The 288,358-nt window shown below is 43.9% G+C and overlaps 1 protein-coding gene, 1 non-coding gene and 1 pseudogene across 6 annotated transcripts; all 3 read left to right on the top strand.

The window, feature by feature from the left end:
- Positions 1-63,400: 63,400 nt before the first annotated feature.
- LOC136391293 (small ribosomal subunit protein eS7-like) lies at positions 63,401-63,991 on the top strand (annotated as a pseudogene).
- A 20,536-nt stretch (positions 63,992-84,527) lies between these two features.
- DAPK1 (death associated protein kinase 1) lies at positions 84,528-277,387 on the top strand. Of its 5 annotated transcripts, none has more exons than XM_066367854.1 (27): positions 84,528-84,738; positions 85,824-85,994; positions 182,830-183,051; positions 220,019-220,157; positions 221,912-222,041; positions 222,209-222,257; positions 222,345-222,371; positions 222,834-222,986; positions 223,681-223,726; positions 225,306-225,395; positions 225,907-225,999; positions 228,023-228,142; positions 228,599-228,697; positions 229,845-229,943; positions 231,972-232,070; positions 233,425-233,622; positions 234,959-235,156; positions 238,797-238,895; positions 246,980-247,057; positions 258,330-258,552; positions 263,084-263,272; positions 265,478-265,675; positions 267,030-267,168; positions 268,737-268,857; positions 271,850-272,038; positions 275,036-276,264; positions 276,803-277,387. In XM_066367854.1, the coding sequence occupies exons 2-27, from the start codon at positions 85,933-85,935 to the stop codon at positions 276,834-276,836; spliced, it is 4,323 nt and encodes a 1,440-aa protein (XP_066223951.1). In that variant the 5' UTR covers positions 84,528-84,738; positions 85,824-85,932; the 3' UTR covers positions 276,837-277,387. The 5 variants fall into 5 exon arrangements, with proteins under 5 accessions (XP_066223951.1, XP_066223950.1, XP_066223947.1 ...); XM_066367853.1 differs by having other exon boundaries at positions 84,528-85,001; positions 85,832-85,994; XM_066367850.1 differs by having other exon boundaries at positions 84,528-85,001.
- Positions 137,187-137,262, top strand: TRNAS-GCU (transfer RNA serine (anticodon GCU)). Its single transcript has one exon. It is a non-coding gene; the product is annotated as a tRNA-Ser (tRNA).
- Positions 277,388-288,358: the final 10,971 nt, after the last annotated feature.

Genomic DNA, 288,358 nt, shown 5'->3' with positions numbered 1-288,358 from the left:
GCTTGTAGAGTTTCTGCTGAGAAATCTGATGATAATCTAATAGGTCTTCCTTTATATGTTGTATTCTTCTTTTCCCTGGCTGCCTTGAGAATTTTTTCTTTGTCATTGGTTTGTGTCATCTTCATTATGATGTGCCTTGGAGTGGGTTTGTTGGGGTTAAGAAAACTCGGTGTTCTGTTTGCTTATTGAACTTGAGGCTTTAGTTCTTTCCACAGGCTTGGGAAGTTCTCATCTATTATTTGTTTGAGTATATTCTCCATTCCATTTTCTTTCTCTTCTCCCTCTGATATACCTATTATTCTTATGTTATTCTTTCTGATGGAGTCAGACAATTCCTGTAGGGCTTTCTCGTTCTTTATTATTTTTTAGTCTCTTTCTTCTTCTCTCTGTTGTGCCTCAAGTTGCTTGTCTTCTATTTCACTAATCCTATCTTCTATCTGGGCTGTTCTATTAGCTAAGCTTGTTATTTCGTTTTTCAGTTTGTGAATTGAGTTTTTCATCTCTGTTTGATTTGTTTTTATAGTTTCAATTTCCTTGCTAATATATTCTTTGTGATCATTGAGTTGTTTTCTGATCTCCCTAAATTGCTTTTCTGTGTTTTCTTGTATATCTCTGAGTATTTTTAAGATTTCTATTTTAAATTCTCTGTCATTTGGCTCCAAGCCTTCCAATATGTTAAATCTTTTCTCCATAGATTTTTCCACATCTATTTGTGTTACCTCTCTATCTTTTGTATCCATAATATTTGATTTCCTTTTTCTTATTGGCATCTGAGGGTGGTCTTGTTGATAGTGTTAATTAGAATTTAAAAAGAATAAAAAGGGGGAAAAAAAAGGGAAAACACTCCACACACAAAAAAACATTAATTTATTATTTCCCCCTTTTTTCTTTCTTCTCCTCCTCTCCTCTCACCTCTTTAGGGAAATATCGTGATGACCTGTGAATTATATTATGCTAAATGGAACAAAAACTGCCTATAACGGAGGGCCTGATTTGGGGTGAAGAGTTCAAGGGGCAAAAAAGGGAGTAGGGACCTACTAAATGCAAAAAAAAAAGGGGGGGAGAATATCTTAGACAAACATAAAATGATTTGCTTGTAAGTGATGGTCGACTAAGAGATATAATGAGAGGGATAAGAGGGAAACAGAAAAAAGGAGAAAAAATAATAATATTTAAAGAAGAAAAAAATAAAAATAATAAGTAAAAATCTGTTGTATTAAGTGGAGCAAAGACTAAATACACTGGAGACTTTGGGTTGGAAGGAATGCTAGTGAGTTAAAAAGCAATGTAAAAAGTACCCAAAATGCCACAAAAACAAACAAATAAAGGAAAACCAAGAACAAAAGCAGAAAAGAAAAAGAAAAAAAAAAAGAACAAACAACAAAAAAAAAACAAAAAAACTTGAGTCCCAAATTAAATAATTTGTTCGTGATTGAGGATTAACTGGGAGGAAAAGTAAAAGGAGAAAAGAAGAAACGAATAGAAAGGAAAAAATAAGAGAAAGAGAGAAACGAAGGAAGAAAAAAAGGAAAGGGAAAAAAAACAAAAAGAAAAAACAAAAAGAAAACAAAAGGGGAGAGAGTGAGAGTTAAGGGTTTTGGAGTGTAACCCTAAAGGATAGTAAGGATGAAGAAAAGAAAGAAAATGTAACACTCATGGGTAGTGTAGTTCAAGAAAAGGGTAGCATAAGATGGGCAGAGAATAAGTTATAAAGTCTGTGGATTTTTCTTGATTTTGAGAGGTTAACTTCTTCCTTTTTCTTTTCTCTCCCTCTTCCTGGTCGGTGACTCTGTACCCCAGGTTCTGCCCCTGTGTCACGCTTAGGTAGGGATTTGCAGTTGATGGGATTCTATGGCAATGTCATATAATTGGCTTTAGTCTCGCTGGTAGTCAAGGCTTGTTGGTGTTTGCAGAGTCCAACAATGAGAGAGTTTGCTTTCCTGGAGTCTCTCCCCTAGTCTCCCCTTCCTGAATTAGCAGCCTGGTGATCCAGCTATGAGGCTGCCACTGCTTCTGTCTGGGGAGTAAGAGGCTCAAAGAGCTGGGAAATCCCCACTCTGTCCTCACTCAGCGCAAGGCTCTGGGTAAGGCTCTGGCAGTCAGAGCCTCTAGCGTAATCAGGTGGGTCTGGGAGTCAATTGTTGTCAAGGTGACTGTTCAGCGCCTACCATTCAGTTGGACCACTCAACCCAGGCTTTCCACACTTTGTAGCCTGTTTTGGCTGGGAAGAAGATGCACTATTCGCTGCTTGCTGTATAGATCTTAATATCTGCCAAGTCCCTCTTGTTAGGTATATCCCTGAATATGGAGGCTCTGTCAATCAGAAGTTGCCCCCGCCCCTTTAGCGAATGGCACTGAAAAATATTATGCCTCTTGTCTTGGATCGCTGAACTGGGAGAGATCTTATCAATTAGAGCCCCGTGGGTGCGCAGATTTCGTGGGTTAAGCTAATTTCAGTGATTGGATCCGCAGCTGTGCTCCAGAGAGTATTTCAGGCTGCCTGCGCGCCCCTCCCCCAACGCTTGATTGTTAGCTTGAATGGCTGGGTGAGGTGCCCCGCCCATGGAGAGAATCTCCTGCCTAGGAAAGACAGGTTTGGCGCCCCTCCCGGACTGCGGCACAGGGGCGTGCGCGGCTTCTCAGCGCATGCCGGTAGCCGGGACTCCCGGACCGCGGCACGGGCAGCTGCACGTGTGGGTTGACTCACCACAGGTGTATTCCCTCCTCGGCAACAGTCCTTTCGCTTTCTGTGTGTGTGTGGAACTCCTGGATGCTCCGAGGATATATTTTTCTGTTTCTAGTTGATAAATTTGTTGAGATTTTGGGGAGATCTGTCGGACGTGCTGCTCACGGCGCCATTTCCGTGACGTCACTCCGATGTATTTCTCTACTTTATTCTTCATTTCTGTACTCCATACCACTGGATTATTTATCTTTTTTCCAGAATAACACAATGTTGTATTCTAGCTACCGTAATTCTTACTTTTTCCCACCTCTTTTTTTTTTCTTAGTGAGAGAGAGAAAGACCGGGGGACAGAAAGACAGGAAGGGAGAGAGATGGGAAGCATCAACCCATAATTGCGGCACCTTAGTTGTTATTCATTGATTGCTTTCTCTTATGTGCCTTGACCGGGGGTATTTCAGCTGAGCCAGTGACCCCTTGCTCAAGCCAGTGATCTTGGCCTCAAGCCAGTAACCTGGGCTTCAAGCCACAACCTTTGGGCTCAATCCAGCAACCATGGGGTCATGTCTATGAATTCATGCTCAAGCCAGATGAGCTCATGCTCAAGCCAGATGAGCTCATGAGTCTTCTGAGCTCATGGTCAGAAGACTCTGTGCTCAAGCCAGATGAGCTCATGCTCAAGCCAGTGACCTTGGTGTTTTGAACCTGGGCCCTCAGTATCCTAGGATGACACTCTATCCACTGAGCCACCACCTGGTCAGGCTTCTTCCCACCCCTTTTTCCTATCCATTTATCTTCTTCTGATCAATGCATAATACTGCTAATCTGCATGTCCCTCCCTTAGTTAACAAATCTCAAAGGCTCCCATTTTACTGTAAGATAATGTGCAAACTTCTTTTCATGAGTGATGGGATTCAGCTGGTTCTCACTGGTTCAGCAAAACCGAGACCTAATTTTTTTAGTTTGGCGAACCGTTTGTTAAAATGGCACTTGTAATCTGGGTTCCCTCTAAGGTGGGCACCTGGGCAGCTACCCAATGTGGAAATCACAAATTTACATTCCTTACTCTTTTTTAACGTTCATCTGAGCAACAGTGTATTTTAAGCACCTGTAGTAATGCTCATTCCATCCAGAGGTGAAAAATATTTGACGGAACTATGCTTGTAATATTTATTTACTAATTTCATAAAACTCATTATACCTTTGATGAAATACTACATTTTAATACCCTGTGTTTGTTACTTCAGTAAATAAACACATAACATAAAGAGAAAAAGTGCCAAACAACCAGAGGGTGGCAAGCTGTCATTGGAAATATCTTATAAAATAGTTTTATTGTTTCTTGTCAGGTGTTATTTTTTCATTAATATTTTAAAACTCTTATAACACTCTTAAAATCTAGTTTTGTGTACTCACTTACTGTTCTTATTTAAGTATTAAATGCATGAAATAATAAGTTACCTTTTGGTATATCTTTTTTTTATACTTAAAATAGTCATTAGGGCAGAGAACCGGTTGTTAAATCATTTGACTCCCAACACGGCTTATCATGATCCAGAAAGACTGAAAACATACCAGCTCACCTTTCTGGTCACTCTTCATCCTGGCTGTTGATGGCCATACAATCTAGCCGCAGCACATTACTGCTCATTTCTTTTGCATCTCATGACTTTCCTGCCTCTCTGCTTCTCCTCATGCTGTTCTTTTGAATTACAGCACCTTCCATGAATACAGGTCAGGTATTTTCTCTTCTCTGACACCCTCACTGATGCCATTACCACCACCATTCCCTGTCCACCATAGATAATAATTCTCTCAATCAGAATACACATTCCTCTATTCAAGTGCACACGCATGCACGCACACTTTCTACAACAGGTGGCTAGAGTGTCCACATGGGTCAGGGCCCTTCTGTGTACCTTAGAATTCACAGCATATAGCACAGAGCTTTCCATGAGGCGCTCAATAAATGTGTTGCTGAAAATCTGAATTAATAAAGAGCAGATGTTGAACTCAAGGATGCCACTCCAGTGTTCTTTGCACTATATTTTAACCATTTAAAGGCAGAAAAAAATAAAATTATACAAGCAGAAAAAATAAAGTACATTCCAGAAGCTAGCATATAGGAAAGCTGTGTATCCCTAAACCATGGTGGTTAGGAAGCAAATTGCCACACTCGGAGCCAGTGGGGTACTGGAGCTTGTGCTCTTCCCAGCAGCTCCTTTGGGGGTGCCATGTGGGCAGCTGGAAATCAGAGTTAGTGGGAGTAGAGATACCTTGAAAATTGACAAATAGAGTAAATACGTCTCTGAAGGGGGTGGGTTTTGTGTTGTTCCTCATTTTAAATTGTACATTGCAGTGTTCTTTAGTGTATTCACTATATCATCAATATCAAATTTTAGAACATTTTTATCACCCTAAAGAGAAACGCATATCCACACAATCACTCCCCTTTCTCCAGCTGCTTCCCCTCCCCCAGGCCCTGGCAATATTTCTAGTTTTTTGAGAGATGGTTGTTAAACATTTACAATGCACTACTGCTGGAACCCATCTGTTCCTATAATAACAGTTACTTTTCTCTTCATGTAACGCTTTGATTCTTCAAGTACCTTGAGGCCTTCAAACCCCAAGGTTTCTATCACAAAGATTTATATATCTTTTAAAAGAAGTTATTTTAGCTCTTGCTTAATTCAATTTATCCATCACAGAATGAGATGAAAAATAGTCATGCATAGAATGAAGATCAGGAACTAATAAATCTTTTAAAAGGCTAGATCACTTTCTGGTGGATTAGTTCGTGGGATTTACTTTTGCATGAGACAATGGGCTCTTGTCTATTTTTAGATTAGATAATGCATTTTCTAGGACCCACAGGAGGCCTTGGCTTCTCTTATTACTGAGCACACATGCAGAGACCAGAGATTTTGTGAAAGGGAAAAAGAAAAAAAAAACAGGGAAAAGGATTGGTGGTTTGTTCTTTTGATCACTAATGCAACTCCATTAGGAAAGATGAAATATATGCCCAAGAATTTCCTCAAAGTTCACCACAAATGCACAAAACTACACATTTATCAGATGTGCATGCATGCGCACATTCAAGTGAATACACTTGTGCTATGAGATCATTGGTTAATGTCCTAATGACCCCCTAGCCCCAGAACAGTGTCCTCATATTTGGGCCCCCAGACACTAGATGCATATTACTCATCTAATTAATGCCTGCTGATTGAACTTATTTCTAAGTCTTTTATATTTGCAAACAAGGAATGCTGGGCTATCCTCTAAAACTTTGAATTCAAAGTGTGTTCCATGGACCAGCAACATTAGCATTATCTGGGAGCTTGTTAGAAATGCAGAGCCTTGGGCTCTGGCTGGTTGGCTCAGTGGTAGAGCATCAGCCCAGTGTGTGGAAGTCTCAGTTTTGGTATCTGGTCAGGACACACAGGAGAAGCAACCATCTGCTTCTCCACCCCTCCTCCTTTTTTCTCTCTATCTATCTTCCCCTCCCACAGCTATGGCTTAATTGGTTCAGGCACATCAGCCCCAGGCACTGAGGATGGCTCTGTGGAGCCTCTGCCTCAGGCACTAAATATAGCTCTGTTGCCAAGCAATGGAACAGTGGCCCCAGATGGGCAGAGCAATGCCCTTTAGGGGCTTGCTGGGTGGATTCAGGTTGGGGCTCATGCAGTAGCCAGTCTCTGCCTCCCTCCCTCTCGCCTCTTACATAATAAAGAAAAGAAAGAAATGCAAAACCTCAGGCCCACCCTGACTTAATTCAATTTGTGTTTTATTGACTTTCTAGTTGATTCATTTGCCCATTGATGTTTGAGAAGGACTGGACTGAAACAATGGAGGGCCCTTTAATTGGCATCTGTTCTCACCTCACTTTTTTGAGTTTGTATGGAGAAAAATTTTGTTGAGACTTACTTAGAATTCCTCCAAATTATCCCCGTCAGTTCTTAAATGCCTTGGGAGTTCCCATCCCATCTGAAGCTTTAGCTTTGGAGCTAAAACAAGAGATTAATTCTCTACCCAGGTGGAACCCTACTGGCTCCAGAAAGGCCAATACTCCCCCACCTTCACAGACCAGGGAAAGTTCTACTTAAAATAATGTTTTTCTGTTATAAAAATAATAGTAATATGCTCATTACATAAAATCTAGAAAACTATGAAAAAGATTATTAAAATCACCTGACTTTCTACCACTGAGTATTAATCACTTATGATTTGGGCACTTATTTATTTATTTATTTTTTGTATATGTGGGTGTTATATGCCCTGTTTCCAATGGAAAGCTTTATTTTATGTAATAGGGAAGAAAAAATATATAGAGTGTTTATCCTGGTTTTTTCATGATTATTCTCTCATCCCTAAAATCTCTTTAAGCATATGATCTTAGCCCTGGCTAGCTAGCTCAGTTGGTTAGATTATCATGTTGATAACATCAAGGTTACTGGCTCAATCCCAGATTAGGGCACATACAAGAATCGACCAATGAATGCATGAGTGGGTAGGACCAGTGGTTCGTGGGCCATTTGGTACCGGTCCGCAGAGAAAGAATAAATAACTTACATAATTTTCGTTTTATTTATATTTCAGTCTGAACAATGTTTTATTTTTAAAAAATGACCAGATTCCCTCTGTTACATCCATCTAAGGCACTCTTGGTGCTTGTCTTGGTCACGTGACACATTTATCCGTCCCACCCTAAAGGCCGGTCTGTGAAAATATTTTCTGACATTAAACCGGTCCGTGGCCCAAAAAAGGTTGGAGACCACAGGGTGGGACAGCAAATTAATGTTTCTCTCTCTAAAAAAAAGAAGAAGAAGAAAAAAGAATATGATCTTAATGACCTCATATTCTTATGTGACTAAACAGTATCTTATTGACAGTCTCATTTTCTTCAATAATTTTAGATTTTGTTTAACCCTTATAAGTGACATAGTGAATAACATCCTGTGTACAACTCCTTTTCTGATTTTCTGAGTATTTTTTCTGTATAGATTTTCAGAAGTACACATTGACTCTAACAGTGTGAACTTTACAAGTTATTGATACATAATGGGGAAGTTTATCATGTATCATAATGTGAACTTCCCCGCAGAACTCCAGCAGTCAGGCCAACTCCCCAGTTTCTTGAGTTACAATTACTATTGCATGTTTTAATTTGCATTTCTTTAATAACCAGTGGGGTTTTTTCTGTGAATCCCTTATATTTATTGGTCTTGATCTGTTTTATCAATGGGATGCTACTTCTATCAGAGATGTTAATATATTCATATCATTAATTCTTTTTTTTTTTTTTTTTTTTGTATTTTTCTGAAGTGAGAAGCAGGGAGGTAGAGAGACAGACTCCCAAATGTACCCCTACCAGGATTCACCTGGCCAGCCCCCTACTGGCAATACTCTTCCCATCTGGGGCTGTTGCTCCATTGCTCAGCAACTGAGCTATTTTAGCTCCTGAGGCAAGGCCATCCTCAGCATCCGGGCCAACCTTGCTCCAATGGAGCCTTGGGTGCAGGAGGGGAAGAGAGAGACAAAGAGAAAGGAGAGGGGGAAGGGTGGAAAAGCAGATAGGCACTTACTTCTCCTGTGTGCCCTGGCTGGAAATTGAATTCAGGACTTCCACACGCCAGGCCAATGCTCTACCACTGAGCCAACCAGCCAAGGCCCACATTCTTAATTCTTTATCTAATTATTTCTCTCTCTTCCCAACTGACATTTAATTGTTTTTTCAAGTCATGTAAATGTTTTACATTCTAAATTGAACATAGTAAAACTTATGAATCTTTTCTTTGTGATTTCTTCCCTAATGCTTATGCTTAGAAAGATCTTCCCCACTAAGGTGCGCATAATTAAATCTATATAGTTTTTCCAGCTCAAGGTGAAACAGCAGGACTGATAGCAACTATCGTTACCTTATTCCTGATCAAGAATGATGTTGGCTTTTATCCGGGTCACTTCCTGAATAACTCATTCTTTCACCATTTTTTGTGATGTTTCCTTAATTGTATATTACCTCCTAAAACATACCCAGGAGTCTGTTTGATACCTGACCTACCTCACTGACCTGTTCATCTCTGCTGTGGTATCATATGATTTTAACTATGTTGTAGTCTTAAAACACCTGGCCAACTCAGTTTTTGCAAACAAGGTGTCTCTTTATTATTTTACTTTCTAACTTTGGCCTCTTATAAAATAAATAAAATTTCCACCTAAAAGCAGATAGATATGTAGGCCCACATTTTCAGCAGAGTCGTCCTTTGTTGTTTAAATGTAGAGCATGTCATGTTAGGTATTAACAGAGGTGACCTCCTCTAAATGCCCTGATAGCTTTCCCTTTCCGAAAAAGAAACTGAACGTACATAACTTTTTGGTGTGAAGTCTGACAGTTCATTACATTTTGTCATGCAAAATAATGCCCACTCTCCATTTCCTGACATATCTGGCAGTATGGGGATATTAAAATTTTTCTTTAAACAGCTAAGAAAAAGTCTGTTTATCTTTGTGGCTATTTTTATGGTTAAAGTCAAGTGTCCTGTATTTTCTTGAAGAAAGCTTTTTCTTTTCCTTTTGGCTCATCTCACATAAACTTATTTTTAAAATTTCTCACAGCAGTTGTTCTTAAGTAAACACTCCAGGCGTGTGGAGAGTGATGAAGAATTTGCCCTCTGGTGCCCATCAGAACTGATTTGCCTGTACCGCTCCCTAAGTCCAATTAGCTTTCACTTCATTAGCTATAAAATTAAGAAAATACTGGCTCCTGTCTCGTTGAGTTGGTAGAACAGTTAAGTGAGGTTATTCGTGGAAGGAGCTAACGCAATGCCAGGCTCAAATGTAAGCTTAAAAGATAGACTCACTCACTCCAGGCCCCTCAGTCTTTGCAGATGATTTGCTGGGCTGCTATTTTGTTGAGAAGATAAAATTCCCCCTCATTAATGCTCATCCTTGAGTCTTACAATCTTATTCCCTCCTTCTTTTGATCTCAAGAAAAGAAGGTCCTCTTCCTTTGACCAGCATCTTAGAACAGGTTCCTCAGAGGTGAACCCGGAAACAAGATTTCATTTCCAAGTGATCTATTAAGAAAGTTTCTCCAACGAGCCTGGTTAGGAGGCAGAAGAGGAAGAAGAAAAAGCCAAATGCAGGCCCAATTTCAGGTGCAGTACCACGGAGCACATTCAGCCTGATCCTGCAGGGAACTCGGGGGGTAAGTCACGCGTCAGAGTTGTCCTGAACTGAGGCCGGGGGGGGGGGGGGGGGGGGGGGTTACAATCTACCTGGGAGGGGCCAGGGAGAGACAAGAAATACAAAGAAATGTGAGCTCTTTGAACTTGTAGGAAAGATAGCTACAGTAGCCAGAGGTCAGTCCTCTGAGAAAGAGAACCAGATCTGAACCACTGGAGATCTAAGCACACAGATCCTTCCCGGAGAAACGTGCGTAGACGTAGCAGGGACGTGACAGAGGGCAAAAGAACCCAGTAAAATCAGCGATTTAGGATTCAGTTTCAAATCTACCTTCCCATGAGAACTGCTCCAACCTGGGGCCACAGCCTTACCAACCAAGCTTCTGTCCTCTGCCAGCCACCATTCAGCCATGCTTCTCACTAATCCCCTGAATCTACTTCAGCCTTCATCCAGCTCTGCAGCCGGCTTACCCTGCCTCCGGGACCTCCCTTGCCTTCGTCACCTCCCTCTGCCTGTGCCCGGGATGCTCTCCTTTCACTCCACCTACCACAGCGCTCCCGGAGGTGCAGCCCAGACACTGCTGCACAGGAAGTCCTCCCGGGTCAGCCCTGGCACCCAAGGAGAGTCCTCCCCAGATCTATGAAGAGGCTCCACTCTTTCCTCTTTTAAGGGCTTTATCACACACTGTAGGTATATATGTTCGTGCCTCATCTTTCCTGATAAGTTGTAGACTCCTGAGGACAAAGACTGCTTTCTACAAATGTGCGTCTACTGCACAGCATCTTATCAAGGTTGTCTACATCCACATGTTTGCTGCAAGAATCCTGCTTCTGAGTTCATGAAACACCCAGAACACTGTAGTTTACTTTTAAAACAGAGCATTCCCTAGCATCCTCTCCAGTGTATTACCTTAATTATCCTCCTCTGTTGAAAAAAGAGGAGCCTGACCTGTGGTGGCACAGTGGATAAAGCGTCGACCTGGAAATGCTGAGGTCGCCGGTTCGAAACCTTGGGCTTGCCTGGTCAAGGCACATATGGGAGTTGATGTTTCCAGCTCCTCCCCCCTTCTCTCTCTCTGTCTCTCTCTATCTCTCTCTCTCCTCCTTAAAAAAAAAAGAATAAATTTAAAAAAAAAAAGAGGAATAACATAATCCACTTTCATGTTATTACTCCTGATGTAAAAACTCAGGATGGAAAGAAAAATTTGGCTCTGGGTCCCTGAACAACAAAAGAAGTCTGGAAAATTTCCCTGACCTTTTCAGACCATTCTTAGTCAAGGGAACTTATTCTCAGTTCTACCAAGACAGGGAAAGCTCCTAGCTGTTGGGGACCAGGTGACTTTTTGGGCCCTCATCTACTTACAACCCCTTGGTTATTTGCCACTGTTCTTAGAATTCAGTCCAGCATTCACAAGTCCTGCACTATTGTGCCCTGTCACCTCCCCAGCCTCATCTCATGCACTATCCTTCTTCTCACAAAGCTCCATCAGCACCATTGTGTCCTTGCTGCTTCTGTACATGACACTTTTCTTCCCTTCAGAGCTATTGTCCTTGCTACTTCCTCTTCCTCAAGGCCTTTCCCCTTGCAGGTGACACAGCTGGCTAGCTCCTCTTTATCCTCTGTGTCTCAGGTCCCCTAGCATTCTATCTCAAGTGGTTCTTTCTCCCCTCGCCCCATGGTATCAATCATATCACTCTGTTGATGTCTTTCAAAGTCTTCATGATAGTCTGAAACTCTTTGTTCAAATGTTATGGTCTCCCTTCCCCAATTAAAATTGAAAATCATCTGAAAAAGATTTCCTTACATATCTGCTCAAAGCCCACAACAGTCTTCAATCAGTGAAGGCATTCTATTAATATACATAATTATTGAATGAATAAATAGAAGAGCATACTTTGGGGAAGAAAAGTCTTCTTAAGCAAGACAACAAAACAAAATTATAAAGCAATAGATCGATCTGACTTCCTAAAAATTTTAAAGTTTTCTATGATGAAATATGAGTAAACATAAGCAAAAAGGAAAAAAATCCTTTGAACACATAACATGATAGATTTATTAACGTCCCCTACCAGATTAAGTGACTGAGAGGATGTTACTTACAGAAGGAAATTTTACTTTAAGTGGTGAGCACACAATACAATATACAGGTGATGTACTATAGAATTGTACCCTTGAAGCCTATATTATTTTATTAACCAATGTCACCCCAACAATTTAATTAAAAATTTTTTAAGTTAAAATTGGTCCAGGATTTCAATAAAAGGAAAATAATTATCATTAATGATGATAGGAAAGTTCACTTGCCCCAGATAAACAAAGACAATCTATGGTGTTGCCACTAAATCCCCACTGAATGCTGGCATTATTTCCCTGCTCCCCCCACTCCCTGACCCAATGTCTTCCTGAGCTACGTGCGTCCACAGAGAAGTTTACATATTTCCCCGAGAAAGATACCAATCACACAGTCTTCCAACTAGATATCCAGGCATCTATCTTAGACATCCTCAGGGAACAAATGGTGTTCCAAGGCCAGGGTGATGTTTGTCACAAAGTAGGGTGTATGGTGAGGAGGAAAGGGCTGGGGTGGAGGAGGAGCAACAGTAATTGCCAGAATAAAGCCTTTGAGCAGGTAAGAGAGGGTGAAACTCAAGAATAAAGTGGAGATACTGGCCTCCCTCCATAATAATGAATGGGAAGGACGGAGAGGTACAAGCAGACGAGGGAGTGCATGCTTATTGAGTATGAGGCAAATGTGGAGGAATATAAAGAAATTTGAATGGAGTAAGGAAAGGTATGAAGCAGTCAGATCAAGTAGTAGGAAAAGAAAAATACCAGAGAAATTTCATAAGGTTACTGAGTGGCACTGGATGTACAATTGAGATCTGTGGTCGTGAAGTGAAGCAAGAACCAGTCAACACAGCGTTATTCTCCAGCGATAATTAGCTGCTCAAGTGAAAGTACAGAGGAAGTGGGGAATTGAGTTTGTATCAAGATTTTCATGTTTGCTAGACAAGGAAACAACTGGGGAGAGTGCCTCCAGAGTTTACGGCACGTGCCTGGTTGTAAGAATGTGGCAGGACCAACAGATTAGCATCTTGTTGAGGTTGGAGAATTGTTGGAGTGGAGGTTCTAGAGAAAGGGAGGTGGAGGACAGGAGGTCATGGTCAGAGAACGGGATAGTGAAGTTGATTTTCAAGAACCATGCACCCAAGGATAATGAAAAGTTCATGTTGTACCATGGTAGTCAATAAGTTGGATGGGACAAATGAAAACAATGGATGTGCAGAGGGAGAGAAACTGAAACTCACAAGTGCAAGACAGATCATCCATGTGGTTGTGAAAATCCCCAAGGAATGGAAAGGTTAGTTTTGAATGGGCGAAAAATTAAATGTCTTTGGGATATGGAGGGTATTTAATCCTCTCAACAATTTTACATGGTATGACATTTTTATCCCCATGTTACAGAAAAGGGTACTTTGAATAATAACCTAGTATTATCACTCAGAGAGTAAGTGGAGGAGCTGGAATTTGAAAATAAGTTTTTCTTGCTCCAAAGTTTATTATGTTTTTTCTATGCTTTATTCTTCATTGGTGAGACTGAACAGAGGGAATAAAGACATGATACATGGTGTTCTCAGGCAGTGAATTCTACACCCAGAAAAGAACATTTTAAAAAAGGCAGTACTGACAGGCCTTGGGGAGGAAAACCAGGCTCTAGAAACTCTTAGTCGCATTCATCTTAACAGTATTAATTTCTGGACAGTACAATCCCAGTTAGAAATGTGATGTGTGTTCAGAAGAATAAGTGAGTTCTGAAAGTAAAGGTACTTAATGAGCCAGAGAATCTTAGAACTAGAAGTTCCCTTAAAAAGCATTTTGTCAAACTTGTTTTCTGGTTAGAAATCTGGCACTCAGAAAAGCTAAGTGCCTTTGCCTAACATCAAGTCTAACCAGGTCACTGCCAACCCCTTACATCAGACAGACTATGGCTTTTTCCTCCTATCCCAGGAATATTGTGAGCCAAATTCTTTGAGACTGTATCTCTTTTCTTAGGTCAAAGTTGCCCACAAGCTAAATCCACTTTGCTTGGGGGTCTTCTCTGCAGTGCATTTGGCATTGATATCCACACGAGCCTTTTTGGTTTAAATTTGCTGATGCTGGCCTGCTCACGTCCAGGCACAGCCTCCTTTATAAAAGCCATGACTGTGACCTGGCCTTGTGTTGAAATCCTGCCAGAGGCAAGAGTCCTCTTCCTGATCGCACCGCACGTAGGACTGGTCTATTGAGAAACTGGAAGTTTAAGTATCTGTTGTCAAGAAAGAAGTGCAAATAACTAAGCACTAAAATGTGAGACAATAGAGGACCAACCACTCACCAACTAGAATTTGGAAAGCAAAAAATACACGGTGCTGTCCTGACTTCTTTAGTGAAGTCGGATTCAGCCCCTGGGTGTTTTTCTGAACCTTCCAGTCTTCTGAGCCTCCTCTGCTGAGAGAAAGGGGTGGGGCGATTAGTCTGGGGGAGAAAGAGAGATGAATTAGAAACTACTTTCTCTTCCATGAGCACTTCAGGCACAGTCAATCAAGGCATATCAAACATTAATAAACATTGTGTTAAGCATCCTTTGGCTGGAAGACATCAGCTTTCTAAAATGAGGGCTATTAAGGCAAGTGGCGGTGTAGAGCTCATAAATTATGAATTTACTAGTCACGGGTGAATACAGATAACCCTGCAATCAGGAGACAGCTGATAATTAGAAGCAACTCTTCTTTTGATTCAGCGAGCACCTGAAGAAATTGGGCTTTGACTTGGATTTGTGTTTGAATGTTATAGTCTTCTTTAAATAAAAAAAAAAAAAAAAAGAATAACTCCAATGCCTAAATTGACAATGGAGGAGCTTTTTCAATGACAGTTTTAAACATCAGTGCATTAAAAAAAAAATACCCACCATGTGTTATTGTTGTGAATACCTGCCATTGATCAGATAAGTTAGGAGAATGGGACAAAATATCTTCCATTTCTGAAATCTGATCATCCGCACAGTTGAAGATAGGCACCTGCTCTAACCGGTTTGACGAAATGGGGAACCTAAGGTTATGAGGCCGCCCAGTAATCACCTAGCAAGTGAGCTGCAGGCCCAAGGATTTGAAACACTGAGCTCCTCATTTTCCCATCTATTGCGTGCTGCCTACCACACATGATCCCCACTGATGTGCAAGAACAAAGGACTTCGTGCACACTTCTGTGTCACATCCTGTGGTTCCCGAGCTTCCTACCCTACACATATATTAGACAAAAGCAGAATATTTCTCCTCTACTTTCACCCCAACAAGTCAGATGCCTCGATAAAAATCTAGAAAATGTGGTCAGCTTACTACTTTCAGATTCATCAATGATATTATATGAATAGTTCATCCTCTGTTTGCGGAGTAACACTATCTTTGGATCTACCACTATTTGTTTATCCATTCCTTTGTTTATGAGCATGAGTTATTTCCAGCAATATTTCTCTTATATTTTTCTCAATAACTTAGAGTGTACTCTGAGTCACAGTGTGGGTTAATATTTAAGTTTTGAGAAAAAACTAAAAAATTGCAATCTAAACTGATTGTACCTTTGTGCACTCTGACCAGCAGTGAATGAGGGTTCTGTTACCTCCATAGTGTAGCACACTGTTGATTTAATGTTTGTTTTTTAATTTTAGCTCTTTTAGTAAGTTTGTTATGCTATCACTCTGTTATTTTAGTTGCATTTTCCTAAGGATTCATAATGAGTGTTTTAGCAGATGTGTATTCACTACTGATAAGTTTTTCCTAAAATGTGTGCTCATTTTTTAAAAAATGTGGTCAGCATCTAAGAAAGGTGTTGCCTGGCAACGGTGACCTTTAAAGAAAGGTCAAATAAATTTTTCCTGAAGGTTTTTCAGGATATTTGCAGCCAAGTCTCCTGGGTTTTTTGGGGTTTTTTTACCAAATATAATACTGAGAATTTGCCATCTGCATTGTTAGAGACAGCCTTTCGATACCCTGGCTCCACAGATAAATATTAGTAATGGTCATCATTTACTGGGTGCATTGTTTCACAAAGCACGGTATAGTAGCTGTGCAGACGACATGTATGCAAAGTGATTTTCGGTCCTGTCAGACGAATATTTGTTATTTTAAAGGTTATATATTTGCTTAAATGAATATTTGAAAACAATCAGGTCACCAGTATAATGCTTTAATGACTATGGTTGCTTGGGATGAAGCTAAGTTTTAAAATAATTTAAATAAAGTCAGTAAAAAAAAAATTAAATAAATAATAGTACAGTCAGCACTTAAATATGGCTGAAGTTTTACAAAAAATAATTTTATGTTTATTATATTTCAGATACCTTGCTAAAAGATTGTGGTTTCTCCTTCATCCCTTGTTTCATGTGCAAGTTAACCATATTTGTGAGTTAGTAAAACTGAACCCACGTGAGTTTTGTTTTGTTTTCTGACCACTTTAATCTTTGAACTAAATCCTTTTGGAAGTTGAATTTTGCAGGATTATTGGCAGACCCTGAAATTCTCCTGCTTTAATCGGTAGCTTCAGAACTCTTTCAGAATGCAATAGAGAAGCTCATACCAACTCATATCCCTGGATTGGCAGAGGCTATAAACTAGAGTTTGGGTTTGATTTTTGCTGGAGAACTATGCAGACTGCAGCATGGAATGGGGTTAGGAGTTTCAAATATTTTCTTTTTTAAAAAGTTGTTTTCCATAAAAAATAAATAAATAAAATTTAAAACTTAAAAAAGGCCCTGGCCAGTTGGCCCAGCGGCAGAACTTCAGCCTGGAGTGTGGAAGTCCCAGGTTTGTTTCCAGTCAGGGCACACAGGAGAAGCACCCATCTGCTTCTCCACCCTCCCCCTCTCCTTCCTCTCTGTCTCTCTCTTCCCTTCCTGCAACCATGGCTCCAGTGGTTCGAGGAGTTTAGCCCCAGACACTGAGGGTGGCTCCATGGCCTTGCCTCAGGAACTAAAATAACTCTGTTCAGAGCAACGGAGCAGTGGTCCCAGATGGACAGACCGTCACCTCCTAGTGGGTTTGCCAGGTGGATCCCGGTTGGGGTGCATGTGGGAGTCTTGTCTCTCTGCCTCCCTGCCTCTCTCCCTCTCACTTAATAAAAATTTGAAAAAGAAAACTTAAAAAAAAGAACTTTCCAATAAATGCAAGTTTAATTATAAAAAAATTTAAAAAGACAATAAAACTCTTTTTCCAATCAAACATCTACTTTTGTTACATGGCCAAAAGTGGGTCTTTAACTTTTTAAAGCACTTCATAGATTGCATATTTTCCAGATGATACTATTAAATCAATCAGCTCTCTACCCTTTTTTGCTACACACCATTCCTAAACTATTGTATCTAGATGATATCTAATTCATTACAAATATCAAGTTAATATCAAAAGAAGAAAGAAGTGAATGCCACTAGAAGGCAATAAGCAAGATGGTGTGAAAGGAAAGGGAATAATGTTGCTAGGCAACTATCCCAGTAGTTAATTAACATATATATGAGAGCCTCAAGTTTTTCTCTGCATCAGTTGGCCTTCCTGTTTCTGCCCAATCTCCTATGATGCTACTGTAGCCTGGCAGAAAGAATCTCTGGCGGTCCTCAGAGCTCAGAGTTCAAGACCTGAGTGTCAGCATGATTTGCTATCTCTTGTAAAGATTAAAACTTCAAGACATGTGTAAGCATTCTGATTTTCAGGTTTTATTTGCTGCCTTTCACTTGATAAATACTATAATCACACAAGCATAAAGCTCATTACAGAAGGGTTGGCTAATTCCCAGGTGGGTATTTCATCACTAATTTTGAGCACATACCATTGACTATGAACTACACCTTGATTGTGGGGAGGGTGATCAGATCGCATTGACTCCAAGCCACAAAAGTCACAATTCTTACTAGACTTTGCCATTGAGGGAAGTTAGCAATGTAAGACTGTCCATATTGCACTGCAGGGAGTTCACTTTTCGTTGTCATCTATGTGATGATGACTCCTAGAGTTGCATGTTGCGCCCAAATGATCAAACTTTTGACAGATGAAAAAAGCATGGCTCTTAAAAGGTGATAACTTCTCCCAATTGTTTAGCTACTAACAACAGAACCAGGATTACACCCCAGTTCTCCGGGTCATAAACTGATTCCCATATATATATATATATTAATAATAACAACAGAAAATTATGATGCTATTTTCCTATACTGAACATTTACATTGTGCCAAGCTCTGCATATTTAATAATGAACATACATTTTCTCGTTCATAAACATGATGAATGGAATAAGTTATGGGTCCTGAGGGTGTCTGAGTCTATAACATGTTGGCCAAGTAATAAGAAAGAATTTGGCAGAGTTTTAGAAAGCCTCAGTGAAAATGCAGTAAGACTCAATGTTTATCGTTGCTTTAAAACACAATACAGGCTTCCCCAAATCTTGGCTATTGTAAATAATGTTGCAACAAATATAGGGGAGTATATATTCCTTTGAATTAGTGTTTTGGGTTTCTTTGGATATATTCTGCTCTGCCCCTGAGGACTTAACTGATCACTAATACTGGCCATGTGTACTCAGACCACTGTTTCTCCTCTGCTTCTCCATCATTTAACTCTTACCTGGACAAGATTGTCATGTGGGCAGAGCCCAGAATGTACAAGAACATGAATGTGCCTGATTTGAGGCTGCTTGCTGCTGAGAGGCCTTGGTACCATTTAATTGTTTGTTGTACTAATCACATAAAAAATAAGCCTATACCTTATTACCAAGTAATTACGACTGGTGCCCTTTCTTCCATGCCCCGATATCACTATCTTATCTTGTTCCAGGTGCAACAATGAAAAAAAAAATGGCTTCACATTTGGGGACAAGATTCCAGTCCTTCAAGCCCCTCTCCATGTGTCTATCTTCATCCACAGACGGACAGAAACCCAGCCATTGTGCCTTAAACAAGTAAGAGATTTATTTTTATCATAAAACAAGAAGTTTAGGGGTGGGAAGTCCAGAGCTGATGTAGTGGATTAGGGAAATCATCAAAGAGATAGAATCCCCCTAACTTTCCTCTCCTTTTATTTTTTGCATGAAGTATTCAACCTAGTTTCAAAATGGCATCCTGATTATATTCAGGCAAGGAAAGGGGGAACAGTCAATGGATAAACAGTGCATGAGTCTTTCTTTTTATCAGGAAAATGGCTTTCCAATGAGCCCTGCCAATGGACTTTTAGATTTATGTCACATGGTTGTTGCCAAGGAGCCTGAGAAATCAAGTGATTCAAGGAAGGAGCATATGTCATCCTGAACAAAAGCAAGGTTAGGTCAGTAAGGAAGAAGAAGAAAACAGACATTGGATGTTGTCAATCCCCACACTAGAGTCATTCCCTGGGGCCCTGACCATCAGTCTTGATTATCACTGAGTTTCTCTCCAGCAGGAGTCCTAGTTATTGAATAACCACTTCTCTGATACTTCCATTTAATTCAGGACTTCTTCAGACAAATAAACCTGCCATGTCTTATCTCCCTATTAATTAGCCTTTGTCAAATCCCTGTTAATCCTAGAATCCTTCATATTGCATTTTGTTCCTCCAATGCAAACTATTACTTTTCTTCCTTCACAAACTTTAGCAGTTCCTTATATTCACAAATCTTCACTGATAATTTCCTCCCTCTCCATGCCCTTCCCTGAGCCAGAAGGTTTTCAATGGCCTTCTCAAGTGAGGGTACTTTATTCTATCCCCAGAGAAGCTGAGGGCACTTCCAGACAAATTCCTTTCCATTATTCAAATGAGACATAAGGATTCTTACACTCTGGGTTCATTTCAAGGGGGCCATGACATCTTGTCTAAATCTTCTAATCTTGCTCTGTCCAAACCCTTGATCATATGGCCAGAAACTCTATCCAGGAATTGTAGTATATCCTTATTACTTTAGATAATCTCTACTTCTAACAAAGTGGATAAAGAGATAAACTGTTCGAAATCCCACCCACTGGGAAGGTGTTCCTTCCTCATTACTCTCAGACTGAAATATTTTAATTGCCCACTTCTGGTGAAGGCTGGCAATTCTAGAAGAAATATCTGTAAACAAGATAAAGTTAGGTTTTTAAAAAAGGTTCAATCATAGAGAGCTTTCTATGTTGTCACCAGTGTGGCCCATGTGACCATGTAACCTATTTGTGTTTTCAGAGCCTAACCGGGCCTACTCCTATAAGTGCTTCATGACTGACAGCCCAACTTTGTGGTGGAGTGGATTTGATAGCATCCAGTTCATAATCATATATTTAGATCAAGTCTAGTAGCAAGTCAGGAGCTGTTTCTCAAAGGACAGTAGGTATTTGCTTTAAGGAGCATGACATTGCTCTATAATCCTTGAGATATTAGTTGTGATTCTTTTGTCAAGACTTGCCACAAATTTCATATACATTCTGATATACCACAGATATTCCAGGAACTGTTGACTATTTTGAGTCAAATGAGAAAAATAGGAACAGATCCATTGGAGAGTCTATTTTATTCTGGGCTTCATACAAATCTAACAGCTTTGGGGATGATCTAGTAAACTAGTCCAAACAGAACACCTGATATCCAAAGAGGTGTATTACATACAATGTTTGTTTATAGGTGGGATGAGACATAATATTAAGCAATATGTATTTTCTATTGAAAAAGATAATAACTGGCCTAAACGGTTGGCTCCAGTGGTAGAGTGTCAGCCCAGCATGTGGATGTCTGGGGTTTGATTCCCAGTTAGGACACACAGGAGAAGCACCCATCTGCTTCTCTAGCCCTCCCCCTCTCACTTTTCTCTCTCTCTCTCCTCTCCTGCAACCATGACTCAACTGGAGTGAGTTGGTCCCAGGCACTGAGGATGGCTCCATGGCCTCTGCCTCAGGTGCTAAGAAAAGCTCAGTTGCTGAGCAAAGCATCTCACCCTAGTGGGCTTTCCAGGTGAATCCCAGTTGGGGTACATGTAGGAATTTGTCTCTGCCTTCCTTCTTCTCACTGAATAAAAATTTTCAAATAGGATTCCAAATGGCAGTGGAGTAGGCAGACACACAGACTGCCAGCTCACACCACCAAACTGGATTACAAATTAATTTAGGAACAATCATTGTGAAAAACCAACTTTGGACTAAAAGAACAGGTTTCAAAAACCAAGGAGCAAAGAAGAATACACACCGATCCTGGTAGGAAGTGTGGGGGCACAGTAAGGGCTCCCCTGCTCCCAGAAGTGAGGGGAGGCTGAGGATGAGAGTCCAGAAGAACTCTCATTACAAGGAGAAAGACCCTGAAAGATGGGGGCCCTCAGTCTCAGAACCGGAGACCCAGCCTAGTAATCCAGAGACTGGAGGAGACAGACAGAAAGCACTGAGTGGGGAGAAGAGCAAAAGTTCCATATGTGGGAAGCAGCAGGGGTGCCTTAAAGGGACAGAGCAGAAAATATCACTCACAGTCACTTGCCTGGGGTTCCGGGGGTGAGGAGAGCTGAAAGGATTGGCTTGTCTTCCACGAGGAAAGTGGGGAGAGTAAGACAGATGGTGACAGGGAGAGAAATGCCTGGGCTGACCTGAGAAGCATACTAATTTTCCAGTGTGGAGGCAGCCATAGCTGGGAGAGGGGTTGATCCCTCCACACAGCACAAGCCTAAAGAGGCTCTGGGTGTCCCACCTCCAAAAAGCTCTCCAGCTCCAATCAGCACAAAAAACACAGCTGAAAGTAGGAAATAAGGGGGAGAGGCAGTGACCCAGAGAGCAGCTGGCAGAACACACCTTCAGATTCTCAGAGGTCACATCCACTGCGTTCCTCAATACAGTTACAAATAAGCCCCTGATAAGTCTATAAACAAGCTCCCTGCTGAGTTAAGTAAATAGAAAACAGACAAATCAAGATTTTAAAGCAGCTCTGTTAGTTAAGGAGACCACAACTTGAACAAGTCTGCAAGTCACATACAAAAACAATAGGAAGACAGAGGAACGTAAGTCATATGAATCAACATGAAAAATCCCCAGGAAAAGACCTGGATGAAATGGAAGTAATCAAATTACTGGATGCAGAGTATAAAATAATGACTGTTAGGATGCTTAAGGATCTCAAAGCTACAATGGATGGACTTAATAAACACCTCAATAAAGAAATTGTAAGCATCAAAAAAGACAGGGAAATCATAAAGAAGAACCAGACAGAACTGACAAACACAATATCAGAAATGAAGACTATATGAGAAGAAATTAAAAGCAGGCTGGATGAAGCAGAGGATCGAATCAGTGACTTAGAGGACAAGATAAGCAAAAGCACAGAAGCAGAACAGCAAAAAGAAAAGAGGATCAAAAAGTCTGAGAAAATTCTAAGAGAGCTCTGTGACAACATGAAGAGACACAATATCTGCATAATAGGAGTCCCTGAAGGAGAAGAGAAAGAACAAGGGATAGAGAAGCTTACTGAAGAAATTATAGCTGAAAATTTCCCTAAATTGATGCAGGAAAGAGTCACACAAGTTCAAGAAGCAGAGAGAACCCCATAAAAAAGAACTCAAAGGGAGCCACACCAAGACACATCACAATCAAAATACCAAAACTAAGAGATAAAGAAAGAATATTAAAAGCTGCAAAAGAAAAACAATCACCTACAAAGGAACCTCCATAAGAATAACATCTGACTTCTCAACAGAAACAGTTTAGGCCAGAAGGGAATGGCAAGAAATATTCAAAGTAATGCAGAACAAGAACCTACAGCCAAGACTTCTTTATCCAGCAAGGTTATAGTTTAAAATTAAAGGAGAAATAAAAAGCTTCCCAAACAAACAAACAAACAAAAAAAACTCAAGGAATTCATCACAACCAAATCAATGCTGCAAGAAATGTTAAGGGGCCTGCTGTAGACAGAACAAAGTGGGGGGGGGGGAAATCTAGTAAAAGAGGAATGTAGATTTAAAGAATAAAATGGCAATAAACAACTACATATCAATAATAACCTTAAATGTAAATGGATTAAATGCTCCAATCAAAAGACATAAGGTAGCTGAATAGATAAGAAAACAGGACCCGTACATATGCTGTCTACAGGAAACCCACCTCAAAACAAAAAATACACATAGACTGAAAGTAAAAGGATGGAAAAAAATATTTCATGCAAATGGAAATGAAAAAAAAAAGCTGCGGTAGCAATACTTATATCTGACAAAATAGACTTCAAAACAAAGGCTAAAGTAAGGGATAAAGAAGGTCACTACATAATGATAAAGGGAACAATCCAACAGGAAGAGATAAACATTATATATATCTATGCACCTAATATAGGAGAACCTAAATATATAAAGCAGACATTGATGGACATAAAGGCGAGATCAACAGCAATACTATAATAGTAGGGGATTTCAATACCCCACTAACATCAATGGATAGATCCTCAAGAAAGAAAATTAAGAAACATCAGAATTAAAAGACACACTAGATCAACTGAATTTAATAAATATCTTCAGAACCATTCACCCTAAAGCAGCAGAATATACATTCTTTTCATGTGCTCATGGTACATTCTTTAGGATAGACCACATATTAGGGCATAAAATGAGTCTCAACAAATATAAGAGATTGAAATCATATCAAGCATCTTCTCTGATCACAATGGCATGAAACTAGAAATCAACTACAATAGAAAAACTGAAAAACACTGAAACACTTGGAAACTAAACAGCATGTTATTAAATAATGAATGGGTCAACAATGAGACCAAGGAAAAAAATAAAAAATTTTCTTGAAACAAATGAAAATGAGCATAAAAACAATTCAAAATCTATGGGACACAGCAAAAGCAGTCCTGAGAGGAAAGTTGATAGCATTACAAGCATACCTTAAGAAGCTAGAAAAAGCTCAAATAAACAACTTAACCCTGCAACTAAAAGAACTAGAAAAAGAACAGCAAGTAAAGCCCAGAGGAAGTAGATGGAAGGAAATAATAAAGATCAGAGCAGAAATAAATGACATAGAGAGACTAAAAAAAAAAAAAAAATACAGAGGATCAATGAAACCAAGAGCTGGTTCTTTGAAAAGGTAAACAAGATCGATGAATCCTTAGCCAGACTCACGAAGAAAAAAAGAGAGGGGACTCAAATAAATAAAATTAGAAACGAGAGGAGAAAAGTAACAACTGACACAGCAGAAATACAAAGGATTGTAAGAAAATACAATGAAGAACTGTATGCCAAAAAATTAGACAACCTAGGCGAAATGGACAAATTTCTTGAAAAATATAATCTTTCAAAAATCAATCTGGAAGAATCAGAAAACCTAAATAGACCGATTACAACAAATGAGATCAAAACAGTTATCAAAAAACTCTCCCCCTGCCTGGCCTGTGGTGGTGCAGTGGATAAAGCGTCGACCTGGAAATGCTGAGGTCGCCGGTTCGAAACCCTGGGCTTGCCTGGTCAAGGCATATATGGGAGTTGATGCTTCCAGCTCCTCCCCCCTTCTCTCTCTCTCTGTCTCTCCTCTCTCTCTCTCTCTCTCTCTCTCTCTCTCTCTCTCTCTCTCTCTCTCCCTCTCCTCTCTAAAATGAATAAATAAATTTAAAAAATTTTTTTTAAAAACTCTCTCCCCAAAAAACCCTAGGCCAGATGGCTTCACAGGCAAATTCTACCAAAAATTTAAAGAAGAACTAACTCCTATCCTTCTCAAGCTATTTCAAATAATTCAAGAGGAGGAAAAATTTCCAACCTCCTTTTATGAGACAAGCATAATCCTTATTCCAAAACCAGGCAAAGACAACACAAAGAAAGAAAACTATAAGCCAATATCCTTGATGAATTTAGATGCTAAAATTCTCAACAAAATATTAGCAAACCAGATCCAGCAATACATGAAAAAAAAATCATACATCATGATCAAGTGGGATTTATTTTGGGGAGGCACGGCTGGTACAATATTTGCAAATCAATCAATGTGACTGATCATATAAACAAAAGGAAGGAAAAAAACCATGTGATAATATCAATAGAGGCAGAAAAAGCATTTGATAAAATCCAGCACCCATTCATGATCAAAACTCTCAGCAAAGTGGGAATACAGAAACATACCTTAACATGATAAAGGCCATCTATGACAGGCCCACAGCCAACATCATACTCAATGGGCAAAAGTTAAAAGCAATCCCCTTAAGATCAGGAACAAGGCAGGGGTGCCCCTTTTCACCACTCTTATTCAACATAGTTCTGGAAATCCTAGCCACAGCAATCAGACAACAAGAAGAAATAAAAAGCCATCCAAATTGGAAAAGAAGAAGTAAAACTATCATTATTTGCTGATGATATGATACCATACATAGAAAATCCTAAAGTCACAGTCAAAAAAATACTGGATCTTATAAAGGAATTCAGCAAGGTGTCAGGATATAAAATTAATACTCAGAAATCAGAGGTATTTTTATACACCAATAATGATCTGTCTAAAAGAAAAATTAAAAAAACAATTCCCTTCACTATTGCAAAAATAAATGAAATAAAGTACCTAGGAGTAAATTTAACCAAGGAGGTTAAAGACTTGTACTTGGAATATTATAAAACATAGATAAAAGAATTCAAGGAAGATACAAACAAGTGGAAGCATATACTGTGTTCATGGTTAGGAAAAATAAACATCATTAAAATGTCCATATTACTCAAAGCAATTTATAAATTCAATACAATTCCTATTAAAATACCAATGACATACTTCAAAGATATAGAACAAAATATTCCAAAAATTCATATGAACCAGAAAAGAACACGAATAGCCTCAGCAATCTTGAAAAAGAATAAAGTGGGTAGTATCACACTTCCTGATATCAAGTTATACTACAAGGCCATTTGTACTCAAAACAGCTTGGTACTGGCATAAGAACAGGCATACAGATCAATGGAACAGAACATAGAACCCAGAAATAAACCCACACCTTTATGGACAATTTAAAGTTGATAATAGCATACAATGGAGTAAAGACAGTCTCTTTAACAAATGATGTTGGGAAAATTGGACAGCTACCTGCAAAAAAATGAAACTAGACCACCAACTTACACAATTCACAAAAATAAACTCAAAATGGATAAATGACTTAAATGTAAGTCGTGAAACCTTAAGCCTGCTAGAGGAAAACATAGACAATAAGCTCTCCAACATCACTCGCAGCAATATATTTGCTGATTTATCTCCACGGGCAAGGGAAATAAAGGACAGGATAAACAAATGGGACTATATCAAACTAAAAACATTTTGCATAGCTAAAGACAATATGAACAAAATTGGGAGAACATATTTGACAACACATCTGATAAGGGGTTAATAACCAAAATTTATATAAAGAACTTGTAAAACTCAACACCAGGAAGATAAATAATCTAATCAAAAAATGGGCAAAAGAAATGAATCAACACTTCTTCAAAGAGGACATACAGATGGCCAATAGGCAGATGAAAAAATGCTCAACATCACTAATCATTAGAGAAATGCAAATTAAAACCACAATGAGATACCACCTCACACCTGTCAGAATGGCGCTCATCAACAAAACAACACAGAATAAGTGCTGGTGAGGATGTGGAGAAAAGGGAACCCTCCTGCACTGCTGGTGGGAATGCAGACTGGTGCAGCCACTGTGAAAAACAGTACGGAGATTCCTCAAAAAATTAAAAATGGAACTGCCTTTTGACCCAGCCATTCCACTTTTAGAATATATCCCAAGAACACCATATCACTGATTCAAAAGGAGAAATGCACCCCCATGTTTATGGCAGCATTGTTTACAATAGCCAAGATCTGGAAACAGCTCAAGTGTCCATCAGTGGACGAGTGGATTAAAAAGCAGTGGTACAGGCCCTAGCCGGTTGGCTCAGTGGTAGAGCGTCGGCCTGGCGTGCAAGGGGTCCCGGGTTTGATTCCCGGCCAGGGCACACAGGAGAAGCGCCCATCTGCTTCTCCACCCCTCCCCCTCTCCTTCCTCTCTGTCTCTCTCTTCCCCTCCCGCAGCGAGGCTCCATTGGAGCAAAGATGGCTCGAGCGCTGGGGATGGCTCCTTGGCCTCTGCCCCAGGCACTAGAGTGGCTCTGGTGGAAACAGAGCGACGCCCCCGGAGGAGCAGAGCATCGCCCCTGGTGGGCGTGCCGGGTGGATCCCGGTCGGGTGCATGCAGGAGTCTATCTGACTGTCTCTCCCCGTTTCCAGCTTCGGAAAAATACAAAAAAAAAAAAAAAAAAAAAAAAAAAGCAGTGGTACATATACACAATGAAATACTATGGGGCCATGAAAATTTAAAAAGTCTTACTTTTTGCGACAACATGGATGGACCTGGAAATAAGCCAGCAAGAGAAAGAAAAATATAATATGACCTCACTCATTTGAGGAATCCAATGAACAATATGAACTGACGATCGGAATAGAGACAGAGGCGGGATCAAAGGGTCCAGAGAGAAAGCGGACAGAGGGAAAGGGGATGATAGGATGGGATGAAAACAGAAAAGCAAATCCTAGAGGGAAGGAAGGAGGGCAATGTAGGGAGGGTGACAGAGAGGATGTTGTGGAGAACAGAGGGGAGGGGGGACATATTTGGGGGGACACTAGAATCTATGTCAGTGGTAGTCAACCTGGTCCCTACCGCCCACTAGTGGGTGTTCCAGCTTTCATGGTGGGCGGTAGCGGAGCAACCAAAGTATAAATAAAAAGATAGACTTAACTATAGTAAGTTGTTTAATAAAGATTTATTCTGCCAAACTTAGTGAAAATCTGACATAAAGTACTTGGTAAGTAATTGTTATTATTTGCTTTAACTTGCTGTAACTCTGCTTTATAAATTTTATAACGTAAAGTTACTTCCCTACTTTATAAATCACCATTACTGTGGAACCAGTGGGCGGTTAGAAAATTTTACTACTAACAGAGATACAAAAGTGGACAGTAGGTATAAAAAGGTTGACTACCCCTGATCTATGTAAACACAATAAAATAAAATAAAATTTAAAAATTTTAAAAATAAATAAATAATAAACTAATATTCCTCAGACCACTGGATCTCCAGAAATGTTATATAAGTTATTTTTCAGTATCTTTGATACACATGTTTTAGCCGGGTAACTAGAGAATCTGCCCCTTCCTATTTCCCAGGGTCTAACAACATAATGTTCTAAGTGCAAGCTTTAGTGATATATCCCATAGAATGGTGATTTGGTTACAATCTTTATGGACTAGATTATACCCAAGCCAGAGAGTTGATAAATCCCTGAGGCAAGATGGCAGATGCATATTGTTGACCTTGTCAGGTGAAAACAAAATACTTCTGGTGTTCTCCATTCACTGAAACAGATTAAAACACTCCAGCTGAATATGCCCATCAGGTACAAGAGCTTTATAAATTTGCTTCTGTAATAAAACTCAATATGGATGAGCATCCATAATGATAATGCCACCTAATTAAATTCATAATTTACCATTATTATACATGATTAGTCAGTTTTGGGGTTTATTTTGTTTTGTTTGCATTTGCCAAGCTGGGAAACATATTAGAATGCAATAGACAATCATTACACATTCACATTCAAATTTTTAATTGTAAATTAATCTTAAATTCCCCAGAAATAGAATTTTGCTTTCCATTTACTATTCAGTGGATTTGGTCAATTACTCTGATTAGCAAACTATAATGACATTCTATATCACCAGGAATTCATTTCTCAATATATAATATTTTCCCTAATAAAATAGCCACAGTTCTCGAGGGGATACCAGAAGGAACTTAGTAGACATATGTAGTAATACAGCACAGCCACCATTCACCACAGATAATCAGTTTCACCTTCATTTAAAAGGCTCTAGATATTTTAACTGACTTATATTATGGAATTGAGTAATCAGTCTTATTTTCTAATGGGATAACTTGAGCCAAATTTCTCTATCCTTCCATCCACAGGCTGCCTATTGGTTCCATTCCCAAGGACCTCATACTTTAAAAACCACAGTCAGAATGTATGCATATTTGATAACCTCTCAAATCATTCACACTGTGCTTGCCCTGCTGCGTAATGAAATGACTGTAGCTACTTGGCTTCTCCTGTCATTTGGACTCGGGCACTCTGGGCTCTTTTTAGCCACACTGAGATCACAGGGACCATTTCATCTGCAACATTTTGCATCAGCATTTTTGATCTCTCAAGAACAGATTGCAAGTTCTTTTAAAATATTGTTATACTTCTGTCATCAATGTAGCATTCACTGCCTGTCTTCTTGGTTCTCTCTGGAGACGTAATTAAGGGCAGGCAGGGCAAACATGATAGTTCCAGTTCAACATCTGTTGCACAAATTCTTAAAATTACTGCTCCTGCATTATGATAAGATCTTTATCAGTCTTTTTGTGCAGTAGTATGTGCAGAGTCAGCATTTTATCTAAAATTATATAACCCAGAAAACCACTAGAACCACAGCTTGTTGGTTAACCCTAGCTTACTTTATGCTGCATCTCTAGTAAGTACACACATATAAATACTTTGAGTCTTAGCCCTGTTGAAACATCCTCAAAATCCATCTCAAAAAATATGTCTAGTCTTTTAATGATATAAAATTACTAACCCTTTCAGGTTCTCCTGGACATGACATCGTTGGCACTTCATCCTCCTGATTATACTGAGTTTAAATTTTGCTTATCTTTAGAGCATCAGTAAGAGATGGGGCATGTGGGAAGCTATTGTCTTTCTTCTACATAGGAGATGTAGCTTCCTCAATCAAAGAAAATGCATCTGAAAAAGCCCTTCAAATTTTGCCATATATCTTATTCCAATTAATGAGATCCCTGGTCAAAGCCCTAATTTTTAGCAAGAGGCTTCATCAGTTTGTGAATTAAACAGGTACACAAATTAGCAACCTGCTGAGTCAATATATAAATTTTGTTTTTAACTATTTTAGTCCCACATCTACAAGCCAAAAGCAAGCTATAAGTATTCAGTGTTTTTTAAGCATTTTTGGCCATAACCTACATTATAAAATAAATTTTATATCACAAGTAAAGTTCACATACACATACAATTGAATCATAAATTACATGAAACATTTATTATCCCTACTATATATAATGTGCTTTGATATTTTTTCCTCAGTTCTATATTATTTTTAAATTCTTGGTCATGACTATATATAATAATGGGTTTCAAACACAATCTCGTGAAGATTCCAAGTTGTATTTCATGTCTAGAGGTAAAAATTTCAAAGTTTTGATTCAGGTATTTAAATATCCAGTGATTTTAGGGGGAAAAATTTACTCTTATACTCTCAGCATTTCTCTTTTTTTAATTTGTTTTTTCTAATCTATTGATATTTTAGAAAGAGGAAAAAGAGACAAGAACATCCTGACCAGGAATCAAACCATCAACCTCAGCACTTTGGAACAAAGCTCTAACCAACTGAGCTATCTGGCCAGGGCTCAGCATTTCTCATTCTCTTTAAATTGATTCATAGCCACAGCTACCTATTTCTCAAGAGCTTCCCCCTCAGTGATACCATGTGTCCTGCTTGACCACAGGTGATAATTAGGTTTGTGGTTTTGCCAGGTCATAACCTGCCTCTACGTATCTTGGCCCATAAATGGTAATTTTATCATATTTTCCCCATTTAGGTTCAATAACTAATTCTAATAAACCACATTTCCTTGAGGATCTAGAGCCTGCAACCCGTTCACTCTCATCAATTTTTGTATGATTTAGAGTTCTTTAAATGTAAATAACAAAAACCAATTCTGACTAACGCAAGAGAAAGGAATTATTGGAAGCACCTTTATAACATAAAATCAAAAGAACTTCCTAACAACAAAACTTTGAAAAAAGTACAAACATATAAGACTCAGGAACCTCAGCTTCCGAAATGTGTAGAAGGCTCTATCAACCACATTTGTTAACAATTCAAATCTGCAGGAAAAAGAGTCTGATTGACCCAGCCTGATGGGGTGTGTTGAGCTTGTGGTGGGCATAGGAACAGGGTCTTCTGATGAGCAGCCCTATCAGAACCACGTGGATTAGGATGAGAAATATGTCCCAAAGGAAGAGATGTTCCCAGACACACATACAACATTCACTGAAGTACTGTAAATCGTAAAATCAGGACATCCATCCAGTTTACCATGCCCATATAGGGTTCAAGAAAAAGTCTAGTTTAGCACAATGAAAAATCCTTCTCCAGAGACTCAACCATTGTTCCCCATTCTCAGAGCAGGGAATTCTCAATGGCAGTACTCTGATTCAGGCATTGATGGAAAATTACAGATATCCCAGCAGGCGCTGGTTCCCTGGTTGAGCTAATGGGAGCTGGGATGGGCAGCATTCTCAAAGCTAAGTCTTCCTTGGTTATTTTTGAGATGAAGTTGAAGCATTTCAAAAAATTTCAATGTTAATCAGGAATCTCCAGAAAACAGTACCTGTCACCACTACATGCCCACCAGTAAGAACTAGGGTGCTTTTTCTAAATGCACATGGTCATAGTTCAACCTCAGAGAGTGTGATGGAGCCCAAATGCATGTATTTTGGAAAGAGGGATTTTGATTCTCAAGTACAGCCAGGGTTAAAACTGCCTGGAAATCAGAGCAGCCAAAGCCGGGAGGTAAGAAGGCATTGTTTGAGCCAGCTCTGCAAATCGTGGGAAGTGAAAAGGGAGCAAGCAAGTCCTGAGACTTGGGGACGTGGTGACATCAGTGTGGTTTTCTACATATAAAGTATATTTGCCCGATAATTTCTCTTTTCCTTCCCCCTTCTCTTCAGATTGCCACAATGACCTGAAATTCTGCCATTAACAGTTGTCCCTGAAGTATGCCTTTCAGATTAAGCTCTCCCAGTCATATAGATTTTTAAGAAAAAAAAATACTGTAATCTACAGGAAAAAAACTGGGAATCAGAGACAGGCAGGTCAGGAAACTTTTCATACAAAGAGAGGGATAAACAAAAGACTGTAACGGTTTGGGGATGGTGCATGGCCGGGACTACTAGTTGCCTGTGCAATATTCATTTTCCCTTCTTTCTCACTGAATAGAACTGTGTTAAAGCCTAGTTAAAAGACTACATTTCCCAGACTTCATTGTCACAATGAGATGTAAACAGAGGTTATTGCTGCTCTCATGCTCCCTCATAAAGAAAGCTGTCTCGGCTCTAGATCGGTCATCCAAACAGAGAATCAACAAAGACATAGTAGCCTTAAACAAAACACTAGAGCACCTGGATATGATAGACATCTACAGGACATTTCATCCCAAAGTGACTGAGTATACATTTTTCTCCAGTGTACATGGATCATTCTCAAGAATTGACCATATGTTGGGCCACAAAAACAACATCAGCAAATTCAGAAAAACTGAAGTTGTACCAAGCATATTTTCTGATCATAAAGCCTTGAAACTAGAATTCAACTGCAAAAAAGAGGAAAAAAATCCCACAAAAATGTGGAAACTAAACAACATACTTTTAAAAAATGAATGGGTCAAAGAAGAAATAAGTGCAGAGATCAAAAGATATATACAGACTAATGAAAATGACAATACAACATATCAGAATCTATGGGATGCAGCAAAAGCAGTAATAAGAGGGAAGTTCATATCACTTCAGGCATATATGAACAAACAAGAGAGAGCCCAAGTGAACCACTTAACTTCACACCTTAAGGAACTAGAAAAAGAAGAACAAAGACAACCCAAAACCAGCCGAAGAAAGGAGATAATAAAAATCAGAGCAGAAATAAATGAATTAGAGAACAGAAAAACTATAGAAAAAAATAATAGAACAAGGAGCTGGTTCTTTGAAAAGATCAACAAAATTGACAAACCCTTGGCAAGACTTACCAAGGAAAAAAGAGAAAGAACTCATATAAACAAAATCCAAAATGAAAGAGGAGAAATCACCACGGACACCGTAGATATACAAAGAATTATTGTAGAATACTATGAAAAACTTTATGCCACTAAATTCAACAACCTAGAAGAAATGGATAAATTCCTAGAACAATACAACCTTCCTAGACTGAGTCAAGAAGAAGCAGAAAGCCTAAACAGACCTATCAGTAAAGAAGAAATAGAAAAAACTATTAAAAACCTCCCCAAAATAAAAGTCCAGGCCCTGACGGCTATACAAGCGAATTTTATCAAACATTCAAAGAAGACTTGGTTTCTATTCTACTCAAAGTCTTCCAAAAAATTGAAGAAGAAGCAATACTTCCAAACATGTTTTATGAGGCCAACATAACCCTCATACCAAAACCAGGCAAGGATGGCACAAAAAAAGAAAACTACAGACCAATATCTCTAATGAATACAGATGCTAAAATACTAAACAAAATACTAGCAAATCAAATACAACAACATATTAAAAAAATAATACATCATGATCAAGTGGGATTCATCCCAGAATCTCAAGGATGGTTCAACATACGTAAAACGGTTAACGTAATACACCATATCAACAAAACAAAGAACAAAAACCACATGATCTTATCAATAGATGCAGAAAAGGCTTTCGATAAAATACAACACAATTTTATGTTTAAGACTCTCAACAAAATGGGTATAGAAGGAAAATATCTCAACATGATAAAGGCCATATATGATAAACCATCAGCTAACATCATATTAAATGGCACTAAACTGAAGGCTTTCCCCCTTAAATCAGGAACAAGACAGGGTTGTCCACTCTCTCCACTCTTATTTAATGTGGTACTAGAAGTTCTAGCCAGAGCAATCAGACAAGACAAAGAAATAAAAGGCATCCATATCAGAAAAGAAGAAGTAAAGGTATCACTTTTTGCAGATGATATGATCCTATACATCGAAAACCCCAAAGAATCCACAAAAAGACTACTAGAAACAATAAGCTAATACAGTAAGGTCGCAGGATACAAAATTAACATACAGAAGTCAATAGCCTTTCTATATGCCAACAATGAAACAACTGAGAAGGAACTCAAAAGAATAATCCCCTTCACGATTGCAACAAAAAAAATAAAATACTTAGGAATAAACATAACAAAGAATGTAAAGGACTTATATAATGAAAACTATATACCATTGTTAAGGGAAATCGAAGAAGATATAATGAGATGGAAGAATATACCTTGTTCTTGGCTAGGAAGAATAAATATAATCAAGATGGCTATATTACCCAAAGCAATATACAAATTTAATGCAATTCCCATCAAACTTCCAATGACGTTTTTTAAAGAAATAGAGCAAAAAATCATCAGATTTATATGGAACTATAAAAAACCCCGAATAGCCAAAGCAATCCTAAAGAAAAAGAATAAAGCTGGGGGCATTACAATACCTGACTTCAAACTATATTATAGGGCCACGACAATCAAAACAGCATGGTATTGGCAGAAAAATAGACAATCAGACCAATGGAACAGAATAGAAAGTCCAGAAATAAAACCACATATATATAGTCAAATAATTTTTGATAAAGGGGCCAACAACACACAATGGAGAAAAGAAAGCCTCTTCAATAAATGGTGCTGGGAAAACTGGAAAGCCACATGCAAAAGAATGAAACTGGACTACAGTCTCTCCACCTGTACAAAAATTAACTCAAAATGGATCAAAGATCTAAACATAAGACCTGAAACAATTAAGTACATAGAAGAAGACATAGGTACTCAACTCATGGACCTGGGTTTTAAAGAGCATTTTATGAATTTGACTCCAAAGGCAAGAGAAGTGAAGGAAAAAATTAATGAATGGGACTACATCAGACTAAGAAGTTTTTGCTCAGCAAGAGAAACTGATAACAAAATAAACAGAAAGCCAACTAAATGGGAGATGATATTTTCAAACAACAGCTCAGATAAGGGCCTAATATCCAAAATATACAAAGAACTCATAAAACTCAACAACAAACAAACAATCCAATAAAAAAATGGGAAGAGGATATGAATAGACACTTCTCCCAGGAAGAAATACAAATGGCCAACAGATATATGAAAAGATGCTCATCTTCTTTAGCTATTAGAGAAATGCAAATCAAAACGGCAATGAGATACCACCTCACACCTGTTCGATTAGCTGTTATTAGCAAGACAGGTAATAGCAAATGTTGGAGAGGCTGTGGAGAAAAAGGAACCCTCATACACTGTTGGTGGGAATGTAAAGTAGTACAACCATTATGGAAGAAAGTATGGTGGTTCCTCAAAAAACTAAAAATAGAACTACCTTATGACCCAGCAATCCCTCTACTGGGTATATATCCCAAAAACTCAGAAACATTGATACGTAAAGACACATGCAGCCCCATGTTTATTGCAGCATTGTTCACAGTGGCCAGGACATGGAAACAACCAAAAAGCCCATCAATAGATGACTGGATAAAGAAGATGTGGCACATATACACTATGGAATACTACTCAGCCATAAGAAATGATGACATCGGAACATTTACAGCAAAATGGTGGGATCTTGATAACATGATACGAAGCGAAATAAGTAAATCAGAAAAAACCAGGAACTGTATTATTCCATACGTAGGTGGGACATAATAGTGAAACTAAGAGACATTGATAAGAGTGTGGTGGTTACGGGGGGGAGGGGGAAAAAAAAAAAAAAAAAGCTGTCTCAGCTGAGATGTGTAGCCCTCTATCCTCCCCCCCCCCCCGTCCTCCTCAGTTTCACACGGAAACTCACACTCAGCAGCTGAAGACCTCCCTCCGCCCATGCCACCTTGAACTATGAGGCCATCTGAGCATAGAAAAGTGTTTGCTGAAACGGTGGACAGAGGAAGGATGCATGCTCCCTGAAGACATGAACTTCAGCTGCCCAACCTCAGCCGTATCTGCCTTCCTCCAGAACCTTCTTACATAAGGGAGAAACAAACCTCTAGTTTATTATGTTGCATACTGGGGTGTTCAGTTATATGCAGCCTAATTTAATTATGGAGAAAAATCATAGGACAGCCTAATGCCCAAAGAAGTCATTTTCAGGACAGGTTCACGAAAGGAAGACTCTGAAATGTTTATAAAAATGTTTTTAACTTGCCCATGGCCTCTCTTTTGTGCCATATTGAACCCACGGCATTGGACAGGCCCCCGAAGTTAGGTCTGTTCACAGTCACTCCTGAAAGGGTCACCTCAGCAGGCTTCCGCCCCTCCCCAGGGTTTCTCTCTGGTCTCACTAGTCGTTCCCTCTCCTCCCTGCCCTGCCCCTCAGACCTGGAGCTCCTGATGGTCTTCCAGGCTGTTCGTCTCCACCCCAGCCCCACTGCCAATGCTGCTTCGTGCGAATACCTCACCAGGAGAGGTGCCCCCCACCCACGTATTGCACCAAACTGGGACAGTACCAGCAAGAAGTCAGCGCAGTAATGGACAGAAAGACCTGACTTGTTCTCTTAAAAGGCTTAGAGCTGGAATTAATTAAATTCTATAAGTGAGGATCTTGAACTAAAATCTTAGTATCTCGGAGATTGTGTTTAGTTGTTTTATGTGTGTTTAGGTATTCTTTCTAAGGTCATATCCTATAAGAAGCAGTTGGAAAAAATGAGATCATTGGAGCTTGGGTACTATATAGTTACATTATTGATGACTGAAAATTTGAGTTGCTAATAACTGTCCCAGTCTCCTCACAACTATTTGTAGCAAGCACCCAGCCACCAGCAGGCTGTCCTGATGTTCTCCTCCCCTAGTAACCGGAGGGTCCAGAGGTAGTCCTTTCTTAGCTATGCCAAGAACAGATACCACTATAAATGGGCTGGATGGCAGCTGGTGGCAGTCATGGCTATATGTTCTCTTGGATAGTTGGGGTTCTGTACTCCCCATCCTCCCTCTGTCCCCATCTCTGGCACTCTGGGAGAGCCTCTTTCCAGTGTGCTTGACAATCTTCTTATCATGGCTGGGCCCCCTTTACACACTTCATTGTCCCTAAGATGTATTCATGTAGGGCTATCTGCATGCCCACAGTGTTCCATGGTCTTCCCTCCATGTCTCAGCAGCCACAGACCCTAACTGGCTTTCCAAACAAACTCACTCCCACCGCCAAAAACAAATGTACACCTCTCTGCTCTGGTACATTCAAAGCCTATCTGAATCTAACCTTATTTTTCTGCACTCCCGTCTCATATCTCTCTGCCTCTGCTCACACAAACACCCCATCTGACACATTTTGACCACATTGACGAGTATTGACTTTGGCACTGTCAAACTGGAAGACCTTGAGTAAAATGCTTGTTCCCTCCTATCTTAGTTTCTTCATCAGAGAATGATGGAGTTGATTAGTGAATTTAAAGATCTCTTCCAATTCTGGAAGGCTGCTATATTTTGTTCATAGGTTCTCTCCCATTCATGCCCATATCTTTCCTGATTAGTAATATAAATAATAATAGTGATAGCCAAGCACCTACTCAGCTATCTTACAGAGTACCTACTATGTGCCAGGCATAGTGGTAGTGGTTTGACATGCATTATATCATTTGACCCCTTCAAACTAATCTATAAAAAGGTAAACACAATTACTCTCCTTCTATTGCATCAAAAAAAAAAAGCATAGTGTTAGAATAATATCACCAAAGAAATAAAGACATTGAGACTGACCCCAGGGCTGAGCTGATACTCATGATTACTGTGCTATACTAAGCTAGTACAATGAGCCTGATGGTGGTGTGTCAGTGCCAGAGCCCTAAGTTTGAATTCTGACACCACTTCCAAGTAAAGTTTTGAAAGCAATATCAGCATTTAGTAAATGACCGATTTTTTTCAAGATTTTTATTTATTCATTTTATATAGAGAAAAAAGTAGGAGAGGGGAACAGGAAGTATCGACTTATAGTTGCCTACCACGTGTTCCTTGACTGGGAAAGCCTGGGGTTTCAAACCGGCAACATCAGCATTCCAGGTCGATGCTTTATCCACTGCACCACCACAGAGCAGGTGGTAAATGACCAGTTTTTATCAGCTATTATTCTCCTTGCTCTCAAAATTCTTCCATTACTGTTTCCACTTAGGAGCAACAAATCCCTTTTGGCTGTAATATACAGAGATAACCTCTTGAAAATAAACAAATTAATGACACCACAGAAGAAGGAACCAAGAGAAAAGTGAATTAAGTCCTTGGGAGAAGAATTTTTCAAACCTCGACATAATTCAACCTCCACAAAGTATGGTTTCTTCAGAGGAACTTTGTTTCTTTTTGGCCATATATGGAATTCAAAGAACTGATTTAACAAGAATTCGAGTTCCATTTAAAACTCTCCTGGTAATAGCATGTTCTGTGTATATGCTATTGGGTAAAGAGTCACCACTGTTCCTAGGCAACAGACCAGAGCAACAAAGGCAAACTAAGCAAACAACTCAGCATCAAGGGCTGTGAATTCCACCTCCTTACTTTGCTTCTATGACCTTGAGTCAGTCACCTGCTCCATGCACCTTTTGTGCCTTGGTCTGTTAAATGGGGATAACAAATTCAGTGTTGTGTTAATAAAGCAATTTCTAAAAGCAACCTGCCCATAAAATGCATAATTAAAATGTGTAATAGAATGTTATTTAGCCATTAACATAATTGCCCGCCCATTAATATACATGTGTGGTCTTGGCTTTCACACATTAATTATTAACAATTCTTAAATCAGAGTCTTCCTGAATATAAACGAGGGCCAAATTTGTGTTCTATATTATGATTGAAAAATACGTGAATCTCAAGGGAGCCCAGGTCTTAGAGCTATAATTTATACAAGGACACAATTACCTTCGATGTAATTGTTCCGCTGCCCGTAGTTATTTCTGGCTAAATTAGCTTTAATTTAGAGTGAGCCTGAGAGCTATTTAGCAGCTCAGTAGGGAGGATTAACCCAGATGCCTTAAGTTCGTGTATTGCTCCTATATAACTAATTATTATCATCATCTTTATTATCAACCACAAAAGAATGAAGACCCAACTAATTACTTAATAGAGTAGTTGAGCATCAGTAAACTTGGGAAGCCCTTCCATTTTCTTTGAGTTTTTATTTAATTCAACAGTGAACATGAAGTTCAACCTCACAGTACAACTGCTTTCATTTTGATGGAGGTGAAAGAAAAAGAATTCAGCCAAAATTAGAGAAAAGACCTGCAGACCTCTCACCCTTTTCTTCTGAGGGATAGTTGATTGTAAAACGTACAGAGAGGCTGATCTGATTATTTCTACATTCGAGAAATTGGAGTGAAGAGAGACACCAAAAATGACCAAAAATATTCTGATTACTAAAGATTAATGACTAGCTTATCTATTTCCTTTGGTCTTTAACTCAGAATTTCCCTCCAATGTTTATACTTTCTTTGATTCTTCCTTTTCAAAGACAATTGTAGTACTTATGAGCACCTTTGGAAAGACTCTCAGAATGTTCACCTCAAAGCACAAGACCATGCGGATCATGTCCCAATAATTGAGAACAGTGTGCCAGGACTTTCTCATTTCTTGCACTGTCTTTATTTGTTTTACTTTTTCTTTTAATTTTCTTTATTAATTTATTTAAGCAAGAGAGAGAAGAAGAAAGAGAGAGACAGACAGAAACATCAATCTGTTCCTGTATGTGCCCTGGCGAGGGGTCAAACTGGCAACATCTGAACTTCCAAACCAACCGAGTTATCCGGCCACGGCACATTTTTTTCTTTTTTTAAACTGTGTGTGTGTGTGTGTGTGTGTGTGTGTGTGTGTGTGTGTGTCTGAGAGAGAGACAGAGAGATAGACAGACAAGAAGGGAGAGAGATGAGAAGAATCAACTCCTAGTTGTGGCACCTTAATTGTTCATTGATTGTTTTCTCATACATGCCTTGATGAGAGTGGGGTGGGGGCAGGGCTGAAGCTGAGCCAGTGACCCCTTGCTCAAGCCAGTGACCTCAGGGTTTCGAACCTGAACCTTAGCATCCCAGGTCGATGCTTTATCCACTGCGCCACCACCAAACAGGCTTTAATAAAATGAAACCATGCTGATTTAGGAAGCATCCAATAAACAGCATTTCATTTGGAGATTTCCCTTTGCTCACTTTAAAGACATCTCTGGTGAGTAGAACCCTGCTTAAATCAACAAAGCAATGAGGAAAATGTTAACTATTATTAATAGAGCTCTCCCAAAAGTAATTTGTAATATAGCCACTCGAAGCTGATGTTCTCCTGCTGAGAAGTTAGTAATATATATGCTGGAGGTGACAAGTTAAACAGCGATGTCAATATTTGTCTCAGTTTACATATCAAACTGGAAAATCAAACAAACAACTTATTATAATAGATGAATTGGTCATGGTGATTTTGTTATGTTATTTCAATAACAAGGTCAGCGGGGCCTCAGAAGCTATTTACGAAGAAAGGCATACACAGTGAGTGGTAACACTTTCATAAGACCACAAAACTTATGAATATGTGATACATACTTCTCTGCAATCCAAACATCCCATTCTTTAGGTGTTGACAAAAAAAAAGGTAACCACGAAGTATCTAAGGACTGAGGTCACTGCCTCTGTTTACCGTTTTACCTGCACACAGGTGGAAACAGGTATTTCTTGGTGGCGACATCTGTCTGCAAGAGGGGGAGCTGAGTTACCTCCCCAGAAACCTCCACCTTGCTTTCACCCTCCCAGGTACAGACAGACCCACCTCGCAATGTCACCAACTGTTCCTTAACATCTTTTCATAGTAAAAACTCTTGAAAAGGTTTACTTTGCAAACAACCAACTCTTTCTTTTCTGACATAACGTATTTACCCCTAAATTTGCTAAGCAACAATTAGATTACGCAACACTGTGGTTCAAGTGAAGCCATACTAGTGGGTTAACCTCAAGACTCACATGTAGGGTGATTTCGGATCGTCTTTCACATTTGGGGAACCCTGAATGTTTTGCTTTCCTGAGATATGTCTAGCTGGAAGGATGAAGCAACACTTGCCACTCTTCCGCCTCTAGTCCCGGCATTCCACCCCAATGCTTTCATTTAGTCTCCAGTTTGCCCTCCAAAAATGTTTTTCTGAGCTATAACGTTATTTTCCTGTGCAGTTTTAGTGCAAGATAATCATGGGCCCCCAAAAGGTTGAAAAGCTGAGGGTGGGGGGGATGAGGTAGAAAAAAGAGTGTATGTTCCAAAGAAAACTTCCTGGCACTTTTCTTCCATCACCACTGTCTTCTTCCTTGGGGACCATAAACAGCACCATGTCCAAACTGTATGTCTTAGCCTTCAAATTATTCTTTAGAACGTATACGAAAGTATCATTGCTCAATTGATATGCTCTTCTCTCTGTGTACATTGTTTAAGCATGTTGTTGCTGGTCTGGAACACATTCTGATGAATCCTATGAAAACCAGTGGAAATTTTCGTTCACTTACTGGGTTTTCACTTAACAACAGCATTTGCAGGAGTGATTGATACTTGCTAAGGGAGAAACAGGTGTAATCTGTTTTCGAATTGGATCTACGTAAATGCATTCTTGCACCTCCTCGGTGGAATCTGTCTTTTCTAATATCTAATTTGGTACTTTCGCTGGGCCTTAAAAGTGGCCCTGTTTTCCTTGCCTCTTTCTTTTTGGCAGGTTAGTCCTGTTTCCTGGAATTCTCTCTCCACACAAATAACCTGATCCAAATCATGCATATGCTTTAATATTCTACTTAAGTGTCCACTATTTTCTCTGGCATCTTGATTGTTGTATTGGCTGCAACATTCATTTTTCCATGTAAACACATCTTGCTTAAACATTATCATAAAACCGGTGTACAAGCCCAATTCCTTCCCCCAGTTAGACTGCGAATTCTATTGTTTCCTCTCCCCACCACCAACCCATCCTCAAAGCACCTAGTAGGGAGCTGGACAAGGTATACATACTCAATAAATGTCTATTGAATTGTAATTAAACAGAATTATTGTTTTCTAGTCCAGCATACAATACAGACCAAATCTACGCACACCCCAATTTTAAAGATACTGTATGCTCTTGTGTTTATTCTCTCCCTTCCATTATCTGAAACAGGTAAGGACATTTTTGCCCTATAGACACTGATGACTGATGGGGAATAATCATATTGTAATAATATAGTGCTTAAGTAATTGGCTTTGGAGACAGCCCTGAGTGTGAAACCTGACTCTCCTACTTACTAGCTATGGGACACTGAGCTAGTTTCTTAATCTGTCTAAACCTCAGATCAGGGGTCCCCAAACTACAGCCCGCGGGCCGCATGCGGCCCCCTGAGGCCATTTATCTGGCCCCTGCGGCACTTCCGGAAGGGGCACCTCTTTCATTGGTGGTCAGTGAGAGGAGCACATTGACCATCTCATTAGCCAAAAGCAGGCCCATAGTTCCCATGGAAATACTGGTCAGTTTATTGACTTAAATTTACTTGTTCTTTATTTTAAATATTGTATTTGTTCCCATTTTGTTTTTTTTACTTTAAAATAAGATATGTGCAGTGTGCATAGGGATTTGTTCATAGTTTTTTTTTATAGTCCGGCCCTCCAACGGTCTGAGGGACAGTGAACTGGCCCCCTGTGTAAAAAGTTTGGGAACCCCTGCCTCAGATCCTTAATTAACAAAAGAACAAAATGACACCTCCTTTCCTGTTATTGTTAGGCTTAAATGAATGTTTTTCCTTCCTCTATCTCTTTTGATTTTAGGTATACTGATTTTATGATCATTTTCAGATTGCTCCATTATATTCATTTCCTTGGGAGTAAATTTCTCACTCAACTACTGAGTTTATTCCTTGTCTTTGTTAACATCAGCTCTCTTCGATGTGTTTTGAACTTGGAGTCTGTGAGCATCTCATGAGTAGGAGCTGGGTTGTACTTGTGCTCACTTCCCTCCAGTTTATCCTCCTTTTTTAGCATCTTTGTTGTTTCCTCTGTATTCTACCTCTATGCTTCCAAAGAGAGCCAGATCTTGCATGACAATCTCAGGACTCCTACCGTAGGGGGAGATTAAAGATATCATAGAGGCATTGACTGAGCCACTCACAAAGGTTGGGCTCCTTCTTAGATTGAGGCTGAATCCTCCTGACACCAAGGCACATAATGTTAAAAACACTGCCCCCCAGAATGTATTGGCACTTCTGTCAACCTCTGTTTGTAGGCCAGGAATTTGATGGGATTCTCAAGTGTTAGGCAGTGTGCCTGATTCACCTTTCATAAGGTGTTTTAGCCCCAATTATTCTGTGGAAATTGAACTGTTTTCTCAGACCCAGAGACCAATTAGCCTTTGGTTTCAACCCTGCTCACTGCTTTGTGTATCTGCCCTGATTCAGGTCTAGAGAGATCTTTGTCTTCTTTGAATGAAGAAGCATGCCTTTATTATTTATTGATGTATTTAATGTCTTAATATTTTCATGTATTACTTGTGTGTGTCTGGAGCTACAGATTAAAAGAAATGGGAGGGGGGCTGCAAGTGTTTTAAATCACAATACTATCTTAACCTACAGGAAGCACCATGGAAGGTGTACTGAAGGAGGCCCATTTGACTGTGATGTAGACCATGGTTTGCAAGAGATAAAGGACTGGAGACCAACCCTGCAGAGGATCATGAGCTCCCATTTGGAGGAAGCAACATGTAAGCTTTTGCCGTCAGAGACTGCAAAGAGACTGGTTTCAGTGATATACTGTGTGTGTGTGTGTGCGTGCACGCATGCACGCACATGTGTAATGAGTAAGGGGGTCATGGAAGTTTAGGATAAAAAAGGGGACAATAGGAAAAAAATCAAAACTCAAAGAATTTTAAAAACTTACCCACTGTCTTTGGGCTCTGTCCCCCTCAAGGCACTTAATTTAAATAAAACCACAGTAAACTCATGGTGGAAGGCAGACAACTACACCTAGAGAAAGGAGGAGGAGGAAGAAAGGGGGAAGCAGAGGAAGATGAGGAGGAGAAGGGTTGGGAGGCAAAAAGCAGAACAAGAAAGAGGAATGTAAAGCAGAAAAGGAAGAAAAAAGAGGGAAACAAGGAGGAGGAGGGGACAATATTCTTTCCACAGGGAGTTTACCCTTTTGTTCTGAATGGACGACATTCATAAATAGTATAATATACAGATTTGATTCTCAAGATCTCTACAAAGCAACATGTGATGATAAGTAAAAATGAGATAAACCATGAGGGGGATATACTGAAGAAATCAGATGGAGCCTGACCAGGTGGTGGCGCAGTGGATAGAGCGTCAGACTGGGATGCAGAAGACCCAGGTTCGAGACCCCGAGGTCGCCAGCTTGAGTGCGGGCTCATCTGGTTTGAGCAAAAGCTCACCAGCTTGGACCCAAGGTCACTGGCTCAAGCAAGGGGTTACTTGGTCTGCTGAAGGCCCATGGTCAAGGCACATATGAGAAAGCAATCAATGAACAACTAAGGCGTTGCAATGAAAAACTGATGATTGATACTTCTCATCTCTCTTCGTTCCTGTCTGTCTGTCCCTTTCTATCCCTCTCTCTGACTCTCTTTCTCTCTGTAGAAAAAAAAATAAATCAGATGGAAAAGAAGGACCAATGGACATCTCTGAAGAGCATCTACTCCATCCTCCTTATTTTATAGGTGAGGAAATTCAGATGAGTCAGTGACTTGCTTGAGGTCATGTGAATGCAAACATACGACTAGCACCCCAGGCTCCTAACATTGGTACAGTTTTCTTCTAATTTCATCAACCAGGGACAAGTAAAGTTAACTGAGAAATACTGGAGCAGATAAATTCTGAGCCAAACAAAAGGAAGCGGCATTTATAATTTTGGTTTTTGCAAATGCAAATTTTGTAGAATACCATGTCGATGGGTCTAATGATTTGAAAGTGTAACTAAAATGTCTTTTGAGCAAATAAAATGCATTTTGTAGAAAAATGACATCATTGATAGAAATAAGAAGTCTTTATGGGATAAAAATGAGGTAGCAAGAAGCCATCACTGGTCACAGGGAATTATTATGGAAATGAGTGATGATAGGACAATAAGGCAGCCTAAGTGGTTTTTAGACAATTGGCTGCTGACATTCCCAGTTTGTCTGTTAACCTCTGAAACTGTCCCTCTGAAGAAGCAAATTAACTTTAAAACTGGATGATGTTTTTCCCTCAAATATAATGTGTACATATGGTATCCTTTTCCTTTCTGATCAAAAGCTGACCTCTACAAAGCCTCTAGTATTGAATTTTGACATTTTATTAAACATTGATTTGGCTTCTAAAGTAAAATTGAATAACTTAATATCTACTATAGGAGACACTAAAAAAATAAAGGAATTATTGCCCTATCTTATCATGTTATAGTTCTAGATGTATTATTTGATATTTGCATGAAAAAAACTGTAATTTTTATCATTTTCAAAGTTCCTTTGTGAAAATAAAGTTTAGATATTTTAAGCTAGTAATTCCCTTTCTAAGAAGCAACTCTAAGGAAACAATTTGAAAGTTAGATTAACATATAGTTATGCTCATTAATTAATCATCAATCATTATAAAAAATAAACATGTCTAAAAGTCAAACAATTCTCAAAATCCATATAATCATATTAAACAATGCCACCTCAATAAATTTAATTTTTAAAAAGGAAAAAAGTCAAACAATATTAAAATAATTTCCTTATATGTATACATACACTGGAATCTTAGGTACTATTGAATTCATATTTCAATATCTCCTACAGAATGTAAACTCCATGAGACTAGAGGCTAGATCTCAGTTTACTCTACACTGTTTTCTCAATTTCTAGCACATGGCTCAATGAATATTTACTGAATGAATGAATAGATGGATAAAAAACATTAAGTTAAAAAAAAGAAGATATCAAAGCTATAGACTATATTGTAAATTATACTTTTTCTTCTCAAGTATAAGACTGCAAAGAGATACTGCCAATATTATTACAGACAAAAGCAATATCACCAAAATCATTTCTTTCCCATGGCCTTATATCATGTAAACATAATTAAAATGTGTTTGCTTTTGAAAGCAGAAATATGTTTCTTGGATATTCATGTAGAGTTTGGGTGCATATAATAAACAAGTTGAGAGTAAAACAAAAGATAAACAGTTTTTATTCTAATCAATTTTTTCTCCCCTAAGTCTATTATATTAACTATATTTTTCAAATTTTATTTTTTGTTGCCATAGTGATCAGCTCCCAATGTGAAATTATATCACACTGGCTTTCTTTCAAATTTCAATAGTGTGCCGTCACCACCTACTTCTCTTTCATAATGTTCAAATCCTCTAATCACTCAGCACCTTAATAGTCTCACTTTTAGGAAGCTGAAGTAGGAACAGGGAGTTAGGAAAGGGTTATATTCAGAGAGTGGGAGTGAAATAAAAAGAAAAAAATAAAATTTGAAAATGAATTAATTTACCATATAAAATAAGGTTTCACCTCCTCATAGCAATCTACTCTTCCCAACATAAATGATATGTGATGTGTGAATTGAGCCTTAACTGAAAATAAGAGTAATTTGAAAACAAAGGTGTATGGTCAGTACTAGAAACTACAGATTATTCTTAAAAACAAAGAGTCTTTATAAAGCAATAAGGACTTTTTTCCCCAATAGAATAATGGGAGGAGTTATAGATAAGCACTTTGCAAAAGAAAATAATAAAATGGTCAAGAAACATATAACAAATGTTCAGCCTTGCTAGTTGTCAAATAAATGATAATAAAACAATATACCACCTTTTGTCTGGTGAGTGGTAAAAATTTAAAAAGATGATAATGCTAATATAACTAGAGTTTACACAAATGAATCTTCTTATACATGGTGGTAAGAATGTAAATTGGTAGAGCTTTTTTGAATATTTGAATTGTTCTTTAATTCAAATTTCAACTTCAAGGAATTTATTCAAAGAGGAAAATATAGAGAAATGGGGATACCTAGGCACAAGAATGGATACATATGGGTATTCATCTTAGCTTTGATTTCATATAATAAATGGAATCAGATTTATGAGAGTAATGACAGCATAAGAGATACTCCTGATCTCTTACCTTGAAATTTTAACAAATTGAACCAGTATAACACAGTGAAGGAACCCCAGCTGAGGAGAAGATAAAGACCTGCAGTAGCAAAGAAAAATGGAATGCAGAAGCATTCATAAGACAAAAGACTCTTGTATATATGAACATTTTTCTCTTAATAATCTAATGGTAACCACCCATGAAAAAGCCACTATTGAAACACACAGCTTAAAAAAAGAAGAAACGGGGAAGAAGTATGGAATACCACCAAACAAAAACAACTGACAGAAATAAAAAAGACAAGAACCAAATAAGACACAGAGTGTCAATAATTACCCTAATTATAAATGGACTGAACTCACCAAAAAAGAGGCACATAGTAGCAGATTGGATCAAAAAGCAAAACCTAACCATATGCTGCCTTGAAGAGACACATCTAAGCTGCAAGGATAAAAGGGGTTCAAATTGAAAGATTGGAAAAAGATTCTCCAGGCATATAATCTCCAAAGGAAAGCGGGTGTAGCCATACTCATATCTGACAATGCTGACTTCAAGACAACAAAAGTAACCAGAGACAAAGATGGACATTTCATAATGATAAAAGGGACATTGTATCAAGAAAACATAACACTTCTTAATGTATATGCACCAAACCAGGGAGTACCAAAGTATATAAGACATCTACTAACTGATCTAAAAATAGAAGAAGACAAAAAGCACAATCATACTTGGAGATTTCAACACACCATTGATGGCCTTAGATAGATCATCCAAACAGAAAATCAATGAAGAAATATCAACCTTAAATGACACACTGGACCAAATGAACATAATATACATTTAAGGGACATTTCATAGCAAACATTAGTTTATACATTCTTCTCTAGTGTACATAGAATATTCTCAAAGATAGACCGTATGTTGGGCCACAAAACTAACATCAACAAATTTAGGAAGATTGAAATTATACCAAGTATATTTTCTGACCATAAGGCTCTGAAATTAGAATTCAATTGTAAAAAGGATGTAAATAAACCCACAAAAATGTGGAAATTAAACAACAAATAAAAATTAAAAAACATTTTGTTGTTTAAAAACTATTCTTTTTCATTTTGCAAGAACTAGTTTGAAGTATGCACACTGAAATCCTAGACAGATGAAAATACTGAGTTTGAGACTTTTTGGGGGGTGAGGAAGGGAGATACAGCTTTTAAACTTCATGACAGTAGATCTTTTCAGTTCTGTTTTGCACATTAATCTCATTTTTGCTACTTAACACATAAATACTAGGGAAATCCAAATTAATTTTGGTAATAACCCAGGCAACACAAATTGTGAGTAATAAACAAAATGTGGTCCTGGACCCTTTTCTCCTCCCGTTAGTAAGGGTGGTGACCTCCTCCATCCTGTAAAGAATGACTGGGTCAAAGAAGAAATAAAAGCAGAGATAAAAAGATGTATACAGACAAATGAAAATTACACTACATATCAAAATTTCTGGGATACAGTGAAAGCAGTAATAAGAGGGAAGTTTATATCATTACAAGCTTATATCAGGAAACAAGAGAGATCCCAAGTAAACAACCAACATCACACCTTAAGTAACTAGAAAAAGAACAAAGGCAACCCAAAGTCAACAAAAGAAAGGAAATTGTAAAACTTAGAACAGAACCAAATGAAATAAAGAACAAAAGACTATAGAAAAAAACTAATGCAACAAAGAGCTGGTTCTTAGAAAAGATCAATATAATCGACAAACCACTGGCTAGACTCACTAAGGAAAAAGAGGAAATACTCATATAAACAAAATACAAAATGAAAGAGGAGAAATAACCATGGATATTATAGATATACAAAGGATTATAGTAGAATATTATGAAAGATTATATGCCACCAAATTCAACAACCTAGAGGAAATGGATAGATTCCTAGAACTATACAATTTTCCTAGAGTGAATCACGAAGAAGTAGAAAACCTAAATAGCACTATAAGCAGGAAGGAAATAGAAACAACTATCAACCCCCTCCCCCCCGCCTGACCAGGCTGTGGTGTACTGGATGGAGCGTCAGACTGGGATACAGAGGACCCAGGTTCGAGACCCCGAGGCCACCAGCTTTAGCACAGGCTCATCTGGTTTGAGCAAAGCTCACCAATTTGGACCCAAGGTCACTGGCTCTAGCAAGGGGTTTCTCGGTCTGCTGTAGCCCCACAGTCAAGGCACTAATGAGAAAGCAATGAATGAATAATTAAGGTGTCACAACAAAAAACTGATGATTGATGCTTCTCATCTCTCGCCGTTCCTGTCTGTCTGTCCCTATCTATCCCTCTCTCTGACTCTCTCTCTCTCTGTTTCTGTAAAAGGAAAACAAAAAACCAACCAACAAACAAAAAAAAAAACCTCCCCCCAAAAAACAAAAGTCCAGGACCAGATGGCTGCACTAGTGAATTCTACCAAACATTCAAAGAAGATTTGGTACCCATCTTCTCAAAATCTTCCAAAAAATAGAAGAAGCAGTACTCCCCAACACATTTTATAAGGCCAACATAACCCTTATACCAAAACCTGCAAAGGAATACAACAACACATTAAAAAAATAATACATTTCAATCAAGTGGGGTTCATTTCAGGAGCACAAGAATGGTTCAACATATGGAAATTGATCAACATAATATACCACATCAACAAAACAAAGAATTAAAACCATATGATCCTATCAATAGATTCAGAAAAGACATTCAATAAGATATAACATCCCTTTATGTTTAAAACACTCAATAAGGCCCTGGCCGGTTGGCTCAGCGGTAGAGCATCAGCCTGGCGTGCGGGGGACTCGGGTTTGATTCCCGGCCAGGGCACGTAGGAGAAGCGCCCATTTGCTTCTCCACCCCCCAACCCTCCTTCCTCTCTGTCTCTCTCTTCCCTTCCCGCAGCCAAGGCTCCATTGGAGCAAAGATGGCCCCGGGCGCTGGGGATGGCTCCTTGGCCTCTGCCCCAGGTGCTAGAGTGGCTCTGGTCGTGGCAGAGCGATGCCCCAGAGGGGCAGAGCATCGCCCCCTGGTGGGCAGAGCGTCGCCCCTGGTGGGCGTGCCGGGTGGATCCCAGTCGGGCGCGTGCGGGAGTCTGTCTGACTGTCTCTCCCTGTTTCCAGCTTCAGAAAAATACAATAAATAAATAAATAAATAAATAAATAAAACACTCAATAAAATCAGAATAGAAGGAAAGTACCTCAACATAATAAAGGCCATATTTGACTAGCCATCAGCTAATATTATACTAAATGGTGAAAAAATGAAGGTTTTTTTCTCTAAAATTAGGAACAAGACAAAGTTGCCACTCTCTCCACTCTTTTCAACATAGTTCTGGAAGTTTTAGCCAGAGAGATCAGGCAAAAGAAAGAAATAAAACGCATCCATATTGGGAAAGAAGAAGTAAAGGTACCACTTTTTACAGATGACATGATCCTGTATATAGAAAACCCCAAAGACTCCACCAAAAAACTATTAAAAATGATAAACCAATACAGTAAAGTCACAGGATACAAAATCAATATGCAAAAGTCTATTGTTTTTCTATATGCCGACAATGAAACTTCAGAAAATGAGCTCAAAAGGACAATTCCTTTTACAATTACAACAACAACAAAATACCTAGGAATAAACATAACAAAGGATGTGAAGGACTTATATACTGAAACTACAAAACATTATTGAAAGAAGTTGAAAAAGACACAATGAAATGGAAAGGTATTTCATTTTCATGGATTGGAAGAATCAATATAGTTAAAATGGCCATATTACCCAAATACAATCCCCATCAAAATCCCAATGTCATTTTTTAAAGAAATAGAACAAAAAATTACCAGGTTTGTATGGAAACATAAGAAACCCCAAATAGCCAAAGCAATCCTGAGGAAAATGAATGAGGCCAGAAGTATCACACTACCTGACTTCAAATTATACTATAGAGCCATGATAATCAAAACTACATGATAGGCCCTGGCCAGTTGGCTCAGTGGTAGAGCATCAGCCTGGCGTGCAGAAGTCCCAGGTTCGATTCCCAGCCAGGGCACACAGAAGAAGTGCCTATCTGCTTCTCCACCCCTCCCCCTCTCCTTCCTCTCTGTCACTCTCTTCCCCTCCCATAGCCAAGGCTCCATTGGAGCAAAAGTTTGCCCGGGCGCTGAAGATGGCTCTGTGGCCTCTGCCTCAAGTGCTAGAATGGCTCTGGTTGCAATAGAGCGACGCCCCAGATGGGCAAAGTATCGCCCCCTGGTGGGCGTGCCGGGTGGATCCCGGTCGGGCGCATGCGGGAGTCTGTCTGACTGCCTCCCCATTTCCCACTTCAGAAAAATACAAAAACAAAAAACAAACAAACAAAAAAACTGCATGATATTGGCAGCAAAACAGATATATAGACCAATGGAATAGAATTGAGAGCCCAGAAATAGAACCATATATGGTCAAATCATCTTTGACAAAGGAGCCAAAAACATACAATGAAGAAAAGAAAGCCCCTTCAATAAATGGTGCTGGGAAAATTGAAAAGCCACATGCAAAAGAATAAAACTTGACTACAGTTTGTCCCCCTGCACAAAAATTAATTTAAAATGGATCAAAGATGAATCATTACCAGCTAGAAGCAGCGGTCATTGGGACTTGGACATGAGCTGCAAAGTGTAGAGTGGTGATAACAATTCCAGTGCCATGAGAACTTTTCCTGGATGTGGACTTTTCTGGACTCCTGCTCCCTGTGACAGCTCCTAACAGACTGAACTGTGGTTGCATTTTTCAGGGATTTGGCATGGTGATGGAGCCAACTTGGACTTGGTGAACATGTTAAGGACACTACTCTTTTATGGATTCTTGCTGTATTGGCCAAGAGTTTGCTTAAAGGCTTTTAATCACTTTTAAAAAAATAGAAGACTGGATAAAGAAGATGGGGCACATATACACCATGGTATACTATTCAGCTAGAAGAAATGATAACATTGGATCACTAACAGCAGAATGGTGGAATCTTGATAACAGTATGCGGAGTGAAATAAGTGAATCAGAAAAAAACAGGAACTGCAGGATTCCATACATTGGTGGGACATAAAAACGAGACTAAGAGACATGGACAGGAGTGGGGTGGTTACGGGAGGTGGGGGGAGGAAAGGAGGGAGAGGGGGAGGGGAAGAGGGAGGGGGAGGGGAAGGGGGAGGGGGAGGGGTACAAAGAAAACTGGATATAGGGTGACGGAGGACGATCTCTCTTTGGGTGGTGGGTATGCAACAGAACTAAATGACAAGATAACCTGGAAATGTTTTCTTTGAATATATGTACCCTGATTTATTGATGTCACCCCATTATAATAAAAATTTATTTATAAATAAATAAATAAATAAAATGGATCAAAGACCTAAATATAAGATCTGAAACAATAAATTACATAGAAGAAAACAAAGGTACTAAGCTCATGGACCTTGGCATAGATATCAATTTATGAATTTGACCCCAAAGGCAAGGGAAGTAAAGGCAAAAATAAATGAATGTCAGGATCATATCAAACTAAAAAACTTCTGCACAGCAAAAAAGAAAACAAACAAACTAAAAACAAAAACAAAAAAAAACTGACAACAGAATAGGCAACCAACTAAATGGGAGATGATATTTTCAAACAACAGCTCCAATAAAGGGTTAATATCCAAAATATATAAAGAACTCATAAAGCTCAGCAACAAACAAGCAAAAAAAACAATTAAGAAATGGGGAGAGGACCTGAACAGACACTTCTCCCAAGAGGACATACAAATGGTCAACAGATATATGAAAAGATGCTCATCTTTACTAGCTATTCAAGAAATGCAAATCAAAACTGCAGTGAGATACCACCTAACTCTGTTAGATTGGCTATTCTCAACAAGACAGATTGATAATAGCTGTGGAGGAAAGGAACCCTCATTTACTGCTGGTGGGAATGAAAATTAGTACAACCGTTATGAAGAAAGTGTGGTGATTCCTCAGAAAACCCAGAATAGAATTACCATATGACCCAGCAATACCTCTACTAGATATCTACCCCCAAAACTCAAAAACATTGACACATAAAGACACATGCACTCACATGTTCACTACAGCATTATTCGCAGTAGCCAAGACATGGAAACATTCAAAGTGACCCTTGGCCTGACCTGTGGTGGAGCAGTGGATAAAGCATTGACCTGGAATGCTGAGGTCGCTGGTTCAAAACCCTGCACCTATCTGGTCAAGGCACATATGGGAGTTGATGCTTCCTGCTCCTCCCTCCCCCTTTCTCTCTCTCTCTCTCTCTCTCTCTCTCTCTCTCTTTCTCTCTCTCTCTCATCTCTAAAATGAATAAATAAAAAGAAAAAGACAAAGTGATCTTTGATAGAGAATTGGATCAAGAAGATGTAGTACATATATACAATGGAATACTACTCAGCCATAAGAAATGATGACATAGTGACATTTATGACAACATGGATAGACCTTAGGAACATCATACTGAGTGAAATAAGTAAATCAGAAAAAGTTAAGAACTGTATGATTTCACCCATAGGTGGGATATAAATCTGAGACTCATGGACATAGATAAAAGTGAAGTGGTTACCAGGGGGAGGGGCTGTGGGGAAGGGGAATAGGGGAGAGAGTGGGATGAGTATAAAGAGGGACAAATAAAAGGGGATGAAAAATGATTTGACTTTGAGTGATGGGTATACAACATAATCAGCAGTTCAAATGCTATAGAAATATTTACTGAAACCTATGTACTCTTATTGATCACTGTCACCTGGTTAAAGTTAATTTTCTAAATAATTTTTTTAAAGAAATAAAAATAAGTGGAATCAAGCTCAGTGTTTGTCAATAGGGAATAGTTATATAAGTATGAGCTAATCATGTAATGGAGTGTTCTGAAGCTATTGAAAATGATGATGTAGATCTGTACTTCTTGATGTGAAGAGTTCTCATATTAATATGGAAAGATATCCATGTAACATGTGGTAAAAGAAAACATACATAGAGACTTGGAAGTCTTCTAAAAATACCCTAGGAAAAATCAATGTGGCACTGGCCAGTTGGCTCAGTGGTAAAGTATCGGCCTGGTGTGGATGTCCCAGGTTTGATTCCCAGGCAAGGCACCCAGGAGAAGTGACCATCTTCTTCTCCACCCCTCCCACTACCCTTCTCTATCTATCTATCTATCTATCTATCTATCTATCTATCTATCTATGTCTTCCCCTCCCTCAGCCATGGCTTAGTTGGTTCCAGCACATTGGCCTCGGCCCCAGGCGCTGAGGGTGGCTCTGTGGAACCTTCGTCTCAGGCAGTAAAAATAACTCAGTTGCAAACATGGTCCCAGATGGGCAGAGCATCAGCCCCAGATGGGGGTAGCCAGGTGGATCCTGGTCGGGGCACATGCAGGAGTCTGTCTATCTCCCCTTTTGTCACTTGGAAAAAAAAGAAGAATCAGTGTGTATGAGTCTCCACAGAAACAGGTCTAGATTTTGCCACACCAAAGTATGGACTGTGCTTATTGCTGAGAGATGTGCTTTCAAGCGATTTTTAGTTTATAAATATCTGTGTTATCTGAATATTTATAACCAGCAAGTTGAAATAAGGAAAAACAAGAGATGTTTACATTTTTGTTACACACTAAGTAAGTTCCTTACAGAATTGGAAATATAACTTCCCAGAAACAGAGCTATTAGGACTGAAATGGACCTTGGAAGTCAGATAGCTCTAAGAGGAAGTGGTGATGATGCCTGGCAGCATCTGGTATTCAACAAGCAGCTATTGAGTAAGAGTCTGGCTTTAGCCTGCTCAATTTCCAGGACAGGAAGCGCAGGCTCAGAAGGGCGAAGGTACTCGTTCAAAGTCACACATGAATGAGAGAGGAACTGAGGTTTTCTGACTCTGAGTGTCTTGGTTTTCCCACCCAAACACAACGTTGCCATTGTGCAAACTGTTGCCTCCAGCACTTTCAGGAGACTGACAGCCTATTTTGTAAAGCCAAAGGTGTTTTGGTTGTTGTTTTTAATGGATGACAAATCTCGAGCAAAGAAAGAAACAGAGCAAGGCTCAGTGAGCTGAGTTTACAGAGAAATTATAGGCTGTGCTGCTGTTTGGTTAGAGTTTGGAACTAATTACACGGTATTTCCCAAACAACACCTCTTTGGGCGTCACGTGCGTTTCTGAAGATTTCCTGCAGATGACTGCTGGCCAAGGGCATTTCCTCCTTGAAAATCCAAACATTGCTTGTTTATTCTTATGTTCCAGTGTAAGATTTCTAGAAATCTTTCTAGGAACCGAAGACATTCCTGAATATGTTTTCTCTCCCCACGGACCTGCCAGCAGGTGACCTGTCCTGCTAAGGCAACATTTCTGTTGCTGATGTAAATTATCATTCCCAAATCAAAGTGATTCCAACCTTGCTAGTCAAAGGTCTGCTCACCTGTAACTCAGGAGGGGAGTATGAATGGAGTCATGGTCATGAGAAAAGCACATAGTTCTCTGAGGCTTACCCTGACCTGTTCCAGAGCCCTGAGCAGTGTTACAGGTGATGTCTGGGTGTCCCAGACTAATGTCTCAGCTAAGCTCCCAAACCAGACCCTCAGCTACATCCCTCAGGGAAGGGTGGGTGGGCACTCTCACGTTCTTTCTCTCTGCCTGGGTTAATCGATGCTCTCTGCTCTCAGAGACCCTCCCCTGCCACCAGCACCCTGCAGAGGAAGATCAAGGTTCCATACTCTGGTTTTCTCCAGATGCGCCCAGGTGTACCAAGCCTTGATGACAGCTCAGTGAACTGTCAGAAGATTGGGAAGAAAGCGTCACTGACTCTGAGCTACATTTTGTCAGCAGGTGCTGAAGGCAGCTGAGTCTCTCAGCAGTGAGTCCACCAGGGCCAGAAAGGTGCAAGCTGAGCAGGCATCAGGACACCCTCCCATATCCCTGTCTCCCCCCAGGACTCCTCCTCACCTCTCCTGCGACAACAACCCCACCACCACCAACAACAACAAACAGGCTCGATTCAGGTCAGCTCACAAAGATCACCTCAACAACCCGCCCCCCAGTTCTTTACCCAGCTCTAAACCTTGAAACAGACTCAAGCAAGGGTCTTGGCTACACCCATTTCCCTTGTCATTTTATATTTCAAAGCAAAAAGCCTGTCTGAAAGAATAAAACAAGTTTGTGTGGTGCTAAAAGAAATTCAGTGTCTGACTTCTTTAAAAAAATGGTCTACTAAAAAAATTAAAATAAAAAAATAATTAATTAATTAATTTTAAAATGGTCTACTGATGCAGGACAAATTCACTGAGAGGGAAATGCAAACAAAACACCTAAGTGTGGATGTAAAAAATCAAAGAAGATGCAAGAACCAGACAATGAAAATGTTGCCCTTTCTTTTTAGCTTAAATTTGTCCTTTCCTTCAGATCACATAAAATCACTGTTTAGATAGCTTTCCAAAAGCTAGTAACAGTTTACCCTGGCTAGATAGCTCTTTTGGTTAGAGCACTGTCTATATGTGCAGAAGTTGCTGGTTCAATCCCTGGTCAGGGCACATACATGTTTCTCCCTCTCTCTCTTCCCTTTCTTTCTAAGATCAATAAGTAATTTTTTTAAAAGTTAGTAATAGTTCAAGCTTAATTATATTTCAATTTTCAAAATGAACTTCTGTGACTTCCATAAATAGACTGAAACACTGAACACATACAACGGCTGAAAGTAATCAGACTCCATTTGGGTAGGACACGGCTGGGCTCGCGGGGACGTGCTCAGATCAGTCTCCAACATCAGGGATTACCTGTACAAACACAGAAGACTCAGCGCCGCTGAATCTGACCACCCAGACGTAAATGCAACTGTTCTCAGCAAAGATCAATGTTTATAGCCTTAAATTCATTCAATATTTAATTTAAATGCAAGCTGGTTTATGCCTGAAGCCAAGGCCTGACATTTCAGGATTTATTTTTTTCATTGACAGCCCAACCCAGAAAAAAGCATCATACAAATTCTCAGGTACCAAAGAGGTTTCAGGGCTGCAATGACAAGGACCACCTGACCAGGAGACCAGGAATAAGGTAGGAAGGTGGGCTCACATACCTGGCCTCATCCTGAGCTGACAACACTCCCCCCCTGATTGTTTCTCTGCCCCCCCTTAACCCTCTCTAGCAGTCTCTATGGGGCTGCCAGGGCATCCTTCCAGGGGGCAAAGATGGGAAACAGTCCACTCACCATCCCATTCAAGGCCAAAATAAACACTTAGGAAGACATTGCCAAAGAGCAGAGCAGACATAATGGGTTGAAAATTAGAAGCAGAACCCAAACAAAAAATTCAAATAACTCTAGCTCTAACTCTTACATTGTTTCTTTAATTAGGTTTTGTTTTATTATCCTGTATTCCAAAAGCCATGCAGACTTAGCAGAGAAAATGGAAGCAAGCAAAAAGAACATCTTTATATTTAGACTTGCATCTCTTGAAATGGCATATTTGTACCTGTCCTTCAAGGCTCTTCTTCCTGCTGAACACACATACATGTGGATAATAGTTTTACAAAACTGGACACCTGAAGTGTGTGCTGTTTTTTTACCCATCGTAGCTTAGGCCAGTGGTTCTCAAACTTGGATGCATATTATAATCACCTGGGGAGATTTTTAATACCTTTATAGACAGCCCTCATTCCTTATGACTAAATTAGAATTTCTGGAATGAGAGCCAGACATCAGTATTTTGTTATAACTCTCTCATGTATCCAAGGTACAAACAGGTTTGAGGACAACAGTCTCATGAAAGGTAGCAGACTATGCCACTCCAAAATGTACACAGGCATCTTTGACATACGGATCATTCTGAGAAACTGTAGACACAGTAGAAGGTCTGAGAACAGGGTAGATGTTACCTTTAAACTAAGGAACATTTGCATTTATAAGGAAAATCTCCCTTTATAGGAGATTTGGGACTGTTAACGATTAAAAAAAAATCCCTCTCCATACCAGAAAGAGTAGGAAGACTCGTAATCTCCATAAACTCTTATCAATGAAGAAGATACCACTTAAATCTGCATCAACTTCATCCTTGTTTGCAGTGCTTTGCCAAGGAACCTCCCATAACTGGCCTCCCCACCCCAACATTTTTCATTCTGTCTTTGGCTGAAGACCGTATTTAAGGCGATGGCTTGGGCCATTTCCAGAGACTTACTCAGTTTTGCTGGGTATTGCCCATGCATGCAGAAGGTAGACATTATTAAACTTCTGTTTGTTTTTTGCTTGTCTATTTTTTTTTATTGCAGGGGGACTCAGCCAAGAACCTAGAAAGGTGGAGAAAAGGTGATTTTTCCTCCGCTACACTTACATAAAGAACTGGGAGTGCAATTCGGCTTGGGGCGAGGGAGGGAAGTGGTTGTCAGACTTTGCTGGGTATCAGGATCACCTGGGGAACTTGGTGAAGATGCATAGTCCCAGGTTCTTCTACTTCCATGAGTCTTGGATTCTCTGTCCTTTATTAGTTCTCTAGGCAATTCACAAAGACACGAAGCTGGAGAATCACCAGTGCAGGTGACCAGTCCCCTACTGGGCTCGTAGGTGACCTGATCCTTTCTCATACCCACTAGACTAAGCTTCAGGAGCTGGGCTATTCTTTAGCCACATGGGGCTATCAAATACTTGAACTGTGACTAGTTCAAATTGAGAGGTGCTGCAAATGTAAAATGAATACTGGATTTCAAAGGCTTAGTGTACATTGAAACTAGAGTATTTTGGCTATATCAGGTTCCTTTCTTTTCTTTTTCAGTGTGGCTACCAGGAAATTTAAATTACAAATGTGGCTCATTATGTACTTCTTCTTTTTATTGTTTAGAAAATTAAATTTAATGGGGTGACATTGATCAATAAGAATACTTAGGTTTCAGGTAAACATCTCTATAACATTTGAACTGTTGATTATGTTGTGTACCCATCACCCAGAGTCAAATTATTTCCTGTCACTGCATACTTGTCCTTCTTTACTCCCCTCCCCCAACCCCAAACACTATATTCTTCTATGGGACAGACTGTATATTCTAGGTAATAGGACCTATGTCTGTTCACATTGCCTTTCCAGCACCTAGCTCAGCAGTTTAGCATCAAATAGGCTCTCCATTATGTTTTTTTTTAAATGATTCAATAAATTAATGAATGAACACGGATATGGCATCCTAGGCATTCACCATATTATTTCACAGGCAAAAGAGAAACTTTTGGAAAACAGATGCTCTTTTGGTTTGACTTCCCCTGAAGGAGTCCCTGAGACAAGGGTTCAAGTAGAGGCAGTTTATTAGGGAGGTGATCCCCAAAAACACCAGTCAGAGAGTGGAGAAGTACAGCCGGGAAGGGAATGAGGCCATAAAGGGTGTTTTCTCAAGCCAGCTACCACTGTGGGCAACAGAAACTTGATCTTGCTGGGGAACTTTAAGGAACAGAGTTATCTACTACCACCAGGGTGAGGGAGCCAGGGCATTTAGACACCATTTCCCATGAAGGCTTCTGGAAGGCTGCGTGTGTTAATACCAGGCTCTTCTGTACTGCTGTGTAGAGCACACAGAGAAAGTGTGAAGGCAGAGATGTCGGTGCTTGAAGATAGCATGTGTTCAAATGGTATGCCTGAGGGACAAAGGAATAGCCAGGGTCAACTAGTTATAGTTTCCTTTTAAACAAGTCTATTAATTCCATCATCTGATATTTAAAATTGGTACCACCATCAACCAGCTCTACATTTCCCAAGATGGTCAGTAAAACCCCTTTGTGGTCTTTTGCCAGCTCCCTCCTTGTTGACCCCACTTCTTCCTCTCCCGTTCTATCCTAGAGATAGACACCAAACACATATGGGGAAGGGCTCCCAGTAATCAGCCCATTGTGGCTTGATTAAAAGTTGGTCTAGTTCAAAAGACAACCCAAAACCAACCGAAGAAAGGAGATAATAAAAATCAGAGCAGAAATAAATGAAATAGAGAACAGAAAAACTATAGAAAAAATTAATAGAACAAGGAGCTGGTTCTTTGAAAAGATCAACAAAATTGACAAACCCTTGGCAAGACTTACCAAGGAAAAAAGAGAAAGAACTCATATAAACAAAATCCAAAATGAAAGAGGAGAAATCACCACGGACACTGTAGATATACAAAGAATTATTGTAGAATACTATGAAAAACTTTATGCCACTAAATTCAACAACCTAGAAGAAATGGATAAATTCCTAGAACAATAGAATCTTCCTAGACTTAGGCATGAAGAAGCAGAAAGCCTAAACAGACCCATAAGCAGGGAGGAAATAGAAAAAACTATTAAAAACCTCCCCAAAAATAAAAGTCCAGGCCCAGACGGCTATACTAGTGAATTCTATCAGTCATTCAAAGAAGACTTGGTTCCTGTTCTACTCAAAGTCTTCCAAAAAATTGAAGGAGAAGCAATACTTCCAAACACATTTTATGAGGCCAACATAACCCTCATACCGAAACCTGGCAAGGACGGCACAAAAAATGCAAACTACAGACCAATATCTCTAATGAATACAGATGCTAAAATACTAAACAAAATACTAGCAAATCGAATACAACAACATATTAAAAAAATAATACATCATGATCAAGTTAGATTCATCCCAGAATCTCAAGGATGGTTCAACATATGTAAAACGGTTAACGTAATACACCATATCAACAAAACAAAGAACAAAAACCACATGATCTTATCAATAGATGCAGAAAAGGCTTTCGATAAAACACAACACAATTTTATGTTTAAGACTCTCAACAAAATGGGTATAGAAGGAAAATATCTCAACATGATAAAGGCCATATATGATAAACCATCAGCTAACATCATATTAAATGGCACTAAACTGAAGGCTTTCCCCCTTAAATCAGGAACAAGACAGGGTTGTCCACTCTCTCCACTCTTATTTAATGTGGTACTAGAGATTCTAGCCAGAGCAATCAGACAAGACAAAGAAATAAAAGGCATCCATATCAGAAAAGAAGAAGTAAAGGTATCACTTTTTGCAGATGATATGATCCTATACATCGAAAACCCCAAAGAATCCACAAAAAAGACTACTAGAAACAATAAGCCAATACAGTAAGGTCGCAGGATACAAAATTAACATACAGAAGTCAATAGCCTTTCTATATGCCAACAATGAAACAATTGAGAACGAATTCAAAAGAATAATCCCCTTCACGATTGCAACAAAAAAAATAAAATACTTAGGAATAAACATAACAAAGAATGTAAAGGACTTATATAATGAAAACTATAAACCATTGTTAAGGGAAATCGAAAAAGATATAATGAGATGGAAGAATATACCTTGTTCTTGGTTAGAAAGAATAAATATAATCAAGATGGCCATATTACCCAAAGCAATATACAAATTTCATGCAATTCCCATCAAACTTCCAATGACATTTTTTAAAGAAATAGAGCAAAAAATCATCAGATTTATATGGAACTATAAAAAACCCCGAATAGCCAAAGCAATCCTAAAGAAAAAGAATGAAGCTGGGGGCATTACAATACCTGACTTCAAACTATATTATAGGGCCACAACAATCAAAACAGCATGGTATTGGCAGAAAAATAGACACTCAGACCAATGGAACAGAATAGAAAGTCCAGAAATAAAACCACATATATATAGTCAAATAATTTTTGATAAAGGGGCCAACAACACACAATGGAGAAAAGAAAGCCTCTTCAACAAATGGTGCTGGGAAAACTGGAAAGCCACATGCAAAAGAATGAAACTGGACTACAGTCTGTCCCCCTGTACTAAAATTAACTCAAAATGGATCAAATAGCTAAACATAAGACCTGAAACAATTAAGTACATAGAAGAAGACATAGGTACTCAACTCATGAACCTGGGTTTTTTTGTTTGTTTGTTTGTTTGTTTTTTAATTCAGTTTTAGAGAGAAGAGAGAGAGAGAGAGGAGAGAGAGAGAGAGAGAGAGAGAAGGGGGAGGAGCTAGAAGCATCAACTCCCATATGTGCCTTGACCAGGCAAGCCCAGGGTTTCAAACCGGCGACCTCAGCATTTCCAGGTTGACGCTTAATCCACTGCGCCACCACAGGTCAGGCCTGGACCTGGGTTTTAAAGAGCATTTTATGAATTTGACTCCAAAGGCAAGAGAAGTGAAGGCAAAAATTAATGAATGGGACTAATCAGACTAAAAAGTTTTTGCTCAGCAAGAGAAACTGATAACAAAATAAACAGAAAGCCAACTAAATGGGAAATGATATTTTCAAACAACAGCTCAGATAAGGGCCTAATATCCAAAATATACAAAGAACTCATAAAACTCAACAACAAACAAACAAACAATCCAATAAAAAATGGGAAGAGGACATGAACAGACACTTCTCCAGGAAGAAATACAAATGGCCAACAGATATATGAAAAGATGCTCATCTTCTTTAGTTATTAGAGAAATGCAAATCAAAACTGCAATGAGATGCCACCTCACAGCTGTTCGATTAGCTATTATTAGCAAGACAGGTAATAGCAAATGTTGGAGAGGCTGTGGAGAAAAAGGAACCCTCATCCACTGTTGGTGGGAATGTAAAGTAGTACAACCATTATGGAAGAAAGTATGGTGGTTCCTCAAAAAACTGAAAATAGAACTACCTTATGACCCGGCAATCCCTCTACTGGGTATATACCCCCAAAACTCAGAAACATTGATACGTAAAGACACATGCAGCCCCATGTTCATTGCAGCATTGTTCACAGTGGCCAGGACATGGAAACAACCAAAAAGCCCATCAATAGATGACTGGATAAAGAAGATGTGGCACATATACACTATGGAATACTACTCAGCCATAAGAAATGATGACATCGGATCATTTACAGCAAAATGGTGGGATCTTGACAACATGATACGAAGTGAAATAAGTAAATCAGAAAAAAACAGGAACTGCATTATTCCATACGTAGGTGGGACATAAAAGTGAAACTAAGAGACATTGATAAGAGTGTGGTGGTTATAGGGGGAGGGGGGAAAGGGAGAGGGAAAGGGGGAGGGAGAGGGGCACAAAGAAAACTAGATAGAAGGTCACAGAGGACAATCTGACTTTGGGTGATGGATATGCAACATAAGTGAACGACAAGATAACCTGGACTTGTTATCTTTGAATATATGTATCCTGATTTATTGATGTCGCCCCATTAAAAATAAAATTATTAAAAATAAATAAATAAATAATTAAAAATAATTAAAAAAAAGTTGGTCTAGTTCAGTGGTCCCCAACCTTTTTTGGGCCACAGACCGGTTTAATGTCAGAAAATATTTTCGTGGACTGGCCTTTAGGGTGGGACGGATAAATGTATCACGTGACTGAGACAAGCGTCAAGAGTGAGTCTTAGACGAAAGTAACAAAGAGAATCTGGTCATTTTTTTAAAATAAAACATTGTTCAGACTTAAATATTAATAAAACAGAAATAATGTAAGTTATTTATTCTTTCTCTGCGGACCGGTACCGAATGGCCCACAGAATGGCCCAGGGGTTGGGGACCACTGGTCTAGTTGAGGGGTTTAATGAGTTCTGGTAAGACCTAGGCCTCTTCCCAGGCCAGTGTTCACTAGGATGAAGGCCATGTCTAGATTAAGTACCAAGATCGTGAAGCCCAATGGTGAGATACCCGACAAGTTTAAGACCGGCATCTCTCAGGCTCTGCCAGAGCTGGAGACAAACTCAGACTTCAAGGCTAAGCTAGGGAAGCTGAACATCACAGCAGCAAAGAAATTGAAGGTGGAGGTGGTAGGAAAGCTATTGTAGTCTTTGTTCCTATTCCTCAGCTGAAGTTTATCCAGAAAATCCAAGTCCGGCTGAGACATGAGTTGGACAAAAGGTCAGTGGGAAGCACGTTTTCTTTATTGGTCAGAGGAGAATGCTGCCTAAGTCAACTCAAAAAAGTCGTACAAAAAATAAGCAAAAGTATCCCAGGAGCCGCAATCTGACAGCCGTACATGACATTGTCCTGGAGGGTTTGGTTTTCCAAGTGAGATTGTGGGCAAGGGAATCCATGTGAAACTGGACAGCTGCTGGCTCATAAAGGTTCATTTGGACACAGTCCGGCAGAATGTTGTGCAGTACAAGGCTGAAATCTTTTCTAGTGTCTAGAAGAAGCTCACAGGCAAGGCTGTCAATTTTGAATTCCCAGAGTTGTGGTTGTAAATATCATTCTTAGAAAAATAAATAAATAAGAGCCGCCCAAGCAAATTAAAGATAGTCCCAACTTCTCCATCACTGAATCCTTAGTTCTGTCCCCATTTCTCATCAATTCACCCCCCATAAATGTTTCTAGGCAGTTTCCCTTCTTCTGGTTTTTTTCAGAATGCAAGCTCACTCTTGTCTTTGAATGACCCACAATAAATGCACAAGGGCTTGAAATGGTAGCAGTCGAGTGTTTTAATAAAGAGTTTCAAATTCCTAGTTTCAGAAAATACAACTTCACTCGATATTAAATCATTTCAAAGTAACTAGACTATAGTGGTTCTGTTTGGGGAGGTTAATTCAGTCTAGTTCTAATTTGCAATGAGCCAGGAGAAGCTTCAGAGTAATTTCATTAAGCACAGTGGAGTAAGGCAAAGAAGACAAGAGTTGAACGTGAGAAATGGCTGCTCTAAAGGGAACTGACCTCAAAATACTCCCAAATTTTTTCAGTAACTTAAAATCTATTTGATATCATAAGAATGAACAGTCAAGGCCTTAGATTCATTCAGAAGACTTGGGCCAAACCACTGTCACAACCTGTCATTGCTGGAAGTTTACATTCCAGGCACTGTCCCCAATCTTACTTTTTTTTTTTTTTTTTTTTTTTTACAGAGACAGAGAGAGAACCAGTGAGAGGGTTAGACAGGGACAGACAGTCAGGAACGGAGAGAGATGAGAAGCATCAATCATTAGTTTTTCATTGCGACACCTTAGTTGTTCATTGATTGCTTTCTCATGTGTGCCTTGACTGTGGGGCTACAGCAGACCGAGTAACTCTTTGCTTGAGCCGGCAACCTTGTGTCCAAGCTGGTGAGCTTTGCTCAAACCAGATGAACCCGCACTCAAGCTGGTGACCTCGGGGTCTCGAACCTGGGTCCTCCACATCCCAGTCTGATGCTCTATCCACTGCACCACTGCCTGGTCAGGCCCCAATCTTACATTCTAATATTTATTTTCCCCCTCTAGTATTCAGATAGTATAAAATTTTAGGTTATTTAATTAAAATTTTGTTATAAATATGGTAATTAAATTATTTAATTTAAATAGATGATAGGTAAGCAAATGATAGATAATCTTATAAATCCTGAATATAGTTGAGCCACCACAACTTTAAAAATAAAACTGGATAATTCAATAAAAATAATACAAATTTAAAGGCGCCCCTAATTCACTCTTCCTTCTTTACTGAACAAATGCATATGAAACACCAAGGACTGGCAAACACAGATGTCTATAGTCAGGTGTGTTGGATAACAGCCCTGTCTGGGCAAACAGTCCCCTGAAGCTCTACTCAATTGTTGTCATAAAAGAATATGAGCTTTGTGTTTTCAAATCTACTGATTTTACAAGAGAAGCCAAATCCTCAAATTTTTGAGAAATATTTTCTTTTTTGTTTTAACATTGGAAACTAATTTTAATTTTTTACAAAGTACTCTACAAACCCAAATGAAAAGGGCCTAGCAGGAGGCAGGTTGTGACTTGGGTCGCCCATGGAGCGGATACAGCCCTGCCCTCCAGCAGCCCCCTGTCCAGGAGTTCAGATGATGCATGCAATTAAAATTTTCATGTAAAGAAAAAAAAAAAGGTGAACACAGAGTGGGATGTATTAGTCAAGGTTCCCAGAGAAACAGAACTTCCTTATTGGTTCTGTATATATATGAGAGACAGAGAGATTTATGGTTTATTTTAAAGAAGTGTCACAGGGATGAGCAAGTCTGTAAATACAGCTGGCTGGCAGGTTTAAAGCTCAGGCAGGAGTTGAGGCTGTAGTCTTGAGGCCAAATTTCTTATTTTCTAAGAAACCTCAGTTTTTTCCCACAGGTGGGAGAGTAAGATAGAGACAGACAGACAGGAAGGGAGAGAGAGGAGAAGCATCAAATCCTCATTGCGGCACCCCAGTTGTTCATTGATTGCTTTCTCATATGTGCCCTGATGGGGGGGGGGGGCTATAGCAGACCGAGTGACCCCTTGCTCAAGCCAGCGACCTTGGGCTCAAGCTGGTGAGCCTTACTCAAACCAGATGAGCTGGCGACCTCGGGGTCTCGAACCTGGGTCCACTGTGTCCCAGTCCTGTGCTCTATCCACTGCGCCACTGCCTGGTCAGGCCCACATGTAGATTTGTGTTTGATTGATTAAATGGGACTATAATCCAGCCAAATTGACACATAAAACTATTCCATGAGGAAAGTGATGGAAGACAGGTAAGAAAACTGCAGCAGTCGAAAAGAATGAGAAATTAAGGAGCATCAAAAGGATTAAAAAATAATCCTCATGATAAATGACTGAAGAAATACAGATTCTCAATAGAAAAGACCAAAAAGAAATACTACTAATAAAGAGTATCCAAGCACGTTAGTTATTATGTAATATTTAATTTAATCATCTCAATTCACCCTAATGGGTATCAACTATCATTATCTTTATTAAATATATATACATATATATGAATATGTATATATATAATATATATGTTTATGCATATATATAATCATTTCATGGGAATATGTATTTTTTTTTTTTTTTGTATTTTTCTGAAGCTGGAAACCGGGGAGAGACAGTCAGACAGACTCCCGCATGCGCCCGACCGGGATCCACCCGGCATGCCCACCAGGGGCGATGCTTTGCCCACCAGGGGGCAATGCTCTGCCCCTCTGGGGCGTCACTCTGCCGCGACCAGAGCCACTCTAGCGCCTGGGGCAGAGGCCAAGGAGCCATCCCCAGCGCCCGGGCCATCTTTGCTCCAATGGAGCCCCAGCTGCGGGAGGGGAAGAGAGAGACAGAGAGGAAGGAGGGTTTGGGGGTGGAGAAGCAAATGGGCGCTTCTCCTATGTGCCCTGGCTGGGAATCGAACCCGGGTCTCCCGCATGCCAGGCTGACGCTTTACCGCTGAGCCAACCGGCCAGGGCTGGGAATATGTATTTAGATTGCATTTTGGTTATTGATTGGCAAGACTAAAATCACAGCCCTTGCTGCCCACATGGAAAACAACAGCAAAGCTAGCTTCTCTTCCATGAAAATGTTTCCTTGGCTTTCTCTTAGCTCCATTCTTTTTTCTTTTCTTTTTTTCTTTTTAGCAAAAATTAAACATACACTGCAAACCACGCCTTTGTTTCTCGGGTAGGGAACAGACTCGTTTCAATTGAACTTCAAAGGAGCAAGCAGGACACTTTATTTTCTGGCCCACTTCGAAACACGCCTACACTATTTTATCCTTTTTCCTCTCGAAGTTATTTTTTCCCTCCTCAGAACGTAGAGTATGTGAGAAATCTGTACTATGCTATTTTTGCTGAGGACTGAATTTTGAACTCGTAAGTTGTTCTCTATCCAAGTGTTATCCTTTCTCTAGACCTTTATGTTAGAGTCAATACCAGGTCTGTCTTCCTCCTATGATCATAATACTAACATGAGATACAGTCTAATAACTTAGCTATTGTCTAAGACTAAATGATGCCCTTTAATTTTAAGTATTATTTTCACTCTAATTATATCTCTGTAATAGTAATCATCCAGCTTCTCATAATTTACATGATGGTTATGATATCACAGATCAAATAATAAAAATAAAATCTATAGTCATTGAGTCCTACTGCATGCCAGGCACCAAGCTATGCGCACATTTAAAACTTGTATCAGCCTTATCAGGTAGATACTAATTGTTGTCCCCATTTTTCATTTTTTTAATATTAAAATTTTGTTTTTTATTTTTAAATTACAGTTGACATTCAATGCATGTCCTTGTTTTTTTCTAAAGAGAAAACGGAGGCAAAGCGGACATTAGTAACTGGCCTGTGTTTATTTAGGGATGGAGCTGAGATTTAAAACAGGCATCTAACCAGGAGCCATCTGTGGTTGTAACAACGTGAACAACTCCCACTAAAAAATAGTGAGGTTTTATTTTCTTATTTTACTCTTGCTTCTTGGGAGTTCAAAACAACATTCTATGACAGAACAAATAAACGCACACACTCCAAGGGGAAACACTGTGAATAAGTAGGAGCCTCAGCCATCATTCAGGAGAGATGCAAGCAAGGAGGCGAGCCATGAATCTACTCCTGAGAGGAGCTATCACATGGAAGATGAACGCTTGGGAGCCCCTTCACCCCAACCTTAGACTTTAAGGACCCTAATAGGATTTCTCTGAGAAACTTTATGAGAAATGAGAGACATAGAGCCTGACACCCTGACACTTGTCTCAGTCTGTTTAGGCTGCTATAACAAAATATTATAGCTTGTTAACAACAGAAATTTATTGTTCACAGTTTGAGGGGCTGGAGCCCAAGATCAAGATGCCAGTGTGGTGGGGTTCTGGTGAAAGCTGTCTTCCAGGTTGCAGAATGCCGACTCTTTACTGTGACCTCACCTGGTGGAAGAAGAGGAAGCTCTCCCAGACTTCATCAGGACACTAATCATGTTCATGAAGGCTCCACCTTCATGACTTTATTCACCTCCCAAAGGCCCCACTTCCTAATGCCCTCACACTGAGCACTAAGATTCAGCATATAAATGGGGGGGGAGTACAAATATTCAGTCCATAGTAACACTCAATCCAATTCCCTGTTTTTATCAAAGTGACAACAGAGGTCTAAAGTGGGCAACTGGCATACTCAGATCCACAAAGTTTTGGGTAAAACTAGAACTTTTTATCCAGGTAACCAATTTCTCTGCACTCCGTGTCCCAAGTTAAACACAGAGACAAGAATATCAATGCAACAGACATTCACTTTCTACATGTCATTGAAACAGGTTTTAGCGATACCTTGGCACCTCCAAATCTATTAACTGGAACTTCTATAAAAGATGTTCATAATTCTTCGATCTCATGGCCCCTTCTGGATCATTTCAGAAGAGATAAAACTGTGGTCAGTGCAGTTTTGCTGTTATGCAATCTACTTTATTCCTTCTCTCCATATGGTATTTTATCTCACATCTCCTAACTTAAGAATGCATATTAACCGGAGCAGGCAGGCTGAGCAGGAGTGGTTAAAAGTCAACGGAGGTGGATCATCATGTCCCTCCAAAGAAGTCAGTGGGTTCTAAGTATAACTGAAGAAACTAGGGCAAAATTACAACAGAGAGAAGAGCTGTGTTCTAGCATCCAGGTCTCTTGGGCATAGACATAACATTTCTGCTTTCACGCAAGGGAAGCTTCCTTAAGCTTATATATGAAACCTAACAAATGCACCTTCTTCCACATATTTAAAGCTGCAGAACTCAGTCTCATTTCAAGAAATACTTGAGAGAGGGTGGCAGAGCCCTGCAAGAGATTCCAGATGGCTTTGAACGTGTAAAATCAGATAAGCAGAGGTGGTCATTTCTGATGACAGAAGCCCAGGTATAGGAGTGTGGGGCTGGCTGGATTCCCTGGGACTCTGAGCTGGGAAATAGGCAGTGGTGGGAGTCAAATAACTTAACAACCAGTTCTCTGCCCTAATGACCATGTTAAGTATTAAAAAAAAAATGATATACCAAAAGATAGTTTATTATTTCATGCATTTAATACTTAAATAAGAACAATAGAAGAGTACACAAAACTAGATTATGTCATAAGAAAGAGTTTTAAAATATTAATGAAAAAATATTAAATAATACCTGACAAAAAAGCAATAAAACTGTTATTTAAGATATTTCCATATTGCTTGTTGATTGGCATCCTCACTTGCAATATTTTTCACCTATGGAAGGAATGTAAGTTTGTGATTTCCACATCGGGCGGCTGCCAGGCACCCACCTTAGAGAGAACCCTGATTACAAGTGCCATTTTAACAACCGGTTGGACAAACTCAAAAAATTAGGTATCTGTTCTGCCGAACCGGTGTGAACCAGCTGAATCCCACCCCTGGAGTTAGGCCTGCAGGGGGTCAGCTGCTTTTGAGATCAACAACCGAAGAAAGAAAGGGCAGAAGATAAAACTGGGCCAAGGGTGAAGCAGAGTAGCCAAAGGCCATAGAATATTCCACCAGGAGGTCTGAGGCTGGGCTAACCATAAAGAGTTGTCCCAAGTTCCTGCAAAGGATGGATAGATCTTTGCACCCCACCTCCAGCAGTCACTGCATGCTGTTCACCCCAGCTAGGGCTAGGAGTTCCCCAGGAGGCTGACAGCTGAGAGTTTTCTGCTGGGATCACTCCCAACAGCTGAAATTGTCAGCCTTTTATTCCTGAAGGGGGCCTCGAAACACATGACAGCACCCTCCCGGGGCTATGGACCTGCTCCTCTCCGGGGAGCGGGCCTTGCAAGACTAGGCGAGGGTGTCAGGGCTGCCATCCCAAGATAGGGGTCAGGGCAGGACTCCCATTTGGAAAGCAAAGGTGGGGGTTGGGGTCTTTGGGGCCTGGAAGATGAATCACTACAGAGCACTAACTACTAGACGCAAGGCCAGGTCTTTGACAGCGCCAACTCAGACAGAAGGGGTGCCAACCTGGGGACTCTGTAAGGATGATAGGCACAACATGAGGCCCGTGCCTTGCTGCCCTCTCTCCATACCAGCTTGCTGATAAGGAATCACATAGAAGCCCCTAGAAGCCCAGCGGGACTGTCTGGGCCACAGACGCAGTTTAGGGAGTGTGGCTCAATGGAGAGTTTCTGTAGGGATAGGCAGTGTTGGGACAGGCAGATTGCTGACTCTGGGCGAGGAAGGGGCAGGGCTGGCGGGGCGGGGCTGTGAGTGGGATGGTGACGAGAGTATCTCCGTCTCACCAGCTTTAAAGGGATCAGGAAGGTGGGAGAAACACAGTGGGGGTGGTAAAATAAGTAATTAATAATGTTTTACATATGCAAGACATTTTTACATTTTATAAAACTGTGTGTGAGAGAGACCTCATTTTGCCTGTTCTTCCTCTAGAATTTATATTTTAAAAATGTTAGCTATGAATGAATGTGATAAATCCTTGTAACATAGCCAATCAAAATCAGTCTCTCTCTCTCTCTCTTTCTGTCCCCCATTCCCCCTCTCAAGCCTCTTGAGTTGTGAGCAACACTTGGCACTGAGTGTCCAGAGTGTGTGATTTTCAAGGTGGCCAAGCCACTGCAGCTTTCCTTGGCCAAGTGACCACGCTTGTCCAGAAAGCTGCCTCTGCAGCCCCTTCACTGCTTTACCCTTTACTTTCCTCATTCACAACTATAAACGAAATCACCCCTTTTTTTTGGAGACTCGCCCTAACAATGAAGATGGCAAGGTCTCATCACCACTTTGACAATGGTGTTGCTTTAATGTTTAACCAAACCAGCCTAAGCACTGTCAGCAGCCCTCGTATCTGGTCTGCAGGATTGAAATATGCATTTTGTGCCAGAAAATATAAAATAGTAGAAGATAAGGTCTCAGCAGTCATAAGTGTCCATCAAACCTGACTCTGCAAGAGGTGATGTTAGGAAAGAAACTGGATGTCTGCCCCACCAACCACGTCCTCTCATTGTGGGACCAAAGCATAAATTAAAGTAAAAGGTAATTAATAGGATTGCCTATCAAAATTAAGGGTTGATCACATCCCCATTGCTTTAGATTGGATTGAGTGCCTTGCAGGGAAGGCAGGACAATGGAAAATCAGATACACACTGCCTGAGAGGCTGACTGAAACTTCCGTTGCCAGCCCTGGCTAGGTAGCTGGGTTGATTAGAATGTTATCTTCATATGCCAAAATTGAGGGTTCGATCTCCATCGGCACATATAAGAATCAACCACTAAATGCATAAATAAGTGGAACAACAAATTGATGTGTTTTCTTAAGAGAAAAAAAAATACTTCCATTGCCAGCTGCTTACAAGTGGCTCTTTGAGGTCACATCCTTATTATCTTACTAGGTGAAACATACCCTTCTATGCCAATTAGCAAATGCTTTATTCAGGTATTTGCATGCTTATAATTATTGCGGGATATCCTTGCAAAGGGCAGGCTCTTACTGTCCGTCTTCAGTTACAGTACCTCATTAATGGCCTTGCTCCAGTTTAAACACACTGTGTTTTCAATAAAATAGTGAAAAACGTTTTGGGGAAAAAGTGTATCTTGAACATTATTACACTTGAAATTGTCCTGCAACACAAAATGGTGAACAATTATTTTAAACAAAACTATGGTAGTAACAACTGACGAGGGTATTGGTTCTGTAGTTTCTCTGACAACTAATTCAGCCCGACTTCAGAGATTTTTAAAAGTTGCTTACCCTATAAATTAAATGTAATACATGGTATGCTTGAACACATCAGAGCAGTACTCATCTTCAAGAATTTCAAAAGTACTCTCGATTCCACTCTGGATAAAATTCTGCAGTTCTTTTTTCTTAACAGTTTTTGTGAAATTCACTTGTTTTAAATGTCCAGTCCAATCATGTGACTCACTTCCAATTCAGATATTTTGATTGCTCCTGTATCTCAGTTACTCACTCGTGCAGAACTCTCAGCTCTTGTTAGCTGGAAGATCCGGAAGCCCCGTGTTTCCCTCATGACAGATTTTAACAAATTTTTGGTTGTCTCTGCATTGTAATCAAAATACTGAGAAATCTGCCCCGATAATCCTATTTAACACCACAAAACTCGCCAAGGGCAGTCCTTGATATGTTAAATATTTGCAATGTTGCTTATAAGTCTGTCACAATTATATTTTAAAATGGTTTATTCCATTGTCAAAATACAATGCATTTAGTCATCATTAAATACATTTTGCTCTGCTTTTTGGCAGATGTACAACCTATGGGTCTTTGGAAAGATTGCCACAAAGCATAATTTAAAGGTGTAGTAAAGTTGGCACTTGTGAACACCTGTGCATTAGCATGCTTAAACAGCACACATTGCATATAAGAAACAGCCAGTTGATGTTATTTAACACTACTATGATCCACTTTGAAAATAGATAGAACTGTTATGCTTTCAATGAACATACATTTAATCAAAAGGAAAGAAGGAAAAGTGGGAGGGAGGGAGAAAGGGAAGGAAAGAAAGAAGGAAAGAAGAAAAGAAGGGAGGGAGGGAAGGAGGCCTAGGAAAGAAACAATTATTTGACAGTTTTAATTAAAAGCTATGTGTAAGACACATTCTTAAAGAAACAAACTATGTATTGAGAGGTGAGCTAGTCGAACATGGAATAATGAAGGCTACCCAAGGGAACACATCTGTGGGAGTAAATTATATAGAAAGAGCTAAAGGGTCAAAGCAGGTTAGAGAAGAGAGTTCAATGAAGACTATAAACATTAGAGAAATTTTCATGGGAGAAACAGGGCACCAGCTGGACCTAAGGAATGGTTAATATTTTTGAAAAAAGTTTCCAAATTGGAGAATACTCTGGTACATACAGGCATAATTTTGAGAGAGTGGCATAACCTAAATTTATATCCACCTAAATTCACTTAGAAATAGCACATAAATGGTAATGTATCCATATGGCTATATGCAGAACAATGAAACTGAAAGATATAAAAAGTAGTTTGCCAAAATTTTCTCATGTTCCTGGGCAAAATGGAGGTTCATTAACCTGACTCATCAGATTCTTGACTTGAAGCACCATCTTGTACATTAGGATAGAAAAGGCCTGAGAAGCTGGGCTGAAGAGAAATTGTTTAGCTCTGCTTACTTTAGAATTTCCCAAGGTCATTTGACCATAGAACAGCCTTTCCCACAGAATACACCTGTTACACAAAATACACATGTCAAGGAACTGAATTCCATGAAGCACAGACAAGGGAATAGTAACCCACAACAATAAAAACAAGCAATCAGATTTTTAAAGAAGGGGAATGGACCTCAACAGTTACCTAGCCAAAGAAAATATACAAATGGCAAATAAGCATAAGAAAAGATGTCTACATGACATCAATGAGATACTACTCCACACCTATTTGAATGACCAAAACAGTGACAACACCAAATGCTAACAAGGAACACAAAAACTCTCATTCATAGCTGCCACAAATGAAAAATGGTATCTCCATTTTGGAATACAATTTGGTAGCTTCTTATAAAACTAAACGGAATTCAGCAACCATGCTTCTTGGAATTTACGCAAAGGAAGTAAAAGTTTGTGTTCATACAACCACTTGCATCTGGATATTTATAGCAGCTTTATTCATAATTGCAAAATTTTGGAAGAACCAAGATGACCCTCAGTAGATGAATAGATAAGCTGTGGTACCTCCAGGTAATGAAATATTATTCAGTGTTAAATAGATATAAGTTATCAAGCCATGAAGGGACATGGGGGAAAGTCAAAAGCATATTGCTGAGTGAAAGAAGCCAATCTGAAAAGGCTACTTACTATATGATTCCAATTACCTGACATTCTGGAAAAAAACAAAATGATGGAGACAGTAATAGATTAGTGGTTGCCAGGGGTTGGTGGGGAGGGAAGAATGACTAGGTGGAGCCCAGAGGATTTCTAGGGCAGTGAAAATACTCCGTATGAGACTGTAATAGTGGATACATGTCAGTATAAATTTGTCCAAACCCATAGAATGTACAACACCAAGAGCCTAATGCAAACTGTGGACTTTGGGTGATAATGATGTGTCAGTGTGGGTTTATTATTTTTAACAGATGTTCCACTCTGGTTCAGGATATTGATGATGTTGATAATAGAAGAGGCTGTCCATGTGTGGGGGCAGGGCACTATGGGAAGTCTCTGTACTGTCCCTCCATTTTGCTGTGAACCCTAAACGGCTCTAAGAAAATAAAGTCTGTTAAAAATAAAAAAGTAATCCAGTCAGGTGGGCATTACACACCAGAGGAATCTGATTTACACATAAATTTTGCTTACTACCTTATCTGCGGTACTTACATTACCTGTCTGGTACAAAGCTTCATTTTAAAAAAGGAGAAAGCCTGACCTGTGGTGGTGCAGTGGATAAAGCGTCGACCTGGAATGCTGAGGTCACCGGTTCAAAACCCTGGGCCTGCCTGGTCAAGGCACATATGGGAGTTGATGCTTCCTGCTCTTCCCCCCTTTCTCTCTCTCTCTCTCTCTCTCTCTCTCTCCTCTAAAATGAATAAATAAAAATAAAAATAAATTAAAAAAGGAGAAATTAGTATAGAGCACTGCAGTGGCTCTGTGATATGGCAAAGTGAGTGGTGGAACCCAGGTTTTCTCAACTCTGGTCTTGTGTTTGTTCTACAGAGTTCCTCGGTACAGAATCTTCCTTATCTACTCTCTAAAACCCTCGGAGACAGGTGAACAGATTGGAGCAATGTTACACAACTGATCTAAAGAGGAAAGAAAAAATAAGATTCTAAAGTACAAATCACTCCAATATGGCCAAATATAAATAAATTTTAAAATGATGAAAGAAAAATGAGTTATAGTTTTAAAAATGTCAAATGTTCACATACATTAGAGATGGTCCCAATGAGAATTTGTAATCACTGGCCAATTCCATAAGAATTTATGGTCTACTTTTTTTTTTCTCCCATTTTTTTTCCTGAAAGATAAGAAAGGAGAGATAAAGAGAAGGAGGAAGGGAGAGGGGGTACAGAGAAAAAGAGAGAAGCATTAACTCATTGTTCTACTTAGTTGTGCACTCACTGATTGCCTGTCATATGTGTCCCCACTGGGGCTCAAACTGATGACCTCAGGGTACAGCCAGCAACTCCGGGATCCAGTCCATGACCCCAGGATCGAACCTGTGACCTTGGCTCTCTGAAAGGACACTCTCTCCACTGCTCCTCTGACCAGGGTGCTAGTCTACTTTTTAACCATACAAATATGTTCCTTCTTTTTAAGGATTGAAACACTTATACCCCATTATTAACTTAAAATATAGACATTAAAAAGAAGCTTGACAAATGCAGTGTGTGGAGAAAAACCCAGCTGAGTTACATATATATAAGACACACAGCTCCCAATTTTCATCTCTATTTTGACTGAAGTTATTGAATTCCACACTGCCTGACAGTCACCCAACAATACTTTTCAATTTGTACCCTTTTATCGTTTTTTAACTTTCATTCCTTCTTTGATGTCTCTAATCATTTTAAACATTCTTGTTTTATAGTCTTCATCCAACTGTGCCGTTATCTGAAGTTCTTGGGAGGGAAGTTCTCCCTGCTGTTTATTAAATCTGATGATTCCTAATTATGCGGGATTGCTGCCTAGTGGGTTTTGAAGTTTTTGATTGTGAGCTTATCGTTAGAGGTTGGAGACCTCCCTGGTGTGGGATGAGGACAGGTCATCATCCCAGAGTTTACCACTTTCTTGGCATAGGTGACTCTGGACCAACATGAAATAGAAATTTTAGATTTAGTCTGACCAGGTGGTGGTGCAGTGGATAGAGCGTCAACCTGAGATGCTGAGGATCCAGGTTGGAAATCCAGAGGTTGCTGACTTGAGCGCAAGCTCACCAGCTTGAGCACAGGGTCGCTGGCTGGAGCGTGGGATCATCCATCCTATGGACACTGGCTTGAGCAAAGGGTCACACTGGCTCTGCTGAACTCTTCCAACCATCACTATCCATCAAGGCACATATGAGAAGCAATTAATGAACAACTAAAGTGCCACAACTATAAACTAATGCTTCTCATCTCTCTCCTTTCCTGTCTGCTTGTCTCTCTCACTCTCTCACTTAAAAAAAAAATAGATTCAGGAGGAAGGCTGAGGTTACAAATTCTCACCCAATTTATGGCAGATTAGCTTTTTGTAACTGCGCTGTGTAAGTGGGTGAATTTTGTCTAGTCTACCTCTTACTGAAGTCTACACTCTTACTCTCCAGGAGACTCTGGAGAAACTCTTGGAGAGAGACTGTTTTATCTAAAATTGCCAAGTGTCATTTCCTGTTTCACTTGTGTATTAAATATCCAACCCCTTCAATTCCCCAGTCTGACACCCTTCCCTACTGTTGTCAGGATCCACTTATATCTTCATTTTTGGGGGGTGTAAGAAATTACAAACAGGTTTTTATTTTATTTTTCAATTACTGTTTACATTCAATATTATTTTGCATTAGTATCAACTGTACAGCACAATAGCTAGACAAACATATACTTTACAAAGTGTTCCCTCAATATTTCCAATACCCACCTGGCACCATACATAGTTGTTACTACATTATTAATTATATTCCCTATGCCGAACTTTACATCCCTGTGACTATTTTGTAACTAGCAATTTGTACTTGTTAATCAATAGTTTCCATTCAATTTTATTTTGTATTAGTTTCAGGTGAACAGCAAAGTGGTTAGACAATTATATACTTTACAGCCCAATACAGTGTTCTTGAGAAATTGTCATCAACTCAAAATTTCTTAAAAATTAAAAGAAAAATCCAGATATTTTAGCAAGAGAGAGAGAAAGAGAGAGAGGAGAACAGACAGATAGGAAGGGAGAGATGAGAAACATCAACCTGTAGTTGTGGCACTTTAGTTATTCATTGACTGCTTTCTCATATGTGCCTTGACGGGTGGGGGTACTCCAGCTGAGCCAGTGACCCCTAGCTTAAGCCAGTGACCTAGAGTTCAAGCTGGTGACCTTGGGCTTCAAACCAGTAATTTTTGGGCTCAAACCAGTGACCATGGGGTCATGTCTATGATCCCACACTCAAGTTGACAACCCTGTGCTCAAGCTGGTGAGCCTGTGCTCAAGCCAGCGACCTTGGGGTTTCCCAGGCAGACCCTCCCTCCATCCGCTGCACCACCGCCTGGTAAGGCACTCATAATATTTTTTAAATAGTATATTTGAGGCCCTGACCAGTTGGCTCAGCGGTAGAGCGTCAGCCCAGAGTGTGGATGTCCCAGATTCGATTCCCAGTCAGGGAACACAGAAGAAGCATCCATCTGCTTCTCCACCCTTCCCCCTTTCCTTCTTCTTTGTCTCTCTCTTCCCCCTCCTGCAGCCATTGGAGCAAAGTTGGCCGGGACCCTGAGGATGGCTCCATGGCCTCTGCCTCAGGTGCTAGAATGGCTCTGGTTGCAATGGAGTAATGCCCCAGATGGGCAGAGCATCACCCCCTGGTGGGCATGCCAGGTGGATCCTGGTCAGGCCCATGCTGCAGTCTATCTGACTGCATCCTCGCTTCTAACTTCAGAAAAATACAAAAAAAAAGTATATTTGGACTTAAATTTAGATAAACAGAAAACACCAACTTTATAGGTGTGTAAATTTATGAGAATGCAGCATGGAAAGGATCAAAGATTACTGCTCTATTTGCAAACCTTCAAACTGACAACAGCTTCTGAAAGGATTTATGACAAGTTTGTCTTTTTTAAAAAGCAATGTTTTATAAATTCTACCAAACGGCTATGAATAAGGCTGTACATCACTTCACTGACTTGAGTAATGGGACTTGTATTTCATGAACCCATGCCAAGAAACCTAGATGCTTTCATTGATGTTGAGTCTTCTGTAAAATTTAATACTTATCTGCCTCCTAAAAGATGAATTTTGATATCAACTGAAAATATTTTCACCATAATTTTTGCTGAAAGGAAAAGAAATAGAAATCAATGCTATTAAGTTTGATGGTTCTAAAGAGGTTCATTAGTTACCAGCAGAGAAAAAAAACTTAGAAGCCACAGAAAATAAATACAACTTCATTCATTCAATCAATGTGGCTGACGGTTCAGATTTGATCTGTAATTATGATTTGTGCACCCAGTTCAAATGGATGAATAATGTGGAGTGCTTCTTTCTGGATGACTTTTTTTGTTTCAGTCTTGTTTTAAGTATGTTTGAAAAAACGGAAACTCCTTTGAATGTTTTAGTCTTCTCCTTCCCAATCCTATCTGTACATTCTCATAGGGAAACATAGAATCTGGTAGCTAACTGCATTCAACATCCAATAGCAAAGAATCCCTGTGGAGAGAGAAGGGTACATGTTACATGAGTGCTATATTGGCACATACTAGTAAGATGAATGACACTGCTTAGAGGCGCTGTGTGTACCTTTTGTCAGGAACCTGGCTGACGTTCTGGGCCATGAGCTCTATAAGTGCTGTTCAGTGTTACCAACCTTTTGCTTCAGGACCAGGCAATAAAAGAAATCAGGCAAAGGGCAAAAGTAAATTTGTAACCCTGGATGTTTAAAATCTCCCCTGGCCTTTCAAATACTAGTCAGTGATGTGTATGTATTTATTTACACTCTGCTTGTTTTTACAAAGGATTTAATAAAGATTAGGGATGTTTTTCAATACCATGAGGCACAATGAAAGAAAACTGGAAAGAAAATGAGTCAGAGGGAAAGTAGGGGTAGAGAAGTAGGCATGCTATCGGGCCTTAAATCTGGGTTTACAAGCCCCTAGTTCAGAAGGCCAAGCAGATAAATGTGAAGCCCCCGTCTTTATACCCTTGTGCTACTAAAAGGCTGTGTTTTGGGGGCAATGGTGGTAAAAGAGGTCAGAGTGTTTTTTTTAAATAACTCACAGCGTAGAAGAAGGTATGTAATGTGCATTAGCTATTTTGTTTATGACTATTAAGTTCTGCTACGGAAAACAAGAAAATAAATGGGATGGATGAAACTCACAAGACGTGTTTAAGCATAGATAAGGAAGTTAATAACCTATTAGGCCAAGAAGATAGCAAATATTCATGATGTACTATATCCACAAGAGTCATATGAAGCACTCAGTATTCATGAGGTTTTAAATCACTACCCATTAGTGATGCCCATTCTGGCCCCAAGAAATACAAGTAAAACTATAGCTACTCACAAAGCTAATTGGCAATCTATAATTCCTGGCCAGGCATGCTTTCCCCTCTGTATTTGCTTGTGTACAATATTAACATTCTTCTGTTCCCAAGGGTTCTGCCTCTAGTGCTCTTCTTTTTAGTCCTGCATCCTGTTCCTAGGTGACCTCATCTACTTTCATGCTCAAGGGTACCCTGCTGTACACCAGAATCATCCCTGTCTATCCCATAGTAACCATCTCCCTTTGGAGATCATCTAAATGCCCCATGGGCACCTCAAGCTTCCTATCTGTAAAACATCTCTTTCCACAAAGAGCTTATTCACCTGTATTTTGGCCTCTACATAGCAGCAGTATCTACCTAATCACTCAACCAAAATTTTGGATATTGTCCTGCTTCTGTCATTTTTTGTAAATACCAGGTCTTACAATTTCTACCTCCTTAAAGAATCTTAATATTTTTCTCTATTCACCATCTCCAAGGACGTGCCAAATTAGTTCTAGTCAGAGAGTCTTCAAAGTGAAGTCTTAAGTGTTGAGTATAATGGACAAGGCTGTCAAGATCGGCCTTTGCTTACCTCCTCATCTTACCCAAGTCCTGAGCAAGCTGGATAAGACCCATCCCCCCTCTATTCTTACTTCTTGCCATTTCACTGTGTGAGCTCTTACAACTTACAGACAAGTGAATGAGCCATTATTTTTCTCACATCTGTGATTTTAACCTCACTGTTTTTTTCTGTCTATATGCCTTCTTCTTCAACTTAGCATCCTATCATCCATCATTTTTTTTTCTGTTAACTCTTACACTTCTTTCATATGTTTTACCAGCGTGTCCATTCATCTAGGAAACTCCTGAAACCCAGGCTCACCCTATCTTCACCTTCCACCCTTAGCCTTTACCTAAACTAAGCATCTCCCATTGTGTTTCCACAGCAATCTGAGACTCCTGTCTCATGACATCATCAATTAGGGACCTGGAGGAAAGAGCTGGTACATTCAAATACTTAAATCAAATGAAATGATTCAAGGAGGTGTAGGAGAACTGTAAGGGATGGAGCAGGAACCCTAAGTTAGTAACAGTGGAGATGGCACCAACTCTAGGTCTGAAGAGACAAGGACAGAGAGTGGTTACCAAAGCCTGGACAGAGGAAATCACATGGAAAAGGTTACCCGGTGACGAGCAGTGAGTGACCTTTGCGTGAGTGATTGAGACAACCTTACCGAGAGGAAAGAAAGAGAATAATTATCCTGGCCTCATTCTGCTCCCATCTGCCTGACCTCATGCCAGAATTCCCCACTGGCCAAAATGACCAGGAACTAGAGGACAAGGAAATGAGTTAAAATAACCTTACAGCTCAGCCTGCTGACTTGTCAGGGTGAAGACGGGTCGAGAGGAATCTAGAGAAGCAAATGGATTACACTGGGCACAATCACACTTTAATGGAATTATTTCTTTGTTCATTGGTCTTTCTCATTAGACTGAATTACTTGAGGACAGAGAATGTTTCTTTTATCTTTGCATCTTTAGCATCTAATATATACTAGATAATAAATGCTTATTGATTGATGCAGAGGACATAGTGAATTGGACACTACTTGAAGGACTGTACTTTCTGAATTTGTCACATGCTCTCTAGAACCCAGGGGAAAATGGAGAGCAGAGTGAGCTTTATAATTTTTATTGCTGGACAAGAAAGAAACATCATGGGGTCAGGAGGGGTAAGTTCTCTTAGTACTCAATGTTGGGAGGAACTCTTATCAGTCATGGCACTGCCTATACAAAAGGCACTCAATTGCACAATGGGTAATATCTTCAACAAGAAAACCATGGGTGTAAAAACTTTCTCATCGGCCATTTAAAAATATTAACCCTTAATAAAAGCCAATGGCATGTTATTTAAAAGTAACCCAAAATTGAAATGAGCTAATGTGCTTCACTTTGCTTGATCTTAGAACACCTTGCCCCCCAAAATGATTAAGCCTTAGACTTCTAAACTGATCTCTGTGAAATTTGGATTCTCTCTTTTCTCATCAGACAATAGATGATAAAGACCAGCTCAGAAACTCAGATGCACTGAGGTACCATAGATCCTTTTAGGGCAAAACCTGGGTCCTCAAATACTATGTAGAGTGGAGCCTTCTCTACACTCCTGCAAACATCTATGCTGAAAGTAAGGAATATACCTTTAATGTGTCAAACCTCTGTTATTTGTTGGGTTTTGCAACAGTGGGTATAACTTGACTACTAACAGATAAAAATTCTAACATCTGTTGACTACTAACAGATGTTCTAAATTCTATATTTGAATCTGCTTTAAATGCTATCATCATGATTATCATAATCTATCATCCTTTCCAACTTGAATCTCTATAATTTCAGGGCTATTGTACTGTTGTTACCTTTCATATGAGAGATGTCCCTTAGATTCCTTCTTGTTTGGAACACGATGGAAAATATAATACCAATATTCTGTATACAGTATTTTATAATGTATAGAATCTTGTTTCATGCATTATCTCTTTAGAGTCTTCCAACAACTCTGAGGAATATGTGAGGGTCAATCATTGTCCTCATTCTGCAGGTGATGAAATTGAGACTAAGAAGGTTAAGTATAAAATGGAAAACAATTAACTCATGGAGTGATTTTAGGATTAAATGACAGAATAATTTAGTCATCCTGGAGCCTGGTACATGTTACAAGTTTCCATATTTTCTTTGTTATTTTCTTATGCTATCTACTGGTGTGTAACAAACAAACCACCCCAAAATAATGACTTAAAACAGTAACAATCATTTATTCTGCTTATAGAACTTGAGCTGTAAAGACACAAATAGCTGGGGTTGGGGGTAGGGCTGGAACAGCTGGCTTCCTCTCATTCTGTGATCTCTCCACATGGCAGCCCTCGGGTAACCATGGCAGCTGAAGACTTTCAGAATCAGTGGAGAGAGTGAGAAAGTGTATGTTCAAGAAAGAAAGAGACAGACAGACAGACAGGCAGGCAGACAGGCAGATGCTCTCTTTGTGACCTAACTCTGGAAGAAAATTACACTATGTTACTTCCACCACATATTCTTAAAAGCAAAGCCATTAGGGCCAACTCATGTTCACGGAAAGGGGAACTAGAATCTAGTTCATGACTGATTTTTTTGGGTATGTTTTTCAACTACCACATTTTCCTTCTCTAAAATGCTTGCCTAAATTAGCATGGACATGAAGCTAAGTAAGTGAAGTGACACAGCCAAGGTCATTTGGCTGTTAAATGGTTCCAATATTGATCCAATGTTGTGATTCCCAAGTTCATGCCTTTTCTTGCTACCTCAGAGAATCTCCTGTGGTCAGCCTGTTGAATAAGGTAGGGAAGACATGTTAGTGTCCAAATGGAGCCAATACTTTTCATTGCCTTGAAAAATACACATTTATTTTGCAGGAGAAATACTATCCATAAGCGGTTATCCATAAGCACTTTCCAAGTTTCTCCCACACATCTGTGTCTTAATTCTACCCCCCAACAGAGGTATTCATTTGCATTTCCCTCAAATGAATCACCTTTTTTGTTGTTGTTATTTTTAACTATTTCCCACCTCCCTAGATCCGTTTGTATTGATTTTCAAATCTACCACTTAGGTTCATACCCACTTCCTAATATAGAACTTTCCTTTGATTCTATCTTATGAACATGTGTCTTTCTTGTGAGTCATTAAATGATATGCTCTCAGGGGCATTTTTCCCCCCAAGAGATCAAAATCTCTAAGGTTGAAAGTTTCTGTTGAACCAAAGAGAGTTTAAATAATTTCATTTTAGAAAATATGAGAATTTGAACAATACGATGGATCCAAAATCTCAGCAGACTCCCAACAAGTCTTTGAGACTTATTCTTTACTCTAGAGCAGGGGTCTCAAACTCGTGGCCCGCCGAACAATTTTGTGCGGCCAGCAGACTAATCCCCTAGGCTTACTTAATTTTATCCAAAATATTTTGAACTTCGTGGATTAGTCTGCGGGCCGCACAAAATTGTTCGGCGGGCCGCGAGTTTGAGACCCCTGTTCTAGAGAATACAGTAGGGTTGCCTGTGGGAGCTTTTCTCTGGGGATCCCTGGCAGTCCGGGTGGGGGAACCATCCTTTCTGTTTGCCACACCCAAAGGCTTGATGGAAACATGGGGTAAGAATTACAGAGAATTGATAAGGGGTCCCATTAGATATGGGTTCTGTGTGTAGGCTAGCTCAGTCTGCAGAAATATAACACAAGCCACACTGGTTCTCTAATAGCCACATTTAAAAAAAAAATAAAAGGTGAAATTAATTTTAATTATATGGTTTATTTAACCCAATATATCCGAAATACTATTATTTGAATATGTAGTTAATATAAAAGTACTTATGTTACAAAGTATTTTTTATTCCTATTTCCATACTATCATGGAATGTGTATTTCACATTTATTGCACACCATTTGGCATAACTACATTTCAACTCCTCAATAGCCAATATTGTACTGGGCAGCACTCCCCCACCCCCACCCCACCCCTTGGTTTCTGTTGCTTCGTTGGGCCTCTGAGACCTCAATCTATTTTTCTCTGGTCTCATTCCTACTTACAGTTGTTATCAGCCCAAAACACCTATCCTGGAGAGGAACTCCATCTAACGCGGCCCAATTCCTCCCCCGTCACTCTCTATCCCAGTATGCTATTTTATTGTCTCAATAGCACTGATCTCTTCAAAACAATCTTGTTTATTTGCTTACAGTTTCTCCATCAGAATGTAAGTTTCACAGGGGCAGGAATTATTATTTTTTATTAATCTATTTAGTCTCAGTGATTTTTCCGTGGCGAGCACCATTCCTGGCACACAGCTTGCGATCAAACACTTTTGCGGGACGCAGGAATCATATTACTCTAAAACCCAGCCGAAGGGTGGCAGCGTAGCGGCGTGTCACAGATGGGGCAGCCACCTTGCGAGCTGCTGCGCTCGGTCCTCTCGCGGCGTGGGTGTGGGGTGAGTGGGTGTGTGCGGGGGTGCGCGGTAGAGCGCGCCAGCGAGCGACTCCGGAGCGCTGAGCAGAGAGGAGCACCGAGCGCCGCTCAAAGCCCGCAGCGCCGCGGGGCCAGGCTGCTTGGAGGTGGGTGGGCCGTGCAACTAGCCCGCCCGCGGGGTCCCCATTGGTCGCTTGCCGGCCGCCCTGCGCCCGGAAGCCGGTGAGGAGCCGAGGGGCTGCTCCGGAGCCGGAGCGGGAGAGCCCCGCTGAGCAGACGCCGGGGCGGACGCGCGGGATCCGCGTCCCGGACTCGCTCCCTCCCTGCGCTCCCGCCGCCGCACCACTGGAGCCTGCGATCGGCCTTCGACAGCACTCCGGAGGGATCCGGGCAGCTCCTGGGCGCCCGGGTGAGTGGCCGCGCGCGGCTCCCCTGCTCCTCCCGGGCCCCGTCGCCTGCTTTTGCTTTCGCGGCCACAGCCCGGCGGGGTTTTGTCGGGGCAGCGCCCCGGGGCACCAGGAAGGCCAAGGCGGGGAAACTTGGCTTCGGGGAGAAGTGTGATCGCAGCCAGGAGGCGCCCCCATCCCCGCCGGCCGGGTGGGAACAGGTGGCGCGGGCCCAGCCGAGCGCTTTGTGTCAGGGCGCGGAGACCAGCAGCGGGCGGCCGCGCCTCCCTCGGCCGCTCCCTTCCCTCCCCTGCTCCCCCGGGCGGCCGCACGCCGGGTCGGCGGGGTAACGGAGCGGGAATCGCCAGGAATGTGCCTCTAGGGACTGCCTAGCTAGAGGGAGGAGAGGGAGTAGCTGCGGAGGTGCGGGAGCTGTGTGTTGGCGCGGGGGCTGCACCGCCGCTGCATGTTGAAGAGTGATGCTTCCATCCAGAAGCGTTCCGCCTGGGCAAGCGCTTCATTCTTCCGCGGCGCCCCTGGAGGTAGAGAGCTGGGTGGGCGTGTGTGCAGAGAAAGGGGAGGCGGAGAGGCCAGTCACTTCCGGAGCTGGTTCTTATCAGGGCAGAGCGCCCTGTTTTCGGGGCGCGGACCTTGGGGTGTGGTTGTGCCCGGCCCCAAGCGCGCAGGCGATGCCGGGCTGGGGGCGTCCCTGCTGGATTTTAACAAAGGGTGCTCCCCTCCACCTGATGGGAGGGGCAGCTCGGGATAAGTGGTCTTCAACGAGCGGGTCTTAGCCCTGGGGGTTGTTATTTTATTAGTATTATTGCCATTTTTATTTTTTTAAGGACTGCAGACTGATGCATGAGGGGGCTCATGGAGGCGCAGGAGCGGTGGTGATGGTTTCGGAAGCGGAGCTGAAGTACGCTGGGCTTTGGTGAGACTTGACAGTTGATCATGACCGTGTTCAGGCAGGAAAACGTGGATGATTACTACGACACCGGCGAGGAACTTGGCAGGTACTGGGGGTGCCAGAGATGCATGCTACCGGGTTGTAGGAATGCATGATGTTGGGAACAGTGAACGGTGAACAAGTGCAGTTTGAACCGGGCATCTCCGTCATCTTTCCAGGAGATGCGCAAATTATAGAGAAAAGAGTTATCCAGTGAGGGCTAGGAACCAGAAATAAACCACATACTCCAAGGTACTGGGGGCGGAAAGGCAGTTTCAATGTTAGATTATGATGCGAAGTGTATTGATCAAGACTCCTGGACAAGAGCAGATTTGAATAGTGTGCAGTAACTTTTGTCACCTTTTGCCCTTAGGAGGCTGAGCTATAATTGCGAATGGAGTTAGCTCTTCTGTGTGATTTAAACAGAAAATACAAAGTAATTAATAGGCTTTTAAAATCTTCATTCTATTCCTCCTTCTACCCTATATGGAGACTTGCCAGATGTTGATGTCCGGCTTGGATTTTGAAACTGACTCAAACCAGGAACTTAATTACCCAGTTGATGTTAGTGGTGGCTTTGGTTTCATTCCTAACGTTAATTTTTTAATAAATCAATGAGTGAGAGACTAATATTCAGAATCTATTCCATTGCTGTAGGAGCTGTAATTCCGAGTGTAAAGTCTTTCAGTTTCTAGGACAAAGAACGATTTCTTTGGGGGCATCTAAGGGCTGGATTGGCTTCCCTTGACTGGGTATTTGATAGGGTGTGTTGAGCGCCTTCCTGTCTAACTTGAGCAGAAAACCCAGTTTGACACCGAAATTTTAAATTCAACCTATGGAATTTAACTGCATTGTATTTGTATTGTGAGTAAAGTAGGCAGAAAGATCACTAAACAAACAAAATATGTGTGTATTGACTTACACTTGTATCAAAATATGTATTTTTCCATGTACACTTGATGTCCTGATACAAAGCTTCCTTTTAGTGAAAAGGAAATTTACGAATACCCACACCCTACGTTACCTAGTGAGAATTATAAAAGTTAAGCTTCACAAATTTTTTTCAAGTTCAAGTAATGGTGCAGAATGCAAGCAATTTTTAAAAAGTTACTGTAGCAACATATTTCTGTATATGTTTGGTTTTGACTGAGACCATAACTGGCTTTGGAGTTGCTTGTTATATATTGAAGATTTACTGAGTGCAGAAATCATAAGGAAAGCTCTCAAAAATCATGTTCATGGATATGTTTAGGATTAAGATTTAAAGTATGTGGTTGAAATACTTGGTTTAACTAGAATTAAATTATTTTAGCCCTGTGGTTTTCAGCAAGATGATTGGCACGTGGTGTTTTTCTTTGGAAGTCGTGGGTGGAAGGTGGAAAACCATATTTTGATTCTGTTTGTGTATTGTGGCCTGATTATATAAATTTTCTTATAGAGAGATGATTAAAATTAGGTGACATGATTACTTTGTAGATTAAGTATATCAACCTTATTTTTCTTAAGATCTTTTGGTAGAGTTAGGTGTTATGAGAAAGAAAAAGACATGAGACCTTCCCTGTGGCAGGTGTGAGGAGTCTGCCATCTTTATTTTGTGGGTGTGATGAGCCCTCTGCTTCTGTGCTGGGGGGTGGTTTGCAGATTTGTACTAGATTTGTCACTAGATACTGACTGTGTATACATTTTTGTGTATAACTTTCTCCTCACTTTGCAAGAATAGTTGACAAATTGTTTCTTGAATAATTTAATTTTTGTGACCTGTGACTGAAAAAAGTGCTCTGAAAAACTGTGAGTTGGGAATTTTTAAAAAGAAAGCATACCAGCTAGTTGCTACGATATCTTTTGGTTTCATCTAAAAATGTATTAAATGGTTTATTTTCTTTAAAGTCCTGTGATTTTTATGTCTGCCTTGGAAATAGTTACTTCCAGAGAACAAGTCCTGATGTCAGATAGACACATAAGAAAGAGGCTGCTTCATGAGTTGGAGGCAGGAGTTTCGTGGCAGAAATGGAAATGGGCAGATATTTAACACTAGAGCAAGTTACACTCAGACCAACATCTAGGATTTAAGACATTACCTATGGACTATAATTGTCAGTCATCTAAATAATACTTATTTACTTACCGTATAAATGTACTGAGACAAGGTCCACGGCAACAGAAGAGAAGAAGGGTTTTTAAATAAGTAGAACATTATTATTGTTTTATTTTACTTTTAGGAAAACAGTATGTATGTGAGAGAGTGAGTATGTGGGTGTGTCTGTGTGTCTGTGTCTGTCAGTCTATCTGTATATGTATGATAGTTTTGTCTGTATGGCCCCAGACTGTTGCAAAAGCTTGCTTTGAACTATAAGGAACTTTATAAAGTATAAACATTGCAGTAGTGATACAGCAGACAGACCACTGAACAGATATCCTGGTCCAAAATCAGCTCTGCAACTTTGCTTTATAACCTTGAACAGGTCATTTACTTTCTCTGACCCTCAGAATCTTCATCTAAAAAATGAGAGGCCTAGTGATTATTTCATGGCTATTGAGAAAATCAAGTCATCTAACACATGTAAAAGTATATTATCAACAGTAAAGAGTTAAACAAATATAGATATCATCTGCAGGATTAGCCAAGACATGTGGGCATCCAGGCAGGCTAATAAGTTGGCCTGCAACTCAGTATTTTAAGTACTTGCTTACCAGTGTGGGGGAGGGTGGCCCTGTGGGGAAAGGGTCATGGGAGACGCATTGCTGCCAGCACTCGGTCTCTCCGCTCTGGTTCTAAATAATGCACCTTTCTCTGGCCTCAAACATGCACACCTTCTCAGTGGAAACAAGTCCCTGCAGTGAATGAACATCATCTTTAGAAGGCTGTTTGGTGACCTTCTATATTGACTCCAGGAGGCCCTGTGGGGTTTCGCCCTCTGTCCCACTGCAGGGGGTGGAAAAAAGAACTTCCATCACATGTAGTGGTCTATGGGAGGAGTTCTTATAAATGCAGATTTTTCCATCTGCTATTATACTTGGGTTGTTTTAATGCCCCAGGCGTCTCTTATCAGTTGGCACTTGGAGCAGCCGCAAGCTGGCTTGTCCCACCATTGGGCTCTGGTTACACCCTTGGCTGCGGTTCTGCCTAACCTGTGAGCTCTCTGGGCACCTGTCTGAACACTGCTGTCCTGAGGACCTGGCCTTCTTCCCTCTTCTACTGTCTGACCTTACATGATCTTAAGACCTGTGTCTCACCTTCTGAGTGAATACTTCCACCATGCTTTCTCCCTTTTAGGAGCCAGATGACTTGCTGTCTGAAATAAGCCACTGGTCCAAGACCACAGACTGCCCTGTGTTGTGCCCCGTCCTTGCTTTGTGTTATTGTCATTCTTGTAGCCAGCTTGAAAGTACTTTCAGGTGGTCTTTTTCCCCCTGGGTGTTCAGTGTGCTGTATAATACCAGGCAAAGTTTGATTGATGCCTGAATGAGTTAAGCAGGTTGGCAGGTGCAATGTTGAGACCAGAATAGGGATTTAAGATGCAAATGGCAATGCAGAGACTTACGCTGCTAGAGAGGCAGCATGCGGTGTAGTTTAGCCACGACACACTCATTTGGAAAATGGGGAGACTCCTACCTTTGCAGGATGTTGTGAGAATCAGACACAGTGGTTACAAACACCTGACACATAGTCACTGCCTGAGATATTATTTTTAACAACCTGTTTTTCCTTTCGCAGTATTTACCACGTTGCATAGTCAGTATTTATTTGATCATATGCTTTCCCCAGAGGTTGTCACAGAGTTTGTGATTTTTTTTTGTACCCTTCCGAAGCCAGAAACCGGGAGGCAGTCAGACAGACTCCCACATACACCCTACTGGGATCCACCCGGCACGCCCACCAGGGGGCGATGCTCTGCCCATCTTGGGGCATCGCTCTGTTGCAACTAGAGCCATCCTAGCGCCTGAGGCAGAGGCCACAGAGCCATCCTCAGCGCCTGGGCAAACTTTGCTCCAGTGGAGCCTTGGCTGCGGGAGGGGAAGAGAGAGACAGAGAGGAAGGAGAGGAGGAGGGGTAGAGAAGCAGATGGGCGCTTCTCCTGTGTGCCCCGGCCGGGAATCGAACCTGGGATTCCCGCACGCCAGGCCGACACTCTACCACTGAGCCAACCGGCCAGGGCCAGAGTTTGTGATTTTTGACTTGCACATCATTTTTATCTCTAATGCCTAATTAGATATGTGACAATAGGTGCTCAATAAATGCTTGCTGATTAAATGAATGGATTAATATAGAGAGAGTACACACATGCACATGCACACTGATGTATGTATGCATATGTGTGTATTTATATATATGTATATATGTATATGTACACATATGTATATGGCCCTCGATAAATGATGAGTGGTGGAGATGAACTTAGGACATGAAAGGCTGCAGCTCATGAAAATAAAAGCTTCCTTTGCTTTTGCATTCTCTGTGCTGGAACACTAATGTGCACAGCAGCCAGAACTTCCAAGCACAAGATCAGTGTAAACAAGACAAGGCAGAGCATTAAATATTTTACATTGCTTTGGAGGGTTGCTAGATGCTAACAATTCAAATGTAAAATGTTCTCATTTTGGCATGAAATCCACAGGCACTGTAACTGAAGCAAGGAATGGTAAGAACCCCTGACAGTCCAAGTACAGCTTTGAGTTGGTTTGCTGCAGACTGCAAGAGTGAGTCCTAAGTATTCTGGCACCCCTGTTTAGACGTAAGAGAGACTTGCCCTGGAGGGGAATGCAGGCCCAGGAGGCCGACCAGTGACAGCACCTTAGAGGACTGTGCTGAATGCCTTTTTCCTCTTTGCCTTTCATGTCCTGCAGGCCCTCAGATAAGTTCGAATATATGTATTAGAGGCAATAGTCGGTGACTATTAAATTCTGTGCACTTTAGGAAGGTCTAATGATGGTCTTCTAGGATGTGAAGGGAGGGCATTATGATGGTAGTGAGTGACAGTTTGGCTGAATGCTTGCTTGCTAGCACTGGGGATATGTCTCTGGGCCACTCGCAGGCATAATTTAGGTTCCATGGGGCCAGGAACCTAGGGGATCAAGGTTCTTACTGATGGAGAAACCATGGAGCACTGAGGCTGACTTCTTGGTCCCTCTGTGTCCTTGTATCCTAAGTTGGTGTCTTACCCAGTCATTTAGGAACCTAAAGGTCCCATAACATTGCCACATCCCTGCAAAGCTGTGAAATACACACAGGAAGTTTACGGGGATGGGTGCTCAGATGAATTTCAGTAATTTGATACAGGGGTAATACCTGAAGCGATGACATTGTCAGACATGTCCTCTTGTCTCCAGCAAAGTTATAAGTCCTTGAAGGCAGAGACCATTTCCTCTCAGATGGGGTGAAGCACAGACATATGCTGCTAGACTCCTTTGGAGATGGTGTGGCATAAGCCACTTGAGTGACAAGATTAAGATTAACTTGTCTGGCCCTGGCTGGTTGGCTCAGTGGTAGAGCGTCGGCCTGGCATGCAGGGGACCGGGGTTCGATTCCCGGCCAGGGCACATAGAAGAAGCGCCCATTTGCTTCTCCACCCCCCCCCTCCTTCCTCTCTGAGTCTCTCTTCCCCTCCCGCAGCCAAGGCTCCATTGGAGCAAAGATGGCCCGGGCGCTGGGGATGGCTCCTTGACCTCTGCCCCAGGCGCTAGAGTGGCTCTTGTCGCGGCAAAGCGATGCCCCGGAGGGGCAGAGCATCGCCCCCTGGTGGGCAGAGCATCGCCCCTGGTAGGCGTGCCGGGTAGATCCCGGTCGGGCGCATGTGGGAGTCGGGAGTCTGTCTGACTGTCTCTTCCCGTTTCCAGCTTCAGAAAAATACAAAAAAAAAAAAAAAAAGATTAACTTGTCTGCCCTGGTTTTCTGCAGAAAATGTGTTAGGAATGTTCACCCATAATTCTAGCCAACTGCTTGTGGGTCCCTAACCTCACCAGGCATGTTGATCTCACTAGTCAACCTTGTAGGCCTGCGGTCCCCACTTTCAAAGGGAAAACCTGCTAGGAAGTCTCTCCTTCTTAGTAGAAAGTTATTTCTGATCCTGAGACCAAAAAAACCCCGCCTCCTATGGATGGGAGGGGAGGGGCTTCTATTGGTGAGGGCCCCCTAGTAAGCCTTAGGCATCTAGACCTAGAAGAAGCCAGAGTGGTCAGCATCTCCCTTCTTGTTTCATCCAGTCGGTGCTTAGACAGGTCAAGTGCCTTTCTCAAGGCAGCTGGTTAGTAGGTTGCAAGAGGTGGACCCAGAAACCCAGACAGACTGCTTCATTTTGTTTGTTCCCTACACAACTTATGATTTGACAGATTTTTGTATGGAAGGCAAATAAAGTTGCTCTTTAAGAGAAGTGATCTGGGCAGCCATCTGATGACAATCCATTTTAACATCTTCTTTAGAGAGGATGGTACCGTTTGACCAAAGCTTTCCCTTTCGCCCTGGCCAAAGGCTTTGACCTCAGCACTCGCATGGGCACTTGACTCCACGCGGGACCTTCTTTCTCTTTCCATATGGCTTGTGCCCCAGTTATGAATGGTATTAGTGTGTGGCATAGTTTCACACAAGTCCCAGAGTTAATAGTTCAGCTTTTTAAAAAGTTCACAGAATACTTTTATTATTATTTAACCTTTAAGTAATATAATGTGTAAGAATTTAGGCTCTGTCTGTTAGGCTGCCCCCTAAATGACAGCTTATCATTTCATTAAGTGGCACTAGTCTGTCTGGTTTAAAGTGGGTGTGTGATTGTTTGAGACTATGTAGAAGGTAATACTTAATTGTTTTGCTTTGGTTTGTTATGGTAAATTATCAAAACAGAATACACTGTCTCTTGGCCTTGAAGGAGAGTACATGGAAGTTCTATTATTTATAATAAATTCAATTTATCCCTTTGTCACATTCTAAATGAATTCCTTTAAATGTGCAGTTAAGAGATAGGAGAAAGATTGACATTTGGTTTTTCTACATCATTTAACTAAAATAGGTTTAAAATAGCTTTGTTTAACTAGTTAATTTTTTTAGGGATAACAGAAAGTGTGGTTGTACCCCAATTCTAGATTTAATGTGTTAGAGGGTTTTTACAATGAAAAAGTCTAAAACCTAAAATAGTTGTGTCTTATTTCAATCCCAGTCCAAAAGAAAACAAAACTGTCATGTGCTAGTAACTAATCTCTGGTGATAGCTGACAAGTGTGATCCTTAGTGACTCTTGTTTATCACTTCTGTCTTTTTAGGTGACGTTGAAAGCCAGTGTGGCTTACAGATCACAGTGTGGTCATTTAAGTATAATGTTGCTTACCTCTGAGAAATGACTGTGGGCTTTTCCCCTTATATTCTTGTTGACATTTCTATTGTGAGCTTGATAAATTTTATTCTATAACATAATATACAATATATTCAGAGACATCAGGAGGGGAAGTGGAGAGGGAGAATGTTGTGGATTTTTTTCCCCCTTTATAAACACATTCAACTTTGGATAAAAAACAATGAACAAATGAATGTGTAAACTGCTAATCACTGGTTTTTTAAAAGTTTATATTGATGGTGCTTATAGTCATAGCCTAATGGTTTTGGCAGGGAGATTTGGCTCTGAGTACCGACTCTTTTGGGATATTTTTGTATGTGTGCTATCCAAATTATTCTTATTTAGATGTAATGTCAGTGATGAATGGGGCTAGTTTTTAAAAATCACAATTACAATTGATGTTTTTGTACATCTTTACCTTTAAGGAATGAGCTAATTTCCATTTCCCCCCCATTGTTGAATAATTCTTTCTATAGTTCATTGTTAGAAAATGGAAGCTTTGAAACTATGCAAAGTTTTTCTTTTTAACTGAAAAAGAGTGTCAGGATTTTTAACCCTTTACAGTACTTTAATCCTCCATGCTCTTGTTCCAGGATCCCCAATACAGATTTTTTTAGTTGAAAAAGCAGTGTAGGGAAATAGTCAATGCCCCCACCCTTGGAGTCTCACTGTGAAAAGGATTAGCTTTTCCTATGAGGTTCCTGTCTGTGTATATGCGGGAGGGTAGCGATGACTTAGGAGATTCATGGAAACTGACGGGGCACACTGGGACAAAGAGGGCAGGGCTCCGGAGAGAAGTCAGTAGATAGTGCTGATACAGTTCTAATGTTCCCATTCTCTTCTGGGAAGTTCTTCTAAATCTGTGTAGAACTCAAATATATTTCTTCTCTTGCCATCTGTGGTTTATGGGTAAGCAGTGGAAATGTGTATCTCTGGGAAAGTGATGAGAGGCTGCAACCTTTTGAGTGTAATATTTAATAGGCTGCGAGTTACAAGCTGCTTCGCTTAACAAAAACAGAGCTATGGCACTGAAGGTATATGGCTACTGTAAGATTAGACTTTTAACAGCTAATTGCTCAAGTTTGAGATGCTGACTTGCACACGATACACAGGGGAGCTGTCCTTAGAAATTCGGTAAGCCAATAAGCTCTAAGAGGTCATTTGCGATCTTACAAATATTGTTTTCTTGGTATATAAATCAGTACAATTGAGAGCAGAGCCTGCCAGAAGTTTCCACGCACACCTGGCATGTGTATATAGAAAGTTGTCTTTCTGAATGCTGTTTTTGCCACTGGGGTACCCAGGATCAGCATGTGAACTGCGGGCAGTGAAGCCAGAACTGCCACCAAGTTTGTCCTCAGCAGCTCCTCCGGCCTCAGATCGGGTTTGCTTCCTTCCCCATCACAGCGTGGAGTAGCCCCTTTCCTGGCAGCTTACTCTACCGTGCGACCGGTGGTGCATTGGCACCAGTGTGCTCGGGACCAGGCCTGGCTGACTTAACACACTGCTGCTCTTTTTTCTCCCTGATGTCACTTTTTCCACATTGTACAATTGGAACGAAGTGGAATCCTCACCTGTCATCCCGTTTGGTGCTGAACCTGTAAGATGACTGCTTGGGGCTCTGTTCTTTCTTGGTGTTTCTCTGCACTGTAATTCAAACAAGCTTTGGGATAGATGGGAGATATTTACAGACTTTCCATTTAGAATTGATTAGGATTTGCTCCAAGTACCATCATATATCTCCCCCCCCCCCCCAAACCCATGTAGAGTTTAAGCAGCTGACTCAATTGTTTGGAAGAGGAAGCGCATTAGTACAAGTGGAATCTTTTCCAGGACATAGTGTATCAGTCTGTGTTTTCCTCCCCACCCTTGTCTGGCACAGAGAGGTAGGAATGCTGGCCAGCGGAGCCACGGACAGGCGGGGTAAGCCTAGCGACAGTGTGCAGGGCCCTTGGTTTTGGTAATGTGATTCAAGCACCGAATGAATATATCCTGTTTTATGGATATCACCAAATTTTGTAAGCCTTATCTTCAGAAGCAACATTTTCTCTAGTGCAGGCAATTTTTAAAAATTATCCACATTAGAAGTTACAACCTGGAGAAATAAGCCAACGGGAAACGACCTGGCCAGTTCCGAGCGCTGCCCTCGCCCAGCACGTGCACTTTCTTAGTGCCTACATCCCTTAACGACTTGCATTAAATAACTGGCCACTTTGTATTCTCACACAGTTGGTTGATGCATGTGATTCTTGGCTCTCGCCACCAATGGCGAGTTTTGTGCAAGCAGAAAACAAGACTTTTTGTGTCTCTTGTGGTGGGAGGGAGTCATCGAAGCGGACTGTAGGCTTTGTTTGTTTCTTTATGAAGGTACATATCCAGAAATGAGAATGTGGTTCAGAGCTTTGAACCCAAAGTCCTGACTCTACAATGTGCTTACAGTTACCTTGGCAAAGTTACTTGACTTCTGTAAGACTCACTTTTCTCATCTGTAAAATAGGGATAATGGTTACACTTACCTCAAGGTTGTTGTAAGGGTGAGTGTCATGTGTGTAAAGTGCTTGGTCCGATAGCAGGCACACAGTAAGTGCTCAGAGGGGTGGTGGCTGTTTAACAGGACAGAGTGCGAATGAGAGCAGGACGGGAGAGACTGTGTAACATGCCTCTGAATCTGTGTCCTGCTTCTTCTCTGTTTATCTCTCATTTCTCTGCCCAGGTGGCCCGATGCCCAGGGGTAGGAGTGGGGTGAGAGTGGCGGTGAGGGCTCACTTCTCAGTTTCTTCCTTTTTCTTTCTCTTTTCCTTTCTCTTCTCCCTCTCTGCTCGTCTTGGGCTCAGCCTACAGGTTGGGCACATTCTGCCAAGTTTGACCTTGCTCATCCTGTTTTCCCTTTGAGGAATCCCTGCTCCATTCAGGTGTAAATCAAGGACCTTATTTATGTGCTGGGCTTCCTCTATCAGCCCCCTGATAGCCTGGTAGGGTGATTCTTAGATTTCCTGAGAAACAAATTAGCTAGGAATTTAACTGTGCATTCAAAAGCCCTGCTGGAGACAGGGCTTAAGGAGATGCCATTTTCAAAGCCTACCTGGCTTCCTTGGGAAGAGGGCAGGAGAAGCTAAAGTTAAAGAGTTTCTATTAAGATGGAAAGAGATGCATTCTGGGAAGCTGGAGCAAGTAAAAGCTGCCAGACTTTGCAGCGAGAAGTGAGCTGCTCAGCGAGAGAGCTGCTCCTGAATACTCAGAGGGATGGTCTTCCCGGCGCTGTTAGGAACTGGAGATATGTCAACATGCAGATTCATGTTTTAATATGGTGTATGTACTTTAAGTGCCTGAAATGTCGATTTTATTTTGCTAGCTGCTTTTTAAGTTAAAAACCATCTTAGACAACCAAATAAGACCCGAGGAATTTGATTGGAGAAACCAATTGCTGATTTTTGTAATGGATCTCTATGGAGGAAGCAGCTGAAATGAGTGCGTGGGCCCCTGCGCCCCTGACCATGATGAGCTTACTACAGAATGCAAGGCATACGGTGGATCTGAGCCTCCATTCATTTCTGACACATGCTGATTTAAGATGTGAAAATGAGTGCTTGGCCAAGCCAAAACTGCCCGTGCCAAGAAAAGCCTATTAGGTTGGTGGCTGAAAGGCTGAATTGTTAGGATTTACTTAACGGCAAGGCTCTGCCAGCTGCTGGGAGTAAGTGCCCACTTACACGTTTGAGTGCCCCGTCCTTGTTCCCCTGGACTGGGGTCTCATTTGTGCAAAGAACATGGCCACATGTGAGGCCACTTTAAAAGGATGCTTCCTTATTCTTTGGGCCCATTAAGTGGGTATCTTTAGTTTTTACCGGTAACATAAAGCGCTCACAAATTTGAAAAGGAAAATGCCGGGAAATTGGGTCTATAAGGTGCATTCAGCCTGACCAGGCGGTGGTGCAGTGGATAGAGCGTCGGACTGGGATGCAGAGGACCCAGGTTCGAAACCCGGAGGTTGCTGGCTTGAGCAAGGGGTCACTTGGTCTGCTGTAACCACCCCCCCCCCCGCCCCGTCAAGGCACATATGAGAAAGTAATCAATGAACAACTAAGGTGCTGCAGTGAAGAACTGATGCTTCTCATCACTTTCCCTTCCTGTCTGTCCCTATCTGTTCCTCTCTCTGTCTCTGTCAAAATAAAATAAAAAAGGTGCATTCAGGTGAAATATCAAGGAATGACAATGTTAAACTATAGTCAACATGTGTGGACTGTTCAACAAAACTGTCATGGAAATCATACTATTTGACATTTATTCATTCATCCAGGACATCTGAATGTTATGGTGCTTACTGGGGTGTTGGGAAGGACCTCACATCTCAACAAATTCTAATCCAATAGAGTAGACAGATTTTACACAGCCAGTGAAAATGGAAAACCAAAGTAAGAAGTGAGAGAAATCAAGTTTTAAAAACTTGTTTTGGTGTTCAGGCAAAGAAAGACCATTCATTCATTCAAATACTTGTGGAAACATAAAGATATGAACAGGGCACTTGCCAATTGTTAGCTCAGCGGTAGGTAGAGCATCGGCCTGGCAGGTAGAAATCTCAGGTTGAGAATCAGTCTGGGCACACAGGAGAAACGACCATCTACTTCTCCACCCCTTCCCTTTCTCTCTTTTTTTTTCTCTCTCTCCCCCTCCTGCAGCCATGGCTCAAATGGTTTAAGCAAGTTGGCCCTGGGCACTGAGGATGGCTCCATGGCCTTGCCTCAGGCACTAAAATAGCCTGGTTGCTGAGCAACAGGGCAGTGGTCCCAGATGGGCAGAGCATCGCCTGGTGGGGGGCTTGCCAGATGGATCCCAGTCGGAGCACATGCAAGACTCTGTTCTTCTGCCTCCCTGCCTCTCACTTAATAAATAATAATAATAATTATTATTAATAATAATAAGATATGAGCAGGTAGGTGTAGGAGCAGCTATGTATGTGTCTCTGTCCATATATTCCCTGGAAGAAACTGGAAACCAAGCATGAAGAAGGAGACAAGGAGACTAATATTTACTGGGAACCCATTCTAGACCAGGAGCTGGAGGTAGGTATCGTAATCTACCCTTTACAGACAGGGAAACTGAGGTTCAGAAAGACATTAGACTTAGATAATATGTTTAGAATGGTGGAGGTAACTATCAAACACCCCAAAATGCTAAGCAGAGTCTGGAAATTGGGTGATAGGTGGTGCAGTTCACTTTGTGACCTATTCCTCTGTCACTGTCTCAGAAGGGAAGTCTAAAATATTTTAAAAGTTTCTACAGTGCCAGGCTCATACGATGTATTCAAGACACATTTCCTTCCTTCCTGTACTAGGAGTTCTCAACCTCAGCACCAGTGACAGTTTGGTCAGGTGGCGTGCTGTGCATTGTAAGATGTTTAGAGGGATCCCTTGCCCCTCTCCCTTTGAATGCCAGTAACATCCTGTCCCAGTTGGGACAATGAAAATATTTCCAGACATTGCTAAAAGTCTCTTGAAGGATACCACTGACCCATTGAGAACCACTGGGCTACAGACTCAAGACAGAAAAAGTGTTGACTGATGGACCTAGGGTTTGGAGCTGGTAGTAGGCAAGGAGGATCCTGCACCTAGCGAGGAAGAAAATGCCCTTGCAAGAAGGTATTGACCGTGGTGTTCAGAGCTGGGGAAGGAAGAGAGTGGATGGAAGTGAGAGGTCTGGGGCAGTGGCTGCTTTAGTCTGGCTTTGATGTGCTATCCTAGGAAGGAACAGGTCAGTTATGTCCTAGAGGCTTAGGGTGAGACTGACAATGAGTAAGACCTAGAGAGGCTGCTGGTCAGACTTCCTGATGCCGCCTGGGTGTGAGAGCCACCCATGGGTAACTTCGCAGCTTCCCCTGCACCCTGCCTAGCTGAGCAGACTGCTGTGAGTCATCGTGCAGAGCCAACACTGCCTGACCTCGCCCTACCTCATTCTCTCCCAAGGCTGGTGCTCTGCTGCCATCTTGATAGCTCTGTTTTTAACTTGCTTTAATAGCTGTGCCTTTTGTCATGCTGATTCCTAATTTTTAGTCAAGCCTAGATAACTCCTTGTTTTTTATTCTCTTTTCATTCTCTTAGGCCCTCAGTTTCCACCTTCTCAGCAGGCTGAGTAGTATAGCACAGTGGTCCCCAACCCCTGGGCCGCGGACCGGTACCGGTCCATGGGCCATTTGGTACCAGTCCGCAGAGAAAGAATAAATAACTTACATTGTTTCCGTTTTATTTATATTTAAGTCTGAACGATGTTTTATTTTTAAAAAATGACCAGATTCCCTTTGTTACATCCATCTAAGACTCATTCTTGACGCTTGTCTCGGTCACGTGATACATTTATCCGTCCTACCCTTAAGGCTGGTCTGTGAAAATATTTTCTGACATTAAACCGGTCCGTGGCCCAAAAAAGGTTGGGGACCACTGGTATAGCATGCTCTGTGACTGGGGAGCCCACACAGCTTAGATATTGCTTCAAATATCCGCTCTTTATAACAGGGCTTTTAAGGGTAAAAGATCAGGTCTGGGGACCCCTGGCAAGTGGTGTAAGAATGCTTTCTGCTTTGCCTTCAGCTCCCTGGGGAGGGGCATGTGTGTGGAAGTCAAATGGGGAAGCTGGTCAGGATGGGAGGCCATAAAGGGACAGGGGCTGATTTGGAAGACACATGGAAAGGGACATGTGTGTCAGTCAGGGTGCCGGCCGGAAAGAGTCCACTCCTGAGAGTCTAGATGAAGGTTATAAGATGGCCAAGTGTGCAGTGTCTGGGGATTCCACTGGCTGAGAGCTGGAGCCACCAAAGAAGGCAACTTTGCCATGTCAGGGAAGAAGCACCCATTTCTCTTTCCTCCTGCCTGCCAACCTCCGGCCATTGCCTCCCATTAACCACCTGCAGGGAGCCAGAGTGGTGCACTATTCAAGGGCAGCCTCCTGGCTGAGCAGAGGGAGTGAAGAACAGGTTGGTTGGGGGAGGGTAGCCATGGACAGAAGGCAGAGATGGAGAGTAACCAGGAGAGGGACGTCCAGTAGTGGCAATAGTGAAATGATACAGGTTTGCTATGTGACTGCTCCCCTCTTGGTGCACACGATCCAAATCTATGCTATCAATATGACGGACACTCCTCTCTACTACGAATACTGGGTTTACAGTCCATTCTCCCCGAGAAGACATTCCTGACCATCCCCTTGAAAGCGATGCCCTCCTCTTGCAGATTCCTGGAGTATTTTCTCTGACACAGTCATCCACATTTAGACTCCTCACATTGCATTGTTAGCTCTGTGCGTGCACATGCGTGTGTGTGTGTGTGTGTGTGTGTGTGTGTGTGTGTGTGTGTCTTCCCTCGATTGCCACTTAAGGTGTCCTAATTCTTTTGTTCCCAGCTTCTTGTGAAGAGAAGATATTCCAGAAATATCTATTGTTCAATGATCAATTACCTTAAATAGTCAGAATCACAAAATTCTGAAATGAAGGAGGGTAGTCATCATTCTTATGAGTCTTAAAAGTGGAGAAATAATCACTAAAAAGTCCCTTAACATGCACAGTATGTTTTCATCATCACAAAAGCCCTGAGAGGCGACAGCCCTGCCTCGGTACAAAGTGGGTTCGGTATCCTCTGCTAGCTGGAGAGTAGGATAAGGACAAAATGGTGGTGCCCTCTCCACTGGGGCATACTGATGGTTTCCCCAAAACCTGTCGGTACTTTGTACCATGTTTTTTATTCTCAGTGTCATATACAGTTTTAAATTTTCAAGTACGAAGGGAGAGGTGAGTCTAGTGGGAGGAAAATATGGTTCATCCCATTGCAGTTACTGGAGGGGAATAGATACCAGGAGCAATAAGCACCAGGCACTGATGTGCCCTACATTATAGCCTGGGTGGTTCTTGGAGAAAGCAGGCATCCATCTGTGCCTAGGCTGCGAGCACAGCCATGCTTGCCCGGGAATATTGGCAACTTAAAAAGGAAAACCTAAGGGATTTGATGTTAAACCCTTTGGGAACTGGCAATCTCCCTGCTAACAGTCAGTCCTCCCAAATTTGCTCTCCTTTTTTTATGATGCTTGAAAATTGGGGCTTCAGAAAGAAAAGAGGGAGTTTTAAGATGGAATTGACTTCTTCCCCAGTAAATTATTTTAATTGATTCTAGGACACGTAGAAAGGTGTATCATATGTTCTGAGAGGATAGGATTTAATTAGGGTTTAAAATTAGTTCTGTAGGAAGTGCTTGGAGTTGTACCCAGGGAGGAACAGAGAGTTCCAGTGGAATTGTGTAGACGGGCTGGTGAGGAAAGGCTTCTGCTGCGGAGGTTTCGGGAGCACTGCCAGCCTTCCGACCAGGTGTCAGCCTCCTGCACTCGAGCCAGTGGAGGTGCTGCCCGGTGTGAGGGTGTGAGAGGACCCGGAGAGCTTGCCCCTGAGCAGACAGGGACAGCTGGACCCAGAGCAGTTTTCAACGTGATATCTTGCTCTTGTTCCTTGGGTTACACTTCTTCCTGTGACAAGAAAGAGGTTCAAGTCAAGAAGACAGTGGCCTGAGAGCCGAATGTCACTGGGAAAGTTGTTTGGAGCAGGCATTTCAAAATCAGCCACTGTGCGGCGGGAGGAGTGAGGATACTGGTGCCCTAGAGTCAGCTTGAGAGCTTCTAGTTTCCCACTGACCCCAGGAGGTCGGCGGGAAGTGGGTTTTTATGCTTCTCTTATTGATTAGGAAACTAGAACTTCGAGAATTTAGGCTTGAGGTCGCAAGGTTTAATTCAGTGTGAATTGAAACGTATGTATTTATGTTTGTATGGAAAATAATACATCAGTAAATAATAACACAAGAGTAAACTCTTTCACATACTCACAACTGTAAACCTCCTCTTGTTCCACCCTGTACTACTTACGTGTGTGTATAATAGTATACAGTTGACCCTTGAAAAAAGAAAGGATTAGTAATTCTGATACCCTGTGCAGCCAAAAATCTACATATACCTTTTTTAAAATTGATTGCTTTTAGAGAGACAGAGAAAGGAAGGGGGGGGGGGGGAGAGAAACATTCATTTGTTGTTATACTTAGTTGTGCATTCATTGGTTGCTTCCCGTATGTTCCCTGCCTGGGAATCAAACCTACAACCTTGTCATTTCCAGACGACGCTCCAACTGACTGTGCTAACCAGCCAGGGCCTCCACATACAACTTTTCACTCCCTAAAAACTTAACTACTTACAGCTTGCTGTCGACTAGGAGCTTTACAAATAACATAATCAATTAACATATTTTTTTGAATGTTATATGTATTTTATATACAATATTATGACAGTAAAGTAGCTAGAAAAAAGAAAATGTTATTAAGAAAATCATGTTATAGTACTGTATGTATTTATTGAAAAAAATCTGCCTATAGGTGGACCCGTGCAGTTCAAACCCGTGTTGTTCATGGGTCATCTCACATGTGTATACACATACACACATTTATTACACATTTTACTGATATGAGAGATGTATAACACAATTTATAAATAAAAACAAAATATAGGTAGTCTTTTTTTTTTTTTAAGCAAGAGAGACAGAGAGAGAGAGGGACAGAGACAGGAAGGGAGATGAGAAGCATCGACTCGTTGCGGCACCTTAGTTGTTCACTGATTACTTTCTCATATGTGCCCTGACGCGGGGATTGCAGCTGAGCCAGTAAACCCATGGCCAAGCCAGCAACCTTGGGCTCAAGCCAGCCATCTTGGGTTTCAAGTGAGCAACCCCTGGGCTCAAGCCAGTGATCATGGGGTCATGTCTACGATTCCACACTCAAGCCGGTGACCCTGTGCTCAAGCTAGTGACCCCACGCTCAAGCTGATGAACCCATACTCGAGTCAGATGAGCCCGTGCTCAAGCCGGTGACATCGGGATTTTGAATTGGGTCCTCAGCATTAATGCTTTATTCACTGCACCACCGCCTGGTCAGGCAAAATATGCACAGTCTTTATTGGAAGTTCCATATAGCCAATTAAGTCTCACAGAACGCTTGCATTCACTTTTGCCATGGCTGACCTATGGTTGATAACGTTTTGACAAATGGAATTTCATTTTGACTTGCTAATTCTTTTCCCAATAAATTTATTGCTATTAAATCTGACTTGTGATCTACTGTTAGACTATTTCTCACACTTGTACAAATGCTATTCATCAAACTAAATCTTCTTTCACCTTCAGTACTGCTGACTGCTGTAGTGCTATCTTTTTAGTTTTTGGTGTCATTTTAGGGATTGGGACAGAGTTTGATTCTACACTATTTTAACAATGACTGCGTTTAACAACCAGCTAACGAAATTCCTGCAGAAGGAGCAGTGGGCTCTTGTGAGCTGGCATGGGCAGACTCGGCCCTCCCCAGCTCCGTTGTTCAGGTCTGGACAGGCAGGTGCTCAGCTCTCCTACTCACTGTTGAGCCCCAGTCCCAAGGATGATGCTGATTGTGTGGCTACAGACTCAGTCGTATTGGTGGCGTGGAGGAGTGAAGTTTCAAAACTGAGACCGGGAGTCAGTTCATGGGACTCCATTTGTCCTTGGTTGTCAGTGAGGAAATTGAGGAGTAAAGGGGCACCAGAGACCATCTCTACCATTGAGCTAGCTGTCAGAGAGGATGCCTTCTGGTAGGATGTTAGCACTCGGGGCAGTGTGACACAGACTAGAGGGGACAGCATCTCCCTTGGTGGCCTTTTCTTCCAGCTTTGTTTGATCTGGCAGTTTCTTTTTTTTTTTTTTGTATTTTTCTGAAGCTGGAAACAGGGATAGACAGTCAGACAGACTCCCGCATGCTCCTGACTGGGATCCACCCGGCACACCCACCAGGGGGCGACGCTCTGCCCACCAGGGGGCGATGCTCTGCCCCTCCAGGGCGTCGCTCTATTGCGACCAGAGCCACTCTAGCGCCTGGGGCAGGGGCTGAGGAGCCATCCCCAGCACCTGGGCCATCTTTGCTCCAATGGAGCCTTGGCTGCGAGAGGGGAAGAGAGAGACAGAGAGGAAGGAGAGGGGGAGGGGTGGAGAAGCAGATGGGCGCCTCTCCTGTGTGCCCTGGCCGGGAATCGAACCCGGGACTTCTGCACGCCAGGCCGACGCTCTACCACTGAGCCAACCGGCCAGGGCCTGATCTGGCAGTTTCTTACCCATCTTCTAGGAAAAATAAGGCCTTCTTCTCTAGTAGTATGGTGACTTCTGGTTTATTCTTTTTCTCCTTATAACATACCTTGAAAATAATTTCATTACAAAAGAAATGCCTCTTTCTGTTCTATGGGTTTACTGTCATTTATTGAACTCTCTCCCTATCTGTAAACTTTCAGAGGTTTTTGTTGTTGTTACAAATAATTCTTCAGTGGATACCTTTGTGTATAAAATGTTCAAATTATCTGTAGGATAAATTCCCAGAAGTGGATTGCTGAGTCAGAGGGCATAAGCGTTTGTCATTCTGGTAGGCATTGCTGAGTTGCTCTTCACATAATTCACGTAAGATGAGTAGTTTGCAACCCAACCACCCACAACTGAGAGAGCTGATTTCTCTGTCCTCCCCCACAACTGTTTAGTTCTTACCACTTTGATAAGTATAGTTTCATTAATTTTTAAATAGGAATGAGTATGTGCATCTTTCCGTGTGTTTAATTTGTGTTTGCTGGAACTTTCATTTTTCAATTGCTTTCTACACCTCTATTAATTTGTAGGAACTATTTATAGATGAAAAATAGCTTTATGTCCGTGACATGATTTGTACATCTTTTCTTCAGGATGCCGTTTGTTTTTTAACTTTGTTTCTGGTGCCCCCCTCCCCGTGGATGTGTTTTTTTTTAATATTGTGGTAAGATATACATAACGTAAATTTACCATTTTAATCCGTTTTGAGTGTGCAGTTTAGTGGCATTAAGAATGTTCACATTGGTTATGAACAACCAGCCCACTATTCACCTCCAGAACTTTTTCATCTCAAATGGAATTTTTTAAGTCTCAAATTTATCAATATTTTTACATCTTTTGCAGGTTTTGTGTCACAGCTAAGAAGTCCTTTCTTACTTTGAATTTATTAAAAAAAATTTCTGTGGTTTCTTCTCATATTCTTTTGTTTAAATGGACGATCCATCTGGAACTCATTTGGGTGGAAGGTGTGAAGTATGGCTCCAACTGTATTTTTTTCAGACAGTGAGCCTTGGAAAGCCATTTGGTCATCAAACATGGTTTGAGAACTAGCTGGATCAACTGGGGAAGTTTTTGGCACTCATGGTAGCAACAGGGAGACGGCAAAGAAGTCGTTGTGATCAGTCTTTGACCTAGCAGGATCCCCAAACTTTTTACATAGGGGCCAGTTCACTGTCCCTCAGACCACTGGAGGGCCGCCACATACAGTGCTCCTCTCACTGACCACCAATGAAAGAGGTGCCCCTTCCGGAAGTGCAGCGGGGGCCCAGATAAATGGCCTTAGGGGGCTGCATGCAGCCCGTGGCTGTAGTTTGGGGACGCCTGATAGAGTAATGACAGCCCAGTTTGAAAAACATGAGCTCCCAGGTGTTTATGTTTGCTATTCCCAATAATATCATGCCAGTCGGTACTTTGTGTGAACCTGCTGACCCTCTGTCAGTATCCCCGCCCACAGATTTGGGTAGGATGGGTCTAGTGCACAGAACTTCCTGACTCGTAGGCAAGGTCATCCTGCAGGACGAGCAGTTTGTGTTCTGCCACAGTCTCTGAAGTAGTCTAGGAAGGGGGGAGGGAGGTTCAGGACTGAAATCCAGCTGGTGCTCTGAGGCCTCTGCTGGAGGAGGGGTACCTGTTTCTAAGTCACCCAAAGGCACTAAATACGCCAAAGGTGTCCCGACACTAGAAGTCAGTTCCCCAAAGTCTCAAAGCACACTAACAAGTAGCCTTCTGAACCGGTCCTTATAGGGTCCTTTAGAGGGGAAGTCAAGGAACACCCATGGCATTCTCTCAATCGCAGGTTAGCTGGGCAAGGCCTGGGGCATTGTTGCCCCAGGCTGGTTATTTCAGGCTGTGAGCAGTGGAGACATCCTTCTGTGTGTCCCATGAAGTGTCAGGCACAGACTAGACACCTTTAACTCTTTAACTAGCAGCTTTCTTGGAAGCCCAAAGGTGGAGCTGAGGTGTGTTCCCTGCCAGAACCACCTCCTTACAGAATTCCCGGGACAACAATCACAGCCCATTCAAAACAGCATAAACAGTGTGCCCTGCCATCTCCCAGGGGTCCCCTTTATCCCATGGAAGCCTGTGCATAACTATGGAAGCAATTGGAGTGCAAGAATGTGTTTTTCTGCATGTGGGCCTGAGTTCTAAGACTTTCTGCATCTCTGTTTTTTACTGTGCTTGACTTAAAATGAATTGAATGAATGAATGACACAATGTTAAATCCCAAAAAATAACCCATGGGGGTTCTTTGTCAGAGCAGCGGTGTCTGTGTTGAGGACTTCCGGTCCACCTCCTCCCTGTGTTTTCATCTCTTCACTTAGTTGCCCGGCTCCTATCACTATGCCCAGCACGTGCTGGATGCTGATGTTTCAGAAGCTTAATTACCAATCCCTGTTGCTCTCACTAGGGGGAAAGAAGTCAGTTGTTCTTAAGGACACACCCAGTCAGTTGAGCCACAGATAACAACACAGAGACAGTAAGTTTGTTTTTAAATATCAAAAGGAAATTTACCTAGAAACAGTAAACATTTAAATCCTTTGTCGGATTTTGCTCTTCTCCTTGATTACTACTAGTTTTTTTCTTGTATAATTTGCGTACAGTAACATTACACTTTTTACCATACAGTTCTCCGAGTTTTAACAGATGGATATTGTCATGTAACCAGCACTGCAGTCGAGATGCACAGTTGTCCCACAACTCCCCCAAAGTCCCTTGTGCCCCTTAGAGTCAGCATGCCCCTCCCCCCAGCATCTGGCCACCACTATCAGTTTTCTGTTCTTGCAGTTTCTCCTTTTTGAGAATGTCCTAGAAATGAGATCGTAGTGTAGGTACCTTTTAAGTCTGGCTAGCATAATGCGTTTGAGATTCATCTGTGTTGTTGCTATATCAATGTATCTCTTGATTGCTGAGGAGTAGTCCATTATATGAACATGCCACAGTTTATCCAGTCACTAAATGAAGGACATTCAGGGTCTTCCAGTATATTATTAGTATTTTAACTATTTCTTTCTACCAGTGGGTGGGTGGGAAGCTTTCTGGAGAATCATTATGGTACTAAACAAGTATTTTTTGGCTTCTTGTTAGAGGGCAAAGCTTTTTGGTCAGCATCCCCTAAGACATTTTGTGTAATTATGCACCATGTGGTCTTTTAAGATGATGACAGTTCAGGTGGTGTCACTGTTGCCAGATCTGGTTGACATCTCACCACTCAGCCATCCTTAGTTATTCTCTGCTGCTCCATCTTATGAGTGATAGGCCTTCTTTGATGTTGAGGTCAATTAGAAATGTTATAAAAAAAGTATTTCTCTGAAAACTCAGGACCCACACTAAATCATCTCCATATGCTGCTTTTTACATCAAAGACAGTTGGAGGATAGTTCAACACAATTTCTTCCCATTAGAACAGGCGGAGACGCTTAGCAGTGGGGGGCCGAGAAGGAGAGGGTTAGAAAGAACCAGCTGAACACACTTGTCTCAGGCAAGTTGTCAAAGTGGACACCTGGAGGTCGGAGGGCCAAAGATGTTAGTTGTTTGGAATTATTTAGCTGATGGAAACAGAATCACATAAACATTCCCTGAGAGCAAGCCCGGTATACAACTTCACACTCCCAAGAGGAGAACTGGTGTCTGCATACTTCATTGACATTCATTTTTTTAATGAATGATGATGTCCTTTCGGGCAACCCTTTGCCTCTTTAGGTGTTGGTCTGAAAAAAAAAACCCCAAGAGTGGCATTGAGGAAACTCGGCTTTTGACCTTGACTTGTGTGCTCTTAAGCTTTGTGTGTCTGTGGGCAGATCACTTGCCTTTCAGTTCCTCTCTGCTAAGATGTAGGGCTTGGAGGGGCTGGGCTTCTTGGGTCTCTAAGACTGATCCCACCTTCTCAGACTCTGAGCACATAATTGTTTCTGCGGGGTCCACAAGTCCAGAAAGGACCGTTCAGTACCACGGAGGCCTCTGCCGGCATCGTTGCTCATCTGGCATTGAAGGTGACTGTGCTCCACCGTGGGACAAGCCTGGGCTGGTCGCACCTGCTAGAGTGCAGGTGGAGCTTCGCTGAGCTGAGCTTCTGGAGAAAATTTCTGATGCTCTCTGAATCCAGGCCTTTAAGGAAAGTGATCTGGCAAACGATCCCCAAAGCCTTTAAAAGTTCCTTATATAGATGTGCAATCGATACTGTCTGCCATTAAACCGACATATCAAAACATAAACCTAATTTTGTCTTTGGACCATTTCCAAACACTGAGCTTCTTTTTGAGCTGTTTCTTGCCGAATTATTGGGACTTCCCTCAGGCGGTGATTTCATTATGCTCCTTTTCTTGAGAGTGACATTTGAAATACTTCTCCTTTGAAGCACGCATGTTAAACCAAGAGAAAATCCCAAGACCTGCAGGGATCTTTTGGTTAAGGGTTTATCTGCAAATGATCGTTTGCCACTGGGAATGCAGAAATCACTAAATGTCCTTTGCAGCTGGGTTATAGTGACTTTGAAAAGGAAGGTATGGGGGTGGGGAATGGGGATGGAAGAGAATTTGCTTGGGGCAATGGACACATGGCTGCAGTGTGCAGATGATGTTTTATTGAGTTTTACACCTGAATATGTACCCAATAAATTCAACTGAAAATTTTTAAAAAAAGGAGAAAGAAAGGGAAAGTTAAATTTTAGAAGTATTCCCACTGCACATATGCCTTCCACATTATTTCATACACCTGTAGACATAAGTATTTGAATTCCATACATCGATATAGCAAGCCATATTTGTACAGAACATGCAGATAATGCTAATACCAATGTACAGTGTACGTCTAGTATCTGTACTTTGAACACTCACCTACATTAATCAGACTTGCAAGAACTTCAGTATGCCTTAGGTGTGCTGGTGCTATATGTCCGTTAAAAAGTGTATTGCTAGAATGCATTGTCTATTTTCTGTCCCTGGGGTGCTCTACCCCAGAGACCACATGTAGACCCTCACCCTCTTCATTCAGCGTTTACTCAATGTCACATTCTCAACGAAGCCAAGCGTTACTGCCCCATAAAAACCACCTCTCACCCACACCGTACCCCATTTTCTGCCCTACTTTCCCCACCAGTACTTAGCATTTGCTAAATTAAAGTACTTCTAACATACCTTACTATCTCATTTTTTTTTAAACGAAGAGTATTATTTGTTGTGACTCTTAGGGCAGAGATCTTAGTTTTATCCAGGCATCGAGAAAGGTGCCTGACACAGAGTAGATGCCCAAGAAAAAATGATGGATGAACGTCTGCACGTGTGAGCGGGTGCTTGGCATGGTTTTTTGGTTGTTTTCATTTCTTAACTGCAAAGCTGGCGGAGGCCCAGGTGGCCCTGAAGGAAACGGAGCTTTAACAGCACGTGGACTGCAGCCCACATCCCTTTTCTAGCAGGAATGACTGATGCACTGAGGCCGCTGCCTGGAGGAGAGAAGCCGCCCCAGGAGCTCAGGCTGGCCCAGGGGAGCCCAGGAGGGAGTTCCCGGTCACTGGCCCCTCAGAGCAGGTCAGATGGATTCCCTCTGCGGTCCTGGGGTCTGGCCTCCTGCTGTAAATCTCCTCCTGGTCGCCTCTAGCTCTTTCCATTTGGGGCTTCTTGAGAAATCTTGGTGTGGGGGAGTATCTAGTGCCTCCCTAACTTCTCAGCATTCCTGACCTATGATCTGCAGGCTAAGATCATGAGAACTGCCTTAGAGATCTGTGCACATTAAAGGAGATAATTAATGTACACAACTTCTTTTTTTTTAATTTTTTATTTTTTTATAAATAAATTTTTATTTTAATGGGGTGACATCAATAAATCAGGGTACATATATTCAAAGAAAACATGTCCAGGTTATCTTGTCATTCAATTCTGTTGCATACCCATCACCCAAAGAGAGATTGTCCTCTGTCACCTTCTATCTAGTTTTCTTTGTGTCCCTCCCCCTCTCCCTTCTTCTCCCCCTCCCCATAACCACCACATTCTTGTCCATGTCTCTTAGTCTCGTTTTTATGTCCCACCAATGTATGGAATCCTGCAGTTCTTGTTTTTCTCTTATTGCACTGCTATTATTGTTTTAAAGCTTCCCCGACTGCCCCTCTCTGTCCAGTATTGAGAAGTAAAAAGCATATGATTTCTCTTATATTCTGTTATTATTCTGTTCACCATAGCTTATGTCATAGCAACATAGTGTCTTCCAGAATGTGAGAAATATGCTGAACCTTTAGACTGTCACTTTCATGCAGTTGTTAGAAGTCCACAAGAAACTGAGAGCTTTTGTGACGGAACAATCACCTCTGAGACACCATTACCAACACAGGTCGGATCATCAGTTCGTGCATCTAGTCCTTTGCAAGGAAGCTTGATTTTAAATTTGCAAGTTGATTTCAAATTTGATTTGTACACAAACACAATTTATATTAAGCACTGTTAACAACATCAGTCTCCCTGAGGGTCAAATAGTATGTCCGCTTCTCTGGACCCATTTCAAAATTGGAAGAGAAAGTTAATAAACAGCTGCACACACCATTTAGTTTGAATAATGGATGAAAAGTTCTTTCGTCCGCTGTACTTCTTTAAAAATTCCAGAATAATTTTATTCTGTTTGAGGAATATTAATGTGGTTTCTTAAAAAGATAAACATGTTATTTAATTTTTAAACGCCACCTTTCTATGGAATTCTGACATTTTGCAGCAGCCCCACCGAGAAGAGTTCCCTTTATGTGGACTGGGGAGGGTGGCTCCACATGAAAAGGGGGCACCGAGGGGGGCCTCCGGTGTTGGGGGGGTTAAGGGGGGGGAATATCCCAAGCAATCCCAAAGGAGACCTTTTGAAGGTTAGCCTTTCTGGAACAAAGGTAGTTATTGGAGGCAGACCGATGACCTCTCCATATTCATGTAGGTCTCCCTTTCAAAGGAAATTTTTAGGTAATTTTCTCCCCCTTAGGGATGGAGCAGCTGTGAGCCAAGGATTAGCATCAGTCCTTTTAAAAATAGAGACTGGTGAATTTCAGAAATGCTTATTACCCTTTGGAAAGTCAAGTAGAGGCATGGAAATATTTTAAAGTATCTATCTACCTAACCCTGTCTCTGAAAGGGGAAGAAGAGGGAGAGGGAGGAAGGAGAGTCAGAGCTGCATTTATGGCAGGAGGAGAGAGAGAGAAGAGTCAGAGAGACCTTTGTCAAAACATTACTTAAGGGAAAGATGGCCTCATCTTTTCGTGTTGCATGCAGTGGGTACTTGTCATTTCCACCCACCGTGGATCTCAGCTTGTCCACAGGCATCCGTCTTGTGCATGGCTCCTCTGAGTGGTGGGCTGCGCCCCTATGCCCGCCGCCAGGAGCTAGCTGGAGGTCATTACCAGTGCCACTAGCCTCTGGCCTGGCTATTCGAAGAGGAAACAACACTTGAAAGCTGGCCTGACTTTTTTCTTCACTGAGCATGCATCACTTTGTAATTGGGAAAACAGAATAACTAGCAAAAGGAAGGGTCACGAGGTTAGACTAGCTGAAGGCTTTGTAAGTGGTGGGAGGGAAAGGCAGGGGAGTGAGAGCCCACTCGCTGGGCGGCAAAGACTGGTGTGTTTCAGACCATGCAAACCCCTGCTGGAATGGTGACCCAGGATGAGTAGAGGAGGCAGGAAATAGTAGCCACTTCAGCTGAATGCTAAGCAAAAACAACCCCCTCCCCTGCAGAGGGCATGGAATCCCTCAGGATATTCTACAGAGACTATACAGTTGACCTTGAACTAAAACTTAACTACTTAAAGCATACTGTTGGCCATGAGTCTTACCAGTAAACCTAAACAGTTCATTAACATATATTTTCTATGTTATATGTGTTATTCTGTATAGGTAATACTGTATTCTTACAACATTCAGTAAAAATAATACTGTGTTCTGAAAAGAAAGTAAATTAGAGAAAAGAAATGTTATTAGGAAAAACCATACGGTTGGTGAGTTTCTTCAAACTGTCACAGACCTCCAAAAACTTATCCAATGTATAAGCCTGTGTTCAAGGGTCAGCCGTATTGTACGTACAGTAGTTTAAAAGGCTGTTATCTTATTGTTTGATATACAATGTGGGAGAGTTCCCCGAATGTTGGAGAAAATTAGCATGCAGGAAAAGACGAGTGTCTTGAGAGGTGCTATCAGTCTGGAGGGGTCCCCATGGACTTTCTGGGCGTATTGACCATGATACATTATAGGTAATGCTGAGAGTGGTCAGGCTGGCTCCTGGCTTTCCTCTGCCAGGTATCAGCATCATTAACAACACGTTTCTTAGCAGGCTTCAGTGCTGAGTAGGCCTGCTCTCTTTCTGGGCAGATTGGGATTAATGACACCCTTTGATCTCCTGTTGGTAAGCACGTGCGCCCGTTAGTAACGGGTGCCAGATGTGGCCAGCGTCCTGCGGTTTACATCAGGGGTCACAAAATACAGCCTTAAAGCCACTTCTGGCCCACTACCATTTTTGTACAGCCATATGCTAGGAATGGTTTTCACATAAAAATAAAAAATAAAAGATTTAAAAAGTCAAAGGACAAGTAATATTTTGTGACATGTGAAAATTAGATGGAATTCAAATGTCAGTGTGGTAAATAAAGTTTTATTGGAACAGCCACACCCATTGGCAGACAGTTGGTCTGTGGCGCTCTCGGGAGCAGGGGAGCACCGGAACCTGTAGCCCTGGAAGCTGAGAACGTGTCCTGCCCAGCTCGCTACAGAAAAAGTGCTCATTCCTGGTTCACGTTGGGCTAGGCACGCTGTACTGTTATCCCGTGTTGTTTAAACTCTGAGATCTGAAATGTATCAAGTTAATTCCATTTACATTATTTTTCATTGCATTTATTGGGGTGACATTGGTTAGTAAAATTATCTAGGTTTCCGGTGCACAGTTCCACAATACATTATCTGTACGTTGTATTGTGTGTCCACCACCCCAAGTCAAGTAAGTCTCCCTCCATCACCTTTCCCTCCTGCAGTCCCCACACTGTTATCTGTGTCTGTGAGGGTTTTCTTCTTTACTTAATCCCTTCACCTTTTTTATTCAACTCCCCAACCCCCATCTGTGTTATATTGTAACAATTTTTCTTTTGATAATTGTGATAGCACTTTTTATACTCCATATAAAAATCTGAAAATGCTAGACAGTGAAAAAATGTTTAAACTGTTGAATACACAGAACTTGGTGTCCATGACAGAGCCCCTCGGATGCTTTTAGAGAAGAAAGAAACCTCATCCCGCCTCCTCCACCTCCCTTTTCTTCGAACATGTTATTATGAACATTTTCAAATATAAAGAGAACTGTACAGTGAACACCAATCTGCCCACCGCCTGGATTCTACAATTGCTAACACTTTGCTTCATTTCCTCTCTTATATCTATCACCTATCCATCCATCACTCTACCTCATTTTTTATGCATTTTAAAATAAGTTGCAGATGTTACTACATTCTACTATGGGTTACTTTTATTTCTACTGTCAATTAGCCATAGCCCGAAGGAATATTTTTATCTCCTAAATGGAATAAAAGGGAGGTGTTAAAAGCAGATGGGAGCAAACAGAAAGCTATGATGTAATTGAAGCCTGTGTGTGTGTGTGTGTGTGTGTGTGTGTGTGTGTGTTTGGAGAGAGGAAAATTTTCCTCTATCCTTCCTATTTCTTTTGTCTGGTGTAATAATGTAATGAACACAAGACAGATTAACAGGAGAAAAAGAACAAATTTTAATTTTTTACATACAGAGATCTCATAGGAGCAGAAGAAATGACCAAAGCAGGCGGCTTTTATACCTTTTTAGCCAAAGAAACAATAAATTTGTGAGGAATTGACAGGACAAAAAAATACAGGGTTGAGTCTTTCATGAGTGAGTGATCTGAGTCTGAGGTTGGAGTAGTAAACTAGTAAACAAGTAATAAGGTTTATTTATACAGGATTTTTTACCCTAAATTCCCTATCTGTGATGATCGTAATGTCTCACTATCTTGGTGCAAGGAGGGACAGAGGGTACCTTTTACATGGAAAAGTGATCCCTGCTTTCAGGGGGACAGAGAGGAGAGTCAGAGTGCCCTTCTTCACCAGCTGTTTCCAAGTAATTTTAATTAAAAATAATACGCTATTGTGGCATAGTTTGGGGTGTGCTGCCCCAACAATATATATGCACACACACATTGTTAAATTTGTATATACGTGATTGTGTGTGTACATATACATATGTGTGTGTGTGTATGCATGTGTATGTCCACATATAAAATAAAAGAAGAAAATGGTCTGTAAAGTAGTTAGTATTTGGGAAGCAGGTTGAGAGGCAGCTGCTGAGAGGGAACCACACCTAGCAGGGACCGGGCACCAGGACAGTGTCGTCAAATTGAAGATGCCAGAGTCATGTCCGTGTTGAGGTCTGGCTTGCGAGCAGATGTGTTTATAAACACCAAGGTGACACGTCTACTTGGGCAGCCCTGCTTCCAGCCGGGCCATGTGGTTTCACCCGGGCGGCCTCGACTCTCCGGGCCGTTGCTGGGGAGTCCTCAGGAAGCCTGAGAGCTCCTGCAGTTGTGTTGAAGTTCTTCCTGGATCTGTTTGGCTCCACTCCAAAAGAGCGTCCAAGGAGTGGGGAGAAGCAGGAAAAGCAGTGTCTGTGTGTTCCAGGCAGCTTCTGACGGGTGGGAGGTGCCCTGCAGGGCCAGGGGCCAGGCCAGCCCGGAACGTGCTTGTGCACAGGTGTGCCAGGAGCTGCTGGGAGGCAGAGACGGGTTTGCAGTGTGTTAGGCAACCTGCTGCCTGGAGGACCAGTGAGGAAAGAGAATCCTTTTATGACAGGAACACTTCATTCTTAATTGACCCATGTTCTCTGTTCATTCTCTGACCACAATTCTCAGATTCCTGTCCACAGGCCTGTTCAAATGGACATTTGTGTCATGCTTTATAATTTTTAGAGCACTTTTTATGGGTAGTATTGGCCTTTACTGTGATCCTGTGGAGTTAACATTCCAATTTCTTAGGAGGATTTTTTTTTAATTTTTAATTTTACTGTTTTGAATTCTTGGAATAAAATGTTTAACAAATACTAGGGCTTATTTATCAGTGAATATATGAAGTGCTATATGTCACATATGTGGCTAAAATGCAGATGGCTTATTGTAGCAATAGTTTTTGGTTTTTGTTTTAATGCTGCGGTGTTGTTCCAATCAGTTTGGTTTGGGAGTTTTTAAATTGACAGTTTTTGCCCCTCCCAATCCTTGTTGCTGAGGTCAGAGTTACCCTGTTGGACATTTCATTGGATCTTCTAAGGCCCCAAATACACCGCTGATCTCCATGCAGGTGCTCCATAAATGTTTACTTTCCATTGAGTTTATTTTGAGTTATTGGTAGGACACGTTAGCTTTGATTCTATTTTCGACCCCAGAATCAACAAAAACAACTTAAAGCATACTCACTGTTCTTGTGGGCAGATACTGTTGTGGACAAGTAAAATACTTTCTTGTTGGGTACCCTTCTTTTATTTTATTTTATTATTAAGTGTGAGGCAAGGAGACAAAGAGATATACTCCAGCATTCACCCGGACCAGGATCCACTGGCAAGTCCCTTACTGGGGCAGGGGGGTGTTCTGCCCATCTGGAACCACTGCTCCATTGCTTGGCAACCGAGTTATTTTAGTGCCTGAAGTGAGGCCATGGTGCTATTATCCTCAGCACCCAGGGCCAACTTGCTTGAACCATTTGAGCCATAGCTGTGGGAGAGAGAGAGAGAGAGAGAGAGAGAGAGAGAAGGTGGAGAGGTGGAGAAGCAGATTATCACTTCTCCTGTGTGTCTTGACTGGGAATCAAACCTGGGACTTCCACACACCCAGCCAACACTCTACTGCTGAGTCAATTGGTCAGGGACTGGTACCCTTCTTTTAAAAATGTGTGGTGTTCTTCCTTGATTTATTTTCTATAATCAGTTCAATTTGTACAAATATATTTCTTAATATGAAGAATACTTTTTTAGAAGGCATGTTATTCAGAAGAATAAAAACAAAAATACTTTGTGATTTCAGACTGTAGTACAAAGGTATAGTAATCACAACAGTATATAGTATTGGCATAAAAACAGACACATGTATCAGTGGAACAGAACAGAGCCTAGAAATAAACCCACACATATATGATCAATTATCAACAAAGGAGGCAAGAAAGAATATACAATAGAGAAAGGACTGTCTCTCTAATAAGTGAAGTTGGGAAACTGGAAAGCCACATGCAAAAGAATTATACTTCTATATTATATCATACATAAAAATCAACTCAAAGTTCTGGAAACTTGATGAAAGACTTGAATATAAAACCTGAAACCAGGCCCTGGCCAGTTGACTCAGTGGTAGAGCGTCGGCCTGGTGTGCAGGAGTCCCGGGTTCGATTCCCGGCCAGGGCACACAGGAGAAGCACCCATCTGCTTCTCTACCCCTCCCCCTCTTCTTCCTCTCTGTCTCTCTCTTCCTCTCCCGCAGCCGAGGCTTCATTGGAGCAAATGATGGCCCAGGTGCTGAGGATGGCTCCATGGCCTCTGCCTCAGGTGCTAGAATGGCTCTGGTCGCAACAGAGCAATGTCCCAGATGGGCAGAGCATCGCCCCCTGGTGGGCATGCCGGGTGGATCCCAGTCGGGCGCATGTGGGAGTCTGTCTGACTGCCTCCCCATTTCCAGCTTCAGAAAAATACCAAAAAAAACCCCCAAAACCTGAAACTATAAAACTCCAAGAAGAAAACATACAGGGTAAGTTCTTTGACATCAGTCTTAGCAGGACTTTTTGTATTTGTCACCAAAAGCAAAAATATCCAAGTAGAACTACATCAAGCATCTAATCATCAACAAAATGAAAAGGTAACCTACTGAATGGGAGAAAATATTTGTAAATCATATGTCTGCTAAGTGGTTATTCTCCAAAATATATAAAGAACTCATATAATTCAATACCAAAAAAAACAACCTGATTAGAAATGGACAGAGGATCTGAATAAGCAATTTTCCTTATAAGACATATAAATAGGCAATTGGTACAAGAAAAGATGTTCAACATCACTAATCATCAGGAAGATGCAAATCAAAACCCCAGTGAGTTCTCACACCACACGTTAGAATTGCTATCATGAAAAAGCTAACAAGCATTGGCGAGGAATTGGAGAGAATGTAAACTTTGTGTATGTGAATGTGAATTGATGTAGCCACCATGGAAAACAATATGGAGGTTCCTCAAAAAATTAAAACGAGGAGCAACACATGATTCAGCAAGTCTATGTCTGGGTATTCATCCAAAGGAAATAAAAAGAGGATCCTGAAGAAATAGGAGCACCCTGTGTTCGTTGCAACATTATTCACAGTAGCAAAGATATGGAAACAGCCTAAGTGTCCATCAGTGGATGAATGTTCTTTCAATGTAATAATACTATCTAAAAATATAATTTTTTAAACCATGAGTGTAAAGGAAATCTTGCTATTTGCGACAACGTGGATGAGCATGGATGGCAGATGCTGAGTGAAATCAATCAGACACAGAAGACAAACACAGCGTGGTGTCACTTACCACTGCTGGAGTCTTTTTTAGAAAAGAAAGAAAAAGTCAAACTCATAGAAACAAAGTAGAAAACAGTTGTCTGGGACTGGAATGGGGGACTAGGGAAAAGTTGGGAAGAGTACAGACTTGCAGCTATAAGATGAATAAGGTGTGAGGAGCTAATATAAAACATGGTGAATAAGGTATGAGGAGCTAATGTAAAACATGGTGAATAAGGGATGAGGAACTAATGTAAAACATAGTTGCTAACACTGTATTCTATCACCGAAATTTACTAAGAGAGTAAAACCTAAATGTTTTCGCTAAAAAAGAAAAGTAAATAAAAATTATTAGCTTCTGGAAACCACCTGGTGTAAACAGATAAACATATGACACAGGCGCATTCCATTTTTTCTGTGTTCTCTGTGTGTTTCTTGCCCCTGGCAAACTCTGCCGCACACTCTGCTATGGTGAAGGCCCCTGTTCTGAGGTCACCAGGGCTTATGAACTGCACTTCCACTGGCCCCTTTTCTGGGTCTACTTGACCCTGGATCATTGGTCCCTCTGCAGCTTCAAGCAGAAAATAATCAGCATAGAGGAGCTTGTGAACATGTTGTATCACCAGTGTTCTTAGATGTACTTTAGTTTTCAATTCTAGTATTTTACACAAAACTGATCTGTTTTATTCTATACTGAATGACATAAAAATTATAAGCCCAAGTTTTTGAGTGTGGTTTAAAAAAACAACAACCCTGTAATATTTGAAATGTGTCCTTATATGGAATCAGCATTTTATATTATAAATTATAGACACTCAGGATAATTTACAGAGTTCAGTTCATCCTAACTTAGAGTTCTCATGTGTGAAGATCTCCTTTGATGTCAAATATAATGTTCTTTTAAGGTAATACTGTCCATAATTATGATTTTTTTACCTCCAAGAAAGGCTGTAGTCTCTGCCTTAGTTAGTTTAAATATATAGTCCTTCAGAGTTTTATTTCCTTTTCTATCCTAAGAATGTACTTCTAAGTATCTTAGAGATTTTCCAGATCCATTAACTTTCTTTACCAATTCTTTACAAAATGATTAGATAAAATACGTATTGTTTTTAATAATATAGATGATGCTATTGTAAATGTAAATTCAAGGATGGGAAAATTTTTAATTAACCTGATCATTTTTTTTAATGGAGTAACAGTGTTTATTTCATCATCTGGGCGATAATAGTTGTTTTAAATTAAATTTTACTCTGAGAAACTTGATATTGGAAAGTTGAAGTTTTGCTGTGTTCCAGAAGCCCGATTTAAGTAGTGCACCAGTGTCCACTGTTCTGCACCTTGCTGTGTTAGCCACTGGACAGGCTGGGTGCCCAGAGAAACAGTTCTGGGTGTGTGTGGTGTATGTGATGTATATATGTGTAGTGCAGTGGCTATGTTTGTGTGTAGCATGTGTTGTATATAGGAAGTGCTCATGCACATGTGATGTGTGTGTTTGGAATATGTGATATACAGGGTATATGTGGTGTATGTGTATATGTAGAATATGTGATATATCTGGTGAGTGCATGTGTGCATGTGAACTGCTGTACGTGTGTGTATGTAGAGTGAAGTGGAGTCTGTGTGTATGTAGAGTGTGTATGTGTGTGTGTGTTTGTATGTTTTCAGAAGGAGCAGTGGAAAATCCTATAAAGGATGCATTTCTCACGCTGTGCCCCTATGGAGAAGGTTTTCTGGAAGCAGCAGATGGTATGAAATACGCAGCTGTAAAGTTAAAAGAAAAGCATGGTGAGGACCAGATATGTTCTGAAGCCAAAGAAGGCGTATCCTCATAAAATCAATTTGTTAAAACCATAGACCTCAGATAGTGGAGCCTGAGCCACCCAGGAGGTCGAGAGGAGCTGAATGTGCTTCATTCACAAAAGTAGGGGCCGCCAGCTTTTCTGCACAAGCCTAGAAGAATTGCAGCTGTTTTACTGGCCCAGAGTGTTTTGTAAATCAGCAGATGGCTTGAAGAAATCAGTAACTTCCCATTTTTACTTTAAGGTCAGAGGGATTCTAATTAAAGCAAAAGCTACAATCTTAGTGTCATTGTTTAAATAAATTCACCAAGCCTATAGTTATGGAATCTTTTTAGAGGCCATTTTAGATGTTAATTTCCCACAGAAGTATAGTGTGCCAATAATTGAGCTATATAATAATACTAAAGAGTGATTTAGGGATCTGCCTTCTTGGAGCACATATTTTTTTAAAAAAAGTTTTTCCCGCCCTGGCCGGTTGGCTCAGCGGTAGAGCGTCGGCCTAGCGTGCGGAGGACCCGGGTTCGATTCCCGGCCAGGGCACACAGGAGAAGCGCCCATTTGCTTCTCCACCCCTCCGCTGCGCTTTCCTCTCTGTCTCTCTCTTCCCCTCCCGCAGCCAAGGCTCCATTGGAGCAAAGATGGCCCGGGCGCTGGGGATGGCTCTGTGGCCTCTGCCCCAGGCGCTAGAGTGGCTCTGGTCGCAACATGGCGATGCCCAGGATGGGCAGAGCATCGCCCCCTGGTGGGCAGAGCTTCGCCCCATGGTGGGCGTGCCGGGTGGATCCCGGTCGGGCGCATGCGGGAGTCTGTCTGACTGTCTCTCCCTGTTTCCAGCTTCAGAAAAATGAAAAAAAAAAATAAATAAATAAAAAAGTTTTTCCCCCCTAGTTATTAAAAACATTGAATAGGAAGGAAGGAAGGAGGGAGGGAGGGAGGGAGGGAGGGAGGGGAGGGGAGGGAGAGGGAAAGAAAAGAATCCCACCACCCAGAAGAATTAATTTAAATATTAATTTAAATATCCAGCCATTTCCCAACCGTATTTGTAGGTGTCTGTGTTTGTAGGTTTGTGTATATTGGTTTAGTTTGCATATCTGCAATTCATATTGTATGTATAAAGTCTAAGATATTTCCATTCACCTTAAGATTCTATTTTTTTCTTTTCCAAGTGAGATACATAAATATACATATATACAGTGTGTGTGTGTATGTGTGTGTGTGTGTGTTTGGATGCCTTTTATGAAAACTTTTTGTATGTTAAATTGTCTTATAAAAGTAATGAGACTATTGAAACAGTTACTGATGTTTAAGATATATAGTTTTTGCCCTGACTGGTTGGCTCAGCGGTAGATCATCGATCCAGCATGTGGAAGTCCTGGGTTCAATTCCTGACCAGGGCACACAGGAGAAGCACCCATCTGCTTTTCCACCCTTCTGCCTCTCCTTTCTCTCTGTCTCTCTTCGCCTCCCACAGCCAGGGCTCCACTGGAGCAAAGTTGGCCCGGACGCTAAGGATGGCTCCATAGCCTCCTCCTCAGGCGCTAGAATGGCTCCTACTGCAACAGAACAACGCCCCAGATGGGCAGAGCATTGCCCCCTGGTGGGCATGCCAGGTGGATCCCGATTGGGTGCATGTGGGAGTCTGTCTGACTGCCTCCCTGCTTCTATCTTCAGGGAAAAAAAATGTATAGTTTTAAAAATAGATTTAATATTTTATAGTAGTATAGTTTAAGATGCATAGATTATATGTGCTGGTGAAAGCTAAGTATAACCTTTTTTTCTGACTGCTATTAAATCAGTTTAATAAGACAAGTACTTATAGTTGATAATAGGAGTATCAATGTGACCTTAGTAAATAACTCTATTATTATACACATTAAAAAGCCATCAAAAGTTTGCTGCTACCAATTCAATACCAACAAGAGTCCCCAATCTGGAGTGAGGTAAAAGGAGAAATTTTATTCAGATGTAGAATCGGCATACTGGGTAGTACATCCTCTAGTGTAAATCAAAAGTATGCTTCATGAAGACAAAAGGGAGGCCACTTTTTATAAAGTCCCTGCTCTGGCCTTGGCCAGGTAGCTGAGTCAGAGCATTGTCCCGACAGGCCAAGTTTGCAGGTTCATCCCTGGTCAGAGCACATACAAGAGTCAACTAGTGAATGTATGGGTGGGTGGAGCAACAAATCAATATTTCTCTCTCTCCCTCTCTCTCTCTCTCTCTCTCTCTCTCTCTCTCTCAAATCAGTAAATAACAGTTAAATTTTTTTAATAAAAATTAAAAAATGAAGCCCTGGCCCTAGTCCCTGATTGGTCCGCTTTTATGCACATGAGATACTGTGCAATATTGCACAGTCTGCTTGGTCCAAATACCAATCCCTGATTGGTCAGAATTGGGTGTTCTTGTGGTTCTGAAGATGCTCTGGTTGAGCAATAAAGATGCAAATAAGGATATAGCTGTGCAGTTCTGATTGGACAGGGCAGGTCAGGTGTCTACCCATTGGTCAAAATACAGTACCAGGAACTGCTTTGTAAGGGTCCACTCAGACAGCAGGAGCACAGTGAAAGGAGGCTGGCAGCTCAGTCTGCGGCTTTTTCCTGAAATGCAGTGTGCATGAGAGGCCTCCATTAGTAACCACTGCTGGACTCTGGTTATGATTTTGTGCCCAATTAACCATAAAGAGTCCTTTTTGTCAGGTGTATTCCTTATCGGGGTCAACAATACCAAAATTTAGTTGCTCACTTATCTTTCTCTTTCTCATGCTGTGAGCTCTTAGGAGAATCTGTGTCTTAATGATTTTTTAATCCCTCAGGCTGCCATGCGCTTGAGATCTAAAATTGTTGAACTAATGAGAGGTCTTCTCTTTTGGTTAATTTGATTGTGACATACATACCACAGAAATCTGATTCAATTTTCCACGCCTAATCTCACACAGAAATGAAAGTAATCTGAAAGACTCCCCAACTCTATTATCATATTGTACTTTACCACATTTCAATTAAAATAACTCCCAAATTTTCCAAAAGCGATGTTTACTATGTATAAATTATCAAAACTATCTTTAGAAAAGACAAAGTCATGATATCCAAATAGCATACCCTTTTACTAAACATTGAGCATTGGTGGCCTGACCTGTGGCGGCGCAGTGGATAAAGCATTGGTCTGGAAATGCTGAGGTCGCCAGTTCGAAACCCTGGGCTTGCCTGGTCAAGGCACATATGGGAGTTGATGCTTCCTGCTCCTCCCCCCTTCTCTCTCTCTGTCTGTCTCTCTCTACTCTCTCTCTCTCTCCCTCTCTTGCCCTCTCTCTCTTCTTTCTAAAATGAATAAATAAAATAAAAATAATAAAATAAAATTAAACATTGACTATTGATGACTGCTTTTATTCCTTGACCAGCCATTTGGGTAAATGTTTATATATTCCTGTAGTTCACACCCAGCTCAAATATAAGTGGTTCTTCTTCCAAACTTAAAGAATAGTGGAGAAGGACAACGTAAGGTAGTGGAGCAGACTCTGTCCCACTACAAGAAACACATGATTTCAAAAAGTTCCTCAAAACACTCTGGTTAACCATTGGAGAAGTGAAAAAGAGGAAATGTGAGATTTATGTTCAAACTGAAGATAGAAATGACAAGATGTAGAATCTCTCAAGGGTGTATTTACACAAGACGGGACTTATCTTAAGAGAAGTCAGACAGTGTTCATGTTTAGCAGTGCTTTCTGTGGATTAACCCATAAATCATCACAACAATTCGAAGAGGTCAGTGCTGCTATGCCCATTTTGCATATTTGAAAACTGGGTGAGATAAAGGGATTTTGTCCATGATTACCCAGAGACTGGTGGTTAAAGATAGGCCCAAGCATGTCAAACATCCTGGGCCCTGACCTTGTGTTCCACTCACTACTGCAAACATTGCACTTTTGCTGATATTAATCCAGTATGAAGCTACATTCTGCACATAGTCGCCTTACCAGAGCCGCTCTGTGCTTTGTTTTTCTATGCGTGTTAATAGTCTTTTTTGTAAGAGAAATGAATATCAGGTACCTACTATGCTGGTTGATTTACATTCAGTGACTTACTGAAGCCTCATCAGACAGACCCTGAGGGGTAAGAAGACTCATTACCATTTTAAGGATGAACAAACTGTGTTTAGTAGCTAAGTCATCTAAGGACAGATGGCCAACAGAAAGTGAAACCCAAGTCTGTTTAGAAAATACATTTTTATTGGATATACAGTGAAACATGTAGATATTATGTAATAATTATTTTACGGTAATTAAGTACTTAAAATTTGGTATATATTGTATAGAACAAGTTAGAGAATGTTAACATAAAAGAGGTTGTAAGGGTTCATATTTATGTGCAAAATATATAATCTTTGTGATAGTTCTGTTTGTCTAAAACAAATGATCTGATGAAGCATATACTTTATCCCTGAATGGAGAAAAAGGAAGCCTTTACCAAAAACAAAAAACAAACAAATCTCAGTGGCCTCCCTAGTGGGCATGGGGGTGAGACTTTCTCAGTGCTCATTGCCCACAAGTCACTTTTCATATAGACGGTTTCTGTTGCTCGCCAATTAAGTATAACTATCAGTCATTTTGAACTCAATTTCTTTAAAACACACGGTTACTAATAAAAGTTTCCTGGCATAGATAAGTGGATTCTGACATAGTTATTCAAAACAACACAATCAAAGTGCTTCTAAGGATTATATTTTCATTTCACAGAGCTTTCTGCAAATTTGTCATTTGTCCTTATCTGGGGTTTTTCTGCATATGCCTTATTAAGCATTACATTGTTTGGTAGTACAGATTGTGAGCTGGATAAAGTGATATAAAACTTGGAAAAAATGTAAAAGCTTTATTTTTTAAATATCCAGATTAAATATGGTATACTGTAGTCTAGTCTTATGTGTATGGGTTTTGTTTAACATTAGGCTGTAGGTTTAAGAATAGAGGATTTATAAGACCTCATGAGGCCTGAATTGGTGATCGGTCATATTTAAAAACAAATCTGTATTGAGATAATAAAGGTAGAAGTTGTAAATACATAACCCCTTAGAAGGCAGGGTTTTATCCATGAAAGTATTTTGGATAGTTTCAAAAGAGTCATATACAAAAGTAGGCATATAAATAATATTAGCTTACCTTAAAACATTATACAAGTATTATAATTCATTATCCAAACTTTGGAAAATCAGCGGGGGAGGGCACCAGAAACTCCTATCTCAATAAAACCTTTAGCATGATTTTGAGTTATTAAGTGGTTTTTGACAATGAAGCTAAACCATTGAGCTCATTGGATTTTCATTTTTAAATACTGCATGTGTGAGGAGGAGGAAAATGTCATACACATACTCAAGGATGTATAGTACCTGGAATAGATGTGTATACACGAATATACACATATACATGTATAGGTATATATACATACATTTACGCGTACACTTATATCAGAAAATTTACCTAACATTCCTCCCAAAACAATCTGCGCCTTTCTGACAATGAGCATTTTTGCAACGTATGACGTGACTGCAGCATAATCTTTAAGATTTGGGTAGTCCCTGCGGAGGGTGCTGTCCTCCAGGCTCTCATGGGCAAGGTGGGCTGTAAAGCAGGAAGGCTAGATAATGGTGAATTTTAAATGAGGGTTTAAAATGGACATAAAGTTAATTGCCCAACCTGTATCTAAAATGCAGGAAGAAAGTCCTTTTTCTATACGATGAAACTGAAAAATGAAGATTTTGCTCTTCCCCTCCCCACCCCCCAGCCCCAGAAGTGGCCGTACAGCTCTGCTTTCGTGCAGGTAAACGGACTTGATGCACCTTGGAAGTCCGGTCTCAAGCCCCCCTCACCATCAGGGCTACCACGTTACTGATGTGGGCTCTTGCTTTCCAAATTTGCCTTCCTGTCTTGAAGATTGTCAGCTACCCCTGTACTTTTCGTGCAAGGACAGAACTCCTGAAGAGCAGAGGTTGTCAGACCAGCTGCTCAAGTGCTTAACACCTTTTATTCAGAAAAACAGAGGCCTCCAGTAGCCTGGTCTCCTGCTTCTCCCTGACCCTCCTCCCTGATGAGATGTTAGGAAGCGCTTAACTTTAGATAATGGTTCCTGGACCATTAATTATTATTAATAAAACCATCATTTTCAGTAATCTTGACTCCAGCAGTTACTCAGAATGAAGAGATCTTAATGGCTGATTTAATTAAAATATACACAGTACTGGAGCAAGCAAGAGTCTAAGTAAGTTATTTGTTTCTTTCAATTTTAGGTGAATGTGGAATGGTCAGAAAAAAATATGCTAGAAAGCATCAGTCAGAATATTTTGGTTCAAATCCTAGCTTTGCCCCGTTGGTGACCTTGGACAAGAGGTGTCACCTGTAGAAAAAGGGGTTTACCTGATCATCTGATAGCCAAGTGTGAGCCGGTCTACATGGTCCTGTCTGACAGACCCTCTTGCTGCATCCTCAAAAGAAGTGTGCAAGAAAAGGTGGATTTTTTTTCTTTTTTTTTTTGGTGACAAAGATAGAGTCAGAGGGAGGGACAGATAAGGAAAGACAGACAAGAAGGGAGAGAGATGAGATGCATCAGTTCTTTGTTGTGGCACCTTACTTGCTTATTGATTGCTTTCTCATATGTGCCTTGGCCTGGGGGCTACAGCAGACCGAATAACCCCTTGCTCGAGCCAGCAACCTTGGGCTCAAGCTGGTGAACTTTGCTCAAACCACATGAGCCCGCGCTTAAGCTGGCGACCTCAGGGTCTGGAACCTGGGTCCTTCACATCCCAGTCCAAGGCTCTATCCACTGCGCCACCGCCTGGTCAGATGGATTTTTTTTTCTTTAACACATCCTCGGTACTTCCCATGGCAGAGTTGAATAACATAATAAAGACTGTTGGCTGAGAAATTGATTTTCAGTTATTTTAAAATATAGATTTTATGACTATTCAGCTATGGTGAGGCCTGCAGTTCAGCAGAGCACTGCCATTGAAAAGATTGTTACTCACATGATTCCCAAGAGGAGGCGGAACACCACTTCATGGGGGCCCCCATAGGGAAGCAGCTGGGAGGGTCAGGGCAGAGGAAATGAGGAGAACTGGGCAAGAGCCTTTATTGTGGCTTCGCAGGAAGGAATGGGTGTGGCAGGGCAAACAGGTGTAGCATTGGATTGGTTTGAAAGTTTTAGGGGGCTCTGGAACTAAGGTCCGTCTGATACCTGACCCTCCAGTGATTAAGACAGGGGAGTAGTGACCTGTGCACATAAAAGGGGCACTAGCAGGTGAGTTGTTGACTGTCTCTAGGAACTTGCTAGCCTAGGGAGGAGACAGTCCCTTTAGGGTCAGCAAGGCCCAAGTGTCAAAGGGTCAGAATGCAGAAAGGAAAAAGGCATGATTAATACAGACAGTGTGTTGGCTTTGGGTGACAAGATGATGTCCCTTCTTTCTCTTCCCACACTGTCTCCCTGTGTACCTTTCTTCCTTTCTCTTCCCCATTCTCTTTACCTTCCTCTTCATCTCTTTCTTTTCCTCACCCTTTCTTTTATTGGAGGATGCAGATAGGGTTAGAAAAAGGCTGCATTGACTAGAGCCATCTGCATCTCATTTTGCTTTTTAAAATAAAAGATTCACAGAGAGCATTAAAAAACCTTATGATGATGATGATATTATTATGCCAAGAACCATACAACTATCTTAGCCAACCTTTTACTTATGAGCCACTGTCTTTCCTGGGAAAAAATTTCATTCATTTCCTTCTCTAGGAGAGTCCAGTCTAACAGAGCTTTCCATGATGCTGGAAATATTCTGTATCTGCATGATTTCCCTATTCCTGAGTCTGTTCTGCAAAATATAAATAAGCTTGATAACATGAATAAAAGACCTTTGCTCATTGAAAAGTTAGGTTGATTTACATTCTTATTTCTTTAACACTAAATGCTGGAATTCTTTGATTCTACAACAACAACAAAATTTACGGATTTTGAGTTACCTGGCTTACTCAAAGAGTAAAACTTGTCATTGTTCTAATTTGTATATGTTTTCTTTTCTTTTGAGAAGTCATTTTGAGCTGGCATTCCCATATTTGGCTGCCGTCTTGGGGAGCACAGTGTTGACTTTCCTCCTGGGGCACTCTCTTCCCGTGTGTGTTTCCATTTCGGGGTTCTGCTGAGGGCTGCTGTCAATGCCAGCCCTCCATGCAAGGTCGGAAAGAATGCTCCTTTTGGAAACTCACCACCAAGTGTCAATTTAATTTTATGTAATTGGTTGGTTTGGGTTGTACTTAGGGTATTTAAGGATAAGACATCTCTGAAATGAAGACATTCTTGATCCAACCTATACTCTATTCTGTTTCTAAATAGGCATTTCACACAACTTAAATTAGTTTTTCAAATGGGTTAGAGTGAGGAGACATTTCTTATCATAAACAGAACATACTTCAGCAAAATGTTCCTTTCTCTCTCAGAGTTAAATTTCCTTTTAAAATGCCTTACGTTGAGTTGGTTTTTAGATCCTCGGTAACATTGTCGTGCGATGGTACCCACTGACAGTGGGCCCCTGAAAGGGATCAGATGGTGATCATAGTAACAGTTTTCCACATTTTATTGTGGAAATTTGAATTTTGTCAACTGTATAGAAATTTGAATTTTGAAAAATTGAAAATTTTTAACTGCATAGAAAAAAGAAAAAACATTTTTAATGTATGGTGGGTATCCATGTGGCCATGACCTGGCGTCTACAAGTAATGCTTTGCTGTATTTGCTTTATCAGGTATCTGTGCAGATCTCTGCATGCACGTGGCTCCTATCAAGCCATCTTCATTTTTTATGCATTTCAGAGTAAACTGTAGATACCGGTATCTTGCCCCTTAAACACTTCAGTGTGCATATTACTCCTTAGAGTTCATGGTCCTTTTTATGGGTGGTTAAGTTTTATGTAGAATGAAATACATAAATCCTAACATCAGTTTTGATGATCTTTGACAAATGCATACCCCTGTGTAACCCAGACCCCTGTCAAAATGATTCTAGAATGTTAACATCACTCAGTAAGTTCCTTCGTGACCCTTCTTAGTCACTCCCGCCCCCACCCCTCCAAAGAGTGTTCTGACTTTTTTCACAATTTTTTGTTTAACCTGTTCAAGAACTCAGTGTAGATGAAATCATAAATTTGTACTTTTTGTGTAAGACCTCTGTTGCCAATTGTATTAGTTTGTTGTAACAAAGCCCCACAGACTATGAGACTTAACTACAGAAATTTGTTATCCCCCAGTTCTACATGGCACCAGTTCAAAGTGAGATGTAGGCAGGGCCATGTTCCCTCTGAAGTCATTAGAGAAGGTTATATTCCAGGCGTCTACCACGTCCCGGTAGTTCCTTGGTTTGTGACAGCATAACTCCAGTCTTCATATGGCTTTTCCCCTGTTAACGTGTCTCTGTGTCCAAATCTTTCCTCTTTAAAAGGACACCAGTCATACTGGGTTAGGGGCCCCATCCTTCTCTAGTATGACCTCATCTTAAGTAATTACATCTGCAATCATCCTATTTTCAAATGAGGTCCCATGCTGAAGTATTGCTGATTAGGACTTCAACATAGGAATTGGGTAGAGGTGGTAGGAGACAAAATTCAACCCTGAATGCCAACAAGTGATTTTAAGATTTGCCTAGGTTATTTATTACATGTGTAGTTTTCCTTGTTGCCTAGTAGTTTTCCATTGTAGAAGTAAACTACAGTTTGTTCAGCCATTATCCTGTTGCTGAGAACAAGTTTTGGCTATTGTGAATAAAGCTGCTAGGAGTGTTCTTTTTCTTTTCTTTTCTTTTCTTGTCTTGTTTTGTCTTTTGAGCTAGGAAGGGGGAGAGAGAGGGAAGCATCAACTCATTGTGCCATTGATTGCTTCTCCTACGTGTTCTGACCGTGCCCTGACCCAGGGCTCCAACCAGTGATCTCATGGGCTGAGTCAGTGCCCTCAGGGTGGAGCCCTGACCAGGGCTTGAACCGGTACCCCTGGGATCTAGCCAGCAATCTTGATGCCCCGGGGCATTGCTTTATCCACTGCACCCCCAGCCAGGGTACTACTTGGAACATTCTTGAATGATTCTTCTTGCGGACATGTGCTTCTGTTTCACACATACCCAGGTGTGAGATTGCTGGCTCCTCTCCTTCCAGCTCTAACCTACTGGGATCCACTGGTCAATTTCTGGCCTTCAATTTCCACATGTGTGGAATGAAGATTATTAGACTAAATAGATAATCTTTAATAAAATAGCTAAAAATGTCTACATTTTTCTTTTCTTTATTTTTTCTTTTATTAAGTGAGAGGTGGGGAGGCAGAGACAGACTCCCACATGTGCCCCGACCAGGCTTCACCCAGCAAGCCCCCTACCAGGTGATGTTCTCCCTGTCTGGGCTACTGCTCTGTTGCTTGGTAACAGAGCTATTTCAGTGCCTGAGGTGAGGCCATGGAGCCATCCTCAGCACCCAGGACCAACTTGCTTGGACCATTTGAGCCATGGCTGCAGGAGAGGAAGAGAGAGAGAGAGAGAGAGAGAGAAGAGGAGGGGGAGAAGGGAGAAGCAGATGGTCACTTCTCCTCTGTGCCCTGACTGGGAATCAAACCCAGGACTTCCACATGCCAGGCCGACACTCTACCACAAAGCTAACCAGCCAGGGCCTACATTTTTCTAGAATTATAATTATATTTCTATAATTTTAACTGAAAGATGTCAGATTCCATGAACTGGTCACCTCCACAGGAACCCTTGAATATTTGCTGTGAAGACGCGGGGAAAGTGGAAGAGCAGGTGGATCTCATCTTTGCTGGTAAAGGGCTCCAATAGAATGATGGACATTTGGCCACAAATATCTTTTTAAAACATAGAAGACATTCCATAAAATAATGAGAAAGTCAATTTCTACTTAATTACTAGTGAGGAAAGTTCAGCAAACTCGGTAGACCTGTAGGTGATATGTATTTAGTGAGGGGATATGTATTTAGTGAGGGTTAACTGTCAGGAAGATGAAGTACCAGGAAGGGTCAGGCAGCATGCCAAAGTTATCCCCTTTGCCCTTTCCATAAAGGAGTTTAAATGCATTCAAGTCTCTTTGGGATTGAAGCAGTGCTTATTTTAGGACCAAGCAGAGGTTCTTTCCGAGGGGTGTTGGTTGATGACTTGTGTTAGAGACCAGGATGGCAGGGGTCATTGAGCCTTGAACCCAAAGCTCTCTCTTGAATCTAAAGCGGAAATTTAGGGGAGGGCACTTTGGACCAGGGAAAGACTGGAGAGGCCAAAGCGGGCAGGGTATGGTGGTGGGAATTCTTGGCCCAGGTGTGAAGTAAGCACAGGCCCCGAGGAGGGATGAAGATATCCAGAGAAGCCTTAGAAGCAAGCAGAGAGTCAGGCAGGGCCCCCAGGAACCACACAATGTTAGTGCAAGGCCCCATTGAGATTTCCAGACAAGCAGAGGACAATCGGAAGCCCTAGGTCATCTCAGGAACCTGGGACCAAAAACAAGGGTGAAATGTCCCAGCATCCAAAAGCAGCAATATTCAGTAAGTCGAAAGACCAAAAATATGGGATGAAGATGGATCTCGGGGTTGATGTCGAAGCATGTTCCTCTCCAGGCCAGACGACCCCAGCTGGCAGGTAGCCCTAACTACCATCTCCCTGGGAGTGTTGCTGGGACAGAGTCCAAGTAAGAGGCAGCAATTACAAACCACAGATCTGCTTCCTTAACATGGGCAATGTTTTCATGTCCCTTTATTTAAATGCTAAGCCAAGCTCTGTTGGTATCCTTGTAAAGTTAGTGTTGAAATCCTTAAAAGACCCAGTGGCTGAGAGCCTTCGCAGAGGGGAGCTAGGGTGACTATTCAAGTTCTCAGGCCTGTGTCAGCAGCTGAGGAAGGACAGGGAAGCAGGTGAAATCCCCCGAGCTGCAGGGAAAAGGGGGGCAAGGTTCCCAGCATCCTTGGGGGCCGGCCCAGCAGGACATCCCTGCATCCCACCAGGGGGAAGCGATCAGCACCAGAAACTCTTTCAGGGCAGCTCAGGCCCTGATACATCCGCACAGAAGAGCTGTAACAAAACCAGAGGTGTAGCCGCAGAACCCCGAAGGAGGATCTTGAAGATAAGCGTCACCAAGGTGCTGTCCTTTCCCCCGAGCGAGCCCTGCTGCTAGACACGCGAGCCTGGAGCAGATGCAGAGTTTCAGATCCCCCTGTGGGACACGATCGGCAGGGGAATCTAGACGAAGAAGGGCACCCGGATAATCTCAGCTGCCAGTAAGCCCAGGTTTCGTGGACGCAGAGTCTGTGATAACCGAGATCAAGTTCTGAGATGACCAGGAGGCCCGTGTAACTCTCCCATCCCAGCTCCCCCAGCTGAGTGGCTCACTTTTCAGGCTGCTAGTCAGGGAAATGTGACACTGCCTGGGGCCCACACGCTCCTTTGGGACCCAGCAGGGAGCGGGCAGGACAGGCCGGTGCTGGTGGCGCTGCCCAGTGTGGGGACTTGGTTAGATGAGGCGGTCCAGAACACAGCAGCTCTGCCCAGAACCTCAGGGTTTCCCTCCCAGCCCTGCCCTCGGTCCCAGAGAAGAGGAAGGACAGGGTTGTGTCACCTGAGCGGTGACAGGAACACCGCTGTCTGGAAAGCAGCACGTATGCTAGGGGTCATGAAGCTCTCAGCTCAGCAGACTCTTCTCCTCTAGCACCCCAGCAGTAACGGACCCCGGGAACGTCTGTCTCTTTTTGCCAAATACTGAAAAATTGAGATGGCTTTTTTTCAGTATGGTAAAATGTACACTCCATCAAATGTACCACTTTAACGGTTTGGTAGGGTTCATTGCCATGCAGTCCATTCACAGTGTGCAACCATCCCCACCATCCAGCTCCAGAACATTTTCATTTCATCTTCCCCAACGGAAACTCCACCCCCAAAACACTGACGTCACATTCCCAACCCCCTCGCAGCCCCTGGTAACCAACATTCTACTCTCTGTCTCTGAATTTAAGACATTGGGGAAGACTTATTTTGTCCTTGACATTAAGTTCCAGCCAGCCAACTAGGCAGGCAACCAAGCAAAACACTGTTCATCAGACTCTTCATATCCTTTTCCTTGTATTTTCTCTGTGACATAGGGTGAGGTTGGGCGATAGGGAATACATCCACTTGTACCTCAGTAATTACTACACATCAGATTATCCATTTGTGCATCCTTTTTAAATTTATTGATTTTAGAGAGAGAGAGAGACAGGAACATCAATCTGTTCCTGTATGTGCCCTGACTGGGGATCAAGCCAGCAACCTCTGTGTGTATTGGGACAGTGCTCTAACCCACCAACCTATCAGCCAGAACTCAATATTTATTTTTTTTAAAAATATATTCCCGGCCCTGGCCGGTTGGCTCAGTGGTAGAGCGTCGGCCTGGCGTGCAGAGGTCCCGGGTTTGATTCCCGGCCAGGGCACACAGGAGAAGCGCCCATCTGCTTCTCCACCCCTCCTCCTCTCCTTCTTCTCTGTCTCTCTCTTCCCCTCCCGCAGCCAAGGCTCCATTGGAGCAAAGATGGCCCGGAAGCTGGGGATGGCTCCTTGGCCTCTGCCCCAGGCACTAGAGTGGCTCTGGTTGCAACAGAGCGACCCCCCGGAGGGGCAGAGCATCGCCCCCTGGTGGGCAGAGCTTCGCCCCTGGTGGGCGTGCCGGGTGGATCCCGGTCGGGCACATGCGGGAGTCTGTCTGTCTCTCCCCGTTTCCAGCTTCAGAAAAATACAAAAAAATATATATATATTCCCAAGATAAGGGTGATGAGGAGAGGAAGAGGAAGAAAGAAGATGTAACATGTGGTCTGGGCAAAAGGGGACAGGAACATACCGCTAATGTGCCTTCACAGAGCTCTGACAATGGGATAGAAGGAACTAGATTAGGAAACACTGCTGTAAGTTAAGGGAACTCTAAACTTAACATATTAGGGAGCAGCCTCTTTGAGAATAGTTGAGAGCTATATAGCTCCTTCTCACAAAAATGCCCTCAGCCCTAGCGGGATGGTCAGTTGGTTAGAGCGTCATTCCAATAAGTCAAGATTGTGGGTTTGAGCCCTGGTCAGGGAACGTACAAGAATCAACCAATGAATGCATAAGTAAGTGGAACAGCAAATCAATGTTTCTCTCTCCCCCTTCTTCATAAATACAATTTTTAAAACATTTTTCAAAACAAAAGAAAAAAAATGCTCTCAAATAGGCAGTGGCATAGCCACAGTCTCAGCCGACTCACAGACCCCAGGCCAGAAAGCCTATCCCAAGAGGTAAAAAGTAGAATTTTTATATTCCTCTAAGTAGCTTAGTTCATAAAGAGCTACTGATTCATTAAAAATTTCCACTTGGTTTTGCTATCAGTCATCTTTTCAACAAGTACAGAAAGTCAAAGGAGGTTATTCTTGAATGTATTTACACTGGTGCTTTCAGGGGCTCTTGCTGCTATCATTTTTTAAATTATCATTATCCTCATCTTCTGCTCAAGGTGTTTTTTAGCTTACTAGAAATCATTAATTTAAATAATTGCGAAATACTAGAAGAAGCAGTACAAATAAAATGTAATATCAAAAACAATGTCATCTTCCCTTCATCGGGAAAATTCAGTTTAAAGGAAAAAACCCTTTTCCTCTAGACGGTGACTGACCTGGCATGCTCCCTCCAATTCAGTGGGAAGATGGGGTCCAGCCTACCCACTCTGTACACAAAGCCCCCCCCCACTGCCATGGGATTTAGGGGTGCTCACTTAGCTCCCTTGTCAAGAAAGCTCCACGTGGTCCTGTAGTGGGAGCCGGGCCTCCAGGGAGACCTCTGATCTCCATGGCACCCCGGACCCAGCAGCTGTTCTGGGCCTGCTGGGGAGTTTCTCTGGGGGAGCAGCCATCCCCCTCCTCCCGACTTCCTAGGCCACCTCCGCTGGCCATCTGAGAGCACGGGGCCTCTGCTCTTGGCTTCAGCGGATTTTCCAAGAGGTCCTTATAGAGAAACCCAGCTGGTGACAAGTCCTCTGCCCACACACAACCTGCGGTGGGGTTGTAGTGATGGCTCTGTATGGTTCAGCCTAGCCAGCGACATACCGGGAGCCAGGAGAAGCCACGGGCCGGCCTCTCAGAGCTGGCAGCAGAGCAAGTGGGGAGGAGCTGTGTGCTCAGGGCAGCCTCTCTCTCCATTATGACTTTAGGACGTCGGGGCTTACATAACATCCCTTTTTCTCAGCAAAGTTAGTTCCTTATTTCTGAACCTCATGTTCGCAGAAGACCCAGTTCCTGATCTTGCTATCCCACTAGAGCTGCCTGTAATACAGCGCGTTCTTAAGCAGACGTTAAATCAGGAAGCAATTAGGTCAGAACTGAGCCTGATCTTAACCTTTTAAAGCAATGTATCTGTCTTTCCCATTGTCCTCCATTTTCTCTCTCACAGACACAGGGCGAAGATGACCCTGGGTCACCTGGTACTCTTCCCCGGGGAAATATTAGTAAACAAACAAAAAAGGAGCAAATTCTTAAAATTCTAAACCCCAAATTTAAAAAACTAAGCACTAGAAGAACCTTAAAACTTATTTGTTTAAGCACAAATATGTAATCATGCAAGAACACACTATCAAGAAATTACTGGCGAAAAGACTCCCTATCAATGTGATTGAACAATGCTTGGGAAAATTGTTATTTAAAGGAATGGAGGTGGCCACATGCCGCCACTGTGGGAGATCATGTTTTATTCTTCAAAAGACAAATGAGAAAATTAGATACTATAAAGGAAAAAGCAAGAGTGAATGTGGTCATCATAATTACTGCTGAGCAGCAAATGAGAAGTATTTTTTGCATTTTAATGTTTGTCACTGGGACTCATCAGTGATGCAGGACCCAAAACAGGAGAAGGCAATCAATTTGAGGTGGACATTTTATTAACCATAATTTATGTGACTGAGCATGTGTGAGCTGGACATGGCGCTACATGCTTTTTCATGTATCATTTAATCCTTACAACAGCCCTTGCAGTAAACCCAAGTGTTACGTTCATTTTATGGGTGAGGAAACAGGCACAGAGAGGTGACATTCCTTGCCCAAGCTTCCCCTGTTGAGGGTAGCAGGGCTGGGTAAAGTGCCCATGTGTGGGCTTCATACCCACCTTGTATGGAACCTCTCATTCTACTCCCGGTGGTCTTCAGTTTGCCCTCTGTCTCATTGATTTCATCACCATATATTGATGGAAAAGCTCTCATATGCTGGTCAGTATTCTGGCTCCTAGGTGTGCAGCAGTGGACAGAATAGTGTGACTTTCTGACCTTATGGTGCTCTTGTCTTTTGGGGTAAAGATGGTTGGCGGGAGGTGAGGCTATGGTGCTCTCATGCCCAAACCCTGTGAATCGGGCTCAAACACCTTTCAGGGAGGGGAGCTTTGGTCTCTGAGAGGTGAAGCCATGTGCCCAAGGCCAGGGTGCTTAGAACATGGCTCGAGTTTTCCAACCCAGGCCTGTGTGGCTCCATCAGCCCATCACCCCAGGAGGACGAATTGCCTTCTCAAGTTTTTACTTAAGGAGGTGGCAGAATTGCTTTCTCCTTGCCCTTGCTCTCAATGAGGGACCAAGGTGGAAATAACTTGCCCCTGCCTGGCTGGAATGGGGTTAAGTCACGGAGGCCTGCGAGCCTCCTTCTGAGCTGCTGTCAGTCGAGCCAACGCAGTGCGGGGCAGGGTGCAAAGAGCTTCTCTGAGCCTGGTCGAGGAGGCGGAAGGGTGATCTTTAGCTTTCCCCCTCTGGCCTCCAGGTGCCCACATCTCCTAAGGGGCAGGAAAGAGGAAGGTGAAGGCCTGTTTCTGCCCCCCTGTGCCTGTGGCTTCCACGCAGGGAGGGGCGGCACCTCCCTCAGCAGTGGGCTTCTCTAGGTCAGTGTCGGGCTTTGTGAGGCCAGTGATTTTCAAACCCTCTTTGGTCTGGGAGCCCCACCTCCACCAGGCAGTCTTCTGAGACACACATAGGACCCTCTGAAGAGCCAGAAACCCAAGCTCTGCCTTTGCCACCACGGCTGAGCCAGGCGAGAATCCATGCCCCTTGTCCTCCCATCCAGCTCCCCATTCACATCTGGTCACCGTCCTTCTCTTTCTGAGTCCAGAACATTCATCTCATGAAGAAAATGACAAAAAATTTTTCTGTAACTCAAAGAATCCTTTTTTGTGAGCTCTAAAACCATGAAGATTAAATATTGAAGTTTAAATTTAAAGTAACATTAAATGTTCAAGCTCTGGCCTGATACCTCGGTTGGTTAGAGCGTAGTCCAGGTGCACAGAGATTGCTGATTCGATCCCCAGCCAGGGCGCATACAGGAACAGATCAATGTTTCTGCCTCTGTCTGTCTGTTACTCTTTCCCCCTTCCTCTCACTCTAAAATCAATGAATTAAAAAATTTTTTTTAAGTATTTGTAGCTCTTGGCCCTGGCCAGTTGGCTCAGCGGTAGAGCGTCGGCCTGCTGTGCAGGAGTCCAGGGTTCGATTCCCGGCCAGGGCACACAGGAGAAGCGCCCATCTGCTTCTCCACCCCTCCCCCTCTCCTTCCTCTCTGTCTCTCTCTTCCCCTCCCGCTGCTGAGGCTCCATTGGAGCGAAGATGGCCGGGGCGCTGGGGATGGCTCTGTGGCCTCTGCCTCAGGCGCTGGAATGGCTCTGGATGCAACAGAGCGACGCCCCAGAGGGGCAGGACGTCGCCCCCTGGTGGGCATGCCGGGTGGATCCCGGTCGGGCGCATGCGGGAGTCTGTCTGACTGCCTCCCCGTTTCCAGCTTCGGAAAAATGAAAAAAAAAATAAATTAAATAAAATAAATGTTTGTAGCTCTTAACAGACAAATGATTTGGGAGACAAAGTCCTTAGATTTTATTTTATTTTCTTATCTTTCATACATTGACCCCTTATCACTTAAAACATTACTCACTGAGAGGTAATCTATTAAAAGAAAAATGTGTTGAGTTTTTATTTAGGTAGGTGTGTCTCTTGAATAAGTCAGTTAGCAATCCTGAGTGTCTTCCTCTTTTCAGTGACCCAGCCATAATTTTTTTAATTTTTTATTTTTTATTTTTAGTTTTCTGTATTTTTCTGAAGCTGGAAACGGGGAGAGACAGTCAGACAGACTCCCGCATGCGCCCGATCGGGATCCACCCGGCACGCCCACCAGGGGTGCATAATTTTTTTAATTTTAAGGATCAGAATCATGAGGAAGAGCCCAATGTGGTAACTGGTAGTTAGCTCATCACACATCCGCTTATCTCTCCGCTCCCTTTTGAAAGCTAAGTGCAGTGGGTAGGTGATCTGTCTGGTTTCATATCTTGGTCACAGAATCTCCTGGTGGCTGATGTCTTATCTGCACAGCAGGTCTCTTGGCCTGTCAGTACGCTCTCTGCAGCATCCTAGGAGGATACGAAACAAAGTGGGTCATATTCTTTTTTTCAGAGCAACTCACTGGGCAGCATTACAAAACCCAAGGATGAACCCAGAGTTGAGGGGAGAAAACAAATAAAGCAGGCAGGCCTGAAAAAGAAATGAAGAGAGATAGTCTAATAACCTTTAACGAACAATCTGAAACGAATAAAGGATTTTGGAGTCACTTGACAGTATGCTGCACACATAAATATATGTGTGTCTGCTACACACCCAATATACACATTGCCACACATGTAAACACATATATATGTGTGCACACATATACACATCTACATGTCCACATAAAAATACACACATGTGCATGCATATCCACAAATACACATGTAGATGTCTACATGCATGTCTGTACACATACATACACACAGGTATATGTGTATATATACACATAAACATGTTTATGTCCAGACGAATACACACATCTGTATATGCCCACACACATATATATGCACGTGCATAGCCATATAACACATGCAAGATGCAGACAGTCATTACATGTAAACATGCCTTTTGAGAGAAATGAACCACCCCCAGGTGCTAGCTGGGGTCTGGGTTTCTGCTTCTATTAGTGTCTCACTGTAGTCACTGTAGTGAAGGGCCGTGACAGAGGGGAGGGGTTTCTGCTGGCTCGGGCAGTGGTCTCCTTCTGTGGGTCCCTCACTTGCCTCGTTGAACAGCCTGCTCTGGGCTGCACCCACCCACGTGGGCTCCCACACATGGTCCCCACTCCCATGCTCCCTGTAGGTGGACTCCTGATAGGTGGGTGGGAGAAGGGATTCCAGACCACCCTGTACCTGCTCACAGTGCCTGTGACCTGGTCGGCCACCTTGAAGTACAACCCACTTCAGTTGTTTAATCAGAATCTTCTCCCCTTTCCAGGGGTGGGGATGGTGGATGGTAGTGGGGAGAGGAGTGCTTCCTGGTCTCCTTCTGTGAGGAGTGACAGGTGCCCCTGTGTTCGTGTGCACGGGTGCTCCGGGTGCAGCCTCCTCCCCTTCCTTCCCCCACGTTGCAGCAGCACTCAGCGAGCCCTGCTTGTGTGCCAGACGTGCGTGCTTTACATGTGCGATCTTGTTTACTTCATGTAACAACCTTGCATGTTAGGGTTAATACCAACCCCGCTTTACAGATGAGAAAACCGAGGCAGAGGGCAGTTGAATGTCATCACTAGTACTCCCCAAGGAAGGCCTCTTTTCATCACAGGACAGTGTAGGGAGCGGAGTCCGTCCCAGTGTGTGCAGCAGAACTTGCTGCAGTGGTGGAAATGCCGGTGCCATCCAGTGTGTCAAGCACATGAAATGTGACTAGTGCTTTGAGGAACTAATGTTAATAGTTGTTCATTTTAGTTCATTTAAAGTTAAATTTTAGTAGCCACCCATGGCAAACGGCTACAGCGCTGGGCCGTGCTGTGCACGTGCACCTTCTTTGGCAGCTCTCTGAAGCAGGATGTAGGAGGCACCTGCCTTTGGTGGCCTTTGACTTAATTGGTGCTATTTATTGGTTGATTTACAAGATTTTTTCTGAGCCGTCCGGGGTACTAGTATGAGAACACTTGCAATCCTTATCCATGGAGAGCATACTTACTCCACAGTCCTTTTTGAACTGAGACGAGGAAGCAGCTGAATGTCTCTAACAGACACAGTGTTAAAAAGGACTCTGACATGGGCTTTTATAGTCTCTAAGTCCGAGCGAGTCATCCAGTGTGACCAGACTTGCGTACCCACACCTCAGAGAGCCTCCCATTCTCTGTCCCCTCCTCAGCGGGTGACATCTCCACTCTCCTCTTCCCTCCTATGCTTGCCCATCTTTAAAATGTTTTATATTATTTCTAAGTGTGGTTACAATCACATAGCACTAAGTTTACCCTCTCAAACATTTTAAGAGTACAGCTCAGCAGTGTTAAGTATAATATATTCACTTTATTTGCAGGAGTTCTCCAGAACATTTTCCATCTTGCAAAATTGAAACCTTGAACCCATTAAACATTAATCCCCTCCTCCCAGCCCTTGGCAACCATTTATTTTTACTTTCTGTTTCTCTGATTTTGACTAGTTTAGGTACCCACATGGGTGGAATCATACAGCATTGGGCCTTTTGTGTCTGGCTTTTTTCAGATGGTGTAATGTCCTCAAGGTTTAACCCTGTGTAGCCTGTGACAAGATTGCCTTCTTCCGCTGTATGGATATACCACATTGTCTTTATCCATTCATCCTTTAAGGACATTTGGGCTCCCTTCTAATTTTTTCTTCTTTTCCCTCCCATCTCCCCCAAATATAATATATAATTAAAATATCGAGACAATTATTGTATTAGCTGAGGAGCAGTTTGTGCTTGTTTCATATTTTAAGAGCAACAGGAGATATGTTCCCCATCGTCACCCCAAATGTACCAAATATGTTTGGCCAAAGTACATTCTTAGTCTAATGAATCCTCCCAATGATTTTTTTATTTCTCTCAGTCATTGACTTTCCATAGACAAGAGAAACTCCCCAGGCCTGCTTGTGGGATGACCCTGTTCAGATGGTAGGTTGGACAGGCATAGTATTTGGGTATGTTGGGTGACAGTAATTTAGACAAGCTAAGGGTCCATTTTTCTGTCCTACAGAAGTAGGGAGGTAGGCAGTCTGGTGTGGCATGGCAACCCCTCAATGCCATTGGAGACTCGGGCTCCTCCTGGGCCTCGCCCTTAGAGGTCAGCGTCGTCTGTGAGGTTCCATCCTGGCCCCCACAACTCCATCCACCATGTCTGTGGTTTGGGCAAGAAGAAGGGAAGCCTAAGGGATGAAAGAGGTGTGTGTCTGCCTCATCAGTCCCCCTGATAGGCTTCCCGAAAAGTGCTCCCGGGGGCTCTGTTTCCTTCTCATCAGCCAGAGTGTGGGAAACAAGGCACACTGCTTTCCTGAGTAAGGTCTGATTCCGATGGGAAGGGGGGAGGGGCCGAGCTTACGGCAGGCAGCCCGTAGCTGCTCATTCACCTGGTGGTCTTCAGCATCCGCCCTCTTGGGGGTCAGGCCGTGGTACCAGAAATCAGGGGCACGGACTCCTTTCAGACGGCCTGCCTTTGAGACTGCAGGCATGCGGCTGCCTTCTTTGGCTGCGACAGCACGCCAGCTTCCCTTTGTGCCTGCGGACTCTGACTTCTTCCAAAAATAGAGGAAAGGTTGTGTTGTATCTCTGTCTGGTCTCAGTTTCTTTGTGCGTCTGGTCATGGAGAAGTGTGGGATAGAGTTGCTGCCTGTCAGGACTCCTGGATGGGTCTGTTTTTAAAATTCTTTTATTTAAATGGGTTTTAAAATGTGAAAGGGAAATAAAGGGGTTGATCCCTTAAAGAAGTCTCTTTCAGACGCTAGTTCATCAAACTGCTGTTTAATAAAGCACTCATTCATAGTGATTAGGCCCTCATTAGAAAGGATGGGGAGAGGTACTGAAGCTTGTTTGCGGAGACTGTTGATGGCACAGATACCCTCGCGGTTTGAGCAGAGGTGTAACTTAATCTGCCTCCACGCTTCGCTGTGGTTCTGTGAAGGAGGGGGGTGCAGGAATGCAGGAAGTCCTGGCTCCCAAAAGGTGTGAAGCAGAAACTGGGTGGTCGGCTGCACCCTACTTCTGAGGGCTCAGTGGAAGTGCCAGAGAATCTAGTCACCGGTTTCATTTCTGAGTCTCTCTAAGCAAAAGGTATAGGCATTTGGCATCCAGGAAGTGGCCCTTGGGGTGACGCAGCTGTAGGGCCAGGGGACAGAGGAGACTCAGGCCCAGGAGCCTTCAGACCAGCTGCACAGAGGCAGACATGTCAACTTCTGATTGCAGGTGAGAGAGAAAGCAGGCAGGAACTGGGCTCCACACAGTGCACACACTGGTGTCGGGGACATTGCAGGATGCAGGACTTGGGCCAGGAGTGAGCCCTCAAAAGCAGTCTGGGTTTTAGCCCTGGGTTTGCTACTTACTCTAGGAGCATAGCTTACTCTTTGCCTGTCAGCATCAGGATTGTCAATGAGTTGGCCTCTGGTCCCATGATCCAGACTTGAGGATGGCTGTCGAAGGAGTGAAAGCAAGGGTCCTGTGGTAGGTAGAGAACCCGATAAGCCCCAAGCTCTCTCCCTTAACCCAGTAGCTTCTGTGGGTTCCTTGTGAAGAAAGGAAATAGAGTGGTTTCTTAACCTCAAAGCAAGCAAGAAGAGAGAAGTAGGAGTGATTAGCTAAAGGGAAGTGAGGAGCAGCAGCACAGTTACTAGCATTTAAAATGCTCTAAAAGCAAGATTCGTCTTAGAGCTTAAGATGGGCTACCACTTTCTTCAACATAGTACTTAAAGATAGTTACATGTTCATCATAGTTATATTAAGTTAGGATGAGCAAAGTTTTGCCACAGTAACAAACACCACTGGCTAACGTGAGGTAGCTTGAGTCTCTGTCTCACATGTCCTGATTCTGGGACCAAAGCTAACGAAGCCTTTATATCATTTGGAAAATGTGCAGTCACATTGGTAAAGGAAGATGATGTGGCAAACTGAGGAATGGCTCCTGAAGCTTTCATCTGGAACCAACACAAATATTTCTGCTGACATTTCATTGACTCAAAGAAGTCACATGGCCACGTCTACTTTGAAGAGAGCATGGGGAGGGAGTCCCTCCTACCTTGTGCTGAAAGGAAAGGACCCTGAAACAGTGATGAATAACACTGCCACCATAGTTGTTTTAATAAAGAATCATATTCTTACATAAATGGGGTCAGGAACTGGGTCATTGGCTAACCCCAAATCCCTACATTATTTATACCCGAATGAAGTTTAGATTGTCCGTGTAACCTCTGACCACACTGTTTCTCTTAATCTCAGGCACAGTGTCCAGAAGGAAATAAATCTTGCGAAGGCTAACTCATAAAATGATAGCTTGTCAGCTACCCAAATTAGGAAGACAGATTGAAACAGCAGTGTGCCACTATTGCAGAGCAAAGACAATTTGCTGTGTATTAAGCTTAAAGAGTGATTTAAAGAGAAGTCCACCCAGGCATGATGACTTGCTCTGCCTTTTTATGGAATCTAGAGCAAGTGCTGACCTCTTAGGATTTTTTGCTTCTTTCATGACAGACGAGGGGCTTTGGAGCGAAGGCTGGGAACGGAAAGAGAGCAGCAGTCTACTCACGCGTTTGTTACCGGTGAATTTCAGGGCAGATAGTCTTTGTGAAATAATCATGTTCTTAGTCTATCTTCTGGAAGTTTCTTCTGAGTCAAAAAAGATTTTTTTTTATTCTTTATTGCTTCTACTTTCAGGCATTCTCTCCTGGTAAATAAATTCCAATTCCTAAGTTTCTATATATGTGGGTTTGTGAGAATTTATTTAATCCATCGAAATTTATTAAAACACTCACTGTGCAGAAAGAACTATGGGGGTACAAAGGTGAATAGGATTTTAAGCTCCTTGACTGCTTTTGAATATAAGAGGCTCACAGATAAAGTATGAACACATGCACTAATCATACCTCTTTCCACTTGGGAGTGGAGTGTAACATCCGGGGCTCCTTAGGAACGCCCCCGTGCCTAAGGCAGTTTGGCTTTGCTGTTCGTCCCACCTCTTGAATTGGGGCCAGCGGGAGGGATGCTGTGTGACTTCCAAGGCTAGGCCATGCTGTCTTGGGACACTTCACTGCCCTGGGAAGAAGCTCTGGGTAGTGTCCTGGAGGGTGAGAGGCACATGGAGGGAGGGACCCAGCCGACAGACAGCACACACCACCAGACATGTGAGCGAGTCCATCAAACCCGGGCAGCCCCAGCTAATCGGTCTGGACTGCAGACACGTGAGTGAGCCCGGACAACACCACAAAGAGCGGGCCACCTGCCCAGACAAGCCCGGCCTCAGAACTGCGAGCGACAGTGGTTATTACGTGGGTGTGGTTTCTGTGCCCGGGGTTGATCATTGCCCAGCCCTTGCACTTTCCTTCTCTGACAGCCACAGACTTTCTTTCCATTCCCCAATGCATGGTGATTTTTGGCACCTTCTTGGACCTGTCCCTTTAGTCTAGAGTGCCTGCCTCCCTTTTCCTTCTTGGAACTTCCTTTTCCTGTCTTCAAGACCCCGGTGCCTCTCCTGATTCTCCCTGGAACCCTCTGTACATATCACTGTTACTAGCACTTTCTTCATTGCCCTATGATTGTTTACAGGGTAGTTTCTCCCACTGGACTCTGACCTCCCAGGGGAAGAGGCTGTTTCCTTCACAGACTTTTGGGCTCCTACTCAGATCCCAGCATGCAGTGGGCAGTGTGGTTCATTAAATGAGAAAGCATGGAGAAAAACCACTCTGTGAGGGTGCGTGCTGCACTGGCGGTCAGTGCTGTTGAGTCCTGGATGTAACCGGATACCATGAAGACAGTGCTTCTCAAACTGTAATAATGCGCACATGGGTCGTCTGGGATCTTGTTCAAATGCAGGTTCTGATCCAATAGATCTGGAGAGGGACCTGAGGGTCTTTTAACGAGACCCCACAGTCCACACTTTGAGTAGTAAGGCCACAGAAGATAATCCAGTGCCCAAGAAAGATGATCAGTACTGAAGCAGCTCCCAGTGATGCGTTTTGACACAAGTTTTGCCCATGGCCACAGAGCATAGAATATGACTAATAAAGTGAGCCTGATCATTTTTAGTGTAGAAGGAGAGATTGGGAAAGGAATATTCTAAATTAGCTTACATTTTAAAGGATCTACCAAAAATAAGGTGAGACGAATCAATTATTATAAGTACCATTGATTATAGAACCTGGCTAATTGTGACAAATACTAAATAGAGAAACAGAACAAACAAACCAAAAACCTTTGTAGACCTATGTTCTGAACAAGAGTAAGGATGGGAGTAGACACATTGGTTGGGTTGTTAGGATGAAAGAAAAGCAGTGAGTGCTAGGGAACTGTTCATGTCCGGCTCACCTGATTTTCTTATTTGAAAAGATCACTGGACTACTGGACAGAGCTAAGTGGTCCTAGCACACAGTAGGGTGTTGGACAGCGTCTTTCCTGGGACAGATACTGTGGTTAGTATGGAAAGCGCACATACAGTTGGAAATGTACAGTATGTACATTTGGAAAGATACCTGTTTGTTTCAGTGACTGGTTTGGAAAGCAAAATAGTACGAAAGCTGATTGATGCAGTTACCAATACAAAAAGAAATGCCTTAGAATTCATGTTGGTAGTTCATCTGAAAATATAGATGGGCTACATAAGAAATCTTGAGCTCCTTCCCAAACAAATCATTGTGAAGTTAAAATATACTCTTTCTATTTGCAAAGTGAGCGAAGGCCAAGTCCAGGGCACGCTGTGGACTTTAGAAATGTTTGGCGTCTCCTCCCACGTTTGCTGGTGCCAAGTCAATCTGTAGCTGATGATTGTCTTGAATATGTACTCAAATTAGCTGTGTAGCAGGCCATCTGCCGTCTCCTCCAGACTTGGTTGACAAGCTCTGGAAAAAGGGAAATCCTGCCAAAATACAGATACCCTATTAAACCGGTAAAACAGGGAGAGATAAGGTCTGGAAAGGGGGATGGGGAAGAAATGCGTGGCCATCTTCTCAGCCTCTCTCTGTCTTTCCTTCCTCCTGTGTTTCTTCCTGTTGGAGAAGCACCAGGAATGGATCAGGAGAGACTGGGCTCAAGCTGAGAAGGTGATCAGACCAGAATGAGGGAGTAAGGAGACTGTTAAGAGAATGCGCTTTGCAGTTTCCCAAACTCATCTCTTCATTTGAACTCAAAAACTTGCATCTTCTGGGTGTTACTGGCTGGCTTGTATCTATCGTCAGATCTGTGCTCTTCTGGTTGCGGGATTTCAGTCTCTGCCCTCACGGGGCTACTGGATTGCCCAGGGACCTTCTCGTTAGTCCATAAGCCCATTAGTCCTACTTCTACTGCTCTCCGTAAGCCTGACTCAGGTTTTCCGAGTAACTGTCTTGAACTGATTGAAAATTTTCACTTACATGTACACACTGCTTTGTAGTTCCCAAACACGTTCATATTCATGTTCATTTCCTTTTACTACTCATAGACACCCCAAGACATTGTCACTGTTCAGTCAGAATAGTAATCTCAAAGCAACTAAGGCTCCACCGAGAAGAAGATGGTGATGACCTACTGAGTCGATGACCAAAATATGATCATGCATCCTATCAACCAGTTCTGCCCCTGTGGTGTGAGTCATTGATTAAAGAAGAGTTTGCAAACTCCAATGCTTGCAGGAGCTCTGCAGGTCACAGTCATGAGAGAAGCAGACCAGGCATAAAGCAGTGGGGAACTGGGAGGCCTCTGTCCAGCTGGAGCGCACACAGCCATTCACAGGGGCAGCCAGCACTCACTGTGATTGTTGTATGTGGGGATGGGGACCAGCATTGCTAGCTAGCTCTTCCAAATCTAGGCAGTGCTGAGAATTAGACTTTTAAAATATTGTCGGCGGATTCAGTTCTTTTCAAAATACTCTGTGGCTCAAACAAAAGTCATTTGCACAGCCCTCCAGTTTTTGATCAGTGGATTAAAGTAACAGTCCCTGGTGAATGTGGCTTAGCTTCTACGGAGAGTACTTGCATTTTAAAAATTTGTTGGAGCAATTTAGCTTCTAATGAATGCAGTCTATGGGGGAGGTTGTTTTCATCCATGGCACCTTCTTGTGCCTGCTCTGGGGCCCCAGCTTCAAAGAATCCTGGCTAAGGAGAGTGGGAAAAGGAGATGCCGAGTGCATGGGGGTTGCCTCACAGCTAAACCGCGTTTGCCTGTTCTGTCTGCAGGGGGCTGTGAACCCCACAAGGCGGCAGCCCCCCAGGATCTTAAAGTGGAGGCTATCTAAATGTATCCTGGGAGATGCACAGAACTCAGGACAGTGCCATTTTCTAAAACTTGAAATAAAGGGGAAAGGGCTCTCTGAGCCTTAGTTTATACTTTTGGAGTTGTTGCAAAATAGGTCCACTTTTAAATTGCAGTTTGTTCACTCATCTACGCACCCAGTGTTTGAAGGAGGAGCTCTCCGCAGGAAAGGGCTCGGTTTCATTCTGGGCTGTGCTGTGGACCCATGACAAGCAGACCTCATACTGAGAAAAGGGTTTTAGGGGAACATAAAATCAATTCCTCAAATAAAGTGTCCACCTAGCAGGAGTGGTTAAAAAATACTTGGGGAACGGTAGAGACTTATTGGGGCCTCAGTGGTTCTCAGCGCTGGCCCTCAGGGAATCTCCCAGAGGCTCTACAACACCACCACTAAGTGGGCTTAGCCTGAGATTAGGACTTAATTGGTCCAGGGCCTGTCTGGGCACCTGCATTTCCACAGCTTCCGGCACTCCTGTGGAGAAACACTTCCCCGTGTCTTAAGTTCCACCTTCACTGCATCAGAGCACCTGGGGAGCTTATTAACGTGCCTACTGCTGGACGCTATGCCCTCCTGTGAAGCCTTCCCTAAGGGAGGCTCTGGAATCTGTATTTATAAAGGCCCCACCTCCAATCCTTTTTTTTAATTCATTTTAGAGAGGAGAGGGAGAGACAGAGAGAGAAAAAGAGAGAGGAGAGACAGAGAGAGAGAAGGGGGGGAGGAGCTGGAAGCATCAACTCCCATATGGGCCTTGACCAGGCAAGCCCAGGGTTTCGAACCGGCAACCTCAGCATTTCCAAGTCGACGCTTTATCCACTGCGCCACCACAGGCCAGGCCCCCACCTCCAATCTTGTGCCAGGTGATTTTTGGCTTAAGTTGTGAGCAGCCCTTTCTCTGTTCCAGATGGGCACCCCACATGCAAACACACAGCAAAAAGGCATTATTTGTAACTAATGCATAGAAACACTTGAGTGTCCTGCTTTGGGCAAGCACTTGAGGGGGAAATCCTGAAACAAATGTCAGTTCAGTTGCCAGGGCTCTGACTGCCTGATTCTTCTCTGCTGGGGTGTGGGATGGGTGTGAGCAGGCTCTGTTTGCAAAGGGGGCAGGTGAGGACTGGATCGGGCCAGTGGGAAGCAGTGGTTATCTGGATCAACGCAGGCTTCCTAGCGAGAAGTCTTCCAGTCCATTGATCTTGTGTCCTTGCTTCTTGCTTGGAATGGTGGCTCATAAACATGGTGCCAGACAACTGTCAATGCACGACTAAGGGCCATTTGTCCCCTTGCTTGGTTCTTTTTCAGAATCCAGAAAACAACTTTGCCCTTAATGGTAAAAATTAAGTTTTACTTACTCTTTTTTTCTTAAAGAAATCACTGTAAAATACAACTTTGAGACCTCTGAATGTCATAATTGTATTTCTGGCAATATAATATTTGCATATCTGGGTATGAAGGGGTTACAAAAGCTTGTGAAACAAAAGCAGTTTGTTTTCCCGCCTTGGGGAAATTTCCCGCCCCTTATCTTGAAGTTTGCTTTGCACTTTTTGTGTTGGTCTTTGCATAACTGAGTCACCTAAAATATTTTTTTTTGTCGTTGTTACACTGTGATAAGAGAAGAATTTATGTGAGCTACAGCCCAGCAAAGAGAAGACACAAATACTGGGGATCAAATATCCCCTCGGCCCGTATGGACTCCTGACCTCATTTTCCCTCCTGTATTTACAGGAGACACACTTCATTCGGACTGTTTAAGCCTCTACAGAAACTTCCCTTCTGATTGCAACTTTGTCTAATTATTAACACTAAGAGATACTGCAGGTTGTCAATTGGGGAGAAAACTTATGTTTAGGGAACTGATTTTATTGCAATTGAAAATGGCTTTCATGTAAATCTATCATTAGATTGTCTTTTTTTCTTTTTTTAATTGGGAAGATATGGTTTGCCAAGCCATATAGGCTTTAAGTAAAACTCAATGTAACACCATCTACACACCACAGCGTGCACCCTGTACCCCGAGCCACTTGACCCTCCTGCTCCTACCCCAGACCCCCCTTTCTCTCTGGCTGTTCTCTGTGTCTACATGTTATGCATGTATGTTTTTTTGTTAATCCCTTCACCTTCCATCAGTGTATTTTTATATATTATCTAACACTTTGCTTTAACTCCAAGAATATTACCCTCTAGTTGGGCCACACTCTTTTTCAGCCTTTTGGTTATTTTGTTAGGAACTAGCCAACTGCACACGGCATAAGTATATACAAGCTTTACACTGCAGAGCTGTAGAGTTCATGTGACACCTATAGGCAGAGAACTTTTGTGCAAGGAATGAAAAGCCTGCTTAATATGCATCATTTATGGTAGCCTTGAGGAGATTTTATTCCAAAGCCCGAGTTTCCTGTTCTTATATCTGAAATGCCTGATTTCCCGGATTTTGGGGACAGGAAAGGGAGAGGAACCATTCAGGAACACATAGGGCGTTAGGTATGAGTCTCGGTGATTTTTTTCTTTTCCATCGAAGTCTCATATGCTCAATTTGTTTTCCTTGCTTACATGTGGAACTGACCCCTAAGCGTGCTGATAAGAGAAGAATAAGTAAGCAAACGCTCCCAGGGTTTGAGGCTGATAGAAAAGTCACTTGGTTTCAGTGAACCGGACTGGAACACGAGCTTTTTGTTTGCTTTTGAAAGTTTAGCACTTGAATTTCGGGTTGGGCTGTTCAGTTCATTAAGGAAAATGTGGACACCTCATGCCAACGCCTGTTTTCTTTAGTCCCTGAGAATGGAAGGCATTGTGTGCTTGGTACACACACCAAAAAAAGCGAACAGTGACTTAATTGTGCCCTGGGAACAAAGCTCTTACCTGGGACGAGTTGGGAGACCCCAGGCTTCTGCTGGCCCTGCTCCATGCCTTGCAGTGTCAGTGTTGCTGGGAACTCCAGAGCAAACGTCTGACCTCTTGCTGATGTTTGAGTGTGAAATTAATCCATGGATTGCCTTCTCCTGGAGCTTTCAAATAAGGGGTACATGGAAAATTTGGAAGACACCAAGAGGCTAGGCCCCGACAAAGACCAGACATCAAGCAGAAGGAGGAAACTGAAGAGGGTACAGAGGGAGTTTGGTTCCTCTACTCGGTGTGTCTCTTTGCAAACACTCCAGTGACACAGATTGACGGATGTATCGTATGGCTGACCATCTGCTTGTCAGCAGTTCAGCTTTGGTTAAGTCCATTTTAAAGCATTTACCAACCGTTCAGTTGTCTGCAGCAGTGAGTGCATGAGTGAGAATTTGGGGGCATTCAACATTGAATAAGGACAGTTCTTTGATTCATCTGTCGCATTAATGTGATACCTCTTAGAATGGTGACAAAGTGGGTAGAAGCCTCTTTTCACCTGAGAGTGGTCAGGCGTTGGTTTTGCTGTTGGCTTTGCTGTTGGCTGCAGCCATTACTTTGGTTGATGACCCTGAGTCCCAGGTCATTGTACACTGCTCACAAAAATTAGGGGATCAGGGAATGTGCAGATACTCCAGTACTTTCAGCCTTTTATTGTAATATAGTGCATTTTCACCAATGAAATAAAAGTTGGTTTTGCATTTCATTTGCATGATTGAACAACTTTCTTGGATTTGTCATTTGCTTTTCTGATGTTCTTGTTTAATTAAAAAAAAATCAAATGCTTCTTTTTTTATCGCTTCATATTTATTTGGAAATATCCCCTAATTTTTGTAAGCAGTGTATTTCTTTTTGCCTTTGGACTACCGGTCCAGACCAGGATTTCAAGTGTTCTTTGTTCACTGGGGAGACTGCTAGCCTGCCAGAGGTTGGGAATGCAGTGTCTCACATCAAAACAGTTGCTTTAGAATTTGAAATTTCTGTTCTCCCAAGGGTTCTCTTGAGTTTTGGCAAATCTAGACCAAAGAATATAGCAGCTAATAGTAACAGCGGTAGCAAAGACAGAGCAGGCCCTTCCTGACCTCTCACATTGTGGCATGCCCTTTGTAAGCATTATCACTTATAACCCCCACAATCAGTGAGGATTTTCATAATTAACCAGAATGAAAAGCAAGTATTTAGATTGGGCCCCAGGACAGTGGCTAACTGTATTACATTCTTTTTGAAGTCATGATACCATAGATGTAAACCAGCATTTCCCCAATTTTCACGTGCATGTGTGTGTGTCCCCTCGGATGTTGACAGGCAGATTCCAATTCAGTAGTCTTGGTGGGGACTGGGAGTGTGAGGGTCCGCAGAACGTATTGGGCGGCCAGTTTCAAAATCAGACATTGCCAAGCCTGGCCTGGGATTGGCACTGCCTGGAGAGATTCTAAACACACAGCTTCCCTCCTCCTCCAAGATGCCGAATCTTAGGACACCAGCCTCGCTTTTACAAACCAGTGGGCCAGCTGGGGCCCTGAGAGCATCTGTGATCTGTACACTCACACAGCGAGAACCCCGCCTCCAGGGGCCTGGAACACCCTCCTCCCTCACACTTCCAGGGACCTAACATTGCGGGTACCATTGGCTGAAAGGTGTGTACAAGTTTGTCCTCCCTGGCGGGCCCATCATGCACTGCACATTCTCCCAGGTGGCACCACCCCTAAGGCTCTGTCTCCCCGGGATAGAAGAGCTGCCCCCGAAGAACCGATGACACTTGAGTCCTTTGCACACAGCTCTTTATTAATACAACATCTGGTTGGGAGGAGTGAGTCTGGGGTTATGGGTGGAGAAATGTGTGTCTGGAGGTGGCCTGCTGTGTTTGCAGATGTGGGCAGCACAACTGGGGGTTTCCCCCAACATAGCCGCGTTATTATGACCTGTCCCTGACTAAGAAGGCTCAGCTTCAGGAGGGCTCCCAACCCCAGCCAGCACCCTGAAGAACTCAGCAAGGAACTCAACAAACTGTAGGAAATTATCTTGCAGGATTCATGCCCCTGGTCTCTAGGATTCTAACCCAAGCTGACTTTTGATCATTTGGAGTTTTGAAAGTTTCTTTAGAAGTATTTTCATTATTGAATGTTTCTTAGGATTAGTTTTGGCTACTTGTACCAGAAATCCAAAATCATCGTGGCTTAAAGAAAATAGTTTATTTCTATCTCATGTAGAAGGATCCCAGAGCTGGTGTGGCAGCTCTACAGTATCAGGGACTTTGCCTCCTTTTATGATGTCACTCTGCCATCCTAAGCACCTGACTTTTACTTTACGGTTCAATATGGCTGCACATGCTCCATCCATCAGATCTTCATTCCATCTAATAAGAAGGAAGAAGGGAGGAAGGACATACATACCCTTTCTCATGAAAGACATTCCTTGGATGTTGCACACAATACTCCAGTGTACATCCCATTGGCCAGAATGTAGTTACCTGGCCACAGCTAGCTAGTTACATGGCCAGAAGAAAGGCTAGGAAATGTGGTCTTTATGCCCAGTGGCCAGATTTCCAGATAAAAATTGACAATTTTAGGACTCAAGACAAAGGAAAGGTCAAATATTGGGATAAACAACTCTCCCTGCCTCACCAGGGTCTTGTGGTCATTTCCAAAGCCGGGTAATGTTTGGATTAGGTCCATAAGTTTCAGATTGATGCTTCTGAGCCACTTTAAACACCACAGGAGGTTTGGGGCCATGCTGGATCTCTTAAGCATTCCTCTAAGAGGAGCCAAGACTTATAGATCTTACTCAATTAATTGTGATTTAATAATTTAATTGGGGCTAATGTGGAATGCAGATATAAGGAGAAAGTTGCTGGCTGTAATCAAAGCATAAAGGTAGAAGGCAAGACTCTTGGATTCACAGAGGTTCCCCCAGTGCCGTCGTCAGCTTGCCGGGGACGTTTGCACGTGTGTTTGGAGCCCTAATGAGATTAACAACAGGAGCCACAGCAAGAACAGAAAAATGGACCAGTTCTCAGCACCAGGAGGGTTGCTTGGTTCTGAGTCAGCCCTGGGTACGTTCTGGGGCATAGTTCAGCTCACGGACCTGAAGGTGGGTTTTGGTCCTGAGATGTTTCTCTTGTACAAAGAAAGCTCAGAGCTAAAGGTACCTGGCCTGTCAGTCTTTTTTCTTTTTAAGATTTAATTTACTGATTTTACAGAGAGGGGTGGGAGCAAGACATATCAACTCAGAGTTACTTCACTTTAGTTGTTTATTGCTTGCCTGTCATATGTGCCTTGACCCGGCAAGCCCTCGGTTTTGAACCGCGACCTCAGCATTCAGGCCGAAGCTCTGCCCACTGCACCACCGCAGGCCAGGCTGGCCTGTCAATCTTCATGGAGGTTTCAAAGGAGCAATGGGAGGAGTGGCATCCATATTATTTGAACATTGATAATTAAATCGATTTTTAAAGCTAATATAGAGTTGAGTGGGCCAATCTGTGTCCTTTCTAGAATGTTCTACTTTGTTCCTAGAAAATACCTAGGATAACCCCTGTACAGTTGAAGACTCATAGTGGGATGAAGATTATCATTCCCCCCCCCCCCACCTCATTTTTGCTAAACGGTCAGCATGTTTTCCCTTTAGAAGAGAATGTGTAAAGAGAGGTGGAAGAATAGGAGTCATTTTCTTCAACCTAATCATCCCAAACTTGAACAAAACAACCTTCACACTCAAAGGCATGAGAGAGCTCCCCTGGCAAGTGAAATCTAGGGCAGAACAGAAGGTGTGGGCGGGAGGCGCTGCACCGGCTGGAGACAGACCCAGCCGGGCCTTGGGGGGGCCTGTGAAAACCGCAGCGAAGTCCCGGCGCGGAGGTAGCCAAGTCTCACATATTTCACAGACGCTCTCTAAGGTGCGGCGTTTCCTTTCCCCAGCGCAGGTGTCTGTTTCAGTGCCGTCCTCTGTGATGTTAGTGTTCGGCACCTTCCGACTCTGAGTGGGGTTTGATGGGCTCGTTCTTCTCACACGCGCACGTACTCACAGGCCAGAGTCGAGAAAAGAAATGTTTGAATTTGTGCCAAAGGCAGACTGAGCAAGTAAGTTTTCCTGTTCTGGATGCATTGCTTTTTGATGTGTACTAATAGCTGTAAGAATTTTAAAAATAAACCACAATGAAATTATATATTTGCTCTTATGTTTTTCCCGTAGCATCTAAATCATGTCCCTTTAAGTAGCGTGATGTTTGCATACAGGAAAGGTTTTGTCTTTAATGTGTGTCTGTTCTCAGGGGGAGAGAAGTCAGGACTTGGGCATGTGACAGCCCTTGTTTGCATCTAGGTGTCCCCCCTCACTAGCTGCCCGTCCCTGGCCAGTTACCATGTTTCCCTCAGACCTCAGTTTTCACGTTCCTGCAATAGAAACGGCTGTGCCCTCCTCACAGGAAAGTGACTTGAGGTCTAGAGGACATGAAGGGTCCAGCCCAGTGCCTGGCGCCCTGCAGCTGTTCAGTGAATGGCCTGTTCCTTTGTCTTGATTTTGCCCTTTGTCTTTAGAAAGAAATCTGCCAGTCAGTGCTTAGGGGAAGGAATATTAGTCTGTCTTGTCACTAAAATTTTTGTGAGAGCCTGCTGTGGGACGAGATCAGCGGGGCAAATCTAAGAAGCCATTTGATCTACGTCTGTGGTCCTCAAAGTGTGGTTCCCAACAGCACCTGGGAACTTGTCAGAAATGCAGACTCTCAGGCCCACCCCAGATTTATCAGTTAAAAACTCTGGAGTTGAAGCCCAGCGACCTGCGCTTTAACCAGACCTGTGGGTGATTTGAGTGTATACCATGTTTGGGAGCCATCATTCTCTATATCTTGGTTCTTAGACCTTGCTGGACCTTAGGATTTCCCAACACCAGAGATTTCAATTTATTAAGTCTGAGATAGAGCCCAGGTAGGGGGATCTTCCTTCCTTTCCTTTCCTTTCCTTTCCTTTCCTTTCTTTCCTTCCTTCCTTCTTTTCTTTCTTTCTTTTTGTGGCAGAGAGAGACAGAGAGAGGGACAGATAGGAACAGACAGACAGGAAGGGAGAGAGATGAGAAGCAGCAATTCTTTCTTGCGGCACCTTAGTTGTTCATTGATGCTTTCTCATATGTGCCTTGACCAAGGGACTGCAGCAGACCAAGTGACCCCTTTCTCAAGCCAGTGACCTTGGGCTCAAGCTGGTGAGCCTTGCAAAAACCAGATGAGCCCGTGCTCAAGCTGGCGACCTCGGGGTCTCGAACCTGGATCCTCTACATCCCAGTCCGACGCTCTATCCACTGCACCACCGCTTGGTCAGGCAGGGGTATTTTTTTTTAAAGGCTCCACTAATGATTCCAGTATGCACCCAGGATCGAAAAATTCTGCTCTAGAGTTCTGTTCTGTCCTCTCCTTCTCCTTCTCTCTTCCTCTTCCTGCCACCTCCATCATGGACTCTTTGGCTTGGGAAGTTGAATTTGGGGAAGAATTCTCTTCTAACAGCTCACAGGAACTCATGAGGACTGAGTAACATGCTACCCACGGAACATGTCTTTGCCTCAGTCCTGCAGTGTTCTGATGCCTTTGCGTGGCAGTCTTATGGTTTTTAATGTAGCACGTGCTCACGTAAAAAGTTTGAAAAACTTAGGAAACTTTGAAGGAGAAAATAGAAATCTGTCATAAATTTGTTCCTCCAAAGATCCCATTAAATGTTAACACTGCTGTGTTAGCCTCTAGTCTTGTTTGTAGTTGTCATGTTTTAATGTAAAGTTAGGATAGACCATGTATATAACTCCATATCTTGCTTTTTAATCTAATATCATGTTATGATTGTGCATGATAGTCTTTGAATTCTGTTTTCAAATCCAACATCAGATTGGACCATATGGATTTGTCATACTTGGCTCAAAGAAATTTCCCTCTGGTTAATTTCTTTTCTTTTTTCCCCATAAGTTCAAATATCCTTGTAAAAAAAATCTATAGTTGTTTTTCTTATTATTTCCTTAGAATAGATTCCTAGAAGTAGAATTGCCAAGCCAACAGTTATAAACACTATAAAGGTTCTTGTTACATCGTGCTAAATTTGTTTCCAGAAGGGCTATGTTGTTTTACTCCCACTCTCTGAGAGCATGCCTGCTTCCTTGGACTTTTGCTAACATTGGTTATTATCTTACGAAACAAACCAACATACAAACAAAATGTGTCATTTTGCTGAGCCACGTGGTCATGTCCTTGTTCTCTAGCCGCTCTCTGGGAATGTGGTCACAGATTTATAAACCCATCGTCTTTATTGTCTTTTCATTCATCTTTTGGAATCATGTTTATCTTTTTATGTCTGACAGCTCGAATTTGGGGATTTTCATTTTATCTGGGGATTTGAGACCATCTGGACTTCTCAGCTCTGCTCTCTGTAGCTCTGTCTTTATTGTATCTGGGCTCCATCGTTAATGCCTTTGTGCCTTTTAACCCATTCATGCTATTTCTACCAGTGCTTACAAAGAAGACACATAGCACAGCACCCTCAAGAGACCCTTAATAACTGCTCTAGAATCTTGCAGCAAAAGGCGTACATAGTGTTACGGTCAAAAGGTAAATTATTCTGAATCACCAAGGTGTATGTCATCTAGTACTGAAGTGATGTTCTCCCCTCACCCAAACACACACACACACACACACACACACACACACACACACACACACACACACGCTTGCTCGCTCAAGTGCACTTCTTCAGAGCATCATGCAAGGAAGTCTTTTAAGGATTCCAGCTGAAATAATCAGAGAATCCATTTTCTTCACCTTTTTTGACAAATGATATTTGTCACAGTGAACGACTTATGGTTGTAGACTCTCCTTTCAAACTGAATATGCCCTACTTAGTAGAGGAAGGGATCAAGAACATTTCCACTGTCCGCATTTCACATCTTACAACCATCTCAGCTTGTCACAGTGGCTAAGCCATGTACATCAAGCCAAGATAACCTGTCTAGGTTTGGGACCCTCCTGGGAAGGCCGCCTGGCTGGAAGGTCAGTGAAGAAATAGTGGACTGTCATTGGGCTAATCCATGAGGCTTCTTTGAGCACCTTTGCATCCTGGGGGCTCTACTTCTGGAAATGTAAACATCTACCTGCCAGCTTGAATTCAAACTTAAGGCCTCAGAGGCTCTGTGAAGAAAAACAGCAGAGGCTCAGCTGTTAGTGAATTTTGAGAACCTGACATTATTTGGGAGGTGGGGAAGCTCTGGAGGGACAAGGCCAAGGCAGGAGGGACAACTCAGGGTCAAGGCCTCAGATTTACATACTCTCTTCTAATTGTGTGCAAAGTGAGTGCTCTTTTTCAGTTTAGGAAAATTGGATTCTAATGTTGCAGGAAAGAATTGATGGTCTTGTTTTTATCCCAAAGGCTACTGGATGTATTCTGATCTATCCATTCATCTATCCATCCATCCATCCTCCCATCCACCCACCCACCCAACCCACCCATCCTTCCAATAAATATGTATTGAATGACTGCTGCTAGAAAACAGCACTCACACGTGGTTCGTGGTTTTATAAAGCACAGAAATAATGTGCAACACATGAGTGTGTGCTCAGTATCCAGAGGCCCATTGATGTGAGCTCACTTGCATATGCAGAATTATTTTTGTTATGGCAAACAACTAGAAAATTAACCAATAATAAGGCCTTATCCCTTTAGAGACAGTGCTTACAGCATGTAGATAGCAACTGAGGAGAAGGGCAGGGAAAACCTCTAACTGTGGGCGAGAAGATATCATGATTATAGGTAGAACTGCCCAGTTGGCTCCTTCTTCCAGATGATTCCTTGTAGTTCTTAATTTTAAAAATAAGTAAATAACAAGGTCTATGGTTATGGTTAGCCCATTTTGGGGGTGTGGTAGTCTTGCAGTGTGGCACCAATGATGTCCTCCTCCTAATCCCTGGGACCCGCAGTAGGGGGCTTTGTAGAGAGGGCAGTGGGAGGGGCGGGTATTCCAGTGCGGAAACAATGGCAGATATTTTGCCCTCATAAGTATATTTTTACTTTTCACACCACACGTCCTAATTCTGGTTTGGAAAATACAATCTCCATGGCAGATTACACAGGAATGAATTCTGTCCTTCATCCCGTTATCTTTGGAGGAATCTCTTGGACATTATTGAGTGCTTTCTGTATACGTACAAGGCTAGCGTAAGAGCGACTACACATTGATACCTGCTCCTGCTTTGCTTGACCTCACCACCTGCTCTAAGACTTCTGTTGTTTCTGCCCTCGGTGGCATTCCAGTGGTGATTGGACTCCCCTGTAAAGATAGCACATTTGCAGATCTCTGGGTACCACTGAGATGTTAAACTTCTAAAGTGCTTCTCTGGAGTTGTAAGAAGCTGTGCTCAGAGTGGTTCTGACAGCACGAGAGGACATTTATTATGAACACTTGAGCGTTATCTTGGAATGTGGCCTTTATACACTCTGGTATAGAGTCTACTGAAAAATGCTGACGACACAGACCTCTGTGGGACCACCGTACCCACTTCCCCACGCTACAGTCAGCTCAGCCTGAACGTGTGCCCCAAGGAGGTGAAATCAGGTAACTTACCTGGATTGCTTCTCTTCACCTGCTGCTACCCATCTCCTTACCCGCCTTCACCCGCTTTCAAACTCATTGTCTAAGAACAGTGATGATGGCTATTCCTCTCGGCTGCTCAGAGCAGCGTCCAAAAACAAATAGCTTTTGGAGGTGCACGGATATATTTATTATTTGCTGGACACAAACCGTATTGCTCAAATTGCACAGTTTTATTGTGCATTTGTTTTCATTTTTTCCTTCTGAGGGGAGGAGCTGGGAATAGCAAGGTGGTGGCCTGGCTGGGAATGTCCTTCCTGCACCCGATTAACATCGTTCAGGCTCTTCTGTCTGGAGGCAGATAGACTCACGTTCGCCTGAGCACAAGCTGTGACTTTTTGATAAACTTAGTTAATTTTACTAACAACAATACCCTGAGATCAGAATGAATTTAAAATCGCATCGTTATCGTTATCAACAGAGAAATCCGACTCCAGAAGCTGTGTTTTCAGAGGCGTTGAAGACTGTTTGGGTTTGGAGATCCACATGTTCTGAGTGTATCTGTGGCTGGGTTGGGTTGTAAACTAGAATCGATTCTCTTCCTTAACGACCCAATTCCCTGTTGGCAACATGGAACATAGCTGTCGTGGAAGAAAAGCGATGCGCTCACGTGACCAGCCTGCAAAACAGAACCAGCCTTAAGACCTGCCAGATGAACTGACTTGGAGACTGGGAGAAACTTCACCTAGTAGGAAGAAGGTCCGAGGTGAGGGGACAAACCGGCAATTCACCACGCCCTTCACCTGGAGCACCTGGAGCAGATCAAACACCTGGAGGTGCATGGTTTCACACATTCAGTCCCTCTCATTTTCTTTCATTTGAAACTTAATTTGAATGGGGCCTCATGTACAGAGTTTGGTACTCTACAAAAATATAACAACTCTAATAGAAAACAAATCTAGAAGGCCTTCGAAGATATACTACTCAAAATAATCAACTTTATGTTTTCAACAAAGATAGGTTTTGTGCTCGGCCGGAATCTGGTCCTGTACCAGTTACGTCCATCTTAATGAGCCTGAGTATCTGGGGAGATCTGAATTAAGTGGGCATAAAGTAATACTGAAAGAATTGCTAGAATCTTGGCAGCTTTTCTGATTGTATCATGTGATTTAAAGCAACGTGAACTTAGAGGTGTATATTAGTCTTATTACAGACTGAGTGGCTTAAACCACTTTGTTTTTCACAGTTCTGGAGTCTGGAAGTCCAAGATCAGGGTGCAGCATAGTTGGGTTCTGGCGGGGGCTCTTTCTGACTTGCAGATGGCTGCCTTTCATTCACTGTGTGCTCAGATATGCCAGAGAGAGCAAGCTGTCTGACGTGTCATCTACTAAGAGCACTAATCCCATTGTGAGTCTACTCTCATGACCTCATCTAACTCTAATCACCCCCCAAAGACCCCACTCCCAAGTATCATCACGAATGGGGGTATTAAGGCTTCAACAAAGGAATTTTGGGGGTTGGGGAGCACACACATTCAGTCCATAACAAGGTGAAATGAACTAAAAGCCAGTAGAGAAACAGCAATTATTAAACTCTCTGGGACTCTAGCCTAGCCTTGGGGGCCTAGTAACAGTGGACACTGGGTGGACAATCTTCACTGAGCTTCAGTAGAATGGACAAGTCCTAAAAAACGTGGCCAGGAGTGACTAGCAAGTTCATCAAGACTGGCACCCACTTCGGTTGTGTCCACCATGGTTCTCCGTGACCATGAAGCTTTTCTTCTTACGCAGGCACACTTTGCCAGCTGCCCCCGCTTCTAATGGGATCTCTGTGTCATAAAGGATTCTGAGCTGTTGATGATCAGAACCATAGCAGCACTAGCAGCAGCATAGGGTGTTTCACATTCTCTCAAGAAGTAACTGATCCCTGGGATCTGGGACCTTTTTTCTCTAGGTCAGAGGTAGGCACAGTTGGCCACTTTTAAAGTGGTATGATGTTTATTTTTCTATTGTTTAATAGAGAGAAAGAAGGAAGCCAAGGAATGCTAAACAGGGAGAAAGACTCCTAGAGATTGTAAGTCTCAGCCAGGAGAGAGGAGAATAGCATTTCATTTTTATCTATTCCCCTTTTTGGCCTGACCTGTGGTGGCACAGTGGATAATGCATCAACCTGGAATGCTGAGGTCGATGGTTCAAAACCCTGGGCTTGCCTGGTCAAGGCACATACAGGAAGCAACTACTATGAATTGATGCTTCCCACTTCTCCTCCTTCTTTCTCTCTCTCTCTAAAAATCAATCAATATTAAAGTTATATGTTCCGCTTTTGGAGGATATTTTGGGGATAAAACCCATCATGCTATGCCTGATACATAAACAGAGCTCAAGAAATATTCATTAAAAAAAAAGAAATATTTATTCAGTGAGTGAATGAATGAATAAATGCAAGTAGTAGTCACTTGGGATTCACATAGGGACCCCCATTGTTGCAGATGTTTAAACTTGCCATTCAGCAGGAGCACTGAGCACTCTGAAAATGCCTGAGGCAGAGGTAATGAGTCCCTCATGACAGCCTTGTTAATTCCTGTGACTTTCACGAGCTCAGGGAAATAATGCGTATCAGTACTAGCACCCCTCAGAAGTGAAGAAGAAATGAATCCATCCTGTGTGTACAGTGCAGAGAGAGGGCAGATGTCTGTGAACAGTGACAATCTGGGCTCACAGACTTCCCCCTCACTTCTTCCCTGCCATCCTGTCAGCCGCTTGAACCTCCTTGCGGATGATGTAACCCTTACCCTGCCTCCAGTTTTTGACCTCCTGACTTCCAGGAACCTTTTCCTCTGTTCCAAGCCATCACCAGAAACTCGACCCAAATCTCCATCTCTAGGCAGCGATTTTCACAGCACCTTCTCCCCACTGACTTAACCCACCCCTCCCGCCATAAGCACTCATTGGAAACTGGCTCAGCCACCAGTTTTCCACTACCCATCACCACTCTCCATTCCTTTTTTTTTCTTTTTTTTTTTTTTTAAGTGAGAGGAGGGAAAATTGAGACTCCTGCATGCACCCTGATGGGGAACCACCTGGCAAATTCCTGTCTGGGACTGATGCTAGAATCAGCTGAGCTAAGCTAGCGCCCGGGCCGATGCTCAAACCAGCTGAGCCACTGGCTATGGGAGGAGAAGAGAGAGAGAAGGAGGAGAGGGAGGGGAAGAGAAGCAAATGGTCATTTCTCCTGTGGTCTCTGAGTGGGTATCAAACCCAGGATGTCCACACATCAGGCCAATGCTCTATCCACTGAGCCAACCGGCCAGGGCCACCACTCTCCTTTCTCTACTTTAGTCCTTGGGTAGGAGGAAGGGGTAACTGTGATATACATAAGATTATATAAAAAATTAATTTACCAGATAGGATTAGACTTTTAAAATCTCTATATGTATTTCTCTCTGGGCCAGTTACATTTTTAAGCCTTATGTAGGATGCTGCATAGAAATCCTGATTGCTTTTTGGATCTATAAGTTCATATACAGGAACCAGTGGTTATACCAACAGGAATTTGCTGGAGAAGGCTGAGTCCAAGACTCATTAAATGACTTCAAGTACATAAGCGTTTCTTAGAACACGTTGGTTGTACTACTGACTTCCATAGTCCAAACAGCAGAGTATGTTTAAAAAGAAAACCAGCTTAGTGTACATAAATGAAGAGGCAAAAATGTGTTCATATAATCTGGGTTTCCAAGAGTTTTGGTCTCTATTAGCCTTCTAATAAGGTCAGCTTAGTATCTTTTATCTTCCAATGATTAATGTACTAAGTTAGCAATGATTCACCTCCCGGCAGCTTTACAAATATCCTTTCTGTTTTTCTTCTATAAATAAAAGAATCAAGCTACGTCTCAGTTTTATATTATAACTATAAAATCAGCTAAAGTACTTGCAATATGGCTAGTCTAAGCTGAGGTGTGCTGTGGGACTCAGGCAAACATTAGGGTTCAAGCACAAAAAAATGAAAAGTAAAATATGTCACAGTTTTAAATTCTTTTTTACTGATTTTTTTTAGAGAGAGGGGAAAGAGATAAGAAGCCATCAAACTCGTACTCACTTCACTTTAGTAGTTTGTTGATTGCTTCTCATATGTGTCTTGATGGGAGGGTGGGGTTCAAGCCAAGCCGGTGACCCCTTGCTCAAGCCAGCGACCTTGGGCTCAAGCCAGTGACTTTGGGATCATGTCAGTGATCCTGCGCTCAAGCCAGTGACCCTGCACTCAAGTTACCAACCTCAGGGTTTTGAATCAGGGACCTCAGCATTCTGGGTCAATGCTCTATCCACTGTGCAACCCCAGTCAGGCAACACAGTTTTTAATTCTGGACATGTTGAAACTATATTTTGATATGTTGGGATACATATTTATATGTTTAATTTTTCTTAAGTGAGAAGTAGGGAGGCAGAGAGACAGACTCCCAAATGCATCCTCACCGGGATTCACCTGCCAAGCCCCCTACTGGCAATGCTCTTCCCATCTGGGGCTGTTGCTCCATTGCTCAGCAACTGAGCTATTTTAGCTCCTAAGGCAAGGCCATGGAGCCATCCTCAGCACCTGGGGCCAACTTGCTCCAACCGAGCCATGGCTGCAGGAAAGGAAGAGAGAGATAGAAGATAAAAGAAGTCATTGTCTTGATTTATATATATTTGTGGCTTAAAACTTAAATTTCAACGAATGTTTTAATTATGAATAATTCCCTTCCCGTAGTAAAAACTGTTGAGCACATCTTCTGAACAAATATTAATATTAGTACTTAGATTAATATAAATTGAATCAACATTAATATAGCCATATTATAAACTTTCAAAACTTATTTTCTGTGAAATTTTATCCTGTTTAAGTATATATGTTTGAGGGAATTTTGAATTTTGGGACCAGTGCAAAGTTCAGTTCCATTTGTTTATCCCAAATCACTAAGATTAACTCTTTTGAACCAGTTATATAGTACATGACACCCAGCATTTCAAAATCAATTTAGCAGTCACCTTCTTCAGCTTTATATGTTTTTATTATATTCTGTGGACCTAGACATGTAAAACAACATTTGACATTTTCTTTAGTGATTGGGCCAGTGCATCAAAAATTAACCATAGGAAGTTGAAATTTCAAGGCCCAAGGCTGAACAAATTGTTTCAGCCACTCATTCAACAAACATTTGCTGAAAGGATGAGGGAGGGAAAGTGTGAGTTGTTCTAATATGGTCAGAACCCTCTCCTCACCCTCTTACATACACTCCATAGATTTCCAGACATACTCAAAGGTGCAGCTTCAGAGGTACACAGTATATTCTAGTATCTGCACAGGTTTCCTGTTCTTCTCTTAGGCTGATGGGGACAGGTTTTTGTTTTGTTTTGTTTTGTGACAGAGACAGAGAGAAGGACAGATAGGGACAGACAGGAAGGGAGAGAGATGAGAAGCATCAACTCTTCATTGCGGCACCTTAGTTGTTCATTGATGGCTTTTTCATATGTGCCTTGATTGGGGGGCTACAGCAGACCGAGTAACCCCTTGTTCAAGCCAGCAACCTTGGGCTCAAACTGGTGAACCTTGCTCAAACCAGAAGAGCCCACACTCAAGCCGGAGACCTCAGGGTTTTTCAAACCTAGGTCTTCCATGTCCCAGTCCAACGCTCTATCCACTGCGGCACCACCTGGTCAGGCTGATGGGGACAGTTTTGTTTGTTTTTTTTAATAAATTTTTTTTAATTTATTTTTTACAGAGACAGAGAGTCAGAGACAGGGACAGACAGACAGGAACGGAGAGATGAGAAGCATCAATCATTAGTTTTTCATTGCGTGTTGCAACACCTTAGTTGTTCATTGATTGCTTTCTCATATGTGCCTTGACCGTGGGCCTTCAGCAGACTGAGTAACCCCTTGCTGGAGCCAGCGACCTTGGGTTCAAGCTGATGGGCTTTTGCTCAAACCAGATGAGTCCGCGCTCAAGTTGGCGACCTCGGGGTCTCGAACCTGGGTCCTCTGCATCCCAGTCCGACGCTCTATCCACTGCGCCACCGCCTGGTCAGGCTGATGGGGACAGTTTTAAAGCCAGCTCCTGGGCACAAGGCTTTCCCCCATGTTCCCTGCCTTTATACCAGGTACATGGTAGTATTTCACATTTATGTTAACAATAATGGAAGAAGAAACAAGACCAGGTCTGTCTCTACTCTCTTTGCCTATATAAATGTTTCTTTTAGTGCTTGATTTTTCTACATGGAGCATTTATTTCTATGCCTCAGAAGAATGCTAATCTCATTTTTCTTGTGCATGATAAATGTTGGCCTTGCATAAAGTCACAAAGTTAGCTTGAGAAATTTAAGGCTTCTTTGAACATGTGCAAACTCGAGTTAGAAACCACTCAAACAGCCTCAAACTGGAGTCTTTCTTCTGTGGCTGTTTAAGAGGCCAACGACGTTTAATTGTCCTAGGGTGAAGTTGCCTCACAAAATCTGACCATTTATGCACTCCTGAAGCCGTGAGACCAGAAAGATGTCAGAATAAAATCAGTCAAGGACTTAAGACCTAGTAATCAACCTTTTTGTACTCATGCTTTCCTTGTCTTCATGCTGAATATTTCAATATTTCCTAAGTCCAAACAGTGTAGCACCATCCACACATGCCGAAGTGTTCTGAAGCCAGCAGCCTTCCTGGGGGTCCACTCAGCAGCCCTTGCTCAAGATGGCTTCTTCAAAACAGGGCAGAGAACTTGCATGGATTTTTGCTTTTTTTTGGCATGGATTTTTCTTATTTCCCCTGATAGGACAATGTTTGAGCATATATTAAGTTTTACCTTTGGAAGACTTGAAGTGGCCATTTCTAAGTCCTACTTAAAAAAACCCTTTCCCTGCCTGACCTTTGGTGGTGCAGTGGGTAAAGCGTCAACCTGAAACGCTGAGGTCGCCAGTTTGAAACCCTGGGCTTGCCTGGTCAGGGCACATATGGGAGTTGATGCTTCCTACTTCTCCTTCTCTTTCTCTCTCTCTCACTCTCTCTCTCTCTCTCCTCTTTAAAATGAATAAATAAAATCTTTTTAAAAATAAAACATTAAAAAACCCTTTCCCTTCCTTCCTTATCCCCTATCAGATAGTGACCTGAACCTATTAGGATCTTGGGACATAGACATAGGCATTTTATTCCCAGCTGTGATATCACCTAAGTATTTCCAAATGTTAACATTATATAATGTGATAGTATAGAGTATATAAAACACAGTCACATCTTTCAATCTTTTGCATCTTGCAGTGATCCTATAAACTAAGCCAGTGGTTCTCAAAATGTGCACCAGGGCGCACTGGTGCACCCTAGAAGATTTCCAGGTGCACCCTATGGTATTCCAGAGAAATATGTGCCTGTTGGGGACCAAAAAACCAACAGGGTTTTTGGAGTTTAGATTTTTGGGGGCCAGAGGTGTGGGGAATTGGCTGTAAGCTGACAGTCTGCCCAACCCCCCACCTCACTTGCCTGATTAGATTGCAAAAGGCTGTTAAGCTGTGGTGCTGGATTGTTTACACTACCCCCCCTCATGTTCCCCTAAAGACTGGAGGCAAGTTTCTTCTATCCTTTGTTTGGTGTAAAATTAAGATGATATGTATGGTGGGGGTTTTCTGCACTCAACACAATTAAGAGCAAAAAGAGGAATTCTTCAATGTATTGATGAGGAAATGAGAGCTTGCCTGTCAAATACATGCCCAAACATTGAAGAAATCACTAGGACACATCAGGCTCATGTTTCTCATAAACACAAGAATGAAAAAACTTAACACATTCATGCCGGGACCTGCTGAATTTACTAAATCTTACTAAGAATGTATCTATATATATAAAAAGATAACTTTTCTGTCGTTTTTTTATTTTTTAACCCCTTTTTTACGAATTCTAAAAAGCATAACAAAAAATGTAACATAAAAATGTTTTCAATGTCAGAATAAATTTAATTTTGTCATATTTATTTTGTTTAATTACCCTAAAAGCACGCTTGGACTTTATTTTTTTTTCTTTAATACATTTGACTTAATTATTATAACATATTTCTCAGAAATTTGTATATAGTGCACCTACAATTATTTGTAGGATTTTAAATGTGCCGTGACTTCAAGAAGTTTGAGAGCCACTGAACTAAGCATTATTAATCTTAATTGTGTTTCCTTAATTTCCCAAGTGACTGTGCTGTGAGGCTCAGAAAAGGCACTGAAGGACCAGCGCTCCCACCAGTGGTAGAAGGGAGAGTGGGCTCAGCACCCAGCGCTGTTTTTTTTCCTGGCCTAGTACAGTCCCCCACTATGCATTTCCAAACAGAATCTGGAGATACTGATGGTAATGTAAATCTTATTTCGAGTTTCAGTCTGGGGAGATCATTAGGATAACAGAAATTCCAAACAATGCATGAGGAAGAAATTCTGTGGTAGGATTTCAATTGCCCGTAGTGGACAGTGTGTTTTCTTTTAGTTAAATGAGGGGTGCGGCAAACCTGAGTCTGGATTTCTACAGCCCCTACAAGCAAAGCCTCTTAAAGTTGGAAGGAATCTAAAAGACCATTGTCCAACTTCCCTCTCCTTCCTGGCTGATGGCCTAATTCCTCTTGACAGTCTTTCAGAGGGTGACAGTTCTCATCACCAGAGGCAATACCTTCTATTGCCTTGCCCTCCTCCTGACTGCCACCTACGCTGTCAGCATCTTTCCTACCAAGTGCAAGTGCCCAGCATGGGGCCCAGCTATTACTGAGCGGAGGGTGATAGTGGGGCTACACTGTACTTTGTAGTCAGCTAGAACCATCGGGTGTTTTCTATATGAACTGCTGTCGTGTTCGGTTAATTTCTGTGGGCCTGATTGTAGGCATTTCTGTTTATTTCTCTTAGGAATTTTATTATTGAGTCTGTGGGATAATTTAAGTTCTAGGCTCTGTCAGGAAATTCAGCCATTCCTTTTAGACTAGTTATTTTAAAATGTGGTAAGTATGCTTTCCGCTGAGGTACTGAAGAATGTCTTGTCTAGGACTAGAGAGCCTGATGGCCTGCCAAACCCACTGCGTGGTGATTCACTGTTTCATCTGCAAAAATACAATGAAAAATCAAGCCACAGGCCTTGCTGAAATTAAAACACTTCCTTTCGTGTCCGATAATCCCCCATTTATGCTCATCCTATAATCCAGTCGGGGACGGGGTAGGGGTGGGGAAAGAGTTATTGCTGCTTGTGCTGCCTATTGATCAACTGCTGCTTTTCATTCATCTGATCAGTAATTGATTCTCAGTTTTTGCTGGATACTAATAACAAGCTAATTGATGTACAGAGGGATCCAGCTGGGCCCTTTTCAACATCAATACAGCATCACTTCTTAATGTTATCAGCCATGATTTGAGTGAGGTTGCTTCTGCTACATTGAATTGAGGTTTAACTTTCTTGCACCTGAAGATATTGGATTTCTTTTAAATGCCTATCTGGGCCATCTTTTATTACCTCTTTTCTAAACTCAAGCTTCATTTCCATCTTAACAGTGTTTTCCCAACTTCCCCCTAAGAGAATATCATTGTTGGCTTTACATGTATGCTCATACGTGCGCGCGCGCGCGCGCGCGCACACACACACACACACACACACTATGGAAGCTAAAAAAAAAGTTAGTTTCCTATGCTTTTGACTGACCAGCCATTTTCAGTCCTTTTCTACCCATCTTCTTGTTCAGAAGTAAACTTAAGCTTGGATGATTTTTTCCTTCTCAGAGTTCATTTAGGTTTTTTGAATAATTTGTGGTATGTTGCTGTATTTATACAAGATCGCAAGTCTGGCCTTCCAATTTTCCATTCTTTAGAAATCTGACCTCATAGAGTTTGCAAATTGCATTTTGCCTTTCAAGGGCCAATTAAAGATTGCTTAATGACTGAGAAGTTCCTATTTTTAAAATATCAAGATTGTGCTCCAATTAGGGAATTTACCAGCTACTTGAAGGTATGGCCTAAGGCAGCTGCTGACACAAACCACTTGGCCCCAATTCCCCTGGAGCATCAGTAGCCTATATGAGGTCTTTAATGGGCCTTTGCTTTTCAAGGGAATGTAGGAAATCAAGTACATTGATTGTCCCCTTGACAAGCTTCTAAGGCAGGTGCAGCACCCAGGGACCAGCTGGAGCCTAGCACAGAGCTGGAGCTCAGCAAATGTCTGAGAAGAAGAAATGCGTGTGACTGCCAGGGGCCAGGATGTTCTGGCAAATGATGAGACATCTTGTGTGATATTTTTAAACCCTGTAACAACTGCTTTTCCACGTTCAGAAAGGTCAGTGAGAACAATTTCAATAGCTAGGTAGTCAGCATATAAATTTAGGGTGACTCATAAGGTGATTACGTTAAACGTGTTAAGTCTAAAGTGTGATTGAGTGCAACATGTTGGGCTCTTGGGACTCAACAACCATGTTAATTTTCAGAAAGAATCTTGGATACAGGTGTGATCTAAACAATTTGTAAAAAGCTGATATACTGGTAGATCGCTATGAAGGGGCTCAAAATTGAAACTCGCCAAGGCAGTTCTTCTACTGTTACTTCCTCGTGGGTTCTAAACGCAGTAACTGGTGATATATCTGTGGTAAACGCCTAACAAATCACGAAGTAGCTGGAAAGTGGGTTTTATTTCTGTGCCACTCATTGGCCTGTTAGAGGAAAGTAAGCGCAAAACCGTGTGTGCTGGGGTTGCTCCACGTCTCAGCCAGCACCTGCCTCAGAGCTCACTGTCATCAGGAAGCCACCTGGCCACCCCAGAGCCCGGCTGCCTCGCTGCTGGAGTCAATATGGAGCCCCCAGAAGCCAGCACCCTAAAGTGAAGACCTGAATAAGAGGCTTGGAGGGTGTGTGGAGCGCCGGGTGTGCTGCTCAGGTCATCACGAGTGTCTGTTTCTCCCTGTTAGATTGTCCCCTGCTCCAGGGCTGTTGTCACCGTTGCCTTTCAGGCTCCTTAGCCGCCTGGTCCGGGTGTTTCCACATGACTGCAAGTAAGCACAGGTTCTTGATCCAAGTGACCGGGCGGTGCGGACCCTCAGGGAAGGCGTCTGGCAGCCTCGCTCTGCTCTGCAGGCAAAGGCGCCAGCTGTGTGGGGAGGGGCGCAGAGATCTTTAGCTCCCAACCCTGCAGACGAGGGAGTGGGAGGCTGATACTGAGTGGAGGCCAGCGCCCCTTCTCACTCTCGTCACCTCTCTCCCTGGCCTGCCAGAAAGTTGTTTCTCTCAGACTGAGCTTCTGAAGTCCCCGGGGGTGATCACACCGCCACATCTCCCTGAATTCAGAGGCCACATTTTCTTAGGAAGCGAAGCCCCATGCAGAGGTCGGTGGGTTTGCAATCCCACCTGCAAGAGGTATGACTGTCGTACTTCATACACACATGTTATTTTTCATTTTCCTGAGTGTTTGACCTATGACCTGATTGGTGATACCTGCTCCTCAGAAGTTTCCCTTCTTAGAAGTGACGTCATCCCTGTAGCTAGCTGGTCTCCTGCATGCGGTATTTACAGCCCTCCTCTGCCTCTGACAAGCTTCATGTTTGCTCAGTTTGATCACAGGGGTGCGGTCCGCCCACGTGGCAGGCTTCCAGGGAGTGCTGCTTCCATTGAGGGAATACTCAGACTTCCCGGGAGCTCTGGTTTCTCTCTAACTTATCATCTTTCAGCTTTATCTGCGTGGCTCTCTCTTCAGGTAACTCCAGCAGTAAATTTCCCTGCCAGCCTTGCCTTGCCTGGCCTGAAGTGACCCCCCTCAGTCCTCTGCCTGTTTTCTCCTCTACTTAGACTTCCTCTGTGAGGTGAGTCCCCACCTGATTCATAGCCAAGGTGACAGATCTCTAGACATCATGGGAAAAGGCTTGGCCAAAAGCACTGTGAAAAGGATTCCTCCTGGCTGGGCTGACAGCCAGACAACCACTAGCTGCCTCATTGAGACCTGGGCCCATGACTCTTGCAACCACAGAGAAGGAAAACCCAGAAGAAAGTGCTGCCCTTGGTTGGATTCAGTCTGCAGAGCCAGATGGGCCCTTGTCCAGCGTCTCCAGTGTGTATTGGTCATATGGCTGCACCAAAAGCCCCATAATGCCGATCACGTTTGCATTTCTGCCAGGTCACTCAAGTCCAAACTCTTCACCAATGACAAAGCATGACACAGGTTCCCAAACCTGCCCATGAAAACACACAGACCAACAACAGTATTTCTCCCTAAGCTGAGAGGGAAGACATGAAAGTGTTCATACATCTCCATGCAGTGTCTGTCGTGCTCCAAAGCTGGGCAGAATGCATAGCAGGGAGGATGACCCCACAGTTCCTATCCGCTACCTTTAATCCGTACAACTTCCTGCAGCATCTGCACAGTCACAGTGCCCATCGGACTGCCCAGCTTTTTCCTTTCTCCTTACCTCTGGCTTGAATCTTAGCATCTTGAATGAATCTTTCTTTTTTGGGGCCATGGAATAAGGAGCTTCACCTCAGCTCCTTGTCTTCTGTTTCGCCATGAAGTTATATGAACCTCCTGCCCCCTTTCTCAACTTTTTTCCCCTGAGAGCAGCTTGCTGAGTTGAATACAGACCGTGCCTTATGGCCCAGTTAACTTTAGCCCAATACTTGAAAGGGGATTACATGACAAAGTCAGGATAATCAAATAATGGGATTGGCCCAAGGGATAGCATGCTGACTCAGAGGGGTCAGTCTGCGCTTGATCATTCCGACTTAACTCCGACTTCAGCATGCGGAGGCGACCGGAGAGCTCCCTGCCCCCCCCCGGCCCCCCCACGCCCCTCCATCTCCCCCCCCCCCCCCCGCTGCAGCACAAACATGGTCTTTGGGCAGGAAGCCTGGGTCCCCAGTCATCTGATGTGGGGGAGGGCTGATTGCTGTGTGACACCCTTTCTTTATAAGGTTATTTTACTCTCTGTAATGTTGGACTCACAAGGTAATCCTGATTCTGAGGTGGGGCTTGTATATTTGGAAGAAATATTTGGAGCATTGATGTTTGTACTTGTCTGGTCCATGGGAGGTCCTGTTTAGACTGTATCAAATGACACTTTTACAAAACTTGTTTTCATCTTTTATTTTCCTTTGGCTTTGAAAACAGAAACAAGCAAACAGCTATCAAGCACCAAGCCTGTGTTCTGCACGCTGCTGTGGGTTACTGTACTTCCCCATGTATAAGACACATATTGATTTGGGAGCCCAAAATTCGAAAAAAAAAATGTATTACATAAAGTTATTGAACTAAAGTTTTATTCATCATAAAATTCATACCACTCATCACTGTCAAAACTCCCATCCATTAGCTTGTCCTCATCTGTGTCCGATGACAAATCACTGTCTTCAACAATGAGCGCAAAAACAAGCGCGAAAAAGTGGGAAATGCAAATTAAAAAAAATCTACAACCGCACCCAGTTTTTAAGACCCCAAATTTTTCGGGAAAAGGTGCGTATTATATATAGGGAAATACGGTAGGTTCCCCCCCCCCCCCAGGCCTCAGCTAGAACAGGACCACCTTCACTCTACACCCTTCCCTCATGGAACAAGGGCTGATCTGTTTTATGATAATTCCTTCTGATGGCACAGCCCAGAAGTCGAAGACCAGTTCTGACTCAGGCAAGATCAGGCAGGGCAACGAGTGACAAACCGAAGGAACCGCACTACACCCACCCGAGAGGGCAGTGTCATCCACAGGCTTGTGTAAATCAAGCGCCTGGAAGGCCAGTCAGGCCCACAGGCTCAGGGCTCCTTCCCGTCATCACGGCCCTCTGCTCAGCGCCGGTTGCATGGCCCAAAGTGGCAGCGAGGGCTCCAGGCTTCACCTGTGAACCCGCCGGCCAGTGTCAGTGCACTTGGCCTCAGCTCCCACTCTCTATGCCTGCTCTGCCTGCTCTCACCGCTCCGGAAGTAACCAAACACAATTGACTCCGGAAGAAAAACACTTCTAACTTCAAAATTCCCTGCTAGTCTCAAATGGTACCAGGCTTCCAGCAGGACTGAGACCATTGTGCATTTCCCTGTCTGCTCTATGCAGCCCTGACCAGCAGCTGGGAGGTGGCGACGAGGATTGGCCTCCTCTTCCAGGCCTGACTTAGCTGGTCCCCACCCTTCTCATGGGCCACCATCCCAAAAGGGCTGAACCCCGTGGTCATCTCCCACCCCTGGCTCTGCACTCAGGCCCAAGAGAGGGCACTATGACTGGTGTCGTGCTTTAGGAAATAAAGTAACCTCAAAATGCAGCTCTGTACTGAGAATGAAAAGGAAACAGTGCATGAAGAGCCTGGTCCCAGCTCTTAGAAGCCCACCATTTAATGGGAGACAGGACCAAAGCAAACTTTCCTAAGAAAACTGGATTTCAAAAATGCTCCATGACCGCCTGACTAGGCGGTGGCACAGTGGATAGAGTGTCAGACTGGGATGCGGAAGACCCAGGTTCAAGACCCCGAGGTCGCCAGCTTGAGCGAGGGCTCATCTGGTTTGAGCAAAAATTCACCAGCTTGGACCCAAGGTCGCTGGCTCAAGCAAGGGGTTACTCAGTCTGCTGAAGGCCCGTGGACAAGGCACATATGAGAAAGCAATCAATGAACAACTAAGGTGTCGCAATGTGCAACAAAAAACTAATGATTGATGCTTCTCATCTCTCCGTTCCTGTCTGCTGTCCCTGTCTATCCCTCACTCTGATGCTCTGTCTGTCTCTGGAAAAAAAAAAAAAAGAACAAAATGCTCCATGACCAAAAACAAACCATGAATAACCCCAAACTCTTCAAAACACTAATGCTCTATATACTCCCTCTTGGAGAGGACAGGGTCTGCTCAGTTCTAAATAAAGACCTGTTGTGACTCTGTCTACCCCTTTTCCCCTAAACTTGCTTGGCCGTGAAACCCTTTCTCACATAAGCACGTCTTTATGCAGATATGCTCTTCAGATAGATTTGACATTTCCCCTCTAAGAGGTCTAAAGGAAGGGGAGTGAACGAAGGTGCTCACTGCTATCTTTCTAATCTTATTTCTGAGCCCTCACTTGTGCTACTTTGCTAATTCGTTAAGTATCATGAGGCTGCTCTAGCCAGCTGATACTCTGTGTATTTGGTTTCTTTGACCCACTGGTAGCACCACACTTGTGCAGAAATTCAGACCCTTGCCCGCTCTTGCCTTGCGTCTTGGTTTTGCCCTGTTCTGCCTGGCAGGCTTCTCTGTGTGGTCCTGACCTCTGGGAGGATGCTCTCCCCAAGGGCTCGCCTCTGTGCCTGCACTCCTCCGCCAGGCGTTATTCACACCTCCGGGCCTGCCCTGGGACAGCACTTCTCATTCTGCATCTCACTCCTGAGTTGTACGTGTTGTTTGGTTCCCGGGGTGACCTGCTGCTGTTTATCACCTTGGTAAACGCTGCCTTTCCCTGTCGGCACCCTGGCAACCTGCGCCGTTTTTCTCGTTGGTGGGGGAACCTGTGTTCTCCGGATCATGGCCATGTGGACTGAGTCCTGGTAGCAGTTCAAATTAATTTTTAGAGTGTTTAAAGAATAATAACAATAATTAATAGTAATAGTAATATATCACCAGCTTTTCTTTTTTGTAAAAGGTGTGTTGCCTTCCTCTCACGCAGAGCTTCTCAAAGGCCAGGAAGAGAACGGTTCCTAACGTGGGCTGCACCACGGACGGATCCGAGGGAACTGAACTTGGTGCTGAAGTCCCCAGTCCCTGTAAGGGGTTAGCCTTCTTCATTGGTTGACATCTGTGCAGCCGGAGGGTTAGGATGGAAGGGGAGGTTTCCGCGAGCGAGGACAAAGCAGTTCATCTTCACATGCGTCCCCTAAAGGTGGCGTCACCGTGGGAATGTGACTGGCATTCAGACCAGTGAGAATAAAGATCAGGTAGCAGTATGTGTACTGGGTGCTGTTGGAGCAGCTGGGTTTTGTGTGTTTCCCGGGGGAGGGGGGCAGGAGGAGGCAACCTGCTTCTCCATAGAGATGGTGAAAGGTAAACTGGGGGCGAGCACAGCCCAGTCAGCATTCTGTTAGGACATTTCAGTGAGTCTTTGGCGTTTGTTGTTGGTTTTTGGTCTTGGCACAGAGGTCCCTCCTAAATGATGCAGCACTTTCCTTGAAAGATGAGGGATTGCTGCCAAGAGGGAAGTAAAGAACCTGAAAAGTGAGCCCACACACGCTGATGCGCTGGAGGGCTCACGGTAGGGGGACGGACCTGCGCTCAAGATGGTCAGGGCACTCTCGCTCCTTTCCACACTCTTCCCTTCGGTCGAGTGGTCCGTGACATTGGTCTCCTGCTGGCCCCTCACCGTCTGTATTGAAGCCTTCCTTTACACAGCTTCCTTGGTCCTCTGTTAAACCCACCATCCAAAATATTGCAGTGGCTGTTCCCCCCGTCCATGGCTGAGTAAAAACCCACTCCAAAACTTGGTAGCTTCAAACAGCAACTTATTATGATCTCTTGTGCTTCTACGGGTTGCCCGAGTTTTCTTGCTTAGGGCGTCTCACGTGGCTGCACTGAGATGTTGGCTGGGACTAGAGCCACCCGAAGACTTGATAGGACAGTTATTCACAATGGTCAGTCACCTGGCCAGCCTTTTAAAGCTGCTTTCATCGTAGCAGGAGCTGCTGAGGGACCACCTCCATGCGGCCTCTCCTCATAGCTTGGGCTTCTCCCAGCATGGTGGCTGGACTCCCAGGGGGGGCACCCAGGAATGTGTTCCCAGAAACTTCAGAATCGCTTCTGCCACATTCTATTGGTGAAGCAAGGCTCAGATTCCAGGGGACTGGGCTGAGAGTCCACCTCATGATGAGAGAGGCAGGGTCACCCTGCAGAAGTGCATGTGAGATGGAAGATATGGTAAAAAGCCATCTTTGCAAATTGCAGTCAGCTTCACCTACCCACGGGCTAAAACTTCAGCCTCCAAGGGGACAAATCAAATAAACCTCCATTCCGAATGAAAATAGCTTGGTTAGTCCTAATGGGGGGGAAATGGAGACTTAACACATAGTTGTTGGGTAGAAAACACCAAGAAGAAATTGGTGCTGCTTTTCAGCTGCTGAAACATGATGTGTGTGCTTCTCTGAGAAGCGCGTTTGCTCATTTTCACCCTTCCCACGTGCCTGATGTGCTTCGAGAGCCCAGCTTCCACGCACAGGCAGAGCCTCACTGCATGTGGTCATCGCCCTTGCTTGAACGGGGAAACTGAGGCCCGGCAAGGTACCTGCTTTACCTCGTCGTTAGTGCCATTGAGCCGGCCTTGCTTCGTTCTGGGCAGGGCCGTGTTTGTGGAGCTGCTCCTCGTCTCCCTCCACCCCCCCCTTCTCTCAGAAATACTCAGCAGCCTCCTCCTGCTCCCTGCTTCGGCTCCTCTGGGCCTCCGTTCAGAATTCCTCCATCCACACACACCTTCCTGTCCCTGCTCGCATCCGCCTTCAAGACACAGCCTGGCCTCCTGACCTCACTCTCTCACCACGAGCTGCCCGGAGCGGCCAAGTCTTTTTTATAGCCCTTCCCACATAATGGTGTTACCCGCTTGTCTCTCCTGTTAGTCTATGAACTCATCAGGGTCTATCCCGCTGCCATAAAATGTGAATTGTTATCAAATGTTAACTCATCCTCGAGAAATCATTTCTGTCACCTCGCCTCTTGTTTGAGACCTGTAATTCCAGTATTCTAGAAGGACCCAAGCTGCTACCTCCCTCTCAACATGGCTCTTCAAGAAAAATAGTTGGCTCATAAGCCAGCACTAAAACTGTGCCAGGGGAGTTGATGCATGAATTCAAAAGTAAAAAAATTATTTTGTGTTAATTAGAAACCTTATTGCAAAGACTTGGAAGGAGGGCAGAGTTGAAACATATCAGCTGTTTGATAGGAGCCAGCCCGGTGCCTAGCATTAATGTAGGGAGTTAATGCAATAATAAATAGTTACCACAAATAGTTTTTAAGTGTCATGTGTGCTGGGTTGATAGGTATGTAAAACTTGAAAAAAAATTATATGCTGCTTTAGTCCTTTTTTTTGGAATCTGCACTTCTTGGCTGGGAGCTTGTTCTGTGGTGTTGGATCAAGGTCAGCAATGAAAATATTAGAGCCTAGGTTAGGCACCAACCCATAAGGAAGAAAAAATTGTCACTTCCAGCCAACTTTCCCTTCCTGCATTTCGAATGCAACATTTTTGGCATTGCGTGTCCACCCCACCCTTCCCAAAGTGAGAGCAAAGCTCCCACAAAGAAATGTATTTGAAAATAAAACCTGAATGGATTAAATGAGGTTCAACACATTTATTTTTAAAGTACAGTAAAATATGTAAGACCTGCAGAAACACAGATGGTTCACAAACAGGTTGTAATCCTTGAGCCAAGGACCTTGAAACTCTTCTCTGGTTCTTTCTAATTATTAGTGTCATGCTTCCTAAGCACATGCACTAACGCCATTTACCTTCGGTTGCAGAGCCCCTCTGAGCATGTGAAAGCAACGGTTTTCATTAATGAAAACAGTTGATGAGGTTTCGGTAGGGAGGAGAAGGCTACATTGCCCAAACTTATTTAACCACAGCCTCTTCTCTTTGCTTTTCCCCCAGAAAGCTCTTTCCTAGAATAATGCTCTGCAACCTGGGGGCAGGGGGTAGGGGGAGGTGGCTTGTATCGCAAACAAAATGGACACAAGTCCAGCATAGCTTCCTGGCGCAATGAACAGAGCTCTGGAGCAAACACACTTAGGTGTAGCGTCATTTGTCAATTATGCAGACTTACTTGCTGGATGATTTAGGGCCATTTTTAAATCATCTCTCTGAGACTTGGTGTTCTCAATGACAGAAGAAATGACAATGGTGTGAATCACATAGAGCTGTGATCATTAGTAAGGTAATATGTGTAAAGAGCCTTGCATAGAATCCTGGTTACAGTTCATTGAGTGACTACAAGTGTACTAATGAAATTAGATATATAAGTAAGCCAGACAAAGAAATTAGATGGCGGGTTGCTCTTTATGAAGCCTTTCTCCCTCTGTGTTATGTTTGCTGTTTATAATCAATTTTGTGATTATGTTTGAGTTCATTTTTTTTTTAGCATATAGCTGTTTAAAGCAGGGTATGTCTCATTTCATTGTCTTTGAATGTTTCTGACCACGAGTAGTTAGTAAGTGTTTATTACAATTAACTGAAAGTTTTTATGTCAAAATGAATTTGGCTGACTGTACCTAGTGCAATAAACTGTCCTGTCTGTTATTAGACGACAGAATGTTTGTGCATTGTATAAAAAACGACATACAACTGATTCTCATTATTCATGATAGTCATGTTCTACAAATTCACCACTAACACAGAATTAGCAAGTACTGAGGCATCAGTCCTGGAGAAAATACAGGGTTGGGTTCCCACAAGCTTCTGATCACAACGTTGTTGACAACAGATCTAGGGGTAACCCTGTCTTATATATATTTCTGTTTAAAGGCCCCTTATTTAATATACATTGTTGATTCATTAACATAGAACTCATGGCCCACAGCACTACAAGTCACACCTGAATGAAGCTTATCTGACACAGATATTCTGTGTAAGACACATCCATAGCCTCTGTGCTTAGGAACACTGGACAATACTTTAGCACTGTCCTTGGGGGGCCATTACAAATAGCACAAATGAAAAAAAAAGTGCCACTAAACAGACCACAAAAAGGACACGTTTATAGTATGAGATGAAACAAGAAGGCAGTGTTACCTTGATCAACTTCATCAGGCAACTCAAATCTGCAAATGACCATCTAAGTGCTCAAGTGTTGATTATGAGGTTTAAAGATAAATTTTAATGAGTAGGTGAATTTGCAAGTATGGTTCCTGAGAAAAACAAAACAAAACCTGTACGCTGTTTTGTCAATTAAATGGGCAGTGTGTCCGTAAAGTCATGGGTGCACTTTTGACAAGTCACAGGAAAGCAACAAAAGACAATAGAAATGTGAAATCTGCACCAAATAAAAGGAAAACTCTCCCAGTTTCATACCTATACAGTGCAGTTCGATGTGGGCTCACGCACAGATTTTTTAGGGCTCCTTAGGTAGCTATCCCGTATAGCCTCTACAGACTCGTCACTGACTAGTGGCCTACCAGAACGGGGTTTCTCCACCAAACTGCCGGTTTCCTTCAACTGCTTATCCCACTGAGTAATGTTATTCCTATGTGGTGGCGCTTCGTTATAAACGCGCCGATATTCACGTTGCACTTTGGTCACGGATTCAAATTTAGCGAGCCACAGAACACACTGAACTTTCCTCTGTATCGTCCACATCTCAACTGGCAGGGCTGTGGGCTGCTCCACAGTATACACGGTGTTACGTCATCATCTGTGCCTGTGCACATGCTGCCACATCATCCTACAGAAACTGGGAAGGTTTTCCTTTTATTTGGTGCAGATTTCACATTTCTATCGTCTTTTGTTGCTTTCCTGTGACCAGTCAAAAGTGCACCATGACTTTACGGACACACTGAATTTTCCAGTAAGGAAGCTACACGCGCCCACCCACAGAACTGATGCTGCAGCTGGGTATCAGTCACTGAGGAGCTTGGGTCTTTGCAGGTTTTTGTAATGACGGAGGGGGCTGGGGTGGCAGGCAGCCGGTGAGTGCGCCACTGTGGCGGCCTCACTTCTCTGTGTGCGTTTACCTCTCCCTGCTTAGAGCTTGCCCTGGAAGCTTTGTCTCCATATTACTCTGGGAGCTCATGATGTAGATAGAAGCCCTTGCCAAAACAAAAACAAACAGTGAACAAATAGTTTTTTTCAGTTGTCAGTGTTGGGGGGAAGGGACTAGGCAAGAGGAGTGGTCCCCAAAGTGGGCACCAGGGACTGGGGTTGGGGGGCAGCTGGGCCAACTGCCCAGGAAGGAAAGGCTGGAAGCAGCAGTTAACCAACAGTCCACAGCTCAAATCAGGCTTTCCTGAGAAAATTACTATTCTTGGAGAAATAGCTGCTTCTCCAAGGTCTGTGTCCTCAGTTTGCTGGCTGCCTGTGGAGATTACACTGTGAAAATTTCTGACACATATTAACAGCAAGGCCCCCATAGGCCACACGTGGGGATGCTGCCTGCCCCTGGGGCACCGCTGTGCCCGAGTTCCCAGGCGAGGCTGCAGTTGTCAGCAAGTCAGTGGGGCTGGGAGAGGGAGGGGTGGGATGGTGGGTTTGAAGGTGGAAGCCAGCAGCCAAGTTTAGCAAGAGTTTTATACTATGTAGCTTTGTTTTTCCTTTTAGGGTGCCCCCCCCCCCAGTCAAGAGAGGCGATGTTGCAACATTTTAGGATTTAAGCAACTATGAGCTAATGACAATAACTCTACTTGTCAAAGACTCCCCAAAGCTAACACTTATTGCAGACTCACTGCCAGGCACTGCTCTAAGCACTTTACACATCGCAGCTCATTTGAACCTTTCCCTTGCACCCCAGCTGCCCTTCCCGGCTGGCACTATCATTATACCCACTTTACAGATAAGGAAACTGAGACAGAGATCATGAAATACTGAGCCCACACAGTCACATGGCTGGTAGGTGGTAGAACCAAGGCTCCAACACAGACAGTCTGTGCTCCTAGCCCGACAGTTACTGAATTACAGTTGAAGTATCTTCAATTTAACGCCTGTTTTTTTAGGATTATAGATTCAGGATCTCCACACCCAGTGCCTCCGGGAATAGAAAGAAGCCCCTGACACCCCTCTGTCCTCAAGGAATTAGCCTTGGGAGAGACAGAAATGGCCAAGAAACAGGCAGAAAAGAGCAAGTGCCACAGGAGGGTCTGAGGTGCTCTGTGGGCTCAGGGGAGAGCACTGGTTGGAGCGTGGTGGCAGGGGCAGGTGTTTGGGGCGTCAGACATAAATAAGGAAAGATGTTGTGAAAGCAACAGCACTGAGATGGACCTAGAAAGTATCCTATCCCTCAGAATCATTCCAAACCCTCTTGAACCCTCTGCAGCCAGGGTTAGCCTAAACAAAAGCATAGAACCATGGAGCATCAGACCCCCACTACTCGTGGGTGGGGGCTTTCCTACCCGCTGGCCCCTTAGAACCTCCTCTCCTGCTAGTGCCCCCTTGTGGAGACCCCAGAGTGTGAGTGAGATAGTGGGGTTCCAGATGTTTTGCTGCAAACCTGAGCCGCATAGTGAGCTTTGACCTGCACACACACTTCTGGCCTCCGCCATGTGTTGAGCACTTCAACTTAAGCCAGCCCTTAGGGTTGGTGAGGCTTGATGCCTTCACTTTCCCGTGATTAAAAGGAAGTAACAGTCAACAGCGGACCATTGGTGATTAAAAACACACTCAGATAGTCTTTAAATTTAGGTTTGCATTTAAATTTTTTGTGGTTTGCTTGCAGATATTTTGTTTTTATGGCACTTTGGTTTGTTGTTTTTTTTTTTTAACAGTGTGATTTAAACCACAGAGTCTGCCTTGAGTGTTCACAGCAGCTGAGACAAGTCTCTGTGACTGTGACCTGGGAGAGGCATCCCAGCCAGCCCCTGGGAGCACGGCGGTTTGTGGTTTGGAGGCGCTGTGCTACACAAGGCGCGCTGCCTGCTCTCTATCCTGGGGCCCCTGAGAGCCCTCAGTGCGGACCTGATACCGTCTTTGTGATACGTGGGCCTGTGTTCCTGCTTTTCTCCATAAACCGCATCTCTAAGTAGACAGAACACCCAGTTCTTCATTCCCCTGAGAAATTAGAAAATGATTGTAATAAAGCCATAACAGATCCCATGGCTCTTTAAGGTCAAGAGTTTACAGGCAACCGGTGCTAGCATGCCGGCATGATCTATTCTTCCACGTCTCTGCTATCCTGCTGCAGGGGGAAAGAGGGTATTAATAACCTGTCATGCAAAAATTTGACACTGCTATAAAAATACATAATCCCTCACTATGCTTTTTTTTTTTTCCTTCACTGGCCTCCTGCTGCTAAAGTAAATGAGTAATATTTTAAAGTACCCATCCTTTAGTTTCAAAATATTGCCCTTAATTTGATTTTCTCTCTCCCTTTTGTTTTCATATGAGGAGAATAAAACAACCTAAAAATAACTGTGGTCTCCATCAGGTGCTGAGAAATGTACAGGTCCTGCAATGGGTGGATCAGCCTGCCTCGGGCCCTGGGGAAGAAGTGAGGTTCTGCATGGGAAGCATCTTTCACTTGTGTTTCACTTACATTCAGGGTAGCCTACTTAGGTCTCAAGAGCTCATCCACTTATGTATTCACCTTTCATTTTTTGTCGTTATTTTATTTTATTCTTTTATGTATGCATAGGAGGTGCTGGTTTGTTGCCGTGGCATAGAATGGATAGGATGTTTTCCTGGGCACGAAATAGAAAACACAAATTGAACTGGTTTTAGCTGTAAAAAGAATGTATTGACCGATGTTGCTGAAGAATCTAAAGGCAGATGGCTTCAGGCTAGGGTTGATCTAGCCACTCCACAGTGTAACTTTAGACCTATTTTCTTTCCTTCTACGGTCTTTCTCTCTGGGATGGTGATTGGCTTTAAACTAAGTGTGGCTGCCTGCATGGCCCCAAGATATCTGGCAGCAGTTCCGGGGAATCAAAAGAGTCTCAGAACAAGTCTTTGTCTAAACTTCTCTGGAAATTCTTACTTAGGTCATGTGCCTATCACTGGAGCCAAGACAATATAGTGTACTGATTGGCTCAGCCTAGGTCACATGATCTGTATCTGTAGTTGTGGGTGGAGTCAGCTTCCCAGGACCACAAAAATCCCTGGATATAGATATTGGAAAGGGAAGAGGGGGATGGTGATTCTTGAGAAGCAATCAACAGATGTCTCGTACATAAGGCTTATCAGTTCCCAAAGTGTGAAAAAAATACACTGCTCACAAAAATTAAGGGATATTTAAAAATGAATATGAAGCGATAAAATATCCCCTAATTTTTGTAGCTTTTTTGGTTGTTGTTCTGGGTATTTCAGTGGGTGAATATGTCATCAGAGTCAAGGCTCTATATTTTTCTATCAATACCCTAGTCTTCATTTCTTGTTTTCTCAAACACAGAGGAAAAGAGCTTGTCGGAAGTAAGGTCTGATCTAAGAGTTCCTTCCCACTGTCCCCGAATCTGAAATGGGAGGGAAGGAGGCTGGCGCAGAAGTGGAGGCATTATCACCCATTTAACAAAACATAATTCATGACGGCAATTTTTATCCCTTATAACAGGGTTTGTAAAGAAACTGGCTTAATGAAACTGAAATGTAGTAAGAAATATCCCTGTTTACTGTGTGAATTGCCCACAATTTCTGTCTTTTCTACTCACAGTTTCATTGCCTTCCCTCCCTTCATGACACAGCCTTGCTCAAATCTTGTTTTTTAGTGAACAGAAAGAATGTATCAATGACCTGGGCCCCTTTCTGTCTCCTCCCTTCAGTGGGCAGTTTGCAGTCGTGAAAAAATGCCGCGAGAAGAGCACCGGTCTGCAGTATGCCGCCAAGTTCATCAAGAAAAGGAGGACGAAGTCCAGCCGGCGGGGCGTGAGCCGCGAGGACATCGAGCGGGAGGTCAGCATCCTGAAGGAGATCCAGCACCCCAACGTCATCACCCTGCATGAGGTGTACGAGAACAAGACGGACGTCATCCTGATTTTGGAACTGTGAGTGCTGTCTGCGTGGCTGTGGCCAGCCTGGAAGGGGAGGCAGGGGACAGGGTGAAGGTGGGGTAGCTAGCTCCGTGGCCAGACCGGGAGCCTGGTCAGGAGTTGACTCGGCTTTGCCAACATTCAAGATCGAGGGTGTGTTGCCTACCCAGAGGCCTAGCTGCAGTTATCTGGAGTAACTTTGAAGACCATTCACATGCTCCTGCCTGATTTATAAGAGGGTCCCCCAGTCTTAGGGTTTTTCTTCGCTTGTGATGAGGTTACCTGTTTTTTGAGCTTTGTGTTAAGCTTTTAAGCCTATGTCCTTCTCTATTTCTTTTTACTCTTTTTTTCTCTCTTCTACTCTTATTGAGACACACACACCCCATTTGGAACTATCAGCACTCATTATATGAAAGAATAAAATTGAACCAGAATCACTCAGAGGTGATTATGAAACTTGTTTTTAAAGCAGTGTGCTTAGTTTTTGAGGCACACCCTGCCCATCGGATGTTATTGTGGGAAACTGATTGGAGCACGCTGTACTGTGACTATCTCCCTGTCCCAGCTGCTGTCTGAGTGTCCCCCTCCTGCGACTAGTCCAGCAACACAAGCTGATGGGAGAAAGAGATTGGCTGGGAATGTCTCTGGGCTGTTTGGAGGGTGGAGAGACATTAGTGTCCTTAGGAAGGAGGGATAGGTGTTACAAAAGGAGACTGGTGACCAACCAATCGTGGGAAGTTCTTGGTGATGTCAGGCCCTGCTCATTTCCTGAGAGCCTCTAGAATTCAGGGTTTCCATTCTGCCAACCGAATAGCTCCCCTTGTTTTCAGATCTCTTAGGACTAAGAGGTGCCTTTTGAGACCAGAGGAGATGGAAGTGAGGGAGGTTAAGGGAGGGTCCAGCCCACCGCAGGGCACCACATGGCCGGAACTTTGGGCTTTGTAATCACAGCAGTCTGGGGACCCACAGCTTCTTGTCTCATTATGGGGGTATGGGCACATTGCTTTATGGGTCTGAGCAACAACTTTTTTAACTGTAAATTGGGGTCAATACCTACCCCAAAAGGGTCCTAAGGAGATAAGAATTTAAAAATACCCAGCCCTGTGTCTGGCTCATGGATATACTACATATTTCCTTTCTTCATTCCTTTAAACTAGGAAGTTCTCAACCTTGGCCCTGGTGACATTTGGGGCTGGGTAATTACTTTTCAGGAGGCATCCTATACATTGTAGGATGCTCAGTAGCATCTCTGGCTTCTGCCTACCAGATGCTTGTAGCATTCTCCCCTCCACCTGTGACAACCAAGTATGTCTCCAGACATTGCCACATGTTCATTAAGAGCAAAATAGCCTCCCCTCCCCCAATCACTGCTTTAGAAGAGCAGGACTTGAAGAGCTTAGAGGACAAAGGGCCGGACTCGAAGTACAGCAGAGAAAAGAGAGGAATTGTGGTGTAATTCATGCTGTGACTTTATGTGGCCACTGGGAGCCAGACAGAACCAAGATCAGAATTGGGATAAATCCTTGGCCCTGGCCGGTTGACTCAGCAGTAGAGCATCAACCCAGTGTGTAGAAGTGTTGGGTTCGATTTCTGGCCAGGGCACACAGGAGAAGCACCCATCTGCTTCTCCACCCCTCCCCCTCTCCTTCCTCTCTGTCTCTCTCTTCCTCTCCCACAGCCAAGGCTCCATGGGAGCAAAGTTGGCCCGAGTGCTGAGGATGGCTTCATGGCCTCCGCCTCAGGCCACAACAGAGCAACGCCCCAGATGGACAGAGCATCACCCCCTGGTGGGCATGCCGGGTGGATCCCTGTTGGGCACATGCAGAAGTCTGTCTGTCTGCCGCCCCCTGCTTCTCACTTCGGAAAAATAAATATTAAAAATAATAATAATTGATGTCAATTCTTTGCCATCTCTAAGCCTATATTTCCTCCCTTAAGACTATTTTAAGAGACCACGAATACAAAGTTCCTGGGAAAGAAATATTACAGCCCACAACTGTTGTGCCTTTTCAAAGAATTACCATGTTGTGCCCAGTGACTCAAGAATGTCCCTTCCCTTCTTTACATACCAGACTGTACACACGATGACTTGAGTTGCTGCCTTCCTCACTCCCACCTGTGAGTGCATATTCTGGATCCAGCTTTTGTTAGCTGACATCATTCCATTAGGCACATTTGTCCAATGCATAAATTGGGTAGCATACAATTATTTTAACCATTTGATATTTTTAATTTTTAAATTATCATACAATAAATTTGATGCTGGAATTTGATTTTAGGAGAGAAGAGGGGGGAGAGAGAGGGAAACATCGATTTGTTGTTCCACTTATTTATTCCTTCATTGGTTGACTCTTGTATGTGCTCTGATGGGATCAGACCCACAACCTTGGCACGTCAGGATGATGTGCTAATCAACTGAGCTGGGTAGCTTAATATAAGACCCAGGCAAACTGTTTTCTAAAGTACCTGCACCATTTTTCAGTCCCTCCAGCAAAGGATGAGAGTTCCAGTTGTGCCACCAGCCCTCGGTTTTTCCTGTTTGTTTTTAATTGTAACCTTTCTAGTAGGTGCATAGTGGCTCACAGTATTACACAGTTCATTGTGGGGACCTTGAATAAAAGTTGAGCGGACTTACCAAGAGCAGCTATCAGAAGTAACAGGAGAGGTTAGTCCTTTCCTGAAGGAAGACTATGTCCGCTCTGTGGGCAGTTACACTTATCTCAAAGCTATGTTAACCTAGATGAATAAAAGCAATAGACAGGATTTGCTTAAAACAAAGATTTTCCTGGCTGGGTAGCTCAGTTGGTTGGAGAGTCATCCTGATACACCAATGTTGCAGGTTCTATCCCCTGTCAGGGCACATGCAAGAATCATGAATACATGTATAAGTGGAAAAACAAATTGATGTTTCCATCTCTCTCTCTCAAATGAATAAATATTTTTTTTTAAAAAAATTAAAGGCAAAGATAAACCTTTTACTAAAAAGTTAAAGTTCTGCCTGGCCTGTGGTGGCACAATAGATAAAGCATCAACCTGGAACTCTGAGGTCACTGGTTCGAAACCCCGGGTTTATCTGGTCAAGGCACACACAAGAAACAACTATTACAAAGTGATGCTGCCTGCTCCCCATCCCCTTTTCTCTCTCTCCTCTCTCTAAAATTAAGAAAAAAATCTTAAAAAAAAGTTATAGGGCCCTGGCCGGTTGGCTCAGTGGTAGAGCGTCGGCCTGGCATGCAGAAGTCCCGGGTTCGATTCCCAGCCAGGGCACACAGGAGAAGTGCCCATCTGCTTCTCCACCCCTCCCCCTCTCCTTCCTCTCTGTCTCTCTCTTCCCCTCCCGCAGTGAGGCTCCATTGGAGCAAAGATGGCCCGGGCGCTGGGGATGGCTCCTTGGCCTCTGCCCCAGGCGCTAGAGTGGCTCTGGTCGCGACAGAGCGATGCCTCTGTAGGGCAAAGCATCGCCCCCTGGTGGGCAGAGCGTCGCCCCCTGGTGGGCGTGCCAGGTCGATCCCGGTCGGGCGCATGTGGGAGTCTGTCTGACTGTCTATCCCCGTTTCCAGCTTCAGAAAAATACAAAAAAAAAAAAAAAAAAGTTATAGGTCTTGAGCATGACTGTGCACCATGACCTGCCCAGTTAGGAATTTATTGTCAGGTCACCTGATGATATTACTTTCTGTAAAACACCATTTCCATCTATAATTCTAAATTCTAACAGCTTTTAAAGAAGATTTAGTCATCAGCGACCCATTACATTTCCTCTTTTTTTTTCTTAAAAATGCTAAAGTACAGTGGTAGTTAAGGAGAGAATAAAATTTAAGAATTTGTCAGAAATAGCCCTATGAACCTGACCAGTGGAGGTGCAGTGCATAGAGCATTGACCTAAGATGCTGAGGTCTCAGGTTTGAAACCCCAAGGTCGCCAGCGTGACCACAGGCTCAGCACAGGCTCACCAGCTTGAGCATGGGGTTGCCGACTTCAGCATGGGATCATAGACATGATACCGTGGTCACTGGCTTGAAGCCCAAGGTTGCTGGCTTGAGCCCAAGGTCACTGGCTTGAGCAAGGGGTTATTGGCTCAGCTGGAGCCCCCCAGTCAAGGCACATATGAGAAGCAATCGGTGAACAACTAAAGTGGCACAACTATGAGTTGATGCTTCTCATCTCTTTCTTTCTCTCTCTCTCTCTCTCTCTCTCTCTCTTTCTCACTTAAAAAAAAAGAAAGGAAAGAAATAGCCCTATGATGTTATGGTGACCATTTGTCTGTATCTTCTGGCTCAGTAATCTTTGAGTAGATGTATTTTTCTGATTTGTTGCTTTGGGATGGACTTCGTGGCAAATATAGCTTCCTAGGGCTTCCTAATGAAGCTTGTGCCCTCATTGAAAAGTTGTGCTCATCTCCACCGTTATGTGTGAGTTCTCACCTCTGAACTCCAGGCCCATCTCTAATGCTGAGATAGAGACCCCAAATCACCACTCTGCTCATTTTTCTTGAATCGCTCCCAGTGTCCTGGGTGAGGTACAGAAATGTTACCATTTCTGTTTTTTTGTACAAAAACTATTTGGTATCTACATTAAAGGCATACTTGCGATAGCTAGTCCAGGATCTGCCCTTTAAATTTTATGTAAGCCCGGAAAGTAGTTTTAAAAAATCACTCCCTCCCCTCAGTTGCTTCCCTGGGCAATAATCTCTTCACAGCTGATCTGCTGTTGGAGCTCAGCACAGCATATACACGACGGAGGCATGTGTGATGTCTCAAAATCACGATCTCATGTCTTCCACATCCCATTGTTCCTAAAGTCATGCCAATACAAAATCTCTCTTTACCGTGTCATAGCTCACCCACGCACTGTCGCACAGGCAAGGCATTTCAAAACTTTGATCTTCAGTGCTGTAGTCATTTTATAACTTGCTCTGTTCCCTGATAAAAAGTGAAGCTAAACTCTCAGAACTCAGAGCTGGTGCTAATCAGAGGCACTGGCTTCTGAAATTCCATTTCCAAATAAGAATTTCAGGCTGTGGAGAGTGATGCATTTTTCTATAATCTTCCTTTTCTCCAGCGTGGTTTAGATCGAAATGTTTTCAGGGGTGAGGTGGGTGATGTAAATGAGAGAGGTTGCACTGCATAAAGTCTCAGTGCTAGGGAGGCATCAAGGGATGGTGAGGACTGTGGCTAACTGGAACTTTATGCCCCTCCTGAAAGAGGCAGCCACCAATCAGTTGATTGTTGTTGTGTAGAATACTGGGTCCAATGATGGCCAGATTGTACAGATTTTTCAAGAAAACTCTGTAATCTAGGTTTTTAATTTTGGCAATTAATTCATAGTATTCATGGACAGACAAAATAAAACCTGTCTGAGGGCTCCATGTGGCCTGTACTGACCTCCAGATTCTAGCCTGCTATAGCAATAAGTATTTATTTACTTATGTAAACAATAAGTATTAGTTGCTCACTGCTGTTGGAGAAGCAACGTGGGTAGATACAGAGATAGCCCCAAAAGGCCAGTAATTCCTATGGAAGGTCAAGATTCACACTTAGCACTTCAGAATAACTTTTTAAATGTAAGTATAATTTAAAAATGGTTCTCAAACTTGAGCATGCACCAGAATCACTTGAAAGGCTTGTTGCAACACACAATATTAATTGCTTGCACTTACAGAGTTCTGACTCAGTGGGTCTAGGGTGGAGCCTGAGAATTTGCATTTTAAACAAATTCCCAGCTGATGCTGCTCGTCTCCATCACCCCAAAAGAGCTATGTAGCTATGTTGAAGTCCTAACCCCCTTTACCTCAAAATACGAGGAAAATAGGGTCATTATAGATATAGTTTGTTAAGATGAGATCATTCCGGAGTAAGGTGGGCCCCTATGACTGGTGGCCCTGTAAGAAGGCCATGTGCAGACGGAAACACAGGAAGAATGCCTTTCGAAGGTGGAGGATTGAAGTGGTGCTTCCTCAGGGCCTTTACGAGGAACCAAGGCCATCAACACCTTGATTTTGGACTTCCGGCTTCTAGAACTATGAGACCAGAAGTTTCTGATGTTTTAAGCCACCCTATTGTGTTACAGCAGGCTTAGCAAACTAATACAGAATCACCAGTTGAATCTAAACTTCTGTAAGCTAGGTAAAAATAAAATAAAACATATAATCACATTAGTGCCATCGGGCAACTGAGAAATGATGTTATGTATGACTTTTACCGCCTGCAGAAGGCAGGCCTGGGCAGAGGTGAACTGAGTCTCACTTACTGCAGGAGTGGACATCACCCCACCTCGGCCTGCTCCCGGGTCGTCACTTTAGTAGCTTTGAATCGCTCGTTTGAAAGGTAACCCTCTTAAGATTTAAAGTAAAAACCCTGGAATTGCCATGTAAGTATTGGCATAGTGGATTATTTCAAAGAAATCCAACTCTAAATTTTTCCCTTTATTGGTTATGCTTGGAACTTTTAGCAGATTCTTAATTAACCCTTTTTAGCTAGCATGCATGTGTTTTCCTCTCTCACTCCAGGAAATTAGATTTAAATAGTGCAGTACTCTGTGGTTGTAGCCAAGTGCAAGGACATGGAATGAATAATTCATTCTTTTTTGTTTTCCTTTAACTTGAAAAGGTAAATTTATTTTTATTGTGGTAAAAAGCACAGTATAAAATTGACCACCTTTAAGTGTACAACACAGTAGTGTGAGTTATAAGGACCTTGTTGTGCAACAAATCTTCAGAACTTTTTCAGCTTGTAAAACCAAAACTCAAGACCTATGGAACAGCAACTCCCCTTTCCAGCTCTCTTTCTTACTTCGGCTGAGTTAATAATTTGTGGAATTCTGTGTGTTCATGGCACACAGCTGCTGAGCTCTGCTGAAACATTGGTGCAACAGTATTAGACCACTGTATGCACGATCATTCAGTTGGCTCGCTCTCTCATAACCAAACCAAGATGCAGACTAGGAAGGATATGAAGAGGAATTTCTTTCATTCTCGGTCAGCACAGTGAACGTATGTGGATGAATTCATGCTGCACCATCAGCAAATCCAGACGTGCAAGACGGAAAGACAGTGTTTGAACTGATGGTTTAAAGTGACACAGTTATACTAAGCTGAACGCAGCCATTGGGACCTAAGTGGTTGAGGTGAATCTGATGCCTGAGGCCTTTCGGTCCCCTCCCCCCACTGTCCCCAGCTCCTCTGCTGGTCCTCACGGGGCACAAAAGCATGCTCAGATTTCTTTTTCTTTTTTTCTTTTTTTTGCTGCTACATTTGTTCTCTTTCCCCTGAGTTCAAGCCAGCTCTTTTGACTTTTTGAACTTTTGTTTTTATTCACAAAGGTAATTTCAAGAACTGTTCTGGGTTACACTTTTGGCATCTGGCTCCTCAGATAGCTGCGATTAAGCAAGAACAGAGATCTGAAAGTGCATTTGGCAGCAGCCTCAACCTTTCACAACAGAACGAAATCACATAAAATAGGTGATTTTCCATCCAGGCATTCTCCAGAAAAACAAAACCCTGTATGCATGTCTCCCCCCACACTCTGAACTTCTGGCCGGTTCTCGGTTGTAAAGTATTTCTTTAGTGTGTATTGAACGGGCATTTTTGCTCACTTAGGTAAATTAATCAATTTCCAGATGGTCTTAGGTAAAGGAGGCAATGCGTATCGTAAAAGCAAACTACATGCGGTATTTGAGCTCATAGATCTGTAGTTTTTATTATATAGTCATAATTTAAAATCTGGCTTGATGATCTCTGTGCTGTATCCATGTGTTATAAATAGAAGGTATTTTTGCCTATTTCCAAGAAAGCGCTGTATGTAATCTTTAGGGTTTGGTAAACTAGGGTAACTAACGATCCTGCCCTCCAGCCAGCCTTAGGAACTCCCGTAGCTAAAGGCGTGGCTATTCTTTTACCCCTCCCTAGGAGCCGCAGACTCTACTTATGACTCTCAGGGGTAGTGACAATCCCTGAGAGCTGTTCACGCTTCCTCTTGGAAATTCACAGCCATGTCACAAATCTTATTATTCTTCCTGTCTCGGTCAGCCACTCCCCTAACCAATCCTTTGAGCCGATGTCACAGGAGGGAACTCTGTGGAGTTGCGGCTTCCCCTGACCCTTCAACATCTGGTTTCCCCTCTTGCTTTGTTCCCTCTCCTTGCTGGTGTTGGTTTCCACTGCATGGTGGAGGCTGTCCCGTTCACAGGCTCCCTGCCCGACTCGGCTGCCTCTCCACACCCTGAGCCCAGGTCCCTCCCAGGCTGAGGGCTGCCAGTTTGGTGGTCCAGGCTTAGCCCACACCTCCATGCTGATTATATGGGACCACATCTAGACACTGCTGCACCAGGATTCTGGGTTTGGATTCAGCCTTGGGTACAGGATGCTAGAGAGACTCCACCTCCGCCCAGCTGGTGCTCCAGAAGAGAGGCCAGGACATAGCTCATGGACAGGACTCCCTTATGAGGCCAGTGTTGAGAGCAGGTCCGTTAGTCTCTCCCAACCATCTTTGAGCCCCTCAAAGCCTCCCTCCTGCCTCATATCATTGCAAAATGTTGTTTAAAAAACAAATGGAAATATTTCCCAAAACAACCTTGAATTGATTCTTTTTCTATTAACTTGTATTTCCCAGTAATTGAGTATTATTACCTCACCTTCTTAGGTTTAGCTTAGGTTTTCTCACGTGTGTAAATTGTTTTCAGTATGGCCAAAGTTCCTATAATGCCGATGAGGAACCTCTGGCTCTCGTGAGATGGCAGTAAATACAGAACTGGCGAGGTCTGTCCTGAAATGTGTGTTTCCTTTCCAGTCAGCACGGACGCAGTTACTAGGCAAGCCTGTGGCGCGATGTTAATGCCGCTGCAGTGATGAAACTAGGTCTGAGTGAGACACCGGCTAAAAGGTCTGGTCTTCCCTGGAGGAGAGAGTGTTAGTAACATTTTCCCCCTGATATTTTGATAGGGAAATTCAAGTAGAATTGGTTGTTTCAGAAACATAGGGTAGGCCGTTCACTTCTAAAGGCACCTCAGTTCCGTGTGGATCTTCGCAGGCTGCCTTGGGAGAGAGAGTGTAGACAAAGGACCAGAGGGGCTTTCCTTGGAGAGGATAAGGAAGCTGCACGCCAGTTGACTCTTTGGGTCAGCAGTGTGGCCCCCCCTGCTTTATCTCATTTAGTCCTGGGGTACAACCTGGTTTCAGAAGGCTGCGCCCATCCTATCCAGACCTACAGGTGGGGGATTCTAATTCTCAGACAGTAGCTTCTTAGGGAGGGAATTTTTTTGTTTGAGTCCTAAAATTTTGCTGAGCCCATATAGGACTCGGCCTACAAGGCCCATGGTTGTCCATCTTTTCTAAGCTGTTACTTTTTCCAGGGGAACAGAGGAATGAGTTAAATTAAAAAACAAAAACAAAAATAAAAAAAAACAGCCTGACTAGGCAGTGGCGCAGTGGGCAGAGCATCAAATTGGGATGCAGAGGACCCAGGCTTATCTATCTGGCTTGAGCGCAGTCTCACCAGCTTGAGTGCAGGGTCACTGGCTTGAGACTGGGATTATAGACATGACCCCATGGTCGCTGGCTTGAAGCCCAAGGTTGCTGGCTTGAGCAAGGAGTCACTTGCTCTGCTGTAGCCTCCCAGTCAAGGCACATATGAGAAAGCAGTCAATGAACAACTAAGGAGCTGCAACAAAGAATTGATGTTTCTCATCTCTCTCCCTTCCTGTCTTGTCTGTCCCTCTCTCTGTCTCTGTAACACACACACACACAAAATAAAAAACACTTTGGAGTAGGGAGGGCATTCCTGCCTTCTTCCCTACACTTCTCATCTAGGGTTGCCAGTCACCTTGACCTCTACCTCCTAGGGCAGTGGTCGGCAAACTCATTAGTCAACAGAGCCAAATATCAACAGTACAACGATTGAAATTTCTTTTGAGAGCCAAATTTTTTAAACTTAAACTATGTAGGTAGGTACATTCCTTATCGAGGTAGCACCTGCACGTGGTATTTTGTGAAAGAGCCGCACTCAAGGGGCCAAAGAGCCGCATGTGGCTCGCGAACCGCCATTTGCCAACCAGGGCCCTAGGGCAGCGCTTCTCATGTTCCTGTGGTTCTTGAGCTGCATTTGTCTTCCTCAGTTTCCAAGCAGTGACTCAGTAGCTTTTGAAAGTCAACCTGGAGGACCTTTCTGGTTCTCCCTCCAGTGTTGCTCCATTGGCAGCCATGTTGCTCCGGCTCCTCGGTTCTTAGCATTTCCAGGGGGCCGGGAGGGGCAGAGAGGGTGCTAGTGTTCCTGTGGGCGTGAAGTCCAGGATGGCTTTGTGAGGGCTCCGTGAGAGCTGCATTGCATATTTACCCCTTGTGGGGGTAAGAAAACAAGCGATGGGGTAACACCCTAGGACTAGTGATAGAAAGGAGCTCCCACCACCCTTAGACTTAGGGGGCGGCAAGGGGAGTGCCTTGGGGAACCTGGAAAGGATAGCTTCACGGAGAGAACCACTTAACATGAGCTGAACCCTCAGTAGGGGGGGGACTTGGCCAACTCATGGTAACCGGGCAGCGAGGAGGTAAGGTTGATCTCAGTCTCCTTCCTTGTTGGTGCTACCTGTTTGCCAAACCAAGCTAGAAGTCATTGACAAAGGAAACTTTTCATTCAGTCACTATGAGCAGCCTCCCTGGACCCAGAACTGAACGGAGAAGGGGGGAACTTGCATCTGCAGAGGTAAATAGAAAATACCTCTAGGCTCTAGTTCTTTGAACACTTCAACCCAGATGCTCTAGCTAAGTAGTTACAATCCAAACTTCCTGGTACCTCGCAATGAACTCTTTCTAGAACTGAAGAATATACAATTTGTCACTGGATGGTTAGGATCTATTTTATCTCATGCCCTTTTTTTGTCAAAGTCTGTGTACCCATCACAGATTCTTAAAAAGGAAGTACATTTTTTTTTTAAGCATTACCCTTTTGTTTTTCGCATTTTTCACTTTCTTAAAAGCGTAATCAGAATGAGGAAGTGGAGACATGGTTCAAGGCCAGAAGTCTTGGTTCTTTTGCAAGTGGTAGCTTTCTGTTGCCAGGGCAACTTGCGGAGCAGGAGAGCTGTGCTCATCCTGCCTCTTTCACCCTTTGGGCACTGCGTCCCTCTCTGAAGGGCTGAGAGTCCTCTCAGGGAGCAGGAGAGCTGTGCTCATCCTGCCTCTTTCACCCTTTGGGCACTACGTCCCTCTCTGAAGGGCTGAGAGTCCTCTCAGGGAGCAGGAGAGCTGTGCTCATCCTGCCTCTTTCACCCTTGGGGCACTGCATCCCTCTCTGAAGGGCTGAGAGTCCTCTCAGGGAGCAGGAGAGCTGTGCTCATCCTGCCTCTTTCACCCTTTGGGCACTGCGTCCCTCTCTGAAGGGCTGAGAGTCCTCTCAGGGAGCAGGAGAGCTGTGCTCATCCTGCCTCTTTCACCCTTTGGGCACTGCGTCCCTCTCTGAAGGGCTGAGAGTCCTCTCAGGGAGCAGGAGAGCTGTGCTCATCCTGCCTCTTTCACCCTTTGGGCACTGCGTCCCTCTCTGAAGGGCTGAGAATCCTCTCAGTGCTCCTAGGCATCCATGTGTCTAATGGGCACTGTGGGAAGAATTTCCATGGAAATAGGAAGCAATCTCCGCCTGCCCCCTTCTCTTCATTGACTCTTATTTCTTCTTTGGATCACTTTAATCTACCTTTTAACCTTCTGCTTGCCACTGAAACGATTCCTGCTAAAGCTTCTTAATTTGCAAAATCCTTTAATATATATGCATTTAATATGTATGCACTCAACTGTCACCTACCCGTGTGTTGGTATCCCTAAAGCTATACCCATGTCTTTCTCTGGAGCCCCACAATTGCTTCTCCGGTTACCTATTCAAGACCTCCACCCATATGGATCTCTCCAAGGTACCTCAAACTTAATATTCCTAAACTAAACTCATGGTCTCCCCTCCCTTGCTACTTCTCCCCGCTCCTTCTCTAGCTGGGTTCATGGCGTCACCATCTTCCTGGCTTCCCAGACTGGAAACCATGGCACTGTCCTTGCCTTTTCTTTCTCCCGACTCCCCGCTGTGCCACACGCCAGTCTTCCATTAAGTCCTACGGGTTCTGCCTCTGAAAGAACTCCCAAATCTCTTCATTTATTACCATTCTCATTTTTTCCCCTGGTTCAGGATCTCATTAACCCTCCCTTGAATTATTATAACATCCTCTAGTTTCTTTCCTGTCCAACTCACCCCCAGATTTATTACAAAACAGCTCTTGCTTAAAATTTTTTGATGAATAATATGAAAAGGTTCTCTCTATCACTCATCGTTAGGCATCTCTACAAATTAAAAACACAATGAGATCATTTCGTGTCCGCTAGCAAGGCCATAATAAAAAAGACAGATTATATTGTGTTGATGGCGATTTTGGAGAAATTGGAACATTTCTCCAGAACATTACATTGCAATGTAATTACTGTGATACAAAATATAAAATGGATCAGATGCTTTGGAAAACAGTTGAGCCATTTCTCAAAGTATTCAATGCAGGTTACCATATGACTCAGCATTTCTACTGCTCAGACTGTACCCAAAGGAATGGAAAGACATGTCCACACAAAAACTTATACATGAAGTTTACACAGCATTTTTCACACTAGCCAGAAAGTGGAAACAACCCCAATGTCCGTCAGCTTATGAGTGGATCAACAGAAGGTATACCCGGACAACAGGCTGTTATTTGGCAACAAAAAAGAATGAGGCATTGGTACATGCTTCAGCAGGGATGAACCTTAAAACACTATGCTAAGAGAAGGCAGTCTAAAAACATCCACATATCTTATGATTGTGTTTATATGAAATGCTGAATGGACCAATCCATAGAGACAGAAAGTAGATTTCTGATAGGTAGGGTCGTGGTGGTGAAGAACGGGGAGTAGCTGCCTCATGGGCACAGAGTTTCCTTTGGGGATGATGAAAATGGTCTAAATTAGACTGTGGTGATAGTTGCACAACTCTGTGAATATACTAAAAACCATTAAATTGTATACTTTAAAAGAGTCAGTTATATGGTATATGATTTATATCCTAAAGCTTTAGAAAACATCTTGAATGACTCCTGCTTACAGAATGAGACCCATGATCCACAGAATGGTGTCGGGTCTTTGAACCAATGTCCAACTCCTTTCTTATATCGAGCCACTTCTCCTCCACTTTTGTCACTGCCCCTCTCGCTGTACCCACAGAGAATTACCTTTACCAGATTATGCCCTATTCTTAGGCAGTCCCAACCCATTGTTTTTTCTGTACCCTGTGCCTGACACGCCATACCTTGTCTACCTAGATAGTTGCTACTCATCTGTGTGCCCAGCTCACACAGATCTAATTGCTTTCTTTTGTGTATTTTCATCACCTTTTAGAAGTGTGTTCATTCTAACATTTACCATACTGTATTTTAAATGCTTGTACCTATACCTTCCTCCTGTAATGGACCAAGCTTCCCACGAGATGCACTAGCATTTTACTTATTTCTCTCTCTATCTCAAGCATTCAGAAGAGAGCATGAATACTAGCACACAGTCAGTGCCCCGCAAAAGTGACTGAAAGTGACTTCAGTCAAGGGGACTAGTGGGAGATCCTGAAGCACAGCATTGAAGGGCCTTTCCACAGTAAGGACAGTGAAGATGTAGAAAGGAAACAATCCAGCAGGTCCTCGTTATTTGTGACCTTATGGAAGTAGCCCTCTCTCCTGAGAAAGAGCGGTTTGTCATCTAGCTAATTTGCACTTCGGGCCTGAAAGGGATGAGACATGAGACTGATGAGACCTTAAGTTTAAGTTGGGTGCATGGGATGGGGAAAGAGTAATGGAAGGAGAGTCGATGGGATTCCGAGGGATGAGAGTTGAGGGCCTACAGCATGCCTGACATTATGAGGCTTGATGCCAATGACAATCAGTGGCGGGCTGCTAAAATTAAAGCTGCTGATTATCATTGTCATCTGGTATAATCTCATCACACCCAGGTACCCAGTAAACATTTATACAAAAGAAAAAGGAAAGAAGGAAGGTGAGCTCTTCAAAGGATCAAAATCACCTTCACCCATTATAGCCTCCATAGAACCAGCCCTGCTCAAACCCTGGCGTGACCCCAGGGTGACTGCTGTTGGACAGGAGATTCAGACTCGTCTCTGTCTGTCTTAGAGGACTCTGGTGGAAGCGGCCCTCTTCTCTTGGTCTCCTCCTCCAACCCAGCAGAGCTTCAGGGTGTCTTCCTCTCCTTTTCCCTTCACCAAGGTGGCCAATAGGAGGCGCTCAGTTCCATGCCCCTTCTCTGCCCTATTCCCCCTCTTCTGCCAGTGGCCAAAGGGAGAAACTGAAGTGATTCTCAGGGCTCCACCACCTGCTGAGTAAATAAGTTCTTTCACCTTTTCCTTCTCTTCCTCCTCCAACCTTTCTTTCTTAAATTCATCCCAAACTTAAGGGAAGGACCACTCGCCTTATGGCTCTTTTATTTATTTATTTACTTGCTTTCTTACTTATTTACTTTTTGCACATGAGAGAGAGAAACAGGCAAGAGGAAGAGAGAGAGGAAGGGAAAGAGATGAGAAGTATGAGCTCATAGTTTTGGCATCGTAGTTTTTCACTGATTGCTTCTCATATGTGACTTGACTATCCAGCCGAGCCAGTGACCCCTTGCTCAAGCCAGTGACCTTGGGCTTCAAGCCAGCAACCTTTGGGCTCAAGCAGGTGACCCCTCACCTGCACTCAAGCTGGCAAACTCGGGGTTTCGAACCTGGAACCTCAGCATCCGAGGTTGACACTCTATCCGCTGTGCCATCACTATTCAGGTCCTGTGCTTTTTTTAAGTCTCAGGTTTTCACATCTCAGGGGTGGCCAAAGAACAGGCAACACTGTCCTTCAGGGTGGCTGGTGCTGCTATCGGATGGGCCAGGGGTCTCTCATTCAGATTTCCAGCAGCCTTTATCCGAGCCCTTTGAGCTCAGGGTGAATAAACCCGGTCAGCAGTGGGAGGGATGGGTCCCTGTGCTTCCCCAGATAATAGCCATCCCTTGTTTTCAACTAGACGAGACAGATTGGTGTTGGAATAAACCTGCATCTTTGGCTGTCCCAGCTTGGTTTACTTCCCACAGCTTTTGTTCTAGCACCAGTTATAATGACCCAGGCTGAAGAGATCTGGCTGCTCCAGCTTTTCTGTGTGCCCCACTTTTGATTGGCCTAATTATTTGTGTGGGTCTCCAAAGGTTGAACTGAAGCCATTAAAGTAAAAAAAAGAAGAGGGTTGGTGTATGCTGTGGACAGCCTTGCTGTTAGGTATCTTGTTTCCCTGTACATGAGGACCTTCTTTAGTTCAGGAACTCTGCATGGGCCGATGGGAAGGTGGAACGCCAGCTCCTCTCAGCACTTTGTCTGCCCACGCACCTCCCCCACCCTAGTGCCTTGAACAGTGCTCCGCGTCCCTTTGGTCACATCATGCCAGTGCACACGGCACATGATCATATGTTTGGAGCACTGGAAATGGATGAGGCTATTTGTGGCTGGAGACAACCACCTTCACGGTCCAGCCAGGCACCTCTGAGCCCCGTACAGACACCGAGGTTTGGAGCTCTTGTACTTCTGCACATCTGTGCCCCATTTTTGGTAACCCAGTTGACAGGCTCAGCCACTGAACTCTGAAACACCATGCCCAGAGGACCAGATGTGGCCTTTCTAGTGGTCTTCCTGCTTGACCCAGCCCAGCCAAGGGTTCTTCCATTCCTGGGCCCACCAGCATCCAGCATTCCTGCATCTCCTGGCCTCACGAATCTTTCCAAGGAGGGGACAGTCTTCACAGTTATCCTCATAGTCAATATGGCATTTCCTGAATATTCTTCAGTCTCCAAGCCTTTGTTAATATGAAGGGCCCACGACTGTCTGCAGCCCTCCAAACGCTGGCTGAGGCTGACAGGGCCCCACCTTGCACTTCAGGTGTTAATCCACCCAGCATTCCTAGCACAGGTAGCTGAGGGCCTGCCCTGGCCCTGGGTTCCCTTTCGGGCACACTGGCATCTGCTTTTTTCTCATCTGAATTAATTTATTATTTCTCCAGGAGTATACTATATTTTTTTAAAGAGAGAGAGCGAGCCCTGGCTGGATAGCTCAGTTGGGGTTAGAGCATCGTCCTGAAGTTGCCAGTTTATCCCCGGTCAGGGCACATACAGGAACAGATGTTCCTGTCTCTTTCTAGCTCTCTCCCTTCATCTCTCTAAGATCAATAAAATAAACATTAAATAGAGAGAGAGAGAGAGTGAAACATCAATTTGTTGTTCCACTCATCCGTGCATTCATTGGTGGATTTTTGTATGTTCCCTGACCATGGATCAAACCTACAACCTTGACTTATTGGGATGATGTCATAACCAACTGAGCTATTTGGCCAAGGCCAAGACTGGACACTTTTGACTCATCCTCTCTATTCTCTTCTCCACCACCCCCATTAGAACCGAGGCCTGGGAGCTTCAGATCCAGGGCTTCTCATCACTCTAATCCAGAAACCCAAGGTTCTCTAAACATCTATGCTTAGCTGCCAACACCTTTTCTTGCACCCTATCCCTTCTCTCTAAAGACATCCTTGGGTCTCACAGAATTATTTGGGAACACATTGAGCCACTGTTCTACAAAGGTGTTCATCCTTTTTGTCTTACACTCTTACACTTTTCTCCTATGTCCCCTCCTGAATTGATGGACTCCATTGTTTTTGTCTCTGGAAGCTTCTTTTTTTTTTTTTTTTGGTGACAGAGACAAAGAGAGGGACAGGGGACAGATAGGGACAGACAGACAGGAAGGGAGAGAGATGAGAAGCATCAATTCTTAGTTGCGGCACCTTAGTTGTTCATTGATTGCTTTCTCATATGTGCCTTGACTTGGGGGCTACAGCAAACCGAGTGACCCTTTGCTCAAGCCAGCAACCTTGGGCTCAAGCTGGTGAGCCTTGCTCAAATCAAATGAGCCCGCACTCAAGAGGGCGACCTCGGGGTTTTGAACCTAGGTCCTCCGCGTACCAGTCCAATGCTCTATCTACTGAGCCACTGCCTAGTCAGCTTGTTTCTGGAAGCTTTAAACTGATTTTATTCATTGGAATGTTGTTATGTTACCTCCCCCATCCATTTCTCCTTCCCATGTTCCCTCTCTCTATCTAATACAGAAATAAAAGTACAAGTGGCGAATCAGAAAATTAGCAAGTGCTCAGATTTGGGGGGGGGGGGAGAGCTGTGGCTCATATTAACCCACTGTAGGCGTGATGACCACCTACATAAGACATCCTGTAGGCGTGACATGTCGCCCAACTGCCTGAGCAGCATTCTTGATCACCCAAAAAGAACCCATCAAGGTTTTCTTCTCTAGAAATCATGGCTCTAACAGCCATGTTTCTGAACTAATAGCATATTTTCCAGGGTTGCAATCATTTTGATGTCGTCCGTGTGGTGGAGGGCAAATTGTTTCTGTTCCCTGAAAGAGGAAGAGAGAAATAAACTGTTTTTGGATTGTTGGCTTGTTGCGTAAATACCTCATTATATTCCACATAAAGCTTCTTCAATTAAGAGAAATAAGGGATTTGTTTTTCTTAAGTACCATGTCTAGCTGAGAACTGCAGCCTCCTATTTGAAAATCTGCCTCAGCAAACCGCAGCTCTGTCATTTGGCTTTGAATCTGAACATGCAGTCATTCAGTGAGGGGGTTGGATATTCATATCAGGGGACCACTCGGACTGCAGCACACTCGCTTATTCTGCTTTGTCCACAACTACTGCCTTGTTCCCAAGAGCTGAGCGATAGGGTCTGGTCCCATGTCACGCCGTGCCTGCTGGTATTTCCAAATCATGATGCGTTTTGTTTACCAGTGCAGCATTCTGTTATCATCTTGGTACTCAAAGAAAGTGGTGATTCTGCTGTTTCATTGTGAATGACAGTGATTGCTTTAAAGTCTTTGGTTGGTTTTTTTCTCCCCACAGAGGCCATACTTTAGTTTCACAGATTAGTCAGTCCTTTGTGACAATAGAAGACCAGATTTTTGAGGCAAAGGGCCTTTGGGGGATCCTAGTTTGTTTCCAAATGTGGGTCATTTTATAAGACTGGAATCTTTCTCTTTTTGTCATAGCTGGCAGACCTAACAGGTTTGGTACCTCATGCACAAAGCATCTATCCCTAAAAGCATATCAACCAAATCTCCATTTATGCCATTTTCTCGCTAGTTATAGCAGTCTGTCCCCCTTGAATCATGGAGACCCCATGTCCACCTAGATGCAAAAGAACTGGAATAAAATTATTAATTCTTGGAGAGTGTAAGGGACAGGCAGAACTGTCCGGAGCAGTGTTTACATGGTGGGTGCTGAATAGCTTTCCAGTGCAGGTGTGAGACCAGTTAGAGCTTTTGTGAAAGTTTCTGGACATCAACGTGGAATGATTTTTGGCATTTTTAAAGCAACTACTATATGCCATATGCTGTGCTTGAATGCTTTTCATTTTATCTCATTTAATAAAGAAGCCACTATATAATTTTATTAGCCAATGTCACCCCAAAAATTCAATAAAATTTTTTTAAAAATAAAATAAGCCACGAAAAACATCAGCCTCTCCAGAAAGCTCAGCCTGAGGACCGGATGCCCTAAGATAATGAGATAAAATATTTCTCTTGCCCTGGCCAGTTGGCTTAGCGGTAGAGCGTCGGCCTGGCGTGCGGGGGACCCGGGTTCGATTCCCGGCCAGGGCACATAGGAGAAGCGCCCATCTGCTTCTCCACCCCCACCCCCTCCTTCCTCTCTGTCTCTCTCTTCCCCTCCCGCAGCCAAGGCTCCATTGGAGCAAAGATGGCCCGGGCGCTGGGAATGGCTCCTTGGCCTCTGCCCCAGGCGCTAGAGAGGCTCTGGTCGCAGCAGAGCCACGCCCCGGAGGGGCAGAGCATCGCCCCCTGGTGGGCAGAGCATCGCCCCTGGTGGGCGTGCCGGGTGGATCCCGGTCGGGCGCATGCGGGAGTCTGACTGTCTCTCCCCGTTTCCAGCTTCAGAAATATACAAAAAAAAAAAAAAAAATCTCTTGTCCCTGGAAGGGAACTCAAGCAAGCTGCATTTTTTCTGAATAGTAATTACCATTCATTGAGGACTTTTTTATGTGCTAAGCACTGAGATAAGCATATTATAGACACTTAATCTTCACAAAAGCCCAAGGAGGTAGGATTCTGAGCCCCGTCCTGGTTATCTTTTGCTGCGTAACAAATGACTTCAAAGCTTAGTGACTTAAAATGGAAACAGTCATTTGTTTGGATCATGAATCTACAATGGGGCCAGGCTCTGCTGCACCGACTCATCTGTTCCCTGTCCCATCAGCTAAGCGACTGTCTAGCATGTGCGGAGGGGTCCCCTGCGCTCTGCTGCTTCTAGATCCTGGGCCTCCCTGAGTTGGCCAGAGCACCTGATGACGTCAGTCCCAGTTTCCATATCCTTTCTTGCCTTGACTAGACCTGTAATGTCAATGACCGCCACAGCCACAGAGGCCCAGGGGAGCAGAGTCTAGAAACATCTCTAAATCACTTCCCCTGTATTTGGGGTTGACTTAAAGAGCAACCCCGACAGAGTCCTAGGCTTGAGAAGGAAAGACCCAGAAATATGTGAGAACCGTTTGCAGAGACGGAGAAGGTGATTGTGCGGGTCACAGGGGGCCTTGGGTGCTGTGGCCTGTGCCGTTTGTGAGCAGGGCTGGGCAAACTATAGCCAGTGGGCCGGGGTCTGCTGCCTGTTTATGCACAGCCCTTGAGAGAAAAGCAGTTCTACAGTTTTACATGGCTGAAGCAAAAAGCCAGAAGGTGTAACAGAGACTAATACTTGCAGCAGAGACTGTAGGGTCCACAAACCCCCTTACAGAAAACGTTTGTTCTAGAAGGCAGACTCGGGACCTGTGTTACAGAGCTAGACTTCAGGTCTGCACAAGAAGGAGGTTTCGGCCCTGGCCGGTTGGCTCAGCGGTAGAGCGTCGGCCTGGCGTGCGGGGGACCCGGGTTCGATTCCCAGCCAGGGCACATAGGAGAAGCACCCATTTGCTTTTCCACCCCCTCCCCTCCTTCCTCTCTGTCTCTCTCTTCCCCTCCCGCAGCCAAGGCTCCATTGGAGCAAAGATGGCCCGGGCGCTGGGGATGGCTCCTTGGCCTCTGCCCCAGGCGCTAGAGTGGCTCTGGTCGAGGCAGAGCGACGCCCCAGAGGGGCAGAGCATTGCCCCTGGTGGGCGTGCCGGGTGGACCCCGGTCGGGCGCATGTGGGAGTCTGTCTGACTGTCTCTCCCCGTTTCCAGCTTCAGAAAAATACAAAAAAAAAAAAAAAAAAAAAAAAAGAAGGAGGTTTCTACCTGGAGTTGTCCAGGAGTCGGAACAGCAGCCCTCCGCTGGCGGTGATGCAGGCAGACGGCTATGCCTGGGATTCTGTCGGTCAGTGATGTGCTGGTCGATGTGTAACAACAGGTTTTCCAGGCAAGAAAAGCCCTGATTTGTAATGTTTGTCTATTTCTTTCTTTTTTTTTTTTTTTTTACAGGGACAGAAAGAGTCAGAGAGAGGGATAAATAGATACAGACAGACAGGAACAGAGAGAGATGAGAAGCATCGATCATAAGTTTTTCGTTGTGACACCTTAGTTGTTCATTGATTGCTTTCTCATATGTGCCTTGACCATGGGCCTTCAGCAAACCAAGTAACCCCTTGCTCGAGCCAGCAACTTTGGGCTCAAGCTGGTGAGCTTTTCGCTCAAACCAGATGAGCCCGCGCTCAAGCTGGTGACCTCGGGGTCTCGATCCTGGGTCCTCCTCATTGCTGTCCGACGCTCTATCCACTGCTTGGTCAGGCTGTCTATTTCTAAGATACAAATCCACCCATGGCCGATTTCAGTTCTGACATGATAGCACTAACGGTGGAGTTGGGAAGAGAAGCATGCAGTTGGCTCTGCAGTAGGTCCAAGGCATCCCCAATTGGCAGTGCTGCCCTCAGGTGCTCCCATTCTACAGACACACCGGGTTCGTGAAGGAACAGTAGTGCTGGAAAAGCCTTGGAAACTCCATGTGCTTCCCTGGGCTCACAGGCAGCCATCATTAGTATCTCATTAGTATCTACAAGTGCAGACAGATCCAGTGCCTCGCCGGGAGTCACAGAGCTGCTGGATCCCACCTGCTATTTCATTGTCCTCACAAATTTGATTTAGAAATTCTTGATTTCTATGAAGATTGATGTTTGGCTGCATCTAAGTTTAGAAGTTTTGTTTAACAAAACATCACTGTAAGCAAAGTTAAAAGGCAAATGACAGATTGAGAGAAAACATTTGGAATACAGAAGTGATCAAGGCTTAGCATGAAGAGGAGGTAGGGAACATCTAAAAATAATGACAGTCCAATAGAAGAATGGGTAGAGGGTGTGGGCAGACCGTTTATACCCACTCATATACAAATGGCCGATAAACCAATGAAAGAGTATTAGTATTAGTCTTTTTACCAAGAGGGGAATGTAGGATAAAACAGTGACTCACTTATTTTACCCATCAGATTGGCCCAAAGTAATAGTACCAAGCAAAGGGCTTTGGTGACGCAGTACATTCCTTAAATATGTCAAAACCAGCATTAACTTTCAACCCAGAAATTCTATTTCGGACTGAGAAAAACTCACCTTCAGAGGAAGCAGGTAGACCAAAAAATCATTGCCTCATTGCTTGTGATAATGAAAAATTGAATGCACATCAATGGCTAGGTGAACTCTTAATCTAGACTTCCTAATGAACATCAGGCCGCAGCGTAGACACAAAGCTCTCTGCCGATGGATGTTGCTGAGGTGAGAGCAAGTTGCAGAACAGCACATGTAGTCTGAGCCTGTTTATGTTCTTAAAATGTCTGTAACTCGGTGCTGTGTTGTTCACAGAACATTCAGACAACATTTAAAAGGCTGTGTGCCATATTCATGATAGGATATAATTTTGGGAACCTAGGGAAAGAGAGGGCCAGGATTGGGGAGGAGGAAAGTTAGTCAGAAGGGACTTCAGTTTTATATATGGACGCTTTTGTTTTTCTTAAGGAGAGTATATAAGAGACCAAATTAAAGTTCAGTTCTTCCCAAATAGGATGGAGTGAGGGAATGTGCCATCATCCCGGGTAAGCCCAGATCTTCCAGGTTGGCCTATGGGGGCCGCATGGGAGGAAGGAGTGTCTGGGTGTGCTAGTGTCTTTGGCCTATAAGATTGAACTTGCCTTGAGGACTCACTCTAATCGCCTCTGTCACCTCCATACAGGCCTCAGTGGTCCCTTTATACTTGCCTAAGCAAGAAACTGCTTTTTCTTTCATTTCCTACTGTCACACAATTGAGACTGAACAGAAATACGTTAAATTCATCTTTATGTAATAGGAGGGAAGTAGAATCACATTAAATGGTGGTGTTGGGTTGAGGGTGCCAGCTTCCTTCTGAGCCCAGCCCGCCTCCCCTCGGATTGCCCTTTCTCCCACCCACCCTGGCTGCTCTCATTCATCTAGACCTCTCCCTGCCCAGGCTCAAGGAAAGATTCAAAGAGGGATGTTCTCTTCTCCAGGTTTTTGGCTCCAGGAATGTCCACCCATTTCAGGAGAACCCTATATGCGTGGCCTCGTTCCATTGCTAGCATAACAGCCACTCAGAATCTCACACCATTAGTGAGCATCTGGACAAGAGGTAAACATGGAGAGTGAGTGGCTTCTAGGGTTTCCTCACCCCACGGCCTGCGGCGGAGCGCAGGGAAGGCCCTGACCCTGTGCCAGACGCTGACATCCTTATCCCATCCACGCCCCAGTAGGAATAGCGAGCAGCAGGTGTTAATATCCCCATTCTGTAGACAGAGCAGCTGGGCCTCAGAGAGGAACTTACCCTCTCTGAGTCACAGCCCGGCCTGGAACCCAGAACGCTTGCTTCCGGTGTCTTTTAACATTTGCACAGAGAGCCTTCCCTTAGGGGCTGCATTCCAGAAACCTTCAGAGGCCCCTGCCGGCTTTTTGCACAACCTCCATGGGTAAGCTGAAAATAAAAGGTCACTTCCCCCGGGAATTTTAAGTACCAAGCTTCCTTTTCTGTGAGAATCCCCAGAACTGCTTTTAAGTTGTTTCTTGAATTTTAAGTGAAACAGATAGAAAATGTATTTTCAGAGACGGCTTGCATTTTGGATTCAAAGGTTAGGAATGCCTTTGATATTTTTGTGTGTATGTGTAATTTGGGGACAACACTTTATTACAGTGTGTCCGTAAAGTCATGATGCACTTTTGACCGGTCACAGGAAAGCAACAAAAGACGATAGAAATGTGAAATCTGCACCAAATAAAAGGAAAACCCTCCCAGTTTCTGTAGGATGATGTGGCAGCATGTGTGCATGCGCAGATGATGACATAACACCGTGTATACAGCGAAGCAGCCCACGGCAATGCCGGTCGAGATGTGGATGGTACAGAGGAGAGTTCAGTGTGTTCTGTGGCTCGCTAAATTCAAATCCACGACCCAAGTGCAACGTGAATATCGGTGCGTTCATAACGAAGCGCCACCACATAGGAATATCATTACTCGGCGGGATAAGCAGTTGAAGGAAACCAGCAGTTTGGTGGAGAAACCCCGTTCTGGTAGGCCATCAGTCAGTGACAAGTCTGTAGAGGCTATACGGGATAGCTACCTAAGGAGCCCTAAAAAATCTGTGCGTGAGCCCACATCAAACTGCACTGAATAGGTATGAAACTGGGAGAGTTTTCCTTTTATTTGGTGCAGATTTCACATTTCTATCATCTTTTGTTGCTTTCCTGTGACCGGTCAAAAGTGCACCATGACTACGGACACACTACTTCGGACTTTAAAGTCACACCTGTTTCACAAATGCGACTGGGGTGGGGTGGGGGTCAAGGGGTGTTAGGCCTCATTTTTCCCTTTAGAACTCTGGTCTTCAGTTTTCCATTTCACAAAGTCCTCAGTTTCCCCAAGGAATTTAAATTAACATGGGAGAGGTGAGGCTGTGCAAGCCCTTCAGGATATCCCCAAGATTAACCAGATAGAAGAGCCAACACAGGGTGAGGACAAGGAAGCTGAGTTCCGAGTTTTTGTGGGCCCTTCCCTCCCCTGACACCTTACAGCACAGCCACCGGGATAGTTATGTTTAAACGAGTCATCTCAAAGGTTTGAAGACGACTTCAGGATGGGAGCAGATATGCATTCCTCACACTCTTCTGACCTGAATTTAAGTTTTTAAACAGTGCAGGACCAGACCCTGCCTTCACAGGAGAACTCGAAAGTAAGGCTGACAAAGACTGCTGGCGGACGCTAATATCCCCTTTTCTTTGCTTCCTCTCTTTCTCCTGTATCACTTCGGCCATGTTGTGTGACATTTTGCTTGTAGCCCGTGAGCAGTTACTACCTGGTATGGGTTGTTGTGGCCCCTCCAAAGAAAGATAAGTTGAAGCCCTAACCCCAGTACATTAGAAGATGGCCTATTTGAAAGTAGGGTCTTACTAGATGTAATCGGGTTAAAATAAGCCCACCAGGGTGGAGTCCTAATCCAGTCTGACTGGTGTTCATATAAAAAGAAGAAATTGGCAGAGACGCAGACGTGCGCAAAGGGAAGATGGTGCGAAGGGACACAGAGATGAGGCTCTATAAAGGCAGGGGATTGGAGCGATGCAGCCAGGGGGAAAAGGGAGATTCCCCACCCCCAGGTTTCAGAGCCAGTATGACCCTGCTCACACCTTGAGTTCAGACGTCTAACCTACAGTACTGGGAGACAATAAATTTCTGTTGTTTTAAGTCAGTGGTTGGCTCTTTGGCCCTTTGAGTGTGGGCTCAAAGGCCAGCTTAGGAGTACCCTCATTAAGTTAATAACAATGTACCTACCTATATAGTTTAAGTTTAAAAAATGGGGTTCTCTCAGACACTTCTCCCATGAAGAAATACAAATGGCCAACAGATATATGAAAAGATGCTCAGCTTCATTAGTTATTAGAGAAATGCAAATCAAAACCACAATGAGATACCACCTCACCCCTGTTAGATTAGCTATTATCAACAAGCCGGGTAATAGCAAATCTTGGAGAGGATGCGGAGAAAAAGGGAACTCTCATCCACTGTTGGTGGGAATGTAAAGTAGTACAACCATTATGGAAGAAAGTATGGTGGTTCCTCAAAAAACTGCAAATAGAACTACCTTATGACCCAGCAATCCCTCTACTGGGTATATACCCCAAAACCTCAGAAACATTGATACGTAAAGACACATGTAGCCCCATGTTCATTGCAGCACTGTTCACAGTGGCCAAGAAATGGAAACAACCAAAAAACCCTTCAATAGAAGACTGGATAAAGAAGATGTGGCACATATACACTATGGAATACTACTCAGCCATAAGAAATGATGACATCAGATCATTTACAGCAAAATGGTGGGATCTTGATAACATTATACGGAGTGAAATAAGTAAATCAGAAAAAAACAAGAACTACATGATTCCATACATTGGTGGAACATAAAAACGAGACTAAGAGACATGGACAAGAGTGTGGTGGTTACCAGGGGTGGGGGGAGGGAGGACGCAGGAGGGAGGGAGGAAGAGAGTTAGGGGGAGGGGGAGGGGCACAGAGAACTAGATGGAGGAGGAGGACAATCTGACTCTGGGCGAGGGTTATGCATCATAATTTAATGACAAGATAACCTAGACATGTTTTCTTTGAATATATGTACCCTGATTTATTAATGTCATCCCATTAACATTAATAAAAATTTATTTTAAAAAAAAAGGGTGTTCTCAAGAGAAATTTCAATCGTTGTACTGTTGATATTTGGCTCTGCTGACTAGTGAGTTTGCCGACCACTGTGAGCCATCCAGTTTGTTAGTGCAGCTCTAGCAAACTAATCTAGCTACCTGTACCTAACCCTGATAAAATATACATTCAGAATAAAATAAGAAGAGAATTTTAGTTCATCTGTAATAGGTAGTATGAAGTATTTTCCAAAGATGGCTGCTGCAGCATCTTTTGACCTCCATGTTTATCTAGACTCTGGAAATTCTTCCATCAAGAGATGGAGTCTGAATCCCCTTTCCTTGAATCTGGATGGGTTTATGACTCACTTTGGATGCTGTGTGACTTCTGAGGCAGCTTCTACCCTGCTTGCTGGAACACTTGCCTGGAGCCTTGGACTACCATGTAAGTGGTCCACTTGTTTTGAGTCTGTAGTGCAGTGAGGAAGCTCAACTAGCCCAAATGGAGAGCACGTGGAGACATGAGCCTACCCGGAAAGAGATGTCCAGACAGCTCCCAGATGCCCCAGTAGTCCTGAAGTTTCAGCTTCAGCCATGACAGAAGCTGAGCCAGAGCTGCCTAGTCAACCCTCCCTGGCTTCCTGATCCATAGAAACCTTAAGCAAAATTTTTTTTAATTGTCACATTTAATAAGCTACTAAATCTATTAACAGTTATAGAAAACTGGAACACTAATGTACTATGTGGTTTACATTGGTTGCTTTCTTTTAATTTTAATTTTTAACAAGTAGCATATTATCACTTCTGATTAAATACATTTGTATTTAGAGCAAATGGAACACAACCACAAAAATCTCAGTGGCTTAGCATAATAGAGTTTATGTCTCACTTCCTCAAAGTCCAATGTGGATGCTACAGGTAGAGTGGCTCTCCCTCAAACAGTGACTCAGGGATCCATATTCTTCAACCAAATGTCTGTGCTGCTCCATGGTACACCTTGAGGGCCTCTGCTGGATCACCTGGGTTCAGGTGGCCAAAGAGAGAAGAGAGAGAGTGGGAGATTGTGCGGGAGTTTCAGGGGCAGAGAGAGAGAGTGGGAGATTGTGCGGGAGTGTCAGGGGCAGAGAGAGAGAGTGGGAGATTGTGCGGGTGTTTCAGGGGCAGAGAGAGAGAGTGGGAGATTGTGCGGGTGTTTCAGGGGCAGAGAGAGAGAGTGGGAGATTGTGTGGGTGTTTCAGGGGCAGAGAGAGAGAGTGGGAGATTGTGCGGGTGTTTCAGGAGCAGAGAGAGAGTGGGAGATTGTGCGGGGTGTTTCAGGAGCAGAGAGAGAGAGTGGGAGATTGTGCGGGTATTTCAGGGTCAGAGAGAGAGAGTGGGAGATTGTGCGGGTGTTTCAGGGGCAGAGAGAGAGTGGGAGATTGTGCGGGTGTTTCAGGAGCAGAGAGAGAGAGTGGGAGATTGTGTGGGAGTTTCAGGGGCAGAGAGAGAGTGGGAGATTGTGCGGGTGTTTCAGGAGCAGAGAGAGAGAGAGGGAGATTGTGCGGGAGTTTCAGGGGCAGAGAGAGAGAGTGGGAGATTGTGCGGGAGTTTCAGGGGCAGAGAGAGAGAGAGAGTGGGAGATTGTGCGGGTGTTTCAGGGGCAGAGAGAGAGAGAGTGGGAGATTGTGCAGTGTTTCAGGGGCAGAGAGAGAGAGTGGGACATTGTGCGGGAGTTTCGGGGCACAGAGAGAGTGGGAGATTGTGTGGGTGTTTCAGGAGCAAAGAGAGAGAGAGTGGGACATTGTGCGGGTGTTTCAGGGGCAGAGAGAGAGTGGGACATTGTGCGGGTGTTTCAGGGGCAGAGAGAGAGAGTGGGAGATTGTGCGGGAGTTTCAGGGGCAGAGAGAGAGTGGGAGATTGTGCGGGTGTTTCAGGGGCAGAGAGAGAGAGTGGGACTTGTGCGGGTGTTTCAGGAGCAGAGAGAGAGAGTGGGAGATTGTGCGGGAGTTTCAGGGGCAGAGAGAGAGGGAGATTGTGCGGGTGTTTCAGGAGCAGAGAGAGAGAGTGGGAGATTGTGCGGGAGTTGCAGGGGCAGAGAGAGAGGGAGATTGTGCGGGTGTTTCAGGGGCAGAGAGAGTGGGAGATTGTGCGGGTGTTTCAGGGGCAGAGACAGAGAGAGTGGGACATTGTGCGGGTGTTTCAGAAGCAGAGAGAGAGAGAGTGGGAGATTGTGCGGGTGGTTCAGGGGCAGAGAGAGAGTGGGACATTGTGCGGGTGTTTCAGGAGCAGAGAGAGAGAGTGGGAGATTGTGCGGGTGTTTCAGGGGCAGAGAGAGAGAGTGGGAGGTTGTGCGGGTGTTTCAGGAGCAAAGAGAGAGTGAGAGATTGTGTGGGTGTTTCAGGGGCAGAGAGAGAGAGAGTGGGAGATTGTGCGGGTGTTTCAGGGGCAGAGAGAGAGAGAGTGGGAGATTGTGCGGGTGTTTCAGGAGCAGAGAGAGAGAGTGGGACATTGTGCGGGTGTTTCAGGGGCAGAGAGAGAGAGTGGGAGATTGTGCGGGTGTTTCAGGGGCAGAGAGAGAGAGTGGGAGATAGTGCGGGTGTTTCAGGAGCAGAGAGAGTGGGAGATTGTGCGGGTGTTTCAGGGGCAGAGAGAGAGTGGGAGATTGTGCGGGAGTTTCAGGGGCAGAGAGAGAGAGAGAGTGGGAGATTGTGCGGGTGTTTCAGGAGCAGAGAGAGAATGGGAGATTGTGCGGGTGTTTCAGGGGCAGAGAGAGAGAGTAGGTGATTGTGCGGGAGTTTCAGGGGCAGAGAGAGAGAGTGGGAGATTGTGCGGGTGTTTCAGGGGCAGAGAGAGAGTAGGACATTGTGCGGGTGTTTCAGGGGCAGAGAGAGAGTGGGACATTGTGCGGGTATTTCAGGAGCAGAGAGAGAGAGTAGGAGATTGTACGGGTGTTTCAGGAGCAGAGAGAGAGAGAGAGTGGGACATTGTGCGGGTGTTTCAGGAGCAGAGAGAGAGTCGGAGATTGTGCGGGTGTTTCAGGGGCAGAGAGAGAGAGTGGGAGATTGTGCGGGAGTTTCAGGGGCAGAGAGAGAGTGGGACATTGTGCGGGTGTTTCAGGGGCAGAGAGAGAGAGAGAGTGGGAGATTGTGCGGGTGTTTCAGGAGCAGAGAGAGAGTGAGAGATTGTGCGGGAGTTTCAGGGGCAGAGAGAGAGTGGGACATTGTGCGGGTGTTTCAGGAGCAGAGAGAGAGTGGGAGATTGTGCGGGTGTTTCAGGCGCAGAGAGAGAGAGTGGGAGATTGTGCAGGTGTTTCAGGGGCAGAGAGAGAGTGTGAGATTGTGCGGGTGTTTCAGGGGCAGAGAGAGAGAGTGGGACATTGTGCGGGTGTTTCAGGGGCAGAGAGAGAGAGTGGGAGATTGTGCGGGAGTTTCAGGGGCAGAGAGAGAGTGGGAGATTGTGCGGGTGTTTCAGGGGCAGAGAGAGAGTGGGACATTGTGCGGGTGTTTCAGGAGCAGAGAGAGAGAGTGGGAGATTGTGCTGGAGTTTCAGGGGCAGAGAGAGAGGGAGATTGTGCGGGTGTTTCAGGAGCACAGAGAGAGAGTGGGAGATTGTGCGGGAGTTTCAGGGGCAGAGAGAGAGGGAGATTGTGTGGGTGTTTCAGGGGCAGAGAGAGTGGGAGATTGTGCGGGTGTTTCAGGGGCAGAGACAGAGAGAGTGGGACATTGTGCGGGTGTTTCAGGAGCAGAGAGAGAGAGAGTGGGAGATTGTGCGGGTGTTTCAGGGGCAGAGAGAGAGTGGGACATTGTGCGGGTGTTTCAGGAGCAGAGAGAGAGAGTGGGAGATTGTGCGGGTGTTTCAGGGGCAGAGAGAGAGAGTGGGAGGTTGTGCGGGTGTTTCAGGAGCAGAGAGAGAGTGAGAGATTGTGCGGGTGTTTCAGGGGCAGAGAGAGAGAGTGGGAGATTGTGCGGGTGTTTCAGGGGCAGAGAGAGAGAGTGGGAGATTGTGCGGGTGTTTCAGGGGCAGAGAGAGAGAGAGTGGGAGATTGTGCGGGTGTTTCAGGGGCAGAGAGAGAGAGAGTGGGAGATTGTGCGGGTGTTTCAGGGGCAGAGAGAGAGAGAGAGAGTCGGAGATTGTGCGGGTGTTTCAGGAGCAGAGAGAGAGTGAGAGATTGTGCGGGAGTTTCAGGGGCAGAGAGAGAGAGAGTGGGAGATTGTGCGGGTGTTTCAGGGGCAGAGAGAGAGTGAGATTGTGCGGGAGTTTCAGGGGCAGAGAGAGAGAGAGTGGGAGATTGTGCAGGAGTTTCAGGGGCAGAGAGAGAGTGGGACATTGTGCGGGTGTTTCAGATGCAGAGAGAGAGAGTGGGAGATTGTGCGGGAATTTCAGGGGCAGAGAGAGAGAGAGTGGGAGATTGTGCCGGTGTTTCAGGAGCAGAGAGAGAGTGGGAGATTGTGCGGGTGTTTCAGGGGCAGAGAGAGAGAGTGGGACATTGTGCGGGTGTTTCAGGAGCAGAGAGAGAGAGTGGGAGATTGTGCGGGAGTTTCAGGGGCAGAGAGAGAGAGTGGGAGATTGTGCGGGAGTTTCAGGGGCAGAGAGAGAGAGTGGGAGATTGTGCAGGTGTTTCAGGGGCAGAGAGAGAGAGTGGGAGATTGTGCGGGTTTTTCAGGGGCAGAGAGAGAGAGAGTGGAAGATTTTGCAGGAGTTTCAGGGACAGAGAGAGAGAGTGGAAGATTGTACGAGAGTTTCAGGGGCAGAGAGAGAGAGTGGGAGATTGTGCGGGTGTTTCAGGGGCAGAGAGAGAGTGGGAGATTGTGCGGGAGTTTCAGGGGCAGAGAGAGAGAGTGGGAGATTGTGCGGGTGTTTCAGGAGCAGAGAGAGAATGGAAGATTGTGCGGGTGTTTCAGGGGCAGAGAGAGAGAGTAGGAGATTGTGCGGGAGTTTCAGGGGCAGAGAGAGAGAGTGGGAGATTGTGCGGGTGTTTCAGGGGCAGAGAGAGAGTGGGACATTGTGCGGGTGTTTCAGGGGCAGAGAGAGAGTGGGACATTGTGCGGGTATTTCAGGAGCAGAGAGAGAGAGTAGGAGATTGTACGGGTGTTTCAGGAGCAGAGAGAGAGAGAGTCGGAGATTGTGCGGGTGTTTCAGGAGCAGAGAGAGAGAGAGAGTGAGAGATTGTGCGGGTGTTTCAGGGGCAGAGAGAGAGAGTGGGAGATTGTGCGGGAGTTTCAGGGGCAGAGAGAGAGTGGGACATTGTGCGGGTGTTTCAGGGGCAGAGAGAGAGAGAGAGAGTCGGAGATTGTGCGGGTGTTTCAGGAGCAGAGAGAGAGTGAGAGATTGTGCGGGAGTTTCAGGGGCAGAGAGAGAGTGGGACATTGTGTGGGTGTTTCAGGAGCAGAGAGAGAGTGGGAGATTGTGCGGGTGTTTCAGGGGCAGAGAGAGAGAGTGGGAGATTGTGCAGGTGTTTCAGGGGCAGAGAGAGAGTGTGAGATTGTGCGGGAGTTTCAGGGGCAGAGAGAGAGAGAGTGGGAGATTGTGCGGGTGTTTCAGGGGCAGAGAGAGAGTGAGATTGTGCGGGAGTTTCAGGGGCAGAGAGAGAGAGAGTGGGAGATTGTGCAGGAGTTTCAGGGGCAGAGAGAGAGTGGGACATTGTGCGGGTGTTTCAGATGCAGAGAGAGAGAGTGGGAGATTGTGCGGGAATTTCAGGGGCAGAGAGAGAGAGAGTGGGAGATTGTGCCGGTGTTTCAGGAGCAGAGAGAGAGTGGGAGATTGTGCGGGTGTTTCAGGGGCAGAGAGAGAGAGTGGGACATTGTGCGGGTGTTTCAGGAGCAGAGAGAGAGTGGGAGATTGTGCGGGAGTTTCAGGGGCAGAGAGAGAGAGTGGGAGATTGTGCGGGAGTTTCAGGGGCAGAGAGAGAGAGTGGGAGATTGTGCAGGTGTTTCAGGAGCAGAGAGAGAGTGGGACATTGTGTGGGTGTTTCAGGGGCAGAGAGAGAGAGTGGAAGATTTTGCAGGAGTTTCAGGGACAGAGAGAGAGAGTGGAAGATTGTACGGGAGTTTCTGGGGCAGAGAGAGAGAGTGGGAGATTGTGCGGGTGTTTCAGGGGCAGAGAGAGAGTGGAAGATTGTATGAGAGTTTCAGGGGCAGAGAGAGAGAGTGGGAGATTGTGCGGGTGTTTCAGGGGCAGAGAGAGAGAGTGGGAGATTGTGCGGTTGTTTCAGGGGCAGAGAGAGAGTGGGAGATTGTGCAGGTGTTTCAGGGGCAGAGAGAGAGAGTGGGAGATTGTGCGGGTGTTTCAGCGGCAGAGAGAGAGAGTGGGAGATTGTGCGGGAGTTTCAGGGGCAGAGAGAGAGTGGGACATTGTGCGGGTGTTTCAGGGGCAGAGAGAGAGAGTGGGAGATTGTGCGGGTGTTTCAGGGGCAGAGAGAGAGAGTGGGAGATTGTGCGGGAGTTTCAGGGGCAGAGAGAGAGAGTGGGAGATTGTGTGGGAGTTTCAGGGGCAGAGAGAGAGTGGGACATTGTGCGGGAGTTTCAGGGGCAGAGAGAGAGTGGGACATTGTGCGGGTGTTTCAGGAGCAGAGAGAGAGAGAGTGGGACATTGTGCGGGTGTTTCAGGAGCAGAGAGAGTGGGAGATTGTGCGGGTGTTTCAGGGGCAGAGAGAGAGAGTGGGACATTGTGCGGGAGTTTCAGGGGCAGAGAGAGAGAGAGTGGGAGATTGTGCGGGTGTTTCAGGAGCAGAGAGAGAGAGAGTGGGACATTGTGCGGGTGTTTCAGGAGCAGAGAGAGAGTGGGAGATTGTGCGGGTGTTTCAGGGGCAGAGAGAGAGTGGGAGATTGTGCGGGTGTTTCAGGGGCAGAGAGAGAGAGTGGGACATTGTGCGGGAGTTTCAGGGGCAGAGAGAGAGAGTGGGAGATTGTGCGGGTGTTTCAGGAGTGGGGAGAAAGAGTGGGAGGTTGTGCGGGTACTTAGGAGCCAAGCCTGAAAGTGGTACACGTCATTATGGTTCCCATTCCAGTGGCTAGAACTAGTCCTGGACTCCAGGGAGCTGTGAAGTACCGATGAGCTCTGCAATCAGGAGGAAAAGGTCAACTCGGTGGAAGCATAGCAATAGATCTGCCACATCCACACATGGCCTGATATGATCTTATATGATCTTTTTTTATATATATATAATTTAAATTATTTTCATTTTATTTTTTAAATTTTTTAATTAACTTTAATTTATTATGTTAACATGAATTCAAGTGTCCCATTCTACATAACTCCTTCACCCCACCCCTATATGACCTTAAATGATCCCCCCCTGAGAGATCAGCTTCTCACAGCCACAGGCTCCCCTGAGTGACTTGTTAAAATGCAGATTCTGAGGTCCCACTTGCTGAATTAGAACCTCAGTAAGTAGAGTCTAAGGAACTACATTTTTACCAAATTTCCCCAAATTATTGTTACGTACACTAAGGTTATTTAGAAAGTTACTTGACCCAGTTCTTCAACTCTTTTATTTTACAGAAAGCAAAGTTGAGGTCCAGAGAAGTGATGTGACCTCCATAATTTCTCTTCAGTCACCCACAACCTGAGGCCAGAGCCAGCATGGGGGGGGAGGGGGGAGTCTCTGTGCTGAAGCCCATCCAATCCAGTTACTGTGTTGCCTCCGAGGGCTCAGTGTCCTAGCAGGCCAGGACCCTCGCGAGAATGTGCCCTGGGAGGCCATCCTGGCTTCCTGGATTGCTCCGTTGCCTCCCATCATGTTTGCCTTGAAATGGCTCAAGTATAGTTAGTTCATAGCCAGGAAGCTCCTGCCTTGTAGGTGATGACCAGACCCAGCCCATAATCAAGTCCTAGTATGTCTGACACGATTCCTACCATACGGTAGGAACCCCAAACACTGTTTTATTTTAGAAATTGGAGTCCTGTGGTAATTTTGTTATGTCACTCTGAAACCCACTTTGTTTTTAAAGCTGTAATGTGTCCTAATTGCATTCCGTTAGGGATCGCTTTTAGGGGAGGCACTGGTGGGAGGGGAGGGAACGGGAGGAGAGGGAACCTTCATATTTTCCAGTTCTCTTGGCAAAAACAGCCACTGCTTATTAGCATTCATTTCACATAATTTCTATGATAATACTGTAATTTAAAACACTGACTCAAAGACCTACTACAGGAGGTTAGACTTACTTTCTAAATTTGCCGAACAGATTGCTCATCTCTCTCTCTCCATCAATCTTCCTTCTTAAACAAAATGTAAAACGTGGAACAAAGACCGAAGTGCCAACGTTTGACTGATCCCCTTGTTAACATTACGTGGCTCGGCAGCAACGATACTGTAAGCATTTGAGTTCTGGTTCTGAGCTTCTATGTGAAAAAGAACCTTCAGGTCACTTTCTCCCTTCTCAGGTTTGGGGTAAGGGTACAGCTAAACAGGGAGTAAATGATCAAATGGTGCTTGTCATGCTCTCAAACCTTAGCTGAAATCACCTATTTTCAACTACTGGGATTAATGACTTAAGAGATTTTATGGCTGAAACACCTGCCTTCCTGTATTGGTGTGAAGGAGGATGCCTGTGTGCACAGGGCTCACGCAGCAGGAAACCGGTGGTGGGTCTGGGCTCACTGAGATGGGGGCTCCCCTAACCCTCCTGATGTCTAGCTGAATGATCTGGCCTCCTGGACTAGAGATGGTGTGGGCCTCATCGTGGACAGCATGAGGCCGGAGCAGGACCTCGAGCAGGGTGGGGGGAGACACCGGAGCTGAGCCGTGCCTCCGTCGGTCCTGATCTGGCGCTGCCCCTCTGCAGGCGGCTCCCTCGCCCGGGGCTCCGGGGCTCCGGGCTGAGCCGTGCCTCCGTCGGTCCTGATCTGGCGCTGCCCCTCTGCAGGCGGCTCCCTCACCCGGGGCTCCGGGGCTCCGGGCTGAGCCGTGCCTCCGTCGGTCCTGATCTGGCGCTGCCCCTCTGCAGGCGGCTCCCTCGCCCGGGGCTCCGGGCTTGGCTCCAGTTCTCACTTCTGTGGTCAGCAAGCCCTGCTGGAGTTGACTTGCTCAGCACAAGGAGACTGACTGGGAGGCAGGCCGGGGCCACCCCAGTCAAAAAAGAGAGGAACAGAGGCCTCCCTTCCGGCTGGAGCCTGCCTGGGGGAGGGGCACGGCATTCTGTAGGAAAGGGGTTCCTTTCTCTGTAATGGGACCAGTTCTACTTCCTGGGCCTCACCCTCCCACCACACCGCCTGCCAGTTACTTTGTGTGTATGTATTATTATCTTTAATCCTTAAAACCCTGAAATTAATAGGTCCTATTCCTGTTTGGTGAGAATATGAGGCTCAGAGAGAAGGCATAACCTTCTTCTGGCTACAGAATTAAGATTTGAGCCAGAGGTGCCGGGCCAGACCACCGTGTGCAGCCGCCATGCCGTGGTCACCCTGAGCGGTGGCCTCACCCTGCGTAGTGGCGACCAACGCCAGCGAGCGCAGAAGCACACTGACCATGCAGCCTCTTTCTCAGCGTTGGTTGGTTGACAGTTCTCTGTTTTTCCTCCTTTTTGTTCCTTATAGTTGAAGGATTCCCTCTCTGCTCTTGTTGGTTTTAAGAGGAATGCGAACATAGAAAAGTGAGAAGTGGAGGGTTCACGGAGTTGAGGGGGAGCCAGGGCTGGGCACATGCCCCGTGAGGAGGAGGAGGCCCAGGGCCGAGGAGCCCAGGACAGGAAGGCCGCCACCTGGGGAGTGTCACTGGCCTTCCTGGCTGGCTCTGGCTCTATGACACAATGCAGAGAGCCCTCTGCTTGGGTCCCAGGGGTGGAGGAGTCACCTCGCCCTCTGGGTAAACATCCTAAAGTTAAATAGTAGAGGGAGGCCTTGCCATGGAGGCAGGTAATTAAGACTTTGAAAAAGGGTCCTCGATTTTTAGTTAAGGGTCACCCAGGGTGCTTGTTTAAAATGCTCCTCATCCCCCTGATCCTCACTCTTGGTCTCCCTGATCCCCACTCTTAGAAATTCGCAGGCAGCAGTTTGCAACTGAAGGCCAGATTCTGCATTGTTCAGATACCCCAAGCAATTCTGAGCCCACGGACCCTGGCCCAGGCTATGAAAGGCACAGACTTTGGAGGATGGAGGGGAGCAACCTGAAACTTTTCTTAAGAAAAACAACTGCTTTTCTTAATTTTTATTTTTTTGTCATCACTGTTTAAACTCACAAGCACCAGTTGTAGATGTAGGTATGTTTATGGAGCTGTCTTGCCAAAAGGAAGATAATGAACACAGCAGTTATGTGCATAATTGCAGTTAATTGTTATGTTGTGAATGTATGGTTAAATGATAAACATTAACTTATAAAAACTCTTATTAAAAGTTCCCTGTTATTTGCCATGAATCAGGGGAGTATGTTCATTTATCCACTTGATATAAAAGTTTGGAGCTCCTGCTGTGTGGCTGGCACTCTCCAGGGAGGTAGGGGACAGCGAGGGTTGGCCTCTGCCCTTCAGGAATGTCCAGTCTGGCCAGAGACACTGACTCAATAAGTCCCCAACAATGGTGTGCATTTCAACTTTGTGTAAGTTTATTCTTATTGGTTAGGGTATTTGTTAAATTCATTAGTAAATATGATATTTATAAATATATAGGGATTTGCATATAAACAAGTACAAAAGAAAAAATTCTTGTCAGGCCATATATTGTGATTTGGGGTTTTAAAAATTTGGTTAGCATGCAGAATATGAATTTTCCAGGTACTCTCTGATTGAGCTAGGAAGATGTGTTTTTAATAAATTCTGTACAAAATTAGGTTGTACATTTGCTTCTTAGTGAATTAAAACTTCACCTCCAAATATGTTTAATTAAAACATTTTAAGGATACATTGTCGGTTTGAAACCTTGGGCTTGCCTGGTCAACTCACATAGGGGAGTTGACGCTTCCTACTCCTCCCCTGCCTCTCTCTCTCTCTCTCTCTCTCTCTCTCTCTCTCTCCTCCCCCTTCCTAAAAAATGAATAAATTAAAAAAAAACATTTTAAGGATACATTCATTGTTTCCCCCATCACTTTCCGCTTCCTCCCCTCATTTGTGAACATAACACCATTAGGAAAATGGTACCCAAGTGCTTTCAAGCACAAATGTACCTGAATGCGGCTTTCTCTTCCAGTGATGAGAAGCACAGAGCGCTCTGATTCCATGCTTAGCACATCCTCATGCTGTTCTCTTGCCTGAAGTTTGAGTGCCCAACAGTCTCTGAGAGAACGGATCGGTATGAAACAGTGGTCAGCAGTAACCTCCGCTTCCTGGTTTCCAGAGTTGCAGGCGGTGAGCTGTTTGACTTCTTAGCCGAAAAGGAATCTTTGACTGAAGAGGAAGCAACCGAATTTCTCAAACAAATCCTTAATGGAGTTTACTACCTGCACTCTCTTCAGATTGCCCACTTTGATCTTAAGGTACGTGACTGAGTGTCAACCAGATAGAAGCTGATGGAATCCACAGCATTGGTTGTTTGCTAAGAAACATTGAGGCAGGCAGTGTCCTTCCTTTGGGTTTAACAAATGGAATTACCAGTGTAAATCAGCAAGTGTGTAATGCTTGCCTCCTACAGAGAGTCCTAACATTTTTTTGGATTAGAATCTTACGATTAATGATTACATTTGAGAATCCCTGAGGAAGAACCAGGGATCTTACCAGCCAGGTGTTTAAGCAAGGGAGCTACTATTGATGATGGGACATTTTCAACCTGTAGTGCCCACTGGCTTTCCAGTTCCCCTCCCCGTGTGGCTGCAGGGCATGTGAGATAGAAGGTGCCTTGCTCTCTACACGTCCTCCTGATGCAAAGGCTTATGGGTCTGACCCTGTGGCCTGCAATCAATCAAGTCAAACTCTGAAACCGGCTAAGTGGGGTCATGCCTGGCGGCAGGCAGGTCATTATGGGAAATAATGTCATACTTCCAACTGTCACAGAAGTTATGGTCTCTTTGGGAAAGTAGACACCCATAAGCAACAGGAAGTGACAATGTTAAGATTCAGAGTACAATCCAAGGCAGTGAAAAGATTGTCACCAAGCAGCGTGTGATTGATTGCCATGTAAATGATTCAGGTCATTGGAGCTAGAATAGGACTTTAGAAGAAGAAGGAGTTTTTTCATACTTATTGTAGCAAAGCTGTTAAGATTCCATCTGGATCCCCCCAACAATCACTAACACATAACCCCAAAGACTGCTGTTGGAGACACCCATGGCTGTCTGCCCGACATCTGACTTCTGGCCCTGGGAGCTGGAAATGCCAAAGAATAAGTGCCCACAGAAACACCTCTTAGCGATGGAGGGTGGGGGGAGGTCGATAAACACCCTAACTCCCTCCTGCTTCAGTTAGAAAACTCTGAGTGCTGCTCTTTGTCCCCAAGTTCCTCAAAGAGATTACACTCGAGTCACTCCCATCTCTGGATAAGACAGCTTGTTTCAGCTTCCTTCCACTTCCTGTCTCCCCACTCCTCTACCAAATGGCTCCCATATAAGCCACTTGTATCCAAGTCCCTGTCACAGGTCTGGAGAACCTATACCAAAACATTTTCCCTGGTATTCTCTTACATGTACCCTTTAAGCCTATTTTTCAGTTGGTATTTTCAGGGGAGAGGAAGAACTATTCAGCGACCTTGTCCCCAGCATAATATATCATAGCTGCTAATTTTTTTATTGAGGTATAATAAAGATAACATACAATTTAACAATCTAACCATTTTTAAGTATGCAGTTCACTCGCATCAGTATATTCACATTGTTGTGCAATCATCAAGCACCATCCATTTCTAGAACTTACTGATCTTCCCACACTGAAGCTATGTGTCCATTAAACAGGATCTCCCCATCCCCCCCAACACCCCCATCTTCTCGCAACTGCCATTCTCTTTGGTCTCTGTGAACTGGCCCATTCCAGGTACTTCATATAAGTGGGATCATACAATATTCATCCTTTTCTAGTCTGGCTTATTTCAGTTAACATAATGTCTTAAGTGTCTTCCATACTGTAACGTGTTTCAGAATTTACTTCCTTAGGCTGAATAATATTTCATTATATTATATTGTATGCCACGTTTTCTTTATCCATTCCTATGTTGGTGGACATTGGTTTTTTTTCCTATCTTTGGGTTATGATGAACACCACTTCTATGAAGATTGCTTTACTATTTCTCTCCTTTTTTAAGCCTGAAAACATAATGCTTTTGGATAGAAATGTTCCCAAACCTCGGATCAAGATCATTGACTTTGGATTGGCCCATAAAATTGACTTTGGAAATGAATTCAAAAACATATTTGGGACACCAGAATTTGTTGGTAAGTTTCTTTGCTTCTATGGTTATTTATTTCTCATAAACATTATGTTGGCAAAATTTCCCTTGCTATAGCATTATTTCTCTGGTGCATGTTTCTGGTTTATACATAAAGATGATATCTGTTGGTTTGCTTTCTCCTAAAACTAATGTGTATTTATTTTCTCTTAGCTCCTGAGATAGTCAACTATGAACCTCTTGGTCTTGAGGCAGATATGTGGTAAGTCCCTCACCCTCGATGTTGTCATCTATTTTATTTAATTTATTATTCTTCTAACATTTATTTTTGTCTCTATTTTGTGTCTAGGAGTATTGGGGTGATCACCTATATTCTGTAAGTACTAGAATCCACAACTCATAATCTTTCCCTCTTTCTCTGAGACCACATGTTTTATTAATCACTCATGTTGATCCCTTCATCTTCTGCACATTTTTTATGTAAACATTCATTTTACACCCCCAGAACACGTTTAGTTTATACTAATTAAACATTTTTCTCCTAATTCTAAATGAGTCATCAGAAACCGCAACATAATCACTGGAAGAAAGCATGTCTGTCCATCACTGAGAAAATAGGAAAGGTTTTATTTTAACTACTAGATGCTGTACCAAATTAACTTTTTAAATGCATCCTTTGCATTAAGCTGAAGCTTTTGTGTGTGGCAATTAAATGCCCCATAATATGTAATGGGAGCATCAGATTATGATCTTCTCACCCCCCTTATCAGACATTATGGGGACGAAATGACAACCTGAGAAGTAACTGTATGTGTTCTGTGCCCCACTTTATTAACAGCCTGAGTGGGGCCTCGCCATTCCTTGGAGATACTAAGCAAGAAACTTTAGCAAATGTATCTGCCGTCAACTACGAATTTGAGGAAGAATATTTCAGTAATACCAGTGCCCTAGCCAAAGATTTCATAAGAAGACTGCTCGTCAAGGATCCAAAGTGAGTGTCCATTATTCCCAAAAGGTACTCAGTTGTGGCCTCAGCTAGACAAGGGTTAGCCGTGTCCTGTGCATGGTGGCCAGGCTTCTGAGACCCTGGTTGTTTGCTCTCAAAAAGAGAACTATGCTTGGCCCCGCTTGGTTTGCTCAGTGGATAGAGCATCAGCCCGGTGTGCAGAATTTCTGGGTTCGATCCTTGGTCAGGGCACATAGGAGAAGCGCCCATCTGCTTCTCTTCCTCTCCCTCCCTCTCCTCTCCCTTTTCTCCTTCCACAGCCAGGGGCTCGGCTGGTCAGAGCATCATCAGCCTCTGGCATTGGGGATAGCTCAGTTGATTGGAGCATCAACCTCAGAGGGAGGTTGCCTGGTAGATCCTGGTCAGGGCACATGTGGGAGTCTCTCTATCTCCCCTCCTCTCACTTAAAAAAAAGGGGGGGAGGGGTTGGGAAGCGTGCCATGTAAAACACCTCAGAAAATGTAGTCAAAGTCCTTTGTGCCTGCTCGGTGGGTCCTGCAGGCACAGTGAAATAATCATACAAAGACTGACATTGTTTTCAGCTTCTGTCCACAAACCAGGCCCCAAACTGTATTTCTAGAACATTTGTTTTATAGGCCTGGCCGGCATAGGAACAACCTTAGTGATTGCTTCTGTGGTCACAGCATTTTTTTTTTTTCTTTCCCCTCTCACCACAAAGGAAAAGAATGACAATTCAAGATAGTTTGCAGCATCCCTGGATCAAAGTAAGTTAAGTTGCATATTGTGATTGGTCTGGGTATTAAAGAGCATCCTGAAATTTATTTGTTCTAGGCTATTCCTAGTTACTGTGGGTTCTAACCACAGGTACCTCTGGAGTATTGTGTTTGCTGTTTGTGCCATGTTTGACCACAACCAGCAGACGAGAGCATGCTCATAACAGAGGTGGGAAGGAGAGAGCTATCATAATGCAGGATTATAAACGGAGCTGAAGGTCCAGTCTACTCAACAGCCACATCTGGTTTGACCTGTGGGATATTGGCCCAAACAATATATTTTTAATTCTTTTGAATTAATCTCCAGCATTTAAATATCATATCAAATCTGGATCTTCAACTGCTTTTGACAAATTTGAAGATATACCAAAACTGAGACTCGTTCCACGAGTCCAGAGACTTGGCACAGCCAGCTGCCTTTGTGCCGGTATATGGCCCCTCCCTTGCATATCCCACCATTGCCTTACCTGCCTGACACCTGTTGGCATTTAGATTAAAGAATTGAAGTCGCCATGGATGAAAGAAAGAGGTCCCATGGAAAGGAACCTCACAGGGTAATCTGATTATAAAGTCCTAAATGGGCAGATCGTGTGGGTAGTCATGCCCCAGGCATATAACTTCTTTAGTGCAAGGTTTCTCTTTGCCTTAAGCAAGCCCTGTCCATTGTTTCTGTGCATCTGTGTTAACACACCTCTGACATAAGGGGAAACCAACCTCAAGAAAGCACATAATCTTATGACTATCCGGTAATCCAGTCTCCACCTTGCTTTGGCCCATCACCATATACACTTCCTTACATTCCCACCTTAATTTCAGATGTGTAAAAGAAACTGAAGCTCTCATTCTCCAGAGCATTTGAAAGCTTGCTCCCTGGCATCAGCTGGGTTCAAAGAAATTAAAAAAAAAAAAAAAAGACCTGAAGTGTGTTCGGCTAGAACAGAAAGGGCTAATCGTGGGGGAACATGACAGTTACAAAATAAGATTATGGGACCAATATGCAGATTTTGATTCAGTGACTCGAGTGACTTGCATTTTAAAAGCAGGTTTGAGGCAGCTGGAGAACCCTTTGCCTGTACAGGGTCCCAGCAGTTGCCTGGGCTCCCCTAGAAGGCAGTGATGTCTCTTTCTTTTAGAAGTAGAGCTTCTGGTTTCCTGAAAAGGTGAAGTAGAAGGCATTCTAATGCTGTCAGGCAGGCTGAATTCAGTGACTTCTGAGGTCCCTCCCAGCTCTAAATTACTGGATGATATTCAGATTCAAATGCCTCATAATATGGCCTCACAATGCATCTTGCTATTCCCAAACTCTCTTATGGAAAGTTGTAATTCACCTTAGCCCAAGCGCAACTTTTCAGCTTTTCCCCAAGATCCAGTCTTAGCAAACCCTGAGCCACAAGAGCTAACCTCTGTAGACTGGGTTCCTAGATCTTGTTTCTATTATCTCAACTTGTTATTCTAGGAAGGTGAATGTGTAAGCAAGCTTCCCAAATAGTAAGAGGTTTCAAAAATTTGTCTTGTAACACATTTTTGTAATTTGAGAGCTCTAAATTTTTTCTTGGGACTTTCATTTTAGCCTAAAGATACCCAACAAGCTCTAAGCAGAAAAGCATCAGCAGTAAACATGGAGAAATTCAAGAAGTTCGCAGCCCGGAAAAAATGGAAAGTAAGATTATTTGATATGGAGGGATTTTTACTAATTCTATTTCCTGTTCAATTCCAACAATTGTATGAGTTTTGATAGTCACATTGTCTACCATGACCAGCCTGCCTGGGACCAAGGACACAGGGCAAGACCCTTGCATCCCATGCTCCTCTGAGGGGGGACACCCAAGGGTTTTGCTAGGGATAGATCTAATTCCTCAAAGAGTAAAGGACAAAATATTGAGGGGGAAGAATGTAGAACATTTAGTTCTGTGGTTTAATAATGAAATTCAGAAGGAGACTTTCTCTATATCCTGTTGTCTTGACTTGTAGAATTATTCTTTAAGCAAATATGATCCAGCCTACTCCTGGGGTTGCCTGTCCCTGAAGAAGGATACATTCTGTCAACAGTGAATGCCAGCTCAAAGACTGCCATTTGCACTAATTTGAGCATTGTTACATAACCTCTCTCTCCTTCTCTCCCCCTATCTTTATATATCCTTTTTTTTTCTTTTTTTCTTTTTCTTTTTTAGCAATCTGTTCGCTTGATATCACTGTGCCAAAGATTATCCAGGTCATTCTTGTCCAGAAGTAACATGAGTGTTGCCAGAAGCGATGATACTCTGGTAAGCAAAATTGTTCGTCTTGGTGAGGTTCTTTCTTAGCACTGTGTACTTAAAATGTCTAGGTTGTTTGGTTTTTTTTTTTTAATTTGTTTTTAATTTGTTTTTAATTTATTCATTTTAGAGAGGAGAGGGAGAGACAGAGGGAAAGAGAGAGAGGAGAAACAGAGAGAGAGAAGGGGGGGAGGAGCTAGAAGCATCAACTCCCATATGTGCCTTGACCAGGCAAGCCCAGGGTTTCGAACCGGCGACCTCAGCATTTCCAGGTCGACGCTTTATCCACTGCGCCACCACAGGCCAGGCGTAGGTTGTTTGGTTTGTTCAACAACTCAGAAAAACTGAAGTCATATAATTGTCAGATCTGTCCTTCCTCCTCTGAGGGTAGGGAGTTGGGTGACTGATTTGAAGTACTCTGTTGCTTCTTTCATCCTTTTCCTTTGTGTTTTGATAGGCACTACTCCCACCCCACAGCCTCTAACACTGCAGCCTCCCTCCTGATAAGAGAGGCTGCCCAGTAGAAGAGGGAAGAGCTCATTTTAATTTTTATGAAATAAAATGAGAGCCTTCTATTGCCACTGATCTAGAGGACTCTTGGATCACACACACACACACACACACACACACACACACACACCCTCTTGGACCACAACACACACATGTGCGCGCGCGCACACACACACGCACCCTCTTGGACCACACATGCACACACACACACACACACACACAGAAAGTCAGGGGAAATGCGGTAGAGTTTGCTGGTGTAGTCTGTGGTAGACCAGAATGCTAAACCCACTTGCTTTGTTGTCATTGTATTGACTGTCCAAAGCCCTTGAGAACAACTTCATAATTTTTTTCCTTCAATCCAAACTGAAACCTAATCACAGATTAACTCTTCAGATAGGACTAGCCGTAGTTGAGTTCAATAAGACTTTCCTCTGACAATCAGACAAGAGGGCTTTGTTAACCTGGGAGGTAAAGGGGACTCTAGGAAAGGCAGAAAGGGTGATTCTGTGGGAACCAGGCTGCTCCTGTAACTGAATAGCCGGTGTTTCCTGAGTGGGACCCGGGGATTCCGAGGGCAGAATCACACATCAGCAGACACTAGCTCTTTTTTCCCCCTGAAGTTAATAGTTTCTCTGAGGCTAGAGCTCTAGTCTTGTAGAATAAAAAGAGATAGGAAATGTTAAAAAGAAAAAAGAAGTGGGAGAGAAGCAAGTTAGAAGAAGGGAGAGGAAGAGGAGGAAGGCTGGATTTGGGAATTGTGTGAGGGTGACAGTGGGACTAAAGAAAATATAAAAGTAAGATGATGAGAATGATTAAATATTATACATTAAAATCATCCTGAATGATTATTCAATTGGGAGAAATTATATTTTGTCATACGCCAGCTGCGACGAGTATAATATTCAGGTCCCCAGCGGGAACGGTGCAGAATTAAGAAAATAAGACTTAAAGAATTAAAGAATATAAAAGATGGGTTTGGGAGGGCTTTGCAATTGCTGCTAGCAGAAAATACCTCCTAGCAGAGAAAAACATGGCCGCGCCCAGAAACCCATCCTCCTTTATTTATAGGGCAAAGCGGTCCATTAGCAAATCAATGACTTTTCTGATTACAGTTTCCAAGGCAACTCAAGAATTCCACCAAGTGCAAAAAAACACCTACCAATACTTAACATACACAAAGAAGCCAGTCTTTCCTTCCGGGGAACATGGGGGGAAGGATGAGCATCACAGCTAACATGGAGGTGTGGGGAAGGGCTTAGCTTTTTGCAAGCGAGGTGGGGGGTTGGGCAGCAGCCAGTTCCCCACACCTCTGTCCCCCAGAAATAACTCTAAAAACCCTGTTGATTTTTCAGTCCCCGACAATATTTATTACAAGAAAAGTTTAAGGTAGAAGAGAGACCCAGGATCGTATAAGAACTACAGTTGGGAAGACTTCCTCCCCAGACCTAAGGTTCTCATTCGTCTCAGTATCCTGCTGATCATGAAGATGTATTATAACAATCTCTTTGCTGTCTCTCTCAAGGATGAGGAAGACTCCTTTGTGATGAAAGCCATCATCCATGCCATCAATGATGACAATGTCCCGGGCCTGCAGCACCTCCTAGGCTCTTTGACCAACTATGATGTTAATCAACCCAACAAGGTCTGATGTTGTTCTATCAGGGCTAGTAGAGGGAAGTGGTCATGGTGACTGTACACCTCCAAGTCCAAGGTGGAAAGACCCCATCTGCTTCTTTATTCGCCCTTCTAGTTGCAAACTCAGTACTGTGGGAAAACTCACTTCTGTTCAAAGAATGAAGTGACTTAGAAATAAGGTCTTTTTGCATTCAGGCTCTTTCTTCACGAAAGCCCATTTCACATGCATCAATTACACCTCTAATCATGCAATTTTAAATTTACTGATCCTGCAAATGAGAATGTCACCTTTGATTGTGAGTCCAGAAGAGGAGGGGTGCTGTTCTATATTCCATGCCTGTTACACAGCAGTTGTTCTGTGCCTGTTGAGACCTAGGAAAGTGTGTGGGGCAGCAGGGATGGTCTGGGCTTTTTCTTTCCTACCAAACTTGAAAAATAGTATGTTTTTTCTTGCTTATTTCAGCATGGGACGCCTCCATTACTTATTGCCGCTGGCTGTGGAAATATTCAAATGCTACAGTTGCTCATTAAAAGAGGATCAAGAATCGATGTCCAGGATAAGGTTATAATTCTGTTTTATTGCAAATAACTTAATTTTTTAAGTATTCCCAAATATCTCTAATCCTAGAGGTAACAGAGAAAATAACATGTGTGCTCTACCTCAGTTTCCTATAGAGGAAGATAAACTGCTTAACTTACCTGGTCCAATCTAACAAATGTTATACAGAACAAGGAAGATGTTGCTCTTACCCTGGGCCCAGTTGTCGCATAGCACAGTGGTCCCCAACCTCCGGGCCACGGACCCCTACTGGTCCGTGGGCCATTTGGTACCGGTCCGCAGAGAAAGAATAAATAACTTATATTATTTCCGTTTTATTTATATTTAAGTCTGAACGATGTTTTATTTTTTTAAAATGACCAGGTTCCCTCTGTTACATCTGTCTAAGACTCACTCTTGACGCTTGTTTTGGTCACATAATACATTTATACATCCCACCCTAAAGGCCAGTCCGTGAAAATATTTTCTGACATTAAACCAGTCCGTGGCCCAAAAAAGATTGGGGACCACTGGCATAGCAGCCTTTCCATGTGCACTGCCCCAGATTCTCCTCCTCACTGACCACAGTTACTAAATAGTGTTATTGTAAGAGGTCACATTTGGAAAAGTTTCCATGGTCTAATCATCTCATCAGAAAATGTATGTGCCTGTTTGTTTATTGGGCCACAGAGAGGAATGATATGCTTTGAGCTATAAATCGCATTGAAAGTGCAGAGACATTGATTAACTGCTACTAGACATTACAATGGATCTGTCGTCAGCTTCCTTAGACCTTCAACAGAGTTATAAAAGGACTAAATCTGGCCCTTGATAGTATAGGGAATTCTAAACAGAGAATATAGGTTCAAATGAAGGTTTTAAGAAAAGAAAAACAACTTTTAATTTTGAGTAATTCAAAATTTACCAAAAAATCTGCAGAGGTAGTACACAGAGCTGCCTTCTCCCCTTCCCCCCCGCCCTGGAATGTTAACATCTTATATCAACTCAGTCCCTATGCAAAAACAAAAAATAAAATGGGGGCATTATTTCTCACGGAAGTCGCTTCTCCGGAATTTGCCATCAAGTAGGAAGGGAAACTGTGTGTCTGAGTGATGTACATTCAGATCCATCCGCTCTCTGGAAGTGTGACTCCACGTTGGTTTTTGCGCAGGGTGGATCCAATGCCATCTACTGGGCCTCTCGACATGGCCACGTAGATACCTTGAAATTTCTCCATGAGAACAAGTGCTCTTTGGATGTTAAAGACAAGGTAAGGCACTTACCTTCTTAGGGACAGGGGGATGTAATAAAAGGCTGCATTGGAACATTGGCCTGCCCAAAGAACAAGGATTCAGGACCAAAATCTTTCTGCAGAGAATTTCATCTAGAAATTTGTTTTTGCTGGTGGCTTGGTCTAATATTAAAACCTGCTCTTAGCTGACATCTGCCAGATAGTTGCCATAATATGCAAGCAGTGAATTACTTCTCATAAGAAACATGCAAACTCAGAGTTCCGGTAGAAAGACAAATGGAAAGAGGCCCGAGTCCTGATCCTCACTGACGCGCCATGTACGTGTCTCTTTACCGTACTCTTCATCTTGCAAGTGGCTGACAATGCTGGTCTTGCAGTCACTGGCACTAGAAGGCTTAATGAGATAATGCATGTAAAGTAAGGCTTCTGGAGGCAAAGATGTTTTAAAAATCATTGACGTAGCAAGTGGCCTTACTGTCACATGTTCATGTTTTATTCCATATCACAGTCCTGTGTGTGAATTGTCAGGTCTGGGACCTGCACGTGCACCTGGGATTTCTAGCTTCTCATCCATTATGTAGTCTACTGTGCAACCCATCTCTGCTTCTCACACTTGCAGGATAATGTGTCCTGTTTGGTCAGAGCTGCCACATACAGTTGTATGGCCTGTGCACTGCACCATATCTAAGAATCATGTGCACGTCAAAGATGTGTATATTATGGCAGTTGTCTTTCAGGTGGCATCAAAGTATCTTATTTTCCTTTGCTTTAATCAGTTTATTCTGATGATTTTTTTTGACAGATCTAAACAAAATACTTTAAGGGGCCCTGGCCTGATAGCTCAGTTGGTTAAAGTGTTGTCCTGATACACCAAGGTTGTGGGTTTGATTCCTAGTCAGGGCACATAGAAGAATCAACTAATGATTGCATAAGTAAGTAGAATAGCCTTGGCTGGATAGCTCAGTTGGTTGGAGCATCGTCCCAAAGCACAGAGGTTGCTGGTTCAATCCCTGGTCAGGTCACATAAAAGAGCAGATTGATATTCCTGTCTCTCTCTCCCCCTTTCTTCCTTGCTAAAATCAATCAATAACATTTTTTTTTTTTGTATTTTTCTGAAGTTAGAAGTGGAGAGGCAGCCAGACAGACTCCTGCATGCACCCAACCGGGATCCACCTGGCATGCCCACCAGGGGGTAATGCTCTGCCCATCTGGGGCATTGCTGCATTTCGGGGAGCCATTCTAGCTCCTGAGGCAGAGGCCAAGGAGCCATCCTCAGCGCCCGGGCCAACTTTGCTTCAGTGGAGCCTTGGCTGCGGGAGGGGAAGAAAGAAATAGAGAGGAAGGAGAGGGGGAGGGGTGGAGAAGCAGGTGAGCACTTCTCCTGTGTGCCCTGGCTGGGAATCGAACCTGGGACTTCTACACACCAGGCTGACGCTCTACCACTGAGCCAACCAGCCAGGGCCTAAAAATTTTTTTAAATAAGTGGAATAACAAAATCAGTGTTTCTCTCTCTCTTCCTCTCTCTCTATAAAATCAATTTTTAAAAAAAGGATTTAAGGAAGGAAGTTGCTTCTGTTACTAATTCACTGGAAGTTATTGTATGGGCTGAATAGTGATGTTTTAAAATCTCTGAGACTAAAAGAATAGTCTCATGATTCTAAACCTAGACAATGAAATCAGAAACATTATTTATTTAAATGTAAATGTCTGCTGTATAATGACCCTAATATTTAGAGAAATCCTATAGCTAGAAGCATCAGTGTTATAAAGGAGTTTGAGAACAGCCGTGACAGACAAAGGAAAGCATTCTCATATGGGGTTTATGACAAACAGGATGAGCCAGGTGCGTGAGTTTAACATTAACTACACGGTGGACACTCTACCCCAGAGTCCCTGAACCAAAGGGGCATCTGGACCGAGGAGGTGGGAACTCACAGAGGGAGGCCATGAAGGCTGGTGTGTGTGGAACGGGCCTCCAGTCCTGTGCGTTCTAGTCCACAGCCTGCTCCCAGGGGTGCTCTGAATCTTTGGCTGTTTCTTTTGCAGTCTGGGGAGACGGCCCTTCACGTGGCAGCTCGCTACGGCCACGCCGATGTGGTTCAGTTACTGTGCAACTTTGGCTCCAATCCCAATTTCCAGGATAAGGTGGGTCATGGTGGCTGACACTCTCAATTCCGTTTGCTCGCTGCGTGGATGTGTGGGCAGAGAATGATATGCACCAGTCCTTGGGGTTTTATCCAAGTGTCTGCTTAGATTCCAGAGGGTAGGGTCTGTAACACAAGCACCATCTATCATTCTTTTATTTAATCCCCGCCTGGACAACCCTAAAAGGTAGGTGACTATTACTATCGTTTTCACTTTACAAAAGAGGAAACTGAGGCAGGGAGAGGTTCTACATTATTGCAGGAACAAAGGAAGTGAGTCCCAGAGGACAAAGATGCTCAGACAATGTGCTAAAGGAAGAGGATTTATTAGCTGGTGGAGCAGGGTGGCCTACTAGGTACCAAGACACGAGCTCCCCAAAGTTAGCGTTTTTGAGTCTTACATACCTTTACAGCTTCAGCTTTCACCTGAAAGGCACCTGATTTCTTTGTCTGCAGACGTGTGTGTCCCTCATGTCTCCGGGGGGGGGGGGGATGTGAAGGGGAGGTTCGGACCATTTTTCCTTCACTGCTCGCATATCCCGTTTTCCTTGCTAGTGTCTCAAGTTGCTTCAGGGAGCTGGTTAAAGAGCTGCGTGGCTGTGGTTTGTACTTTCTAAACTGACTCGGGCCTTGGGCCCTTCCTCCCTCAGTATCTTGCCCAAGCTCACGTTGCTCATAAGCTGTGGACCTGAGGTTTGGGGTTTGAAACCACACAGCCTGGTTGCAGAGTTCCTCCTGTCAGTAACCAGGACACTGCAATGGCCTCTCAGACATGTGTCTAATGCTGTGGACCATGAACATATAGCTTTACAACTCTGTAAACCTCACAGCCAGCCCTTTCCTTGACTTATTAAAGCCTGGTTATCTCGGTTACTTTTATTTGCCACAGCAATAGTACGTTTAGGTGACTCATCTTTCTGAATATGCACAACAGAAGTCGTGACACATCAAGATTATTAGAAGAATTCTTGTTCGAAGAAGCACCTTCCTACTGTTCATGATCTCAGATGAAGTAAATGAAAGCACTTTCATAAGAAAGATGCTAAAAATCCACCCACACTGGGAATTTATTCAAAAGAGCTGAGATGTTGGTTCCAGTGGGTTCCCCAAAGTTGACTGTCACTCGTGCTGAGAATGCCAAATTCATCCAACACTCAAGTGTTGAGGGAAGAAAACTAATGAAGGAGAAGCCCTTGTCTGTTATTTCAGATTAATGCTTTACTCCAATAAGCTGTTCGTTCATTCTCTCAGTTACCTTGACTTTGCTGCCAAAGTCAGCAGGGACTCTCACCATGCCTGTACTTTCTTTCCTGTTATCGCAACCTCCTCCTCTGTGCACTTGTCTCCCTCGCCAGGAAGAAGAAACCGCTCTGCACTGTGCTGCCTGGCATGGCTACTACTCTGTGGCCAAAGCCCTGTGTGAAGCCGGCTGCAACGTCAACATTAAGAACCGGGAAGGGGAGACGCCCCTCCTGACGGCCTCCGCCCGGGGCTACCACGACATCGTGGAGTGTCTGGCTGAACACGGAGCCGATCTCAATGCCTCTGACAAGGTACTTCGTGGGTGAATGTGTCACACTCACCGAGAAGTGATCGGGGAGCTGGAGGGACCACAGGACTTCCTCAGTTTACCTAAAATAAACTCGAATGCGCCAAATTGTAATTATTATTTGTCTTCTCTGTTCCAAAGATTCCATGAACTTTTCTAGATTCTGTTTAATAATATTTGTTTGTGGCATGTAACAAAAGTTGTGAATTGGTCAGATGACTCAGGTCTCCTTTATTTTTAACCTTTTTAGCTTGGAGCAGCTACAGTGATGATCACGGAACACAAGACAATTTGATTTAGCACTAACTTTGGCAACGCACTAGTTATTTGTAGAGAAACAAAGAAACAGGTGGTTGATTTCTCTCCATCGCCTGCTATTTTGTATAAAGACAATAAACCACTCTTATTTGTCTGGCGATCTCAATTCTACTCCACGTGTTCCTTTTTAAATTAAGCAGATTCAACATAATCTGTTATAATTGTGAACTTTTACTTAAAACGAGGCTGTGATGTTGCTGTATATAGTTAGATTTGGATACCAGATAATATAGTAGCTGCCATTTATGACAAAAAAAGTGGTTCTCAACTGGGTGCAACCCCGCTCCCAGGGGCCATTTGGCAATAGCTGGAGACATTTAATGGTTGTTGTGCCATGAGTGGGCATTACTACTGGCATCTAGTAGATAAAGACCAGTGGTGCTGTTTATACTCCACAGCTCGCAGGACAGGACCAAAATGTTTATATGCTGAGATTAACAAGCCCTGGAACAGAGAAGTTATACAAATGTTTCCAAACCCTCTGCCCAGCTCCTGAAACTCAGCACATCTGCTCACCAGGGATTCTATGCTAGGCAGAAGGAGTTCTCGGACTGGCCTTTAGTGAGAAACAAATATTAAGCACATTATCTTTGCTTTTCATATATGTGACAGCCCTTGAGCAAATCACTTCACGTTTCTTTCTCAGCTTCTGATGTAAAGATTGCTGAGCAAATGTTTTTAAGTGTGTTTGGACTACTTAGTAAAACAGGCCATTGAAATCCCAACAATTACTTAAGTCCTGTACATTCAGAGACAAAAAGAAGTGTCAAGTCTTTCATCTAATTGTACTGGCCAAGCTTAGGTTAACCACGCTGATGGGCAACACAGCCTGATTCTTCAGAGTGGAATGTATGGAGCCTATCCGCCAGACCCCAGGAGTGAAGTCTGTGGTCTTTAATCCTCCTTCAGGCTTTGCAGCAGGGATCCTGTTCCAGTTAAACCTAGCCCGATAGTGCTGGAGAAGCGAGGCCAGGCCCATGTGCCCAAGTGAGAGTGCTCATGGCCTCTGGTGTCTGTTGCAGGACGGACACATCGCTCTTCATCTTGCTGTAAGACGATGTCAGATGGAGGTCATCCACACTCTCATCAGCCAGGGATGTTTCGTCAATTTCCAAGATAGGCACGGCAACACCCCCCTCCACGTGGCCTGCAAAGATGGCAACGTGCCTATTGTGGTGGCCCTCTGTGAAGCCAGCTGCAATTTGGATATCTCCAACAAGGTAAGGCTGGAGAAAAGGACCCCAGAAGGCCAGTATCAGTTGACCTGCCTCTGGTTTTTGCTCAAGTTCCCGTCTGCTTCTCTTCATTGTTCAGTCAGTGTGGCTCAGATGGACCTGTTCTTTGCTTTTGGGACTCTCCACTTGAAGTCATATCTTACATATGACTTTCATATAATTGTGGGAAGTAACATAAAATGATTGCATTGATAAATACTCCCTACCTCACCTGGTTTATGACTTAAGGACAGAGAGAGAGACAGACAGACACCATCTACCTGTAGAGGATCAGAAAACATGGTACACATTGAGGCATCTTGCTGGAGCTCTGAGTCTTCAGGAAAACACCTAACGAGTTAAGATTTGATTGAGATTCCTAAGACCAGTTCTCTCTTCTTACCTTTCTCCCACTGAAAGTGTCATGGTCAGAAGTTTATTGCACCTTTTTTGTGCTCAATGTTGTAAGACCAAGGGGGTGCTATTATTTAGGGAATAAAAAAAGAAATGAAAATAAATAATTCCATGTTCCTAGGTTGATTTTTTAAATCTCAGTATGTCAACTTCTAGAAGATTGGTAACACCTTCCCTTTCCCTAAATAACCACCTAGGTTTTCATTACCAAATAAGATAGAACAGTCGACTATTCATGTGGTTTTGACCCTGTAACTGTATGAGAGACAAGCACTATTCTGTTCAGATTATGTTAAAAACAAAGTCCTATTTTTTATTAATTATGGGGACTTTTTTATAAATGATAGGCATAATGCTAGCAAAATTTTATTATGATTTGTTGGAGGTGAACAAATTAATGTCTGAAGCAACTGGAAATTATACTACTGCAAAAAAATCATTTTTGTTGCATATTATGTGATTAATTCTAATGGAAATTGAAAGTGGTAATCTTCACATTCTAGAAGTATGAAAAGGCAATATCTTAGGTCTTAGCCATTAGCTGCTGGTTGCTTTCTTAGTTTATCCCATTCTAATCTTGCCAAGTCAGTTATGTAAGTGGCTTAAGGGGAAAGCCAAATGTAATATTAAGAAGCATCAAGCCCTTGGCTTTCCTTCTAGGAGTCTTTAAATGAATAAAAAGCAGTTTCAAGGAACATCGTGGCACTCATTTGAATACATTTAGTCTTGGCCATTGTGTGCACAGCTTAGGTGAAGAAGCACCACCTCCCATGCTGTTTTGCACTCATCTAAAGAAGGGAGGGACCTCATGTTCTCCTCACGCCTAAATGCAAAAACTATCCTTGTTAAATATGCTCTATAACATACCCAGCAACATAATCCTAGACTTTCATGTTTAAAAACAACTGGCTCGGCGGGGGGTGGGGGGAGCAGGAAGCATCAACTCCCATACGTGCCTTGACCAGGCAAACCCAGGGTTTCGGACTGGCGGCCTCAGCATTCCAGGTCGGCGCTTTGTCCATTGCACCACCACAGGTCAGGCAATAAATAAAACCTTTAGCCCTGGCCGGTTGGCTCAGCGGTAGAGCGTCGGCCTAGCGTGCGGAGGACCCGGGTTCGATTCCCGGCCAGGGCACACAGGAGAAGCGCCCATTTGCTTCTCCACCCCTCCGCCGCGCTTTCCTCTCTGTCTCTCTCTTCCCCTCCCGCAGCCAAGGCTCCATTGGAGCAAAGATGGCCCGGGCGCTGGGCATGGCTCTGTGGCCTCTGCCTCAGGCGCTAGAGTGGCTCTGGTCGCAATATGGCGACGCCCAGGATGGGCAGAGCATCGCCCCCTGGGGGGCAGAGCACAGCCCCTGGTGGGCGTGCCGGGTGGATCCCGGTCGGGCGCATGCGGGAGTCTGTCTGACTGTTTCGCCCTGTTTCCAGCTTCAGAAAAAAGAAAAAAAAAAAAAAAAAAAAAACCTTTAAAAAAAATTTTTTATTGCTTTTATTTGGGTGACACTGGTTAATATAATTATATAGGTTTCATGTGTTCAATTCTTTTTACATAATAAATGTAAATTCTCTGAAAATAAAAACAACTAGCTCGTTTAATGGGACAGCCTCAGCATTTAAAAATATTTTTCATCGAACTTATTAGGAAGCCTAGCCATTTTCGATACTGTAGATGGCTGTGGTAGTTCATAGACAGTGACATAAACGCGTATTTTCACTATGTACAGCCCAGCGACAGCACGTAGAAGGCATTCAGGAGATGATTTTGTCACTGCGTTGAGCTCAGCTGGAGGAAAACTCCTTTGCTTTCTAATTTCAACCTCTTAGAATCAGCAGCAAAGTTCAGTCCATTCTTCACCCGCCTGGGCAGAATTTCATGATGATCAAGTTCTTTTTGCTTTGTTTTTAATTTATTTATTGATTTTAGAGAGAGAGAGACAGGAACATCAGTCTGTTCCTGTATGAGCCCTGACCAGGGATCGAACTCACAACCTTTGAGTATGGAGATGATGCTCTAACCAACTGAGCTATTCAGCCAAGGCTCATCAAGTTTTTATTAATGTCCCACTGACAGGCTTCCCAGCCACCTTCAGGGCTCAGGCTCAGCTCACAGCAGCTTTGTGGAGGACTTCTCTTTTATACCATTTACCCTTTTAAGTTGTTTGGATATTTTAAATAAGCCCGTGTTAACTCCATAGCAAAGACGGGTATTTGCTAATAAGCAACAGAAGACAGAGATACCCAGACTTTCTTGGTTCCCAACATCTGCAGTATCTCAGTAATTTTTCCACGGTTTCCTCAAGGCAAAAGAAGTACCTTACAGTTCTGTTTATTAAGTAGTTCAGTCTAAACAACTTAGTAAATATTCACATCCTAATAAGTTAGTAGCTGTTGCAGTAAATGATTCACATAAATCGAAAGGAACCTACTATTTTAATGTCATTCTTACACACCCACAATAATGTACTAGTGGGATAGGTGCGCTCATTGGGCACCTCACAGCTCCTCAGACCTTGGAGTCAGACCGGACACCATGACCCTTAACTGCCCACTCTACATTAATTTTCTCAAGATACGTTCTTATTGCAGTCACCAAACCCCCATTGTGCAGACATGATGTCATGGAAAGGAAGACAGAGCAGTCTAATGTGGAGGCTGTGAACTACCTGAATCTAGTTCACCTGGGGTTCGAACCTGCTGGTTTCATTGAAAATCTAAAACATTTATCATGCCCCCATGAATCTACTGCAGTGCCCTGAGGTGCTTTGGCACATAATTTGGAACCATATTCATAAAAAATTTGGTAGGCATGTATTTGGAATTTCACCTCATCAGAATATCTTCACTGGCTGACCTTCCATCCCTTCTTCCCCTGCTGTGTCTGCATTTGAACTGTGGTGCAGATCTTTCTGGAACCTTGGAGCCCATAAGCCCTGACTCAACCCTCCTTTATGCCAGCACAGCAGAGACCTGATTACCTTATGATAAACCTCCCACTCTTTCATCCTTTTGAAGTTTTATTTTGTAGTTCCTCTTTTAACTAAAAAATGCTTAAAAACATTGTGCTTGGCTTGCCTTCGTTGGGAAAGGCAAGCTTCTAGACAAGGCCTCCTGTTTCCATCTGGTGGATCCCAGGTTCCTCCCCCAGCGCTGGCCCCAGGGGATAGGCTCCATTCACTTCATCCTGAGGCACAGTCATGAGAAGGACTCTCTGGGGTCTTTTTGTCTCCTGCAGTACGGACGAACACCTCTGCACCTTGCAGCCAACAATGGGATTCTCGATGTGGTCCGCTACCTCTGTCTGACAGGCGCCAACGTGGAGGCACTGACCTCGGTGAGTAGCCTTCCAGCAGGAAAAGGCAACCAAAAACATCTGCAGCCCTGGCCAGTTGGCTCAGTGGTAGAGTATCGGCCTGGTGTGTGGATGTCCTGGACCCATCTGCTTCTCCACCCCCTCACCCCTACCCCTACTTCTCTCTCTCTCTCTCTCTCTCTCTCTCTCTCTCTCTCTCTCTCTCTCTCTCTTCTCCTCCTGCAGCCATGGCTTGATTGGAGCAAGTTGGCTCTGGGCATTGAGGATGGCTCCATGGCCTCTGCCTCAGGCGCTAAGAGCTCTGGTTGCAATGGAGCAACGCCCCCTGGTGGGCTTGCCAGGTGGATCCTGGTCTGGGTGCATGTAGGAGTCAGTCTCTTTGCCTCCCTTCCTCTCACTGAATTTTTAAAAAGAAAAGAAAAGAATAAAAAACATCTGAGGCCTAAGGGGAAAGGTATTGCTTTGCAGCTGCATTCTAAAGCAGACAAGCTGCTACTAAGCTGTAGCCCCTGCACCGAAGAGCCAGGAACGCTTGCCCATGCGCACCTGGGGTAATACCGGGATACTGCCTCGTGCTCTCCCCTCACCAGGCCTGCATGGCCAGGAGTGCCTGCTGTTTCCCACTGGCCTTTTTGTTCCCCGTGTTACACAACTGTGCCTTTGCCTGTTTCATTAGATGTGTGTGCATTCTCCTTTCCCGAATGCTCCTCCTGGGTGCAGGGCGCTGGAGGGGCCATGGGCTTTCAGGGAGGGCGGGGGCAGGGGCCCTGAGAGTGCGATGATCCGTTGACAAGAGCTGCTGTCTCCTTTAAAAAGTCTGGCTTTGCTGTCAGGCTGCAAGTTATTTTTAAATGCGATTTTGTAATTTCCCTTCACTCACCACTCCTCATTCCAGACCGGTAACCCCCTGCAGGAGAAACCCTCTGATTCACATTTCATGAAAGACCAAAGAGGAAAACATGTCAGCTAAGGAGATAAGCTGACGCTGTTTGCCGCAGTGACGTGTTATCTTTGGAATTGTTTCTGGCCCAGCAGTGGGTTAACTCTCCATTCTCTCTCTCATGTGGGAGGTCCCTAAAACTCACTAGCACTTTGCTGACACAAAGTGTTTTTCTGAGGAGATTCATTGGAGTTTTAATATACTGCTCCCAGAAATTAGGGGATATTTCAAAGTGAATATGAAGCGATAAAAAAGAAAAGAAGCATTTGATTTTTTATTGAACAAGAACATCAGAAAAGCAAACGAGTCAAATGAGATGCAAAACCAACTTTTATTTCATTGGTGAAAATGCACTATACAAAAGGCTGAAAGTACTAGAGTATTGGCAGTTCCCTAACCCCTTCATTTTTGTGAGCAGTGTATATGGCAACAGACCTGAGGTTGGATCAGGGTGCTGGGGATGGATGGAGGGCCTCGTTTCTTGTCAGAAAGGGGCTGACAAACTTTGGTCCATGGACCAGATCCAGCCACTGCCTGTTCTGTAAATGAGGTGTTAGCGGGACGCAGCCATGCCGTTGTTTTCCTGTTGCCAATGGCAGCTTTCACGCAACGAGAGCAGAGGTGAGCAGTGTAACAGAGACCCTGTGGTCCACAGAGTCAAAATACCTACTATCTGGCCCTTTCCAGGATTGTTTGCTGACCTCTAGTCTAGGGTACAGGCATGCCTCGGAGATACTACAGGTTCGGTTCCAGACCACAGCAACAAAGCAAATACCACAATAAAGCAACTCGCACAAGTTTTTCGGCTTCCCAGTACATACAAAAGCTATGTTTATACTACACTGTAGTCCGTGAAGTGTGCAGTGGCATTATGTCTACAACAAACACTATACATACCTTAATTGAAAATTTATTGCTGAAACATGCTAACCATTATCTGAGCTTTCAGACAGTCGGTAGCCTTTTTGCTGGCGGAGGGTCTTGCCTTGATGTTGACGGCTGCTGACCAGTCAGGGTGTTGGTTGCCAAAGGCTGGGGCAGCTATGGGAATTTCTCAAAATAAGACCACAATGAAGTGTGCTGCATGGATTGACTTCCTTTGCAGATGGTTTCTCTGGAGTGTGTAATAACAGTTGATAGCATTTTACTCACAGTAGAACGTCTTTCAAAATTGGAGTCAGTCCTTTCTAACCCTGCCACTACTTTAGCAACTAAATTTATGTGATATTCTAAATCCTTTGTTCTTGTTTCAACAACCTTCACAGCATCTTCCCAGGAGTGGATTCCATCTCCAGGAGCTAGTTTCTTTGCTCACCCGTATGAAGTAATTCCTCATCTGTTAGTTCTTTCATGAGTGGCAGGAATCTAGTCACACTTTCAGGCATCACTTCTAATTCTGGTTCTCTTGTTATTTCCACCACACCTATGGTTACTTCCTGCACTGAAGTCTTGAACCCCAAAGTCATCCACGAGGGTTGGCAGCAACTTCTTCCAAACTCCTGTTGATGTTGATATTTTGACCTCTCCCTGTAAATTACAAATATTCTTAGTGCATCTAGAGTGGTGAATTCTTTCCAGAAGGTTTTCAGTTTACTTTGCCCAGTTCTGTCAGAAGGACCACTATCTATGGCAGCTATAGCCTTATGAAATGTCTTTCTTAAATAAGAGGACTTAAAGTTAAAATTACTCCTCAATCTATGGGCTGCAGAATGAGTGCTGTGTTAGCAGGCATGAAAACAACATGAATCTTGTACATCTTCGTTAGAGCTCCTGGGTGAACAGGTGCATTGTCAGTGAGCAGTGATATTTTGAAAGGAGTCTTTTTTCTGAGCAGTACATCTTAACAGTGGGCTTAAAATATTCAGCAAACCATGTTATAAACAGATGTGCTGCCATCCAGGCTTTGTTGTTTCGTTTGTAGAGCATAGGAAGAGTAGCTATACCATAATTCTTAAGAGCCCTAGGAATTTCAGAATGGTAAATGAGCATTAGCTTCAACTTAGAGTCACTAGCTACATTAGCCCCTAACAAGAGAATCAACCTGTATTTCAAAGCTCTGAAGCCAGGTATTGACTTCTCTCTAGCTAGGGAAGTCCTAGACGATATCTTCTTCCAAAAGAAGGTTGTTTCATCTACATTAAAAAATCTGTATTTAGTACAGCCACCTTTGTTAATTATTCTAGCCAGATCTTCTGGATAACTTACTGTGGCTTCTAATGCATGCTACTCACTAGGGCAGGAGTCCCCAAACTTTTTACACAGGGGCCATTTCACTGTCCCTCAGACCGTTGGAGGGGCGGACTATAAAAAAAACTATGAACAAATCCCTATGCACATTGCACATATATTATTTTAATGTAAAAAACAAAACGAGAACAAATACAATATTTAAAATAAAGAACAAGTAAATTTAAATCAACAAACTGAACAGTATTTCAATGGGAGCTATGCTCCTCTCACTGACCACCAATGAAAGAGGTGCCCCTTCCGGAAGTGCAGCAGGGGCTGGATAAATGGCTTCAGGGGGCCGCAGTTTGGGGACCCCTGCACTAGGGATTTGAGCTGGGGATGGTGTGATCTTTGAGACACTGTGCTCTCTGCTGAGGACATCTCCAATGGAACAATAATACATACCTATGTGTCATGCCCAATATTATTTTATTTTTTGAGAAAGAGAAATAGACAGACTCCTGCATGTGCCTCTACTGGGACCCACCCAGCAACCTCCATCTGGGATGGGTGTTTGAATCAACTGAGCTATTTTTAACACCTGAGGCTGACACACTCAGACCAACCAAGTTACCCTTAGCACCCGGGCCGACACTCGAACTAATTGAGCCACTGGCTGTGGTAGGGAAAGAGAGAGAAAAGAGGGAAAGGGAGAGAAGAAAATGGTCACTTCACATGTGTGCTCTGACCAGGGATCAAACCCAGGACATTCATATGCTGGGCCAATGCTCTATCCATTGAGCAAACCAGCCAGGGCCCATTTTTAATATTCTAATAGCCACATCTAAAAAGGAAAAGAGGAAATTAATTTTAGTAATATATTTAATACAAGATATGTAAAATATTAACATTTTGACATGTAATCAGTGTTTTAAAATGATTGAGATATTTCACATTCTTGGGTTTGGACCAAGTATGTAAAACTCAGCATGTATTTTATACCCAGAGCACATCTTACTTGGGCCACATGTCAAGCAATGAGTACCTGCGTGTGGGGACAGCTCACTCACTGCCTGAGCAGGCAGGCACCCTTCTTCCCATCCTTCCCCACAGCCCTTGGCCCTGCAGCGCCCTCTAGTGTTACCTTCCTCTCCCATTCTGTTCTCAGCCAGGATTATTTGAAAAACCCCTCTGAATGTTTCATCCTCTTTTTTTCTTGTCTTCTGCCCCTCCTCCACCTTCCGCAGTCCTCAACTCCTAGTGACCCTCAGCATGGTCCCCAGTCACTTGCTAGCTCTCTTCTTCAAAACTTTTATTATAAAATACAGTTTTCAAAAAGCATACGAACCAAAAAAAAGTAAAGCTTGATGATTAAGATAAACCCCTTTGTAACACCACTCAGATCAAGAAATAAAACTTTGGAGGCCACCCCAGAGACCCCCAGTAGCCTTTTGCTATGTGTCCTTCTCCCAGCCCTGAGTGCAACCCCCACTCCGACTTTTGTAGTAATCACTGCCTTCCCCTTCCTTATAGTCTTTCTCACCTAAGGACCAGTAGCTTTTTAAAATCCTTTTTCACTGGCTACCTCTCCGGGACTTGTCCCTTCCCTCTCTTTGCTCCTCCTGCAGCAGCCACATCTTCAAACATGCCAGTGATTCACACAGCAAGTGCAGGGCTTCCCCAGGCATGCTGAAGGCTGGGTCTCTTACATCTTCTTCCATTTTTTACTTAACTACCACCTTCTCCCTGAGGCCTTCCTAGACCACTGTTTGTAACAAGGAGAGCTGTAAGGAGGAGAGCAGGGAAGGTTAGGATCGCTGGGAGGTCCAGGAACAGCCCAGGGCAGGGGTCGGGAACCCTTTTGGCTGAGAGAGCCATGAATGCCACATATTTTAAAATGTAATTCCGTGAGAGCCATACAACAACCCATGTACGTTACGCATTATCCAATAAAAATTTGGTGTTGTCCCGGAGGTCAGCTGTGATTGGCTCCAGCCACCCACAACCATGAACATGAGCGGTAGGAAGTGAATGGATTATAATATATGAGAATGTTTTATATTTTTAACATTATTATTTTTATCAAAGATTTGCGAGCCAGATGCAGCCATCAAAAGAGCCACATCTGGCTCACGAGCCATAGGTTCCCAACCCCTGGCCCAGGGAGTTAGCACCTTGCTTGGGGGCGTTTGGCAGAGATCCAGCTCTTATCCCCTTCCCTCTGGGACAGAAACCAGGGAGTTTAGAAAAATCTCATCTCTTGCTTGAATCATTACCACTTCTGTTTGTTTGTTTTTTCTGTGCCTGGTACATACTTTGTTGGTTCTTTCCATTTGGTTTTCTCTAATCTGCTCAGAGTCTGTGCAGTGAGGGTGTCTGTTCCCATCTTGCAGAGGAAGAAACCCAGACTCCAGGAGCCCAAGTGACTGGCCACACAGCTGGTAAGGTGCAGTCAGGACTTAAAGCTGGGTCCTTCTAACTCCAAAGCCCATATTCATCCCACGACACTGGCAGATGTTTCTTTTGGAAGCCTGAGGAGTGTCCTTGAGAGTAATGTGTTTTGCAAAGTGTACCATTCTGTGCAAATGCAAGGGCTGTTGCTGACGATTGTTTTTCTCTCATTCACGAGGCTTAGCGGTGAAGAGTAACGTTTGTTATTAAAATCCTCAGCCTGTCCTCCATGCAGATCTGAGGTCTTCCACAGAAATATATGACACGCCAGAAGACAGAAAACTTAAGTTGAGGCTCAGATTTCCAGAGCAGTGGCTCCTAAACGTTCCTGTACCATAAAATTACCTGAGAGCACTGAGAACCCGGTTCCCAGGGCACACCTCAAACTGATAGAAGCAGAGTGTCTGGGTGGGAGCCAGGCCAGGGGAGTTCTTAAAGACCCAGCGACTGCAGTGTGCAGTGGAGTTTGGGAACTGCTGAACTGATTCTTTTTCTTACCATGTCGGGAAAGGAGTTAGGCAGTTTGGCATGGATCTGTGGTTGGGATGCGGTGCCTAGCATGATACCTAATGCATCACCAAAACAAACCACAAGCCCCTGCCTGTCTCTTGGAAGATTTTTCGAGATTCTGAAGGAGCAGGGAGATGGCACACGACTGTCAACATGCTTCCTCCGGAGCACCCGTCTGAGCTTCCAGTTTCAGCCTAAGATGCCGGTTCTCACCTGGGCGATTTTGTCCAGGGAACACTGGGCAATGGCTGGAGACACTGTGGGATGTCACAAGTTGGGGAAGTGGAATGCTGCTGGCATCTAGTGGTAGAGGCCAGGGGCGCCGCTGAACACCCCGCAGAGCACCGGGCAGACCCTGCAACCGGGAATTGTGTCAATCAGGCCAACGTCGAGAAACGCCGGTCTAATGGGACCCCATGCGTGGCTCAGAGAGTGACTCACTTTGAGAAATCAGAAGGTGTGCTGTTAAACAGATTTGGGCATTTCTCAGCTTCCATGGGAATGGGACTTTGTGATTGATAAACACTGAGAAAGAAGCCAAAATCATCTTCTTCTTCTTGTTTAAAAAATGTTGATTTTATTTAAGTGGAAATTGCTCTTCTTCATCATTTCTACTCTTAAGTGTATAATGCTTCCTAAAACTGCTGCAGAACAGCCCTTAAGCCCGTGTGTCCTCCTGGGTGGCCTGTGACCGCTGCGGCTCCCACCTCCTCGAGTGACTGAGCCGGGGCACACAAGGCAAAGAGGACAGGACCGGGCCGGATTGCCAGGAGGCGCTCAGCAGTGTCAGCCGTTGTTGTGCACACTCGTGGTATAGAAACGGATGAATCTGTTTCTGTGAAACGGCGGCCCTGTGAAACTCTTCTAATTAAAAAGCAAACACCAAAGTGCCACGGACCCTTATTTCCTTGTTGGCGAAAAAAATGTCCAAACCTGTAAGAATTTTTATGAGTTTATTTGAGCCAAACTGGCAATTTCCAGGACACAGAATCTGAGGGGATTGAGAAAATGCTCCGGAGAAGGGCAGTTTTGCACCTTATTTTATACATCAGAATCGAAGAAAGAAAACGTCAGGGGGTCACATTAAAGTCATAGATTTGGGAGGGCAAAGGCAGAGGCGGGAGGAAGGAGAGGGGGAGGTCTCCGAGACTGGATAGAAAGGAAGATGGATAGACACATGCTTCTTTTACACGGAAGGGTATAGGAGAGTTAACAGTAATTAACGGGAGCACAATAACAGTGAGGGTTTCTGTGGTCTGTGCTCGGGTGCAGTGCTTGTGTCCCGAGGGGCTGGAGAAGGGAAGTCGCCCTGGCATCCCAAAGGTATGTCATTGCAGATGCAAAAAGGCAATAAACGGGTTCTGTATCAGGGAATATACCTGCCTACGACAGGATGACCCCCCATGACTTGCTTTCGGTTTGAAAGGTTTAATTTCAAACCATCCATTCAAACCAGACATTAGGTCTCCTGAATTTGTAAGGCTGCCATGCAGGCCTCCCCTGACTTTGACAGGTTCAGTATGTGACCCCTTTTTCGTCCATATCCTCCTTTTATGTTCACTGAAAATCTTTAGATAAAATTGTCTGTTAAACTAAAGCCTTTGAATGCACAGTCATTACTGGTAACTAGCATGTCGGTGCTGAGGTTCCTCTATGAAAGTACTTTAAGACGTTGGCTGGCACTAACTAGAATTGGCATCTAATGACAATCTTTATTGTCTGCCTAATTGGAGAACGGTTCAGTTCACCCAGTAATCTGCCTGCTAACGAGGAGCTGAGTTTGATTAAAGCCTGGGAGCCTGAGACATCTCACCGTTGGGCCTCAAAGCACCAGGGCCCGATGTCTTCCCACTACTTCTTTTCCTTTCCCGCACGGTCAGGTGAGACAAGGATTCCACAGAAAGGGAAATAAGCCCAGATGTGCTCTTTCTGCCCATCTCCTGTTCTGGTTTCTGCCTCCAACGGCAGAACTGGTGTGAGGAACACACAGCTCTCTGTTGCGAAGGGACAGAAACTAATCATTTTTCTCCAACAGGATGGGAAGACAGCAGAAGATCTTGCTAGATCGGAACAGCATGAACATGTAGCAGGTCTTCTTGCAAGACTCCGAAAGGTGAGAAATTCAGTTTATCGGTCTGAAGGTCTGTTTTTATGTGAAAATGTGTCTTTTGCCCTGTAGATTCTGAGAATGAGTCTTTGGACTCCCAGGCTGCTGTCCCTGTACTGTGTTTTGCGTATTCATTTGCCTAAATGTATCATCTCCCTGTCCGGTTTCTTCTGTATTTGTACTTGGAGACCGTTTGACCTCTTTACAATTGTGCTTAACTCCTCTCCTCCTGCCCTCTCTGTAATATCTGCCCCCAGACAGTGGATGGGAAGGGAGAAAGCTGACTGCTTCTTTCCTTCTTGATGTTTGGAGCTTCAAGACGCCAATGTATGCTCTGGTTTTTTTAACATCATTTTTTCGAAGTTTAAGGAAACATGACAAAAATAAGTAAATGCAGGTGTGACTTTCTAGCCTATGTTATAGCATCGTGTATTAAGAGACTTCAATATAGTCATATCCTTTAATCTAGGGACTCTATGTCTGGGACTCTATCCTAAAGAAATGAAAGAAACACAGGGAAAAAAAGTTTTATGCACAAAGATGTTCGTTGCAGTGTTGTTTATAATTTTCATATTATAAACATCAGATGCTCAACAATAATGTCTAGCAAATTATCATACAACTATAGAATAGAATGGTTGTAGGCCATTAAAATATTTTTAAGAGGTTTTTAGTGACAGCAGTTTAATGCTTAGGATGTTCCTGGACTTCAAAGCAGAAGATAAATTATGTGCACATTATAATCTCAACTATGTTTTTCTGAAATGTGTGGGAAAAAAGATGTTAACAATGGTGTTTTTGGATTTTGCTAGTATAATTAACATGTTCTTTTTTTATACCTCACTGTATTTTCCAAATCTCCTATAATGATTTTTCAAAAAACAAACTGTATTGAAAGGGAAAAATAATTTAGTCTGTTTAAGTGCTGATTGAAAAGATATTGCCCCAAATAAGCTCAGGGTATCCTACAGAAGTCCTGCCTATGAGTTGAAACATGCCCAGGGGAGAGGTGGAAATGTCTTAACTTTCAGCTACCAACGCTGCATTTTCATAGTGGTCCCTGGTTGGGGGTTAGGCAAGGAGATACATCGATGAGAATATTTGTTCCCCAGTGCTTGGAGTTGACTTTGGGGGGGGTGCAAGAGAGAATAATCTATTTTCACACCTTCCTGCTTTGGAGTCTGTGGACTGGTCACAAAGGCTCTGGTCAGGCAACCAGCAAACACTGGGTTCTCCCAGGCTATTGCAGGGTTCCGTTTATCCTTTGTTCTGGAAACTCCAGAAAGAAATCAGTCTGGAAAAACTCTCCTCGCCTTACTCACTTTTTCTTACAGGAAACCAGACTCAAGTTGGTGAAGCAACATGCTACCAAGCACAGAGCCCAGGCTCAGACCCCACGTAGACACGTCCGGGCCAGTGCTCCGCAGGGGGCTCATGCCGTCAGTGTATTCCCCTTCCCCCAGCCAGGGGCAGTTATTCCCCATGCTGGGCTTGTCAGCTCGGTGACTGCAAGCATCTCCTCCCTGGGGATAACCCGGGGCCCACGCCCCTCGCAGACTATGCCAGAACTGGGTGCCCAAGGAGACCCCCGGATTTGGGACTTGTTTTCCTTAGTCATTCCCTCGAAGGACCCTTGACCTCAGCTTCCGGAGGAGCCAGAAAGGGGAGGGTTGAGTGACAGGTATTTCCAGCCACACTCCAGTGTGTCGGATGGGTGGGGCTGCCTGTCTTCACAGGATTCCAGGACTCCCGGCACCTGCTGTGACAGTTCCCACACTCCTCCAGTCATTGTGGGGGGGAAAAAAAAGGCCACAATTTTCTAACACCCCCTGGGTGGTGCCACCCTCTGAAGACCTACCCTTCATCCTAAACACGTTTCAGGGGAAGAAACTTATACCTGGACAGCAGGGCGGTTGGCCTGAAATGGCGAAAACATTGCATTTGGTTTCCAAATGGGCCAAATTAGCAAAAGAAAAGCTCCCTGTGTTTTCACCTCTAATCAGCTGCCAAACCTAGAAATATATTTTAAAACAGTGTGTGCTAGGGCAGCCCTGGGCCCCTGTTCCAGAAGTAGGACCAAGGTCATCTTGCTGGCCAGCACGGGGCAGCAGAGGACAGGCCAGAGGAGAGAGGGCATCTCCACGTTTAGACGGCACAGGGGGCAGACCCGTGGGAGCTGAAACCTTTCAGCCGTGCATCTGGGCAGGGCCGGAGGGAGGCTGGCCGAGGTGGGTCTTGTGGGAGAAAGAAGAACACAGCTCAGCCCTGAGTGGGGTGGTGTCTGCTGTGACCCAGTTCAACACAAAGTGACTTGTGAGCAGTTGGGTGAGGGACCTCTGGTCTATCTGGGAAGCCCACCATCAGCGTCTCTTCCCAACCGCGTGTTCAGTGCCGCCACACTGGGGCTTGTAGTCAACTATGGCGGCAGTTTACACCACAGGAGTGGCAAACATTACAAATCAGGGCCGTTTCCTCCCTAGCAAGCTGGTTGAGTAGCACACTATTGCTTCAGGGTCTCTGGAAGCACCCCAGTCACACCCTGGGTTTTAGATACAGTCTTTTTATAGAATAAGAACCGCCTGTCCCTTCTGCTCACCACTGTGCTCTCCCCCACCACTAAACAAAGCCCAGTTCAGCCCTCAGAACCTGCCCACTAACTGTGCTGTTGCTTAGCCAACCAAAATACTAGTCTCAGGAGGTTTGGGGAGTTGGCTTATTTTTATTTTGTTTGATTGTCCTTCTAATCAGATTTTCCATAAGCTGATATAAAAGTAGTTGCTTTTCCTAAGCCCAAGACTAGACACTGAGAATGGTACCCAGGAATATTTGGGAAAAGAGCACAAAGTTGGGAATTTGCCCAGAATTTAAAATTTACAAGTAAGCTGCATTTGCATAATTAAGAGCTTCTGTTCCATCGGTGCTGGGTCTGATTACATCCTGCCACGTGCAGAAAGCCACATCACCTCCCCAAGCTCTTATCTGGCTTTCCCAGATTGCAGGATGCTCGTCCCTGTCCATCAGCGGATGTTGAGTCATCTGTTCTGATGAGAAAGTGGAAGCTGAATTTCCAGAGGGGAAAGTTGCTGGAAGAAAGGGAACTAAAGGGCTTCAATGAGCAAAGAGATTACCAAATAATATTCATTTAAAAGACAGTCACAGAGTCTACTGCATGCCAAGAACTGTTCTAAAGCTCTAAAGAGATCACAATGAACTAAAGGGGGCAAGACTCAGCCAATAAACATAAAAGAAAAATGCAAAATAAGCCAAATTAGAGGTTGGCAAACGATGGCCTATAAGCCAAAACTGACCAGCCAACAGTTTTTTGTAAATAAAGTTTTATTGAAACACAGCCATACGCCTTCATTGACTACTGTCTCTGGCTGGTTTCTGGATACGTGCAAGTCCCAGCAGAGACCACCAGGCCCTTTACAGGAAGTTCTGCTGCCCCCTAGTGTAAGTGCAAGGGATTCGAATAGGGAGAAATGAAAGAGTAAGAGGAGGCGGTGGCAGCTACTTTCCACTGACTGGTCAGGGAATGCCTCTCTCATGGTGACATTTAAACCCATACCTGAAGGACAAGAAATAGGAGGCAGTCAGAAAGAGTTGGTGGAAAACAGAAAAAGTAATGAATGCAAAGGGCCTGGGGCAGTAAAGAATGTGGTGTGTCCCAGGAAACGGACCAAGAAGGAGGGTTAGGGCTAGCTGGAGAGCTCAAGCACAGTGGTCTGAGCAGAGAAGGATGCTGAGACCATCCAATCAGAGAAGTAGGTTGGGCTTTACAGACCTTGGTAAAGAGATTGGGGCTTGGGCCTGACCAGGCAGTAACACAGTGGATAACATCAACCAGGGATGCTGAGAACCCGGGTTCTAAACCCCGAGGTCTCCAGCTTGAGCATGGGGTCGCTGGCTTGAGTGTGGGATCATAGACATGATCCCATGGTTGCCAGCTTGAGCCCAAAGGTCACTGGCTTGAGCAAGGGGTCACTGACTCAGCTAAAACCTCCTGATCAAGGCACATATGAGAAAGCAATCAATGAACAACTAAAGTGCTGCAACTACGAGTTGATGCTTCTCATCTCTTTTCCTTCATGTCTGTCTGTCCCTGTCTCTCTCTCACTAAAAGAGAGAGAGAGAGATTGGGGTTTGTTTCAGTTGTATTAAACAAGCGAGAACAAGATCTGACTTAGGTTTTAGGACTTGACCTCTCAGTGCTCAGAAGGTCCAGATAGAAGGGGTCCTGGTAGCCAGGTGAACTATGAAGGTGCTTGGACTGGGGTTCTCCAGGCTGTGACTGTGCAAGAATACAAATGGACGCTCACGCTCCTGGGTAGATGTTTGAAGTCTAAGATTGAAGCTAACAGGGAGGGAAACGTGTGTCCTGCCGCCCACTTTCACAGCACACCTTTACGACCACCTGGACAGCCAGTTCGGGTTCAGAGTTCTGATTCTCTGAACTCTGGCGGTCGATGCTGCTTCCCCCTCATCTTTCCAGCGCCGACAGCCCTGCACGCAAGAGATCACACTCACAGACACTCGGGGCCTCCAGCCACCCCTGATGGTTTGGGGGCGCAGTGGGAGACACAAACAAGAGAATATTTCAAATGATGAGAGAGGATTTAGGGACTACGATACTCCCAACTCTCCACTCCCCTGGCGTTGTTAACTGCAGTGAGGGCTTTGTGGCCAGCCCAGGCATGCGGAGACTTTGCAGCTCCTGTTACATATAGACTAGGGGTGGAATTTTGTGCTCCCCTTTCAGAGAAATCGATATTCTGTCGTCTTCAGAGCCTCTCGGCATCCAAACCTTAGCCTGCATTGGAGAGCACAATCTATTGTGGGTTGATGGAAGCTGTCTTGCAGAGACTGGTCAGAACCCGTAATCCACCCCTGCTGCACCATCTAGTGGTGAAAAGTGATACTTCGGTGCCCACCACGTGGAGAGAGATTTCAGAAACTTCTGTCGGTCCTGTATATCTTTATCAAATTTAGTTATATTTAGATTCTCCAAGGTTTTTAGTGAGCATGAGGAGGGATCACCCTGCAAGATGAGTATAGATTTCTGTTTTTTATTATTGTTGATTTTAGAGACGGAGGAAGGGGAGAGAGAAACAGGAACATCAACCTGCTCCTGTAGGTGCCCTGACCGAGGATCCAAGTAGCAGCCTCTGCACTTCAGGACGATGCTCTAACCCACTGAGCTACCTGGCCAGGGCAGGGTTAGATTTCTTTAAAAAGAAGACTCGAGCTTATTTGGTTAGACAAAGTGGTGTGGGAGTCAGTGCCAGCCAAGCCCTTTAGCTCCTGGTAGGAGGGAAAGGGAAGGGCTGGAGATCTGGGCAGAGGCCTTGGGCAGAGGCCAGGAGGGAAGGTGGCACGTCTGTGGTCCTTTTATGCCTTTTGGCTTTGAAATCCTTTCCTCACTGCCTTTCCTCATCCTCACTCAAATAGAGTGGATGTGTGGGTGTGTTCATATGATCATAGGACGTCATAAAAGCTGAGCTGGGAGTCCAGCAAAGCAGTATTTTCTTGGGGAGGAAACAAGATATCTTGAAGACAGTATTGTTTGGGAAACAGCCTGTGAGCTTGTGACTGATCCTGATATGAGCACAGCCTCTTCATATGGAGACTTGCTGTTTCTGATGAAGAATTAAAGCCTTCTTTACCTCCCGGGGACACCAGAGATGCTAACACAGCCCACCCAGCGATCCGAGTCACTTGCTCAGGAAGAGAGGTGCTGAAATGAGATGTGACCCGTTTCTGTGAAAATCCAAAGCAGGGAGAGTTCATCTTACTCTTTGCCTTTTGATAACAGACTTATAAATCTTACTTTAAATCAGAATGCCCCCAAGGTGACATTGCACCTAGGGACCTTGCACCAAAGTGGGGCGTGTCTTTTGAGTGGGACAAACTGGAAACGCCCTCCTTGAATATTCTTCAGTGCTGTAACTCAGTCCAGCACACCCCACTTTGCAATCCTGCCCTCAAGTTACAAATCTTGGTTTAAAACCCACCGCCTCCCCTGAGCAGCAGTAGAAAGAAGACCTGGTGGTGAGTTCTGTCTTTGCCTTAGGGAAGTGCCAGTGGCCCCTCTGAGCCTCGGTTGCCCATCTGAAAGGGAGCATGACCACATTAACCACAAAGGTTTCTTTGAGGTTTAAATAAGGAGTGTTAGTGACCGCACAAGTAAGCTAGAAGATGTCGTACACGTGGACGTTACTGCTGCAGACTGAAAAATCATCCATCTCCACTCCAGGTGCTAAAGAAAAAGTAATTCATGACCCCTTATTAAGGACAGGAATGCAGACTCTATTCAGGGGCCACTGCAGTGGGGGTTGTAGCAGAGGAGAGAGGTAAGCTCAGCTCTGACTTCAGTAAGGACAAGTGGAGATTTATAGCCAAGGAGCAAGGTGGGGTCTGTAGATAAAAAATTGCATCAAGACCAGCGAGCTTCGCCTGACCAGGCGGTGGTGCGGTGGATAGAGCGTCGGACTGGGATGCGGAGGACCCAGGTTTGAGACCTCGAGGTCGCCAGCTTGAGCGTGGGCTCATCTGGTTTGAGCAGAGCTCATCAGCTTGGACTCAAGGTCGTTGGCTCGAGCAAGGGGTTACTCGGTCTGCTGAAGTCCCACGGTCAGAGCATATATGGGAGAGCAATCAATGAACAATTAAGGTGTTGCAACGAAAAACTGATGATTGATGCCTCTCATCTCTCTTTGTTCCTGTCTATCTATTCCTATCTATCCCTCTCTCTGACTCTCTCTCTGTCTCTGTAAAAAAAAAAAAAAAACCCAGCGAGCTTCTCGCCTGACCAACTGTGTTGAATTCTCTGAGGTGGTCAGCCAGGTGCAGCTACAGCAGGAGGCAGAGAGGAGGGAGGCTCAGAAGGAAACAACGTTTCTTAGACTCCTAAGTTTCAGAGATAGGTGTCGGGAGGAAGGACCCAAGGCACAAGCTCCACCAAGGGGGAGAAGCAGAGAGGACCTGTGGCAAGGACCTTTATTGGGGGCCAGGGTGGGGTACACAAAAAAGGCACCGAGGATATCACTGGTGTGTTTGAATGTCACAGAGCCACAGTTGAGGAGGTAGGAAGGGAACCACTTATCATACTGATGGTTCTGGGTGGGTGCCCTTAGCCCATTCAGGGACGCTAAGGCAGTAAGAAAATAAGACGTTTTAAAGGTTACAGGACACAGACTTGAGGATTCTTGCTAAGGGCAGGATGGGGTGATGAGATATCAAAGGTGGGGGGTGAGCAATATGATCAGATATCAAGGGGGGAGGAGGGATTGTCACTAAACTGATCCAACAGGATTCTTGCTAAAACTGAACTAACCGGGCTGTGGACACAGGCCAAGGTCAAGACCTGAGGGCTGAGGGCCTTACTAGAGTTAGGACAAATAAAGTCTTCGTCAGTGGCTGGTTCTTCTCTTGCCTCTGTGTCTGCGACCAGCCTGGGAAACAGGCACACAAACGTTGCCAGACGCTTCTGGCTACCACTGCCCTGCACGGAACTCAAAGGAGTGATGCTCAGTGGTGGGCAGTGCAGAGCCAGGCCCACAGGACTGCTCCCCGCTGCACAGGAGCAAGCCGGCCCTGGCTCAGAGAGGCTTCTGCAGGCACCCGGGGCAGCGTTGTCCATGGGACCATGGTCCAAGTCACATTAGAGTGGAACGGCCTGAGGAACTCATGCAGAAGAAAAGAATATGCTCTCACCCCTTCCCACAGGACAGGAAACAGACAAGAAAGAGCCACAAGTTCATTCATTGCACAGGCACCCGGAACCCAGTGATCGGATTAAAGGCCACGCGGTTTCTCTGCCTTTCACCTGTCTCAGGACTAACAGACACTGGCGTCACACAAAGGATCTGTGTGTCTGTGTGTGTGAGGAAGCTGTGTGTCACAAAATAGGTGGAGAACTTTTGTGTACTCTGTGAATCTGTGAATTGCTCAGAAGGGGAGGTGATCCTCACCACACGGTGAAGGTGTGAGCAGGGGATGCTGATTGAAAAGGAAAAGGGCTGGTTTTGAAGGTTAAATATATAGAATGAAGGAAGGTGGACCTGCTTCAGGTCATCGTGGGCTGATGTGCAACAGTAGGCAGCATCCGAGAGATATCCAGCCCCCCATTCCTTCCAGCCTGGTCGGCAGTACCTCCATATGTTACTATCTCAGAAGAGAACCTTTTCAGCTTTTGTGCTTCCTTCCTAATTCAAGGAAATTGCTGGCAAAATACCCCAGCCCTTTCTGTGCTCTGCAGCACTTTGCCTTTGAGGTTCAAAGAAGAAATCAGAGTAAAAACAACTTCACGTTCTACGGATCATTGTCCAAACCATGGTCTCCGACCCTAGCCAGTCCAACCTTGTCTAACGTGCATTTAGTGGTGCCTTCTTTACCCTCCAGAAATGAAATTAACAGATAACAACATACCTACTCAGGTATTTTAAAAAAATTAATAGGATGCCTTAACTGTAATATAACAAAGACACCAAAGAAAAATATTTACAGTAAAATCTAGTGTTTCAGTATGTGGAGCACAGGGCATGAGGGGGCGTAATGAAATTGGCAGACTCCCCAGCCCGCCCATGGTCGCTGAACACAGTGCCTACAGACGCCCGGATGGCGTCTGCTGCCATGACTCTCGGAAAGAGCAAAATTATTTACATATATTTCCCACCAATTTATAAAATAGTGCATTCTTGGAAAACTCAGTATGTATTAACCATACCCTTTCCCCCCCTTAAAGAAAATACCTGCCGGGTCATATGTAAAATGAGTCAGTTAATCCTAAAATCAGATACTATAAACAGGTTTATTTCCTATATAAATGCTCAGCAGACACTCAGAAGTCAGCCCAGGAGAAATCTTACTGTTCAGGACATGGTGTACATATATCTGGGCACCTCAGACCCACCACCAGAAGCATCCCCCAAGAGTGACAACTAAAAATGCCACCGCAGATGTCTTAAAAGCCTGCTAAGGGACAGTGTTGCCCTACTGAGAAAGAGGGGTTACAATTTATCAATAAAAAATAAGGGTAGGACCTAACCAGTGATGATGCGGTAGATAAAGCATCCATACGGAATGCTGAGGTCTCAAGTTCAAAACCCCGAGGTCTCCCAACTCTGAGCACAGGCTCATCAGCATGGAGTTGCTGATTTGAGCAGGGCACTCATCCACGAGATCCCAAACTTTACCAGCTTGAGCCTAAAGGTCACTGGCTTCAGCAAAGGGACGCTGGCTCAGCCCTTGACACAAGAAGCAACCAATGTACAGCTAAAGTGAAAGCGACTACGAGTTGATGCTTCTCACCCTCCCTGTCTCTCTAGCTTGCTCGCTGTTTGTGTGTGTGTGTGTGTGTGTGTCTCTCTCTCTCTCTCAAATAAAATAACATTAAATTAAATTAAATTATATTTAAAAAGAAAAGAGGGATAGGAACTTTGTAGCCTTCAGGAGAGTTGTGAGTTTGTTATACAAGCTTGCTTGGTTGTTTGTGGGAAAAGTAACGGTGGCTCAGCCAGGATTTAGAACTGGAAGCACTGGCCTGGCCAGGTCTGTGGATGCACTGAGACAGAAAGGAGGGCATTCATGTCTGAAATGCTCTTGCATGGGTCACCTTTGACTCAAGTCATTTATCCCACACCTCTATTGAACATCCTGTCTGGGCCAGGTGCCGGGGCTGCCGTCTCCCCTGTTAGGTTGGCTCCTATCCTAAAGGGCAAGAGCTTAACACAAGCACCCTGCTGTTTGGTGAGGTTATGATGAAGAACCATGTGTGGGCCTGAACCTGCCAGGGAGAAAAATTCCAAGAGAAGTCAAGATAGGTCTCGTGGGACGCATGGAAGTTAACAGGCTGGAGCAGAGAGGATCATCCTGGGTAGTAGAGAAGGAACCACCTCAGGCTGCGTGTCTCAGCTCTAACAGGTCCTGTTAGAGAGCCAGCAGCCAGGCAGGGTGGTGGAAATGAGACTGGCGTGTGAGACTGGGTGGGGCCAGGGTGGCATGATTGATGTCCCACAATGTAGACCTTGAGGTGCATTCTCTGAGTGCACAGAACACCTTGCCAGCACCAGCCCTTCCGTTATATTTGACGTCAGAGTGTTCACATGTCTGTGTCTCCCAAGACCGCAGATCTGGGACACGTTCAGACGTTCCCACTCCCAGCACTGTACTTAGCCCACAGGAGGCCTTTCTTAGATTTTTACTGATGAATGAATGAATGAATGAACGAAAGTGTGGTTTATCCGGTGTTGGGGAGACTCCTGCTTGTCCCTGTAAGATTGAGAAAGAATGTGTAAGAGTTACCATGTCCCCTGGCTCCCTTCCCATGAGTTAGCTTTTTACTCATGATGTCCTTCTCTTCATCTTGTACCATCAGTGTCGTAAAGGAGGGGCAGGTGCCCCGGGCACTCTCACAGGGCTGACCCTGTTTCACACAAATCTCTCCACCCATTCATTATGCATCAAATGCAGATCAACAAAGCCTTAGAGACAGACAGCAGACAGGAGGTTGTAGACAGACAGCAGACCGGAGGCTGTAGAGACAGACGGCAGACCGGAGGTTGTAGAGACAGACAGCAGACCGGAGGCTGTAGAGACAGACAGCAGACCGGAGGCTGTAGAGACAGACGGCAGACCGGAGGTTGTAGAGACAGACAGCAGACCGGAGGCTGTAGAGACAGACAGCAGACCGGAGGCTGTAGAGACAGACGGCAACCGGAGGTTGTAGAGACAGACGGCAGACCAGGGGTTGCCAGGACTGCGCAGAGAGAGAGTGAGGAGTGGCACCGATGGGCGTGGTGTCCCCGATGGGCGCGGCGTCCCCCCGATGGGCGCCGTGTCCCCCGATGGGCACGGTGTCCCCCATGGGCGCGGTGTCCCCCGATGGGCGCCGTGTCCCCCGGGTGCTGAAGTTGCTCTGGAACCAGACAGTGGTGGTGGTGGCACAACCTTGTAAATGCACTAAAAGCCTCTGGATGGCACGTTACAGAATGGTTGAAGTGGTGAAGTGCATGTTATGTGCATTTTATTTTTTTAAGTCAATGAACTAGAGAAAGTCCTTAGTAAATTAACACTGCTATATGGTACACTTGAGAGTTGCTTAAAGAGTGTTATGTGCATTTTACATGAACCTGTTAAACATGTGCTGAGGGCAGAACAAAGGGGGACGTCGCAGCCCCGGAGGGACAGCGCTGGGCTCGGCACACGGGCATCAGCACGGCCACCCGCCCGGAGCCTCCTCCCGTCCTGTGACTCACAAGCCCCTGTCGTCTGTGTTCAGGATACACACCGAGGACTCTTCATCCAGCAGCTGCGACCCACACAGAACCTGCAGCCGAGGATCAAACTGAAGCTGTTCGGCCACTCGGGCTCCGGGAAGACCACCCTGGTGGAGTCCCTCAAGTGCGGGCTGCTCAGGGGCTTCTTCCGGAGGCGCCGGCCCCGGCTCTCCTCCACCAACTCCACCCGCTTCCCGCCGTCACCCCTGGCTGCCAAGCCGGCAGGTAGGTGCCTCCGGCGGCCCTCTCTCCAGTCGGGGGCTTGCATTTCCCCCTCTCAGGTCAGGGTCTAAGACGAGTGGTGGCTTTGTTACAATCACTGGGTCCCAGCTGGCTGGCGCCCATCGCCCGGGGGGCTTTCAGGGGTGGTCTACCCTGGCTGTGGGCCTGGGGACACCGCCCTGCTGCCCCCGGGAGCAAGGAGAGGGCCTCCCAGCAGTCACGGCCACAGACACAAAAGGTCACAATTACCGATGTGCACCCAGCACAGTTGTGTTGTGTTCTACTCGGGGACTCTGCTCTTGAAGACACAGAGCTTGGACTAACATGTTCCAGTTCACACAGATCAAGTACTGGCCCCAGGAAGGGCCTCACGCCTTGCGGGAACACCTAGACATTCGAGGACATAGAGCAACAAAACTGGGTTCATGTGGGACCCCCATTCTGCGCATTCACAGTTAACCAGTGGTTTTGAAAAGCTCCTTAATGGTGTTCAGTATTGGTCCCTCCACTCACATGGACCCTCAGTGGGAAGCAGGCTTGGCTGTCTTCCCCACCTTCCTCAGACACGATCGTTGGCGTAGTCACACCCCGAACTTCAGGTTTATCTGTCCTTCCCCAGGGAGAAACACCCACTGTGAGCAAGAGGAAAGTGACCACTCCGGGTGTTATTTCTCCTGAACCCCACTTTTTAAATGTATTGATTTTAGAGAAAAAAAGGAAGAGGGGGAGTAAGAGAAAGAGAGAAAAATTTGTTGTCCCACTTATTTATGTACTCATTGGTTGATTTTCGTATGTGCTCTGATCGGGGATTGAACCTGGAACCTTTGTAGTATCGGGATGACATTTTGAACAACTGAGCTACCCAGCCACGGCAACTCCTGAACCTCACTTTAGAGCGAGGGTCTTAAGTTTTGCTAACGTAAGAGTAGAGAGCTTCAAAGATTTTCCTAACCAATGTCAGTTTTGAGACCTGGTGCCTCAGATTGATTTTCTGTACAGCGTACCACAAAGGTGCCATCTGCTCCCTAGGTTGAAAACAATGTTTTATAGTCTGTGTCTCTGTAACTCCTCTGTCCATGAGGAAGGACGCCTGGGGAAGTTGGTACAACGGGAACAATTGACTGAGATTCCTATGCCCTTTCACCTTGTCTCTGAACACAGCAGAAACTTAAAGAAAAAAGTACCCGAAATGGATTTTTTATTAGAATGATTATAAAGTTGCTAGCTCATGTTGCTAATACTTACTTATGAAGCACAAACTGTGTGTCTGGAACTTGGCAAAGTGGGCGTGTAAAACCTCATTTTATCCATGAGACAGGGTTATGGGTTGTTTTTACCACCGTTTTACAGAAGCCTTGAGGGGTGAGGTGGGCTGTCACACAGCCGATGGTCATGAAGCATCGGGCTCCTGAGCCGGTGCTTATTAATGACACAGCTTCTGAGGAAGGGCGTTTGTGTGCACACACTTCCCACTCGCCACTATAATTTTGCCGGTGTTCCTAGTCCTAAGTCGACTTCCTGGCAGCTATGGAGTCACTCTGGAGGGAGCCATGCCAGCTCTCACCTGCTGTGGGTCTGAACCAGTGATGGGGGCGGAGAGGATGGCACGTGCGTGCGTGTGTGTGTCTGCGTGTGTGTGTTGGGGGCAAAGAGGATGGCAAGTGTGTGTGTGTGTGTGTGTCTGTGTGCATGTGTCTGTAAGACCAAATGCAAAGAGATCTATTTGGATCTGTGATCTAAAATTTTATGTCTTCACTGGGTATGAAGGTTATGGCCCAGATCCCATGAGCTAAACTAAACCAGCCATACTTTAGTGGCATATGGCTCCCCTCAAGGAAGAGATTTTATCTGCTGCTCCACCCTCCCACTCAGAATATCTCCATTCATCTTCCTTATGGTTCATTGTCCACACCTGGAAGAATCTGGAAGTAGATTCTTGATAAACTTCAACTCAGGATGACCAGATTATCAGAAAGTCTCACCGTGTCTAACAACATCCTTCAGCCAGTGCTTAAAGAGACTTGGGTCGCGGGGCTCAGTGACAGAAGATTCTCTCGGCCAGACGAGCCCTCCCCAGCTGCAGTCAGCACAGAGACGCAGTGGGTCTCGTCCGGGGGCTGCTTCTCTCGTCCCCTTGGCTCCCCTGGTTCAGAGCTGCCTGCTTGGGTAGAACCCTCCAATTTCTAGGTCAAGGTAACTCCTTAGCGAGGGCCAGGCTGCTCTGTAAGGACTGTTAGGAGGTAAACACTGCTTTTTTATATCCCATGAGTCTTAGTTCTTTAGACTCTCTCTGGTGTCCCGTCATCTTATAGGATGCTGGTTTCCAACCAAAATGGAGAAAACCTTCAAAGTGTGTTCCCTTTTCCTGGGAGCTGACGTCACTGCTCTCTCAGGAGCTCAGCTCTGCTGTCTGTGGTCCCTCGACTGAAAGAGAGCCCTCCCGGGATTTGCAAGACTGAAGACAGTAACAAATGCCAGAAACTCATGAAAGAGGCCAAGGGGACACCAAACGGTTGTCCGACTGACAAAGTTGCTGCTTTGGGGGAGGCAAAAACAAAACCTAGGAAGAAGCAGGAGAGTGTGGAAAGGCCCGTGCATGGTGAGCGTAGCTTGTGCTGACCCGTGTTCCATGTGCTGCGCACAGCAGCTCATTGGCGTCCTCAACTTTGAAAGGTGGTGTCGTAACCCACTTCAGAGAAAAGTACCCCAAGGCTCACAGACAGAGGGTGTTTCTGCCCAAGGCAGAGTCGCACCCCGCAGCCTGGCAAGCCACGGTTTTTGTAGTATGGGGGAGGGGAAAGAGAGAAATCGAATCAGCTGCCAACAGTGAAAAAGGTGACGGGATCAGCAAACAAAATAAAAAATAAAAACCTCGTTGCCACAAACAATACCATGGTGATTATCAGAGAGGAAGGGGGATGGGGAGGTGGAGGGAACAGAGGGATAAACGGTGATGGAAGGAAACTTGATTGGGGTGGTGCGCACCCAATGCAATATACAGATGATGTAGTATAGAATTGTATACCTGAAACGATATAATTTTATTAACCAATGACACCCTGTTAAATTCATTAAAGATAATTTTCAAAAAAAATTTTTTTTAGAAAAATCCAGAGATTTCAATAAAATAAACTGGATAAGTTTGCTTCTTGTGGGAAAGTGGAGCTTTGGCCACAGCGGTTTCACAGTGCGGCCTGGTGCCAGTCACCGGGGAGGAGGGCAGCGGCCCCGTTTGGAGGCGCAGTCTCTGCATTCCCCCACATCCTCCCAGCTCCTAACTTCGAGCCCCGTAGACCAGGAGACAGAGCTCGGAAGCAGACTCCACCATTCCATGCATGAACGTTTGCCCTGGGATAGAAATGACATTTCAGGAACGCAGTGGAGTGTGGGGCCCCGGGGCTAAGGTCACCCCTAGTTGAGGTCATGAGGTGTAATTCAGTCACAGGCCTGTCTGGTCCTGTGAGGTAGCGTCCTGGAGGGCACAGGCAAGTATGGAAGAGATGGGGAGCCCACAGTAGCCTGTGTTGCTTGATGCCCAGGTGGTTGGTCTGCTCCAAGGGGTGGGTAAACTTTCTATCCAGTCTCTGAAAGAGACAAGATTCGTCAGTTAAACCTAGAGCTGCCTGCGGCCTGGAAAGAGCCAGGAGCCCTGCCCACAGCCTCTGTAGCAAGCCCTCCTCCTGACCAGGGCGGGGCAGGCACACCCTGGGCTGTGGGGAGCCGCAGGCAGGAGGCAGCGCCTGGACCCCACTACAGCCCCAGTCTGGACAGCTCACCTGTCACTTCCTGGCCCTCACAAAACAGCATTCACAGTGTCCTTGGAAAAACAGAGCATGGCAACAGATATGAGGTGACATGAGGACCACCTGGGGGAGACTGGGTTGGGGAAGAGGCAGGCGGTACTGGCTGGGTGTGGCCTCCAGAGAAGGAGGTCTGTTTCCAGAAACAGCCAACGTGTCACCTCAGAGTGGCACCGCTAGTTCGGGCCTGGGGCCCATGCTCTACTATGTCCCAGACCAACACTCTGGACACCCATGACCTCACTAGAATGGTCAGGCCTTTTTCCTTTCCTGGGAGAGATGCCCTCCTGGGTCCATTTATATCACTCAGACAGCAGGAAGCTTGTTCTCCTTAAAAAAGTTGGCCATCTGTGTTACCATCTTCTGAAAACACTGGAGGCTAAAGGCTGAGCCACCAACCAGGAGACAGGACCAGGAGGCTCTGCAGTGCCTCCCACTGGCTGACCCGAACCAGCAGCACATGGCAAGCAAGCCTAGGAGATGCAGTCCCTTGGGGTTGGCCTCTCAGGACAGGCGCACAGGAGGTGGCACCAACAGAAAGAATCAGCCCAGCATTTCTGGGAAGTGATGCTGCACAGCACATACAAGGGGCACACACAGCCCTGCCTGAGGCAGGAGTGGGGTGGGGACCGAGTGTCCTGGAAAAGAGCAACACAAAAGCAAAGGCTGGGGGGAGGGGGCACCAGCCTGCACGCTGCCCCGGGCGAGTCTCACCACTGCCTGTCTGCCTGCAGTCTCCGTGAGCATCAACAACCTGTACCCGGGCTGCGAGAACGTGAGCGTAAGGAGCCGCAGCATGATGTTCGAGCCGGGCCTCACCAAGGGCATGCTGGAGGTGTTCGTGGCCCCGTCCCACCACCTGCACTGCTCCTCCGATGACCAGTCCACCAAGGCCATCGACATCCAGAATGCCTATTTGAATGGTATGTCACTCCCACTATGAAGGGGAAGGGCCTCAAGGGTCCCTTTGCCAAGGTTATAAGTGATTCCCCTAAGGGAGTCTGCCCCTTTGGGCAAGAGCCCCAGCCCCACAAAGAACAGAAGAAGAGCCAGTGCAATGATTTGGGAAGTCACCCTGGACTGAAGCAGGGCTTTTTAATACCCCTAGAAAGTAAAGTCAACACCTTGGTGTCCTCTGCACACAGCAGTGCACACAGTAGGTGCTTCATAAATTACTTCACTGTTGAGTAAATTAATATGTTCTTTAAATTAGAGATAAATATTTACTTGGATGGGAAATCTCATAAAATATGATCCCTCTAGCAGTTTGATATGCCCAATATAGAAGAAGAATTATTTTTAAATACATCTTCTACACTCATGGCTAAAGTTCTGATATAGACACAGGCAATTTTTTTCATATAAGCAAAATTTCAAGTGTGTTCTTTGCTTACAAACATTTCCAAGGGGGTGAAATGTTACTGGGGGTGGTTCACTTCTTCCAGACCCACTGCATCTTCCCTGTAGCACCCCCCTTCCCCAGCCACTTGAACACAGACCTCTCTCTGCCTTTTTGTGTTTTGGGGGGTTTTTTTTTGTATTTTTCTGAAGCTGGAAACGGGGAGAGACAGACAGACTCCCGCATGCGCCCAACCGGGATCCACCCAGCACACCCACCAGGGGTGATGCTCTACCCACCAGGGGGCGATGCTCTGCCCCTCCGGGGTGTCGCTCTGCCGCAACCAGAGCCACTCTAGTGCCTGGGGCAGAGGCCAAGGAGCCATCCCCAGCGCCCGGGCCATCTTTGCTCCAATGGAGCCTTGGCTGCGGGAGGGGAAGAGAGAGACAGAGAGGAAGGAGGGGGGGTGGAGAAGCAAATGGGCGCTTCTCCTATGTGCCCTGGCCGGGAATCGAACCCGGGTCCCTGCACGCCAGGCCGACGCTCTACCGCTGAGCCAACCGGCCAGGGCCACTCTGCCTTTTTGAAACCCAGTTTGGAACGAGGATAAAGCCCTTTCTACGAGATGCCGTTCTCACTCCTGAGTGTTGTTTTTTTTCCTTCTTTTTCCCAGTAAGAGGAGGGAAGATGGAAAGACAGACTCCTGCACGTGTCCCCACCAGGATCCACCTGGCAAGCCACATCTGGGGCCGATGCTCTGCCCATCTGGGGCCATGCTCATAACCGAGCTATTCTTAGTGCCTGAAGCGGAAGCTCCATGGAGCTCAGCACCCAGGGCCAATGTGTTTAAACCAATCAAGTCATGGCTGTGGGAACGGAAGGGGGGGAGTGGAGGGGGGGAGAAGCAGATAGTCGCTTCTCCTGTGTTCCCTAACCAGGAATTGAGCCTGGGACATCCACATACCGGGCTGACGCTCTACCACTGAGCCAACTGGCCAGGGCATTCATGAAGATTTTATGAGCTGATGTTTATTAAAGGGCTTGATATAACATCCGACACAAAGAGGTACTAAGAAAATGACAATTGGGAGCATCTTCATGAAAGCCCTTTTGTTAGCCTGAACCCAGTGAGAAAGAGACCACTCCGGGTGTGTGACCTAAAGCAGTGGTCTGAACCCGCACCCCCTGGGAGCACTTGTGAACAGCCCTCCCAGGGCTGCTGACTCGGCAGGTCTGGGGTTTCCCGGTGATGCTGGCCCAGAAACCCCTCCTTGAGAACCAGTGGCCCTAATGGAATAGAATTAAAATTTATGCACATTTTGCTCTCTTAAAAGTTGGATGTTCTAGCAAAGCTGGCCCCACAGCGTAGGGATAAGAGAAGCATGTCCGCAGCACTCACCAGCCCTGCCCCCACCCCTGCCCCGCCATAGGCTTCCCCATCCCAGGTCTGGTCCCAGTGTTCCCAGTGCCCAAAGGACCCTTTGCTGGGTTCCAGAACTTTTCACACTAAGGTCTTAGCTGCCAGACTTTGAGGCCATGCCCCCAAGTGGCCGTGCTCCAGAAGGAAGCTCTAGAAAAGCCTTGGGAATCTTCCAAGATGACATAGACGTGCATCATAAAGATATGTCAGTATTACATACATCGATCTATACTTAAGTAGATGCATAGGTACACAGGTAAATGTGACGGGTGGCACTATCCCTCCTGGTAGCACTAATATGCTAAGAAAAACTGTAATTGAAATCTGGTGGTGGCATTTCAGGACAGTAAGCTTTATTTTTCTCTATAGGAGTTGGCGATTTCAGTGTGTGGGAGTTCTCTGGAAATCCTGTTTACTTCTGCTCTTACGACTATTTTGCTGCAAATGATCCCACATCAATCCATGTCATCGTTTTTAGTCTGGAAGAACCCTATGAGATCCAGCTGAATCAAGTGATTTTCTGGCTCAGTTTCCTGAAGTCTCTTGTACCAGTTGAAGAACCCATAGGTGAGCTGAGACACCCCTGGGTGAGTGAGCGCCCTTCCCACTGGGCCTTGCACCCCCGGCCAGGCTCGGCCACTGTAGCTTGTGGCAACAGCTGTGGCCACCTGCATTTCCCCTTCCTGCTGGAAGTTCCCTGAGGGCCAGCTCTTCATTTTGTTCTGCAGGAAGTTGTTTCACGATCACATACTTATGCTACAATGATCAACTGAGCTATATTATTCCCTGAGGGCCATTTCTCACCTTCTTTCTTTACTTTAGAGCTATGGTCACATTTGTTGGGTACAAAGTGGAGTGCCTCCTTTGATAGCTACTTTGCCTTCACTTCTTGGATATATAATTCATAAGCAGAATGAACTCTCCTGCATTCTATAGTTCTATCAAATGCAAGAAGGACCATGTTGACTGAATGCATTATCTTGACCTCTTATCTAGAGCAGTGGTCCCCAACCCCTGGGCCACGGGCCGGTACTGGTCCGCAGAGAAAGAATAAATAACTTACATTATTTCCGTTTTATTTATATTTAAGTCTGAACGATGTTTTATTTTTTTTTAAATGACCAGAATCCCTCTGTTACATCCGTCTAAGACTCACTCTTGACTCTTGTCTCGGTCACGAGCTACATTTATCTGTCCCACCCTAAAGGCCGGTCCGTGAAAATATTTTCTGACTTTGAACCGGTCTGTGGCCCAAAAAAGGTTGGGGACCACTGTCCTAGAGGAGAAGACAGCATTGTTCTTTTCTTACAACAAAAGCAGCAGCCTTCTCCAGTGAAATACAAAACTCAGCAGTGAATTTTGAAAAGCATAGTCATAATCAAATAGATTTAGTTTAATCCCCCACAGGGTACCATCACTTTATCTTGTTTCTCTCTCTTTTTCTTTCTTTCTTTTTTTCATGTTTCATTGTAAACACTCCCAGAAGGGAGAGGCTGTGTGAACTGCAGGAGTTTCCCTTCTGAGTCATTTCTGCAGTGTTGCTGCATCCACAGGGCTTTTTTTGGTCTTAGAAAGGGCGGCCCTCTGGTCAGAGTTTATATGTCCCCTCACCCTGTAAGTAGGGGCCATTTGGAGATAGATTTGAGAAGCTGCCTTGTGTTCTGTGGTCAGTTCTGATCTGTTTTTGAAAAGCTTTTCTCAAAAAAAGAAAAAAAGAAAAGCTTTTCTCAGGCCTAGAAAAGAGGCCCATTCAGGTCTGGGCAGGACCTAGGGCAGATCCGGCAAGGGGCCTTGGGTCTTCATGTGCACCCGCAAAGACAGACCAGGCTGAGGCCAGCTCACCCCACCTCACCTCGCCTGGAGGAGAGGCAGCCAGGAAGGAGGACCCCCGCCCCCTGAACCCGTTCTTTCTCTGCCCCAGCCTTTGGCGGCAAGCTGAAGAACCCGCTCCGAGTTGTCCTGGTGGCCACCCACGCCGACATCATGAACGTTCCCCGTCCAGCAGGAGGCGAGTTTGGGTACGACAAAGACATGACACTGCTGAAAGAGATCAGGAACAGGTAGGGGCCGCTGCTGCGCCTTCGGGGCTAATACGCCAAAGTGTGTGACCCAGAGCACGGAGTTGGAGAAGTTAAAGGCCACTTTCCTCTGGTTGCCTTTTTGTCGCGTTTTTCATTTTTATCACAGCAGTGAATACGCATAACAACAAATCAAACAGAAGTAAATAGCACAGGCTAAAAAGCAGCAGTCTTCTAACTTCTTTCATTACCTCTGGTACCATTGCCTAAAGAGAACTTCTTTTAGTTGCTTTGGGGTTTTGTTTTGTCTTGTTTTGTTTCTCAGTCTCCTGAGGTATCACTGACAGATACGATCATAAGATATTTAAGGTAGGCCTGACCTGTGGTGGCGCAGTGGATAAAGCGTCAACCTGGAATGCTGAGGTTGCCGGTTCAAAACCCTGGGCTTGCCTGGTCAAGGCACATATGGGAGTTGATGCTTCCTGCTCCTCCCCCCCCCCCCTCATTCTCTCTCCTCTCTAAAAATTAATAAAAGTAAAAAAAAAATTAAAAAAATAATATTTAAGGTATACATTGTGTTGACTTGGTATATATGTTTACATTGTGAAAGGATTTCCGCCATTGAGTTATTTAAAACACTCATCACTCACATATTTCTCTTTTTGGTGAGGACATTTAGGTTCTCCTCTCAGCAAATGCTAACTGTAAAAGACAATGTTATCAACTATAGTCACCATGTTACACATTAGAATTTTAGTCATTTAGTTGTTTTAGCTTTCAGGGGTGTTTGTTTGTTTTGATAATTATCATGATTCCACTGATTAATGTTTCTCAAAATATTGGGTCATGTAATTTATGTGGGGGGTGCTGACCAACTCCACAGAGGGACGGAGTGGAACGGAGTACCCTGGAGAATACTAGTGTGTGTTTCATGTCAAGTCGTTTTGTAAAACTTCTGTTTCAGTTCTAAATATGGCTATGCGCAGGGTTGCCCTGTAAAAAGTATATACAGGGTGGGTCAAAAGTAGGTTTACAGTTGTTCATATGGAAAATAATACAAGAATAAACTTTGTGTTTCATGTACTCAACAACAGTAAACTTACTTTTTCTCTGTTTAGTATTTGTGAACAGAAAATTTGAACCTGCAGCTTTGTGTAATGCGCTAGTAACTTTAAAGTCTCTTCAACTAAAGACATTTTATCTGTTATCTTCCTGATGTGAAAAATAAGGCTTCTACTAGTATTTTTACATCTAAGTTGTAACTCTCACACTCACCCCTCTATTCTCACTCTGTCAACTACAACAGAATCTCTCCTCTCGGGGTGTAAGGTGAGCGCAGGAGGCCCGACCTTTCCTGCATCAGGGCAGCTGCTGTCTTTCCGTAGCGTGTTCCTGCCATTGTGTGGGGCCCGAGATGCCTGTCTGCGACCCGAGACATGCGGTGTCTCCAGGCCTCTGCTGCAGCGTAACGTTACAGAGCCCAGAAAAGAGCAGGGAGGGGACCTCTGCAAGGTCACCAGAACATCCCGGCCTCCCCCCAAGCTTTTCAGGGCCTGCCGGGGAAACGCCTGGTGAGACGCATCACTCTGAGGCTGCCGCTCTTCCCTTAGGTTTGGGAATGACCTGCACGTTTCAGATAAGCTGTTTGTTCTGGATGCTGGGGCCTCTGGGTCTAAGGACATGAAGGTACTTCGAAATCACCTGCAAGAAATCCGGAGCCAGATCGTTTCGGTGAGTGTGCCTGGGAAGGGCCGGGACCCTCCCTTGGGCCGGCCCACCTAGGGACCTCGCAGAGTGGGGGGTGAGGGGACATCTTTGTGCTGCTCTCTTGCTTTGGTTCGGTTTTCAGGGACAGCGTGCGAGGCGGCTGCATAGACAAACTTTTGGAAGAAAGGGCAGACAAAGAAGGAGATGGCTGCGAGGTGAAGGGGTTGTTCTGGACAAAGCAGCCGCCTTAGAGTGTAGGAAATTGTGACAGTCTTAGTGGTTTGTTTAAAAGTAAAATTGCCTTTTACAAATTACAAAAGCAATTCAAAAGTGACTTGTGAAGAACCATGTGGTTTTACTCATATGTGGGATATAAAACGGAAAACAACAAATGATCAAATAAAGCAAAGAGACTCAAGAAGGGTAGTTGCCAAGGGGAGGGGGATTGGAGGAGAATTAAGAAGGTAAAAGGGGTCAAACTTATGGTAACGGGGGTGGGGACAGGACTTTGGGTGGTGAGCACACAGTGCAATATACAGATGATGTATTATGGACTTGTGTGCTTGAAACGTACAATGTTATTAACCAATGTCACCCCAATGAATTTAATACATTTTTAAAAATATAATGAACCCAAAAAAGAGTGATTTGTGAAATATTTAGAAAATGCAGAAAAGTAGAAAAAAGCCACCAACAACATTTATTGAAGAGCATAAAATAATAAACAGCCTGAACAGGTGGTGGCACAGTAGATAGAGCATTGGACTAGAACACAGAGGACCCAGGTTCGAAACCCCGAAGTTGCCAGCTTGAGTGTGGGATCATAGACATGACCCCATGGCCGCTGGCTTGAGCCCAGGGGTCACTGGCTTGAAGCCCAAGGTCTCTGGCTTGAGCAAGGGGTCACTCGCTCTGCTGTAGCCCCCCCAATCAAGGCACATATGAGAAAGCAATCAATGAACTAAGAAGGTGCCGCAACGAAGAATTGATGCTTCTCATCTCTTCCTGGCTGTCTGTCCCTCTCTCTGTCTCTCTCTCTCTCTCTCTGTTTCTGTCACACACGCACACAAAAAAAATAATAATAGATAAACAAATAGAATGAAACTGTTCCTGGATGGCAAGATCTTTGTAAATATAAATATTTTGCTTTCCTAAATTATATAAACTAGTACAGTTCCAGCAGCATCTGAATGGGATTGAGAGGGTTGGGTTTTTATTTTAAAATTTATAAAGGATCCAGCACTACTGGCCATATGCCTAGAAAGAAAGAAGGTTAAACTCCTAATCACTGCTTAGCCCAAAAATAAATTCTAAGGGGATTAAAGCTTTTAAATGGAAAACAGAACAATATCTTTAAAGAAAATGTGAAAGAATAGAATTTAAAATAGCTTGGACCTGTTTTTGTAAATGCTTCAAATGAAGATAGAAACACCCAGAAGTTGTCAAAGAAAATACACCTATTGACAACATAAAAGTTAATTATTTTTTTCCTGGCAAACAATTTCTGTAAACAAAGTTAAAAGGCCAGATAAACTGGGGGGAAATTATTCTCAATGGGTTTGACACATAAAAGGTTATTACCCATAATATTCCAAAATCTCTCTGAAATTGGTGTGAAAGGGCAAGCATCCCCCCGGAATGTTCCTGCTGCCCACTCCTGAGTATAACCAAGGAGCACCTGCCTCTCCCTGCCCGGCCAGACTGCACCTCCTGCAGTTCCAGCTCCTGCTTCCCTGATGGGACGCGCTACTCTTCCAACACCAGGCTCCACTCCAGATGTGCTTTTGAAATTCTCAGGAACTCTCTCTCCTGAAGCCCAGCCCTAGCTTTCTGATGGGGCCTCACAATGGCAGAGTCAGCAGGTGGGGAATAGTCTGTCAGGGCCCCAGAGTAACCTGGTTATAGAAACCATTGGGCTACAATGGGGAACAGTGGTCTGTGAAGGGTTTCCAGTGCCTCCCAGCAGGTGGGATTAGGGCCAGGGCTTCTGGCTGTAGGGAGTCCCTGAGCAGGACTGTGGCGTGTCTGCTTCACAGACACACACACACACACACACACACACACACACACACACTTTCCCCAATGTCAGAAGGTGTTTTTTTTGTTTGTTTTGTGTTTTTTTTGGATTTTTCTGAAGCTGGAAACGGGGAGAGACAGTCAGACAGACTCCCACATGCGCCCGACTGGGATCCACCCGGTACGCCCACCAGGGGCGACGCTCTGCCGCGACCAGAGCCACTCTAGTGCCTGGGGCAGAGGCCAAGGAGCCATCCCCAGCACCCGGGCCATCTTTGCTCCAATGGAACCTTGGCTGCGGGAGGGGAAGAGAGAGACAGAGAGGAAGGAGGGGGGCGGTGGAAAAGCAAATGGGCGCTTCTCCTACGTGCCCTGGCCGGGAATCGAACCCGGGTCCCCCGCGCGCCAGGCCGATGCTCTACCGCTGAGCCAACCGGCCAGGGCCAGAAGGTTTTTTGAATAGGGAGTAGAGCCTGACCTGTGGTAGCACAATGGATAAAATATTGACCTGGAGCGCTGAGGTTGCTGGTTCGAGACTTACCTGGTTAAGGCACATATGGGAGTTGATACTTCCTGCTCCTCCTCTCTTTTCTCTCTCTTTCTCTCTCTCTCTCTCATTTTATCTCTCTCTCTCTCTCTCAAAATATATATCTCCTCTCTAAAATGAATAAGGTCTTAAAAAATTAATTAAAACAGATAAAGTATTTGAATAGGGAGCATTTAGCTGACCTAAAAGCTATGATCCATGCAAGGACTGCCTAATAATGAATGATGCTGTGTGATGTACGGCTGGTGTTGTTTTTAACTAGGAAGATGTCGAGTAGATGAGTCTGTAACATAGACTGATTTACTTAACCAAGTTAAAAGATTAAAAACCCATTTCAAGCCAATTACCAAGAATTAGTCTACATTGAAATATTGCAACAACAGTCCCAATGAATGCCGGTCTCCCTGAGTCCCCACAGCTATAAATCGACCTGTCTCATCCCGCGTGTTCTAGGTCTGCCCTCCGATGACTCATCTGTGTGAGAAAATCATCTCCACGCTGCCTTCCTGGAGGAAGCTCAACGGGCCCAACCAGCTGATGTCACTGCAGCAGTTTGTGTATGATGTCCAGGACCAGCTGAACCCCCTGGCCAGCGAGGAGGACCTCAGGTGCATAGCCCAGCAGCTCCACAGCGCTGGCGAGGTAAGGCTCTACAGATCTAGGCAGGGGTCCAGGAGGTATCAGGGCAAGCTAGCCTCAGAATGAGTTTGGGAGCGTTCTCCAATGTTTTGGAATAGTATGAGAAAGATCGGTATTACTTCTACTTTGAATGATTGGTGAAGCCTTCTAGTCTTGAAATTTTATTTGTTGGGAGTTTTTTGATTACCGATTGAATCAAAAAGCAGAAAATCTGAACAGACTGATTACTAGAAACAAAATTCAGACTTGAATGATTATGTTTCTAGGAATTTATCCATTTTTTTCTAGGCTGTCAAATTTGTTGATGTATAATTGCTCATATTGTTCTCCTCAAATCCTTTGTATTTTTGTGGTATGAGTTGTCACTTCTCTTTCCTTTCTGATTGTATTTGGGCCCATTCTCTTGTTTTTCTTGATGAATCTGGCTAAAGGTTTTTCAACTTTGTTTATCTATTCAGAGAACCAGCTCTTAGTTTTGTTGATCTTTTGTATTATTTTTTTAGTCTCTATTTCATTTATTTCTGCTCTGATCTTTATTATAATTTCCTTCCTTTGGGCTTTGTTTGTTTTTTTCTAGTTCCTTTAGGTATAAGTTTCGATTATTTTGAAATTGACTTATTATCACTATGAATTTCCTTCTTAGAACTGCTTTTGCGGTGTCTCAGATTTTAAATTATTTATTGATTTAAGAGAGAGAGAAACATCAATTTGTTATTCCACTTATTTATGCATTCATTGGTTGATTTGTGTATGTGCCCTGACTAGGATCAAACCCACAACCTTGTCACGTTGGGACGATGCTCTATCCAACTAACCTACCCCACCAGAGCTGAGCTGTGTCCCAGATTTTAGATCACTGCTTCCATTTTCATTGGTTTTGATATATTTTTTATTTCTTCCTGATTGTATAGTAGCATGTTGTTTAGCCTCCACTTGTTTGTGTTTCTTTCTAGTTTTCTTCTTGTAATTGATTTCTAGTTTCATAGTGTTGTGATCAGAGAATATGCTTGATGTGATTTCAGTCTTCTTAAATCTACCAAGGCTTGTGCTGTGGCCCAGCATGTGGTCTATCCTGGAAAATGTCCTGTGTGCACTTGAAAAGAATGTGTATTCTGCTGATTGGGAGTGGAATGTTCTGTGAATATCTGTCAATCCGTAAGATCTGATGTGTCATTTAAAGCCATTGTTTATTTGTTGATTTTCTGTCTGTATGATCTATTCATTGATATAAGCAGATGGTTACAGTCCCCCTACAATTGCAGTTCTATCTATCTCTCCTTTTATGTCCATCCAGAGTACGATCATACAAAATTTTTTATTTTAAAAACATGTAAGGCAACATTAAAAAAAGGCAAATGTATGTTCTTCTTGTTTCCATAAATTGTTCATCAAACAAACATGATTTTAAGTTAATAAAACTGAAACTGAAACTAATTTCTTTTTTTTTTTTTTGAAAAAAAAAACCTCACTCCTAGGGTTCAGTGAGCATGAAAAAAACTCACTACTCAAAGAGTTAAAGAAATAAATGTGACTGATAAAGCTAAAGCCTTCTCTGACCATCGCCTTAGACATTCCTTTCTCCCTCTACAGGGCTAATCACTACCATGGTGGCATGTCTTTCCAGAACTTTTTTATGTATGTATGTTAAAAATTTACAGTATAATATAACATTCTAAATCTTTTTTTGAAAAATTATGAGCTTTCCAAGAAGTTGCAAGAATAGTACAACAGCCCTGGTCAGGTAGCTCAGTTGTTTAGACTCTCATCTCAATACGTCAAGGTTATAGGTTTGATCCCTGGTCAGGGCACATACAAGAGTCAACCAATGAATCTATATGTAAGTGGAACAACAAATAGATGTTTCGCTCTCTGAAAAGAAATTTTTAAAAAAATTTAAAAAAGAATGGTACACAAATCCTCATGTACTCTACACCTAAACTAACAAACCATTTACATATTGCTACATTTGCTTTTATTTCTCTCCTGTTTATTTATTTACTTAATTTGCAAACATCATGACATTTTACCCCTAAATAATTTAGCCTGTACCTCATAAAGAGGAGGACATTTTCTCATGTAACTATAATATAATTATCACATTCTAGACATATAATATTGGTATAATACTGTTATTGAATATATAGTTCTTTTTCAATGTTTGACACTTATACTGATAAAGCTAAAGCCTTCTCTGACCATCACCTTAGACATTCCTTTCTCCCCCTCTACAGGGCTAATCACTACCATGGTGGCATGTCTTTCCAGAACTTTTTTTTTGTAGCTGCTTTTACTTATGTATTTATTTTATAACAGAATCCAATCAAAAATCACTCATTCCATTTGACTAGCTGCCCTCTCTCTCCTTTTTTTGTCTTACATTGCATCCATGTTTAAGAGTCCATGGTGTTTTCAAATTTTCTTTTATGACCTTCTCAAGCTGGTGTTTTGACTCAGTCATTGATTTTTTTTTCTTTTTTTAGTGAGAGGAGGAGAGGCAGAGACAGGCTCCCCTATAAGTCCCAACTGGAATCCACCTGGCAAACCCACTAGGGGGCGATGCTCTGCCCATCTGAGGTCCTTGCTCTGTTGCAACTAAAGCCATTTTTTAGTGCTTGAGGCAGAGGCCATGGAGCCATCCTCAGCATCTAGGGCCAACTTGCTCCAGTCGAGCCATGGCAGCAGGAGGGAAAGAGAAGTGAGAGAGAGAGAGAGAGAGAAGCGAGAGGGGGAGGGGTGGAGAAGCAGATGGGCACTTCCCCTGTGTGTCCTGACTGGAAATCGAACCCGGGACTTCACAAACCGGGCCAATGCTGACCACTGAGCAACAGGCCAAGGCCTTAGTCATTGATTTTTGAGGTCCAGCCATATGAATGATCTGAGTCATTCCTTGCAACATCTGCTCAGATTTTGTCACTGCAGCAGCCCTTTTGTTCTCAGGGCTGTTGGTGCTTCTGTTCATTTAGTTTCCTGTGGGTGACCTCTCGTTGTCCCCACTGGCAGATCAACATCATGCAGAGTGAAACAGTCCAGGATGTGCTGCTCCTGGACCCCCGCTGGCTCTGCACCAACGTCCTGGGGAAGCTGCTCTCCGTGGAGACCCCACGGGCCCTGCACCATTACCGGGGCCGATACACCATGGAGGACATCCAGCGCCTGGTGCCTGACAGTGATGTGGAGGAGCTGCTGCAGATCCTAGATGCCATGGACATCTGTGCCCGGGACCTGAGCAGTGGGACCATGGTGGACATCCCAGCCCTGATCAAGACAGACAATCTGCACCGCTCCTGGACAGACGAGGAGGACGAGGTGATGGTCTATGGCGGGGTACGCATGGTCCCCGTGGAGCACCTCACCCCCTTCCCGTGTGGCATCTTTCACAAGGTCCAGGTGAACCTGTGCCGGTGGATCCACCAACAGAGTGCCGAGGGAGACGCAGACATCCGCCTGTGGGTGAGCGGCTGCAAGATAGCCAACCGTGGGGCCGAGCTTCTGGTGCTCCTGGTCAACCACGGCCAGGGCATCGAGGTCCAGGTGCGCGGGCTGGAGACGGAAAAAGTCAAGTGTTGCCTCCTGCTGGACTCAGTGTGCAGTACCATCGAGAATGTCATGGCCACCACGCTGCCGGGGCTGTTGACTGTGAAGCACTACCTGAGCCCCCAGCAGCTGAGGGAGCACCACGAGCCCGTCATGATCTACCAGCCACGGGACTTCTTCCGGGCGCAGGCCCTGAAGGAGAGCTCACTGACGAACACCATGGGTGGGTACAAGGAAAGCTTCAGCAGCATCCTGTGCTTCGGGTGCCATGACATCTACTCACAGGCCAGCCTAGGCATGGACATCCATGCGTCAGATCTGAGCCTCCTGACCCGGAGAAAACTTAGTCGCCTGCTGGACCTCCCCGATCCTATGGGGAAGGACTGGTGCCTTCTCGCCATGAACTTGGGCCTGCCTGACCTTGTGGCGAAGTACAACACCAATAACGGGGCTCCCAAGGAGTTCCTCCCGAGCCCAGTCCATGCTCTGCTCCGGGAATGGACCTCCTACCCAGACAGCACAGTCGGCATCCTCATGTCCAAACTGCGGGAGCTGGGGCGCCGGGATGCGGCAGACTTTCTTCTGAAGGCGTCGTCTGTGTTCAAAATCAACCTCGATGGCAATGGCCAGGAGGCCTACGCCTCGAGCTGCAACAGCGGCACATCGTATAATTCCATTAGCTCAGTCGTGTCCAGGTGAGGGCAGCTTTGGCTCGGGCAGGGTATCTTCAAACAACAAAAGCAAGGGGGATGCAGTCCATCTTCCCCGTCAGAAATTCCGGGTGCATCCCTTCCTATGCCCACCTACTGAAGGGTGCCACCCTCCCTCCCGCTTCCCGTTTCTGCTACTCCCTCCCGCCCACATGCACATAGTCCATTGTGAGTGAATGGTCTTTCCCGTTTCTCTGCTACTCCCTCCCCCCCACACGCACATAGTCCATTGTGAGTGAATGGTCTTTCTAGTTTAAGAACTGACCCTATCCTTTCCTTTGCCCATTTGAAAAGCTAGTGTCCCTCCTCTCCGTGTTCCTGACTCCCATCTCTCTGCCTCTACTACCTTGCTGCTTATTGATCATTTCACTGGAATTCCTAACTTTTCAATGAAAAAATTTTAACTGTTATATTGATTGCCCTTTAAATAAAAAGTGCACATGTATCCAAAATGTGCATTTCATACTCTTTCCGTTGTTATATTATATATCATGTCCTCAGCTTATCTTTTTTATATTTATAGGAAAACCCCTCATGTATGGACTCCCACTGTATGATTTATAAATAGACAATATGTGAGTGCCTTTTGCAGACGAGGGTGTGTTTGAAATCATCCAAGTCAGCCAGGAGCTGTCGCGAAGGAAACGCTCCCTCTCTGTTCCTTGCTGTACGCTGATCATCGTCAGAGGTGCTTCACCCTGAGTTTTGTTGTTTTTTGTTTTTTCGGGGTTTTTTTTCCAGCAATTTTTGTGTTTTGTTTGGCAAGGAAAGGGAAGAAAGGAATCCTCCCGCAGAGTGATTTCATGGCCAGTGTTGTTGCTACAATAAGACACGTATTTGTTAGCTTTTGTTTAAACGCCAATGTGAGTGTCCACATGGAAACAACCGTCAGGCTTTCTCATTCCCTCTCATCTCAGGTAGAAGGTTGACGCAGTTGTAGGGCTCTGAAGATCTGTGTGAGAATTCAAAGCCCCAGCCTCATGACTTGTGGCCGTCCGTTGTCATTTGTGCATAGCAGATGGTTTTCCGCATTGAGATCCTGGTTTGATAACTTCCTGTACTTGAAGTCTAAAAAAGAAAATAAAGGAAGCAAGTATTCTTGCAGTGATTTTCAATTGTGACAGAGTTTTAAATTCACATGAGGGAACATGTCCTAATTCTTCTGTCCTGAGAAGCATGTAATTTTAATGTTATATCATATGTGTGTGTGTATATATATATATATGCAGTATGTATATACATATATAAATACAAGTATTTTTACTTAATCTATACAATGTAGTAAAAAATTGGGTTTTTTTCTTTTTGTTGTTTTTTTTTCCTTTTTTAAAAAAATAAACTATTGCTTGTTGCATTAGTTCGTTGGTCTTTCATTCAAAAGGAATTCTTTTTCTCTGCTTTGTTTTTACTCACCAATACCACACACGGTGGGACAAACCAATCTGGAATCCAGAAATTCATTAAAACCTAAACCCCCAGGTATGGAAAACAACCCCATTTATTTGGGTGTTTAATTATGACTAAAATTGGGAATGGTTTGAGGAAGAGAAAAAGAGACCGATGATTTTCACATTTGTTCTCACTTTCAAGAAAATGGGCTCCTTCCCTTTTTCCTCAGTTGAGCCATTCAGCAAGGGGGAAACATGGGAGCTTGCCATTTCTATGGGAGGGCAGAGGGAACGGTGCCTGCAAGAGCAAGAGAAAACCTACTGCACTGCACAAGGTACATACCTTCCTGTCCTTCTTTAAATATGAACCAACCAGAAAAGCCAGTTTTGACCTGCATGGATGGGATGCATAAGACACAAAAGCTCTAAGTGACAAAATTTATATTTAGTAAAATCTCAAAACTTTTTAAAAATTGGCAAAAGGGTGCTCGCTCTCTCTCAATGCTTCTGCGCGCGCGCACACACACACACACACACACACACACACACACACACTCCAGCACCCTGCCCCTCCCCTTCTTCCCCCCCAGGCATGTGACTTGGCCTTTCTCTCCTCTAAGCTCCAAAGGCCCTTCTTCTGCCTCTGTAACTGATTTCCTGAGCCCATGTCTCTACAGCTCACTGTTACTACCTCTGTGACGTTCTAAATAAACTTTCTCTTATAATTGCAAATATATATATAAATGAGCAAAGAAAAAAGATTGGAAAGAAGAAAACTACAATGGTAATGAGATTTTCTCTGTGTTGATGGGAATGCAGTTTATTTGTTTTCCCCAAATTGTCCACCATAAATGATTCACTTTTATAATGAAAAAAGAAAGATTAATGACATTAAACTAAAAGCTACACATAGACATGCCTAAGAAGGTGACAGTTGAAATTGTGGTTGCACCCTGACCTATGGTGGTGCAGTGGATAAGGCATCAACCTGGAATGCTGAGGTTGCCTGTTTGAAACCCCAGTCTTGCCCAGTCAAGGCACGTACCCAAAGAACTACAGTGGTACCTTGAGATACGAGTTTAATTCGTTCTGTAATTAAGCTCATAAGTCAGTCAACTCATATATCAAACAAATTTCTCCCATTTAAAATAACTGAAATAGATTTAATCCATTCCAGCCCTGTGAAACATCCCCAGACCATCCTAAATTATGAAAAAAGACATGTTTTTAATTAAATTAAGAAACACACATGTATACTTTACCAATGCATAACAAAATATATGAAATAAAAAAAAGTGTTATTTAGTACTGTATACTTACCTTGGAGACAGATGAGTGCGGCTAACAGAGGTGAATGGCGGAGGAGGAGGGAGGGAGGAAGGGATGCAGGCACTGTAGACACGTAAACTAAAACTGCACCTTCTTAACACTAAATGTAAACTAAAACTGCATTTTCTTTACTTTAAACAAAACTAACACTGCACTTTCTTTACTTAAAATGAAACCACAAAAACTTAATTGTAAAAAAATGCACTTTCTTAACTTTAAACTTAACCTAAGCTTAACATTACGTATTTTCCACTTAATCATCACCTGTTTTTGCCTTTTTGGCTGCACTTTCAGCACTTTCACTTGCAGGACTTTTGAATAAAAATCTATCCAAAGAGGTTTGCTTTTGCCTGCCTTTTAAAATGTTATGGAAATGTGACAAACAAGTGTCGTTAAAAAGTGCTGAAGCACAACCAGTTGAAACTTTTTCTGGGTGTTTCTTTTCAATGAAACTTGAAAGCTTCTTCCACATTGCCAGCATGTCTTTAATTTCACTTGTAGAAATCACTTCCTCCAACTCTACCTCCTCCTCACTACTAATCTCTTGCAGAAGCTCCGTATGTTGCATCATCTGTAGCTCCTTCAACTCCTCAGTTGAGAGTTCCTCCTCATTTTCCTCCACGAGCTCATTTATGTCACCCTCATCTACCTCCAGACCCATCGACTTTCCGAGGGACACAATCTCCCCCAACGCTTCTACCTCAGTCTTGGTCTCTGGTTCGAATCCTTCGAAGTCCCTGTCTGCAACATCAGGCCATAACTTTTTCCATGCCGAGTTCAAGGTTCTTCTTGTAACCTCTTGCCATGCCAAGTCAATAATGCATAAACATATCACGATGTTGTAGTGATCTTTCCAAAACTCTCGAAGGGTTAGATTTGTATTCTCAGTCACCTCAAAGCAGCGGCGGAACAAGTGCTTTGTGTAAAGCTTTTTAAAGTTGAAAATGACCTGCTGATCTATAGGTTGCAAGATTGAAATCGTGTTGGGTGGGAGATGCCACATAACCTGCAGTTATTCTTTAAGAATCTTGTGAGTCTTAAAGGCTCGAGGATTTTAGGAATGATACACTAGCAGTGGCTTGACTTTATGGTCACCACTAGCATTTGCACACAATGCAAGGGTCAGACGGTCCTTCATGGGTTTATGGCCTGGCAGCTGCTTCTCCTCTGCGGTGATGAAAGTCCTCTGGGGCATTTTTTTCCAAAATAATTCTGTTTCGTCACAGTTGAACACTTGTCGGGGGATGTAGCCTTCCTTTGCGATAAGCGCAGCAAAACGTGCTATGTACTCCTCAGCTGCCTTAACGTCAGCGCTCGCAGCTTCACCATGCCTCACCACCGAGTGGATGCCAGATCTCTTCTTGAAATTTTTAAACCAGCCATGACTTGCCTTAAACGTATCTTCTGCTGCCTCTTTTGAGGTTGATGGTTCTTTCTTCTTCAAGTCGCCGTAAATAATACATACCTTGAATCCGAGATGACGTCAGAGTAATGGCGGGGTAGGAAGCGATACCGATAAATCTCCCCCAAAACTCAACAAGATCTTCAACCAGAAATAGAAAAACCTATACTTGGAGCCTCCAGATGCTTCGCAATACACCCAAAGGTATGGTCGAGTGAAAAATTGGCTAAATATATAACCAAACCCCGAAGGAAATAGGGAGTAAGAAATGCTCCGCCTTCCTCACTAACCTAAACAGGGCGGCTTTCTCTGGTAACTGTGAATATAGAAACTGAGGCGGGCAAAGGGGGTGAATAGATCCAGGCCGCGGCACAAATGGCTGAACCAGGCTGTGGCACGGAGATCCAAGCCGAGGAAAAACTGATCCTGTGGCAACCCGGGCAATACAAGCTAACACTCGCACCAAACCCAAACAAAGAAAGACAAGCGGGGCGGCCATTTTACCCGGTCTCCTGGTCGGCGTGCGCGCAGTTAGTGGGCGAGAGATTTCTTCCTAGGCCCCGAGAGTGGGTGCCCGTGTTGCCCCACGGAGAGGCAGGGTCAGAGGCCTTTCTGTGGGCCGAGGGCAGAGTCTCTGGGCAGCCCCAGCGCCCTGGGAAAGCCACGGACGGGAGGGAGTGAGAACTAATTCCAATGGTGGAGATTTTCTGTGCTAGAGGGGGTTTCACTCAGAGGGAAACACGGCCGGCCTCATATCCTGGTTTGCGCGCGCAGATAGTGAATGAGAGATTCCTCCGAGTGCCTCGGCAGTGCGCGCCCATGTTATCGCACAGAGGGGCAGAGTCAGGGGCCTTTGTGTGGGCCAAAGTGGAATCTCGGGCCGCCCCAGCGCCTTGCAAAAGCCGCGCACGGGGACGGAGCGAGACTCAATTCCAATGCTGCAACTTTTCCCTGCGGTTGGGGGTTTCACTCAGAGCGTGAGACTGCTGGCCGGATATCCTGGTCTGCATGCGCAGACAGTGAGTGAGAGTTTCCTCCAAGCGCCCCGGAAGTGGGCGCTGTGTTACCGGACAGAGTGGCAGACAGAGCCAGAGGTCTTTGAGTGGGCGGAAAGCCCGCCTGATTATGCTAGCAGCTCTGACTGACTGAGCCTTACCCAGAGCCCTGTGCTGAGTGGAAATAGAGTGGGGAGTTGCCAGCTCTTTGAGCCTCTTACTATCCAGGCAGAGGCAGCAGCAACCCCATAGCTGGATTATCAGGCTACTAATTGAGGAAGGAAAGACTAGGAGAAAGGCTCCAGGAACACGGACTCTCTCACTGTCGGAGCCTATAAATGCTAATGAGCCTCGACTGCCAACGAGACTAAAGCACAATACATGACATTGCCATAGAGACTTATCAACTGCAAACCTCTACCTGAGCGTGCCAAAGGGGCAGAACCCGGGGTACAGAGTCACCGACCAGGAAGAGGGAGAGAAAAGAAAAAGCAAGAAGATAACCTCTCAAAATCAAGAATAATCTGCAGACTTTATAACCTATCCCATTTTATTATATTTGTTCGTTTGTTTCTCTTATCTTCATTCTTGATACTTTTTTTCCTCCTCCAATTTGGCCGATTAACTCTCTGCCGGTCTTACTCTCTCCTCTCCTTGAACTACACTACCCATAAGTGTTACATCTCCCATTATCTTTTCTCTTCTCTTCCTTTCTCTCTATGAGGGTTGCACTCCAAAACCCTTAACTCTCTCTCTCTCTCTCTCTCTCTCTCTCTCTCTCCTTTCTTTTTTCTTCTTTTAGTGGTTCCCTCTTTTTTTTCTCTCTCTCTCTTTCTTTTCTCCCTCTATATTAGTTTCTTCCTTTCTCCTTTACATCTCCTCTCATTCAAACCTCAATAACAAACAAATTATCTTATCTGGGACTCAAACTTATGTTTGTGGCATTTTGGGGGGTTTTTACTTCACCTTTTTAACTCACTAGCAGTGCTCCCATCCCTGGCTCTCCATTTTATCTAGTTCTTGTTCCACTAAATACAATAGTAATTTTTTAATTTGTCCCCCCATTTTTCCATTTTCCTCTTATTCCTCTCATCATAACTCTTAGACAACCAACACCTAAAAGCAAATCATTTTATTCTTGACCCAAATTTTTTCCTTATTTGCTTTTTGTGGGTCCATACGCTCTTTTTTTTTCTTTTTTTTTTCTTTTTTTTTGCCCCTTTATTGCTTTTCCCCAATTCAGGCCCTCCATCACAGGCATTGTTTGTTATAATTCACAGTTCACCACAAGATTTTCTCAAGAAAGAGGGGAGAGGAGAGGAGAGGAAAAAAGGAGGGGGGGAATAATTTCCTTTTTTAAAAATTTTTATTTTATTTTATTTTTCTTTATTTCATTATTAATTTTTTTTTAAAAAAACAACTCTTCGATTTTTTATTTTTTTATTATTTTTTTAACTTTTTATTCTTTATTAAATCTCATTAATACTATCAACAAAACCACCCTCAGATGCCATTAAGGAAGAGAAAATCGAATATCATGGATACAAAAGAAAGAGAGGTAACACAGCTAGATGAGGAAAAATCTATGGAGAAAAAATTTAATATATTGGAAACCCTGGAGCTAAATGACAGAGAATTCAAGATAGAAATCCTAAAAATCCTCCGAGATATACAAGAAAACACAGAAAGGCAATTTAGGGAGCTCAGAAAACAACTCAATGAACACAAAGAATATATGTCCAAGGAAATTGAAACTATAAAAACAAATCAAACAGAGATGAAAAACTCAATTCACGAGCTGAAAAACGAAGTAACAAGCTTAGCTAATAGAACAGGTCAGATAGAAGAGAGGATTAGTGAAATAGAAGACAAGCAACTTGAGGCACAACAAAGAGAAGAAGAAAGAGACTCAAAAATTAAAAAAAATGAGATAGCCCTACAAGAATTATCTGACTCCATCAAAAAAAATAACATAAGAATAATAGGTATATCAGAGGGAGAAGAGAGAGAAAATGGAATGGAGAACATACTCAAACAAATAATAGATGAGAACTTCCCAAGCCTGTGGAAAGAACTAAAGCCTCAAGTTCAATAAGCAAACAGAACTCCGAGTTTTCTTAACCCCAATAATACATACCTTTTTGCATATTAGTCTCCGTCACTGTATCTCCTGCCAGCTTTCTCTTTCACCCACACCAGCAGAAGCTTCTCCATTTCTTCATGGATATTTGTCCTTAATTGGGACAGAATTGTAGTTCCTTTCACTGGATTTGTGCTTTTGATGGCATCTTTTTGTTTAAGGATGGTACAAAGTGTAGATGTATCGACATCATTCTCTTCTTCTCACCACTGTCCTTTACACTCACTTTCTTCAGCCCCATGATAGCACACAAAAAAAGTTAGTAAAAAATGCAAAAATGATGCAAGAATGAGTACAGCGCATGAGATTCGACTTGATTCTGCGGGTAACAAATGAGAAAGAACGAGATGCTGGCATTGTGCTACCAATACTGGACCAGTGCGCCAACGCGCCAACTAGCAGCAGCTTCCCGAATCACACTTGTATCTCGTAATTTCGCTCCAGTCTTGAACAAAAATATGGACTGAGCCGCAACTCATATCTTAAAAAATAAAAAATAAATTGTATGTTGGTCTGCTCGTATCTCAAGGTACCACTGTACTTCTCCCTACTTTCTTTCTCTCTCTCTCTGTCTCTCTCTCTCTTCTCTCTAAAGAAGAAAAAGAAGAGGAAGTTGTAGTTGCCTTACCAGAGTGGAACCTCCTTTTCTTGTGTCAATCCTGAGTGCCAGCTCCATTCTCTTCTACTTCAAGAGCACTTTATATCCCAGGGACACAGCACCAGGCAGCTAGAACCTGGAAGCAAGAGTTTGGCCTCTGGCAGCATCTGTATGTAAAATCCCAAAGATTCTGACTGGTCCATCTCTGTTCACTGGGCCATCCCTCTGCAAAATACTGCAGTTGGGAGGAGATAGAGTTACATGATTGGCCTGGCTCCAGGGACCTGGGTGGATGTTGAGAAAGGACTATTTCTCTCCAAAGAAGGGTGTTATGTTAACAGGAGAAAGGGGCAGAGAGAAAGTATTGGGAAAATAATTGCAAAATTACTATAACAGTCTTCATACTTTTGTTTTCATGTGGTGCTGGGACAGGCTCCTATTCAAAAGGTTATGGGGCCACCTGGGCTCCTGAAATGTTGAAGCCAACTTAAGAATCACAATAACCCAAATTAGAAGAAGTTCAGGACAAGTGAGCTCATTGTCCCATTATGGGAATTGCCAGGTGGGGGGGGGGCATTTCTTGAAGCTTTCTGGGGTCTCCAGTGTCATAAACTCTGGTCAGACTGAAGCTGTCCGGCAAAGCTTCCTGAAGGAGAGAGAACACTAGACCCCAGCTTGCCTCTGATGGCCACAATAAGGATCAAAACATGTACGTTCTTAGGAGCCAGAAATAAAAGCCCTTCATGGGACCTTTTTTCTTAGAGTTGCAGTGAGATATGCTTGGGGCACATGTTTCTCATCCCCTCTGGGCTACAGCTACCCCTTGGTACAAAGTCTCAACTTGGGCTGCCCTGGGTACCTGAGGTCCCATGTGGACAAAAGCATCCCAGAGACCCAGAGCCCCTCTGACATGAGCTAGAGTCCACTTCCCAGAGTTCTGATTGATTACAAAATCTGAATTATATCTTCATAGATGACTCAGAACGCTGGGTGGGAATTCTGGTGGTCTTTTCTGCAGGGAGGGATTTACAATTACAATGACAGGATTTCCTCCCATATTAACCATCAATGTCCAGAGAATGTATTAGTCTGTGGGGGGAAAAAATGGTTCTGCAGAAAGTAACTTCACAGATCTGATCATAAGATCATGAATTTCTAAATGAGCAGGTCATGGTGAATGATCACGCCCCAGGCCTCTAACTTTTTAGTAAAAGTTTTTAAAGCAAGCCTTGTTCGTAGTTCTTGTGCATCTAGGTTAACGTACCTTGAAACGCCAGAATAAGCCTCTTTTCTCAGACCCCTCAGAGGCATCACCACCCTCAAGGGAACACATCATCTTATTACCTGTCACCACCTTGCTTTCTCCTACCTTAATTCACTCTTTCTTTAGTTCTTCCCTATTTCAAATAGATTTAAAACAACCTGAAAACTCTCATTCTAGGAAGCATTTTTCTTTGTTCATATATTGCTTCCAGATGTGTCTTCTCGCTCAAATAAATTTTTTATACAAATTCTGCACAGGTTTGGATATCTTGTATCTGTATTGTGTTTGTTACTGTCTTCTGTCTTGCAAATCCCAGGAGGGCTCTCTTTCAGTTGAGGGACCGCAGACAGCAGAGCTGAGCTCCTGAGAGAGCAGTGACGTCAGCTCCCAGGAGAAGAGAACATATTTTGAAAGTTTTCTCCATTCTGGTCAGAAACTGGCATCCTATAAGATGACGGGACACCAGAGAGAGTCTAAAGAACTAAGACCCATGGGATATAAATAAACAGTGTTTGCTGTACCTCCTAACAGTCCTTACAGAGCAGCTCAGGCCTCACTAAGGAGTTGGAGGATTTGGCCCAAGAAGGCAGCTCTGAACGAGGGGAGCCAAGGGGACAAGAGAAGCAGCCCCGGACGAGACCCACTGCGTCTCTGTGCTGACTGCAGCTGGGGAGGGCTCGTTTGGCCAAGAGAACCTTCTGTCACTGAGCCCCGCGACCCAAGTCTGAACACTGGCTGAAAGATGTTGTTACACACGGTAATAAACTAGTCATCTTGAGCTGCATTTTATCATGAATCTACTTCCAGTTCTTCTACATGTGGAAAACTGACCAGTAGATAGATGAATGGAGACATTTTGAGTGGGTCGGTTGAGCAGCTGATAAAATCTCTTCCTTGAGGGTAAGCTATATGCCACTTAATGTGTGGCTGCTTCAGTTTAGCTCAAGGATCCTGGGGCATAATTTTCATACCCAATGAGATTTATAAAAATTCCAGATCACAGATCTGGATAGGTAGCTGTTCTCTCTCTCTCTCTCTCCTTCTCTCCCTTTCTCTTCCTCTCTTTCTCTCTCTCTCTCTCTCTTTCTCCCTCTTATACACACACACACACACACACACACAGGGTCTCCTTCCCTCCCCACCCCTGTAACAGTGATTCAGTGACCTTAACCCACAGCAGGAAAGATTTTGGCTCCCTTTAGGGGTGACAGCATGGACTGTCAGAGAAATTGACCTTGAACTAGAAACACTGGCCAGGTTCATTCACAAGGGCTGAACCTCATCGTTAAATCTAGAAAACTATTGGCTTTAAAGAAGGCGTGACCCATCTTAAATCCTCAAACAGAGCCAAAATTAGTAGAAGATGAAAATATTCTTACTCAGATGGCGTTGTAAGCATCATTAATAAGCACTGAGCCCTGACTCTGAGCCAGACACTTCATGAACTGCCAGCTGGCAGACTTTTGGGGTGATCCACCAAGTCCTGGCCATGTGGTCTTCACTAGCAGTTAGGGAACATGCACCAGAAACTAGCTCTCTGGCATTTGTCACAGCTGCCTGGAGAATGCTTTATAAAAATAAGTCTTGGCTCATTGACTTTAAACAAATTAGAGGGACTGCTATCTGGGGAGAATTGTTAAGTGGCCTCAGGGTCTTGAATACTAGATGTGTTCATTTCTCTTGGGTTTAAAATTTCCAGAGATGGGGTAAAGAATTATATCTTGGTTTTCTAGTGAGCAAAAGAAATCTAAACATATGCACACAAGAATAAACTTTCACAGAGACTTCATTTTAAATAAAATGCAGGAAATCCACCAACTGCATTTTATCAAAGGCAGAGCTAACAACTGGTCACTTGTATAAAATGTGGCCATTTTGCCTGACTTGTGGTGGCGCAGTGGATAAAGTGTCAACCTGGAATGCTGAGGTTGCCGGTTCAAAACCCTGGGCTTGCCTGGTCAAGGCACATATGGGAGTTGATGCTTCCTGCTTCTCCACCCTTCTATCTCTCTCTCTTTCTCTCTCCTCTCTCTCTCCCCTCTCTAAAAATGAATAAAAATAAAATCTTTAAAATGTGGCCATTTTAATAGCACTTACCTAAGTTATCTAGCAAAGAAGGTGACATAGAAGAGTAAGAATAAGAACAAAATGGTGCCAGACCAGGTGGTGGCGCAGTGGATAGAGCATCAGAGTGGGATGCCGAGGACCCAGGTTTGAGACTCCGAGATCACCAGCTTGAGTGCAGGCTCATCTGGTTTGAGCAAAGCTCACCAGCTTGGACCCAAGGTCACTGGCTCAATCAAGGGGTTGCTCAGTCTGCTGAAGGCCCACGGTCAAGGCACATATGAGAAAGCGATCAATGAACAACTAAGGTGTCGCAATGAAAAACTAATGATTGATGCTTCTCATCTCTCTCCGTTCCTGTCTGTCTGTCCCTATCTATCCCTCTCTCTGTCTCTGTAAAAAAAACAAAACAAAAAAACAAAATGGTTTGTCCTGGCCAGGTAGCTCATTTGGTTAGAGTGTTGTCCTGATATGTTAAGGTCAGGGGTTTGATTACAAACAAGAATCAAACAGTGAATGTATAAATAAAAGGAACAACAAACCGACATCTGTTTCTCTCTCTCCCTTCCTCTCTCTATAAAGTCAATAAATTTTTAAAAATTAATAAATGATGCTTAGCCATGCCATCTTTCTGAAATACATTAATTAACAGATTTTGTATAAATAAATGTTACAATTATTTATTTAAATGACTTTCTTCCATATTTCTCTGGCATTAGATGTTTCTTGGTCAAAATTTAGATTTTGGGTTCATTGGCATAGAAAAAGTCTGTGCTTTCTCCAGTGCATATTGCAGTCCAGAAAACAAAAGGGATGCCATTCTTTGGAGCCGCATTCTTTTACGCAAGCTATTGCCTGGTGTGCAGGCATTCATGTGGTAGCAAGTTTTTCCAGCTTCC

This window comes from Saccopteryx leptura, chromosome 2 (genome assembly GCF_036850995.1).
Source record: "Saccopteryx leptura isolate mSacLep1 chromosome 2, mSacLep1_pri_phased_curated, whole genome shotgun sequence".
NCBI lineage: Eukaryota > Metazoa > Chordata > Mammalia > Chiroptera > Emballonuridae > Saccopteryx > Saccopteryx leptura.
The sequence above is the reverse complement of the archived record's forward strand: the minus strand, read 5'-3'. Positions and strand labels throughout refer to the sequence as shown.

Bases quoted from the DNA above. Each gene is read 5' to 3' on its own strand.
- DAPK1 (XM_066367854.1), top strand. From the start codon at position 85,933: ATGACCGTGTTCAGGCAGGAAAACGTGGATGATTACTACGACACCGGC. The intron at 225,396-225,906 runs GTAAGATTATTT...TTTCTTTTTTAG, and splicing joins CAGCCCGGAAAAAATGGAAA to CAATCTGTTCGCTTGATATC. The intron at 272,039-275,035 runs GTAAGGCTCTAC...CCCCACTGGCAG, and splicing joins AGCTCCACAGCGCTGGCGAG to ATCAACATCATGCAGAGTGA.